A 288,358-nucleotide genomic window follows, 5' to 3' on the forward strand; every position below is an offset into this window, starting at 1 on the left:
TAATTAAATATTATGATGTATATATCAGCTCACCTGAGCAGAAGAGCAGTGTTATGTGGTGGTATGGTGACTATCAATAATTTACCAAAATAGTAGTTTTGACCACTGGAAGGATGGGTCCCCCTTGGTTCCTCCCAAGGTTCCCTTCTCCAGCCCTGTGGGAGTTTTCCTTGCCACTAATCAACAGGGGTTTTTATGTTTAGTTGATCTTGTCTTATTACTGGATTCCTGTAAAGCAGCTTTGACCCGATGGCAGTTGTAAGACGCCCAAATTATATAATCCAGAACAACCAGAAAAGACGACGACTATAATTGTAGTTTATAAGAACACCGTGTTTAATTTCGGTTTCCAAACTTTTGACACTGGAGGAAGTCGTCAGCATTCTCCGCTTCCCGCTCTCCCCCACAGACAATCTCATGGTTCTGATGCGCATCATTTACAAAAAGTGAAAATCATACAAAAATGCAAGAAAAACAATAACAGAAAATGTGGGGGAGAAATTCTGACGTCAGAGACAGGCCTTCATGCATCTTCAGAGCTTCAGTATTTTTGTATTTGTTGTGGGGAGAGAACATTTCTACATTAACTAAGTGCCAAGGAGACAAAAAACCCAGTGACCAAACCCCACAAAAAAACGGAACAAGTGAGTTGAGCATGAAATGCTTCCAAACACATGGAAATCTGAAGCCTGCCATCCACCAATCAGAAAAGAGAACAAAATCAATTTTTTTTTTTTTAATAAAAATTCAGGACAAATTGAGCATCTTTTAGGACTCTTATGAGAAGTCCTCTCACACAGCCTAGAGGTTGAAAGAGGTACAGCACACACACTTTTGATGGGTCTGTGCTCACTTGAACGTACAGGTAAACACAACCCAGAGTGGTGTGTGTGTGCGCACGCATGTGGAATGGGGTCAGGTCGTAGTTGTACTTGTAGCCTGACTCTTAATCACTGTATAACTGTACTGTGTGTTTGTATGCTGTATGTTTTACAGAGCGTCGAGGAGGCTGTCGATGCGGGAAACAAGCTCCTGCTTCTTGCTGGTCAGAGTTTTCTCAGATGCGATGTACGTCTCCTTCTTCACCTTCCCAGCCACCAGCCGCTCCGATTCCTGACAGGACTGGCACACCAGATCCTTCACCTGGCCGTCCAGCTTTTGGATCTCCCCCACCTGAAAACGAGAGAGAAAAACGTCTTACAAAAACGACCTGACGGCTGCTCTTTAACTTTTAGCAAAGAGTTATGGTTTCAGAAACCACATGAGCAGGACTACTAGAGATAACCCAATTCAGGCCTGCTCAATTCCAGTAACTCAAACTAAATAAAATAAAATAAAAAACTAACTAAAATTAATAGAAAATTAATTTATAGAGCTTTTATAACAAATGTCATGAAGCAGCTTCACAGAGCTTTGTGCCATGCTTCTTTTAAACAAGCTAAAATTCCTTTAGATCAAGAGGAGGAAACCTTGACAGGAACCAAGACTTAAAAGGGGAACTCTTTGGCAGTCATCAGCCTATATGGTTCACAAATAAACAGCATGAACATATACATATTCAAGAACTGGGGATAATACCTCTACCTTTCATTTATTACCTTTATAACATTAGTGTTGTAAAATGTTACTCATTTTAAAATGTCAGGATTTGGACAAATTGACCATTTTTATTATAAATTCTTATCCTGTCTGTCTGTCTATAGCGCTCTGGCAAAAATTAAGAGGCCACTTTTTTTTTTATTATTTCTTGAATTTGCAGACTATGAATGGCATAAAGTCACCCAACAACATTAGCAACGTGAAACACTAGTGGAGAGCCTGCCAAGACAGGAAAGCTGTGATTGGCTGTCAAGGTTTTTTATTTTACCATAGTGATTTCTGAATGCTCTCAAAGTTCCAATATTAGCACTGTTTAATTTTGAATAATAACTTCACATTATAATTATTAGAATTACTTCTGTGCATTATTAGAGCAGTTGTTTATGAGCAGTTGTCATTTTGTCAAATAAATGCTCTATATAGCTAATATTTTTTATGTGGAATTTGGGGGAAATGGTGTCCATGGTTTATAAAATACAACACAAATGTTAATTTCTTAAACGGATTCCCTATAAATAGCAAAATCAGAGAAACTAATCATGTTCAGGAGCTGTACATTTACATTCTGATATCATGTAACCCCACTCTTAGGTTTTACTCTAGCGGTAGTGAAATAAAAGTACCAAGTATGGGCACAAGATCTGCAACTTCACAAATACTGTGTGAAATGGAAGAAGCAAACTCCAAACATGTGTTGGGGGACTGCCTAAAATTTAGGTTAAGTAGAACACCTCAGTTGCTTAATGTGAAAGTTTCGTAAGACCTAACCCACATTCAAACTGCACAGCTAATGAAAGAAGTTTTGAGAATGCAGCCATCATTCTACATTAGTAACTGGAGCTGGACGCACCTTTTCAGCCAGGTCGGAGCCCTCGGTTTTCAGCCGGGCCTGCAGAGCCGCAATCTCGTTGGTGAGGGTGCGGTGTTCCGCCTCCAGAGTCTTGCGCCCGCTGTTAAGGGCTCCGGTGTCGCGGGACTGCTTGTAGCGGTTCACCACTTCGTCCATCTGCCTGTACAGTCCAAGTCTCTTGTTGACCAGGGTCAGGACCTGCTCAGTGATGGAGGCCACCTTCATACGCACCTCTGCAGCTGGATCCTTGGAGCAGGAAATGGGAAAGAAGAATGAGAGACACAGAAAGAAGGCATCATTGTCTACAGTTTTCAGGAGCATTGTATAAAGAGTCAAAAACAACAACAGGTTTGGAAAAGCGAGCGATAGCTGCAATAGGTCGGACAGCAAACAATATCTTCAGATCTATCACTGGGAGATATCAGCAGATGCTTTTTTTAATCAGAGAAGATAAAGTCTCTATAGTACAGTATCAGACAGATATCTGGAGTAAGTTTATACTGGAGGGAGATATTTAGTATAAGAGCAAACAGTGCCTGTAGTAGATTTTTGTCAAGGAGGAAATATTTATGTAATTAAAATTATTAATATTATTAATATCATCAGTAGTTCATATTGGTTTATAGACTGCTTGCAGTTTCTCTTACTACAGTGACAACAGTGTGAACAAGCTGACTTATTATTACACAGACATAAAAGGTATAAATATTTAGACCCACTGGTGGGTCCTGGAATTGTTAAAGGGGTTTACAAGTAATCTGTGAGCCACACATGTACTGTATAACATCACTGTAGGTATACACTATGCAGGAGATACACTATGTGGACAACAGCATTGGGGCACCTGCTCATTCAACTGTCTTTACAGTCCAGGAAAGGCTTCCTACTAGAGTATTGGAGCATTGCATTCAAGGACAAGAGCGTTAGTGAGTTTAGGAGGTTGGATGATCACCACCCCACTTCGTCCTCAACTCCTCCCAAAAGTATTGGATGGAGCACCATCCATCATTCCAGAGAACACAGGTCTTTCACAGCTCCACGACTGGGGGGAGCTTTACACCCCTCAGGCCCACACCTGTCTTTAGGCATGGTGCGAATAGGTTTGTGTTTATCTGGTCTGTCGTATTGTATTGGCAGCACTTATCTACAGGGACTAGATAAGCTGTGTGTCAGCAATAGGTCCACCTTAAAATGACTGAAGGTATTCATTAGAAAGGGTGTCCACAAACTTTTGCACATATAGTGCATCTGCAATAAATTCAGATTAAAATTTGGAGCCGTACCTTGGTAATGGAGAAGTCAAGACGGACGTAAATGATGACCGTGAAGAAGAGGATGTAGAATGCACCAACCACCAACAAAGGCTCCTGAAGCATTAGGATCTTGTTGAAGGTGTAGTGAACCTGGAGGCATACACACAAATTTGTAATATAGGCAATATAGAGAATATTTAATAAACAAAACAAAAGTGCATGAAATCTAAAACATAAATTATCACATGGTTTAGATTAGTAGAATTCAATTAACATGACTAACAAGACTTACAAGGAGAGGAGCACAAAACTGATTAGCTTATAGTTAGTTCAACCCCTGTACTGAACATCTTACCACCATGTCCTGAATGTGCTGCTCAACCAGGTTATTCTTGGTGGCCACCAGCACAGGCCTGCCAAATGTGTCGAGGTAAGTGTAGTGCAGCTGATCAGGGGCACGGTCGATGGAGTAGGGCGTGTCCAAGTGCACGTTCCTGATAAAGAGAGAGAAAGAGTGTATGTAATAAATGTCTAATAAACGGTCATCCACACTTGGGAGTTTGTGGAAACGAGCAAAAAAAATGAATAAGGAATATCTGGGGTCAGATACCTAGCTCCCTCTGGAAGAATCAGTTTGACGGTCATGTGGTCAATAACTTGGTCATCATAAACGTGATCAACCAGGCGCATTTTCAAAGCATACTGATCACCTGTGGAGCAATGAAACACATTGCTGCTCAAAAACTGCATGAAAAGGTTTAACAAAATTCTCAAGAGACATAAAATGTACAAATATTCATATTATATATTTTTTTAAATCAAGAATTTTACCATTTGCATTAGTGTTCCCACATTTACATCCAAAAGCAAAGCATATTGAGGGACCCACCCAAGGTATAGAGATACTCATAGCTGGGCAGATTGTAGCCAATGATGTAGTGAGTCTTCCAGCCTCCAAAGAGGGGAAAACGTGGCCGGACTTCAACCTCAACAGAATCTTCCAGAACCTGCAGGTGAGAGGTGGAGATGTTGCCGATCTCGTCACGGTAGTACACATCCTGGGCAGAGGCGGGGAGGATAGTCTGCAGGAAGAAGAAATAAGGCATTAGTGCAAGAACTGGAAAAGGTAAACCAGTCATCGCTGGCTTGTGATGACAGTTTCATCAGGCATAAACCAAGACATTTAAACAGTCAATCGCTGTTTCACTTCATCCAAGACCCAAAATCTGTTCGACAGAAGGCTTCTATAATCAGATCAAGTCAATATAGTGCAAGTAAACCTACTTAAAATGACTTAATCAACGAGGTTTGAGGCAAAACGTCATGATCTAGGCATAGCTTGAGGTTTATCTTTGTAACTTTAGTGCAAAACTAAAGCACAGCTTTTTTTTTTTTAATAAGGTGGAAATTGTTAGATTAGACTGGTAGTAAGGATAGGATTTTTTGCTGTCACTTTAATGAGCATAATTTAAAACTATGAGTTGTGGTCCTTTCCGAATTTCAGGTTGCATATAAAAACCAGAGCTCACCTTGAAGGACTTGACAGAGGAGATGCCACTATCAGACTGCCTCTGGTAATCGTAGCGGGAGAAGGGTCCCTTCAGGTAAGCTCCAGTGTGTCTCAGGTCAATAGTCTCTTCCACAGCGATGTTGCCCCAGTGAGAAACCTCAATGGTGCGTGTGATGCTGCTGATGGTCAGGAAGGGAGAGTTATTCTCATAGTGGATCTTCATGGTGTCCTGCAGGAAAGACAATTTCACAGTTAGGTCTCAGCTACAGAAGAATAATCCATCAGCCATATAACTTTCTTTTAAAAAAAGTGTCCCCTAGGCAGAGACTAGGCATGATCCATCAGTGCAAATTCTATCGTCAAAATTGAGCCGAACCGCAGCTAATAAGGCAGTCAACGCAAACCTTCATGCAACGTCCTACATACTGATTTTTTAGCTTAATACAGTTTAAAAGAACCATACCAGCCAACCCTAACTGCAACAACCAGAACAATCAGGATTACCTGGCTAAAGGGAGCGACATCCTTGAACGGGCCATACTCGATCACTTCATCGTTCTTGCTGGGGTTGCCAAGTTTGGTGTAAGTCTCGACGGTTTTGGAGGCCAGACGCACACGGGTGGACTGGCTGCGGGTGGGGTATGGCGAGTACAGGTAATGGTTTCCCTGGAAAACCACCAGCTGCCTCTCTGCCTGGGTGATGTGGGTGGGGAACGGGCGCAGCACATGGGTCAGCACTGTCTCCACCTTCACTCGCAGCTTTCCACCCGCTGCAAGAGCGGAGGGCAGCTGCACCTGGAAGAACGTACCACTGCAGGAGGAAGAGAGGGGTGATGCACTGTAGGGCTGCTATGACCAGTCACTGATAACACTTATCTCCCAACTTCTGTCATCACTATTCACTCTCCTAAATTCACTAGCTCTAGCCAACTATGCTCAAATCTCACCTCCTCCCTTGGACAGCAGTTTCCTTCAGCTCCAGAGATTCATCCTCTTCTTCTTCACCTTTCACCTGTGTGCAACATGGGGGCAGATGTTGACTGTAGGGATACACCGATCCACCCTTTTCTGTTCCGATACAAATACTGATCCGATACCCCTCTCTAACAGACGCTCAGCATTAAGAATGGCAACCTCTTAGCAATACTTTTCTAGGAATATTACACAAAATATCCATAGTTTATACGCAGGGCTTGGCGATATGGTGCAAATACTATATTGTGATATTTTAAAACATTTTTATAATACGCAATATTCATCACGATAAACCCAGACTAAAAAATCATCAGCAGATTCAGATATTTTGCCGTACTGAGTACAGTGATTGTTCTACAACACCTGCTGCTCTAAATCTAATTAAACCAGTCTAATTGGGCAGTGGTCTAATTGGGCAGTGGTGGCTCAGCGGTTAGAGCGCCGGGTATCGATAACAGGGTTGTGGGTTCGATTCCCGGGCTTGGCAAGCTGCCACTGTTGGGCCCTTGAGCAAGGCCCTTTACCCTCTCTGCTCCCCGGGCGCTGGAGTTGGCTGCCCACCGCTTTGGGTGTGTGTGTACTCAATTAATCACTGCCCCTAGTTCACTAGTGTGTGTGTGTTCACTACCACAGATGGGTCAAATGCAGAGGACACAAATATGTGCACCTTTACCTTTAATTACACTGTTTGCAATGAAATGAAACAGTGTTGATTAAGCACCGACGTCCTAGATATGCTTAGAAAAGATTACTGCACATCACAATAACAAAATTTTGCACTATACAATAAAACATCATCATATTGCCCAGCTCTACATGAGCAAGAGCAATGGGTGAACCTTAAAAGTAGCTGAATCCACCTAATCAGAGAGGGTGTTATGCAAGCTATGGACACGTAGGGGAATTAAACACCACTAAACTCCCCCAGATACTGATTTAACACCACGAACTAAACCATATAAAGAGGCTTGCATTTAAACTGCAGTTATAATGGGTCAGTCTCTGCAGTCTGCAGAATGTATGAGAGCGGCGGGGACAACACACGGAAGTGTCTCCTTCAGCCAGCGCTGACGTGTCCCGCAGAAAGGCGCTAGCTAATGCTAACAGACCAACACAGCTGTACTAGCTAGCTAATTAACGACAACGACACGAAAATGTCACGTTTTACATTCAATTAGGACCTTAATTAATCACTTTAAACTTTACTGGCTTATTATACTCCAAATGCTTCCGCTAATTAACCATGTAGCTGCACCAAATCTAGCCGGCTAGCTAGTTAGCCGATAGCTTTAGCATTAGCATTAGCTTAAGCAACACTGCATATTAGCGTATACGGGAATGCTAACGCTAGCTAGCTAGCTATTTGATGCCACATTTACAAGCTAGCTATCTATATAGTCTGTTAAAGTATGATTGAAGACTGCAGATTAAGGTCAATTTGGCAAACGTGCACAAATATAGCGCCTGGGTTTGGAAGAAGATGCAACCCCGGTCCGACAGAACAGCATGTCCGCCCCCTTCCTCCAGCCAGGCTAGGCTAGGCTAGGCTAGGCTAACCCATAGCCACTTACAGAAGCCCCGATGAAAGCCAGGTGCGGCTCCAGCTCCGGCTCCAAAGCCAGGGTGAAGCTCTGCACCGGAGAGCCGCCCTGGTTGGCCAGCAGGATCTCCGCAGACACCTTGGCGAGGTGGGTGCTGAGGTCCACCGTGCGCTTCACCTCCTCATTCACCAAACCGTCCGCCGCAGAAGCCCCGCTCAGCAGCCAGCCGAGGGTCAGCAAAAGACACGGGCATAAACGCACAGCGGATCCTCGTCTCTGCATGTTTTATCGACGTTGCATTCAACCTTACACTAAAATCCTGAACCGTTTGAGTGAATGAATGTGAGGATGATGATGAGGAGGAGGAGGAGGATGGAGCAGCGCCGCCGCCGCCGCTGCTGGAAGGATGACGTTTCACTCAGTCCTGCAGGCAGTGACGCAGCGGCGTGGCGGGCCCGTCCAAAAGAAGAGCCCTTAAAACATAAAAGCTCATATTTTCCTTTTGTGATAATAGAAATAGACTGTTTTTAAATTAAGTTTATAACAAATTAAAATGTAAATATAATTGTAATATTTATGCGCGATACACTAAGTTATAATACTAATTTATTTGTAAAGGGTAAAATAAAAACATCAAGGGACAATTAGTCAGGGACATTATTGGTTATATAATGGCTAATATTTAAATTAGATATTTTATACAACTATTAGAAAGTTAAATATGTATATGTAACACATTTATAATATAATATATAATGCCAGTCCTGGTCTAATAAATATTTAATATTAAATCTAACATGTAATATTAAATTAAATTAAAATGTTCATCCTTTTCTACATACTTACTGTTTACTTGCTTATATATATATATATGACCTGATGTCATTACATTGTGTCAAATAATGGGGCTTTTCTATTGGCTAGCCAGACTAACCCTAACCCTAACCAATAGAAATGCTCCAGGTATTTTTCCTTTTCCTGACAAGTTGGCGTATTGGAGTTACAAAGTTTCTAGGGGGAAGCAACTATATAAAAGATTAGATATAAATCAAAATAATGAATTTTATATTTAATATTTTAATTAAATTATTTCTTATCAGTATTTCTTAGCTTTCTTAGCTTAGCTTTGCACTGATGAAATTTTAACTCTGAAAATGAAAACTCAGGAAGTAGAGCTACTGTCAATGGTGGTTTATTGGAACACTAACTCAGCAGTAAATGTTTTTCACTCTTAAATGCTTAACAGCTAATCAAAATGAGAAATTATGAAAATCACCATTTTCTATGAAAAAAGAAAGAACAGAAAAAAAAAAAATCACCTACCCTAGGTAGGGAACAATTTTAGTAAACCAAAGCTGGGTTCAAAATGCCCCTGGGCTACATGGAAGCCTTTTTTTTTACGCTGCGTTCACGTACTTAACTAACTTCAAACAATCTTAAGACTAATGGAGAACAGGTAATGAAGGCATCAACAGGTGAAGTTTTACAACATTTCATGAAAATGTTTGTCTATTTTAGAGCAACAGTTAATAACAAACTACAATGTAAATACATTTAAAGTGCTATGAACTTACGAGAACACTAACAAAGTCAACGCGACTACGCTTAACACTTTACAAAACCACACGTTAAAACCCTACAGGTGTTTGTACTCTTGTACTAGAGAATGAAGAGGAATGGTTTGAATCCGAGGTGTCAGCACCAGTCCTCGGTGGCACAGCTTAGTGTTTTGTAGATTTTAAGGTACTTAGAAAGCTTCAGGAGTCACATCGGGGGACGTTAAAACGCTAAGCTGTGCCGTGCTGCACACGTCATGTTTGAAAGAATCCTTATTTAGATGTTCTGGATATTGTACGTGTGTCGAATGTTCAGAGTGTCTTTCAGCATTAGGTCTCTCAGTCGCCACAGGGCGTCGGCCATAGTGGTGTGAGCCCCCTTGCTCTTCAACCAATGAGAAGGAAGTCGACTTTCCTGCTCTTTTGTGAGGCGTACATCTTTCCTACGGGCTGGGATAAAACACAGACACAACTTTACTGATACAGCACGCAAAACAACTGACTCAAAAGGCTGTTAAAGCAGCAGTATGCGAGAATTGTTGAAATTTATTTGTTTTTGCTCATGGGCTCCCCCTACAGTTGAGAAGTGCGTTTCAATTTCACTCCACTGCAGTAAATACAGATCACGCTTTGAGCGCCCCCTTGTGGACAGCTGTACATGTGCATTTGTTAACAAGCTGGGAGATACAGAAGCAGCATTTGAAGGCGTAGAAGCATGTGGACTGAGGCGTTAGAGTAATACCACAGGATTTTACACTAATATGACTTGGGTTACGAAGCGTTACGCCGTCCTGGCAAGAGGTCTTGTAGTGAAGCTCCACCAAAGTTCCATAGCGCAGTAGCAGCGTTCCGGCCCGGCACCAATAGCCTGTTACAGTCAGTGGAGCATGATTTTGATGTTGTTATTTTACTATGCAATTGCTACATAATGTTGCTTTAATGGGGGTCAATGTACATATTTATACAGATGCTTCTGTCCACAGTGAATGCAGGTATAACCATGGTGATTTTGATAGGGTAACCTCAGTCTCCCATGCACCTTTCAGTTGTGTTTTTTTGTGCCAGTGGTTCTCAAACAGGTTCTCCCAGATGGTCCAGATGTACCTGGATGTAGTTTGACACAATGAATAAAGCGTGGAAAACACCGTAAGTGCTCACCTGACAGTGTCTGGTCCCATTTGCTGACAGTTGAAGACTCTGCATTGAGGCCTTCGATGTACCTCAGGTAGGCCTCTGAGTGGAGGAGTCTTTGTGGTTTTGGTGGAGGAGCCACAAATATAGGTGTAGAAGGCTGCTGGAGGGCAGGCTGCCCCACCTGCCCCTGCCCTGGGTAGGGTGGTGGAGCCTGCTGATTGGTACCCATAACACCCACCTACAGACATACGTACATACCTGGGGTTCAATGCAAAGCTCTGAAAGAAGCACTAGGAGAGCTGGTGTGAGAGAAAATTCACACTTTCAGATGTCCACTGCTACTGTCCATATGAGATGACCTCTCTTAACACGATTTGTTTATTAAGTGTGTAATAATTTAGCTGTGTAGTTTTCACTGTACCAATAAGTAGCTTTCTTGGTTATACACTCACTGTGCATTAGATCATCTCCACTGACCGTACGAACGTTGTTAGCCTCCTTTCCCTTCAATAGTCAGGACCCCACAGGACCACCACAGAGCAGGCATGATTTGGGTGGTGGGTCATTTTTAGCACTGCAGTGACAATGATATGCTGGTGGTGTGTTAGCAGTGTGTGTTGTACCGTTATGAGTAGCAGATCAGACACAGCAGTGCTGCTGCTGGAGTGTTTAAACACCCCAGTGTCACTGCTGGACTGAGAATAGTCCACCAACCTAAAAGACATCCAGCCAACATCAGCGTCCTGTGAGCCCTGATGAAGGACTAGAGGATGACCAACTAGGTAGGAGTGTCTAACAGAGTGGACAGTGAGTGTTCATACAGCACTGCTGTGTCTGATCCACTCGTAACACCAGCGCAACACACACTACTAACACACTCGCCGCCACCATGTTAGTCAGTGTCACTGCAGTGCTGAGAATGACCCACCACCTAAATACTACCTGCTCTGTGGTGGTATTGTGGGGTCCTGACCATTAAAGACCAGAGTGAAAGGAGGATAACAGAGTGTGCAGAGAAACGGATGGACTACAGTCTGGAATTATAGAACTACACAGTGCTCCTATATAGTAAGTGGAGCTGATGTGATGGACAATGAGTGGAGAAACAAGGTCTTAATGTTATTAAGGCTAATCAGTGTATATCATTCGTAGGTGCAGTGCAGTTGAGGAGCCTACGACTGTTTAGGTACATCAAATGACCTAAGAACTAATAAGTTGACGTTTACAGGGCATTCACAACTACTTTTTCTGTTCTACATTACCTGAGCTCCATACGGGTTTCCTGCAGTCCCAGGAGCCATTCCATTTATACCTGTGAAGGCAGTCGTAGCACACACATATGAGAGCACTGAGTTGTGGGCAAATGGACATCACAAACAGTAATCATGTACTGACCAATGGCCTCATGTACAAGCCTGTACACTTCCATCTAGTAAGCAATCACCAGTGGTGAAGGCACTTAATCCTGATGGCAGCTACACCTTGATTATTAGATGCTTATTTCATGACTGTTAGGAAAAATAAGGATACCTATTGTCTCTATGTCTGTGACTGGATTGTAATTCTGGACTATTCAGGATGATAACAGACCAATTGAGTCCTCAAGAAGACCTCATCTCTCTTCTCCAATCCAGTTTACACAAACATGCCCCTGAGCCTATGGTACAGGTAGCCCCTCCAGTGTGAGTTAAGAGAGGCAGACAGGAAGCAACTGCAGAAGTGGTGGTGGCAAGGGGGGCATGTCACTGTGGAGTTGTCCTTACCCGGGGGGTACGGCATGCCTGGCAACCCGGGCATGCCCTGCAGGAGGTGGTGGGGTAAGACAGGCACCCCTATGTGATGTGGCGGAATGCCAGCCATACTAGCAATGCCATCAACGGGACCTGGCAGCGGAGGCATGGGTGGCCGGTAGCTACCCATCATGCCTTTTGAGGAGCGAGGGGAGGGAAAATGGCAACACAAGAGAATCCATGCATCAGTAAAAACATGCAGCTAGCTATGGACGTGGAACTCATGCACAGAAGAGATAGACAGGTTATTGCCACAGGACATGACAGAGAAACGTGTAGTTTTTAAAACGGGTTACCCGAGCTATTGCTACTATGTACATTCATGCACATGCAACTGATTTACTTAAAGGAATATGATATCCAGCATTTTTCTCAATCTGCATCTGCTGCATCTGTATTATATAGCCGATTACCACAGACCACAATTTGGATACATTAGTGTGCGCAGATCGAAAAGTACAAACTTTCAGCCGATTGCAATAAACCAATCAAACAAGACCAATTTAAATATCTTAACACAAATAATATCACAGGTGCTTTCATCAAATTCAACAACAATGCCACCTTTAATGACGACTGCAGTCCCAGAATTACTCAACCCCTTCATGACAAGGGTCTGTAGTACTTCGTAGAGCAACCTTTTGCTTGGAGGAAGATGCTTCCATGGGATGAAGATGAAGATGAAGCTTGGGTGTCAGTGGACCTTTCGACATGACAATGATCCCAAGAATAGTCCCAGAAGAGTCCCAGAGTCAACCAAGGCTTGGTTTCAGAAGAAGTCCTGGAAGATTCTGGAGTGGCCATCACAGTCACGTGACTCAAACCCCCATAGTGACCTGGAGGCCACTGCCCATAAGGAATGAGCTCAGATTCCTCAGGAATGCTGCCAGAAGTAGGTATCTGGCTATGCATCACATTTGTAGCTGGACAGAACTGCAAAAGGGTGACCTACTAAGTACTGATGACACTTGTCACGAAGGGGTTGAGTAATTCTGAGACTGCAGTAGAAAGGCCACTCAAGAATCTCCCAGGATGTCTTCTGAAACCAAGCCTCGGTGGACTCTGAGGTATGTTTGGGATCATTGTCCTGCTGGAAGGCCCAAAGATGCCCAATGTTCAGCTTCCTCATAGAAGGAAAATGCAAAATGATGCTCTACTAAGTACTAAAGATGCTTGTCATAAATGGGTTTGAGTAGTTCTGAGACTGCAGTCATCCAAATCCGGAGAAAGAACCTGTAATATCAGTTGTGTTAAGATATTTAAATTGGTCTTGTTTGACTGGTTTATTGCAATCGGCTGAAAGTTTGTACTTTTTGCTGATAAACTTTGCAGTGGAGGTTCAATTACTTTAATTGCCACTGCACATAAAAATATAGAAAACCTATTGACTCAAAATCCACTTACAATAGAAGACAGATTATTAAGCAATGGACAGTTGCTTTATTATCTGCCTACTGGCTTCTATTACATATGATTTTGAGCCAAATTACTTGCTGTTCTTATATCAAATACAGGAAAATGTGATCAGATTGTCTGCAGTAGTATGCTTTATGCTACAGATGTGTCAGACATAGCTCCGGAAAAAATAAGAGACCACCCCACATTATCAGTTTCTCTCGTTATAAGTATTTATAGGCAGTGTGTTTAGGGAAATTAAACACATGGAAAACATATAAAAATATTTGCTATTTAGAGAATTTATTTGCAGAAATGACAACTGCTCAAACACAACTGCTCAAATAATGCAAATAAATGATTATTCAAACTTAAACAACACAGTACTGATATTACAACATTTAAAAACCACAATGGTGAAATAACCTTGACTGCCAATTATAGCTTTCACATCTTGGCAGGCTCTCCACTAGTCTTTCACATTGCTGCTGGGTGACTTTATGCCATTCATAGGATGCAAATTAAGGTCACTCAGCTTTGTTTGATGAAATGCCTGGATTTAAATGGCTACCATACATGTAGAGATGAAAATTTAAGAAATAAAAATTAGGTGGTCTCTTAAGTTTTTCCAGAGTTGTATGTAGAAAAACATAAAAAATGCTTAAGAATTCCTTTACAGAACAATCTACTATGATGACAAGAGTATGATGCATTCAGAATCATCATATCTTCTCAGAGTGTAAACTTGAGATGTTAAAAACACTCACACAGTGACGTACGTAACTAAGGATGAATTAGGAAGATATGAGGAATGGCTGGAGAATTAAAGCGTGCTAGCAGTTAAGCTTCTTATTGCGGCTCTGTGTGGCACCGGTGAGGTGTATCCACCGCGTCTGAGAGGGGTTACCTGACATAGGTGTCATGCTGTGGTTAAGCATCCCCATAGGGGTCGGAGGGGGCACCACCCCCATGAGCGCCCCTACTGGGGTACCTGCTCTCGGGGAGTTCTGCTGCTGAGCCGCCCTCTCGCGCTCCTGCTGCTCGGCTACTTTAGCTGCCCGCTCTGAAACACACACACACACACACACACACACACACACACACACACAGAGACACACATGCAAGATTTAGCCTGAGTGACCCAAACTTATCATTCATCGATCAATTACGTTCTAAGTGTTTCTTAACTGCCCTGACCTTCATACTCAGCTTTCTTAGCTGACTCCAGGTTTCTCCACTCTGTGCCTACAAGGCGGCTGAGCTCCCCGAAAGAGAAATCTGGGTGCTGGGCCTTGATCACTGCCCGCATCTCACTGCTGAACAGGATGTAGCCGCTCATATTGATCTTCCTCTTCGCGCCTTCCTTCTTCGACAGGCCCTTAATGGATTTGGGTGTGGACTGCGAAGAAGAAAGTGAGAGATGCGGTATGGAAAAGGCTTTTTTGCCCTCTGGGTATCTGCATGTGCATCTGCTGAGATGATGCGAATAGCTAAACAACGGCATGTAGGCAAGTAAAGTCCCTGAAGAAAAAAAATCACTGCGTTTCCAGAGTCCTGCATGAGCGATATACAGATATACACATACCAAATATGATCACATGTATATAGTAGCACTATAACAGTGATGATAAGGCTCCGCCAACCTGTGCAGGTGTATACTGCATCATGTCCATGTCACTGGATAGTGGCGTTTGCAGCTGAGGCATGCCTTGGGCATCTGAGCCCTCGCCATCGTCATCACCCAGCTCCTCCAGCTCTTCATCCGTCATGTCGGCAAACTTGGCCTCCAGCTCCTCGATCTTCTTGTCCAGCAGAGGAGATGGCTCCTTCTGAGGCACTATCAGCTTTCTGTCACAGAAACAGACACAGCTCGGTGGCAATGTTCACCAACGATGGATGATGAAGAGTCTAACTGCTGTGTATGAAATGGCCCCCTAATCATTACTGCCACTATTGCCTACAGTGAACTGAGTTGCAAGCACATGAATTCGTGGCCTAACATTTTCACTTATCACTCATAACAATTGGTATTTTCCAAAAAATATGTTCTGCAATAATTTCCAAAGCTTAAGACGGCCTCATACTTAGAGTCTTAGAGTGTAAGAGGTACATGGGTAAGCTATTAAAATGCCCAGTTTAATTGGGTGAATTACTAAAATTAATGTCTAATTTAACTGGATTAAAAGTAGGGTTGGTTATTAAAGTGCTGTTATTTTCTACATAAGTAATCCGAAAAACTTGTTTATTAATAATGTTTAAAAGGTTAGTTTAGATCTGCCTTTCCGACAAGTTGTCTCCAGTGAATAGGTTTAGTTGAATATTGAAAATCTAAATGTTATTTTACAAAGTTTATGATAAGCTGTGAAATACAGTTATTTACTGTTACAAAAAAAGGCCTAAATAAGAAAAACAGCAACTAGTGTCTTAAGAAAATAATGAAGAGAATATTTGAATATATATATATATATATATATATATATATATATATATATATATATATATATATATATATATATATATATATATATTGGGTGAACTGCATTTAAGAATATCCTAATTTTTTCTTAGGAAATCTTCTATGAATTTGGCCCCTGATGTCTGCTTTAAAATGCTAATCTTTAAATCATTTAAAGGTGCAGTCATTTTTTTAAATACAAAAGTACTGACTGGTATCCGGCAGTATCCGCCGATAGTATAAGGTTTAAGCATTCAGAAAAAGTGGAATTGTTCCATCTCTACTCTGTGCAATGCTCAGCCACACTGATCCTCTCCATATTTTAATGGGTTTAATATACAGTGAGTCCAAGAAGTATTTGATCCCTTGCTGATTTTCTTTGTTTGCCCACTAATAAAGACACTATCCTTCTGCACTTTTAATGGTAGATATATTCTAACATGGAGAGACAGAATATCAAGACAAAAATCCAGAATATAATTTTAAAGAATATATTTTAATTAATTTGTATTTCAATGAGGAAAATAAGTATTTGATCCCTCTTGCCAAACACACTCAATACTTAGTGGCAAAGCCTTTGTTTGCAAGCACAGCGGTGAGACGTTTGTTGTAGTTAACCACAAGTTTAGCACACACACCAGGGGGAATTTTGGCCCACTCTTCTTTGCAGATCCTCTCTAAATCATGAAGGTTGGTGGGCTGTCGCTTGGCAACTCTGACCTTCAGCTCCCTCCATAGATTTTCGATCGGATTGAGGTCTGGCGACTGGCTGGGCCACTCCATGACCTTAATGTGATTTTTCTTGAGCCAATCCTTTGTTGCCTTTGCTGTATGTTTAGGGTCGTTATCATGTTGGAAGACCCAACCACGGCCCATTTTCAGATCCCTGGCAGAGGGGAGGAGGTTGTCCCTCAGGATTGTGCGGTACATGGCTCCATCCATCTTCCCAGTGATGCGGTGAAGTAGCCCTGTACCCTTGGCAGAGAAACACCCCCAAAACATTATGCTTCCACCTCCATGCTTGACGGTGGGCACAGTGTTCTTGGGGTCATAGGCAGCATTTTTCTTCCTCCACACATGGCGGGTGGAGTTGAGGCCAAAAAGTTCAATTTTGGTCTCGTCTGACCACAAAACCTTCTCCCAATAACTTGGTTCATCTTTCAAATGATCATTGGCATACTTGAGGCGCGCCTCCACATGTGCTCTCTTCAGCAGGGGTACCTTTCGGGCACTGCAGGATGTGAATCCATTGTTGCGCAAAGTGTTGCCAATTGTTTCCTTGCAAACTGTGGTCCCAGCTGCCTTCAGGTCATTTGCTAACTCCTGCCGAGTGGTTGCAGGACGATTTCTGACTGTTCTCAGCATCATTGCCACCCCACGAGGCGAAATCTTCTTTGGAGCACCGGGCCGAGGTCTGTTGATTGTCATGTTATACTCTTTAAGCTTTCTGATAATTGCACCAATAGTTGTTACTTTCACATCCAACACCTTACTAATCTTTTTGTAGCCCATTCCAGCTTTGTGAAGGTCAACAATTCTGACTCTGAGGTCCTGTGACAGCTCTTTGGTTTTACCCATGTTGGAGACTTGAAATCTGTGTGATCTGTCTGATTCTGTGGACAGGTGTTTTTCACACAAGTGATTAGTGAGAACAGGTGGCTTCAGGTCAGGTAACAAGTTGATTGGGAGTGTCTAACTGGTCTGTAAAAGCCAGAACTGCTAATGAATACTAAGGGATCAAATACTTATTTCACTCCATGAAATACAAATCAATTAATATATATTCCTTAGATTTATTTTCTGGATTTTCTTTTTAATATTCTGTCTCTCCATGTAAGAATACATCTACCATTAAAAGTATAGAATGATCATGTCTTTATTAGTGGGCCAACGAAGAAAATCAGCAAGGGATCAAATACTTCTTGGACTCACTGTAGTTCTAAAAAAGGTAAAAATGCACAAACTTGCCTAAAATAATAGATTTCGTCCTCCACTACTTTGGCAGAAAAGGAAAAGCGTTTGAGGCCTTTAAACTTCTTCATCTGTTTCTCGCTTTCAATGTAGCGACTCTCACACAGCAACACGTCTTCTTCTGGCACTTCGGTCGGGCGGCACGACAGGTAGTCTTTAAAAGAGGACACTGCACACTTCCCTAAGGAGCAGACAGGTCAGGTGTGAGAGGAGGTTCTGTAATTACTCTTCAAAACTGTGATCAAAGAAGGTAACTCCCTCAGTTGGGTCTATCTAGAAAAGCAACCACTATTTGATCATCTGCTAAAGATCTACTACTAAATGGGTTAAAACTCAGGATCTACAGGACCAGTCACTTCATTGGTTTCCACTTAAAGCCAGGTATACACTGTGTGATTTTAGCACATTTACAAGCTAGATTTGGTCGTAGCTGACTTAATTTTAGGATCTGTCCAAACTTAGCTTGACAAAGGGCTAATAAAGGGAAGCAATGCCGGATTAACTGCCCAGTCGAGCTCAGAGAGAGCAGTCGGACAACTGGATGGATTTCTGGCGATTTCTACAAATTTGGCCACTCTTCTCACAGTCTGAGCAGTCTCACAGGCCGAATTCCGAGGTGCACATAGTACACTGCACTGTTTATAGTATACCGATATTGAAAATTTAATTTGCCAGCTGCCGAAAATGACAAAATACACAGAGCCAGTTGAAATGACACCCCTACACACATGCACAGTCAAGTCGTAGCTTACCTCCAGTTCTCTAAGCAAAATGGAAAAAACGCAGTGTCCACGTTTTTTTTTCCAGCCACCTGCAGGTCTATCTACTTTTTTTCTTGAAATTTCAGAGCACAGCTCATTTTTTATATACAGGGTGCCACGTTCTGCTGAACTGAGGTAGACAGAACTCAGGTGCAGGGTGAGCACCCACCTCGCAGCAGGTCACTCGGAGTAACTCCTTTCATATAGAGTGAGCGTATAAATCGCAGGCTTTGTCTGCCCAACACGAACCGTTTAAACGTGCAGTGCAAGTTATCATAAAAGTCCAAGGTTTCCAAAAGCGCACAGCGTATGCCTGGCTTAACACTTGTCAAAGATGGATAAAGGACTGGAGGATACCTGTAATGCAGGTCATCGGGCAGGACTCCTCCAGGTTGCTAAGGAACACTTCCTTTTTGTAGAACATCTTGGTAGGCTCGTGTTCAGTCTCTTCGGGGTAGATGAAGATCGGGCCGAAAAAGTAGGCAGCCCCATCTCGCACCCACATCTTCTCTATCCTGTTAAAATAAAGACCCACAAGTAGATCCTCTTACAGTGCTGTAGCACTGAAGCATTGCCACATAATACAGAACTACTAGAACGGTCAAACCCAGCCTCTTTCAGAGCACATGCTGAAGGTGAAGGTCACAGGAGCAGCTCAGAATAACACTAATGTATTAAAATGTATTTTTATCTAGGTATAATGGCGCTGCCCTTGAATCTAAGCATAGATCTAATCTATGAAGTTGATGTACAGTATAAGGACAAAAGTTTTGGGACACCTGCTCGTTCCCTGTCTCTAATGCGCAGGAAAGAAGGCTCCCTACTAGATTTGGGAGGAGCATTGCTGTGAGGATTTGATTACATTCAGCGATGATTACCACCTCACCTCATCCTCAACTGCCTAACATGTCACCAAAAGCATTGGATGGAGCACCACCAGTTTTCCACTGCTTCATGCCCCAATACCTCTCTAATCCCACACCTGGCATTAACCATGGTGCCATTAGGTTCATGTTTATCTGCTCCAGAGAGTCCTACTCTAGTGGCAATACTTCTCTACAGGGTATGTGTGTGCATTTGCACATCGCTGTCAGCAATGGGAGCAACTTAAAGTAGCTGTCATTAGAAGGAGTGTCCACAAACATTTTGACATATAGTGTATATTCAAAAAATTAGCATGATAAATTATATGTCCAGAAGTTTGTGGACACTCAGTCACTGCAACAGATGGGGGACAGACTGCTTTCGAATCCGCTTGACTTTGGAAGAAACACTGAATGAGCAGATGTCCACAAACCTTTTTTGTCATTTAGTGATTTAGTGTTGTAGAGGATGTTATTGCAGTACCTGCCCACTCGGTGGCGCACCAGGCCGTGAGAACGAATGTATACACAGTCGCCCACTTTAAGCCACATGTCATTGTAGCTGAGCTGCTCGTAGTACTGACAGCCTGGCTCTCCGTTGCTGACCTCCACAGGAACGTCCTCCTTCTCCTGCAGACAGGTGAGGTCATCACATGCCAGACACAACACACAACAAATCAACATTCTGGTTCCTGGCGTTGTGTAATCACATCAGGGTTCTCTGTCATGTTTCTATGAGGAAACAATAGCACTGATAAAATACCGTCTCTGGACAAAAGTATTGGGACACTTACACATTACACCTAAAGGAGCTTTTATGACATCCTGTTCTAAACACATTAATATGGAGCTGGTCCCCCTTTGCAGTGCTAACAGCAGGTGTGGAGCTCTGCAGTTATTGAGTCTGCAACTTTACGTGGTCTGATACTCTGTGACTGAGTTGCTGGGGTTCCTAAACGCTTCCACGCTCCTTCAGTAATACCACTCACAGCTAATGGTGGAAATCCCCAGCTGACCTGTTGTTGCAGCAGTGGCTCCTATTACAGAACAATGCTGGAATTCAGTGAACTCTCTAGAACCACCTATTCTTTCACTAATGTATGTAAATGCAGACTGCATGGCTGAATTCTGAAACACCTGAATTCACTGATTAAGAGGTGTCCCAATACTTTTGTCCATATAAAGCTTATACAGTGTTTCGCTGACCGATCACCTTATCGATAATGGAGGCTACAGTTTTGTTATCCTCTGCTGGTTCTGAAGGCTTCTCGGTATCCGGCTTAGGAGCGAACATAGAGGCCACTCGGACCACAGGCAATGGCACATCGCGAGGCACGAACTTCACTGAACTGAGAGGCATGGTCCACATCTTGATCTTCTTAAACGATTTGGTTTTGGCAGAGTAGCGTGACTCGCAGACGAAAACGTCTTCTGGTCTGAAGCCCTCCGGGCTGAGCTTGAAATACTCCTGAAATGATAACATCCAGCAAACCTGTACCTGTAACAACTGACATTTAGCATTCACCCTATAGCAGGTTAGTCTACCCATGACGCAGCCTGGGCTGCTTTTAAAATTGTGTACAATACAGTAGGGGTGTAAGAAAATACTGATATATTGTGTAAGTATTGTGATATTATGCTTAATACTGTTTCAATTCTCACTTAATTAAAACACAATATTCATTTTTAATTAATAGTTTACATGCAAAGATTGGTGGCAGGCAGTGGTTCATTGTTTGTTGTGTTTAAACCCACACTAGATGGCAGTGTTGTACTTCAAATCCCACTGCTCTGATTGGATAAAAAGGAACATCTACTTTTACTCAGATTCTATGTACATAATGATGTGAGGTGAGGAAAGTGGTCATGTAAAATTGTATTAAGCCACACAAACCTTTGAAATACATGAAAAAACGTAAGATATGAGCCCTTAAACAAAAGCATGTATAGAAAGACTTTACCTTCACGAACATCACCACACATTTGCCCAGAATTTTGCTGACTGGGACTTTGTTGTAGTAGTCACTTTTGAAGACTTCCTTCTCTAAGAATTTGCGGGTGGCGAGATGGAAGGTTTCACTGGGTCTGTAGAACCAGCAGCCATAAAGCCATTTCTCCCCTACAGATACAAACACACATTCAGGAAAAAGGCTACTTAGCATTCCCTCTGCTCTACCTCATCTGACCCTTTACACCGGTGTACCTGTGTCGTCCTGCCAGAGGCGCTCTATGCAGACGATATGAGGCTGTAGGTTTGGCTCGGCTGGCTCTACATAGACGTAGTCTCCTACATGGTACATTCTGTCCTGGAAGCTGCAGTCCTGACTGTACGTACGCTGAAGGCCTCCCTGCCACGCGCCTCCAGAAGACTCCTCACTCTTCTCTGCTTCTGGAGTCAGAAATGGAGGTTCAATCATTTATTTATTGGTTGTTTTATTAATATAGTCTTCAATGTATGTAATTAAACCAATTACCTTTCTTCTCTTCCTCCCTCTTCAGCTTGTCCTCCTCAAACTCTTTAGGCAGCTTCTCCTTCTTCTCCTTCTCCACGTCGCTGTGCAGGTGTTTGGCGGTGTAGCTGAGCGCCGGGGTGAGTAGGATTTCTCCGTTCTTGCACAGCTCGTCTCTGATCCGGATGAAGAACTGCTGCAGCTCCACCGCGTCCTCGAAGATCTCAGAGTCCGTCCTGCCGCAGAAACCACAAACAATGGTCATAAATGTACTTAATCATTTCAGGGAATGAGCAAAGTGTCTGTCCTACCATTCAGTCATTAAAGGCAAAACTGACCGATCATCAATTGCATATATCATATTAATAAATGTATAATGTAAATGTAATACATGTAAATGTTATTTATATCATATAAGAACTTATACATTATTAATCAAAATACTATAAACAACAAATTTGAAGAATTCAGAATGATTCTGGAAAATTCCATTACAGGTCCAAGCTTAATACTGATCAATTCTAGCATATTAGATTTATTTGATACATTTATCTGCAAACAAACTCATTTTATATGATTAAAAACACTGTTCTTGTAAAAACAATTCTTATAATAATATATCTGAATATGAAAAATATTAATATAATAATATTATTATTCATATCAATAATAACAATAATAATACAAAAACTCATATGCAAAAAATACAAAATATCTGTTTGCAGATGCATATTTTCTTACAAAATTCAGAAATTAGATGTGTCCAGAATAATGAGGGGGGCTGTAGAAGGTTGTAATTGACTAAGAAAATTGAGGAACATTTTTTTAAATTAAAAAATACAAGTAATTCAGAATTCATCATATTTTAAAAGTAGTGATACCAAGGTAGAAAATTTGCCAAAACATTTATATAAATATTAATATGAACATATACATATATATATTTGTATTTAATGTTATTATCATTTAATTTAAAATTAGAAAAAGAAAAGCTACCTTTATCTTTAGCCTAGTTTAAAATATATAATTTATTTTTTGTTAAAGGCCTTTTATCTTACTTGCATATGTGGTTTAATGTACAAAAAATATTTTTACAAGACCATTTTCCAATCTTTTCTTATTCCTTAAATATGTTTCTGTATTAAATTATCATTTCATTATCATTTAATTGAATAACTTAAATTTTCTTATAATTTTGAAAGACAGTTTAACATTACCATTACTTAACCACAATGTAAAAAAGTAAAATAAAAAATATTAATATTATAAGTGATTCCAAACTTTTGAACTGTACTTTTCTACATTGTATATTTGATCGCCCTCAAACTCTTCCAGCTCCCAGCAGCCTAAAAAAATAGGGGTTCTCGTATCAATATAGGCCCTAACCTATGCATTCGTCTGGCCTTCTCCAGCACTTCGAACATGTGGTCCTGGAAGACGTCCAGACGCTTGTAGCGTCCTTTATCCACGTTGGTGCGTATGATTTCGAAGTTGAGTGGGGGCCTGTCCGGATGTGCCGGGTCCTCCGCTGAAATCTCAGCCAACGAGTCACTATAGCAACGGCCCTCGTCATCCTGGTGGCCCAGCACGGACACGAAGAGACTGCGAATCAGGTCCTGGATAAGGCGAGGGACATCTGGGACATGGGCGTCGTCACCTCCTTCCAAGTCCCTCCTGGTCTCCAGGAGGACTTTGTGGAGCACCAGCGCGTCTTTGTAGATGAGCGACTCGGGCTCGTTGTAGGTGCAGGCGTTGTTGAACATCAGCACCAGATCTTCCACCAGGGCGTCAACGTCTTGGTACTTGTTGGCCAGCATGTGGCTTTTTACCCGCTCCATGTCGATGGGCCTCTTGATGGCCACGTAGTAGTCGGGGAGTTCGGCTCGAGACGGGAGGCGGAGGAAGATGGTGCTGAGGCGGCGCCCGCGCTTGTCTGTGTAGTTCTTCACCGCCTCGTAGAGCTCGTTCAGCTTCTGCTGCAGGGGGGTCAGGTATTTGGACTTCTTCGGGGAGATGCCACTCTTTCCTGTCATTACATGGGATATTAAAAAAAGGTCATAAAGAATTGTGCCTTAAGTGCTTGAGCCTACTAAGTACCATTGATTAATAACATTACTAAAGACTGTGTTGCAACCTACGCCTTCGTCTGTGGTTTAATGCCTAAAGCTTTCATATAAGATAAGATAAGATAGTCCTTTATTAGTCCCGCAGTGGGGAAATTCCCAGTGTAACAGCAGAAAGGGATAGCAAGACACTCAGTTACAAAAATTTAGATAAATAATTTACACTATATACACAATATAAATAAGAATTAAAAAAGCAATAAACAATATTATTTACAGCAAAAGACTCTTAATTGCACATGGGGGGGGGGGGGGGATATTGCACATGGTATTCCCTGAACATGAAGATGTGTGTGTAGTTAAGTGTGTGTGTATGTGGTCCGCTGGGAGCAGTGCTGGTTGTGCAGTCTGACGGCAGCAGGAAGGAAGGACCTGCGATACCGCTCCTTCACACACTTGGGGTGAAGCAGCCTGTTGCTAAAGGAGCTGCCCAGTGCTGCCAGAGTCTCATGCATGGGGTGGGAGCTGTTCTCCAGCATGTATTCTGATACGTATTCACGTATTCTGATACGGAGGTAAGGTGAAGCTGATGGTGGAAAGTACATTCTTCAGCAGCAAGAACCTTCAGTTCTTCAGTTTGCTTGAGAAAGTGACATACTTATTTTGAGTTTTGGTGAGATTATGTCATCCTCTTCCGGCGCAGGCCCGAGCTCTCTCTTTTTCTCCTTCAGAATCTTCTCCAGAGTGTTAGCATCGTTGTACACCTGCAAGCAAACAGTCATGTGATCCTGCTGTTAAGAGTAAAAGCTTACACTGGACATTATAACCGCTGCATTGCTACTGTGTAGGGATTTCTACTCACTAGCTAGTAAATATGCTAATCCCAAGTCCTATCACTCTGTCCATCTTATTAGACAACCTACCTCACAGAAGTGGACACTAGAGATGGCACAATGGCACTTTTTTCTCATATGATACAATAAAAAAGCATATTTGATTACATTTTCTAATTTTAAGGAGCTCTAGAATGTTGAACTATGTTTTCTTTGGCATAGTTAAAAAATAAAGGGTTTGGTACATTAAAATAACTGTAAACCTCAAACACGGCTGTTATAAAATAGCCAAAACAGAGCTGGAAAATGGGGCAATTCCAAAACCCCAAAACTATCAAGTAACAGTATTGATGTTTACATAAACTCCACCCACTAGCGAAAACCCCAGTCAAAGCCAAATGGCGACTTCAGGAGAATATGGTGTTGTTGATACTAGAGAGCAGCTCATCACCTCCAAACTCCGCTAGGTATGGAAATACGGGTTGCCACGGGAACTAAACTTTATGACCTTGGCTTTTCCTGTGCCAGAGTCTGCAGAGGTGAACTTAAGCTCAGCACATGATGAAGCGAAAGTGTGGAGGAGCAGATGGGGATCTGTACTACATTAAAAGCTAACGCCAGTGATAGCTTTTACCATCTCTTCTCTCCATCGGCCGCTCCTAGAAACTAGACCACCTCAGCTGAACCAAGCTGGAGCTGAACCGATAAGACTAGAGAAAGCTAAATCCCTTGGAAGCGAGTGGGGGCAAGGCTAAAAGCTAAGCGTTTACAGAGGACACAATGAGAGGACAGCAGCACTATCCCGTAAAATTTGGGAATAATTACAGTGTTAGAACTATGCTGTAATACGCAGCTTCTGTGGGGCGTTGACGGTACCGTAAACCGGCCAATAAAATCAGTACTCAGCATTTTTTCCCCTAAGACCTCAGTGCGTTTCATTGTGAGGTAAAATAACAGGGTGGTAAATATGATTGTAAAACTTGAGTTTGAGTTTTTTTACACCCAATCAAAGTCACATATTTACTAATCATACATCAAAAAAACTAAATACTCAATAAATTAATTATTTTAGGAATTACTGAGCTTTAAAATAAGCACTTCACTTAAGATAAGCATCTAAAACCGGGCTCAAATGACTAAAAACCTGATATCCATGCTTTTATTATTAAAAAAAAGTAGGTATGTCAACTTGACACCTTTTTGTAATAAGCCATCATTGCCATCAACTCAAAAACAGTACCCTGCATTACCGTCTAGTCACAAATTTAGATACCACGGCCTTGTACCTGTTCATTAGTAACCCTACCTGTGAGCCCTCTTCATTGTAGTGTCTTGCATTCCGGAACATCAGCTTCATGTCCTCCACCATGGCGTCCTCGTTGTGGTATCTGTCTGCACGGATGTTGTGGTCTACAGTGCGCAGGTCCATGGGCTCCAGGATGATCTTATAGTAATCGGGATAGTCTTTCTTGGAGGGTTTAACCATGAATAGGTCACAGAGTCTCCGACCGGAGCCTAACTCTCGGGCCTCTGTCACAGCCAGGTACAGAGCCTTCATACGATTCTTCTTGGTATTCTTCTTATGACTGTTGGTCAGAAAGAGTTCTTTACAGAACGCTCCTAAAAAGTGGGTTCTTCAAGGATCATGGAAGGCGAACGACTGTATATAGAACCTTGACAATTCAGAGAACTACATGAATGCTTTAACAGTTTTTGCCTGTTTAAAAAGTTCTTCAAATAGAAACATTTACAGACAGAACTTTTCACAAGGTTCTTTTTGGTCCTGTATTAGATCACGTTTTAAAAGCTTCTTTAAAGAACCACCTAAAAGAGGTTTTTCACCCCAGAGAAAGACCCTTACGCCCTTTTCCCAGGCAAAGAACCATTCAAGCATCCAAATGATTATTCAGTTGAAACGGTTTAATATACAGAACCACTGTCTTTACTAAAGAACCCTAAAGGAACCGTGTTTGAGCTGGTAACTGCTCTGAAAGATTCTACCTCTTGCGCTTGGTGCTGCCACCGTCCGACAGTGTGGAGGATAGCATACTGTCCCCGTCCTCATCTACTCTCCTCAACAACTCCTTCCTCTTCAGCTGAAAACACACACACACACAGTCATATTTCAGTGTGATAACACCACAAGCCTAAAACTGATGAACACTTTTATTTAAAAGCTGAAATGAAAATGAAAACTTAAATAAATGAGGTTTGGGATGCTAAAGTAGAGCTGGGCAATATGACAATATTTTATTTTATCGTGATAAATTTTGTTTTTATGCTTTTATAAGTGTATTGTGAATATCATCAGTGCTTAAAGAGCACAGATTAAATGCATGTTTTATTACAAAGAGTGTAATCAGTCTTATTTAATTAAATAGAGTGAAGCATATTTTAAGCAAAAATCACGGTACTCAGTATGGGAGAGTATTTGGATAGTAGTTTTTAAAAATTTTACGCTGTTGGTGTATTTTGTCTAGATGACAAAATACTGCAATAAATATTGTATATCGTAAAAATGTCTTTAAATATTGTGATATAAAATTGTAACTTTTTTCATATCGCCCAGCTCTACACTAATGTGAAACAGCCTGAAGGAGAATATGGACCTGTAGAATGTGCTGCAGTTTCAGAGCCCGTTTGTAGATGTGGGAGTTGGGGACATTGTAGCGCTTGGCGTTCTCGAACATCAGGTTCAAATCAGAGTCCATCTGCTCCACACTCTCATATTCATTATTCTTCATTTTATCTCTGGAGAAAAACAAAATACAGCACTTCAACAAAGTTCTATGAAAAATCAACTGAAACTGCCAGCAAACCTGCAGTAATAGGGGTGAGAAACGTTCATGAATAACAAATAGTGAAGATTTTACTTGGCTCGAGTTTTAAAAAATTGAGATCGTACCAGGTTGTGCACATCTGTCTAGGTTGCTATTACAAAATTTTTCAAAAAAAATTATCAAACAAATTAGGAATAAAGAGCAACATTTGAGACAGAGTCCACAATAAAAGAACTTCAAATTAAGAAATCACACAACAGAAATAGCCTAATAATTTTATTCATACTCAATTTCAGTTTCAATAACAACATCTGCGCTTCTACTATAATAAATTTACGACTGTGTCATGTTGAATATATCGTCACTGAAAAACCTTTAAATAAAACTCCAAAATTTCTAAAATGTCAACGTCACAGGAGAAGTTAACTTTCAATGGGTGTAAATTTTTATTCCAAGTCACTTTGGAGCATTTCTATTGGTCCATTAATCAAGAACGTTGGACACAACGATTAGGACAGCAACACTATCTGGTATAAGACCAGACTGTGCTATAAAATGCAGGTGCTCAGAGCTTTGCTGGGGCCGTGAACCAGCCAATGAAAGCAGAGCTTAGCCTTTTCAATCAGCTCATTCCTTTTGGAGGGAAAATAACAGGGTTGTAAAAAGGCTTGTTAACAATTGCCATGTCAAAATATGAAAAATGGCCTAAATTGAGATTTTGAAGAAAAAGGTCAAATTTGCTATGCATGTCAAATGTAATGTCTAAGAACTGTATTGATAATCTGCCAAAATAGCAATGTTTGTGATGCTAAACATGGACAAGGTGTGGCCGAAGAATCATATTTTTAATCTGTCTGAATAAAAAAATAATGAATATGATTCTTTTCTGTATATAAGAATCTAAGATTTTGTCAATTTGGGCACATTTGCCCAGTTTGCTCTTCCAAAACATGACCATCAGGACATCACGACCATAAGCCAAGTGTATTCTAGATGTACTGCTTGCCATACCGGATCTGCTGGAGGGAAACGGGTTGGTTGATCTGCTGGTAGTAGTCAGGGTAGTCCTTCCTGGAGGGCAGCTGAAGGAAAGGCTCGGCTATGAGCTGGCCTTGGCTGTTCCTGCCCCCTCGCACAGCCTCGTACATCTGAAAGATGGGATTGGACATGTCCATGTTGGAGTGGATGCTCTCGGCCTCTGATTCACCTTCGTCATAATGCACTGAACCTAAGACAAGCAGAGAAGGTTGGGTGTGTAGGTTCTATAAAGCAAAGCCTATTTGGAGACTTTCTTGTCATTCACATCACATGTGTTACATGGGGTCGAACGAAATGGTGGTCTCAAGGTCCCAGTTGAAACCAAAGAGCAATTATTGAATGCATAAAACAATAACAATAAAATAATATAAAATAAAAAGGACAGAAATAAATAGGAAATGTGGGAAAAGTTGAAAAATTGGAAGAAAAAAAAAGTTGAATGTTGAAGATGGCTCTCAGAGATGATCCAGGCCTATTTTTAATGGATCTTTATTGGCCACTTTAAACTAGATCCAGTTCTGATCATTTGCCAAGACTAGTTTTACCTCAGTGCATGTTGGGAATGCAACATAAATAGACACGTTCACAATCTGCAGCGGTGAGATTAGCTTTTTTAGACGTTTAAATGTTTGCAATTAATAATGTTCGCATCTTATAATCTTATAATCATGTTCTATAGTAAGAAACAGGACTAGGCTTCACTGTGAATGTTAAAGCATCAGGTCAGAGAGTGTAACTCTGTGCATGTACTAAAAAAGGAAGTAGAATTATAAAGTAATTGGCAGCCTAGTATTTCTTACCTGAGTTGGATTGGTCTTACTATATTTACTCTATCTGATGTGTGGACTGCCCAGCTGTATTACAATATACATACTGAATCTATAGGAAGTACCTGTGAGAATACCGTCTTCATCGCTCTCTGAGCCGTACTGTAAAGCCATGGTGATAGAGGAGAGTCTGTCCCCATGCACCGACCTTCTGTTCCTACTCGCACACATACAAACAAAGGACAACACCACAAAACTTCCAGTTTACATTCACCTCATTTATTGCAATGTGTGAGGTGGACAGTAATTTGCTTCGTTTACACATGTTAGATTCTGGCGGATTGGTAATTTGTAACTCAAGTACAGTTGTGCAGTATGATTTTTCATTTTACCCAAATTTCTTCCCAATTTAGCTGAGCCAATTAACCCACACACTCACTAGGACTGCCCCTATCACTTGCTATGCACCCGACACTAGGAGGGTGAGGACAAGCGAAGAACGCTTCCTCTGATACCTGTGAAGTCGACCACTTCCTTTTTTTCGAACTGCCGCCAGTGCAGCATCACTAGGCTGCCAACACGCTCAGAGGAAAGCGCTGGATGCCCAGCTCTGATACATCAGCCAACAGGCGCCTGTGCCGGCCAGCACCACAGTGGGAGAGATGAGCGAAGAAAGCACCATCTTCCCACCCAGGAAGAGCATCGCCAATTGTGCTCTCTCCGGATCCGGCTGCTGATGGCGAACATTTGTGTGTGTTGTTGGTAGAGCACCTACTACTGCTGCTCACCTTAAAGCCAAAAGACCAACATGATTCAAAGAAGTAGAACAGTTGAACAGGCCTTAGTCTCTAGCTGATAGTCAGTTCCTAATGCTGGATCTTTGATGGATTTCCAGCTCCAGTTCAATATGTTATTCTTAAACATATTTATGCATACTTCAATAGCTAAGATGTATATATAGTTAGTTATCAGCATGGCTTAATGAGGAATAGTGCACTGTAGAAAGAGAACCAGATATCTGTGTTAATATGTGTTAAATGCCTCTAAAAATAAAACGGCCTTACAAGTTACTTACTAAGTTATTACATGAAATAGTTACAAATATGTTGCCTGACGCCTGAGACATGGGTTTTGATACTTTTAAGAAGGCTTTGTCTTCAAATGTATTATTAAAATCAGTGGAATTCCCCTTCTAGTAGTTTCTTCAGCTGCTACTTTTGTACTTCTGCTCCAAATGTGACTTCACTGCTGTGTAGCTTCTCAATATAAGCTTTAGGATCCATTTAATTACAATTAAGACAAGCCTTCACTCTGTTGGCCTTTATAATAAAGTGTAATTTCCTTCTTTTGTCTTCTCAACAGGCCTCACCTCTAAATCTATGGTTTCTCCTCCTTATTTCCCCTTGAGAAACTAACTTTTGACCAATATCAGACATCTAAAAAACCTTTGGCAAATATGGTCCCGCCCCCTCTGGACTTACATTACAATCTATATGTTATAAAACTTTATTGTCCATTTGTTTGTCTGTTTTTGGATTACTGTTGCTATATCACAATCTATTCTAGTCTTTTCTAAAATATATATTTTATTTATTTAACATGATAATATTTTTGTGCTCCTTTTTCAATATGAGTGACCCCTAAACTGTATTTTTAAACTGGACTGGAACTGCTATTCAACACGTGCAACATTAATAAAAAATAAACTGTTCTCCATTTAATTCTTTAAATCAGGTCATGTTACTTGCTCTACAGAAACAACCAGGGCTTACCTGACTGGCTGAGGGAACTAACCTGATTCGGATGCTGGATTTAATGGGCTCAGTATGCTCGAGCTCTATCTTCCTCTGGGCAAAGACCTTCTTGATGGTGTTTGCATCCTGTAGGTTTAACAGAACAGATTGTGTGTCTTAGTACAGAAGATAAAAGAGTGACATAGATACTGATCGACTGCTCGCTTTATTATAAATTACCTTGAACACCTGTGAACCGGGCTCATTGTACGTTTTTGCGTTTTTGACTAACAGGTCGATGTCCTTGGCCATATGATTCACGCTTTTATAGTAGCTAATCTGTGGGGGGGGGGGAAACAATGATATAGTGAATATAAATGTAATATGTAATATTGAATGTATTACGCACATGTGGACAAAAGTATTGGGACACTTACTTATTTATTATTACTTCCAAAATGAATTCCGGTATTAAAAACAATTTACCCTGCTACTGTGCAGGAAAGGCTTTCTATTAGTTTTTGGAGGAGCACTGCTGTGAGAATTTGATTGCCTTCAGCAACAAGACTGTTAGTGAGGTCAGAATGTTGAATGATTGCCACTCCACCTCACCCCTTACTCATCCCAAAAGTATTGAATGGTGCACCAAGCATCATTCCAGTGCTCCAGAGCTCAGTGCTGGGGGGCTTTATGGCATAGTACCAATAGGCTCCAGAGAGTCCTATTCTATTCTATTCTATTTGCAGTAATTCTCTACAGGGACTAGATAAGCTGTGTGTGTGCATCAGTGTCAGCAATAGGCGCAACTAACAGTAGCTGAATACATTCGTTAGAAGGGTGTCCACAAACATTTAGACATATAGTGTATGTGAAGTATATTACAGATACCTGTATCCTTTGAGCAATGGCCTTCAGGTCTATTGGCTCCTTGATAATAGCATAATAATCGGGATATTGCTGTAGAAAAGAAAGTCATTAAGTAAAATGATGGAAATCTGGTGCACAATTACTGAAGTCCTACAGGGCCATGCTTGGTATACAGTGTATTTGGTGTATTTGCAACCCCAATTGTTTAAAGTATCTCCTACTATTTTAGAAGGAAGTCTCTGGAAGAGTTCGCTGACGAGGCGTCCGTGTTCAGTGTAGGTCAAGACTGTGTCCAGCAGCTGCTCCAACACCTCCCTAAGACTGGATGCAGGCTGACGGAGAGGATAGCGCACATGCAAGCAAGTTTAACTACAGCCACATGATGTGTATTCAGAGGAGACAACACTGTTGTGCTTAGAAAACAAGGCGGTCTATTCACCTCGTCCTCCATTGAGCCTCCAGCATTGTCCTGTGCGTCGTCACCATCGTCATCGTCATCTTCATAGTCTCCCCGCTGCACAAACTCGTTCTTGGTGCGAATGTAGAGGTCCCATAACTTAGACGCAGCTCGATATTCTGGCGTCTCAGGCTGGACAGGACGGGCAGAGTGGTTTTATTGTAGCTCACACCAACAAAGCATTTTTACCATTGTTGAAAACAGACATATTGAAAAGGAGGATCCATTAAAGATACACTTCAATCATTTCAAATGATAGAATATAATATAATAACTAACAGATGTTAAGTCTGTCATTTTCACAAAAGGAGCTCATATCTTTTCAGCTAATGTGAAGAATAAGGGTTTCAGCACCCTCATTCCTTGAACAGCAACCCACCTAATTTAACCTATTCAGGTACTGATGAACCAAACTAGGTGTTAGAAGATAACTACGAGTAATACTGGGCCATTTAAGATGGTCAGTGAAATCGCCTAACCTTCTGTCACTTATACAGCTATTCAACATCTGAATCAATACAAACTCATCAGACGATTTGTATTAACAAAGACGAAGCATTAACCTATTTGGTGCAAATTCAATCCCATCCATTTTCAAACTACCCCATTTTGCTGCTTTAATAGCCTAATAATCTGGCAACCCTGCAGCTTAAAATCCCCCCTATTTTCACACATTTAGATTTTTTCAGTTTACCACTGCAGTTTTCAGACTGTTATAGCAATTTTACTACCACTAGGACTGCTGGTGCATTTTTCCACACTCCTTTAGTTCTGGGACGGGCAAATAACCCATGCACCTCTTTACTCATGTAGCACCTACGTACACCTATGATGTTTCTGGATGTGTTTTAAAGGTATCTACATCTACATTATGTTGGTGTTACAGCAGTGCTGAGCTCAGTGGTGGGCACTGTGGGGTCTAGATCATTGATTAATGGGTGCCATACTTTGTAGTAGGTCTTAGCGTTGTTGAAGAGGAGTTGGAAATCAACGGTGAGCTGCTCTACATCGTCATACTCCTCCATCTTCAGCTTCTGCTGGATTTTCATCATATCAATCGGCTGAGATACCACATCATAGTAATCAGGCTGGTTCCTTCAGAGGAGAAAAAGGAATGCAAGCGTCTGGAAAAAGGGCAGTGTTTCAGTGTTGTCAAAAGTACTTGGACTACACAACAGCTAAAATGTCATGTGGAAAGCGTACACTGGTGACATAGGATGCTTTTCCTTATTAGTCCCTGAATTGTAAAAATGAAGAGAAAAAAAAACAGTACAGTCATCAGATCACCTTCTCTTTGGTGCTCTAATAAAGAGCTCGCACAGCATCCTGCCCTGGTCGTCCTTATAGTCTCTTATGGTGTTGTAGAGTTCATGGCACACTGCAATCTGTGGGATCAGAGAGAGATGCTATAAAAGCTTTTTCTTTTAATTTTTTTATTGATTTATTCTACAGATCTAAATAAATCAAATAGTATAAATGTGAATGGGTGACAACTGAATGATAAGAAATTCAGTACTACAAAATAATAATTATTATTGATAATAATAATACATATATATGTATAGTAATTATTATTATTATTATTATTATTATTATTATTATGTTGTACTGAAGTTCTTATTGCCATTCAGTTATTGTTATTGTTAGTTGTAATATATTGTGGCTGTCAGACAAAAAACCTTCAATGGAAGTCAACTGACAAAGATCCAAGTCATTTGGATAATATTTTGACACAATATAAAGAACAACAGATTCACAGATTTGCGGTTGAGGGAGGGTCATTTACTGAACTGCCACTCACTGGATCTACAGTGGGGATGTTTGTGATTCTTCTTCTCTTGCGACTGGTTGAAGGCATCGAGGCTGGCTGGCTGTCCTCAAAGTCTCCACCACTGACACTGCTGGACGGGGAGGTGGCCCTCCTCCGCTTAGATCCCATTGCAGAGGAACCTTATAATAAAAACAACAAATAAATAAATAAAAAGACAATCTTACAGAAGAACTCCATTTGATTTCCTACATTTTTGCATCAATAAATGGTTACGATGTAAACAAAGTCATCAAACGCTCCCGTCTAGACAAACGTACCCAGTCAGAATTGTTCACAGTGGTGGCGATGGGAGCCAGACACTCAAATAACATGATACCACTAAAAGCTACATGGCAGACAGTTATTACATGAAACGGTTAGGGGTATGTTGCCAGATGCCTGAGGCATTGTTTATGATAGTACACAATGTTGAGATTTTGAGACGCTTTAGAATCAAGTGTACTTTAAAAAATCCATCCAGGATAAAGAAATGAGGCAGAATAGTCCCAAAAGACATGTTTTTTTTATTTACCACTATTTTATCACTATCAAATTTGCATTTTTATTGTGTCTTGCTATCCCTGCTGTGACACTGTAAATTTTCCCACTGTGGGACTAATAAAGGGTTATCTTATCTTATCCTATCCTAACATTAAATTTTAATATATTAGCTATATTTTTAAGTGTAGACATCGGCAAGGCAAGGAGACAAAGAAAAAATCACGTAATGACTTTGTTTACATCTAAATGTTTACATCCTAATAAAAAAAAAATATTTTGAAGGTGTATAAATACATTAGTACATTATTAGTATGATTGAAGCCAGTGGCTGGACGGAGGTCATGCTCCCTGTAAAATAATTACAACACTTCATATTCAATATAAAATCAGAACTAAATCTGTTGGGGGTCTGTGAATTGTTCCCATATGATAATGAGAGTTGGGGGGGGGGGTCCCTGGCAGTAATTATTGGCATGTCTTTCTTCAGCAGAATTCATATTATTTTAATTAGGATATCATTGCTATGCCAAACAAGCAAGTATCACCTTCATCACCTTCATCCCTTAAAGTCAGGGTCACTGACCCCAGCAGACTTCAAGCCACTGACCAGTGTGACCACTGTGATCTCACAGCTCGGACTGAGAGGCAGTACAGTGGGACCAGTAGACTATCAATTACACAAAAGAGCAGAACAGGTGAGAAATGAGAAAAGATCATGTGGCTATATTTAAGTGTTTATATTATAGGCGTCTATTTATTAATTATTATTTAATACCCCCAACCCCCCCATCTATTGTCACCGCGCGCGTTTCTTTGTGAATTAGGGCAGAAAAATCAAAGCTCGTGCATCATTTTTATTAACGAAGGTCCTGTAGTTTCATTTCTGACTACAGCTCTGACTAAACTGCTCCATGCAAGAAGAAGGAAAGCCCACAGCCGAGGCACTGTGGAGGGTTACAGGAGTGCGGAGCTGAAGTGTTGCCTCGGATGATGACAGCAGCAGCAGCAGCAGCAGCAGCAGCACCAGCACCAGCAGCAGCAGCAGCACCAGCAGCAGCAGCACCAGCAGCAGCAGCAGCAGCAGCAGCAGCAGCAGCAGCACCGCTCCACAAACACAAAGGCGCGCCGGAGCCTTTAGCAGTAGCCGAGATGCTCGCCTCCTCTCCCGGCGCCTTTCTGCTCCTCGCCCGCTGAGCTAGCTAATTATCAACACTTCGGGGGGGAAAACGTTGCGTAGTGCGTGAGCCTTACCTCGGGTTTGTTTTCAGGCCTCTGTGTCGAGTGCGAGGCGGGTGAAAGACATTGGGAATAATAACCAGAGTGAATTTATTAGATGGAGAGAAAAAATTAACCATTTCGGTTCAGCCAGCGGAAACGGAAACGGCGAGCTCCTCTCCTGTCCTCTCCTCTCCATTCGGCACAATCCACGTGTGCGAGCAGCAGCAGCGGCAGCGGCGGCGGCAGCAGCGAGAGCCATGAAGCGACCGAGTGAGTTAGCTTTATTGCTTGCTTTTGCGTATTTATTAACAATAACAATTAAAATTCTTGTTATATTTAATATTATACTGGCTTAAGCCGCTGAATCTTAAATTTGGGCTTATTTAGCGTTGCTAAGCTAAGCTAAGCTAAGCTGGCTAACTAGCTAGCATCGGCTAGCCGAGCGTGGATCAACGTGTTGTTGAACATAAGCTAAAGTTTTCTTCCTTTATAGAGTTAAGGAAGGCAAGCAAGCGGGTGTCCTGCGCGAAACGCTTCAAAATCCAGAAAAAGGTAAGAGCTGTGAGGTGGCGTGTTGTTAATTAGTGAGGTTTGCTGGTTTGGCCACATGCACGGTGTTGGGGGTGCTGGTTGAGCTGTTAGCTAGTTAGCATGTAAGCAAGGTGTAATAACAGTGTAGTAGCTCTGTGAAAAAGCTCTGGGTGGGAATAACTGTAGACTGGCCCTTATTGTCAGCTTGAGTTTGGGCACGATGTAGGTCAGACACATGGTCAGTGAGTCAGACGTGTGTAGTGGCCAGTTAATGCTAGCTGTGTGTTTCTCAGTTGTGCACTCACGTTTCTATGTGTTTCTGCTCGTTTAGATTGGGTAGGTTTGGTCATCTGGATATCCCCCCCCCCTGTGGGATCATCAGTTTACTATATGGTGAAGAGCAGCAGAGGAGGAGGAGCTGCTGCTGCTGCTGATGATGATGATGATGATGATGTTCCCACTGTTGAGCCAATTTCAGTGCCTGTTGATCACCTCTAAACTCTCCTGTGTTGAACTGTGGTTAGATCCTATTGTTTTTGTAGTAATTGCAGACAGAGAAGGTGGATTATGGCTTTAGCTGTACAGTACGATGACCACAACTGGGTCAAACCATGGCATTTACATGAGTCTTGTAAGATTACAGTACAGTAGTGTTGTACTCCGTCTTGGGATATTGATGACAGAGTTGTGGGTTCGATGCCCGTGGCCCTTAAGCAAGGCGCTTCACCCTCTCTGCTCCCTGGGTGCTGCAGCAATGGCTGCCCACCGTTCTGGACACACACTAGTGTGTGTGTGTCTTCTCTGCATGGATTAAATTAAATTCCATCGGTGTCAAACATCTAATGGTAAATATGGTTGTCTCTTGTATTCAGTTCTGTATATGTTGCGGCATACCGTATCGGTTCCGGTATTGCAATGTATTGAATTGTAAGTCCTGTGTGGTGATGCATATTGTCGGGGTCTTGACGATACACAGCCCCAGTCGGGTTGTAAACTTGAGTCGGTTGCTTTGCGCAATTGCAGAGTTTCCTATTTTGATAGGAACTAACTTGTGGTAATAAGAAAATAAGAACATATTTATAACTTATATTGTTAGACATGTTGATATGACCTTTTAAGAAATGCACCTGCAAAATCAAGCATTTATTTCTTAGTAATTGGCCTTTAAAAGGCCACCGAATCCTGGTGGATCTTGTTTAGGCAGCTTTATAGTCATTTACAGTTCACTGTAAAATAAGTAGCATGTGTAAGAGCTACTTCCTTTACTAGTATGAATAATATCGCTGACCACGGGGAGTCTCTCTCCATCACTAACACTGTCTGTGTTTTACACCTTCCAGGTTCGGGAACACCACAAGAAAGTGCGAAAGGAGGCGAAGAAAAGTGGAATCAAAAGAAAGTCCAAGAAAGAAATTGAAGTACCAAACAGTGCTCCCTTTAAGGAGGAGGTCCTAAGAGAAGCCGAACAGAAGAAACAAGAGGTGCTGCAGAATGACGGGCCGTCATCCCACTGCTTTGCTTTATGCCTTGCCTGTTCATCAAGCTAACCAAATCTCTCTCTCTTTCTGTGGACCAGCTTCTAGAGTTAAAGGAGAAGAACAGACTAGCCAAGCAGAAGGAGCGAGCCGAGAAGAGGAAGAAGGGCAAAGATGCCGTCAGTGCGGCTGAGGAGCCCAAGTCAAAGAGAGCTAAAAAGGTGAATAATGATTAAGACTGGAGAGGTTTAGGATTATAAACAAGTTCCCTTTTCTGTATTTGCCTCTAATGCTGTTATTGCTTTCTCAGGAGGAGAAGGTAAAGGCTCAGAGGCAAGCGAGGGCTGCTGTCGCCAAGGAGAAAAGCACCAAGGTGTTCAGATGCAGAGAGCTGAATAAGGTAAAACTCTCAGCCAGTCTGCTGGGCAGAAGTACAGCCTAAATACAGACCTAAAGCTAATTGCTGCAACTCTGTGCTCTACATCTCCAGAGTGTCCGACATCTCTATGCACCCATTGCTGACACAGCTGGTCAATTGTACGCACACACAGCTTACTTAATCTCCATAGAAAAGTGTTGTCCATAGAATGCAAGGCTCAGGATTAGTTGCACATGAGACTTGGGTCACCATGTCCAGTGCCAGGCATCTGCTAGAAGGATACAATACCCTCCCCCCTCCCATACCTCCTGCAGTGGGGCAGTGGAACTGCATTTTCTAGAGTGATGAAGTATCATCTAATATCAAATCATGTTGGGATGAGTTGAAGTGATCTTTGTGATCCAGAGCTAGCTTAATCATCCACCATTAGCACGTGACCTTGTGACCGAATGCAGTCAAATCTGCACAGCAGTGTCATGTGTGGTCTGAAGGCTTCCCAGAAGAGGGGAAGCTCTTCCTGCAGAAAATAGTGGAATACTCCCTGTTAGTAGCCATGATTTCAAAGGAAACGTTGGATGAGCAGGTGTCTACAAACCTTTGGACATACAGCAAGTGCAAATCTCAAACAGCAACCTCTGGAGACTGAAATGTCTCGGTTGACAAAGTTTAAGGAAAGGGAAAGTTGTGTAACTTTTTAAAATGCTTCATGTCCTCCTCAGGTTATCGAAGCTTCGGATGTTATATTAGAAGTTCTGGATGCGAGGGATCCTCTGGGCTGCCGCTGTCCTCAACTTGAGGAGGCCGTGTTGAAACATGAAGGGAAGAAAAGACTGTTGTTTGTAATGACAAAGATAGGTATGTGACCTCTATACCATTCAGAATTGTCTGTTGTACTCTCAGGTTTGCTCAGATGTGAAGTATGAGGTCCTGTTGACCGCTTATTCACTGACTGCTCTTTTCTTCCTTTAGATCTTGTGCCTAAAGACAATTTGGAGAAGTGGCTTGGGTATCTTAAAGAAGATTGTCCAACGTTTGTCTTCAAATCATCCATGCACCTACAGGACAGGACTATGGTATGAATACACCTTCCTTAATCCTTAATCTTAGGTTTCACTTACTCTTCAGTGGTGCTGCAAAGTTTAGTGTTGTCCTATGTCCAACACAGCTGACTGAAATAATAATTGGCTGAACTGATCCCAGCGTTTTGGGGCAGGACAAAATGTGCAGCATCCTCATTGTTGTAAATGGGGAAGGACAATTGTACAGTGTTTACTGTTCATACAGGAGCATTCAGCTACTTTAGAAGTCGGATAGGACTCTCTGGAGTCGAAAAACATGAACCTATTGGCATCATGCCCTAATGCATTGAGCTGTGGGTTAAATACTTTTGGGATGAGGTGGGCTGGTGGTCATCCTGACCTCACTAGCACTCTTGTCATCAGTGACCGTTGAAATGGTTACTCCGACAGAAGTAGGATGTACTCTTTTAATTTATATGAATGGAAGTATATGATTTGGATAAAGACAGTGCTGCTGTAAGATCAGTATACACAATCAAATACATGGAGGCTGTACAATTCACTGCATACACCCTGTGTCCCCCTCAAAACTCTATATAAAAGCCGTAGATGTGTGTGTATAAATTTATGTTTTTGTGTACATCTATCATATAGCTAGATTCATTTTTGTAATTCTACACTATATTTAAATCTGCATATTTGCAAAGCCACACCCATCCTCAATTGTAATTGTATGACTGTCCAGTGAATGGCTATCAGGACATTTATTTGCTTTGTAACTGGTCCTGAAGAGTCATTCACATCTTATCCACAGAGACTCACAAAAGAGCTTCACTTTTTACTCAGAAAATACCCTTAGCTAGTTTGTATGGACTAGGATCCTCAAGACGCCTTAGGCTAGATGCTGTCAGTGTGGATGGCTAGGTGCACTTTTGCCTCACTCATAACTTGACTGTCGTTCCAGCTAGAGAAGAAGCAGAGAGCAGCTAACGGAAAAGTCGACCTCAGCAGAGCAGCATCTTCCTTTGGCTGCGATTCTCTGATGCAGATCCTTTCAGACTTGGCGAACCAGCGCGACAGTGAGACGATGCTGAAAGTTGGCGTTGTTGGTAAGACTGCTTGATTAAACATGTGATTCTGCACATTAATTTCCTGTGTTTTGTGATTCACATAAGTCATTGGCCCTGCTGTGCTTTTCATTTAGTGTAAAATCTTGGTAGTCAATTGTCTGCAATTCTTTTCGTTCACATAATGTGTTTGTCACCTGCCTGTTCAGGTTTTCCTGGTGTGGGAAAGAGCAGTGTCATTAACTCCCTGAAGGGCATCAGAGCCTGCCATGCTGGTGTACAGCGAGGACTGACCAAGTGAGTGTATATTAGTTGTAATTCTACAGGTTCAGTGGTCTAGAAATCAAGATATACTGTGAAATAATTTATTATTGTGACTACTGGGCACTCTTTAGACTTGAGACGACTTGGGTTGGTGTCTCAGACAAGGATTAAGCCTAGTTCCATGCTGTTTAGTCCAGGTCTAGGTTTCATTCCTGTCTGCAGAAACTCTAGTGGCCTCTAGTCTAACTTACTTACTTGATTCAAATGTGCAGCATCACGGGAGTGATCACCACTTTTTGACCTTTTTTGGGGGGTTTTTGAACAGTGATGATCGTGATTGATCTGACCAAGACCGTGGAGTCCACTTTCAATCCAACACTGACGTTCAAAGAACCCAGTGGTTTATTTCTGTGGAAACTGTTTGGAAGTAGATGTCTGGTTCAAGCATCCATTATTGCTTCCCAATCCAGATGTATGCAGGAAGTGCATATCTCCAAAAAGGTGAAGATGATTGACAGTCCAGCAATGGTGGCAGCTCCATCCAACTCTGGAGAAAAGCTGGTTTTGAGGAGTCTACAGGTGGAGGAGAGTGAGGAGAGTCCCCTGGAAGCAGTCAAGACGTTGCTGAAGCAGTGCAACCAGCAGGATGTGAGTAGAACCAGGGATTTTACTACATCTAACCTGTGACTCCCGTTCCTGAAGTCATTCTGTACCCATTCTGCTATTATTGGCTTGTTTATGGCGCTACGATGGCTCACCATAGCCTCATAGCATAGCGTAGTGTAACTTAGCTTAGCACAGTAACAAGAAAACACGTCTTGCTTGATGGCACTTCTACACCACTAAGCAGAGTGTTGGCTTTTAGCCCCTTTTTAAGCGACTGCCCAGCTGCATATACGGGATACCAGCAGCGACGCTTGCTCCACTTGCCTCTCCCTTCGCCTGCCAGCCTAGAGTTAGCTTTTAGTCTTTTTAGCCTTACTTACATATTTTTCTGAAGTAACCGTTGCATTAAGCCTCAGAAAGCTTTCTCTAGTGGTCCGGTGGGGTGTAAATAAATGTATATAAATAAGTATAAAGGGAAGATTGAAGGAGGAACAACAACAGAGTTTAAGGCTCATGGGTTGCCATTTCTATGTACTGAACTCTCACTACTGAACTATTTCAGGCAACATGCAGTTTTCCATTCTAGGACCCCTTCAACAACAGAAGAGGTCGCCGATGTCACCAATCATAGCTTTTGTGTGTGTGTGTGTGTGTGTGTGTGTGTATATTCCTTTCAGATCATGTTGGAGTACAATGTCCCAGACTACAGAAACTCTCTGGAGTTTTTGACCATCTTTGCCAAGAAGCGTGGTTTCCTGCAGAAAGGTGCACTGCCCAACGTAGAACAGGCTGCAACCATGTTTCTCAATGACTGGACGGGGTGAGTTAAACATCAGGAGCGTATGTTAGCAGCTCACGGTTTGTAACCTGTGCATAAACGTTGTTTATGATATGTGGTTTATTTTTGTTATAGATATTATGGGCATATTCAGAACTGCTCATAAATGACCCGTTTTATGTAAATTACAGTTTGTTTGGGTTTGTTTTTTGTTATTATTATTATTATTATTATTATTATTATTATTATTTAGCTGCACTGAGTCATGATGAGTCTATTGTGTCACATATATTTTTGATGACATAATAATCCAACTCTGATCTCAGCAGTAATTCTGATCATGTAGAGCTTAAAGGTTTACATTTAGTATTAACATTATTCTTTTTTATATATATATATTTTAGTGTGTAAATGTTGTATCAAACTGTACTTTTTCTGTCTGTATACACTATATGGAAGCCAAATTGCAAAGGCAGGGGCAGGGGGAGGGGGATACATTTACGATACAGGGCAGCCAGTCAGAACTAAGAAAATTTACATGCATGTTTCAGTCTTAAAGGCACAGTACAGCTACTTGTTTTGTTATAAGGAATGAAATAATAAAAAAAAGTTTATTAAAAACTATATTCTGGCTGATTTTGGATAATAATCTCAATCTAATGTTATAATTGTAGAGCCCTGTATAGAAATCCCTAGTGGCAGGGAAATGGTGTTGTGGTTGGAGGAATGATTACCAGCTAGACTGCTCATAAAGATGCAGAAGTGTGGGGCAGATGATGTCAGATTTAAGGTTCGTAGTTAATGTTTGTATGCATATCTGTGTCTGTCAGTGCTAAACTGAGCTACCATACCAAAGTACCAGAGCGACAGGGCCTGCCCCCCCACCTCACTGAAACCATGGTTGCGGAGATGCAGGCAGGTGTGAACTTGGATAAGATGAAGATGGCCAACGAGCAGATAATCAAACGTACGTACCTTTTTAATTTTTTTCCCCTCTCCTCCCCTTCTCCTCTCAATGACTGCATGTTTTCAGAAGAGATTCTGAGACGGCTGTTTGATCAAAAAGCCGTCATCAGTCATTGTAACTATAGTTTTCTGTTTATTATTTATTTTCTAGGCATACGATCTCCTAATATGGCAAGCAGCATACCTTTTAACTCAAAGAACATGACCGACGGTATTCTGCGTGTCGATGAGATACCAGTGAATAAGTCTGCAGCAGCTGATGAGGTGGAGGAGGAGGCGGAGGAGGAGACAGAAGACATCACTGAGCAAACAGAGGATGTAGAGGAGATTGAGGACACTGAGGAGGTACAGTACAGATTTGCCATGTGCACTATTGTAAACATGTCATGAGTCTTTGTGGTGACGTCCTTGGCCGAAGTTATAATATGATGCATATCGTGGCTGTGATGCAAAAACCTTGTATCTTTACAATTTTAGTTTTTGACATAATATAAATCGGTGGTGGTTATGGCTTAATGTGGCTGCTATTTATACTGTCAAAATCTAATGAATGGACCAATAGAAATGCTCCAAAATAATTTGGAATGAAATCGTCCATAGAAAGTTATGAAGGTTTTTTCCTTCTCCTGTAAAGCTGCAATTTAGAGATATGAGTTTGTTGCATGGCAGCGTAAATAAGCTAGCCTGCTTGCAACACACAGCAGTATTAGTGATTCCACTCCGAAATGACCTTGTACTTTAGAGAATCCAGTGGGATTCCGGAGATTTACATTTAAGGCATTTAGCAGATGCTCTTATCCAGAGCGACTCACAAAGGTGCTTCACTGTTTACTCAAGAAAAACCTCAGCTAGTTTAAATAGACTAAAATTTAAAGATCCTCTAAGCTTAGACAATACTAAACACAAGTCAATATGGAGACCATAATACTCTACACTTTGACCAAGTACTCTCAGAAGAGGAGGGTCTTCAATCTGCGTTTGAAGACAGCGAAGACACTCAGGGGAAGTTCGTTGCACCACTTAGGTGCAGGACAGAAAAAAGTCTGGATGCTCGTCTTCCGTGGATCTTAAAGGAAGGCGGGTCGAGCCGATCCGCACTGGAAGCTGGATGAAGGCGGGTCGAGCCATGAAGGCTTTTGACCATTGCCATTAAGTACGGAGGGGCTGGTCCAGTCTTGGCTTTGTAGGCCAGAGTCAGGGGTTTGAATCTGATGTGGGAAGCAGCTATAGAAAGCCAGTGAAGCGAGAGCGCAGCAGAGGAGATGAATATGACTGAACTTAGAAACGTTGAAGACGACCCCTGCCGCTGCATTCCGGATAAGTGGTTGGTGTGCAGAGGGAGACCAGCCAGAACAGGCCTTACATGGCAAAACCTCATCAGGTTTAGAATGCGTTAGGCATTGTGCCAAATACAGAATGACAACATTACTTCAGCAGTGTGTTGCAAGTTCAGAAAACTGGAAAAATAGTCCTTTCAGTTGATGTTGGGGCCATTAATGTTGATTTAATGCTCACTGCAAGTCCTTTATAAAAGACCTCTAGGTGTGAGGCCTGCTACTAACTGCAGTGTGCATAATGAGTCATGATGAGGCTATTGTGTCACATATATTTTTGATGACATAATAATCCAACTCTGATCTCAGCAGTAATTCTGATCATTTAGAGCTTAAAATTAAGGTCAGTAATAATGATCTTGCCTATAAGGGAATACTCACATATTTATTTATTTTTTCCCCCGTTTGTTTTTATGGTGGTTCATCCTTCAAGATTGAGACTCCTGAGTCGGAACCGGTAAAGACTAAGCAGTCATCTCGGCAGAAAAGTGCACGTAAGTGTATTCTTGTTCTTCTCTCGGCTCCAGTCATCAAACCTGAATGTGCAGCTTATGAGCAACATAATTATGTTAAATATTTCTTTATCTGAAATTATTTATTATTATTTATTTATTTTTTGTTTTTTTGTCTTCAGTCTTAGGTAAACGAAAAAAAGGAAAGTCAACGCCTGTATCTGTCAACTTTGACGTATCGGCTGCCCTGCAGAATGATAACGATGCCTACGATTTCAACGCAGACTTTGTATGAGATGTCGTGTCTACATAGGAAAGCAGATTTCCTATGCGTGCGAGTCAGCGGTTGTTCTTGTGGAGACATTGTGTATGTGTGTTTCCAGCCCAGTTCGTCCTGTGACTGAAATCTATCTGGGTAAAAACACATTCGTCAGTCTGACAGAACCTGTCTTGTATATATGATACAGATAATTAAACTTTCAGTCTTCTGAGATTTTTACAAGGTGTCTGCTTGGTGTCTGTTCCTCTGGGTCTGTGAAGAACTGAGATGTGTTTAAGAAGCATCAGTTTGCATTTACTGCAAATCAGCTTAAAATTTTGTTGTTTTTTTTCCTTGATATATCTGAAGTACTCAGTTATCAGGACAGGGCATAGAACCAAAAGCAGGGAAAATGGTCAAGCATAAGAATCTGAGCCACTTTGACAAGAACCAAACTGTGATGGCTCTCTAAGGGGAAAAATAAATGTAAAAATGCAGTAGTCAGTGCCTACGAACAAGGAAAGACAACTGCTGAACTGGTGATCAGGGTCATGGGCACATATGGCTTATTGATGTAATCCATAGAGCCTCCCCCTCTCAATTTACAGGACTTGTGCCAGATACCACAGGATGCCTTCAGAGGTCTTGTGGGGTCCATACTTTGGTCAGGTTTGTTGCGGTGGCGCTGATGTTATGGCTGGTTGGTGTATGTTAAGCCCTTAACCTGCTCTAAACAAAAGTATGAATATGTCCTCGGGTGTTGCACCTGCAATCTATAATTACTAACAACTGAAATTTCTGGTTTAGGCAACCTTTAAATGCAGGTGGCAGAACAGGGATTTGTCAAAATTGTAACACTGATCCAAAGGATTACCAATTTTATTCAATGCATAATAACAGTTTGCTTCCCCTAAATACATGTTAGAGCAAGAGGAAAGTAGCGCATGGTAGCAGATTTTGCTCTGGAGTTTTTTGTACAAATGAACAAAAAAAGCAAGAACACAAAATACATGCATGCTTTTACTTTATACTGTAGTGAAACAAATTAGGAAAAATATGAAATGTTAAATCAGACACAAAACATGGCAGCAGTGGTTCTGTTCCGTGATTGGAAAGCCACACACAAATCAAAAGTTAGTGTCACGGGTCACAGGGTCAGTGTCAGAACTGTAAGACAATAAACAGGAGCAAAGTAGTGGGTTAAGAAAAACCTAATGCAAAAATTCAATTCTGTACCTTTCCTATTGTTACACATCCTGTACACCGATGTGGGCTGAGGTAGCATTTTAGTGGAGTTTGCATCCCAGGTTTGATTCTTTAAGTGACTTTTATCCCCAATCCCCAAGCTAGAGTGAAAAGGAAAAGGCTGATGTAGTTACAAAACTAATTTTCTAAAGAAAAGGTCCATTCTGGTTGGCATCACTCAAGAGGCAGCGGTCTTACCCTATTCCTGTCGTTGCCTTATGGGGCTTAAAATACTCTGTAGAATTGCAAAATACTGTACAGTAGACTAGATCTTCTGATGCAAGAAAGTAGGTCGTCCTAGTGAGCGATGACTGTTGTGCAAACTGTCCTTGTAATCAAATCCAAGCTTATTCATCCCCTGAGTGTCTTCTAATTGGATGGAATTTCCCAGTGGGATCTGGAATGTACCACTTGTCCCAAATGTCAGAGAACGAGGAGGTTCTGCCCCAGGGTTTATAATGTCCGTTCCAGTGGAGTAGTTTGGCAGCTTTGACAAACTGGGCCGAGTAGCGATTTCCAGCTCCGGTGGTTCCTTTTATATAAAAATAAAACAAATGAAAAAAATCCATGTTAAAATGAAGTAAATGAAGCCGTTTATGATCAACATACATTAAAAGGCTTTGTGATCGTCACCCAATCTAACTGTATTCGTGTAGATGTAAAAAGACCAGAAGCACATGCGAACATCCTTCAAGCATTGGGGATGGGTTAGTCCTAAACAGTGGGTGAGAACTGGGAGAATGTCTGGCGCAGTGTAAGGTAAAGGGTCTGACTGGTCGAATTTGCCCGACTGGCCCTAGTGACCAAATACAAATCCTGCCTTGCTGCCAAATATCATGTTTTAGTTTTCTACAGTCTAGTTTTACACAGCATGGGACTTCTGACCACAGAGCAGAAAAATCACTGGCCATCAACATAGTTCATCATTTCTCTGCATTTCTAACATGAAAAAATGACTTGGTTCAAAGTTTGTTTCCTTAGTTTGAGCTACAGCTACGATGCTAAGCTAGCTAACAAGGTATGAAGGCTTACCGCCAACAATTAGCATCACGCAAATCGCCTGCCTTAGGGTGTGTTTATACTTTTGGGTTCCCTCGGTCCGCACCCAGGACTGTTATATATATATATATATATATATATATATATATATATATATATATATATATATATATTAGTGGACACACCTTGGTTTAACATGTCCCTTTGGTCACATTATTTTCATGGGTACCATCATTTCTGTCCAGGCCTGTTTAATGGGTTTACTTTTTGAAATAATTCTGTTGAAGCCTGGTTCAAAATCAATGTCGGATTTTCATTCGTTCATTTTCATCTAATTTTTTGTATTATTACTTTTGTCAGATTCAAGTTATTTCTGTGACCATTGTGGATTTTTCTTTCATAAACCGAGGGGTGCCAGCAATTTTGTCCACGTCACATTTCTGCAAAATAGCAGGACATCAGTTCTTTTACTGTGTACCGTGCAGGAACACCTACAAAGAAGACACCGTTCCAGTAGGAGAACGGTTTTAGTGCCATGGAAGCGATAAGTCGAAGCAGTTACATGACAAAAGTAACCAATCACGCAACCCCACATGTCGTGGCGCTGAGGGCGGATAGTTTCCACGCCTGCAGTGGACGGCACTAGAGTTCACTAGACGTGAACCTCAGGCCACCGACTTGAGGAGGACCAGAGATGGGTGCACTGGACCGCTCCCAGGCTCAAAAATCAAGCTTTTGCACTAGAACCCAACGATGCACTCAACTGAGAGGAGACTACAACTTATTACCAAGGTGTCGGACGTGCCACATGGGGTCAATGCTGGAGTGGTGCTTGTAGAAGACAATAAGCAGGGGAGACGTGGTGATGCTGTCCGCTAGAGTTTTGCTGTAGAGGTCTTCCCTGAAAGGACAGATTAAAAGCGAATAGGCAAGACAAATCAGACCTCGTCAACGATGCAGTGAAAACCCACAAAAATGCTGCATACGCTATATGGACAAAAGTATTGGGACACCTGCTTATTCACTGCTTCTTCTGCAATCAAGGGTGTTACAAAATAAAAAAAAAATAAATAATAATAAATGATCCTGCTTTTGCTGCAGTATCTGTCTCTACTGTCCAGGGAAGAATGCTTTCTACTAGATGTGCTGTGAAGCATTGCTGTGAGGATATGATTGCATTCTGCAACAAGAGCATTAGTGAGGTCAGGATGTTGGATGATCACCACCCACCTTATCATCATCAACTCCCAAAATATTGTATAAAGCACCAACCTTCAATCCAGAGAGCACAGCTCAATACTGGCAGGGCTTTATGCCCCTCTAGCCCACACCTGGCATTAGGCATGAGGCCAATAGTGCTGTGCTGTGCTCACTAGAAGAATTTTTGTAGTTCTTTCACTCACTTGACATTGCGCTCCATCCACTGTTCCAGCTGCCTGGTGATGTTCTGGTGTTTCCATTCAGTTAGGTTGGCCACGATGACCCCAGGATTGAAAGAGCATGTGTTTGCCCTCATTCCAAGCTTCTTAATACCCTCTTTTTTGAAGTCCAGAAAGCCGATATAATTGTTCTGTAAAATACACAAGCATATTAGTTGTGTGTGTATGTGTGTGTGTGTGTGTAGTCAGCATACGTTCATATCTATGCACACTCTTGTATACTGAAAGACCTCTGGTTATTTTCCACCAGTTAGGTTTGTGTTTAGCATCCTTGGAAACTGAGCTGCTTCTTCATTCGTTTTCTACATATTTACCTGGTTACCTGCTCCTCTAACGATGCCTTTAGAAGAGGCAGAGTCACAATCTTCTGAAAAAGCAGCAGCATGTCCAGGCTTCAGACTGGTCTCAAAAAGTTCCTGGATATCTCCTGCAACAGCAGATATGTAATTCGTTTGCTCAAGAAGACTATCAGCAAGTCTGTGGGGTGGTCATACACCTGCAAACCGGACACCCACCTTGTACAATGACATCATCGTCCAGGTAAACGGCTTTCTCCGCTTCGGGTAAGAACACTGGCATGTAGAATCTGGCAAAAGTCAGCTGAAAGACAACAAGGTTAAGTTGGAAAATGCATATTCCCACGATATAACATGGTCAGCATGTCAGAACTGACGCGTGTGGTTACCGGTTTCAGCAAATCCGCCTTCTGTGGATCATCTGGAATCTTGCCTTCAAGGATCTTGGGCTCGAATGTGATGATTTTGTGTTTGATGTCTGTCTTGCTCAACCAAGTCCTGAAAAGAGACAGGGTTCATGAAAGATCACAGTTTTATCGCCTACACTAGATGTCCAAAAGTTTGTGGACACTCCTTCTAATGAATGCATTCAGCTACTTGACTTTAAGTTGCACTCATTGCTGACACAGATGTGCAAATGCACACAGTCCCTGTAGAAAAGCACTCTCTGGAGCAGATACACATGAACCTATTGGCACCATGCTGCCTAATGCCAGACGTGGGCTAGAGGGGTATGAAGCCCCCCAAGCATTGAGCTGTGAAGCAGTGGAACTGCTGTGTTCTCTGGAATGAAATCATTCTTTATTCTTTTTTTTATTACTGTTTTATTCTTTTTTAATAGCTTTTTTTTTTACTTATCTTTATTTATTCCTTATTATTGTATTGTATTACTGTGCTGTATTGTGTACTTGCTACTGGCTGCTAAATTTCCTTCAGGATCAATAGAGTATCTATCAATCTTTTTTGCTGGAAAGTAGGGCAGTCTTAAACTCACAACCTTAAATAGCACCAACTGCTAATCTGCAGAATTAGTTCTTAAAAAGTCTTGTTCCCTGACCGGGAATCGAACCCGGGCCGCGGCGGTGAGAGCGCCGAATCCTAACCACTAGACCACCAGGGAGCTGGGTCAGTGGAGGGGCAGCAGCTGTCTGTAACCTGAGAATGTATGTAGAAGATGACCCACTGACACTGAACTGTGAGGCTCCCTGATTGGTCTAAAGCAGCGATTCTAAAATTCCTGGAAAGTCACTGTCATGCTTACTTTTGTCTACTTTCTGAATTTGTGGCACGTTCACTCAGAAACTCCAGCAGTGCACCCAACAATAAAGGTTGCATGAAGCTCGTTTTGATCTTCTGCTTATTGCATTTTGTTTTTCCGAGGTAAACCGAGAAAGTTGTGTAAAACCCTGTAATATTACTCTACCGCCCCAGTCCACATGCTTCTTTACGTTTTACTGAGGATTCGTTTTTTCGTAGTGGTGTCTCAAAGCGCAAATTCCACTTCCTGGCTGTAGGGGGAGCCCAAAAGCAAGAAATACTAATCCTCGTGTAATACCACTTTAAATCCCACTGACCTAGAGAATAGTCCACTGCAGGGTTTCACACCCACCCACTCAGTCACTCAACAAAATCACACCTGATTGGTCTAAAGCAGCGATTCTTAAATTCCTGGAGAGTCACTGCCCTGTACTCACACACTTCAGTCTCCGTGGGTCAATCTCTACATACATTTTCAGCTCACAGACAGCCAATTCCCCTCCACTGACCCAGCTCCCTGGTGGTCTAGTGGTTAGGATTCGGCGCTCTCACCGCCGCGGCCCGGGTTCGATTCCCGGTCAGGGAACAAGACTTTTTAAGAACTGCTGCTGCTACTGGATTGAGCTCTGCAGCAGATGAGCAGTGGGTGCTGCTTAATGTGGGAGTTTAAGACCCCGCTACCCTCATGCTAGTTTAGTCCTTGTCAAGAAGTATTGCCAATAGAATAGGACTCTCTGGAGCAGATAAACACAGACCTATTGGCCCTATGCCTAATGCCAGGCGTGAGCTAGAGGAGAACTTCAGATGAATCAGGTGGGTGGATTATAAATAATTTGGAGGTGAATTGGCGAGGCTAAATTGCCCCTAGGTGTGATTGTGTTGAGTGAGGGGGTGGGACAACACTACAGTTCAACACTATTCTAACTAGCTGAGGTTTTTCCTGGGTAAATAGCAAAGCACTTTGTAAGTCGCTCTGGATAAGAGCGTCTGCTAAATGCCATAAATGTAAATGTACAGTGGGTCAGTCTCTACGTGCCATTCCAATCTCACAGGCAGCTGATTCCTCTCCGCTTACTCAGATCCCTGGTGGTCTAGTGGTTAGGATTCGGCGCTCTCACCGCCGCGGCCCGGGTTCGATTCCCGGTCAGGGAATAAACCTTTTTAAGAGCTACTGGATTTAGATTGAGCAGTGGGTGCTACTTCAGGTGGGAGCTTAAGACCCCTCTGCTGCAGAGCTAAAACCAGTAGCAGCAACAGTTCTTAAAAAGTCTTGTTCCCTGACCGGGAATCGAACCCGGGCCGCGGCGGTGAGAGCGCCGAATCCTAACCACTAGACCACCAGGGAGCTGGGTATGTAGATTGGCAGCAGCTGTCTGTGGGCTGAGAATGTATGTAGAGAATGACCCACTGAGACTGAAATGTGAGAGTACAGGGCAGTGACTCTCCAGGAGTTTAAGAATCGCTGCTTTAGACCAATCAGGGAGCCTCATGGTTCAGTGTCAATGGGTCAAACTCAAACTCCTGTTTTCTCCCACCTCCCAAAAAACCCACATGTGGGAGGTGAATTGGCGAGGCTGAATTGACCCTAGGTGCGATTGTGTTGAGTGAGGGGGTGGGACAACACTACAGTTCAGTCTCAGTGGGTCTTACTCTACATGCCGTTCTCAGCTCACAAACAGCTGTTTCCTCCCCACCCACGCAAATCCCTGGTGGTCTAGTGGTTAGGATTCGGCGCTCTCACCGCCGCGGCCCGGGTTCGATTCCCGGTCAGGGAACACGACTTTTTAAGAACTGCTACTGGATTTAGCGCTGCAATCAAGGTACCATGAAGCTTGTATTTGAACTTCTGTGTCCAAATGTTTGTGGACACACCTTCTAGTGAACACATTCTTTAAGTTACACCCATTGCTGACACACACACATACATACACACATATATATATATATATATGCATGCACTCAGCTTGTTTAGTGTCAATAAGTATTATCAATAGAATAGGACTCTCTGGAGCAGATAAACACAGACCTATTGGCCCTATGCCTAATGCCAGGCGTGGGCTAGAGGGGTATGAAGCCCCCCCAGCATTGAGCTGTGAAGCAGTGGAACTGCTGTGTTCTCTGGAATGATGGTTGGTGCTCAATCCAATACTTCTTGGATAAGCTGAGGATTTGGGGTGGTGATGGTCAACCAACATCCCGAACTCACCAACACGCTTGTCGCTGAACATCATCAAATCCTCACAGCAATGCTCCAACATCTAGTAGTAAGCCTTTCCTGGACAGTAGAGATATGGAGCCAGTCACTGCCCTGTACTCAAACACTTCAGTCTCAGTGGGTCATCCTCTACATGCCATTCTCAGCCCACAGACAGCTGCTACCCCTCTGTACACCCAGATCCCTGGTGGTCTAGTGGTTAGGATTCGGCGCTCTCACCGCCGCGGCCCGGGTTCGATTCCCGGTCAGGGAACAAACCTTTTTACTGGTACTGGTTTTAGCTCTGCAGTAGATGAGCAGTGGGTGCTACTTAAGGTGGGAGTTTAAGACCCATCTACCGTCCTGCAAATCTAACACCCCTTTTATTTTGGACATGGAGAGATTAAAACTAACTTCTTGTCACTGAACACCATCAAATCCTCACAGCAATGCTCCAAAATATAGTAGAAAGCCTTTCCTGGACAGTAGAGATATGGATCCAGCTTCAGTCTCACTTGATCCATCAACAGAAGTCTCTGATTGGCTGAATCAGGTGTTATATTTGCAGGAACGTAGAGGAGTTTTAACCTGCTCATCTGCTGCAGAGCTAAAACCAGTAGCAGCAGTAGTTCCCAAAAAGTCTTGTTCCCTGACCGGGAATCGAACCCGGGCCGCGGCGGTGAGAGCGCCGAATCCTAACCACTAGACCACCAGGGAGCTGGGTCGACTGAGGGGCCGCAGCTGTCTGTGAGCTGACAAAGGCATGTAAAGGATGACCCACTGAGACTGAACTGTGAGGCTCCCTGATCGGTCTAAGGTAGTGATCCTAAAACTCCTGGAGACTCACTGACCTGCACACTTTCATCTATTTTCTCTTTTCATCACAAACACACGATGTTTCTGAACATGTGGCACGTTCGCTCTGAAACTCTGGCAGTGCACCAACCAATAAAAGGTAGCATGAAGCATGCATGACGTTTAATGAGTCTCAAAGCACTAATACCATTACCTGGCTGTAAGAGGAGTGCAGGAGCAAGAAATTCTTGCATAACACCGATTTAAAGCCCACTGATATAAAGAATAGTCCATTTTTTGGGAGGGGGAGGAAACTGGAGGACTAGGAGGAAACCCACATGAACATGGGGAGATCACAACTAACTCCTTCCAATTTCTGGAGAAATGATCCAACTGACAGCTCCAGACCCTTAAAGCTGCACCACCATGCCACCACCTCTCAAACTACATCCATTACAGTCTAACAATACAGTTCTCCAGATACAAAGGATCCTACCGGAGTAGGTTCAAAATGGCACCAAGCATTGCTGCAAGTTCTCTTTAGACTCCTTACAGGGCCTGGATAGCTCAGTCGGTAGAGCATCAGACTTTTTAATCGTGTAAAAACTCAGTTTTTCCATTTGAGAACATCTGTGATCTTTTTTTTTTACTACCATGAGAAACTATGTACTCATGTTTTTCACTCAACTTTACACCTGTGGAATGTGACGAGACTATAAACGTGATTTGATTTGGAATATGCTGCAATTATTTCTAATCCATCCTTCATGTTCATGGTTCATGTCTCTCATCCCAAAAAATGGACTATTCTTTATATCAGTGGGCTTTAAACCAGTATTATGCAAGAAGTGGCACCTACTGCTCATCTGCTGCAGAGCTAAAACCAGTAGCAGCAGTAGTTCCTAAAAAGGTCTGTTCCCTGACCGGGAATCGAACCCGGGCCGCGGCGGTGAGAGCGCCGAATCCTACCCACTAGACCACCAGGGATCTGGGTGGGTGAAGAGGAATCAGCTGCCTGTGAGCGGAGAATGTATGCAGAAGATGACCCACTGAGACTGAACTGTGAGGCTCCCTGATTGGTCTAAAGCAGCAACGAAGAGCCACTGCCCTGTACCCATACACTCATACTCTACATCCATCTGCTTCTCAGCTTACAGACCGCTGATCCCTCTCCACTCACCCAGATCCCTGGTGGTCTAGTGGTTAGGATTCGGCGCTCTCACCGCCGCGGCCCGGGTTCGATTCCCGGTCAGGGAACAGACCTTTTTAGGAACTACTGCTGCTACTGGTTTTAGCTCTGCAGCAGATGAGCAGTGAGTGCTATTTAAGGTGGGAGTTTAAGACCCTGCTACCCTACTGCAAATCTAACACCTCTTTAATTTTGGACATGGAGAGATTAAAACGAACTTCTCACAGACAGTTTCTGGAGAGAGGATCTAACTCTCAGCTCCCAACTCCAGATTATTTCACATTATTACATGAAGAACTTCCTGAATTTGTGGCACATTCACTCAAACTCCGGCAGTGCACCCAACAATAAAGGTAGCATGAAGCTCGTTTCTGATCTTCTGTGCATTACATACACTATATGTCCAAACATTTGAGGACACTCCTTCTAGTGAATCCATTCAGCTACTTTAAGTTACACCCATTGCTGACACACACACACACACAGCTTGTCCTGCCCCTGTCGAGAAGTATTGCCAATAGAATAGGACTCTCTGGAGCAGATAAACACAGACTTATTGGCCACCCAGCACTGGGCTGTGAAGCAGTCCAATACTTCTAAGATCAGCTGAGGAGACAGGGTGGTGATGGTCAACCAACATTCCGACATCACCAACACCCTTGTTGCTGAACCCCATCACATCCTCACAGCAATGCTCCAAAATCTAGTAGTAAGCCTGTATCCTGGACAGTAGAGATATGGATCCAGCTTCAGCCTCAGTTGAAGGATCAATCTCTCTGATTGGCTGAATCAGGTGTTAGATTTGCAGGAACGTAGAGGAGTTTTAACCTGCTCATCTGAGCTAAAACCAGTAGCAGCAGAAGTTCCCAAAAAGTCTTGTTCCCTGACCGGGAATCGAACCCGGGCCGCGGCGGTGAGAGCGCCGAATCCTAACCACTAGACCACCAGGGATCTGGGTGGGTAGAGAGGAATCAGCTGTCTGTAAGCTGAGAACGTATGTAGAGTAAGACCCACTGAGACTGAACACCGAAGCAGAGTATATGAAAGGTTTTCTGGTATCCATGGTAATCAGTCAGCAGCCTGTGAAAACTTTGTTCAGTGGTAAGAGTGCTGGCCTACTGATCACAAGGTTGTGGGTTTGGTACCCATATCCATTAAGGTGCCATTGTTAAGGTCCTTAACCCTCTCTGCTCCAAAGGGGGGCATAGCATGGCTGATCATGACCCCAGCTCTGACCCCAGCTATCTAAGCTGGGGTATGTGAACAGAACAATTTCTTGGGCAGGCGTGGGACCAGAAGGTCATTGGTTTGATCCCCAGAACCAGCAGGAAAGTGGAGCAGGGGGATTGAATGACTAGTGCTTTCTCCTCCCTCACCATTCACAGCTGAGGTGCCCTTGAGGAAGGCACTTAACCTGCAGTTAATCCCCAGGCTCTGGGTGTGCTTTCTCACGGTCCTAATCACTTGTGTGTGAGTGTGTATTCACTGCCATGGACAGATTACACGCAGAATGCGTGATTATTCTCCTTACCGGAGATGCTCCACAGACTCGTTCAGGGTGACTATGTTGAAGACCACGTTGGCTTTGCTGTTTTGGTTCACGCTGTTCATGGCAGCCACAGCGGCCCCCAGCCTCTCCTCTGCGGCTGTGATGACCACAGGGATCTCTTCCCCAGTCCTGACTTTGCGATCCGAGAAGAATCCAGTCTCGAAGGGCAGTATCATACCTGGTACAGCATCTATAAGGAGCAGATCCAACAAAGTCATGCGTCTGAAAAGAAATATAGACAAAGAAACGCCTCGAGGTGAAAAGAGCTCCTACCTGTATTGTCTTGCTTAAGGAAATCACTGAGATTCAGTAGATTTCGATGGACAATGATCAAAAAGGCTATGGACAGCAGCACGAGGATGACCACGTTCACTGAAAGACAAGAAGAGCCGAATGAACTCGACGCCACCTGAGAAACTGGGGGGGAGGGAAAAAAAAAAGACCTTCTCGAATCGTCTACCTCTACGTAGCGTCATGGTCCTAACCGTTGCCTTTCACTTCTCAGACGGGACACCGCATCACCTCTGCACCTCTCTGTACAGTTCTGTAAAACAAGACCACCACCCATCAGAACACCTCGACTTCAACTTCTGAAGACATATGCACATGCATCATGTGTCTAAAAGTTTGTGGACACCTGCACTGTCTTCCCGCTCCCTCTTACCCCAGAAATCAAGGTTCGGACACCCTCTTGCTGCAGCAACAGCCTCTACTGCAGCAGTGTGTACACACTGTACTGCAGCACAGCACAGCACAGCACTGCACTGCAAACCTACTGTAAACTCTTCTGGGAAGGTCTACACTAGATTTCGGAACACTGCTGCGAGGATTTGACTGCATTCAGCCCAAAGAGCATTAGTGAGGTCAGGTACTGATGTTAGACATCACCAATGCCACTCCAAACTCATCCCAGAGGTATTGGATTGGGCTTCATCACCCCAGAGAACCCAGGTGCACGCCTCTGCAGTCCAATATTATTATCCTAATATAGAGGGGGCTTTAAGCCCCTCTAGCTGATGCTGGGCCCTGGGCATGCTAACCTTAGGCCTGTGTCAGCAAGATTTAGCCAAAACTGCCAATCAGAAGAGGTGTCTGCATACTTTTCGGCATGCATACCGTCCAAAACTGATACTAGCTGGGAGATCCATCAGCAGCCATCAGTTCAGAACAAGTGCGTGTATTCTCATAACGCACTGAAACTGGAAATACAGGGGCAATATGTCCACCTTTCGAGCTACTTAACCAACCTACCTATCTATCTATCGATCTGCCTGCCCGTCTTCTCAGGGCTGCTTCAGCTCCTCATCCAAAATGCCAACTCAACATCAACAAGTCAAAGAAGCGGACAAGCACGCTGCCCTTTTTCCTGAAGAAATCAAACGCCGCAACGGCAAATCACAGACTTCTATACAATCTCCGACGACGTATCATCCAATATACAAGCTAATCGTCCCATCCTTATTGTTTACAGATCAGTAACATCCGCCTACGTCCGCTAGTGCAGACCGCCCCCATTCGCCTTAAATGAAACGTATTAGTCGTCCATCTCGCTGCCAGAGAGAAATGATGAGTTTGTCCTGGATTGTATCAATTAAATATGAAATTCCTTCTTTAATCCGTTAGTCACAGACTGATCTTAATGTGTATTAATCTGCAGACTAAGCCGTTGTTGTGTTTTGCGCAAACGCAAATTGCTCTCGGGGTCCTGCGGAGATCTACGTGCACCTTTTCGAAACAGGAAATCTCACATTTATATTAGTTTCTCTTCAAATCGTTTATTTGTCGTTATTTCACGATGTTGCCCGTGTTTAAAACGATCCCGACGCATATGGTAAGTCGTCCTTTTTAATGCATAGCTTTACTGTTGCTCTGTAGCTTTAGCCGGATAGCGCTAATGCGCTTCCGCGTAATGGAGAGACCGTTAGCAAGGGGGTATCTAGCTAGCTAGCTAATGCTAACTGTTAGCATAAGCGAATTACTCAATTACCGCGTTAAATGCGGGTTAAAATAATCGATCATTCAGCAATATCCTAAGTTATCAACAGTATCATTAGTACTGGACTGCACTTTGCATCACAACCGGCCCATATCCTCTTAGTTGTGCTGGCATATGGACGGAAAGGCTGGTCTCCGGGGATGCCCTATAAAGTGCTATGCGAATTAAAGGGGAACCTTAACTGCTGCCTAAAAGTTCTGTACAATTCATCATTGTCATGTAAACAAATGTGTCTAGGTTTGTTTTGGTGTTAAGTGGTTAATAGAGGAGAAACTTAACAGCCTGGGTTGCTCTATAGCGGCGGCGATAGGAACCAGGGGTCTCAGTGTTTACAGTGCAGAGATTTTTTATTTCTATTTATTTATTATTATTATTTTGCAGTGCAGGTTGACTGGTAAACCTACCTACATATAATCTAAGCCTTACCTGCAATGTGGATGATTGTGTTATTAACATGTAGCCTGCATGTACTGTTGTTCTATAAATTAATTTTCCAAAAATTAACGCAAAAACTTCCATAAAACAATGTCTCAAGCTTCAGACAGTGCATTTTAGTCATTTTTAGGGCATAACTTTATGTAATGTAGCTTTTGGAGGCATTTAAACTCTTCAGACATCTGGTTTCCATCAGTTCAGATCATTAGTTAGGTTTTTTTTATTAGAATGATGCGGTTCACGTCCTTCTGAATGACTTAACTTACAGCCTTATTCTTGGATTATGCAAAAAGTTTGGTGGAAAACAAATATTATGAATTTGTTTTATTTAGGACTACAAAGGACAGAAACTTGCAGAGCAGATTTTCCAGGGTATCATCCTCGTCTCTGCGGTAAGGAAGTTATTGGCTCTTACTGCATCTTATTTAGACATCTTTTGCAGCCCTTAACTTTTCCTTTTTTCCCATTTTTTTTTTTTTGCAGGCCATTGGATTCATTTACGGTCTTATCATTGAGCAGTTTGGCTGGACTGTTTATATAATGCTAGCTGGATTCATGGTCTCTTGTTTGGTAAGTAGATCAAGTGTGGCTGAATTTCAGTTGTCTATATTTACTATATGTTTAAAGGTTAAGCCAAAATAATGCAGTATTCACTAGGGCTGGGCGATATGGTAAAAATACTATATCACAATATTTACTACTTTTGCGATGCACAATATATATCACAATTTATGTATTCATCTGTAGTGACAGATACTTAAAAACTACTATTCAGACTCTCCTTTACTGAATACAGTTTTTATATACATCTAATTACACTGTTAGTAATGAAACCTGCAGCTGATCAGTGTTTCAGTAAGCACTAACAGTGTCCTCAGTATGCTTAGAAAAGCTTATTGTTATCATTATACATTTTGTATTGTATCAAGATAACACAATATCGTCAAGTTGCCCAGCTCGAGTCTGCACTTATCTGGTTAAATCTAAGAATGCTACATGGAAATATACAGCACTTTCATTTTAGTGTTTAGTCAAATTTAAGATTTGAATTGACATTTTGTTTTTTGTTTGCATTAGGAATTTAATTTTAGTGTGTTGTGTTGCGTAATTACAGTTTTTGCTAAAAAAAAAAAAAATTCACTGCTAAAAAATTAGTTATATATATATATATATATATATATATATATATATATATATATATATATATAATTTGTTTTTTAATTTAATCTTCTGAACTTCATCTTGAAGTCTCATTACATGCTAAAATTGAATTTAGGGAAATACATTTTTACATGTTTTGAATTAATTAATTTATTTATTTTTATTAACTGAGTTCAAAAAGCTAGATCAAACCTTAATTAAAAGCAAAAGCCCCCCCGTGCTCATATGTTGCTGTTTCTCCCTTTGTATTGCAGCTCACACTGCCGCCATGGCCCATGTACAGACAAAACCCCCTGAAATGGCAGCCCGCTTTACCCGAGCCACCTGCAGAGAGCCGTGAAAAGCCTCAGGAGAACTTGAAGAAGAAGAAACACAAGTAGAATACCGTCTGGCTTTCACTTTAACACCTTTGCCTATTGCCCTATCCTCCTCCATGTTTCTCTGACATTGTGGACTTGCCAAAACACAATAATGTACGGATTGCTCAGAATTCCTGTTAAATTACAAATCTGTTTAATAAAGACGTTCATCATTCTTACATTCATCAGTGCAGAACTTGAATGCTACATCCAAAACTAGATTTTCTTGATAAACCTCCTACAAAACCTTCTACATTTATGCTTTCAAAACATCATAATATAAACTGTGAACTGTGGAAAAAATAACCTCTCTAAAATAGCTTCAGGTGTGCAGTCTACTAAAACTGAGGTTTACAATAATGCTTACATTTTTAATAGTAAAATAAATGAATAATTAGACTGACAAGGCCCGCATGGACTGTAGACCAAACGAACAGTAATTCAGATGAATTGCATATGAAGGGACACCATGCATTTCATCAATGCACGTGCATCAAGGCATCCAAACGTAACAGCAGTTTCTCCACAGCCTTCAGCACAACTTTTCAGAAGTTGTCCAGTGGAGGCATAGTCAGTGTTTGTGTGCTGGAGGGTCAGTGAGCATCAGGGTCAGTGTTTGAAAGCGACGTCCTCGAAGAATTTCAGTTGCCGCACCATGACTGCATAGGTCTTGTACTTCTCCTCCCCCATCTGTTGGCGGAGCAGGACCTGAGAGAGATGGTAGAAGCAGCCTTTTAAAAATGGGCACTATCTTGTCTTTAGATAGGCCTTTACTTCATGTTCACATCTGTCATTTGAAGGAGATTTTAGCTAAGCTACCGCCTGAACACCAAAAAACTACGTCCTGCTTATTTACATTTATGGCATTTAGCTGACGCTCTTATCCAGAGCGACTTACAAGGTAACTCGTATTACAGAGGAGGGCCAATGTAGTGTTAGGAGTCTTGCCCAAGGACTCTTATTGGTGTAGCACAGCACAGCCACCCAGAACGGGAATTGAACCCCAGTCTCCCACATGGTGAGGTAGCTCACTGGCAGGTAGTGGTGTTATCTGTTGCGCCACACCAACCACCGCTTATGATCAAGTTCCTTTCAGTGCTGTTTATTTATTGCCAACTCGCCTCTCTCTTGTCCTCGTCCTCCTCCTGCATGATATCCAGGACTTTGTCCAGCAGTTTCACTCCAAGTCCTTTAACCACGTCTGTGCGCAGGTGTTCAACGGCTCTCCTGATCTTTGCTGGTCCTGAAGAGTCGTCTGAACACAGGAGAGAAAAAAAAAAGGAGAGAAATGCTTTTAAATAATGGGCTTAGAGAGGCCGAGCTCGAGCTCGACTGTCTAATAAAAGCTGGCTGCAGCCAACCTGAGGGGAAGTCCCTGAAGTGGAAGTCCATCTCTCCGTCGCAGGCCTTCCCATGCAGCATCAGCGTGTCTCTGTATTTCCTGTTCAGTTTGAACTCTGGGAGCAGAGTGGAGTTGCACTGCGAGACGTCTCTGACATCCATTCGCAGCGTTTGCGTCATCATCTGCACCAGGTCTTGCATCTCGCTGCTCTCGCTCTTTCTACAGCACAGTGGAGAATGGATTAGTTACATGGACGTGAACGTGAGGGCAGTTTCCTGCATAACCACGGCGACAGTGACCTTCTGATTTACTGCTGTCTTGGTTTTGTGCTGGAGCTGCAAGACTAATGTACTAATTGTACATTAGTTGACGTGAGGTGCCAACACATTTGATTTTGAACTGAAAATCCCTCGTTCCAGTTCAAATTTCCTACTCTCATCCCAGTTCAAATGGAAGGCAGAGTCATGGAGCAAGTAATAGAAGCATATATCTGAGCAATTAGTTAGCATAGTGCTAACTGTATGGCTAATGCTTAGAGTCGAATACACATGTTGCTGTTCAACCAAAGCTGCAAATTGGTCTTTGGTCTTTTTGTATAATCTCAGATACATGATTTCTCTGACGTTTGGCAAGCCAACTCTTGAAGATCTACCTTCCTGTAGACTTTATCTCCAACCCTGATCTACCCACAAAGCGGCAATTCGCATTTTATTCAGATGTTCCATTCCCCCCCTAAATGCCACAGGTTCACATGTTTCTGTTCAACCAAAAAATTCACATGTTGCTGTTCAGTCAAAGCTGCAAATTGGTCTTTGGTCTTTTTGTATAATCTCAGATACATGATTTCTCTGACGTTTGGCAAGCCAACTCTTGAAGATCTACCTTCCTGTAGACTTTATCTCCAACCCTGATCTGCCCACAAAGCGGCAATTCGCATTTTATTCAGATGTTCCATTCCCCTCCTAAATGCCACAGTTGCCAGAATGTAAGAGCTGCACCATTTAAGGTGGAAGTGAAGTGAAGGAGCCAGCTTCTGCCTCATAATCCAATTCAAGTGGTGACTGGCTGAATAAGGTGTGTTAGATATGGGCTGGAGAAAGAAAGTAGCCTTAAAGTAGGTTTGAAGTGTGTGCATTTCATTTTTGGCCGAGTAACAATATAAAAAGTCTCGTTCCCTGACCGGGAATCGAACCCGGGCCGCGGCGGTGAGAGCGCCGAATCCTAACCACTAGACCACCAGGGAGCTGGGTGAGTGGGGGAAGCAGCTGTCTGTAAGCTGAGACAGGCGTGTAAAGTGTGAGCCACACTGACTCAACTGCGAGTCAGTCTCCTTGACTCTCTCTGATCTCCTAGAAACCCACTGTCCTGCAAACTCGCAACCTTTTGAACACGTTTCTAAAGGTGTGGGACGTTCGTTCAGGAATTGGCAGTGCACCCAACAATAAAGGCAGCATGAAGCACCTGGAGGTGAAGTTTGTGTGCGTATGTGTTGGCTCTTACCCCTCTCTGTACTCTCCCTCTGAGCGCTCTGTGGAGCTAGCAGAAGAGCTGCACTCCTCCTCGTCCGACCGCCAAGATGACTTCCTCTCCTGTTTCACACACACACACAAATACACACAGCAGCACAGAGGCCTTTCTGTTAGCCCATTCGGAGTATGAATGCACTAATGCATTAGTGTACTGTGGTTGCCCAGGTTGAGCCAGTTCAGAGTGACAGCAGTAGCAAATATGCTCTGTTAAATACTTTTTAAAGCCCATCCAGACATAGAAGCCATAACCTAATTCCAGTAATGGAGCCAGAACAGCTTTACATCCAAACTCTCGCAACTTGATCCAGAATCCAGCTGCCACATTCTCTCTTCACTGGCTTCCTGTAGCTGCTGTCTGCATCATATTCAAAACCCGGACGCTGGCCTACAAAGCCAAGACTGGACCAACCGGCCCCTCCGTACTTGATGGCAATGGTCAAAAGCCGATCCGCACCAAGAGCCCTTCCAGCTTCAAGTACGGCTCGGCTCGACCCGCCATTCTTTAAGATCCATGGAAGACGAGCGTCCAGACTTTTTTCTGTCCTGCATCGAAGTAGTGGAACGAGCTTCCCCTGGGTGTCTGAACAGCAGAGTCCAGCACTCGCTGTCTTCAAATTTAGGTGAAGTGTAGTGTTGAGTATTGTGGTCTACATACTGACTTCTATATTTAGTAGCACTTAAGCTTAGAGGTATCTTCTGGATCCTAGCCTCTACAAACTAGCTAAACAGTGAAAAAACTTCGCTCTGGAGAAGAGCATCAGCTAAATGTCTTAAATGTAAATGGAACCTGCAGCCTATGCAGCGAGCACAAGGCTCTCTAGGACAGTATGTGCTCATGCAGTCAGCACTGCCTTGACCATCCAATATGCAGCCCACCAATAAGGGCCAGTCATCCTACCTTGTACGTTACCATGGCTATGCTGGCAGGTCTCGGGCAGTCAGGCTGGTCGGCGTGCTCGGAGCCTAACGAGGAGACATCACACGATGCCCTTCTGACAGCAGGGGCCGCTTCAAAGAAGAGCAGAAGCTTTAACGAGAGACCATACAGCGCAAAAAAAAAAAAATCCACAACACAATGGCCCCTTTTATTCGCATTCATATATGCAGCACCTGCTCGCTTTGATCATCCTAGAACACCAAGCCATGCTGTAAGCGTTCTCGAAATTCATGAATTCATCTCGTCATCGTCTGGAGAAAAGCTTTCATCTCCAAAACAGCAACTTTTCAGGTAAAAAGGTGAAAAGACACTTTTTGGAGCTCATTCAGGCCTGGTCAGCAATGACACTGCCCAGGGGGATCAAGGTCCAGATCTTTAAAGTAATAGTTTGACCCAAATTCTAACTAATGCATTTTTTGCTCTGTAACCCAACTGGAGTTAATCACCTTATACGTTTAGACCTGCTTCTTCAGTTTTGTACGGAGGCTACAAGGCTAATGAGGCCAGCTAGTAGACTAAGCTTAGCTTAGCTTTAGGTAGTCCCAGGAAAATACCACCATTGTTTTTGGTTATACAACATTGTACTACACACTAGTGACTAAGGGCAGTAAGCCCTCAGGGAGGAATTGGAGGTTAGAGGCCTTTCTCAAGGGCATGTTGAAGCCGCCACTTTCTGCTGATCTAGGGAATTGAACCAACAACCTCCTGGTCCCAAACCTGCTTTCTTTAAACATTAGGCCACGGTTGCCCGGTAATTTTTTTTTTTTTTTTACTAATAATAAACATCTGGATCCATTTTCCCCAGTGATTTACCATCAACACTGACATTTAGTCCAAGACTAGGCCTAATCTGTGCTCAGGAACCAACCTTTGGTGTTTTGCCATAGAACTGTCATGCCATGGTATCGAGCATTGTGAAACCACTTGTGGTATCAAAATCCAAATTCTGGTATCAGGACAACAATGCTTACTACTGAAATACAGTTTGAGGCATGTGGGCAGAGTTCTGATTGGTGGGGTACATGCTTAGAAAGCATGTGTCCAAAGAGAGGCAAATCTCAGACACCACACATCCGGTCTCAATTACTGTACATTTCCTCAGGGTTCTTCAATTCCGATCCTGACAGGCCAGTGTTCTTCTGGTAGTTACATCATGTACTGTACCTACAGGAATGTCATTAATGTTTAATAGTAGAAGCTGCAGCATGCTGGTATACCTTGCTCACTCTGGTTTTCCTGCGACTGCCTCAGCCTTCTCCTCTCTCTGGCGGACAGAAGTCGATTCTGCAAGTGAAGCAGCACAGATCAGACAAACTATCCCAGACAGGACTGCAGTCTCTCCCTGCACTTCTTCAGATAGACGGATTTTCAATGCTCATTTAGCAATGAATGACGAGCACCACGTCCACTGGCTGCTGCGGTGTTCTACTGAAAACACTCCCGCCGCCTAGTTTGGTTCCTTTTTACAGGCTTTACAGGTTTTATCAGTGTCTCCCCATCCTGGTTTTTAGCACAGAGCTGCTTATCTTTGATGCAGAAGGGCTGGAGTCTAGCATATTTTGCTCCCTGCCTTCTGTAACACACCACCTAAACCTGATAAAGATCCCATATCTTACATCTGACGTGTTTTATATCCTCCTGAAGTCAACTTATGAAATTTAAGTGGTTTTATGTTGGAAAAAATACATATAATTAATTTAACATGACCATTTCCCAACTCTGTTTATGTGTTGGAATGAAACAGACTCATATATGGTATGTAAAGTACCTCTGTTCTGATTGGCTGGACTGAATTGCACCTTATTGCACCAGTGGTGGATACCCTTGTTCTAGGGCTCATTCCTTTTTTATATAGCCCTTCATTAGAACGTGTCAGAGCATGAGAAACACTAAATATTGCAGAACACATGGACAGTGTGGCCTAAGTGTGTCCTACCTGTGGGGCAGGCCGGCTGGAGGACGCTGGGTGTGCAGAGGGTTTAGCCTTTGTGTTTACTGATGGTGCATCTTCAGGTAGAGGAGGCAGGGGCCTGGAGTTAGCTGCTTTCTCCTATATTTAGGTTAAATACAGGGGGTAAGGAAAGGAAATCAGGTCCCAGCAGAGCTTCTTCCACAAGGGCTGCAATCAATATAACCAATAAACCAAGTAACTCCCTATATAGGCCACTCACACTGCTCGGACTATCTTCAGCCTTCTCTCTCTTTCTCTGCCTGCGCTGACGGGACATGGACGGCTCAGAGGAAGAGGAGGGAGGATGCAGAGGTGGAGCCCTGCGCTCTAAGGGGGCAGAAGCTGGCTCTGAGTTGTGAGGCTCCTGGATTAAATGATAAAACCGGCTTCATTCAACAGAACAAACTGATTTACGTGGGATATTGTGTACTGGATAAATCATCCCCACCCATGTCTAGTCTGTAGCCCCGCCCACTTATCATTACATTCAGGAGTTTCTTGTCTATGTCTAGTACTTCTAAACCCCTGTGTTTGCTCTTACATCAAAACCTAAGCAAATTCAGATACCAAACAAGTCTTATCTGCACAAATACATTTGGGATGAGTGGGAAATTGTGTAATTTGATCTTTTTAAATATGTGTTAAGGATAACAAGCCTGAAATCCTTTCTTACCATCAGGACTACTGGAACAAATGGCTCAAGCAGTTTATCTGTGGACTCCAGGCTCGTCTGTTAAATATACATTAAGGAAGACAGTATCTGTAATCACTGTAATCTTCATTATGAAAAAAATGCACTGACCTCCATTTCAATACAGAGAATAACTTACTCGTCTTTCTGCCGTATGAATTTTTTCAGAGATGTCCCTCAGGGCAGCCCCTGTCTTCTGGTCCCCTGTGGCCTCTGGACGGGCCTGCTTCTCCAGCTTTATCTCAGTAGCTATATTTTCCATCTCTGCCTCCCGCAGCAGTTTCATAGTGTCCTCCTCCACAGCCACATTAGAATTAGGAGCCCTATTTTCTTTAACAGGCTTCAGTCTGTCTGCAGGTTTGGGTGTCGCGTCTCCACTGGAGGTTTGGGGTATGCCCGGGCGTGATAACAGTTCATCCTCTCTGCTGTGGTCACCTAATACCTGCTTCCTGGGGTGTGGCTGAGGAGTTGTCGGATCCTCTTTCTCCTTCTCCGCTCTCTCTCTCCGCCTGGACGCTGAAGGTGGTACGCCCAAGAGTGCATGGGCGGGCGCTGGCCGGGGTGGTTTAGCTTTCCTCGGGTTGTGTTTGGGCTCTGGGGGTTGGATGTCGATGTCGATGTCTACGTTGCTGATGGTTGCTAGGCACTGCCCGGTCAAGTTAAGGACGTCCTGGTTGGAGGATTTAGGGGGCAGTGGTGTGTTGGGTGAAATGTGGTCTTTTGCATTATTGTGCTGATGGTGGTAGTTTTCTTCTGACTGGGAAAAACAATACACTATAAATATCATTCTAAAACTCATCACCAACTAATTTATATATAATAAATCATAAAGATATAATAGAATTTTCCTTATGATAGTATACAATTATATGTTCTGTATATAATAGCATTATTATAACATCTATATTTTTGCCTTTTTTGACAAATTAAGGGCTTGAAAAAATTTGGCAATACGTGTAAATTTAAATGTAACAATTATATAATTATGTGAATTACATGTGTCTAGTAAGACAATAATGACAATAATAAGGTCAGAAACATACTTAATAGAAGCGTATGACCCGCTCAGACATGCCTTTTAAACACACTCTGTGTGCTTTCTTACAGTACTGCAGTGGTTAAAACACCCAGAGGACAAATCAGAGAGTCTTCTATTGTCCACATGTTTACAGACAGACAGAGTTTGTTGCCTTAGTGTTTATTTTGGAATGAAGAGGCAATGATGGACCATGTAATGTCAGCTAACAGGACAAAAGCAGAGAACCTGACAGCATTTTCTGCTTTGTTCAGATTCTAGAGGGCGCTCCAGAGCAAGGAACTTTTGTGCAGAATCTTTTTTGCTAACGATTCATTTCTTTACACAGAGAAGTTACATTTAACATTTGCGTGAAGTACGTTTCTGACCTTAAGAGTCAAAATTAGGAAGGAAAATGACAATAAAAGCAATGTACTGCTAAAAACAACAAAAATTACTGTTATGAATACTGCTAAAAAGTAGCCACACAGAAAACCCAGTTTTATTGTGGCTATGTGAATAAAGATGACTTGCTTAAGTCTTGTTCGGTGTGTGTGTGTGTGTGTGTTACCTTCTTTCCTCTGCTTTTTGGCTCAGAGTTGAGGCACTGAGGCGAATTCTCCAGTTTGTGATGAACTGCAGTATGTGGAGAGCTGTTAGTAGCATTGTTAACTTTGCTGTTCATCGCCTTCTTTCGGGATTTGGCAGTTTTTCTGTTGAACAGCAGCACTTATTAGAGAATCTAGCCATGATTTAGGTAAGCATCCAATTTAAACAGCATGACTTACTGTCCTGACTACATCATATATATCAAAAAGTATCCAGACACCCGTTCTAATAGGTGGACTCTGCTAAGCCACATGAGTCTAAGGACAAATGTCAGCAAGAGAGCTATAAAGCCCCCCCAGCATTGAGCTGCAGGGCAGTGGAACTGCATTTTCTGGAGTGAAGGAGCTACTTCCAGTACTTTTAGGATGAGCTAGTGTGGCATTTGTGACCAAGAACCTGGCCTTACTAAAAGTCTTGTGGCTGAATGCAATCAAATCCACTCTGCAATGTTTCAAGCTCTAGTGTAAAGCCTTTCCAGAAATAGTAAGGCTGTTACTGCAGCAAAAGGGGGACAAACAACCTAACAATTCCCTAAATTTCAGAAGAAACATCAGACGAGTAGGTGTCTACAAACTTCAGGCACATACTCTTTGGTGGCCTCCAGAAAGATGGCGATTTGCTGTTTGATGTACGGCTGCCGCAGAATGTGTTTGACGTCCGGTCTGTCCTCTGGCCTCTTACACAGCATGCGCTTTATCAGCTCCCCCAGCTGAGGGTCATACTTACTCGGCATCTGGGGCAACTGGGAAAAACGAAGCGATATAATAATGAGCCCCAAGTGACATCCCGAAATAACTACAGCCCCTAAATCATCCAGTCATCCAGTAAACCAGTAAACAGCAACGCTGCACAAGCTACAGGAGTGGGTCTGGTTTGGAGAAATATGCGACTTACCTTCCCCTCGATGATCCGGAAGGCGAGCGAGTTCATGTCTTTCGCGTTGAAGGCGTGTTTCAGAGTGGCCATCTCATAGACACAGCAGCCCAGAGCCCACACATCCGACTGCACAGAGAAAACAACGTAAACAAATCACTTGGCGGGCCCGGGTGGTCCAGCGGACTAAGGCACGGTCACTGTATTTAGAGGATCGCTGGTTCCTATCCCAATCACGGCGCTAGCCATCGGCAGCCGAAGCCCAGAGAGAGCACAATTGGCCTTGCTTTTTCTAGGGTGGGTAGATGGCGCTCTCTCCCCACTCATATCACTCAAGACCAGTGATGGCCAGCGCTGGCGTCTGCTAGCCGGTGCGTCAGAGCCGGGTATACGGCGCTTCCCTCCAGACGCATTGATTGTCTGGTGACGTTGCACTGCCAGCAGTTCGAAAAAGAGGTGTAGCTGGCTCTGCACATGTCGGAGGGGGCCTGTGTTGGTCTCACCCTCACTAGTGTGGGGGGTGTTGCATGTGATTGGGGGGAGGGGTGGGGGATACGTACTGGGTGGGTAATTGGCAATCTATATTGGGGAGAAAACGGGTAAAAAAAAAAATCAGAAATCAGAAAGAAAAAAATATTTTTTAATTTATTTCTTTAGCTTAGAATGAGTTTAGCTAGGCTAACATTGCTAACAAAGACTGGACTTTGACTGTCACCAACCTCATCTCGCCCAAAAACGCTTTTTAAACATAGCATGAATTACGTTAGTCTATAATTCATTCACCCCCATTCAATTAGCACTTCACTCCAGCACGCCCTCTAGTGTTGGTCAATCATATCTTGGTAAACATTTTGGAGGTATACGGAGAGGCTAGGCTCCTCATAAACTGGCTCTAAAGAAAACCCTTTAGTAGCTCAAGGCAGCTTGGCTGTCCCCTTGTGGCAACGCTCAGAATGCAGCGCTGTATTGCGAGCTAAAATTATGAATTATGAAGTCTCTAAAAAAATGGCAATTAAAGCAACATACTGCTAAAAACAACTGTACTGACTAAAAGCTGCTAGACTGCTAAAAGTAGCCGACTTAATCTTTTCCTTACATACTTGCATTACGTAACTTTTCCATATATTTCTAAAGCAAATTAGGCTAAGTTATGATTTTGGCCTAAATTTAGCGAGAGGACATTGGTGATAGTGTTTGCTAGCAATGTTAGCCTAGCATTTTCCACTGTCAACTAAAAAAGCACACCCAGATCTCAGAAACGTCAAATCATGTGATATATTGTGGCCTATTTTAGCAATCTTTTGGCGAGCCGTCAACCGCGCCCCTGTGCAGCTTGATTTAGGGTGCGTCAGTGTGTCTTTGCGATCGTAACGGCGGGAAAAGTACACCTTACACGGCTCGAAACGTGCAAAAGTCGTGCACTAAGTCTCTTAATTAATCATGGGTGTGTTGTTTTGGGCGTAACGTGCAGTAATAAACCAATCAGCGTGTCTCTTGCCGTTCCCTTTAAGAGCCAGGTGCGGTCTGACTCTGGCGGGATGTGGTGTAAAGCTAAGGGGGGGGGGGGGGGGTGTACGAGCGTCGGGCTGCACACACCTGTGTTGACAATTCACTGCCAAGATAGCAACAAATGTCTGACTGTTGACGCCTGCCTAGGCTGTTTTCAGTCAGTGGAGCTCCTGTGTTTTCAGTTTCGAGTTTCGTCATTTCGAGACCACCACGCCCATCAGCGTAGATATATTCACAAGCAGCGTTGCTATGCAAACAACACAGGCGTAAGGTGTAAAAATAGATGGGGTTGGTGGGGTGTAAGATAGCAATGAGCATTGGGCCCATCGTGTCCATTTTTATAGATAACGGCCGCATTCAGAGTCAAAAAACTACATAAGCAAGTTTACATTAGAGTGCTTATCAACACTATGGCTGCGTCCCAAATGCGTCCTTCACACTAACAGTATAAGGTACATACTGTGTACTAATCAACAGGAAGTGCTGAAGTCCTCCCTTATGCATGTGTCTTTGATATTTGAGACTTTTATCTATGCTACACTCTTCATACTCAAACACTAGCTAGTGTTAGTCATTAGTATGCAATTGGGACACATCCAATGCCTCCATTAACTTCGCAACTCCAGCCAATTTAAGCTACAGCTTCAAGCTTTAACATCTAATCATGTCATAACGGTAATTTGCTACCTTGTAGTTGTATGGCTTGTTGGAGAAGAGCTCAGGACTCATGTAGTAAGGTGTTCCGATCAGGGTGCTGGCCATATCGTTCTGGTTCTCCAGCACGCGTGCAATGCCCAGGTCACCCACTTTGATTATGTTGGTCTTGGTCAAGAAGATGTTCTGGGTTTTCAGATCTCGATGCAGGATGTGTTTCTCGTGCAAATACTGCGGACAATGATAAAAAAAAGAGAAGCACCCTTTTAATGATATATATGTTCTACAAATCCTCATCCTCATCACCCACCCCTACATGAACCCCCCGAAAACCCTGTCTTTTCATTCCGGCACCATACCTGAAGAGCCATTGCTATTTGGACGAACCACTCCACCACCTGCCTCTCGGGCAGCAGCTCTCCCTTCTGCTGCTTGAGGCGGTGATAAAGGTCACCACCCTCACAGAAACCCATCGCTATGTACAGCTGACAGTCCTCTCCTTCCCATGATTCCCTGTAGGTGACAATGTTGGGGTGTTTGAGCTGAGAGAGGAGCTGAGCCTCCTGCTCCGCCGCCCGCCGCTCGCGCTTCGACGACGTCCTCAGGTTCAGCTTCTTAATGACGTACTGACATTGTTGAGGGAGGAAAACAAGCCCGTTAGTTTAACAGGACAGTGGATGGATTTCCCCAAAGCAGGCGACTGAACACTGATACTGGTCAGATTGAGGCTATCGAAGGTGTCCGACAGGTACAGTATGTACTAGATATTAAGGATTAGAAGAGTAGTGATACCATTTTTATTCATTTTGCAGAAAATCACAGAAAAAAGTATGTTTTTATAAAATCATTTGGTATGTCACAATCAATAGATTATAGTTAATAATATATATATATATATATATATATATATATATATATATATTCTATTAGTTATTAAATAAAATATAAATATAAATTAATTATATAGTAATTATAAAAAATATTTTATGTTAAAATATTTTTATAATTACTATATAATTTTATTTAATAATTAATAGAATTATTAGCTATTTAGTTATGTAGGCAAGCGTCTACAGCTCTACAGTAGAGTTGTCATGTGTAGAATTAGGTAAGTGTTAGCTTCCTAGCTAACAAGCCAATAAATATTACTCAGTCCAGCCCTTTAAAACTGTTAAAAATAGCTAATTAAATTTATAAAATACCTTATTGTAAAGGGTTTATGGTCTTTAAAGAAGAAAATATCTGATTTTTCCATTTCAGTACTGAAAAAGAAAAGTGCTACCATGCCAGCGGTAATTTCAATGCAATTAATATCACTGGAGTTGAGGGAGAATGCCGGACCTTCGTTAAACTGGTCCACTTTGCCACCCGAACTCACCCTATGTTTAGTGAGCTGTAGTTAAGGCTGAGCAATATTACAATATTTTATCAAATTATTATTTTTTTTTAATCAAAATTATTTTATTTTATTGCAAAATCAGAGCAAAAGATCACCAAGACATAAAAACCCAAGACCCCCAGTGGGCAGCCAAAGGCCACAGTGGCAGCTTCTTTTGGAGCTGGAGGAAAAAACCTTGGGGCGACCCAAAGGACCCAAGGTTTCTCACAAGGGGGACCCATCCTCCTCTGATCAGTATTGAAGTATTGATAAATTACTGACACATAAAACACACTATGCTTTGTAAAACTGCTGAGCATTTTGCAGTACTTAAGAATCGCTCATCAACTACAGGTGGAAATAGTAGTGCTTGTATTTGTTACAATATTAAACAATTATTTGAAGATTTATACTTTACTCAAGTATTACTGAAAACTAATCCTTTTTTTCTTTACTCAATTACATATATTTTACTCCTTAAAGCTCAGTCGAGTTCTCACACATTTTATCTTACTATTTTCATACAAATTTCCAGCCAGATTCATTATATAAAACTGCCTGTAAATATACAGCACTAAATGATGATCGGTACCATCCATTAGTAAAGAAAATGTAAAGTTTAAAAAAATTTGCAAACATTAAGCCGGCACTTATTTAGCTACTATCACCCAAGTATGTAAGTTTTTGCTCCATACCTCCAACACACTTTTAATTTAGAAAGATATTAATTGCCTTGGTATTATATTCAAAACATTTCTTTGAATTTAGCTAGCTATGTAAAACAGAAATGTTGACATGCTGAGTTTTACTATGGATATACTGATCATCATTTAGTGCTGTATATTTACAGGCAGTTTTTTTATGAATCTGGTTGGAAAATTGTATGAAAATAGTAAAATAAAATGTGTGAGAACTCGACTGAGCTTTAAGGAGTAAAATATATGTAACTGAGTAAAGAAAAAAGGATTTGTTTTCAGTAATACTTGAGTAAAGTATAAATCTTCAAATAATTAATTGTTTAATGTTGTAACAAATGGAACTACTGTAAAAACAGCATATCATTATTATTACTATTATTATTATTAATTGTGAATAAATATCGTAGCTATAAGTATCGTGATGTTTTTTGCTAGCCCATATCGCCCATCCTCAGCAGCACTGACTACAGCAGCAAACGAATAATTCAGGAAATACTTAGCTCAGCTATATTATTTAAAAAATCGATATTAGGAACAACAGAAACAACAGAAATATGAAATATGAGGATAGAAACAACTGTTAAACTGAATGAAATAGTTTGTAAAGCAGTGCTCGTGCAGACTGCCAGCTTTTACAGTAGCTACGGTAAATCAGTGCAGTCAGCAGGTCCGTGCACAGAGCCTCGGATCAGCTGGATAAAAACAGGAACACGGGAAGATCTTTCACAGGCATCTCCGTCCAAACCCGGCTCGTCTCACCTGTTTTCGGTCTGATCTGTGCTGCACCAGGTTCACCTCTCCATAACTGCCCTTCCCAACAACTCTGATGAACGCATAGTTCTCCATGGCTCCCCGCGACGCGCCTAGGCGTGCTGTCCCATAGCGAGCGCCTTCTCCCCAGGCCCGGGCTGGACGGACACAACTTCGGTCACAGTATTTCTGAAGATCTCCTGATTTTAAACTAGTTTGGGGAAAAGCGATGCTGCAGGAAACCGTCCTTCGTGGCTTCTTCGTCACCAAGCAACTGACCACAGTAAAACCATAGACCCTCCTGGCCTGTGTCTGGGGCTGATTTTACGCAGCGCCGCCCAGAGGGCAGCGAGAGAAGGAGCTCCAGCGACCACCACAGCATACAACAAGTGTGGAGAGAGAGTCAGGCAGAAGGTCCTGGAGGTCCTGGAGGAGTGGTTTACCACTACAATAACTAAGCTTAGACTCACTTACAAATAAAGGTGCTTCAGCTTTTACTTTGAGCGATGACGTCACTCAATATCACAATCAGAAATACTTGATTGATCCCAGGAGGGAAATTGCAGGTGTTACAGTTTTGTTCGTTTGTGTAAGAAAAAACACTCTAATACAATAAATAGGAATCTAATAGAGAAAAAAAAAAAAAATATATATATATATATATATATATATATACACCAATATATTCCTAATAATATAATATAATAATAATATATATGCTGTATATGTACTGTGTATATCTAACTATATATATATATTAACTATATATATATATAAAATAGAGAAAAAAAATCTAATAGAGAATTTATTTTGTATTTTTGTAATAATTGTAATAATATATATATATATATATATATATATATATATATATACATATACAGCATATATATTATTATTATATTATATTATTAGGAATATAGTGGTATATATATATATATATATATATATATATATATTATTACAATTATTACAAAAATAAATTTTTTTTTCTCTATTAGATTTATTTTCTCTATTATATATATATATATATATATATATATATAGTTATTATATATATATATATATATATATATATAGTTAGATATACACAGTACATATACAGCATATATATTATTATTATATTATATTTTTAGGAAATAGTGGTATATATATATATATATATATATATATATATATATATATATATATATATATTATTACAATTATTACAAAAATACAAAAAAAAAATCTCTATTAGATTTTTTTCTCTATTATATATATAGTTAGTGGTATATATAAGTGGCATAGTGGTAGTAAATACGGAAAATTATTATTATTATTATTATTGATTATATTTATAACAATAATATTTATAATTAATAGAGACATGTATTAAACCAGTGGTTCTTTATGAAAACTAAAAACGAGGTTCCATAATAATTCTATAACGTCCGTGATAGAGACATGTGAATGTGAAGAACTTTTGAATTTGGTAAAGAATATCGACATCTGAGTTTATGGAGCAGATACCAAACCTGGCCGATTGTTTACATTGCATAAGAGGCGACTGTCTATCGCTGCGAACCAGTGAAAAACATGGGTCTCCACTTTTCTCATTGAGCCCTGTGGCTGCTCTGTACACTGTGTGGAGACGTCTGGGTGAATGGACCCATAGAAATGCTCTAAATTACTCAAAAATATTTTTTACTTTAATAATTTTTACTTTCTATTGTAAGTTAAGAAGGTTTTTGTACAGTTCCTCTTCTTGTGAAGTTACTATTTTGGAGATACGTGTTTTTCATCGGACAGTGATGATGTACTGGACTTTTCTGAATATTTCAAATATGTCAAATATTTAATTTAGTAGGCCTGGCCAAACTATTGAAGCCTATCCCGCCGTTAAGCACAGAATAAAAGTGAATAAAATATTTTTTCAGTGTTTTTCTAGTTTAAAACATGTCAAAAGACTCATTATATCCCATGTTTGATGCTTTATCACAACTTTAATATTTTTTCTGTCTTTCTATTTTTGACATAATAACTGGTTTGCTGATTTTCTCAAAATAACGTCTTCTTAGAAATACCATCATCTTAATGTATTCATATAAAATTAAATATATAGCATTTATAATGTATCCATTCAGATGTATATTGGTATATATGTATGTATATGCCTGTGTATGATGTGTACAGTTATGGTAGGCATAATTATCATCTAATAACCTGAACAGAGCTAAATGAATAGAATAGCTTAGCTAATATTATCCCACGTTTTTAATAAAATAATCTGGAAACCACTTTATGAATGAAGTGTGTATTGTGCGCAGTTACACAGTTGATCCTATTGTTAGAGTTGTGGTGAAGCTTTGCCTGCCTTCACCTTCCTTTATCTGCAGTGTGTGGTTAGATGTGCTGAAAGATAAGAGCTAGAAGCAGAAAGGTCGTTTTCACCACCAGGTGCCGTAATCCCTGAACACATCAGACCTGAGAAAGAGACCAGACCAGGCCCAAACCGACTAGTAACGCGTGTTTAAGACTGTTCATAGTGAAGAGTTGAGCTGCTGCTTGATCGCTGCATAACATCGTCCTGATTTTTGATCATTTTTGAGCTCTGTGTTCTTAACCTAACATATCTAACATAGACTTATAACATAGCTTTGATATAAAGGCCTATATGAGGTGAAATCAGCTGGACTGTAGTTTTTACGGTCATTTTTGAATTGTGTAAAACATGTTTATCTGTGATATTACGAGATTGTTGAACTTGTTAGCTAGCAGTTTGTAGACTATAATATTCAGTTTGTGTTCTTCTGCAGCTCGTTTACTATAAGTTAGCTTACAGGATTCTTCATTTTAACCCTTTAATGTCTGAACTATCAGGTTATTACAGTATATATATATATATATATATATATATATATATATATATATATATACACACACACTGTATATAAATTCTATTAATTTAGCTCTGTTCAGGTTATTAGATGATAATTATGCCCTTTAATATATATGTTACTTTTATTTTTTATAAATCATGTCATATGTAATGTCATTTTTTAGAATATGCTAAAACATACAGAACACAAAATTGTTTACTTACATTTTACCTAAACTTTAAATCTCTTAAAATTCTTTTATAGTTACAATTTTACTGTAGTAATTTAAAACTGCAGTATTTTTTTAAAAACAAATAATAAAAAAATGTAAAAGATGTTTTAATAATTATTAAAGATTAAACCTAAATATTAAAATTAAATATTTCATTACAAACATAGTATTCACTTTTTGCCAGCTGCTATTTTAGTGACATTAAGAGTAAAAAATGACACAAAACCTGTTTCGATTGTTTAATATTATCCACTTAAATCTCCACGTGTGATTTCCCCTCTTTTAGTAGCTCCATACAGTTTACAGGGATGTTTTGATTAATTAAATAAAATAATGAATTTATTTATTTTCACATTTAGGTGAATCGATCTGAGAAGTGTCTTCAGAGCAAAGGCAAGCCAGTTAAACACTGAGCTCTGGAGACTGAAGGGTTAATCTAATGACGGACGTCTTGCCGATAAAAAGAGCCGAGAATATCAGCCAATAGAAGTCTCTCCCCGGCTACCTGGGAGCATCTAGCGCGTCGGATTGGCCAAGAGTTGAGCAGGTCCCGCCCCTCATTCTTTCCCCGCCCGCGCGGTGACGTCAGGCGTGTGCCGGGTTGGGGTTGGTGAAAGGCAGCGGCGAGCAGAGAGCCATCCGCATTAGAGCCAGCGGGCGGTGGACGCATCTGCTCTCCTACCAGCTTCAGGTGAGAATATCGTCTCTGACACACACACACACACACACACACACACACACACACACACACGCTGAAATGGGAGCGGGGGGAGGCACGGAGAAGTTGGCTCTGCTGCTGGTGAGTTGGTGGGCAGCTCGCTGCAGCACACACACACACACACTGGTTTCGTTTGTTTGTGGTCGAGAGACTTTGCCTGGTGATGCCTCCCTCCTGCCTCCCTCCTGCCTCCCTCCTCTCTCACGAACGCTGCTGCTGAGGCTCCGTTCTCCAACGAGCAGAACTTCCAGATGATGGTCCAGGGCGCAGCTGTCCTCTCCTCGCGTCGCTGTGCAGGGTGTGCAGGCTGTGCTGTGCCTCTGTGCCTCTGTGCCTCTGTGGATGTGTGGATGTGTGTGAGGTGAGGTGATGTGAATGAAGCTTACAGTCAGCAGCTGTCATGCAGGGACGCACAGGCTTATCTGCAGCACCATCGAGAGGGAAAGCCTGCTCTGAGGGAGGGGGGGAGTGGAAGTGGTTTACTGTAGCCAGCTCTGACAAGAAGTCTGAAGAAAGAGCCCCAAAAAAGAGGAAACTGCACAGGGTTATGACACCATTCAGGTTTGACAGCGGTAAAGATGATGGATGAAATCTTGAGAAAGAAGAAAAACTGGTAAACATCCAGGGTAAGAAAACTAGGCTTTCTTAAAACTCCATAAAAGGTCAAATAAATGCCTGTACTTGCCTGCTGAGTGAAGAATGATAAATATTTACTACCCTGGTTCATCAGACCTTCTAGATAGTGTTTATATATATATATATATATATATATATATATATATATGTATATATGTATGTGTGTGTGTGTGTGTGTGTGTATATTTATTTATATATATATATATATAAAACACTCCAGGGCCACTATATATATGTATGTGTGTGTATGTATGTATGTATGTGTATGTGTGTGTGTGTGTATGTGTATATATATATATATATATATATAGATATATATATATATATAGATATATATATATATATATATTTATATTGTGTGTGTGTGTGTGTGTGTGTGTATGTTCACAGTGGCATGGCCTACTGCAGGGCCCTGGAGTTAAATCTCCAGGTCCTGCAGAGCTGGTGACCTCCCTGCTGAGACCCACCTACTAAATTGGGCAAGTAAAGGGGAGCTCCACTGGTTTTTCTCTTACCCCAATGTTCTGCTAAATTCATTCATTTAGATGTTAAAAACACAGTATTTCAGAGTGGGGTTGTTGTGAAGTGGTGTGGTTCATTGAGGAGAAACCTACCCACTCCGATACAACACTGGTGAAGGGAACCAGGGCAGTGTCTCCACAACACAAATATAGGCCTAGTTGACCAGTCTACTCTAATCTACTCTAGTTGACCAGTGAACCCACATATATCTTCTGAATTTATAATGATGGAAAGGCGGGGGGCTGTCTTGCCTTTCAGTATATACCTCTACGCCTTTTTAAATAAAAAACCACAGTCTCAGGCTTCAGGCAGTGTATTTCTAACCCTGAACCGTAATAACTGAGCTTTCAGAAGCCTGAACTTTTACATTTATGGCGTTTAGCTGACGCTCTTATCCAGAGCAACTTACAAGGTTACTCGTATTACAGAGGTGGGCCAATGTAGTGTTAGGAGTCTGGCCCAAGGACTCTTATTGGTGTAGCGCAGCATAGTCACAGACTGGGAATCGAACCCTAGTCTCCCAAATAGGTTGTAGCTGAGTGGCAGGTAGTGATGTAATCTGTTGCGCTACACCAACTACACTTTTGGTGACCGGTTCCTCTTACCACCCCTGTGAACCATTCCAGCTCTGCAAGTTTCTGATCAGAGCACTATGAATAACTTTCTTACTATCCTTAAAATCAGCATTTTCAATTCCCTCTCAATAAATGAGCTAAAACCACGCCTTTCCCAGTGGAGAACTTGCACTGCTGTGCTAGAAAAAAGCAGCCCACTGGGACCAGCCCAGAAGAAAAGCTGGTCTACAGCTCAAACTGCTGTTGGGCTGGACAGGAAAACGCATTGGTTAAAGACCTCCCTCTCACCCTGGCTCTCTTTCTCAGTCATTCTAACAACGCTCTGCTCAACAGTGTAAGTGGGGAGGTGCGTTAAATGGCTTCTTGCCCAGTATTTAAGTGAAACCACCACATCACAGAAGCGGGGCTTTCTCTTCTGCCCTGGTGCCGTTTACAGGGGCAGGGGAGGACTGACAGATGCACAGCGGCGTCAGGCTTGGTTTACGCTGTAATGCAAAATGTATTGCAAATGTGAACCAGGAACAGATCGCTATCAGATGCAGATAACCATGTGTCATAAAAAAGCAAGAGTAGCAAGTGGCATGTGAAGCGGTGTCTTGCAGGGCCGTCTCCACGTCGTTAGCAGCTCAGAATTGCCTTATTTTGCTGCCCTTCGGACCCAGCCATCGGGTGGATGGATCTGCTTTGTGTTTCCATGCAAAGAGATGGTCATTTGAGACAGTGATGCATCGCTAGGGCTGCACAATGTGAGCAAATCATGCAATCATGGTGTGACCATACATATTTCCGAAGCTCTTGATTGGATGGAGGGCTCATTTGCATAGCATGGCCATCTGCGTTATGGCAAAGGTTAAATATCAAGATTAACGAATGCTGTATAGCGCGGCCCTGCTTGGAGCATTGTCCCATCGTTATTCTCTATACGTCCACATATTTATGGACACCCCATCTTATTTAATGAGTTTAGCAGATTGCATTAACACCGGTGTTTAAAAGCACCCACAGCTGGCATCGTCTATTGAAACGCACTGCCGATACAATGGGACGCTCTGGAGGAGCCACACATAGGCCTAAGGTCACCATCCAGGCATCATCCAATGCCAGGCATTACCTTGGCGGGTGGGGTGTATAGGCCCCTAAAGGTGCCTGTCTGACAACTTGCAGGTGTGAAATGCCCTAGGTGTGGTTTTATTAAAGAGTAGCAGCCCTTAGGAAAGAATGGGGGTGTCCGTGTTGCTTATGCTCACCTGATACTGGGATACTGAGAGGCTTTTGGTGATGTCACCTGATTTTATGTACATACACAAGGGTTCTTAAGGGGTTCCTTAATAAAGATGGTGGTTCTAAAGAGTAGCATGACAGCTGGTTAAATAGAACTGGCATTAATATTAGCACTGGCATTGGTCCTGGTGTGTCCCTTCTGTTAGTAAGTAACTGTTCAAAATGTTAAAACTGATGTGGAACTAAGTGTGGAAGCCTGTTCCACACCTAAAAGCGGAATTAGCCTGGCGGATCTTCAGGCTGGTGTAGCACCAAGAGGAGAATGGCTGGAGGATTAACAGTTAATGACAGTTGTTTTGCATAAACCTCAACCAGAGGCAGCTGTGTTCAGGGTGGTTAATACACACGGGGCTGGGTACATGGGCTTTCTGCTTCCTGGCTGTGAGTGACTGTGGTGAACCTAAAAAGAGAAGCCCATTCTTTAGCTTTGGGTGTTTCTACCTTCTTCTAAAAGTTCTCGCAAGCTTGTGAGATCCTGTTCACAGCAGTGAGCTTAAGGTTGAGGTGTTTTTATTTAATTTAATTTAATTTAATTTTTTATTTAATTTTATTTTACATATTATTTGTGTGTGTATATGTGTGTGTTTCTTCTGCGTTCCGAGCAGCCATGGGAAACCAGTGAGTATCTGCACCTTCCATATGTGATGATTTCCAGATTGTAAGAATGCTGCATGCCGGAGTAGATGTTCGCATCGTGTCCGTAGGGTAGCTGGTTGTTTTTCTTGAACTTGATGCCTGATGTTCTGATCTCTCCTCCGTTCCTTGGCTTAGCCTACTCTCGTTCCCTCTGTTTTTCCTCACTCTGCACCAACGGGTGATGACCGAGCCCCTACTGACCGTTCACCCTGCATGCACACTCCATGCAAGCACCGCTCAGCGTTTCAGGCCCTTATCTGGAAGCCTCCTTGCCCTTTGCCTGAGTCCCCAAAGGAATGTCCATAGTTTTGTCTGGTGTAGTTGCCTGCTGGAGGAGCTTCTCAGTAGTTCGCCTCCATGTTTTTAATGAAGGATTTTTATAGTTTAGATGGTTTGTGGTTTGAGAAGAGCTTGTTTGGTAGCTGAATGGGACTTGCTCTCTCCTGTTCGGCTCTTACCTTGTTGTTTTAGTCTCCAGCCCGTTCCAGACGATCTTTCTTAAAGCTGCGCCTAATCGAATTTCCTTATTTTTCCTCCAATTATTCCCATAAAAGTCTTCAGTGATCGAAGGAGCGGTCCAGATAGTTCCCGTGACAGCGTGATTAGGCTTATACAGTGCGTTTATGGGCCGCGTCAGATCTCCGTTGTTGCAGGCAGTCAATGCTCATCGAGTCAGCTGTATGACTGATGGACTCAAACCCATCGATTCGAGTGGAGATGAAATGTTAATACATTAAGATTAAGCATAATACGTTAATGTCCGCTGCAGAACGGCGAGCTTAGCGAGATGAGCCACGTGCTTTCGCTCCTATTTCCATGAGTGCTTTGTGTTTGACAGACCCTGTCAGATTATGAGCATGCTTTAACTACGCTTGCTGTTGGCCTCCCTCGTAAAAGCTTTACCCAAAATGAGATGCTGTCATTTCGCACCATTGTCGCTCTGCTGGGGAAGTGAAACTTCACATCCTGCGGTCAGCCGCGACACTCGCTGTTTTAATTTCGGTCTCTTGCGAAGCTGCACGCCTGCTGCTTGCTATGGCGGCCTAGTCGACCCCTCTTTTTGTTTCAGCCAGCCTACCTTTGCTAGCGTTTAGCGCCGAACAGAGAAAGAGAAAGACTCCTCTACTTGGTATCTATGGAGACCTCCTCAGAACCGCGAGGTGGGAAATGAACACAGTGTACTGACTGTGGTGTGTGGGTTCGGCTCACAGCTGGCCTTCCAACAGAGAAGGGGGAAGGAACTGCAAGTAAATTAATATAGCCCTGCATAGGGAAGCTCAGACCTCTGCAAAGGACTAGAGGTGAGGTAGGGTTTAAAGGAAGGCTCAAGGCTTCTCCACAGCAAGTAAAGCATGTACATGTGTATGCACCAATCAGCCATATCATTAAAACCACCGAGGGGGTCAATTGAACAATTGTGCCAACCAAGGGGAGGGATCTATGTATTAGGCAGCTAGTGAACAGTCAGTTAGCCATAAGTTGTAACGGCTAGACGACTAAAGGATCCGAGCATCTCCCACAACATCAGGCAGATCTTTTGGGGTGTTCCCGGTATGCAGTGGTCTAAGGAAGGGCAACCTGTGAGCCAGCGAAGGTGTCATGGGTGCTCGAGTTGCATTGAGGTGTGCTTCCACCTCACAACTGGAAGCACAAGGCCGCTAAGGTCTTGGTTCCAGAGACCACGGGACATGCTCAGACGGGTCAGAGCTGTTATAGTGGTGCAACGGAAACCTACACAAAACGAAGCAGGTGGTTGTAATGTTATGGCTGATGGTTAGATGCTTTAACAAAGGACTCCAACAAAGAAAACCCAATAAGCTCTAGATCTCCATTAACTGTGGTCTAGGTCAGTCTGCCAGTGTAGGCATGAGGCAGCGGTGTTTGGCAGAGCACCCACAACCTCCATCTCTAGGGCCCCGGAATATGGGCCGTCATTAAGCGGGCTATTTTGGTCCGAGAAGTCCTCCGATTAGCGTCTTTGAAAGGCCCTGCATGTGTGTGATGCCCTGTGTTCCCACTATTTGTCTGGACTGGTGCCTCCGTGGGCCCTAAAAATAGTCACAAAGCACATTCCTGTCATGGTGGAGGGTGAAGCACTGCTCCACCCTGTTTATTAGATTAGTGGTGAACAGCACAGTTGGTATAGGGTGGTTTTGGAAGTGGGGGTGTTGTAATAATTGGTTCCACTTAAATACGCTTCACGTAACCTCGGTCCCTTGACGTTGTCTTCAGTGTATTAAGTAGTTTAGGAACAAGAACCCGCTGTAATAAAGTATTATGACTGACTATTGATACAATATACGGTTCCTCTGTAGCACCGGAACCTTTTTAATGTACGTTCACTGGTAACACCCAGCCAACCACATGGAGTACCACAACAATCACCTCATGATATTCTAGAAACCACCTGGGCAGCTCCATTGCAAGCCACCTATAGCAACACCATAGTAAGAACCCACCAACCTCATAGTAACCCCCTAGTACCCCAAAGTAACCACCTGGTATACCATATCAACCACATTGCAATACCGAAGTAAGCCCCAGTGAACCTCCTGGCAAACACCATAGTTACCACCTAGCAACAACCTAGCAACCCCTATGTGATGACCTGGTATATCAGAGCAGCTATATAGTGACACCATAGTAAGCACTATGCAACCTAAATGCAGCCACCTCGTATACCACAGCAACTCCTTAGCAATCACTAAGCAACACTATTGCAAACCACCTATAGCAACACAATTCATAAGCATCTAGCAACTCTTATAGCAGACACCTGGTATGCCATAGTACCCCCTGAGCAAACCCATAGTGATGACCTATTAGGAAACACTTGGCAACCACCAAGTGTACCATAGTAACCACCAAGCAAGCACCTAGCAACCCCCCTAACAACCACTAGGTACACCATAGTAACCCCCTAGCAACACCATAGTAGGCACCTATAAACCTCATAGCAACCATTAGGTATACCATAGTAATCCCTAGTTACACTATAGTACCCCCCCTTGCAACCCCAGAGTAACCACCTGTTCTACTATAGCAATCACATGGCAACACCATAGTAACCACCTAGCAACCCCATAGCAACCACCTGATAAACCATCTAGCAACATCATAGCAATCATCTTGCAACCACCTAGCAATTCTATAGTCTACCACGCAAAAGGTTTCAGCCTAGTGACCACATAGCAACAGCTTTGCAACTTCCTGTAAGTGGAAACCACTTAATCTGTGCAGCAGTTCAGAATTTCCTTCAGGAGACGCAGTTTACCGGTTTATTATTTATGTTTTTACATTACTGAAAACATCGATTCCAAACAGTGTACACCGGGCCCCCGTGGGCCTGAACAGAGAGCAAAATCCCACTCGGCAGCCGCGATGGTCATTCAGCTCGAGCGTTTAAAGTCCATCAATGGCCGCAGGCATATCCGATGCGAAGCTGCCTGACATAATGCCCGTTTTCGCTCTCCAGGAGTGTGTTTCAGAGCACTGTGTAAAGCGCTGGAGTCATTGTGTGAAACCGCGTTTCATCTGGAACATTATCTGAAGCTGATAAGAGTCTCTCTGCCTCTGGAGATAATGTATTTTGAAATGGATGATGAACTCTCGTGGCTTCACAGGAAGGCTCTTACAGCGAGGCGTGCGGAGGCGAATCACCACACGGATATGGAGAGGAGGCCCCACGCGCAGTGCGAGAATGCGGCAGCTCCGTTTATAGTTCGGCCATTCAGCCCATTGATCAGCAGCTCATTGATCAGAACTGTACAGTGGAACAGGCCGTTAGTCCGGAGCAGTTCGTATAGATGTACATTGTGTGCAGAGGCTTTAGGCTCCTAAGGCTCTGGGTGGTCCTGCATTCTAACGCACTGCCGCTATGGCCCCGGGGGGTCATGAGGTCGAAACGCAAGCTCGTGGGCCGTGCTCTCTTCCCGCTTATCATGCTAATAGTGATGTTGGCTGGCGAAGCTGGGGACCCGACTCCCTCGTACGAGCGCGTCGGGTGCTCGGCGGTGCTGCATTGGCAGCAGTTAGAAAAAAGGTGATGGCTGGCTTTGCGTAAATCTAAGGCGGCGTGGGTTAAGTCCTTACCCTCCTGGTTTTGGGAGCATTGCTGGTGCTAAGGGGAGCTACGAATGGGTGGGTTAATTGGCAGAAAACCAAATAAACCTAAATGAAAAAGCTGTGAGAACAGTCATGATGAGGTTTCAGGACATGTCGATGGGGCTTTCTGCCATTGAAGCTGTTTTTACGAGCTAAAGACTTCCTGAACAGTAGCTAATCAGATGGCTAAGCAGCATATTTCTAAAATATCTCAAACGGTTATGGCAGCTGTAACGCTTCAGAGGTGTTGTAATGGCCCCATAAAAGAAGCTTTAATGATACACTGATGAATTATCAGCACGACTCGTGACCAGGATGCACTTCAACCCCTGTACTACATTCCGGCTCGTTGTCGTCGTGCCAGAGCCTTGTAAGCTCTCATTTAGTCGGTTGTGACTGTGACCGTACAAATTCTACGCAACATCTGGATTTTCCACACAAATCTACAACCTTTAATTTAGTGAGCCCAAATCACGTCGTCAGAGACTGGTGGTGCAGTTTATCAGCTCTGCCCCATCAACCTCCATCTAAAAAGGTAAAGGTGCACGTAAATGTGTCCTCCGCATTTAACCCGTCTGTGGTAGTGAACACACACACACACACACACACACACCCAGAACGGTGGGCAGCCAACTCCAGCGCCCGGGGAGCAGAGAAGGTAAAGGGCCTTGCTTAAGGGTCCAACAGTGGCAGCTTGCCAAGCCCGGGAATCGAACCCACAACCCTGTTGATAACCCGGCGCTCTAACAGCTGAGCCCCCATTGCCCCTTACATTAAATCTGACCCTTACATTAAAAAAGAAGCTCAACATCAAGCCCCCCACCCCCCCAGAACTGAGAATGCAAACCAAGAACCATTTAGGAACCTGGGGATAGAGTTAAAGATACAAGAACCCAAGCAAAAAGTAAAGGTTCTCTACCTTATGCTTAGGTTCTATACTAATTACAGTTGACCTTGTCTAGAACTGTAGATGCAGGACAAGAACCATTTAGGAACCTGGGGATAGGGTTAAAGATACAAGAACCTAGGTATAAGTTAAAATGTCTATACTAATTAAAGTTGATCTTGTCTAGGACTATTTAGAAGTTTTTATTTTTATGTCTGTAAGCTGTTTATGTCTGATACGGTTAGGGTTGATGGACCACAATAAATATGAAAAGGTTCAATACTGATTAAGATTGCTCTTACAACTGTATATGCAAGTTGAGAACCTTTCTTTAAGACTGAAATGTTCTTACTACTGTAAGTTTTTGAAGAGTTCATGTCTTGGACATGCAGTTCTAGGAAAACTGCAGCTCTAATGGGGGTCGAACCTTTAGCTTTTATGCTGAGTTTCTTCCATCATTAAATATTAAAAACCCTTCACATAATGTAAAGGAGTAGTTTAGGAACCTGAGCTGTTGGGGTTGATGGGGTTAAAGCGAGCGATTAAAGAGTATTAAGAGTATTATCTCCTCGGCTTCCCGACATCTATCTAGTCATTTTTCCAGTGAACAGGTGCTGCAGCATTCTTCTGTCACCTGAAGTTAGTTGTGGTTGACATTTTAATGGTTTCCTGGCAGACTGATTGCTCCACCTTCTCTTAGGAATTTGTGTGTTGTTGTTTTTTTGGCAAGTTGAGGCCTCGCAATTAGGCCTGACACTTGTTCTCTCTCATGTATGACAGTTCGCGAAGCTTTAGTCAGGTCAGGCTGTTCTTGACACAAAACCAGCAGATTAGCTCAAAAATTCCTGAAGCTTTAATTCAGCCCCAATTCCAATAGTTTCAATATTACATTAACCTATTTAAAACGAGGCCACCAACCTTTGTGTGAGAGTGTGGGTGGGTGGGGGTGTTGGTGTGGTTTGGGGGGGGGGGGGGTGGTTGTACTTTGTAGCCCATATGACTAAACTGTGTCTTTTTTTTTTTTTTTTTTCTCACCCAGCTTTACTATATTCGATCGTCACAAAATGCCCTTGGGAGAGGATGGACACTCTTGGAAGAAGAAGACGGCCGACATCAAGGAGATCTACGACTTCAAGGATGTTTTGGGAACGTAAGTGGCATCAGCATTATAATGGCTACTGGTGCCGTGGTGGGTTATGGGCGGTGGAAATGAACTGTCCTCACTGGACCACGGTGAGGGCAGTGTTGCTGTTGTTGCATGCTGAAACTGGCAGCTAGAACTGGATGAACTACCTTGAATTGGCCCAAATGCACAAGTGGCCTTACTGTCCGTGTGGTCCAGAATTCACGTTGAGTCAACACAGGTGGACAGATTTTGAAGATATACAGGTTCCACTCTGTTATCTGTAAAGCCCATGTAGTTACATATTAATTATTATATGATGTAACCGTGGTGAATCATTCCTTGTTGTACACTTGTGTGCTTATTACACATGTATAACCACACTCTTTGCATTTGACATCGCTGAGCCCTTCATTTCCGTTGGTCTATTAGTTGTCTGGGCATTTTTAAAGGTTTCACTTTTACTTGGTAACGCTTTACTTGGATGGTCTGTTGAAGATCCCTCGTAGATGCTCACCTGACATTCATCTAACATTCAGCTGGATGCCTACTGAATGCAGTTGAACTCTAAGGTGAATGGAAATGACGGTCTATTGGATGTGACTTTAAACCGAACCTTAGCCTTAACCTTTTAGGGTTAGATTGGCTAAGGGTGAGTATTTAGGGTTAGGTTTAAGGGTAAAGTTATGGTTAGGGTTAGATTTAAGGTTTAGTTTATTATTTGGGGTTGATTTCCAGGTTAAGGTTAGGGTTAGGTTTAATGTTTAGGTTTGGGTTAGTATTTAGGGTTGATTCAAGGCTAAAGTTAAGGTTAGGGTTAGGTTTAGGGTTTAGGTTAGGGTTATTATCTGGGGTTGATTTCCAGGTTAAGGTTAGGTTTAAGGTTTAGGTTTGGGTTAGTATTTAGGGTTGATTCAAGGGTAAGGTTGAGATTAGGGTTAGGCTTAGGGTTAGGTTTAAGGTTTAGGTTAGGGTTAGCATTTAGGGTTGATTCAAGGGTAGGGTAAAGGTTTAGGGTTAGGATTTAGGGTTGAATCAAGGCTAAAGTTAAGGTTAAGGTTAGGTTTAAGGTGTAAGTTAGGGTTAGCATTTAGGGTTGATTCAAGGGTAAGGTTGAGTTTAGGGTTAGGTTAGCATTTAGGGTTGATTCAACTGTACAGTTGAGGTTAGGGTTTGGTGCAAGGTAACGGTCAATAGACAACCATGTACATTCAACTTAGAGTTTTAGTTGCATGGAAGTTGAATGTTAGGTGAACATCTACAAAGCATCTAATGGACCATCCAAGTAAAGGAAACCCCCACCGCATGCTCACCTAACATTCAACCAACGTTCAGCTGAATATGTATTAAATGGAACTGAACTCTAAGTTGAATGTAAACGACTGTCTGTTGAAGGTAATCCTACACTTAGCCCTACCTCAACCTTACCCTTGAAGCAACCTTAGATCCTAACCTTAACCTCAACTAAATTCAACTTTGAGTTTAGTTGCAATTAATAGGCATGCATTTGAATGTCAGGTGAGCATCTACGAAGTATCTATAATGGTGTAGTGGTGGCGTTTTGAATACTGTTATTATGTTAGAAGGGTAGAAACCTGAAACCGTTTTTAGGGCAACCCCAACACCCCAAAAAATATGACAATGGTTATTGAGAATTATGATAATGGTGCTGTTGTTTTGATCCTGCCTTCAGTTTTAGTGTTCCCTTCAATTGTTTTTGCGGGTTAGCTCATTACTTTTCGGCCTTACTGTGTTCGAATGTGGTGGCAAATGTTGTTGTGCTTGGCTTCCGCCTCTGTTTACTTCCTCCTGCATAAGCATGGGAGTAGAATTGTGTTTAATCTGTGGTTTAATGATGTTCCTCTGTATTTCTTTTTTTTCTGAGGAAGAAGAAAACAGGGAGACCAGATCTCCCTCCCTCTCTTTCTCTTTCTCTTTCTCTCAGCGGATTTCTTAACCACTTCCACTTTAATGGCGGCCATATGCGGCCAATCTTTGGTGCCGCTGTCCCAGTCGGCATGTGAATGGTTGAGATGACCTCGGGTCATCGGTAGGATGTGTGGAATTTTTTTCAGGCCTCTTTTCCCAAGCTAGGCTTCCACAGCAGTGCCTCTGAAGGCCTGTGTGAGTTATCAAGCAGTACTCAGAAGGTCCTGAGAGAGAGCAAGCAATTAAGCCTGGTTTCTGTACAGTGGCAGCTCATGTGTGGACACAATGTTAAAAATAAAGGTGCGAGGAAGGGTTCTTTCGTGTGATGCCATGGTAGAACCATTTTTGGTTCCCCCGACGCACCTTTCAGTGACTGTTTTTGTAAATGACATGTGTGAAGAACCTCCACACAAGGTTCAGTATTAGTTCAATATTAATTTGCCTAGGATTTACAGTTAGGGAACGTCTAAAAATGATCAGAATATAAAAATGTTCTGTTTGTTCTCTCTCTAAAATTACATCTGGTGCTGTTACTTGTAGGGATGCTGGTACTACTGTTGATACTATAGTACTGTAGTAGTAGTTGTAGCGTTAATAATAATAGTTACATAGTTTATTTTTCTGGTTATTTCCAGACGGTCCCTGGCCCTGAAATGGATACATTTAACATGAGTTAATGAGACAATTCATGCTCAGTTTAGTACAACCTGTCTTTAGTATAGCATCAACTTGTCAGCCATCGGCAGCCGGGGCCAGAGAGAGCACAATTAGCCTTGCTCTCTCCATATCACTTCAGTGCAATGCTGGCCTGCCTTGGCGTGTGCTGGCCAATGCATCAGAGTTGGGCACGCTGTGCTTTCCTCAGAGCGCGTTGGTTGCCTGTTGACGTTGCATCGGTGGCAGTTCAGAAAATGAGCCTCTGAACTGGCTGTAGACGTGTCTGAGGAGGCGTGTGCTGGTCTTCGCCCTCCCAGTGTCGAGTGTTGTGGAGCACCATATGACTTCTCTCCACCACCCTCCAAAGAAGTGGACCTGTCTACAGTTAAAGGTGCTGCATTTAAAACCTCCACCCAGACGGGTGAGTGGTGTATTTTCAGCGTTTCTCAGTAGAAGCTGTAGAAGGCTCGTCTTCGGCTAGTCCTCACCCAGAAACCTCACTCCTACAATACTCAGGTTCCCGGGTGGTTCTTGGCTTGAGTGTACGGTTCCTACATTTGGTCCAAGAGGTTCTCAATCAATGTTCCAGAAAACCGGTCCATGTTTCCCGAACTGGCCCTGGCTTGTGTGTGTTGTGGCAGCATGTAAGCTAAAATTAGACCAGCTTCTTCTAAATCATCGGTCAGGTCCTCTAGAGCCATGTTTTTCCCCCTGTCAGAAAGCTCTTTGGTCAGTTGGTTGTTTTTTTTTTTTTTTTTTTTTTGTGTTGGGCCTCTTGACCAGGCTCAGCTAGGGAAGGATCACGGGCTCTCTGCATCGCTTAGCTATGAGTTCACCGTGGGTTGGTTGTCTTGGCAACAGGAGCAGACACTTTCCATATGGACTATAACAGTTGCTATGGAAACAAAGTTTTTTATTTTCTATTAATAATCTGGCTAGCGAATGTGCGAGCGTTTGAGAGGGCTCAGTTTAATCCCGCTGAAAATGATGATGATTTTTTATTTTTTTTTAAGCAAGATTTGTTGAGCTTGGCAGATCCCAGGGAACCCCCCCCCCCTCCCTTTTGGCATTTGCAGGTGGACCCATTCAGTTCGAGTTCCTCATTTACTTCCTTTTTATAACTGAACAGTTTATAGCCTAGATATTTGCATGTGATCTTTAGTGGATGGAGGACTACTAAGTAATAAGCCATAGAGAAAGGCTTTGGAGATTCTCTTTCTTTTTAATGATCGTTTATGACGTGTATTATATTTTTATATTATGATATAACATGGTACTTTTTTTATATATATTTTTTTAAATGCTCCTTTGCGTTACTTTATTCATGAAGTTAGTCTGTGATGAGGGAATTTAATTAATTTCTTTTAATTATTTTAATAAAGTGGCTGAACTCTGAAATATGTACCAGAGTCAATTAACCCTGACCAGTCTTCTGGCAAGCCAGGATGGCTTGCTAACTTTTGCGCTGTAGTAAGTTCAGCATGGTGGAAAGTAGCTAGCTGTTTTCACAGCTACACTTATTGCACAATAGCCCCCCCACACACATATACACACACACACACACACACACACATACCCTGCTGCAAAATCTAGCTGGGTTCAGATGGCCCAAGGTGGTCGACAAGCTGGTCATCCAGACAAAAATGTATCATGTATTGGTTTACCAGCTTAGCTCTTGTCGGACGATCTCTAATCAGGTTCGAGTTTGTTGGACAAGCTGGTCATACTGGTTGCCTAGCTTGATTAAAAGCTGGTGTGGCACAACAGATAAAACCACTGGCAGCTAATGAGCTATTACACCATGTGGGAGACCAGGGTTCGATTCCCAGTCTGGGTGACTATCCTGTGCTACACCAATAAGAGTCCCTGGGCAAGACTCCTAACACTACACTGGCCCACCTCTGTAATACGAGTCACCTTGTAAGTCGCTCTGGATAAGAGCTTCAGTTAAATGCCATAAATGTAAATGTAAATGTAAATGGTTGAGCAGTTTGGAAAAACTGATCATGTGGTTGACCAGCGTGGTCATAGTGTGGTCATGCTGGCCGACTAGCTTACCCATAAAACGCAATCTTTCATACCCTACTTTACTGGTCAGGTGCTTCTCAGAAGGACTTGCTTATGTAGTTTCTGACACTATCTGGTCTACTATAAACTATAAACATAGACATAAACATAAAAGTCTATCTAGCAGCTATAGTTTACCCTGAAATTCGACTACATTTGTGGCCTCATTAGCTGCCCTTGTAACTTCAGTGCAAAACTATAGATGGACATTAAATATACTAAACATGATCCACCACATTTACCACACATTTATGATTTTATTAAAATATCTTTTTCAATTCAAAGCTTTAAAACCAGTTTCTTCTCCTCCCCTCCCCACTTCTCCAGTCTCCTCTCCTCTCCACCGCCATCCAGAACAATAGACAACTCAATGGTCCTCAACAGTGCGGTGACGTTCCAGCTTTCCTCTGTTTTCTGATTCATATTAATGAGAAGCACAATCCCTCTTCACATTCATCACATTCATTCAATTTCAAATGGAGCCTCTTATTCATCCTACAAACTGCTTTCATTACAGAGAGTGGGATTAGCTTTTTTTTGGCTGACATGTTGTTATGACTGTCTGTCTGTCTGTCTGAACACGCTTCACTTCTCTAAAAGAGCTTCTTCCGCTGCAGAGGGGGGTGACCTTTGTAGGGGATTCCACTTCAGAAGTGCAGTTTGAGCTGAGTGATTGAAACCTGTATGTTGCTTCTAAACAGCTTCTTATGCAGGGCCCTGCCTTAAGGATATACTAAAGGACCTATAGAGGGATTCAAACCAGTTACCTTCCGGTCGGTGCCTTGCATTCGGGTACCTGATCTGTGATTGTCAGTCCTGGGGATTGAACCTGTGCCTTTCTGGTTGATTCCTTGCTCAAGGGCACCTCAGCTGTAGATGATGATTCTGGGAATTGAACTAGCAAGCTCCCAGTCACAGGCTTCTCAGCTGTGGATGTCAGCCCTGGGGATTGAACCTGTGCCTTTCTGGTTGATGCCTTGCTCAAGGGCACCTCAGCTGTAGATGATGATTCTGGGAATTGAACTAACAAGCTCCCAGTCATGGCATCTCAGCTTTGGATGTCAGCCCTGGGGATTGAACCAGTTACCTTCCTGTCGGTGCCTTGCATTCTGGTACCTGAGCTGTGATTGTCAGACCTGGGCATTGAACCTGTGCCTTTCTGGTTGATGCCTTGCTCAAGGGCACCTCAGCTGTAGATGATGGTTCTGGGAATTGAACTAGGAAGCTCCCAGTCACCAGGCATCTCAGTTGTGGATGTCTGCCCTAGGAATTGAACCAGTTACCTTCTGGACGTTGTAAGGACCCATACTGTGGAAACACATTAACAGTCACCTAGTGGGGCTCACAATCCTGGTCCTGGAGATCCCCCTGTCCTATACATTTTAGAGGTTTCCTGCTTGAACACACTACCTTCAACTCAGGAAGGGCTGGATGATGAACTGATTAGCTGGATCAGGTTTGTTGGGAGCAGGGTAAACACTAATATGTGCAGGGAAGGGGATTCCAACCAGTTAATTAGACCTGAAAACCCCCTGTGTCGATTTGATCATGGTTGTGATGTCACTACCATGGATACATTTTCAGTAGGGCTGTCTAGTTACTCTGCAGCAGTTCAGGTAATTTACACTGGAATTAATTTTTGAACTTGTCAAGGAGTCAACCAATCTGAATTGAGGTCATTTACATATATCAGTCTTCAAGGTACAATACTAGCCTGTTTAATTGTGATAAAGGATGGGAAAATGTCCTATAAAAATGCAACGTTTTAAGTACATGCATCCTACACGCCGGGGTCAGACCTTGGCGAGGAGGAATGTAAACCATAGGGCCCTTTAATGTCCTCGGCCAGCTCATCCTGCTGTCTCACTGTTTTCCCATTACAGTCTACAGTGTATACAACATATCCTTCCTTCCAGCTCATATCCCGTGGCAAATGTACACAGAACTGATGTTTAGTTTTTGGGTGGCTCTCATGCACTCTGTCCTGTTAGAACCCTCTTACATGAACTCTGACTCCCCCCTCAAATGTAAATAAGCTCAAATTTGGGAAGTGTGTTCCTCTGCAGAATGATCCCGCCATTATTCAACAAACTCGGTTTAATAGCGGTGTTATGACACCCCTGAGTAAATGTTTGGGTAAGTAAACTACTGTGGCCACTCTTGCAGAACTTCCTCCATGAAGGATGACTCTCCTTTTTTGTTCTTTTCTTGAGAAAGCTTTAGGATTCAGCATCATGTTTTTTATGATTAAGGTTAAGCACACTTCTTTTCTTCCCAGTTTAGCCCACCCTTGACCGTGAACATCCAGACGCTCACACTAGTGATCAAGGGCAGTGAGAACACACACCTGTCACTGGAGGCAGCCTCCTCACCGCCTGTGAAGCAATTGGTTGTTGGGTGCCTTTCTCAAGGGCACCTCAGCTGTAGATAAAGGATGCTGGGAATTGAACTGGGTACCTCAGCAAATTCAAACCAGTTACCTTCCGGTCAGAGCCTTGCACTTGGGTGCCTAAGCTGTGGGTATTGGTCCTGGGGATTGAACCTGCACCCTTCCGATTGATGCCTTGCTTAAGGGCACCTCAGCTGTACATGACGGTTTTTGGAATGGAACCAGCAAGCTCCCAGTCACGGGCACCTCAGCTGTGGATGTCGGCCCTGGGACTCAAGCCAGTGACCATCCGGTCCGTTCCTTGCACTCAGGTACCTTAGCTGTGGGTGTTGGTCCTGGGGATTGAATCTGTGCCATTCCGGTTGGTGCCTTGCTCAAGGTAGATGATGGTTCTGGTAATGGAACCAGCAAGCTCCCATTCACGGGCACCTTAGCTATGGGCGTCTGTCTTGGGAATCGAACCAATGACCATCTGGTCGGTGCCTTGCACTCGGCTACATAAGCTGTGAGTGTTGGTCCTAGGGATTAACCCTGCACCCTTCCGGGTGATGCCTTCCTCCAGGGCACTTCAGCTGAAGATGATGGTTCTGGGAATGAAACCAGCAATCTCCCAGTCACAGGCACCTCAGCTGTGGATGTCTGTTCTGGGAATCAAACCAGGGAACTTCTGTGGGCACCTCAGCCATTGATGCTGGTTTTAAAGTCCCAAGCCAGCTTCTCTACTCTGTAGGCCTGCGCTGCCATACAACCCCCTCCCCCCTCTCCCGCCCCCATTATAGGCGATTTCCCCACGATCAAAATTTCTGACAGCTTAGATGATTTTTATCGGACGGCCAACATGGACATGGCACACACTTAGTTCACAGAACTGTTAGTCGATATGATTGGACCGGACTGACCCTTTAAAAGCCTACATTGTTTTTGTTCTGGTTTCTACTTGGCTGCTACTTGGCTTTGCACTTCTTGGTTGATTCTGTTTCAGGAGCCACGTGCCTTGCCTGGTTACTAATAGCAGTAGTGAAACAAGAAGTGACTCAAAGCAGCTCTTAATGATGTTGTGCCCTCCCACCCCCCACCCCTCCGGCTTAAGCCCCCCTGTTACTCCCAGAAAGGCTGGAAATTAGTCTTTGAGCAGATGCAGTAATAAACAGTAACCTATAGAACCCATTGCCTCCACTTTCTAATGAGACAGTAGGTGTTAAATGTACTTTTAAAGGAATTAATTGCCGATGAGTCAGTCTTTTGGGCTCTTGGCTGGAAGCCAGGGATGACTTGCCGTACTGTAGTATCTAAAGTGGAGCTGAGAAACGCTAATTTGACGTGAGTACCAGTTGATTATAATATTCATTTTGAATGTTATTGTTTTACTACGACAGTAAGACTCCCTCCCTCTCTCTCTCTCTCCGGGCTTTATTAAAGCTTGCGCTCGTGCTCCGTTTGGGGAACTGGTTTGATGGATCCGATGCACTCCATGATGTGTGGTATTGATTTCACTGGAACGTCCAGCAAATTGCTGCTGTTCAGCTGGCCACGCTGGTCTGAACCAGCTCAGTGTGTAATACAGTGACCGTGTGTGTGAGTGATCACAGCAAGCTTCATGGGGTGAAAGGTTGAGGAGAGTCAGATGATGGACATGGCGGTTGTATGTGTGTGAGTGAGTGTGTGTGTGTGAGAGAGGGAGAGCGAGAGAGCGAGAGAGCCCTGAAATCACTTTAAAATCCATATAAAGTATAGATCTGCTCCAGCTATGCTGCATGTCTAGCTACTGAATGCTGTCCTGATGCTGCTGCCTTTTTTTTTACTTTGTAGTTTGGCTGCATGTGTCCAATCACGCTTTTTAGAAAATATGCAGTCGTTTAAGATGTTTAATCTGTTAAAGCCTAGGTTTATTATTCTGTTATTAATGCAGAAACTACTATGAATTATTTAGTTAGGAGCGTATTTTGTGGAGTCCCACAGGGTTCTATTTTAGGTTAGAGTAATGCAGGTATGAGGGGGAAGAAGTGTGCCCTCACTGGTTGGGTTAGCGTACTTGCTGGCACTTTGACAAGAGCCAAACTGCAATGCTAAAGGACTGGATCAGAACATCAGGCAGGTCTAGTGGGGTTTTCTCCAGTATGCAGTGGTCAGTGCCTACTAAACGTGGGCCAAGAAAATACAACCAGTGAACCAGCAGCAGGGTCATGGGCACCTAAGGCTCATTGGGGCGCCCCATAAAGGCCCCACCTCACAACTGACAGGACTTACAGCACCTGCTGCTAACACAGGACGCCTTCCTGTGCCCCGTACACTGGAAAACCTGGACAAATTCCCTTCCACAGAACCTCCACATCTGCTGAATACAGAGGGAGCGAGATAGCTTCAGGTCCCTTTGCTCCAAAATCTGATTCTAAAAGCCGTCCTAAAAGCTAAGAAGTGTAGGCCTATGTACGGAGTTTAAGGTTATATAACAGTATATTTAGGTATACCACGGTATGGAAATGAACATTGGCTTAATATCAGTATGTATGTATGTATTTATTTATTTATTTATTTATTTATTACTATATTAGGAGTGGCGCAACTGCCTAACTGTCAGATGAGTTTGATCCCTGATAATCTTCTGGCCAGGGGTCCCAGAGAGCCATTTGAACCCCCCCCGAGCTGCTGCAGTCCGTGCTGATGTCCATGTTTTTCTACAGTCGTCGTTCCCTCCATAATTCCAGTTTAACCACTAACCATAACTGTGAGACGTTTGCTAAGTCCTGCCACCTCCTGATCCACCAGCACACCTGCAAACACCAAGCTACAGTTCTCAGTGCTGAATATAGGCGCCAGGTCTCCCCATGTTTTTTTGCAAGGCGAAATATGAGCTTACTGAGCTCTCTGAGTGTTGGCAGCAGTGCTCGCAGTAATTTGGAGATTAATGTGAAGAGGACCATGAGGTGAGTTGGAGGAGTATGAATGTGGCGCTATGATTAACCAGCTCAGTAAGTCATAAATGCTAGACGTTGTTAACAGATTAACCTTGTGTTGGTCAGGATTGCTCCTGTGGGTGTTTTGGTTGACCAGCCAGGGGCAGCATTTCCTGAAGCCTTCGTCAGTGCTTGAGCGTTGGTGTTTCAACTAACTTCGGACACGAGACCTTTTCTTGTGGTTGAACATAAAACATTGGGCAAGCTGTTCTTGCACCTTTGAGCCTGAAAGACATGAGGATCTCCTGCAAGGCTGCAGATACCAGTTTTTTTCTCTGTCTGTTGCCAGCAAGTTGTTCTTAATTTGGTTTGGTAGAGGAAGTGGTCTTGTGCAGCTATCTCGTGGAGGTGTGAGGCAAACAGACTAACGGTCAGCACCTCATACTTCCACTGAAGGATGTGAGATATTTTCATTTTCATTTTCATTCTGAAGTGGTGATCTTAACTGGCTACTTAATTTGATTGTAGCCTCATGCAGCGTGTCATTTCTCAGTATGGCTTCAAGGGAAGGCAGCTGGTCTGTATGCAACCTTGACCAAGCAGAGAATTTGGAGTTCTCTCAAAAAGGTTCTATATTGTGCCATGTCACTCCAATGCTGCGTTCACTCTTCACTGGCTTCCTGTAGCTGCTTTCCGCATCAGATTCAAAACCCTGACGCTGGCCTACAAAGCCAAGACTGGACCAGCCAGCCCCTCCGTACTTGATGGCAATGGTCAAAAGCCGATCTGCACCAAGAGCCCTTCCAGATTCAAGTACGGCTCGCCTCGACCAGCCATCCTTTAAGATCTATGGAGGACAAGCGTCCAGGCTTTTTTCTGTCCTGCACCGAAGTGGTGGAACAAGCTTCCCCTGGGTGTCCGAACAGCAGAGTCCAACGCTCACTGTCTTCAAATGCAGACTGAAGACCCTCCTCTTCTGAGAGAACTTGGGTGAATAGCAGAGTACTATGGTCACCTTATTGACTGGTGTTTAGTAGAGTCTAAACTTAGAGGTATCTTTGAATTATTAATCTATTCTAACTAGCTGAGGTTTTTCTTGGGTAAATAGCAAAGCACTTTTGTAAGTTGCTCTGGATAAGAGCGTCTGCTAAATGCCATAAATGTAAATTTGCCGAATTAGCGTTTGTTGCACATCCTAGAAAGAAGAAGACCAGAGGTAGAGTCCACTACAGGGCTTTGTTGCCGGCTGTATTGTGGTAAAGGGGATCAGTCTGCTGTATTGAGTTACTGCAGGGGCCAGAAGGTCCTGTTTCACTGCTCCGAGCTGTATGGACTGGGCCGCATGAAGGAAGTGGACTTTAATTCTGGTTGTTAACAGGTACAGTCATGGCTCATGAAGTATTGATTTGATTGAACCCGAAGTTAAAAATGAATGGAGATCCGTCGCTTCAGCACTTCTTATCGAGCAGCTCTGTAATGTGGCTTTAACTCAGTATGCTGGTGTTTCTCAACCAGATCTTGATGTACTCTAAATTTGAATGCGTATTGTAAATGACCACAGGCCGGAATTCTGACATTTCAGCACCTGCAGAAATGCACTCAAAGTGTAGAGATCAGGGCCGTTTAAGGCATATTTAATGGATTTACTGCTGTGCCACTTCTGTGTTCTATCACAGTCCCTCTGATATAATCTGGGGGTCATGATCTGACATTATTCACAACTATTGGCACAATGCCTAATGCCAAGTGTAGGCTAGTTGGATATAAAGCCCACGAGCAGCATTGAGCTGTGGAGCAGTGGAAGAACGGCGTTCTCTGAAACGATGGTTGGTTCTCCATCCAGGACTTTTGGGAGGAATTGGGGAGTTGATGATGAGGTGGGGTGGTGATCACCCAACATCCTGAACTCACGGACATCACTGAATGCAATCACATCCTCACTTTTTTTTTTTTTTGCTCTTGATTTTGACAGAAACCAGGAAAGAGCAAGTGTCCCAATACTTTTGTCCAAAGCGTTTTCAGGAAGTGACTGGATGGGGGCAAATGTTTAGCTTGTTGGCTTGTGTTAGGATGTTCTGCTTTTTGTGTGTGTGTGTGTGTGTGTGTGTGTGTGTGTGTGTGTGTGTGTGTGGGGGGGGGGGGGGGGGGTTAAATAATACATAGAGGCACCTCCCTGTGTTTACCAGGCTGCTAGACACCTGCTCCACCCCCACACCCACCTCCTCTTCCGCTCACACCTCCCCTTGCACACAACAAATTAAAACCCCTGTGGGGCTTCTTCACTCACTACTTTAGTCGCCCGGGCGTACAAACCGAGTCTACTGCAAATACACTCCAGCTTAATCCATTCCCCTCTTCTTTCTAGATTACACCTGCCCTTTTAGACCACTCTGCTGCGTTCCTCCGAGCACCCCTCTGACCCCTCGACGCGCCTCTTCTTGTTGGCCTGTTCTGTACACCACTGTCGTTTTTAATACTGGCCTAGGTAGAAGTGGACGATGAGGCAAAGTGGTATTTGAAGACATGGTCTGTAAACAAACTGGAACCTATATAAGGTACGCTATATGGACAAAAGTATTGGGACGCCTGCTCATTCATTGTTCCCTTTGGAATCAATGGTATTAAAATACTGCTTGATTTTGGAGGAGCTGTGAAGATTTCAGTGTCCATGAGATCAGGATGCTGAATGATCACCACTCCACCTCATTCAGCTGGACTGTAAGTCTGTAGACTCTGGAGAGCTTTGATGGTCAGTATGTACATCACCAGCGTGATTGAATGCACTGCACTGCTGCCACATGATTGGCTGATTTACATAAATGCATTAGAAGATGCATAGGCCGTCCTAATAAAGTGCTCAGTCAGTGTATGTAGGTCTTAAAGGCACAGTTGCATAATTTGTCACGATACGGTCAACACCTCATCATATAGGCCTCACCCAGTGCCAGTATTGGCTTACGCCGCCCCAAGCCTCATTACAGCCATTAAAGCAGAATCGACAGTGCTGCTCTCAGAGGAGTAACCGTAGTGACACCACCTCCCTGGTGCTGCAGAGCTTTCGTGTAGCTCTCTAAGGTCTTCCTGCCCCCCTCCTCCTGTCAGATCGATGTGTGATGAATTGGTGATGATGACGATGATGATGATGATGAGGTGACTGCTGGCACTAATGCACTAGTCTGTGCTTTGACCCTGTTCAGTCTCTGAGCACTAGAACTGAGCAGGTTTGATGAAAAGTTACGGTCTAGCTTGGCCTTATTTGACACCCAGGGGATTCAACAAATCGACCCAAAATCAGGGCGGTTTAGCAGATTATGGATCTGGATTTGGGTTCTCTGCAGTATAACAGGACCTGCTAGCTTGAAATGGCTGTGTATTGCTATATGTTGCAGTAATACAGTGCTGTATTGTAGGGGTGTATGGAAATATCAAAATATGGAAGTATCACAGTGTTTGCAATACTGTATCGATTCTCTTTTGACTGCTCTTTTGACTGCTTCAGATCCCACTGTTCTGATTGGTAGATTTGTGTGCTCCGATTGGTCCAGTAAACTAAGGGGCTCCCACTGTATCCAAGGTTTGCTGCTTGAACCCTTTGCCATCAGCAGCCAGAGTCGGAGAGAGCACAGTGGTCCTTGCTGTCTCCTCCCAACATCACTCCCAGTGTTATGATGTATTGTAGCTGGGGAGCCATGCTTTCCTCAGAGTGCGCTGGTTGCCTAGCGTTGCTGCGTTAGTTCAAAAAGAGGCAGCGGCTGGCTTCAGTTGTGTCTGAGGAGACTAGTGTTCGGGGCATTGCTAGTAATGGGGGAGTTCACATGAACCGGGCCTTCCAATCTGGTAGAAAAAAGAGAAGTCCTGCAGTAAGGTAGTTCTCCAGGAGGAGGGCGGGGAGGCCCTCTAATCTTAACAGACTTCTTAAAGGCAGATGAAGCTTAGTTCTCTACATTTCCACAACAAGTCCTGGTTCTTCATGTTGTGCATCAGCCTCCCAGGCCTTTGACTGTGGCATGAAGCCTGAAAAAAAGCAGTTTGCATGGGTTTCTGAAGAACCGCCTACAATGCATTTGGGGATTGGGCTTTTGTGGGTGGAAACATGGATGGCACAGCATGGAGTTTGGAGAAGTTGTTTGTCCAGTGAAAATCCTGGATGAAGTGAAGTGAAGTGAAGTGAAGCTAAGTTGCGCGATCGGACCGCTCTCTTCATTCTGAGATGGCAGCTAAAGAAGACTCCCTGCTGGGAATATAAAGCACCATGTTCTTATTAGAGAAGCTGGTATAGCGGTTAGTGTATTTTAAAGGCCTTTGTAGTTGAACAGTGTGACCAATTAGGGAGCCGTTCTGGACAGATGTACTGATATCTAGTGCAATTAAACCGTGACTATGGCCGCCCCTGCTGAGACGTAATGACCACTATACACAGTCACACTCAAGTGGCTCATCTAAGTGTATGTGTGTTTACCAGGTCAATATGACCTGAACTTTGTGTATTGTTAGTTCATCCTGTGCTGGATGATTCTTACCGGGGATTTGTGTGTGTGTGTGTTTACCAGTCAGAAGTGTTTGCAGATGCAACAGTTAATTATTTGATATATAATCTCTGGAGTTTTAGACCTTAAAGCCCTAAATCTTTGTATACTTATACTTATATATATATATATATCCACGTGTGTGTGTGTGTGTGTGTGTGTGTGTGTGTGTATATATATATATATATATATATATATATATATATATATATATATATATATATATATATATATATATATAATCTACATGTGGATACAGAATGAGGATAAAACTTATATATTAATAACAAAATGTATAAAAGCCACACATGAATTGCAAAGAGCCATGGATGAATGAATGAATGAATAAATAAATAAATAAATAAAGGGCAGAAATGTACATTCATAAATTGCGATATAAAAAAAATATAAAAAAAAAAAAATAATAATATTTATAACAGTTTTTTGTGGGTTTCTTTTTATACACAGTACGACTGCTGGTCATCTATTAAGTATATGATAGATATCAGTACGCACAAAATTCAGCTAGGGACTGCTAGAAATGATGACTGAGCAGGTGTCCCAGTACTTTTGTCCATGCAGTGTAATCTTGTCTAACGTGTCTAATATTGTAACGTCTGGAGATTATGATGATGATGATGATGATTATTATTATTATTATTTGATTACTTTATTTTGAGTCGCTGCAGTGTGTGGAGTACTGTATATCTTGGCAGAACCGGAGATGGGATTAGTAGATCAGGATTATTACGAGGATTATGAAGGTCGTACGGTCATTTGGCACTTGGGTCGGAAGGACTGGCTCGTGTGTAAGTGGATTAACTGCTTGATTGTTTTCCTGTTGGCTTGGGAACGCTGTAACAGTTCTTTCAGCGCTGTTTGTTTTAGCGCGTTCTTTTGATAAGATTAAGCATCGGTGTAGTTAAACAAAGTCATGTCTGCTGTACTCGCTGAAGTCGGGGACTGCTAGATCAGGCAGGTCATGCTGACAGTGGCTGAGATCACGAAGCTTTAACAGGGCGATGCTGTTAAAAGGACAGTCAGATAAGCTGATACTGTAAATAATAATAATAAAGAGCAGATTGATTTCTAGCACCTAGGTGCTTTAATACATAGTGGCCTGGTGTCTTGTTTACGATAGTAGGCCAGCATTTAATCTGCATTTAATCTAACAATTATTATTATTATTATTTTATTTATTTATTATTATTATTATTATTATTAATGTTATTTATGTATTATTATTAATGTTTATTATTATTATTAATAGTTTTATTATTAAATGTGATTTATTATTATTATTTATTATTAATATTATTTTGTTTTTATTATTGTATTTTTATGATTCTTTTATTTTTATTTATTTTTTTATTATTATTATAAAGTAATGTTAGAGTTCTATTCTATTCAATTCTATTTGGTTGGGAGGTGCTAATCTTGAGGAATCAAACAGAATTGTGGGCTGAGTGTATCAGTACAACCCCACTTATAATTTCAGTGTAAAAAGGCGGAGCTAAACTTCTGTAGGCAAAGTATATGTAAATGTGGTGTGACCTCTATGGCTGATTTTCCATATATAGACTTTAAAAAAATGCAAGATGCATCAGGTTTTCCATGATATTGGTCCTTTTGATACCACGATTGGGATTAGATGATCCTACATTGCTTGGTTGTAATAGCTTTTCTCAATCCTTTTGGTCTCTTTCCCATAAAAAAAAAATGGTAGGAAAGTGCTGTTGCCTGGTCCTTTGGGAGCATGAGTAAGAGTACGAGAGCGAGAGCGGCTGAGGGAAAATTCAGTTGTGTAAATATCCAAGAGAGGGAGGAGGTGGGAAGCTGTGAATGAGAGAATGGAATAACACACAAACGAGCGCTCTGTTATCCGCAGTGCTATCTCTGAATCCCTCCTGTGTTCCTGGGCGCGATATTTTTAGGCCCCTAAACAGTCTCGGAAAAACGGCCTGAATTGCGCTTTTTCTCCAGGCGTCTCCATTTCCACTTTGAAGTCTGCGAGCACTGCTCTTGGGAACAATCTGAAATGTGCGATGTCTGCTGGAATGCCGCTAACTATTCCCTGTGGTGGGGTTCTTTGGCTGGCAGTTATGTCATTAAAGAAAAGCAGTTGTTGTTGTTGTTGTTATTACTGTGCATCTCCAGATGTTCTAGTCGTTCTAACTACTGGACCAAAATAGATCAGATCACATCTAAGAACAGGAAGTCCGTAGCGAGGTCCTGAAGCCAATGCCTCGTCGGCCTTGTCTTCTCAGGCTGCTGAATCTGCAACAATGTAGGGCAGCTGAAAGTGCTAGGCCAGCACCACTGCAGGTTTGTGGGAGAAGGGAGCTACATCACTCTTTCCACCCAGTATTCCCTTGAACCCAGAGCTGCGAATGGCATTTACATCAGCTAGGAATGCATCAGGTTTCCAGAAGAGACGAGCAAGGCAATCCCAGACTTGCCCCCTGACGCAGGAAAAGGCCCTGCCCCCAGGCTATTCCGCTTGAGAGGAGTCTTTCAGAAGCCCCTCGACTAAAGGGAGTCCTCACAAGCTCTAGACCTCAGGCAATATCCCAAGATCTACTTGACTTAGGGTGCAGGCTTTCTGTCATATGTCAAAAAGTATTCGGACACCCCTTTGAATGAGCAGTTTCTCTTTGACTTTGAGGCAGGCCCATTGCTAAAAATTAGTGTTCAGTCGAGACGACTTGTATATAATCCCCGGAGAAGAGCATGGCCAACAGAATGGGTTATTCTGCAACATCTGAGCCTAAGACCACCATGTCCAGTTCCAAACATTGGCGAGAAACGTACAAAGCCGTGGAACTGCGTTCTCTGAACCGGCAGAGCTCCATCTAATACTTTTGGGATGACCTGGACGGCTTTTGTGATCCAGGACTTATAATCCATGATGTTCTTCTGAAGGAAATGTAATCAAATCCATCCCAGCAGTTTACCAACATCAAGCATGGAGCCTTCTCAGAAGAGTAGAGGCTGTTTACTGCAGCAAAGGTTGGACAAGCTTTCTGTACGAAACGTGAGAGGATGGAGAGGCCGTCAACGACAAAAGGCAACTGAATTGCCGGCTGAAAACCTTTCAGAGTGTTCGCATTCTCTAGCATTTTGCAACCAAGAGGCTGAGGAGCGAGCTAGACAACAACCAGGGGACTGCACTTCTCTGTCGCCATGGAGAGGGCTTCTCTGAGTTAGCAACACTGAGCAAATTTAGCCCACTTGCACAGCAGTTCTGTCATCCTGGCAGTGTGAAAGAGGGCATGGCCTTTCAGCTGGCAGTCTCCTCTCTTGCACAGCGTTTCTGTTTCTGGATGTCCTCGCATGAATATTCACTCAGAGTCAGTAAACTTACAGGAGACTGCAATATGGGAATATGTTCCCACTCTTACGGAACTCCTAGGGAACCTTCTAGGGAACCTTCTGGGTTAGTGGAGAACACTACTGTCCCCTCTGTGGTAGAGACTGAGGGTCAAATTCCCATTTAAGACTGCTACTAGTTGGACCCCGGGGGGCAATGGACAGATTTGAAGACTTGGGTTACTTGGAAAAGGCCTGAATCGTTACGTCCAGACCACCGGATCTCAGGAATGGGAGGGCTTTTTCTGGCCAGCAGTGTGGGAGGAAGAAGAAGCTCTGCTTTGGGTCTGGTGTCTGGCTTTTTGGACCCGGACCTTCTTGTGGATGTCAGTTTGACATGCACCAACTTCCTAACCATCGTTGTGGATCAGGTACGTCCCGTTAATGGCAAAGGTATTCCTTGATGCCAGTGCACCCATTTAATGGGAATAGTTTGAGAAACTGGAGGAAAAGTTCAAGGTGCTGTCCTCCTTAAATATGGGTTCCTCAAGGGTTCTTTAGTAAAGACAATGGTTCTGTATGGATGATAATGGATGGTTAAACGGGTCTTTGCCTGGTTAAACGATTTTCCTGCTTTGGTGGAAATCTCGATCCGATCAAACATCTTTGGGATGAGCTGAAACGAGCCATGTTTTGGTGGCACCGACAGCATTAGTTGGGCATTCTTGGCTTTTCTGTCAGTCCGTTTTTAGGTGAAGTTCCTGAGTGGAAGGTTGTTTCTGAATGAGCAAAAAGCGCTTCTGGGAACTGGAGTCTCCTCAGGCAGCCTCGCAGGACTGACCTACTGTATGTCCAGCTGCCCTGGTTCTGCCAGATGGCCTGTTGCGTGTGTGACCTGAGTGGAATTTGCCGTTTGGCTCACTCCGATCCCAGGAGCTATGTCTGTCAGGCTCGACTGGGACCTTGCAGATTTGTATTATTATTTTTTTTCCACGCCTGTGATGTATTCATTGTTTATTGGCTCCTGCTCTGCAAGTAGTACTATGGCTAATGTTTGGCCATTGAATATGTCATAATATGATAAACGGAGATGCTAAGCAGCTGAACGCCTTGACTAATAACAGGAATGCGGAGTGTGGTGCTGGGAGTGATGTGACCGGTCACTGGAGTTCCTATTGAGTGGTCTGGTAGAGGTCCGATGACTCTCAGGTGTAGCCTGATGAGTTACAGCAGGCAGTCCCTCTCCAGTGCGTCACATGTACAGTATCAAAACGTATGTATACGCGTGTGTGTGTGTGTGTGTATGAGATACGCCTGCCGATGTAGAACAGCTCGTTTAAGAGGTAATGAGAGTGCATCTTGTTCGCTGGAGGTTGCCATTAGCAACAGGGTCTGGACACCAACTCTCTGCAAAAATAGACATTAACCTTTGAAAATGGAAGTGTTTTTCTTTGGTTCTGCTCCACACAGAACCGCACATCGCCCTGTTCTCCAGCTGCTGGGCTCCGAATGCTCTTGTTTGGTTCCGCACAGTGTCACCGTGTCTGGATGCGCTTGGTTGAAACGGAGATCACTGGGGATTCCAGCGCAGCCCTTCTTAATGAGGGTCTCTCTGCCAGCTCACTTAGCCAGTATCTTCTCTCATTCATTCATTCATATATATATATATATATATATATATATATATATATATATATATATATATATAATATTATTTATTTTTTTTTTTTTAAACCCTATTAGCCTTATATCACATTAATTATGTAATGTCACATTTTTTCATGTGATCACGTATGTAGGGTTTTTTATTTTTTGATTTAGTTATTTAGTTTTTGCATTTTTGCAAATATGATTTCTCACACAATCACCGTGATTACCCCCTATTCTCACACCGTTTCACACATGAATTCCACTTTTCCCACACATTTTTCCTCATGATTACACATTTTCTGTGAAAAACTGCAATGTAATCCGTGGAAACATGTTTGTTTGGTTTTTTTTTCTTTTTTTTTTTTTTTTTTTTTTTTTTAGCTTTTACATATCACACATTACTGTACTTCCATTGGATAGATTTCTCTATCTCTCTCTCTCTCTCTCGTGATTTCTCTAGTTATCGTTTTTTCAGCTTTTCACACGTGGTGACCATTTTTCACACAATCATGGTTTCTACATGTTTTCATTTTCCATGTGATCACGTTTTTCAACATGCTGCTTCACATGAGTTACGATCCCAATATTCTACTCGATTCAACGCTTCTTCCACTTAATCCCACTTCGCTTGAGACCCATAAACCATTGTGTACATCTCTGGCAATAATATCAATTTAGACAGACGATCAGTGTCTGCAGTTATTGCACTAAACTATATTCTCATGATCCAGGTTCAGTTGTGAAGTACTACATGTGAATGCTAGAGAGCTTTACTAGCTTAGCACAGTCCTGGTTCGACCATTTATTTTATTATTGTTATATTATCCCACATGTTTCTGAGTGGTGTTCAGTATATGCTTGTATGTAGTCCTTTAGTTACTGAGGTTCTGTGTGTATAGTTTATTATTACGTGCTGCCTTTGCTATTGTATGCGTTGCTGAACTAACCCTGCATTAGAATGGTTGTATAAGGGGAATGGTTCAATAAAGGCGAGGCAATAAATAACAAGGACGTATTACATGGAAGAGGAGGAAAGGACGATCATTTGCATAACATCTGCACGCACTTAAATGATCACCTGCCATCCTATAGATCACCTCACACACTTTTATCTGCTGTGTGTGCGCAGCTGGCTCTGCTGTTTGGCTCTCAGTGGCCTGCTGTCATAAACATGCTGGGATCTGTATTGTGTGCATGTAGGCCAGTCCCAGTTTGAGTGTCAGCACTGGTGTGTTATTGATTTGTGTGTGTGTGTGTGAGAGACAGGTCATCTGTGCTGTTCTGAAAAGGGCAGTGTGATTTTAAGGGAAATGTGCTCTGAAAGTCCAGCTTCGCTCAGTCTTGCAGATCTCCACCATTATCTGATTGGTTTGTCTACACACACGCACACACAGCACTGGGGACACACCAGACTCCAACTGATGAGAGTAAACACTGATACAGTTATCAGTCGTGTGTGTGTGTGTGTGTGTGTGTGTGTGTGTGTGTGTGTGTGTGTGTGTGTGTGTGTGTGTGTGTGTGTGTGTGTGTGTGTCCAGCCGGATCTGGGCATGAGAATCATAATCATGTCCTGTTAACCCATCAGGGCTTTCTGTCTCTCTCTCTCAGTCTCTCTCAGTCTCTCTCTCTCTCTCGCTGTGTGTAAACAGAGCTCAGGCTGGCTGGTTTGCTGATGGTATCAGACAGCAGTTTAACTGCGTGATTGTAAGTGGATGGACCGGCCCACTATTCAAATGTGTGGTCAGCTGTATCTTCTCTTGTGTTTAACTGTAAGAATGGATCGGTCCTGGACCTCATATTTATAAAGGGTTTGTTTGGCCAGTGGATGTAGTTCTAGTCCTATTGAAATAAAAAAAAAAAAAATGTTTCCCATTTATTACCAGTTTGAAAGTTCCAGTCACAAGCTGATACTGATACTGTACACAAGCATGCACAGGTGTGTGCGTGAGAGACGCTGTACAGGTGACAGGTGACCCTGATATGTGCCTGTGAGCATGTAATGAGCTTACACCATGTCCAGCTCTTGGTACGCTGATACACTACTGTCCTGTACTGCACGGCACAGCGCTTACATAGGTGTTGGGATTAGAATAACTAAAACAAGTGTGTGTGTGTGTGTGTGTGTATGTGTGTATATATATATATATATATATACTGTGGGGGGAAAAAGTATTTAGTCAGTCAGTGTGTGTGTGTATATATATGTATGTATGTATATGTATATATATATATATATATATATATATATATATATACATACATACATAGATACATAGATACATAGATAGAGAGAGAGAGATCTATTATATTATTATATATATCTATTATCTGAGTCTATTATATCGCCTCAAATATACTTGCTTATAAGGGTTCTTGTTGTGACTTGGTTCATGGCCTTCTTCATGGTTTAGTTCTGGCTGCAGTAACCAGTTAACAGCTTGATGTGCTTTTATGGCTTTTATATTGATATTGAAGTAGCATGGGGAAAAAACAAACTCTGAGTCTGCAGTGATCATTTTGTGGCAGCAGACTGTCAGAGGGATTGAAACTGAGAGTTGTACCCAGAGTGTAATCATATCTGTGATCAGAATGTGCTTGGTTGAGTGCTAATCCTGAGGTAGTCAATCATGCGATTGTGTGTGAAGGCAGAACTGAAAGTGTAAGTGAATGTCTATTATCAAATTATCAAATGCTGCTCTCTCCGCTCTTGAATCCCTTTGCTGTACCTGTTGTCACGTAATCAGTCCACAGGACTGTTTTTTGAAAAAGCCTCTGGTTCATTGAGATGTTCTGCAGATTTCAGATGTAGGTGGGGTTTCCATAGAACAACTCTCTTGCATGCCAAATCATTTTAGGCCCATTTTCATGGTTTTCGAGATCTTAACTGTAGTTTCTTAGGGCGTTACACTTGCGTTTGTCCCGAATATACAAGTCTGCACCCAGGACCAATTCTGGAGGCTTTCTGATCAGTTCTGATCTATTCAATTCTACAGAACCTCTGGATGGCACTTTCCTTTTGGCCTCCCCTTACCATGAACATGTTCCCTACTGTGTAATGGTAGAACTTCCATCTGGGACTTCAGTGTATGATCTCTCTTCCTCCCCTTCCTCCCCCGCAATTCTTAAGTAGTGTGTGATGTTGATCCAGCCCTCCCAAACTCTTTGGAGAAGCAGAAAGATTTTTGGAGCCCTCCTGCCATGTGTAAACAAAAGCAGAGCATGTCCCTGAAAGTGGTCTGAGCCTGAGCTTGCAGGTCACCCACCCTGCTGGAAGAGCTCCATGAGGCTTCAAGTAATTGAAACCCCATTGACCACCCCACCCTGTCATATATACCTCATATATTCCTGCTTATATGGCTTCCACTCTACAAGACCTCAAAGAAACTGCCCTGTAGTATCAGACCAAGGACCTTTTTAAGTCCAGAGATGGACCCCCCCCACCTCCCAAAGGATTCTACAAGCAAATGGCCATTCAACCTTCTTGCTTGTTCGTTCTAGATGCTGGACAGGGCTTAGCACGGGCATTCTGTCTGCTCTGCAGCTGCGCAGAAGGGTGTGCCGTGCACAGTTATCCCCCTGTCGGTTTGGTCCAGGTGAGCTGTCCTGCCTCGAGCATAGACCAGTCATGGGAGCTGGTCGACAACCTGTCGATGGTTTGTGCGTTGTCCATCTTTGAACCATGGTCAGTTCGTAGTCACCACTGCTGACCGGGAGCATTCCACAAGCTGCCCGTGACTCTTCGACCCTCCTCAAAGTCTCTCAGATATTCACGCCAGGCCGGAACGCCATTCTCTCATGTCCGAAATGTTGAGTCCAAGTACGGTCAGTCGCGAGGTTTCAATAGTAGGAACCCGGCTACCAAGGTTTTGTTTTCTTTAATCTTAGCTCTGTTATTGATTTATTTATACTAACATTTTCTGTGTGTGTGTGTTACAGCGGGGCATTCTCTGAGGTGGTCCTAGCGGAAGAGAAGAGAACAAGGAGGCTGGTGGCAATAAAGTGTATTCCCAAAAAAGCGCTGGAAGGCAAAGAGAACAGTATTGAAAACGAGATCGCCGTGCTTCACAAGTGAGTCATCATGTTTTTGCTGTTTCTCACACACACACCTTCTTACGCTCGATTTCTCGCACAGATTCACACTCGCATACTCTAGGTTCACACTCACACTCTTTCTCTTTCGCACAAACAGACCACATGCACACGAACTCACTCATGCAGTCTTGCAGCCTCTTGCAGTCTGCAAGGCCCTGACCTGACTTATTTATATAGGTGCATGTAAACCTGGGAGAATAGTGTTTAACAACCTTTAAAAGGCTTGATTTGCAGTTTAAAAAATAAATAAATCAGTATTAGCAATTATTATTATCAAATAATATCAGTATTAACAAATATAGACTGGGCTCAGAGTGGCTCAGTGGTCTACCACCATCACAATGGCTCGGGAGTCATGAGCTCGAATCCTGAGCCATGCCGCTTTGACATCAGCAGCCAGTGTCAGAGAGGGCACAGCTGGCCGTGCTCTCTTCAGGTGGGTAGATGGCGCCATCTCCCCTCAACACACTTGAGCGATGTTGGCAGGCCGCTCATTCGGGTGTTTAAGTCCTTGCCTTTCTAGTTTTGGGAGCTTTGCTAGGGGGCGCTACGAAGGGGCGGATTAGTGTGCAGTACCAACTGGCCAGCAGAGTGAGGTGTGGACTCACTGTTCAACTCTAGCCTATGAGGACAGTCCAGTGGCTCATGAGCTGCTGAAGGCTTTCCTTTATTGGCTCACTTTTAAAATATATCCATATGAGGTAGGGGGAGCTTTATGTAAATGAGGAGTTGATTTGAATATGAAGACTATTGGCAAATGAAATGTTAATGAGGTACTCAAGCACAGGCCTTTGATTCCATCGGTTGCACCCAAACCCTGATGCTCTTATTATTTATTTATTTATTTATTTATTTATTTACCCCCCCCCATTTTTGATGTAGACGTATGAGGTGTTTGAAAATAGTAATATGTCAAGTTATCACAATATAATATATTTTACAATATTGTATTGATTCTCAAAGCAGCATTAAAAATGTAAAAATTAAAAAGATTAAATTAAAAAAGATTTTTAATGAATAGTTTATGATTTTGCAATATTAGAAAACATAAGTAGCATCCTAATTTATGTTGTGATGAATGGACCAATAGAAATGCTCACAAATAATTTGAAATACAGTCTTATTACATTAGCTTTCATTAAGGATTGGCCCCACCAATAGAAATTCCCATTCAGCTTCATTAGGCCTCAAACTTGCTCTTCTGCTCTCCACACGACACCAACAGGCCTTTTCCCAAGCCCAGCCCCGCACACCTGCGAACTCCTGTAAACCAAACGTGCGTTACTCCGAGGGCCCGAACGGCGCATTGAGGGAACTCTTAATCCTTCAGGCCGGCAGCTTGTGTAAACACCAGAGGCAGTAATGATGATGATGCTGCTGTTAAAGAATCTCCCCACTGAACCCCTGGAATCACCAAGCGCTCCGGAAACGACCGGCTCTGAAGGAGTCAGCGCTATTTTTAGCCCACGCGCACCCGGCGTCGCCTGGGTTACCGCCGCCACACAAGCCTGGAGATCACACAGAGGGAGCTTCAGGTCTGTATGGAGGCCTGGAGATCACACGGAGTGAAGGGAAAAGAGTGTCACGCTCTGCCCTGACACGACTAGCATTCGGGGTGTTAAAGAATGCCTTAGAAAGCAGTCCACAACATGACAGTAGGGATGTCCCCATCAAGGTTTTACACCCCCGATCTGATCTGATCCGATCCGAGTCTCTTAATCATGGCTGCTGGCCGATACAGATCCAATCTTTGTTTTTCTGTAAATAATACACCCCTACGACTTGGGTAAGATGTGCTAATCCACAATAGTAAACCCCAGTAAAATCACTGTGCTTAGTACCAGTTTTCATAATCGGACTAAATTCTAATCTGATTTACTTTTTAAACGACTGTTTTAAACTCCATAGTGTTTAATATCTGACAGTCCAGTCTGACTGACCTACCTGACCTTTCAGCTCCCAGTTCCTTTAGAGCTCTGCGGTCAGATCACTTAGTGTTTGTGCATTAGCATTAGCCTCCTTCTCGGTTCTGACTGCACCGTTCAGAGCTGGTTCAGAACCAAAGAAAGCAGCTTGTAGAACAGAGTAGAACGGGCTGCTCTGTCAGCTGTTTGCTGTTGCTGTGTCAGGTCCCTGAACTTTCCATTCCACCTTATAGAATGCAGCAGTTACGCTCTGCTGTTATATTGTACACCCTATAGCTGTGGCCCTTTTTAAGGTGGAACGTGGAGTTAGAATATAGCTGTTTTGGCTGCTTACTGGTCGCGTCCCCACATTTATGAGTTCAAGTAAAGCTCCGAAAAATTTGTTTTGGTCTGGGAAATAATGTCACGGATGAACTCTGTCTGGGGTAGTTGAGATGTTTGTCTAGAGCAGCTGAGAATCATGTCTATAAATGGCACCTAGAGGAGGCCAGCTGGCGTTGCGGTAAACCTATGGAACCTACAAAAGTGGACAAGCGAATACCAGACATCCATTAAAATGCCTGCATGGGTCAATGGATCAGATCGGGACATCCCTACATGAAAGATATGGACATTTTAACACCAAGTAAAAAACCCTAATTTATATTATCTTTTTGAGTCGGCTATGGGAACCATATTCTCAATAAAACGTAACGGGGTGGTAAATTTAATCAGTTGTGGTAAAATTCCCAACCAGCTCACACAGCAATCAAATTCATTTGCATTAATAGCATTAATAGCAGCTTTCCCTACCTGTTTTTCGTGATTGGGTGGTTGGGTTGAGCTTGATGGATCCTATCTAACATAAAGCCACAAGTTAAAAAAAAAAATGTAAAAGAAGGTTGTTGGTTTCGAAAGGGACCCGTTTCTTACAGTGACTCTCCACTAAATTGCAGCTAGGCCTCATACTGGCCAATTGGCTGTTACCTCTTTTTCCTTTGTCTTTCTTTCTCACTCTCTCGCCCATGTTTACACTATTAATCCTCCAGATTGCAGCACCACTTGAGGTGACCTCTGAGTGATCCTCAGGCAGAAGCTTCCATCTCCAACTTCACACACACACACACTTGTGCTTCAGATATATCACACATGCACGGAGTACAATGTTCCTGGACTTGTGGCAGACTAAACAAATCTAGGAAATTCAGCTGTGAGGTATTCTGTTGGATTCTGGCTTGGATATTGGATTACAGCCTGGAAACGCACAATGTAATTTGCCAAATTTTAGGACTTAATCCAATCCGAGCCCCTAGACGTAAATTTAGCAGCTCTTCTACAACAGGCTTTGGAGTTGTAGGCAAGAGAGACCACGTCTAGCATCACTTGAGGTGGACATTGCTGGGTGAGACATTCAGTCTTAGAGGTTAAGTCTGACCCAGACAGTGTGGTGTGGTGATTCATAAAATTCCAAATTTGATTGAATCCGATACAGTTGTGTCTCGATTCAGTACGTGTTGATGATGAAGCAAAAATCAGTGATTTATAGTCTGGCTGAGTTTTGAAAATGCTGTTTTCAGTGACCAAAAACGTGCTTTCGTGTGGACAGGAGACCGAAAACCAGGACAAAAGCTTTACCTAGTTAGGGATTCAGATTTAGAATGAGCACCATGGCACATTGTCCATAATTTTTATTGTTAGCCATGTTGCTAGTAGCTTGCTAGCTTGCTAATTGACACAGTAAAGCAAAAAGGAACAAAATTGCTGGTCATGCTGGTTTACCAACTTGGTCATGGTGGTTATGCGAGTCATTAAGCTTAGTCATAGTGGTTGACTACCATGGTCAGGTTAGTCATGCTGGTAGATCTGCTGAGCCATCAAACTCCAATGAAGACATACCCTGTGCTAGTCAAGCACCTGAGCTGGCCAGGATGTTTATTTAGGGTGACTATATTTTGGTTATCAACAAATAGAACACAGGGGAGGGGGTGGGTGGGCACTGGTGTCCGCTGTGGTTAGGATGTTTTGGCCGGGAGGCTATGTCTAAATTAGTATGCCTAAATAATAGGACCGTGGCAGCTATTAATAAAACCATGCAGCTGTCCATTAAGTTTAATATATAAACATGTACTCATTTACCAAGACTAACAAATAGCCTTAATAGCCCACATGACCAAAACATCTCTCTCGCAAGTTAAGAAGTCAAATACAATAAAAATTAAATAAATAAAAAAGCAATAATGAGTTTTAACTTCCTCAATTCAGATTTATTTATTTAGCATTTTTCACAATGTGGCAAGAAAAAACTCCCTCATGAGTGGAAGAAGCCTTGAGTGGAACCAAGACTTAAAAGGGGAACCCACCCTTCTATGGTTGCCAGAACCATATAATAGAAATGTGTATGAGTATTGAGATGCTCAGTCTTAATGTGAAAGTTCATGCAGGTTAAACAGTTGTATGACAAGATCCAAAGCAGGGCAGTATCGCAGCGAGCTGCAGGGTAGTGGAGAGCTGGGTCGGGCAGCACCAGGACAGAACAGTAGGAACAGGGCATCCCAATACATGGAAAAGAGAGCGAGAGAGCAAGCAAGAGCGAGAGAAAACAGAAAGAAATTAAAACGAAGGTGTTAGGAGGAGTGTGGCAAATATTGGCGGTGTTAACACACATAGAGAGTCTGGACCAAAGGGTAGGCAGGCAGCAGCACCCAACCATGAACAGGTTTACTCCAGCATCGAGCAGCTTTTACCACGTTTGACACTTTTTTTTTTCTATTTTCATGTAAAATATAAAAATGATTAAAAAAAAATAATAATAAAAATAGTAAAAAATAAAAATAATAGTAATCATGAAAAATCCAAAAATAGTAAAATAGGTACTATAAAAAAACTACAATTTGACGGAACACTGTTTAGTTGTGCTGTATGGTAGTGGACTATTTTGTTCATGCATTTGTCATTATTATTTTTATAAATTTTTGATATATGTTTGATATAATTTGGCATTGCAGTTGAAATTGCACATCCTGCAAAGTGAACATTGTGCATGCACACATAGCGATGGCGATGCTGAAACACTGCTGTTTAGTCCTCCTGGTGTGTCCAACTGTGTTTGTGTGACTGGTTTGATTATTTATTTGAAACTCTGTGCTTTTGGATCTTTTAGAATAGTTGGAACAACTATGTTTGTTTTTTTTATCAAGACCTGATGTGTTTAATTACATTTGTGTAGTCAAGCTTCATGTGCTGCTACTGTTAATGGGCTGCTTCAGAACTAGCTTTTCAACATTCTTTCCTCTTTGCATCATGTCCCTACATGTGAAGAAAGCTATCTGATAGTGAAATGCACACATCATGTTCTCATGGTGTGCAGGAGATGATACTTCATCTTTATTCCAGTGCAGCTTCTAACAGGAAATGCAGCAGCGTTTATTAGGAGTTCAGTGGAACCCGTGTTAAAACTGGTTACTGGGAGGAGAATTGGTTCCAGTGTAGCGTCTGAAACCTCACTCAAACCTGTTTATTCAGTAAACCCTCATTTAAGGCGTCTCTTCCCTCTTTCTCTCAGTCCTGCAGGGCTGCTTCTGCTGTCCTCTCTTATTTCTTCTTCTTTCTGTTTTGTTTTTTTGGTTTTTTTAGTTTAGTTTTCATGCAGCCGTTTACAAACTAATTTAGTTTAGAAACAGCAGGATAGAATATAAGGTAGAGTATAAAAAATAAAACAAGCATCCAGCTCAGTCAAATAAAATAGTATAGTAAATAGTATTTAAAATAATCAACAAAAGTTTTAAACAATGTAAAAATTAAAAATATGTAATTGAGTAAAATCAAGACGTAAAGTAAAATCTCAAAAATAAAATTAAGATCAATTGAATATGATCAAAGCACAAATTAAGATTTAATTTGTAAAAAAGCAAAAATAACATAAATAAAATAGAGAGAGAGAGAGAGAGAGAGAGAGAGAGAGAGAGAGAGAGAGAGAGGCGCGCTCTGAGGGCCAATGACTCACCTCCCCGGCTCTGTCGTGTTGCTCGTGTTTCTGTGCCTCGCGGGTATGTGTGGGAATCCCCCACAGCCCAATTAGAGCCCACGCATGTCTCTCTCCCTCACACACACACACACTCGCAGGTGAATAGAAGGCACAGAAAGAGTCAGGCTATTGACTGGAGTGGAACAGGCAGTGATGAGTGAAGAGGAGGAGGAGGAGGATGATGATGATGTCATACAGAAATCTAGATCACCCTGCCGTTCTGCTGGAGTCCCAGTTCCACTTGGGCTGAATGAAAACTAAACTTGCTGCCAGTAAAGCAGCTTCAGGCACTGGTGCGTCGAGCATGACGTCTTCTCGAAGGTCGCTGCTTTTGGGGTCTGTAGAGAAGGTTTTCCTGATCTTCCCAATCAGATCACATTTATTGTCACATCACATTACACCGGTGCAAAGGTTGGGTGGGGGGTTGGAGGGGGGGGGGGTGAGAAACTGGGGTGCCTAGTCCCTTATTGTAGTAAAAACACCAATATATGTGTGGTTGGTGTGGCGCCAGTGAGCTACCACACCATGTGTGAGACCAGGGTTCGATTCCCGGGCTGAGTGACTATGCTGCGCTACACCAAGACTCCTAACACTACACTGGCCCAACACTGTAGTACCTTTGAGTAACTTTGTAAGTCACTGTGGATAAGAGCGTCAGCTAAATGCAGTAAATGTAAATATAAAATTAAAATACAGAATATATACACATTACCTTACACTCTGTACACACTCTGTACACACTCCACTGCACTGTTTAAACACTCCATTCAAGTCATAAAAGGCTTAAAAAGGCTTGAATTTACACACATTTCCACATGTTTGTAATCTGACAAAACACATTTGGTGCGTATAGTTGATATTGTTGAATATCCAGCATATCTGTTTGGTCCTGCAAAAACCTTGTATCTCCAAAACATAAATTGTACAGTAAAAGGCACAAATAACTCAACTCAACTTTAATTTTCAATGGATTTCAATGTAAAAAAGATTTTTTTATTCCATGTAGTTTTAAAGCATTTCCAGTTCAAGTTCAAAGTTGTATTTGTCGCATACATAGTTCTACACAGTACAACTAGTAGTTAGTTGTGATGAGATAAACAAAGATACAGCATTGTCAAATAAAATAACTTAAAAGAAGGAAAGATATATATTTATATCTTTATATCTTTGACAATGCTGTATCTTTGTTTCTCATCACAACTAACTACTAGTTTTTGTTGTTATTTTTTAATTAAGAGAAAATGAACGTGATAAAAACCACAAATTAATATTGAATTTGTAAAAAAAAAGACAAAAATAAGTATAGGATGATATAGATATTAATAAGCCAATGTGACAACTGAAGCCAGAATTAGCAAATAAAAAATAGAAGAATATAAAAGATAAAAATTAAAAAGTAAATCAAGTTTTAAAGAATTAAATGGCTTCAAAAATATGCCATATGCACGGTAAAACCAGCAGTTACTATTACTACAAGCTATTAAGACAAAAATAAATAATTAAAACTAAGCAATAAAAGGCCATACATAATTAAACTACAGTTAAAAGTAAACAAATCTATTGACTTATAAAGAGGTAGACATAAGTAGGTAGCTTAATCCTGTTTACATTTCTACAGAATAAACTTGCCGATATGCTTATAAAAAAAAATTAGGGTGTTTTGATAAGTGATACTGAGTAGCTCTCATTCTTAATTACTGATGTTGGCACTTTTAGGTCTTCTGCTGGCTTTTCCTCACTGCAGGTCATCAGAAGTCCAGCCAACAGTAGTGTTAGCCACACAGCTGCGCTAGCTTGTCAGGTTCAATAAGACTCTGTGCTGCTCTAGACAGCCCCACTCAGACGCTCGTTTCAGCCACAGAAGTTCAGAAGTAGGGCAGAACTTCAGAACATTGGATTTGAAAAGAAGAAAAGGCACATCGTGACTTTTTTAATTCCAGGGAAGTTCTTGTCCAACTGTGATGTTAGTGATGGTCCATTTCCACCTGGACTTTATTGCTGTTGTCTTTTACCCTGAGGACCTAAGAACCATCTGTGTCGGTAGACCACTGGTGGACCACTGAAGCCCATAGTCGTGCGTCCTGAAGGAAAAACGTTGAAGATGTTGTTGGCCATCGTAAGGTTTACTGTGTAATGCGAATCACTGTTTAGCTTCAAAAACCTGAAAGAAACCAGTTAGCTAAGCAGTTCATAAAGTTCATGAACCGAATCTTGTGGACAGAGGAGACGAACGTGTGACGAAGGTGGAAAATATGGAGGGAAAAATTGCTCCTCTGCCATTTACTGAAACATATTGTAATAGGCATGTTTGGTGCACCTGGCTTTACTGATGACGTGACATTTGATGGCAGTGGCTGCGCACAGAATTAAATTAACTGCTCAACTACAACCAGATGTTATAAAGCTCATCTTGCTGCTAAGCTGTGACCTAAAACATGCCACTAAAGCAGCTGTGGAGCTTTTTTGACAGGTCAAACCACCTGAAACCCACTGAGCAGCATTTCAGTAGGCAAATGTGCGGTCTTTTAAGCAGAATTCACACCTGTATCCTTTACTAAGCAATTTACTGTACCCCAAAAACCCAACCCACCACATAATATTAATAACTGATCAGCACAGTGATTTATCAGTCTACTTAGGCTTTAGTAGAGCTTAGTAACGCTGAGATAAATAACTGATCAGCACAGTGGTTTATCAGTCTACTCAGACTTTAGTAGAGCTTAGTAACACTGAGATAAATAACTGATCAGCACAGTGGTTTATCAGTCTACTCAGACTTTAGTAGAGCTCAGTAACACTGAGATAAATAACTGATCAGCACAGTGATTTATCAGTGTACTCAGGCTTTAGTAGAGCTTAGTAACACTGAGATAAATAACTGATCAGCACAGTGATTTATCAGTCTACTCAGGCTTTAGTAGAGCTCAGTAACACTGAGATAAATCACTGAGCTGATCAGTTATTTATCAGTCTACTCAGGCTTTAGTAGAGCTCAATAACGCTGAGATTAATAACTGATCAGCAGTAATCCAACCAGTGATCAACCACCCTTTTAGCTCCCATGCACCTGACTGCAATTCTTTGAGACCAATAAAAGCCTCTCTTAACCAGTTCAAACTTATGTTCATGATTGGAACTACACTCTCCAGGACCCTCTGGACCCTCCTTGGAACCTATCCTAGATCAGCATTCTCTAAAGTGAGACCTTCATGTAGACCTTGTTCTCCATTTGCGTCAATAACATGCGGTTCTGAACTGTTTCTAGGTCAGTTTTGCTCTCTGCCTCAGTTGTAGCTGTGCTTTTGTTTCTGAAAGAAGACGTTCTGCTCCGAGAGATTCTTTTTTTTTTTTTTTTGCGTACAAATCACAGTCTCAACCGTGTTCCTCCTTTTGCCGGGTTCAGGCTTTGGCTCAGCGTGTCCCACTTAAGCTAGCATAGATGTTAGCGGAATACTTCTGCCAGGCTGTCATGGATGTTAAATCATGTTTACTGAGAGATGCTCCACTTTGGCTGTGTTTCTCCTGCATCACATTTTGGCTTCTTTTGTGAAGCCCAGGCAGCCTTCTGTAGTCTAAATTGTGATGAATGTGCTTTAATGTAATGTCTCTCTCTCTCCTTTCTCTTTCTCTCTTTCTTTTAGGATTAAACATGCCAACATCGTCTCCCTGGAGGACATCTACGAGAGTAAATCGCACCTCTACCTTGTCATGCAGCTGTAAGTGATGTCTCTCTTTGGGCTGAGTGTAGAGGGAGCGGTTGCCTGACTTCTAAAGAAGCCACTCGTGATCTAGTTCAGTTGCTTCTTTTAGCTCCCGCTTTAAAACACACTCATGTTCTGAATCTTGACAGCATCTCGCACAAAAGTGTGTGTGTGTGTGTGTGTGTGTGTGTGTGTGTGTGTGTGTGTGTGTGTGTGTGTGTGTGTGTTGAAACTGTTTCAGCATCTCAGGTTTTATTTTTAGCAAACACCATGTATATACACACACACCATGTGTCCAAATGTTTGTGGACACCTCTTCTAATGAATGCATTTAGCTACTGTAAGTTGTTACACACTGCTTGTTTAGTTGCCAATGGAATAGCACCCTCTGGAGCAGATAACCATGAACCTACTGGCACCATGCACTAATGCCAGGCATGGGATAGAGAGGTATAAAGCCCCTCAACCTTGAACTGTGAAGCAGTAGAACTGTATTGTCTGGAATGATGTCTGGTGCTCCTTCTAATACTGCTGGGAAGAGTTGAGCATGAGGTGGGGTTGTGATGAACCAAAATCTTGACCTCACTAACCCTCTTATCGCTAAATACAGTCAAATCCTCACAACAGTGCTCCTCTGAACCCTTGGTTTTGGAAGAAACAATGAATGAGCAGGTGTCCAAATACTTTTTCCATGTGTTGTAGGTATGGTGCGTTTGACACAGGCTTTATTAGGCACACCCACCTTGTAGGAACATCTGGTAGGCGTACCCTTGACCCTATGGACTGAATCAGGAACCCATGCCCTCATTAGACCATCATTACAGACTGCACTTCCTGCCACTCCAGTCCTCATCCTCATGCCATACACCACAGCGCAGTCTGGCCAGGAAATGGTTGCCAGATAGCTGGATTCTGTCTCTGTGGAAGCAGGTGTCCCCCAGTTCATCACCCTGCATTAGAGAGCATGGCTTTAGCCAATACTTTCATCTCTAAAGAAAACAAATGTTTGAGCTGGCGGTGTGACCGATCTCCACTTCCCCAACTCTGCACTGTCTGAGAGACAGAGAGCAGACTGGCTTTGCAAATGCTGGTTTTCCATCCTTTTTGCTGAAGTTCATCAACACCCCCCCCCCCCCCCCCCCCGCCACCCCCCTCATTTCTACAGCTGTTCTTCTCTCCAAATTGTGTGCAGACATTACCGCATGTAGAAGCCAAGCAAATCTACCCAGAGAGACAGACTCCAAACCTGTGCCAGAGATGATCTGATAGAAACGGGAGCGAGTGATTGACTTTATATGGGCAGAGCTGCTCATGAGGAGATACTGAAATATGGTTGAAATGGTTGAAAAATGCTTTCAGTTGAGATGTTTAAACTTGAGCCACCTCTACCCTCTGGTCACTGAATGTTTAAAGGGCCTGTATGTGGTGAGTTTGTTTTGTTTGGGACAGACTGAAATGGCTGGGTGGGTTTATTTACAAAACCGTTCCAAATTTATCATACGAGTCCATTCATATCCCTTAGAAAAGGAGTATTTAAATAAAATTCTTTAGAGAAAATGTCCTCAAGCCAAAGTCTGGAACATCATAATGTCAAACTGGAGCAGTGATACTGCTTCATCCAATACCTCGGAGATGAGTTGGGGGTGGAGTGGTGATCATTGAACATTTTGAGGTGTCTCAATACTTTTGTCCATTTATTGTTGGTGTGGTGCGTTTGACTCAAGCGTTGAATGTATATACTTATAACCCTGTGCCAGTCAACTACTGAATATCAAATTAAATTACAGTTTCAGTTTAGTATATTTACTGATTATTCTCACTCTACTACTGCTACTACAACTTTACTAAATAAAATAAAATAATACTAAAATAAATCTAATACAATAAAAAATACTAAATAAAAATCTAATCTAAAACAATAAAAAAAATACTAAAATAAATAAAATAAAAAGTCGAACTGAATGCTTTTAAAAAATGTGCCTCCTAAAGTGCTTAGTAACTCATCTCTTAGTCCTGCTTGAAATTGTTGTTTTTAATTAGTCATTTTAACATTAAAAAAAAGGAAATAATCAATTTAACATAATATATTTAAAAAATAGGAAATAATAAAAATTATAAGAATATCTATCTATCTATCTATCTATCTATATATATATATATATATATATATATATATATATATATATATATGTATATGTATATATATTAGTTTTTTTTTATTTATTTATATATATATATATATATATATATATATATATATATATATATATTTATTATTATTATTATTATTATTATTATTATATATATATTTTTTCTTATTATTTTAAAAATAGGGGTAAAATGCTTATTTCCATACCTTTCATACTGTAATATAGTGGTACAGGTAATAACAGTTAATCTTCGTGTCTTTTACTATGTTGTAATTTAATGATGGGTGTAGGTGCTTAGGTGTGTATGTCTGTCTGTGTCTGTGTGGGTCTGTCACTGCCCGCCATTATCCTCTCTCTCTGTCCTACGTGTGATGTCAAGTCCTTTTAATTACACATGTGCCTCAGAGACTCTCTCTTGTCCGTCCACTGAGAAATCAAGAAAGGTAAAGGCAGACAAACACACCCTCACACAGAGCCCCCACTGAGAAGAACTAGGAGAGTAGATCCACACCTGAGTCTTCCTACCCGGCTGAAGTGTTTCTACCACGAGAGTCTCTTCCTCCACTTAGTGTGTATTAGATCAGCCTGCCTGTCAGCACTGGTCTGGCCTGGTTTAGTGTTCCCTCTTCTAAAGGTTCAGATTAGGACGGAGGCCAGAATCCAAAAGTCCTAGATTCGAAATGAAGCTCAGCTGAAGGGAGAAATAAGAAGAGTGTGGGAGAAGCTGTGATTGAGGTTTCATACTGTAGCCTGAACGTCTGGGGCACAGCCATCTACAGAAGCCTACAAACGATTGAAGTCCAGCACAGTTCCTTTAGGTCTGATCTTTACGCTGCTCCTTTAGAGCTCATCTTAAAAGCCACCTTTTTTCTCAGGAGTTTTATTCACTTCCTTACTCCTGCTGATATTGCTTTGTTTGGGTTTTTTAGGGGGTGGGGTTCGTCATCTTCATCATATGCTTCATCTGCTTCTGCTTCTTTGCCTGTTTCTTCACTATCTGCTTCTTCGTTTAATCTTCAGCTTTTTCATCTCCTTCATCTGTTTTTCCTTCATCAGCTTCTTCTGTTTCATGTTATGCTTTTTTTGGGGGGGGGGTGTCTTCTTCTGCTGATTCATTATTTCTGCTTTTGCTTTTTTGCTTCATTTTTCTTTTTTCTTCATCATCTTCCGCTTCATCTGCTTCTTCTTCCTTGTCTTCTGATGCTGCTGCTTCATCTGCCTCTTCTGCTTCTGCTTCATCAGCTTTTCCTTGATCAGCTTCTTCTGTTTCATGTTATGCTTTTTTTTATCCGCTTCCTTGTCTTCTGATGCTGCCGTTTCATCTGATTTGCTTCTTCTGCTTCATCTTTTTTCATCTGCTGTTTCATCGGATTCTTCTGCTTCCTTTTCTGATTCTACATCTGTTTTGTCTTTTGTCTTCTGCTGCTGATTAGTTATCTTCTGCTTCTGCTTTTTCTTTTGCTTCATTAATTTCTTTTCTTTCTTTCTTCATCTTCTGCTTCCTTGTCTTCCGATGCTGCTGCTTCATCTGTGTTGCTTATTCTGCTTCCTCTTCTTTTTCATCTGCTGCTTCATCTGTTTTGTCTTCTTTCTTCTGCTGATTCATCATTTCTGTTTCTGCTTTGCTTTTATCGCTTAATTTATTTCTTGTTTCTTCATCATCTTCTGCTTCATCTGCTTCATCTTAATGGTCTTCTGATGCTGCTTTTTTCTGTTACTTTATCTGCTTCTTCTGCTTTTTCTTCATCAGCTTTTCCTTGATCAGCTCCTTCTGTTTCATGTTATGCGTTTTTTATATGCTTCCTCTGCTTCTTCTTCCTTGTCTTCTGATGCTGCTGTTTTATTGGATTCTTCTGCTTCTTTTTCTGCTGCTTCATCTGTTTTGTCTTCTTTCTTCTGCTGATTCATTATTTCTGTTTCTGCTTTTTTTTTTTGCTTCATTAATTTATTTTATTTCTTTATCATCTTCAGCTTCCTCTGCTTCTTCTTCCTTGTCTTCTAATGCTGCTGCTTCATCTGTTTTTTTGTTGCTTCATCTGCTTCTGCTGCTTCTGCTTCATCAGCTTTTCCTTGATCAGTTTCTTCTGTTTCGTGTTATGCTTTTTTTTATTTGCTTTTTCTGCTTCTTCTTCTTTGTCTTCTGATGCTGCTGCTTCATCTGTTTTGCTTCTTCTGTTTCCTTTTCTGCTTCATCTGTTTTGTCTTGTCTTCTGCTGCTGAATAATCTGCTTTTTTTTTTTGTTGCTTCATTTACTTCTTCAGCTTTATCTGCTTCTTCCTCCTCATGTTCTGATGCTACATTGTCTGCGGCTGCTTCTTCTTTTTCATCCTGTTTCTCATCTGCTTATTCTAAACATGAGCTATAGGAACTTGTATCCAGTAAAGAACATCTGAAACTTCTTCCATCAATACCGATTGACTGTCCAATTCTAGCCGAAGGGGGGTGGGGGTGGAGAGTGCTACTCCTTAGGGGGGAATGGCACCACTCTGCCTTGCAAGCTGGAAGGCATTGAGCCTGCCAGGCCTTTCATCTCAGGCAAAGATCAAGTGTGTGTGTGTGTGTGTGTGTGTGTGTGTGTGTGTGTGTGTGTGTGTGTGTGTATTTTCGTACATTTTCCTAGAACTAAATGTCCTTTCTTTGCCAGGAAACAAGACAAAAACAGTGGTAGCATATATCAAGATGAAGAACATGGTTAGTGTTCGCTGATGCTCTCGCAGCACTGATGAAGTGCATGGTATGGCCAGAAAAGCAACGTTCTTACATGTAGATCATTTTTATACTGATTGAACAAAGCAGGCAAAGTCTGCATTAACAGTTTAAGCGTTAAACAAACAATTTGACAAAACTAATTGGACAACACCGCCTCCACCACGTTTGACAGATGAAGTCTCCTGCTTTAGATTGTAAACCCTTATTTTCCTGCTCCATACTCTAGTTGATCATGGTTTTATCTGTCCAGAGAGTCTTGTTTCAGACCCGGGCAGGCATTTGTCCATGGTTTCCATCTGTCTGATCTGACATTGGTGAATGAAGCCGATTGAGAATCCCCTCCTATTCAGCATCTGAGAAATCCATAGCTAGATCCTACTGCCATGAGTCCCGAAGGAATTCAGCATTTGAGGATTTGAGGAGCTGATAATGAGGCATCACAGCTCTTTGGACTTGAACTCAGCTGCGTATCAGTTGAAAGTTCAGGGAAAGGCAGGAATGCGAAGATCCGTTCAAAATCCATTCCTGTACCATGTGTGAAATTCAGAATCCGTATAGGACGGTGAGAACAAGCAGTTTGACATGACCCAAGACTGGAACCAAACTGTTTCTGGAATTGGGATGAAGTATGAGTGATTACAGGATTAGGAGAAAAAAGGAAAAGGCCTTTGCTGTGTTGTGGGGAGAGAAGAGCAAGAGATCCATTATTTAAATGACTAAAGATATAAGGATACCACCAAAACAGTGACCGTTGGGTACCTTCTTTTCTGAGAGTCCAGGAACTCCCAGTTATCTGTGTTGCTATTTAAACCGTATCTGACTAAAGCATGCATGCATGTGTGTGTTCAGTCACGATGTTCTGGCATCAGGTTTCTCACCATCACCATCTTTTTATACTGCGGTTACTTTAGAGGCTCTCATCACACCAGCGGACCGAAATGGAAAACAGCTTGAGCGGCTAATGACGTTGGACTTTCAGAGAACGCGAAAGCAACAAAATATGTGCAACAGTTCTGATGATTCACACTTCAGAGTTGACTTTATCCAAACATGCCTGTGTGTGTGTGTGTGTGTGTGTGCGTGTGTGTGTGGGTAGTGAGTGGTAAGTGTTTTGGCAGAAAGTGAGTGGAAAGAGCTCCCCCTGGGGGGTGAAGGAGGGGTAGAACATCACCAGCTAGCCGAGTGGCCATGCTGTGAGGCAGTCTGTCTAGAGAAAGTGTAAAAAGAGTGTGTGTGTGTGTGTGTGTGTGTGTGTGTGTGTGTGTGTGTGTGTGTGTGTGTGTGTGTGTGTGTGTGTGTGTTTAGTGTGTGAGGGCGAGAGAGAGAAAGAGAGAGAGCAGCTTTGACAGCATATTTTCCTATTTGCAGGGTTTCTGGTGGGGAGCTCTTTGACAGGATTGTGGAAAAAGGATTTTACACGGAAAAGGACGCCAGCAAGCTCATCCAGCAGATTCTGGACGCTGTGAAGTACCTGCATGACATGGGCATCGTGCACCGAGACCTGAAGGTGAGCTTCTGGAGGAGGGAGGAGGTGTGGGGGATGTGGCACCTGTTAAAAGAAAGATCAAATAAGCAAAGCATTAAACACAGTGCGACAGTACTACACGCTAACGGCCAGAAAAGCAGTGATTCTCCATCACTGTGTTCATCATTAGAACATCTCCAAAGTTCTCCTCAGATCAACACCTGGTTTGGTGGTAAATCGGGGCTTAATGATGGTAAATCAGGTGATCTGCTGCTGCTGCTGATGGAGTTGAACACATCCACGCTGTGCTGGCTGGACTTGGGGGCGTCCAGGAGAAACCTGGAGGAACCGAGGTCTGTTCTTCAGACTAGCTCACAAGATCTTGGAAGCACTGCTTTCTTCAGAATGAAAAAAATTCTTGTTCCTTTTTACTGGATTTATGTTTATGAATGAACTTGATGGAGAATGTCCTCCCACTCAGAATCTAAGAACTCCTTAGCTGCATCCTGCTGCCATGAGACCCTAAGGAATTCAACATTTAAGGAATTTAAGGAGCTAAAAATGTTGTGCTGTGGCTATTTAGAGTATTTAAACTCTGGGGGGGGGAACTAGCTGCATCGGTTCTAATGTGGTCCAAAGTTTCTACAGTAGAAACTCACTTACTGCTGAGATGAACCAGAAGGCAGGTAGAGTATTCATACCAGTGGTTCTCAAGCCAGGACTCGGGACTCCCCTCACAGACCATGTTTTCCCGGCTTCCAGTAATCATGGTTCAGGTGTGTTGAGCGTTTGGACGGAGCAACAAATGATCCCGGTAGTCCCAAATGGTGCCCCTCCAAATCTGCACTCATGATGGCATCCTCCAGAGCGCACCAGGTTTAAAAGTGTTAACTGTTAATGTCACTTTTATTTAGCCGTTATTTATTTAGCTGTTTACTTTATCCATAATCAGCCAGCTAGTTGGCTCTTTTTGTTGAAGGGCGGGACCTTATCCCCTAGTACACATCATAAAAAAAAAAAGAAACAGCCATACACTTAAAAACGAAGGTGCTACAAATGGTTATTTAAGCAGCACCGTAAAAGAACCACTTTTGGTTCCATCAAGAACCATGTTAATAACAGAGAGGTGTGAAGAACCTTTTAAAGATCTACTGAACCATCAATTGACGTAAAGGTTTTGTTGTGTTTTTACCAGTTTAAAAGATCTTCATATTACAAACCTGGTTCTTCATGGAATCAAAAGTGGTTCTTCTATGGCATCACCCCAAGCACCATTTTTTCTCTATGGAACATATCACAACTGCAGTGACGTGTTATGCCTCTGGGTTTGGTCTGAATTGCATCAGCACCCTTGTTGCTGCTTCCGTTGATGCAATAACAGGCCAGGGCTACTGTGGAGTCGGTGGGGGAGGTCAGCTGTCAGCCAGCTTTCCGTAAAGCTCTGGAAACTACAAATATTTTAATGACTCCTGCTCAGCATGGGTTGCTTGTCTATTTATTTATTTATTTATATTGGCATTTTATTTTTGCCCAAAACCTTCTATTACACAAGATGACTGAAGGCCAGAAAGGTGTCTGCTCCATTGTATCACTGGCTCTCATTCAACAGATGTTGTCGAATGTAGCTGAACAGCACCCCCTTTATTACCGCTGTCCGTGGATGAAAAAATGGTCAAAAAAGGCAGCAGAACCTTCCAGTAGCTGCTGTACCTGACAGCAACAGGAGATGTTTGGATTCTGAACATTCTTCAGTCCGGAGTTTGTCTGTTTCTCCATCAAGAAACCGTCCAGAATTCAGAAAGCCAGATGTTGTTTTCCACAGCCTGCTGATAGCAGGCCATACTGGGAGCCTAGCCCCTTCCTTTTCCTCACAGTTTACCAACAACGTGACTGCTAACACTAGAGGGCGCCTACAAGCAAGTTGCCAATAGAATAGAACTCTCTCTGGCGCAGATATCATCAACCTATTGGCACCATGGCTAATGCCAGGTGTGGGATAAAGGGGGTTAAAGACCCCAGGCACTGAGCTGTGGAGCAGTGGAAGAGCTGTGTTCTCTGAAATGATGGATGGTGCTTCATCCAATACTTTTGGCAGAAGTTGGAGAGTTGAGGATGATGTGAGGTGGTGATCACCCAACATCCAACGCTGAATGCAATCAAATGCTCACAGCAATGCTCCAAAATGGATAAAGAAAGGATGGAAAAGGGTCATTTAGAAATGATCTATGATTGTTCTACACTGAACAAGCACTTTATTAGGAACACCTGTACACCTGCTCGTTAATGCAAAATTAATCTAATCCTATAACCAATCGTGTGGCAGCAGTGCAGTGAAAATCATGCAGATAAGAGGGTCTGAAGCCAATGGTATGCCTTTGGTGATTTGTTGGAGTGGGAGATGGGCAGCTCGACATGGGCCAGAATCTTGAAGGAGCGTTTTCAACATGTTGTGGAATCAGTGCCATTGGAGCTGAGAGCTGTTTAGAGAGCAATGGGAGGCCCAACCCAGTAAAATAGAAATGTTCCTAATAAATTGTTCAATGAGAGGAGAAATGCAGTTATTTTTATGATTTATGAATTATTACTGGCTTTATTAAAAGCTTCAAATGACTAAGATGGACTTAAACTAAATGATAAAACAAACCACATGTTGCACACATGTTAAAATGTGTGAAATATTATATTAAGAAGTAAATCAACTAGGATAAGGTTTCTACCTGATTTGCGTCCCCTGGCCAATAACTCAACCTCTCTACTCCTCGCTGACTGGCAGAGTTAGCATGTTTAGCCAGCGTAGACATGGTAGTGCTAACAAGTGTGTGTGTGTGTGTGTGTGTGTGTGTGTGTGTGTGTGTGTGTGTGTGTGTGTGTGTGTGTGGCAGTTTGTTTATCTGCCTCAAAACAAGAGCCAGCATTGGGACATGCTGAGCATTTTCTTTTTTTTTGCATAACTTATAACAAATCAGACAGGGGGCGCTAATCAGGTATTGATGCCAGATACGGACAGAGCCTCCTGTTCCTTTCATCCGTATTTGTGCACATTCTGTAAAGGCTTACAGCTGTGGATGGAACGGAGCAGTGCAGCTGGAAGTCCTGAGGGCACTGTAGTACCCTCAACTAGTGGATGTTTTGCTTAACATCCATGGCAACATAAAGGATGCATAGAAGCATGTGGGCAGTGGCGGCTCCAGCATTTAAAACAGACGTGTTTATATACTATGTGGCCAGAAATGCATACAAATGGGTGTGAATCAGGAAATTCTATTGCAAACTGCCATGTAGGCATTGCTGGTTTACTGGGGTCAATTCTTATTGATTTTATTGATTCATTATTGGACTTTAATCGATTATTCGTAACAGCCCTAGTGCCCCCTAATGTTCGCTGAATAGACCCATTATCTATCGCTCCATAATGGATCCATTTATCCATTCTGATTTTACCCTTTGTTCATCAATCAAATCCCAATAGTGTGTGTGGGGGGGAGGGGGGGTAACTAATTAACATGCCACTTGTTTTCCTCCAAGGTTTCTAAGGTCATAGTTATTAGTCTTGTTAGTCTCTGGGCTTAACAAGCTCGGTGAAATGAAGGGTGTACAGATTACCATCCATGCACATGCTAATTAAGCCTCATGCAGAACATGGAGCAATAGAGTGAGCATACGAGAAAAGGGAGCAAGGGTAACTGGATATGTGTGTGTTTTTGCATACCTCACTGTTTGTGTGTGTGTGTGTGTGTGTGTGTGTGTGTGTGTGTGTGTGTGTGTGTGTGTTTTTCACAGCCAGAGAACCTGCTGTACTACAGCATGGACGAGGACTCCAAAATCATGATCAGCGACTTCGGCCTGTCAAAGATTGAAGGCTCGGGCAGTGTGATGAGCACGGCATGTGGCACACCTGGTTACGTAGGTAAGAAGCACTCGTACTTGAGGGTAAGGGACGGCTTCATGGGCAAGCATAAAGGTCTGAGTGATGTGATGGCTAGGCGACTGTATAAGGGCAGGTCTACAGTGGTCAGTATCTACCAAAGATGGTCCAAGAAAGGACAACTGGTGAGCCAATGACCGGGTGATGGGTACTTAAGACTCAATGATGCATCTGGGGAGTGAAGGCTGGCCCATCTGGTGCAGGTTTTAGAACATGGGACATCACAACTGCCGGGCCGTAGACTGTCGAAAGAAGGCTCATGTGCTTTACCTGGGGAAGAGATGGCACCAGGATGTTCTATGGGAAGAAGGCAAGCCGGCGGGGGCAGTAGGAGTCTCTTGGCAATGTTCTTGGTAGATGGTTATTTTGACATGTGTCCCCTGCCTAAACATTGTTGTAGACCCAGTACATCCCTCCATGGCTACTGAATTCCCCAACAGCAGCGGCTTCTTTCAGTAGAGGCAAAAATTATTAAAGTAGAGGCATCACTATTAAAGGAGTGGTGGCCCACACAGACGTCTGTTAGCTGGTGCGGTGCCACGGCCTCCCCCCCAGTGTATCTAGTGTCCTAGTGTTGGGAGCATTGCTAGTATTAGGGGGCACTACAAATGGGTGGGTCAGTGGGCAGTGTGAAACTCAAACAAATTTGAGTGGTCAGTAATGCGTGTGGTGGTCAGTAATGCGTCTGGTGAACATTGTTGTTTTTCAGCTCCAGAGGTGTTGGCGCAGAAACCATACAGTAAAGCAGTGGACTGCTGGTCCATCGGGGTCATTGCATACATACTGTGAGTACAGTTAACCCAGGAACTGGTTTTATAATGGGAATCTTTTTTATTATTATTATTATTATTAATAATAATAATAATAACAAATCATTATTATTATTATTATTATTATTATTAATAATAATAATAATTATTATTATTATTATAATAATAATAATAATATGATCTCCTTTGACAAACTCTCAACATCATTAAGTCATTTGTTTGGTTATGATACACTTTTTAAAAAAAAACTTAAAAAAAGTAAATATTGTTGCTGTCATCTCCAAAGCAGCAAATTAACAGGAGAGGGGGAAAACCCCTCAACTTTCAATGGAAGTCAATGAAAAAAAACATTTATAACTATAATATGCATTTAATAATGATCTTATTATTATATTATCATTATAATGCGTTATCTTGATGATCTCATAGTGAACTGAATCAGTCCGCTTTAAATGGGAATGTACACTAAAGGAACTGAAGTATAAAGTAAATTTACTTCTTAAATCAAAGTATTAAATCGACTGAAACTGAATTAAATAAGATCTTTTTCTAAAACCTGCTCTGTGGCTCTCTGTAGGGCATCAACTGAAACAATTTTTCTCTCTCTCTCACTCTCTCGCTCTCACTCTCCCTTCTCTGCTCACAGTTTGTGTGGCTACCCGCCATTTTACGACGAGAACGATGCCAAGCTGTTTGAGCAGATTCTGAAGGCGGAATATGAATTTGACTCCCCGTACTGGGACGATATCTCTGATTCAGGTAGACCATCTTGCATTCTTTCTTCACAGGCTCTCTGCTTTGCACCAGGCTCTCTGCTTTGCTGCCCGCTATGTTGTTGGAAAAAACAAAAGTATTGCGATTTATATTGGAGCTGGTCGAATTATTATTATTATTATTATTGTTATTATTATTATTATTAATATATAATAATAATAATCACAATACAAAGAAGAAGAAACCATTGATAAGAAGGGAAAAATGCATGTCTTGGATGTCAAATGCAAGAGAACTGTAGCTACATTTTCAAGAGATGATTTATTCCTAGGAGGTACGGCAGGTCTGGTGGGTCCTTTCCAATATATAGGTGATCATTTGTCTAATACTTCTTCAAATGCAAAAGTTTGGACCTCCCTGGTCAAGAGTGACATTTTGTGATTTGTAATTCTGGAAATGGATGCCTCTACAGGTAAAGGTAAAGGTGTGCACTGCACGGCGAAATGTGTGCTCCGCATTTAACCCATCTGTGGTAGTGGACACACACTAGTGAACTAGGGGCAGTGAGTACACACACACCCAGAGCGGTGGGCAGCCAAGGGCCTTGCTCAAGGGCCCAACAGTGGCAGCTTGCCAAGCCCGGGAAGCGAACCCACAACCCTGTTATCGATAACCCGGCGTTCTAACCGCTGAGCCACCACTGCCCCTGTAGCGATGGTACTTTTTAGAGCACAGTTTCTATGTATATTATTGGCTAAACATAAGAAAATTGTACTAACTGAAGTACTAACTTGGCTTTTACTAGTAAAACCCAAATTTATAATCTCTGTAATGCAGTTTTTACTAGTAGAAACTCTTATTTCAGAGATTTGTTCATTTGTATTTTTGTCTTCTGTGGTATCTTATTGCAGTACTTACTGCAACTTACTGCAGTACTTTTAAGCCCCATTCCTCATCTCATAGCCTAACATCGCTACGTGCCTTTGGCTGAGAACCTCCCACATCTCACAATCTGCCTACTAGTAATAATCATTAATAAAAAATAAATAATGATAATACACTCCTGAACTTCTTACAGAAGCATTGTACTCTGGGACAGTATCTAATGGAACCCAGCCAGCAGCTGAAACTAGGCCAACTGCTTATTTGATTTATTTATTTATTTATTTTTTGTCAGACCTGATCCTGTTCCCTGTGACCTTTCTATAAGGAGTTAGAACATGTCATGGCCTGACCTCTAACTTCTTTTGCTTTCATTCTCAGCTAAAGACTTTATTGTGCACCTAATGGAGAGAGACCCAGGTCTGCGCTACACATGTGAACAGGCACTGCAGCATCCCTGGTATGAGCAGCACTACATTGCACTACATTCAACACTATAGCATGTCTAGAACACCCCAAATTCCCAGTTGTGGCCCACATTATCTAGTACCTGGCCAATGTGGGAGATGTGTAATAGGTTTACAGGTACTGACTATAGCCCAGCTATTGCTGCACAGTTTATGAGCCCCCTCTACCACTTTCTCTCAATGGCAAGAGAGCAATACAGGACCACCACTGAGCAGATATTCTCAGCACAGCAGTGATGCGAAAGTGGCATGATGGCGCATGTTGCGCTGGTATGAGCGTATTAGGCACAGTGGTTGATGGATAGGGTAAAGTGTGGCTGGTAGATTATGCAAAGTAAGAGGAACCTGATGGGACTACAGTGAGTAATTGTAAACCTACCATGTGCACCTGTGCAAAATGGCCAGTGAATGTAGGTGCAGCATAGGTTAGAAATGGTATTAGATACAGGGTTAAAAGGGGTTTAAGAGTTCTTTCTAGGTCCTTCACTTCTATTAGAATTTACATGACTTTTGTAGGCCCTAAAATAGAAGCCTATGGCACTCCACCAAATCTGGTAAGCTGGTAAACAGCTGTATTAGTTTTCCTTCAGGTTTCGAGTTTAATAAAAGAAAATGACCATTTCAGACAATTATGCTCATAGAAATGAATGCCATTTCATTGCCCCAATTTTTTTTTTTTTGAAGAACTTTCTCTTGATGTAAAGCGACTTGATGAAAGCCAGATTTTCCCCCAACTCCCCAGTCAGTACCTCGACGTTAACCTGCAAAAACAGGCTACTTTAATTAATGTTTGTGACATCACAGGCGTATACATTTACATATACATATGTCCAAATATTTATGGACACCTCTTCTAATGAATGCATTCAGCTACTTTAAGCTGCGCCCATTGCTCACACAGATGTGCAAATGCACGCACATACAGAGCTTGTCGAGTCCCTGTAGAGAAGTACTGCCAATAGATTAGGACACTCTGGAGCAGATAAACATGAACCTATTGGCACCATGCTGCCTAATGCCAGGCGTGAGCTAGAGGGGTATAAAGCCAACAAAAGCAGATTTTTTTATATTACCTTATTTATTTATTTATTTATTTATTTATTTATTGGTTAAATCCGCTTGATTTGAAAAGAAACTAAGAAAGAACAGGTGTCCCAATACTTTTGTCCATATAGTGTATATCTGCCTATTCAGCATACATGAGTTTATAGTAAAGCTATACATTTGAGCCTTGGAGGACTGCTTATTAAATGAGCCTCCTACTTACACAAGACTTTCTCCAGTCTCGAAGTTGGAGTCATTTCTTTTTCTCAGAACAGCACGGATGGCTAATCTGCAGGACAGCCGGCCGGATCTGGTTCTACTTTCTCTATCCACTTTGGCTGCTCCGGAGGGACTTTAACCATTGCTTACATTGGCAGAAGTAACGGATGACTAAGTCTGATCTCCATGGAGAGGACGGAGTGAATTAGCTTTTTGTTTTTGTTTTTCCAGGATTGCTGGAGACACAGCTCTGGACAAGAACATACACGAGTCCGTCAGCGCGCAGATCAAGAAGAACTTTGCCAAGAGCAAGTGGAAGGTTGGTGTCTGGCTAGCTGCCGCAGCTGATCTGTGCTTTCATTCAGGCCATGTTTGTTTGTTTGTTTGTTTATTTATTTATTTCCATCTGTCTGATTCAGTCTATTAATTCTGTGAGAGTCAGAATTCAGATGCCTTCAATTTACTGAACGATCAGACGTATGTAGCTGATTTCATGATGCCTGATCTATTTGCTCTAATATAACATTTTTAGGTACTCTCTCTCTCTCACACTCTGTCTCTCTCTCACTCTCTCTCACTCTCTCTCTCTTAGAGGGACCTCTCTTGGTCCCTTTCTCTTCCACTCCCTCACAAGTCCAGTCGGAGGAGCTTTACTGGAATAGTAGATCACAGTGTTAAACCTGTTCATCATCCTTGATTACCGTCTGTTAATCAGCCAGCACTCATTGTGACATTCACACAAAAACCTTATATCTCCAAAGAGGCAAGTTCACAGGAGAAGGAGAAAACCCTCTGAACTTCCAATGGAAGTCGGTCATTTTGGTGCATTTCTATTGATCCCTTCATCATCCCTTCATTTTATATATATATATGATTGACAGCAATGATATATGCATACATATGAATAACCACAAGCTTTATTCTTGGATATATAGTACAGGATTATCTTACATTGTTGACTCTATATACAGTACAGTTCATATATTAGAAAACACTAAATGCTACTATATCATCAGAGTGTCTAGCTGTGGTGTTCTTGTATCTTGAATGTAGGAATGTCTGTTATGCTCTAATGCTGCATAACCCAAGTCATATTTGTGTAAAACCCTGTAGTACTCCTCTACCGCCTCAGTCCTCGTGCTGCTCTCTCTTTCGGTGATGGTTCTGTCTGTATCTCTCAGCTCATTCAGAAAACCGTGTGCTTTACTCATGGCTCAATGTACGAATTACACTTCTGGACTGTAGGGGGAGCCCAGGAGCAAGAAATGGCTCTACATTTTCTTACGTTTGAACTGAGAGGCTGAGCTCATACTTTTCTCATACTCATCATCAACATTGCTAGGATTGGAAAGCTCCACGCTCCATATATGGAAATTAATATAACTTTGATCTTTGTGATGTCACCAAAAAAGCAAAGGATTTGCATATATCTGCGTATTTCAAGTCTATAAGTTTAGCTTATAAGTTATGGGTTTGTACCTGGAGCGGTACAGCCAATCAGAACAAAGGTAATTTACATATATTAGCCTTATATTAGTCCTGAAGAGGCCACTGTGATTTTCACCAGCTTTACAAAGAGCCTCGAAAGACTTTCTTGAGTGGGCGGGATTTATGTAAATATTGGGTGCGTAAATATAAGGAGTCAAGACTGTTACATCATAGTTTTGGGGTTTTGGAATTGGCCCGTTTTCCAGCAAGTTTTTCAAATGAAAAGACAACATCATCCAGCTCTTCCATTATCCCATTATACCATCGCTGTATGAAAAAATGTTAAATTCAATAACTCAAATTATGAAACGGTCCCTTTAACAAAGTGTATCTCTCTCTCTCTCTCTCGCTTGCTCTCTCTCTCTCTCTCGCTCTCTCACAGCAAGCGTTCAATGCCACGGCAGTTGTGAGGCACATGCGGCGGCTGCAGCTGGGCACCAGTCAGGAAGGTCAGACCTCTGACCGCTCGCCACACAGCCCCTGCCACGAGCGTCTCCTGCTGCCCGAGGGAACGGAGGAGGAGGAGGAGGAAGAGCAGAGCCGTCAGTGCCTTCACACCACATTTCGCCGCATTTTTAAGCCCAAGACCAGAACACGCTGCGCTGAAAGGAAGTGATGCAGTGAATTTATTTGATTCGAATGTCCACACCTTTTATACACAGCACACACACACACACACACACACACACACACACACACACACACAGTAATCCTTCAGTTTAAATCAAGCAGATTCAAGGCATCACTTATTTCAGTGGAGGAATCTCTTGGGTGAAATTCTAAAGGGGTGAATGGCTTGTGCCAGTGGGGCGTGTGCAAGCCAGTACAATTGAGAAGCAGAGATGACCAGTAGATCACATTTCTGGCAACGTCTTCTGGTTCAGTTACTTGTAGGTTTCTTCTCATCACCCATAACATTAGTACCACTGACTGATGAGGTGGAAAACATCACATCCCACCTCTCAACTTGCAGGATCTGCTACTAATGTCTTCGTGTCAGATACCACAGAACACCTTCAGACGGCTTGTGGAGTCTAGAACTCCTTAAATAGTCAGATCCTAATATTCAATATTGGGCAGGTGGTACTAAAGTTATGGCTGTATATGTATGAATCTATAAATCTGAAGCATGTGCATGTACTGTGTGTTACTGCATGTGCATCAGGAAACAGTCAGGTGATAGCTTTTTGCATCCAAGGCAGTACCTGTTATCACCTTAAGGGTTCTATGAAGCTCTATGCTAAATGGCTAAGCTATTGGTTGGCATATTTCAGGGTCCTCACATCTCCTGGAAAACTAGGAAAACTGTTTTTTCAGTCATGTGTTCCCAAAATTGTTGGGAATTATTGGAATATAAAAAAATCATGTAAATAAAAAAATATATAAAAATTATAAAAAAAAAATAAAAAAAAATTATAATATTTGCAGAATGCATGCTGGGAGTTGTAGTGAGAGAAGTGTCCATTGATGGACAAGAACTCACGGAAAGCACAAAATCAGACTCGACCAGAATTCCCATTTAAGGGATCCTTAAAACTGGGCTAACGTTACAGAACACTGGGCGAACATTAGAGATCGTTATTCAGAAGGTTATTTATGCTTCATGCTAATTTGATGTAAATATCCATTTCTTCTATATAAATGCCTTTATAAAATAGTGTAAAATAGAAATGCTCCTATAATGCTGCACTGTAAACTTGCCGTTTTTGAGATACAAGATCTTTGCTTGACTTCCACGACATGCATGTATTTGGACGTTTCTCTTGTTTGCCGTTTAGTTAGTTTGCTTGCTTGCCATTTATTATGACTCTCTCTTTCCCAGCAGCCTCTCAGAGGGACAATAGCGGCTGTTCCGAAAGTGCAGGCGAGGGCACGGATCGAGACGGCATCCAGAACTGCACCTACCGCGTCCACCCACCCAGCCGGGTCTGAGCGAGCCTGTCAGTCAGCCCTGCTGCAACCAATGACTTGACTGTCCTGTGTTTTTTTTGCTTCCCACTGGAGCCCTGCCACACCCCCAGTCTGGCCAGGAATACTGAGTAACTCCAGCATTTTGCCACTAGGAGGCGCTGCAGTGTAACGAATCCAGATGGGAAGAGGGTCACTATGCCAACGGAGGGATTCTGCTTATGGAGAGAGCCGAGGTGAGTTCTGGGAAAAGGGGGAAGACGAAAGAAAAGGAGAAAAAAAAAAAAAGCATGCCACAGCTGCATCGTGGGTAATGTAGGCTGATAGTGGGAGTTGGACAGTGATTGGACAGTGTTTTAAACTTCTATTTGAAAAACTACATCATATTTCATCTCTATTCTTGAACGTGGAGTACAGTGGTTTTAAGTCTGTTTTAGTTTCAAAAGGAGTCCTATAGCCTTTTAGCTGTGTGCGCTATATATACACACACAGTTCATCAATGGTGGGTTCAAACAGAGACACACACACACACACACACACACACACACACACACACACACACACACATATAGATATATTTATACACTCATAGACATACTGGTTAGTTTTACGAATGCTTACCAAAGGTTATACTGAAATTCAGACGTCATAGAAATTCTATTGTTTGTACTGTTCTAATATATTGGCACAAACACACACACACACACACACACACATGCATCATATTAGCAGGACACTTTATATGGGCTCATTTAAGGCTACTAGGCCGCTCTCTACTTCAGTTCAGAGCTTTGTATTTGTACGTTTCTCTCCATTGTATGTCGGATTTGATTCTGTGACGTGTCTTGTAACATCATGCTGCACCAAACCCAGTCTGCATGTGTTCTCAAGGCGTTGATCATTAGTCGGTTTCGTTCGGTTTGGACATCAGACATCATCTGCAGTGCCTTCATGGTTGCAGTATCCTGTTTTGTTTCTTTTGTAACCGTCTATCCGTTGTGATGCTCACTGGTCAAGAATTGCTTCGGTTAATTCTAGTTTTCTAAAGCTTGAAATGTAGAAACGGTTCTTTATCCTGCGTTCACCTACAGGGCGTACCGCTACACACCAGCTATGCACTGTTGGTGGAGCTGTTTCTAGAACATCTAACATCTAACGTCTACTGCCATCTGCTGTTCTTGTAAATGCTCTGGTATTTCATTCCTGTTTTCTGAAGCCTTTTCTTTTCCAAAAACAAACAAAAAAATATGATGGTTTTACTCAGGGGAGGATGATGCATTAAAGAATTTGGGGATTTTTATGGTAGTTGTGTTGCTGAATACAATATATGAGACAGATCATTGAATAAGGAAAAAAATATATATAATTATATGGAGCTATATCACCAGAGGGAGGTTTTCCTTGTCATTAGATTCTGTTATAACATTCATACTGCTTTGCACCATTGAAACTGTACAAAAGTGACATGAATTAAAGAACTTTGCTGTACATCATGCGTCCCATTTGGTTTGTTTCACACATGCATTTTTTGTTGTTGTTGTTTCCAGCTCTTTTGTATTTGATTTGTTTTTTCTTCTGCAAAGCGCTCATTTGCATTAATGCCTAAACATAATATTTGGCACTTTATTGTGTTATTAAAAAATGACACCTGCTTTTTTAATTGTAAGCTCATCGTCTGTATGGCTTTGCAAGCTCCTTCGCTTCTGCATTTAGGGTTTTGAAATCTGAAATCGCTGGAAATTAAATGAAATATTGCTGAAATTCAAATAACTTTTCTGAAATAGTTTTTAAATTAAGCTGATTTTTTTAATTGATGTGAAATCTGAACAATTATGAAATTATTGTGAAATCTAGTTGATCTAAAATACAAATGGAAGTTTTTCTGTTCTGAAATTCCTTTGAAATTCCTCAAATTTCAGTCATTATTATTATTCTTAATACATATTTAAAAAATTTTTTTTTTTTTCTTTTTTTTTTTTTTTTTTACTTTTAAGTGGAATCTTTTTGAAATTTCACTCATCGCAAGCTCTGATTCTGAACTCACAATCCATTTGGCTTGGCAAGCTCTCTTCTGCTTCCCCATTGAGTTTCACCACTTAGTGTGTGTTGAAAGTGGGTGTCTTGATTTTAGCTGAACAATTCATCAAGTTTGGCTGAGATTTATTCCCATCCTTTCAGTGTCCACTTGTTACCTGCTGGTTCTTAACCGGTTCCTCTGTAGAACCAAACATCCCTCTTGGAAACCCTAGTATGGAGCCCGGACCTAGGCTTTGTATTCTGTGTCAGACTGGGTCTGCTAGGAGCTCACGTTTGGGTTCTTCTGCATGTATCAATATGCCAAATAAAATGTAAGGACAAAAAAAAACAAAAAAAAACGGATATATTGAATTGTGTGACCTGATGTTCTGATTTTGTTTATTGAAGAGTGACTTTTATTTGCTTACATTTTGCTTGCTCTGATGTACAACCTTTTGCTTGTGTTTTTTGCACTGATCTGTGAGTTTAAATGTGAGAAATTAAAGACTCTTTTTTTTTTTTTTTTTTTTTTTTTTTTCTCTTCACTTCAATCTGCCGCTAGTCACCGGTGTAGCCTGCCGTACTGCTTCTCGCAAATGATCCAGTGTATTGATCAAACTTCCATTGCGGCTTTACAGGTCAAAAGGAGAATGACGTCTTAATTGACTGACCGCTTTTGTGGTGACTGTGCTGTACACTGGTGTTTTCAAAAATAATGATTGTCAACTGTGTCGTGAGGCGTAGGTGGTGAGCTATTCAGTGTTTGTCTGAAAGTCGTACTGCACAAAAAACAAAATTATATATATTTCTGTAATTAGTAGTTTTTGTGGGTCAGCAGAGGGACACAACCGAAAGAGTAAAATTAAATATAACTGAAATTCAATAACAAGAATTCTAAAATTCCTCCCTAAATTTATGAAAATTTACATTTTTCTGAAATTTAAACAGAATTTCTGAAATCGCTGAAATTTAAATATTGCTTTTCTCTAAAATACAAATGCAGCTTTTCTGAAATAGTTTTTTTTCCTCATTCAAAATGAATTCTTATGAAATCTAAAATTATAAAATATTTCTAAAGTTTATTTCTAATCTGAATAATGTTCTTCAATGCCATTTTTTACACAAGTAAGATTTAACAAACTTACAGACAAAATGTAACAATAAGAGACTTTAAAATTCCTTAAATTTCAGTCAAGTTTATCATTCTTAATAAAGACAATTTAGTTGAAATTGCAGACATTTTAAAAACTGATCTGAAATCTCTGAATTTAAATGAAATTGGTCAAAAAATGTAAGATGCCATTTTTAACACAAGTGAGATTCAACAAACCTAAAGAAGATATTTAACAATAAGAGACTGTCTTAATTGATGCCAATATCTGGTTACTGGTGATGTGTTTTTCCATCAAACTCGACAAGACTGTGTTTGGGCATTTGCATTGCATTGATTGAATACAGTGTGTGGTTAAAACATGAACAGCTAAGTGTGTACTTTAAATAATGAACATATCAGCTTACCAACACACTGGATAACTTTAGAAACTTTGACAATCAATTGTTTAAAAATTTTGGTCATTCTTCTCCCCCCCCACATAATGTATGAAGGGATCGGGCTTGATGGCTACATCTCAGTTGCTTAATGAATAGAATGCACAATTGCCTGCCGGGATGTTATTCAAGATTTTTCCAGTTTGAAAAAAAAACTTTTTAAAAGAATGTTTCATAATCCACATAGAAACTCAGGACAGTGACTGAATCAATGCAGGTGTTGTATAAGGATTATGGGAAATAGGGCATGCCCTTCTTTAACCTAGAAACTAGCATTTGCACATTCAAAAATGTTTTTGGCATTTTGTTGAGCAGTTGACGTTTTATATGCAAGACGAATTTGAAGGGCTTAGTTTTATTAAAGCCACTGATGGCTTTAGTGCTGTAATTCAGAACCGATCATTTATTGATTTTGCCCATTTCTGCTCCGAAAATTGAATTCATATTTAGTTTGGCGGTTTGAATATTTCTATTGTATTCCCATTCTGTTTAAGATCCCTTCTTGCTTTTGGATGAATTGTACTGACACACTTACATCATACTGTATAAGACTTATTTACCTGAGCAAAGCTGTATGTTAACCTTATTATTATTATTATTATTATTATTTATTTATTTGTGTTTGTTTTTGTAAGACTTGTAAAAGCTGTTTTGAGCTATGGAGTTGTATGGATGCAATGCATCAAGGGTCATTCCTGGATATTATTGTACGTAATGGAGTAACGCTCAGTATTCACGCTAACGATTTGTACTTCTTTTAAAAGATTTGTAAATGTAAAGCGTATTAAAACTTTCTTGTCTATGCATTGTGTGTCCGTGCCGTGTGTTAGAAGCGGGAACACGAGAGCACGAAGAAGGCTGGAGAGGGACTGTGGTGAAGAGGATAATGGTAGGTTGGGGTAATAACTCGCTGCTGGTTTGGAAGAGGAAGGTTTGGCTGGGGTTTGGGAATAGTATTTGCTGTGCTACTGCTTTGTGGTTTACGCTGAAATCGGAGGGACCGGAACGGCCCTGTTGGCTTACATGAAAGTCTGTGGTTATATAGAAATGTCTCGGTGCTGGAGTGTTGATCTGGGATCTGTTCCCATCTTCCCATAATATTGTAGCTATTAGCACAGTGGTGTAACCGGGGTCTTATTGGGGGAAAGTAAAGTTTAATGAGTCTTTATATAAAAAGAGGGTATTTGTCACCCAGGTTGATGCTCTAAGGGCTCTAAGAGGCTAATGGGTAAGGTTCGATCTGTACGGTGGACAGTAAACGACAGTAAACTGGCAGGAAGTCCTGCTGTTTTGGTTGCATCAGTTCCAGTCAGTTTACTTGCATATGTAAGGTCTGCAGACACCGTCCCTAAACAGCTTTGCAGAAACGCAGATCTACATCACTGATGGGCCAGTTGAAGGTGAGAGTGTCAGGAAAAATGCCCTAAACTAAAGCACTATTTAGATGAGATTAGTTGTACATGTGGAGGTGGGGTGAAGGCATTTATTACTTTTCTTAGTTTCTTAGTGATTTTAGTCTTGTCGGAATGCGCCATGTTCGTCCTTTTATTACAGATTTAACCTTTTCCATTCTGTAAAACTGTAAAAGTAACCTCTGAATGTGATTCGACACGTGGATAAATATTCCATCATATCCTGTGGAAAAGGAGTTTGGAGGAGCTCAAGGAGGTATTTGGTCTCGTTTTGCATGGCACTAATACCTCAGGTCATCCAAGCCTTTGGCAAATCTTTAAACGAATCCAGAAGACGAGCCAAAGGGCTCCTCAGAGTTGGAAGCTTCTGGCAGCAAGGTGACTTCACTCACTTAAAAGCAAGACAAATTGGAAGAGCTTAGTTTTATTAAAGCAACATTTATTAAATTACCATTTATTGATTTTTGCCCGTTTCTGCACCGAAATTGTGTTTCCATTCTGTTTCCCTAAAAAGCAAGATCCCTTCTTGCTTTTGGATGAATTGTACTGGCACACTGACATCATACTGTATAAGACTTATTTACCTGAGCAAAGCTGTGTTATTATTATTATTATTATTATTATTATTATTATTGTTGTTGTTGTTTTAATTTTATTTATTTATTGTTATTATATATATTGATTTATTTTCTGCAAACCTATAACCGAATCCAGAAGACGAGCCAAAAGGCTCCACAGAGGCAGGAAGCTTCTGGCAGCAAGGTGATGACAATGCGGGGCCTAGACTTCCCGTACGAATTTACGTTACTCCAGCTCCCCATGTTAAGCTAATCCTGTTCAAAAGGGCTTAGGGAAGGATTACTGTGCGAACCCAGGACTTTAAAGTAGCAACTTTCTAAGAGTATGAGCTAGCACTTCTCAGAGGAACCAGGGCTCTGAAGGAGAAATTTTCTAATAGCATAATTCATAATTCAAAAATTCATAATTTGTTACTATAACTATTGCTTTAGGTAGACCTGATGAAACTGGTTGGTGCTGGATAAGTGAGGTTTTCAGGCACATGGATGTTTGATATGATGGAATGCTAAGGGAAGAGTTTAGTATGTGCACTGACCAGCCCTCTGTCAAGGGGTGGGATCTACATATTAGGCAGCAAGTGAACTGTCCGTTCTTGAAGGTGGTGATGGTGATGGTAAACTGGGAAGCAGAAGGATCTGAGACACTTTGGCAAGGGCCAAACTGTCATGTCTAGACCACTGGAGGGTCAGGTGGGGTCTCTTTTTTTTTTTTTTTTTTTCCTCCTTCTGGTATTCAGTGATCAGTACCTACCAAAGGTGTTCCAGTAAAGGACAACAGGTAAACCAGTGACCGGTTCACTGATGCGATCCATGGAGACCCCACCTCACAACTTGGTGCCAGGTACTACAGGATGCCATCCGAGGTTTTCTGGAGTCTATGCCTCGAAAGATCAGGTCTACTGTGGCTGCTCAGTATTAGGAAGGTAGTACTAATGTTATGGCTGATTTCTGCTTATAAAAAAATGAGGCTGTAATGCACTCTCCAGTGTTCATGATGACCGCTAATCAATCAGACTTTATTGTATTTCATGGTCAAACTATACCGCCTCCAGATGTTCTGATGGAACTGAAAACGTCTGGAACTAGAACTTGCTGACGTGAGTCATGAGTTGAGGAAATGCCATGGCAACGTTGCTACAAACTCCAGCATTAGTAAACTGGATACAGGTTTTGGAGGCCAGTTTCTGAAATCACCTGGACATGTCCCAGTTACTATTTTGGGGAATGGTGAATTTCTAATGCAGGCCAGAAAGCCAATGAATCATAAATGTATTGCACTGTGTTCTGCACTCTTTTAAGTAATGCTTCCTAAATGAATCTCGACTTAAAGAACATGTGCTTCTAGGAAAAACCTTACATTTGTCCAGAATCTTCCTTGTATGTGGATACGAACACTCCAACATCTCATTTATACCAACAGTGTTTGTTGATGAACCAATCTTTGAAAGGTTCTTGTGGGAACCAATAGTGTTTTATCAACAGTATCACTCCAAATAACCCTTTCAAACAGAACAGTCTTCATACACTAAAATGACAAAAGTATTGGGACACTTGCTCATTTATTGTTTCTTCCTAAATCAAGGGAATTTCTGGATGTAACTGTCTCTACTGTCCAGAGAAGAAGGTTTTCTACTAGATTTGGGAGGAGCATTGCTGTGAGGATTTGATTGCATTCAGCGACAAGAGAAGTAGTAAGGTCAGGATGATAAATGATCAACACCCCACCTCATCCCAAAAGTACTGGGAACCATCAGTCCAGAGAACACAGTTCTTCCAATGCTCCACAGCTCAAAACTAGGGGGCTTATACCCCATCTAGCCCACACCTGGCATTAGGCAGCATGGTGTCAATAGGTTATTATGTTTATCTGCTGCAGTCCTATTCTACTGAGAGCACTTCTCCACAGGGACTAGACATGCTGTGTGTGTGTGCATTTGCACATCTGTGTCAGCAATGCTAATGGTGCAACTTGGAGTTGCTGAATGCAGTCATTAGAAGGGGTGTCCACAAACTTTTGGACAGATGGAGGATAGCCCTTTGGAACTCAAGCCATCTGGAACCAAGACTTGCTGACTTGAGTCATGACGTTGGGGAACGCCATGGCAACTACCCTACACCCTGCGGTGAGCGAGTCCACTGTGCATGCAAATTACACTGTTCTCCAACTTGTAGCTTTTCCCCAGTCTGGCTGTTGCTGTTCCTCAGCCTCACCGGGTCTGTCAGTACCTGACACTGGAGGCTGATGAATATCTCTCTGCCTCATTTGCTGCTCGCTCCCTCTCTCCCCAGTCTCACTCTGCGCTCTAACAGGGGAGATTTCCTACTTTCCAGCGTTACTCTCCATTTCCTGCCTGAAGCCAGAGAGACTCTGGTGGTCTGATTGGAGACCACCCAGCCTGTTCAAGACCACTGGAGCCATCCTTTTATTTGCATGTCTCCCTACCACACCACTCCACTACGTGGTTGGTTCTACTGCTTGGTTTCAGTGCTGTGCTAGATTATAGGTGCTTTCTCCAATCATAACTACTACTCATCATCATCATCATCATCACATCCAAAAGTTATGCTACTGTATCTCCAACGTCTTCATCTTGGATCCAGCATCTCTCTCTCTCTTTCCTTAGGTTCCATATTTAACTGCTTCAGCCAAGCCCATTTTAAGAAAGCAGCTGCAAGAAGTCTTTAAGCTAAAGCTGGAGGAGCTGCCTGAGCTGAGATGTATGTTTTGAGTCATGGCATTTAGCAGACATTCTCCAAGTATAAAATCAAAGCAAGGCTTTAATACATACAATATTAGTGTGGATTTTTCCCTTGAACATTTTTGCTTTTACAGTTATCAAATTGCTGTTATAAATCATCTGCTAAACCCAAATTCCATTGCGTTACCCGATTACACTCATTGAATAGAGTGTGTAATACCGATTATATCCACTTGGTGTGGTTATAGGATATCATTGTCTGAAACCTGAGGGAAAAAACGGAAGTATTTTTGCGCCTCTTCAGGCGTTTATTTCAAGCTACACAGAAAGCTGACATCATAAAAAGAGATTGAATTTCATGTTCTACATCCGCTAACAATACTATTTTGTTGATTGTAAAGTAACAATAAAATGTGTCTCTGTATTACCTTGAAAAGCCTGTGTGACCACTTGGTTGACTTGCCCAGTTAGGGTAAACAGAATTGGACGTTAATATCAGCTTAGCATAAACACTCCACAATATCATATCGCCAACTCCCTGAAGAACACTGCATTGCAATGCTATAGCTACAGCTATCTGGATAGGTAGGTAGCTCTAAATATGAAATTTATTTAATAGTAATCTCGACTTAAAGAACATGTGCTTCTAGGAAAAACCTTACATTTGTCCAGAACCTTACTTGTATGTGGAGGTTCTTTAAAAACGATGCATACGAACACTCCAACATCTCATTTATACCGACAGTGTTTGTTGATGAACCAATCTTTGAAAGGTTCTTGTGGGGACCAATAGTGTTTTATCAACAGTATCACTCCAAATAACCCTTTCAAACAGAACAGTCTTCATACACTAAAATGACAAAAGTATTGGGACACTTGCTCATTTATTGTTTCTCACAAAATCAAGGGTGCTCAATCCTGAATTTGTTGATGTAACTGTCTCTACTGTCCAGAAAAGAAGATTTTCTACTAGATTTGGGAGGAGCATTGCTGTGAGGATTTGACTGCATTCAGAGACAAGAGAAGTAGTAAGGTCAGGATGATAAATGATCAACACCCCACCTCATCCCAAAAGTACTGGAAACCATCAATCCAGAGAACACAGTTCTTCCAATGCTCCACAGCTCAAAACTGGGGGGTTTATACCCCTCTAGCCCACGCCTGGCATTAGGCAGCATGGTGTCAATAGGTTAATGTTTTTCTCATGTTTATCTCTAAATATTAAAGAGATGGGCATATTTGTCCATGTTTTATTTAATAGCACAGTAAGCTTGATTCATTTCTAGTTCTACTGTATTACAGTGAATTCTGTAATACTTAGTTAGTTCATGCCTGGGATTACCCTAACTGGGCAAGTCAACCAGCTGGTTGACTTGTGTAACTGCTTCCTAAAAGGCCTAAATCTTTACCCATAAACATTTTGGCAAATATATTTCTCAGTGTTACTCTCAAAAGGTTAGGTACTCTTGAAAGAAGTAGGTCTTCAGTCAGGACTTGAAGACTGCAAGCAACTCTACCGTTTGTCTGTTCCACCACCTTGGTGCCAGGACACACAAAAAAAGTCTAGAGCTTTGTCGTCCATGCATCTTGGGGGATGGTGGGTCAAGCCAAGCCGTACGTGAAGCTCGTAAGGCTAAAGATGCTGATCCAGTGGAAAGCTAGGCCGACGCTAAGTAGAGGCTACTTTATTTTTGGCTGTGGCTTACAGATTGTATCCACTGTTGTTTTCTTCACACCGAAAGATAGAAATACAAGAGTGTGTGAAATCAGTATTGAGTGTAAGCTGCTCACACCTGTTTGACGTTACATCCTAGGAATTCTTAAGCACTTGGCTTGACCCTTGACATCAACCTTTGACATCAGGTGGATTTGAGAGGCTTTCACAAATAAGGTTAACCCCATAAAACCTTTGTGTGTGTCCATGCTCGAGTTAACTACTCTCATGAACTATGTCAACTAAATGTCTTTCACATTACTTTAATAGTGCTCAGCAGATTCATTGTAGTCCTGAACAGTAGTCCTAAACTGATCACTGCTGAAGGCAAGCAACCTGGCCAGCTCAAGCTCTTGACCAGTATAGGGTGTGTTTTCGTTTGAGCTTGATGCTTTAGCCGGTCTACAAGCATGATGAACCTGACCAGGCTAGACCATGCTGGTTGACCAACATAATAAAGCTGGTCGACCAGCAAGACCAAGCTTCTTCTTCTGGTCATTGATTGGCATTGCATTTATTGTGTCACGGCCTGCAGGGGTGGATTTTGTGACAACACTAAAGACACTGCATTCAAAATGGGCTGTTTTTGTCCATTATATGGACTGTATGCATTGTGGAATGTACAGAGTAATAATTGAAATATAATAATAATATTATAAATGAATGAATTAATAGCTGAATAATAAGTTTAGGTGCAGTTTAGGTGGATAAAGCAGACGTCTGTTCACAGAGTTTAACCTAAAGACTCAAAGCCACTAGGAAGCAATGTGCTGAGGTCGTAGGTTCTCAACTAGCTTACGAGATGTTCTTATAGTGTGTTCATGTGGGATTCATTACCATGCAGCTTTAAGACGTGCCGCTGCTGCTGCTGCTGCTGCTGAGATTATCCAGACTGTTGCTGTTCTTTTCTTCACCTGCCCATGTGTGAGGATGTGTGTGTGTGTGTGTATGTGTGGGTGAATGTGTGTATTTGGGTATTTGTGTGGAGGCACCAGGGTCAGGTTTAGGTTAGAACATGTCTGCACTACCTGAGTAAGAAATTGATCACTGTCTCTCTCTGTCTCTGTCTCTCTCTGTCTCTGTCTCTGTCTCTCTCTCTGTCTCTCTCTCTGTCTCTCTCTCTCTCTCTCTCTCTCTCTCTCTCTCTCCACACCCACACAGCTTTCAGCAGCAGTACATTAGTACATACAGGGCAGCCCGATGTTTTCCTGCATGTGTTCTAGTCAGTCATCATAGTAATAATGAAATAGTAATAATATAGATACAATTGTGCAGAAGTGGACTAAAACAATTAAAACACACACACACACACACACACACATTTTATATATATATATATATATATATATATATATATATATATATATATATATATATATATATCTCCAGATTAGGGTTAGAATATGATAAAATATATATATATACATTTTAACTTAAAAATGAATTATAAAAAATAAAAATATATAAAATAAATAAATAAATAAATAAATATCCTTAAGTGGCCACTTTTGCTGGTGGAATGTAAATTGACTGATTTTATTATTATTATTTTTTTAGTATTATAATTTTTTTGTTAACTGGTAAACTGAGTTATGGCAGTGTTTTATAGCAGTATAAAATATGTATGGGGCTTTCCTTCTTGTTGGATGCGCTGTGTTTTTTGTGAGTGAATGTGTAAGCTTATTAAGAGCACTGTCTGGAAAGGTAAGAGCTCATTTGTTTCTGTTTTTTTCAGAGCAATGATAAAAAGTCAGTGATGTGTGGCTTGTATTCATGTTTGAATGTTGTCTTGTTCAAAAAAGACAAAATAAACATCTAGCCGAACCAAACCGGCTCCAAAACAAACGTCTGCTTTGATTGATCACATTCATGACCTATCAAGTAAATGAGCCCTATTCAAACATAACCTCTATAGTGTGTGTGTGTGTGTGTGTGTGTACTGTCACTTTGGTTTAAGACGTACATTCTCATGCCTATAAAGCAGAAACTGCTGAGGAACAGGGCAGGTGGAATCCATTTAGGCTCTGTGGGGGTGTACACTCGCACACGGCCCGTTAGTCAGCCAGTTAACGTCCGCTCTTTATTGTCCCATCCATTATTCCCATGTGGACAACAGAAACAGAGTGTTATCTCACAGCTTCCTCTGGATGAGAGTGAGGTTTTAGAGCAATGTCAGAACAAAACTGCAATGTTGATCTCATTCAAGAGTGCAGACCACATGGTTGGCATGGTGTCAGTCGGCACATTTCAGCGCTGGATTAACTCATAAAGTAACACAGGTGTAAAAATGCATCGGTTTATTATTTATCTATCTGTCTATCTATCTATCTGTTTATCTATCTGTCTATCTATCTGTCTGTCTGTCTGTCTGTGTCTATCTGTCTATCTATCTATCTGCATATTATATATGTATGCATGTCTCTGTATGTCTGTCTGTCTGTCTTTTCTATATGATAAAGAAAAAAATACATTTTAATTTTAAAGTAAATTATAAAAACTAAATAAATTATATAATTACATGTATATAATAATATTTATATACATATATAAAATCTATTCATAGATAAATAAATACATATTTAAATAAATATCCTTAGTTGCCACTTTTGCTGGTGGAATGTAAATCAACTGTTTGACTGATTTATTTATTTATAGTAATATTTATTTTTAACAGGTAAAAAAAAGTTATGGTGTGTAACACAGTAGAACAGACACATGTAGGGTCGGTACTGTTTTATTGATGTGTAAAATATGTATGGGGCTTTCCTTCTTAGATGTCTGTATGTCTCTATATGTCTGTCTTATCTATCTATTCACCTAAATATCTATCTATCTATCTATCTATCTATCTTTATTTATCTGTATATATAAATATATGGATATCTATCTATTTGTCTGTCTCTCTCTGTCGGTCTGTTTGTCAGGTATTTTTTTCTATAGCAGTTATTTTAGTCAGAGAGTAAAGGAAATAAGGTGAAGGAAAGTCTTCTCAAGAGAGGAACAGTTTGCTCATTACTGCTCTTCTCTTTTGGATGAACTGCTTCCATCTGTCTGCTTCTGAATCCAAAACAAATTCATGGTGGTTACAAACTTCTGCACATTTGGTCCTCAGGGCAGGATTTGAGAAAAGAAAACTACTAACTCTGTCTGTTCCTCTGTCTCTCAGTGCTTCTGTATCTCAGTCCTTATCTTCCATCTATCCATCCATCCACCCACCCATCCATCCATCCATACATCCATACATCATTTACTTCCTGTTTACATTTGGTGGATGGTATGTTATCCTCCACTGGCCTCAGTTGAGATAACCTCCACCGGCCTCAGCAGCTGTTGTTGACAAACCAACACAACCCCAAAATGCAAAATGCAAACTTGCTGATAGGGGCGAACGAGTTTTGTTTTGGCTTCATCAGCCCACAGCACCTTCAGAACTCAGTTTCCAGAACACTTCCAAAAAGGTTATGGCTGTGCCATCAATGCCCCCTCCTTACTCCACTCTCACGTATAGGACACTTCTCAGCAAACCAGATTGAGGTTGGAACAAGATTTACATTTGCAGCATTTAGCAGACGCTCTTCTCCAGAACGACTTACAAGGTAACTCGTATTACAGAGGTGGGTCAATGTAGTGTTAGGAGTCTTGCCCAAGGACTCTTATTGGTGTAGCACAGCATAGTCACCCAGACCAGGAATCGAACCCCAGTATTCCACGTGGTGTGGCAGGTAGTGGTGTTATCTGTTGCGCCACACCAATTACCACTAATTGTGGTATAATTATAGGTTCTATCAAAACCAGGCTCAGAAATAAAAAAACATGTAGAACACTGACCCTTTACTACCTCAACCTGGTTTGACCCCTTTAGACCCTGTATTTGAGCCTACGTTTCTTCACTCTCATAACTACAGTACTGTCATAACATCATTTTCGAAAGCCCTAAAGTAGAGCCCTGTGGGACTCCACAACAAGATATGCTAAACCAAATGGTTACCAAGTAATTCACAATAGTTGCTATTGCGGCGTTAGCCTCTCTTCCAGGTTGGCCCCCGTCTTCGCCCTGCATCGCTATCGTGGCGTTAGCCTCTCTTCCAGGTCTCTACCCACCCTGGAGAGAGCAAGGCCAGTTGTGCTCTCTCGGGGCCTTGGCTGCAGATGGCTAGCAGTATGACTGGGATTCGATGTCAGTGATCCTCTGATCATACTGACTGCGCCTTGGTCCGCTGGACCACTCAGGACCCCCCGGTTTAAGTAATTCTAGGCGGTCCGTCAAAATTAGGCTTGCCTGGTTTTTCCTGTTTTTTATAGAATGAAACTCTTCCATGAACCATGAAATGTCTGTTTAAATGTCTAACTGTGTTTAGATTCAGCCCCAAGTCCTTCGTTTACATGCTTTTCTCTCTCTCTTCTGATTCTCCTGTCTTTTTTTCCCTCCAATCTGCCGCCTCCACCTCTCCCGCTGACTCACTGGACTCTCCAATCACCCACAAAGGGTCACAAACCAACAATGGGAGCACTTTGTTGGACAAAGGTTTGATTTCCCTTTAAACGCTTGTTTCCTCTTGTTTTTCGGCCTGTCAGCTTTCGGCAAGATCAGCGCTGCGAAGGGTAAACGACTGCCAGAGCTACATAAAGTCTGGGTGTGTGTGTGTGGGTGTGTGTGTTAAAGAGAGAGGCTGTTGTTGAGCGTTGTTGTCTCACTTTGTCCTGCACTGATTTCACTCTCTGTGTCCCTCACAGCTGAGTGAACCTCATGACCTTGAGGAGGAAAACCCCAAATGCTCTGCGGTCCAGCAGATCACATCAGTTCCCCAGTGTGTGAGTGCGTGTGAGAGATAGTGTGTGTGTGTGTGTGTGTGTGTGTGGGGTGGGGGGTTGCTCTTTGTGGGGACCAAATGTCCCCATGATGACTAGACTAGACGTTTGGACGATATGGGGGGACATTTCATTGGACATTGGACCTTAGACATTGGAACATGATGTGTGTGAGTGAGAGAGAGAGAGTGAGACAGAGAGAGAGTGAGACAGAGAGAGAGTGAGACAGAGAGAGAGAGTGAGAGAGAGTGAGAAAGAGTGAGAGAGAGAGAGAGAGAGTGAGAGAGAGAGAGAGAGAGAGAGAGAGAGTGAGAGAGAGGGTGAGAGAGAGGGTGAGAGAGAGGGTGAGAGAGAGGGAGAAAGTAAAGAACGTCTTTTGGCCTCCGTGGCATTCAATAGACAGTGACCTCACCTTACTCTAGAGAACCCAATGACTGAAATCCAACAACGCCCAGGAACTCCAGACATGGATGAGTCAGAGTCCAACAAGGATGCATATAAAACATAAAAAATAACACCTGAAAGGTTAGATTAAACAATAGCTCACATGTTTTGAAGATATACATAATTAGCCATATAAAGACTTCACATGGTTCTATGAGTGATTCCATAGAATTACTATCACAATCAGCATCAGTTTCAAAGGCCCTAGAATAGAACCCTGTGGGACTCCACAACAAAATCTGCTAAACCAGATGGCTACCAAATAATTCACAATAGTTTCTGCATTTGGATTCGCACCAAGAGTCCTTCCATCGGCTCGGTTCGACCCGCCATCCCTCAAAATCTACGGAAGACGTGCCTCCAGGCTTTTTTTTTCCTGCACCAAAGTGGTGGAACGAGCTTCCCCTGGGTGTCCGAACAGGCTCTCTTCCAGGTTGGCCCCCGTCTTCACCCAGCATTGCTATCGCGGCATTAGCCTCTCTTCCATGTTGGCCCCCGTCTTCGCCCAGCAACGCTATTGCGGCGTTAGCCTCTCTTTCATGTTGGCCCCGTCTTCGCCCAGCATCGCTATCGTGGCGTTAGCCTCTCTTCCAGGTTGGCCCCCGTCTTCATCCAACATTGCTATCACAGCGTTAGCCTCTCTCAGGCTTTTTTCTGTCCTGCACCGAAGTGGTGGAACGAGCTTCCCCTGGGTGTCCGAACGGCAGAGTCCAACGCTCGCTGTCTTCAAACCCAGACTGAAGACCCTGCTATTCTGAGAGTAGCAGAGTGGTCACCTTATTGACTTGTGTTTAGTCGTGTCTAAACTTAGAGGTATCTTTGAATTATTAGTCTATTTAAACTAGCTGAGGTTTTTCTTGAGTAAACAGCAAAGCACTGTTGTAAGTCGCTCTGGAGAAGAGCATCTGCTAAATGCCTTAAATGTTAAATGTAAATGATTATTAACTGAATAAGTTAATAAAATTTGAGAAATTGCTTTGGTTACTTGTTATCTACATTAGCCGCATAGCTTAGCGCCAAGCATTTCTTGTCTGATCGACTACTTCTGAATATGGTTAAAAGTTTGATGGATTACATGGATTCATTAAAAGTCTTTACCCTGCCCTGATGCAGGTGATGTTTAGTTAATTGGGAATGTGAGCTGCACGCCATTCTTACCTACAGTTCGGCTTCAGGTCAAGAGCTCATCAGCTTTCCCACAAATCCCAAAAATGATCTCTCACCATGGGGACTGTAAAGCTATAAATACAGCAAAGCTGACTGTCTGTATCAGATGGACTTGAGACCCTTCACATCAAGCTGAGGCTGAATCATGCAGAACAGAAATGAGATCTGAGTGGGGATTTCCACAAATAGTGCAGTGTAGCATAGCAAATATCACTCTCTCTAACGATTCACCATTAACCATTTATGGTGATACTTGATAGTCTGGCCAAAACCAAAAATGTAACCATTATCATATATTTAGGTTGTAAACTTGCCAACTCAACAAGTATTTACAGTGAGATTTTCTGGTATAAAGACTAGAAACCCTCCTTCTGATGACATTCCTTGGGTGGGAGAACTGTAGTGAAAACTACCACTGGTGTTGGGTAATAATCAGGGGTGGGCTATTTTAAAATATGTAGTTTTTTTTATAAAAAAAAAAAAGAAAATGGCCTAGCTAGCATTACTGCCAGAAAACGGACAGTTATTCCCATATACACCATGCCAGCTTTGGTAATGTATCATAAAATGGACAGAATGGAGTGCTTCAAAAATATGGATGAAAAATCTGGTTAAGCTGGTTGTCCAACTTAGCTCTTAAGTTTAGCTGGTCTACCTGACCAACCCTTACCAAGTTTAACCATCAAGACCACACTGGACATCTGGTGGCTGGAGGCCACGTAGGCTTGCTGCAGTGAGAATGCTAGCCTCTTAGCTCCAATGCAAAACTAAAGAAGCAAACTTTAGACACCAAATGTGTGGATTTGACTTTTTGGGTCACTGGTTTGTTCTGTTTGTTTTGTGCATAAATCATCTCAGTTCTTTGCAGCTGTCTGCAGGGCATATTAGTGAGGGATATGTTCGATGTGTTGTAATGGTTTGATGAGGGGTTTCTGAATGTCTTAGACTGGTTTCTTTGACTGGACATCCATGAGAACATTAAATAATCTGTTTTGTCCAAAATCCATCAGAAAAAGACTTTCATGTCCAAGCCACAAATCTGCTGAAGTGCTGCCAGCAGGACTGCTCAGGAGTCCTATAAACAGGCAGAGTGGAAAACATGGGAGAATAAATATCATTTGGTCTGAATCAGCGAATACATTTGAGTGGCAAATTATGCACCGCTAACAACAAACACATGAAGTCAGGGTGCGGGTGCTTGCATCACAACCTCAGCCAACAGCCCAGGACTAGAAACCAGAGAAAGAGAGAGTGTGATGGATGCATTAAGTGTGAGGAGAATAGGTTCAACCACAGCAACTTGTTTACACTAGTGTAATACAGAACTCCGGGCCCTGCCCTACACCCTGCGCAAGGCGTCACGATGCTCGTTGCTATCCTACGCCCCGCCAACAGTCTATTTTCACGCCTTCTGTCTGCATCGTTTTAATAGCAACAGTGCTTGCAAATATTTCTACTCCGATGGGCACGGTGGTCTTAAAATGAGATGTGTTTGGGTCAATTTCTGGCAATTGCTACCATGGCAATGCAAAACACAGGAGCTCACTGACTGAAAACGACGTAGGCAGACGCCAACAGTGAGGCATTTGTTGCTATCTTGGCCGTGGATTGTCAACACAGGCGTGTGCTCAGTGCTCATACACCTCCTGATGGTTGGTGTGGCGCAACAGATAAAACCACTAGCTGCCATGAGCTATTACACCATGTAGGAGACCAGGGTTTGATTCCCAGTCTGGGTGTGCTACACCACTATGAGTCCTTGGGCAAGACTCCTAACACTGCATTGGCCTGCATCACCTCTCTAACATAAGTAACCTTGTAAGTCGCTCTGGATCAGAGTGTCAGCTAAACGCCACAAATGTAAATGTCATGGATACGCAGCCGTGCACAAACCCGTAGAGCGTCCCAGTTGGCAGCTATAGGCTCTAATAGACTCTAACACAGAACAGTAGGTTAAGCTGGTCGTCCAGTTTAACTCTTGACCACTTAACGGCATGTTTTGTTTGAGTTCGATGGTTTAGCTGGTCTACCTGACCAACATGCCCAAGCCTGACCATGCTGATTGAGTATACTGGTCGTCCAGTGTGATGTGGTATTCTCTCATTTTGCTTCTGCTTCTTCAGGTCTGTTGCTTTCAAGGCTCACAGATATTACAAAAGTAAGCTAGTTTCTACTACTTTCACTGCACCGCTTACTGCAAAATACCCCCAACATGACGCATCAGTGACGTTTCATACAGTAAACAAAGATAACTGTCAGGACAGTGTTAGCTGAATGTCCTATTCGCATGGTGTTAATGATAGCCTATGCCATAATTACTGCACCTTTTAGTATTGACCTTGGCAAGAGTGCATTTGCTCATATAGTCCCACGCAATATTTGACACCTGTTTCTCCTGGTATAAACAAGGAAAAAGAACAATGGCAATGCCTTTGCCACAATTCCAGGTATCAACAGCGGCTCCATATTAAAATAACTGAATGTATACCCAGTTTTCCCACTGACATTAACAGGAAGTGCATTCCTTCCAGCAGTCCCGTACTTGCATATCATTTAGAAGGAAATTAGCTTCTATTATTAGAGCTACTGTATGTTTTCACCAATGTCTTCCTGTTTTAAATGCTAATCACTGGTTGAAAACTGCTTTTTCAGACAACCATAAATGCACTAAAGCTGTAAACAATGGAGAACTGAGAATTCTCAAAATGGTCTCAAAACGTCTTCGATTAACTATATTTTCAGCAATGTGACAACCTGGTACCAAGCACCATCTCTGCAGCCCCCATCTCCCTGGACTTCTTAGGGAAGATCTTAGCACTACATCAACCTGGACACAAAGCACCATCTGAGCACCACTGAGCCCTATAGTACGACTCATTCATTTGGTAGTCCTTCCACCACATTTACCTCCCCGTCCCCTTTTTGGACATCTGCACCACCTTAGCCCCCCTTTTCTTGAAGACTTCTTGAATAATTGTTGACAGTTGAAACTTCACAAATCTTTTTTTTGCCAAAATTAGACTAGAGAAAAGAAGCAGAACCAGCACCTGCCGTCATAAATTCTTGGTGATCGCATCAGCAAGTATTGAAATATAACATAACTCACATTGTCTATATAATCCATGTTGTTCGAGATGCATTCTCTGTATGCAATTGTAGGCTACTTTTCAACCATACAATAAACAGTTTTCACTGATCAGCTGCTTAACAAAAACTTTTTAGTGCTTATATAGCACAATCAGCAGTCTCTCCAACAATTCTGTATGTATGGGAGTGCAGTGTGTGTTATTTTAGTTAGGACAGCCCACAGAGGAGTTTAGTTCTACAATTTACTCAATGGCCACTGTGGTAAAGCTATTAACATTTGAGGCCGGAGGAATCCAGCCAGCTAATTTAAAGCTTTCACTGGAAAAAAAAAAGTATACTGAAAAGTCTTTGGCATTTGTAAAGGACCTCTCTGCACCCTGATGGTGTAAATCCCCCTTCCACAGTACTCTGACTGGCCACCATGTCTGTCATTTAATCTGCTTTTCACTATTATGTAATGAATTATTTTGAACAACAACAAAAAAAAAATATATGATAATAAATCACTAAAATAAATCAGATTCTCAAAGATGCATAAAACGTAAAAGAAGAGTTCAATAAACAGTTTATTTACAAAAACTGATAAATCACTGTGCTGATCAGTTATTTATCTCAGTGTTACTGAGCTCTACTAAAGCCTGAGTAGACTGATAAACCACTGTGCTGATCGGCCCTTTATCTTAATAAGTGTCTTACTGTGATCTTCTGAGGGATGACTGGACTGAACAGTCCTCTCAGTAGTGGATTTGTAGGTGTGTTTTTTTTTTAGGTTTAACTATCAGGACAGATATGCTGTTATTGTGATGGACTGAAGCAAGCAATAAGAAGTTTATTTCACTCCAGCCTAAAAGCTAAAGCTAAACATTTTGGCCTGCCCTATGCTACCCGAGAGGCTAACTGACATTCAAGTTTTGACAGGCTATTAACAAATGAATGACTTTCTGCTGAAACAATATGGTACTCATTGTCATCAGGCTTGTTTACCTTTAGTATAAATGTTTCTTTTTAGTCAACTAAGCACAGATGTGGCTCTCCAATGACTCCATCATCTCTGTAGCCCAAGCCTACACACTTCTATGGTGTGTCTAATGGTCTAATGCTGCTCTTTATCTAGGTACATCATGCTTAGAGAAGTTTGATCAGTGCATATCATATGTTTTCATCCTTACAATAACTGAGGGCAGCGCTACAGTCGATGCAGTGGATTCAGTTACATTTTATTTAATGAACTGTTGCTGTTTATGTAAACCTGCTGGAGAAGCTGGAGACCTAGCCTGCCTTCCCCGGCTTTCTTGCTCATGAGTGATGACCGTATGGAATTCGGAGGAGACCGACATCTCTTCTTATTAAATCACAAACTAAAGTAAAATCTGTTACTCGCATCATCTGAAAGAGACTGCGTGTTATTGCTGGGGCTCTTGAGATGTCTGAGGTGTTTTGGACTGAGAAACATTCAGGCGTGCCAGGATCTACACTCTCACACACACACACACACACACACACACACACACACAGACAGACATACACCATCACACTCACATGCACATACATTGTATTGGAAAGAATGCCGGTCATATGTGCAACAGATCCGCTGTAATTCTCACATACGCAGCCGCATCGCACAGCCTGGCACTGGTCCATGGCGTCATTGGATCCTTAATGAGCCTTATGCCATGTTGTTCTTGTTTGCCCCGCAGCTCCGCATTTAAGACCTAGCTTGTTTCACTGCTTTTCTTGGCAGTCGGGCCACTTCATTGTCTGTTGGATAGAGGAGCAGGGGCCTAGGGGTTACCAGACTCTATTTGTTCGAAACTCTGCCCCCTCCCCCCGACCTTCCCCCCCAAATAGTTTTTAATTACCCTGTGATGTATTCAGACGCTTTGCTCAACCACTGCCAAATGGACTCGACAGAGGAGTTACAGGACCGAACCACCACAAAGCCTTTATAACCTGCTTTCACACAGGCTTTTCATGGGAAAACTTCAGAGCTGCGAGTCACAGCAAATAACATCACTATGGGAGGGCCAGAGGAACCCGAGACGTGTTTGTTGGGATACTGTTGCTGTGGTTGATTAAAGACTCACATATTTATCTGGTTGGATGGCTTGAGGTTCGAGGCTTGAGGCTTTTATCAGGTTTATCAGTTAAAATCACACCTCCTCCCAAAAAAACCCAGACAGAACTGGTTTAGGCTGCATTGAAACATCAGTGGTGTTTCAACAGTGGAAAGTTTGGGACCAAAATATCTGCTCCTTATTGTGAAAAAGTGTGACCCTACCTGGTAAAGGAATCAAGCCTTGGCCCCTAGTTTTTAGAAGGCCCAGGACCTCATGTACATGGCTCGTTACTAACGCAGGATTAGCAATGTCTCCGTCGCGACAGCAATGCTTCGCGAGGCCGGTCACTGATGCGGTAGCCATGCTGAGCAATGCCGGTGGTCACTGCAGTAACAGTGCTGGGTGAGGCCGGAGATGGTCACGATAGCAGTGATAAGGCCAGAGGTCAACCAGCAATGTCACCACTATGATAGCGATGCTGGGTTGAACCTGAGTTTTATCGGTGGTTGCCTTGGTAGCAATGCTGGGCGAGGTCAGCGGTCACCATCCTCACCCAGAATTGCTACCAAGGCAACCACCTGTAACACTATGGAAGCGATGCTGAGCGGTAGTGGTGGCTCATTAGATCGCTGAGCCACTCGGAGCCCCTCTGCCAAGGGTTTTAATAGAAAACACTGATACCCAAACTTACTAAGTAAGACATTGAACATTACCCATCTGTTATTCTACACTCTTGCCTCCCTGCTTTATTTGCTTTGAATTCTAGATATAAAAGTCCTTCAGTTCAATATGGCCGCCCATTTTGGCTCCATCCTTCGCATTTGTTCCACAGTGCTGCTGGAGTTCACCTTTTATGGCATCTGTCAAAAGCTAAATCCTCAGGGATCGTCTGCAGCACTGCTCTGACAGATGTGAAGGAGATGTTACTAAAAATGGCAGTGTTACTCCACACAAGGTTCCTCTACCAGTGTGCTTCGCCCGATGTGTACCCATCGATATTTCTTAATTATTCATCGTAGACAAGTTGAGTGTTGCTTCATGGAGGTAGAACTTACTTTGGCAAACAGACTGAGCCTATTTTCCCCTCTTTCTGGGGTTCCTGGATTCATGATGTGAGAGAAAGATGGAATAGTCATCAAGGAACCTCTGGAACAACTGTATGATACTTCCAAAAAATGCTCTCACAATTCTGACGCCGAGGACACTGGAAGCAATAAGACTGACTGGATGCTTGAGATTTGGAGTAACCCTCACGAGAAGTGCTCCAAGACACCTGGTAAGGTGGTCATTTTTTACTTTTATGAAATGTTCAAATTATTCTTCAGCAACCGTGAGCCATCCATGCAGTGAATCACGTAATGTTTCATAGTCGCCACAAAACATTTAGTGATCCATAAAATGTTGCCATAAAAGTAAGAAGCATGGAGCCAGCAAGTGTGCTGGAATGCAGGAAAATTACTATGGCCACTCCAAGACAGAGACCAAAGCATATCTCAGCTTTTACAGGGCTGTTATTAATCAGAAAAAAACACAGAAGAGTTCGGGTTCCTCTTCAGAGGAGGAAGCCCTGGATACTGTTGGGAATTATGGGGTAATTATGGACAGAACCAGATGTGGGCAGGGTCTTTAGACTCTTCCACTGGGCATAACTTTAACTTTGTTGGGCTGGGTTAGATTTATGCCTGGGTTTCGACAGGCAATGTGGGTAGAGAGCGAGACAAGAAGCTAAGGAGGCTATCAGACCATCTTCTAAGAATTGAGTAAGTTCCACAGTGAGGCAGAAGAGTGGGAGACACTAAATTAACCCTCTGCAGGCAAAGTCCCGCCAGCTCCACTGGCCCGCTTGTGATGCTACAGCCATCAATGGCCAGGAGTCCTAGAGAGCACAATTGGTCTTCCTCTCACTGGGTGATTAGGACGACCCTCACCTCTCCCCCAGTGGTGGGGCATGCTGTGGCTAGACCCTGGATTGTATGATCCCACCAGTTTTTAAGATTTGTAGTTAAGATATGTGATGCAAGACCCAGGCTTCCATCCATCCATTTTTCCATAAGCTTTTGCATAGCCATGGTCATGGTTGGTCCAGAGCCTGCCTAGAACCATTGGGCACAAGGCAGGAATAACGTCTGGTTTATATGTTTAGTTCATATAAACCAATCAAAATTCAGCTCATTTCTGATACACAGCCAATACATACGGCCTGTTTACCCATGCATTTTTGTCAATCCGTGTAAAAAATGGTGTAAAAACGGTGTAAACTGGACCTGTTTTGATGAGAAACTGCTGTTTACTGGAAGTAAAAGGAAAATGATGTACAAGATACTATCCAGATACAAAATGCTAAAGATAATGCCAGGTGTAATCAGACCCCAAGAGACCCGAGGTCTTTTGGCATCTATGTCCACTCATTCTAGATGTCACCACAATGCAGACTTGAAGAAGGACAGCAGGGATTGAGTCCAGGCCTGTTCCTGACCAGTGATGGTTACCGCAAAGGTTGAAAATGATGTTGCTCTGACCAAGGAGCCAAGCAGAATGGCCAATTTCAGAGAATCTTCAGGGTACAATCTGACATGATGAACACATGACCATCACACAGTTTGCAGTCAAACCAGCTTGAAGTTAGTCTGCTTATCCAGGCTCTGTGTTTTGTGTATTCCTCCTGCAATTTACTTCATCTCCACAAATGAAAGGTTGCTTACTCAAAGCTGAAGCTGGAGCCATTTGTGCTTATTAAATGATCTCGGCTGAAATCTGTCAGAATTCATGACAAGTGCGCTACTTAACAACAACAACAGCCGCTCAAATTGAACATGTCTACTTAGACAGAAATTCTCTCAGGAGGACCACCACACGGTAGGCGCTGTTGTGGGACATCTGTTTTGCAGCTTGCATGTGTGTGTATACTGCATTTGCGCTAAGAAGGCCAAGATTGTATATCATCTTTGGAGAGAGTCCACAGAGCCGGGATGGGTTCCTGTGCGGTGCCGAGTATGATGTAGTGTTTTGAGAGGAGCGGAATGGAGCATGTCCTTCACCCTGCCACCCTTCTCCCCTTTGAAAGGTCAGATTCACTCCATCAGGGGTTACATGGACGTGTAGAGAGTATATAAACGTCTGTCAGTGTTCTCCATCTCGTAGAGAGTGATCTGTTGCTGCTCTTTGGCTCAGATCGAGAAGCAACAGACTGTAAAGACGTTGTAAAGGTAGTCATTTAAAATTTCATTTTTCCCCCTCTCATTTTTTCGTGTTGGACATATGGAAAAGATTGGGTTTGATATCTGCTCTGGAAACTGTGTGGAGAAAAAATGACTGGGGATGGTGGCCTGCCAAGTGAATTCCAGAATGGAGAGTGCTGTTTCTGAGGGAATGCGCCCAACTTTGTTCGACATTTACTGAAGAGAATGCGGTCTTAGGAAGCCCTTTCTTATTTTGCAGGGCAGTCGATTTCTCAGGCTGTCGGGGGACATTCCTTCTGTATCATTTGGGTTTTATATATTGGAGACTTTAAGATTCATAAAAAATGTATGTTCTCCACCTTGTATGTTCTCCAGTGTGCACTGCACTGCAATGTTATGTTTAGAGACCTCAACCCAAACCTCAAAGAGTTTGGGGTCCTAGAGAACCATTCAGGAACCTTTATTTTTAAGAGCGCACACCAACAAGTCTATTTCAGCCCTCTAGCTCTTTCAGTACAAGTACTTTACACTTACATTTAAGGCATTTAGCAGACGCACAAAAGTGCTTTGCTATTTACCCAAGAAAAACCTCGTTAGAATATACCTCTAAGTTTAGACTCTACTAAACACAAGTCAGTAGGGAGACCATAGTACTCTGCTATTCACCAAAGTCCTCTCAGAATAGCAGGGTCTTCAGTCTGGGTTTGAAGACAGCGAGCGTTGGACTCTGCTGTTCGGACACCCAGGGGAAGCTCGTTCTACCACTTCGGTGCAGGACAGAAAAAAGCCTGGACGCTCGTCTTCTGTGGATTTTGAGGGATGGCGGGTCGAGCCGAACCGTACTTGAAGCTGGAAGGGCTCTTGGTGCAGATCGGCTTTTGACCATTGCCATAAAGTACGGAGGGGCTGGCTGGTCCGTTCTTGGCTTTGTAGGCCAGAGTCAGGTTTTTGAATCTGATGACCTGGGCAGCAGCTACAGGAAGCCAGTGAAGAGAGAACGCAGCAGAGGAGATGAACATGGCTGAATTTAGGAACGTTAAAGACGACCTGTGCCGCTGCATTCTGGATAAGTTGTAGGGGTCTGATGGTGCCCAGAGGGAGACCAGCCAGAAGAGAGCTGCAGTAGTCAAGTCTTGAAGTGACGAGAGACTGAATCCAGAGCACCTGGATGACTCTCTAGAGAGGAAGGGTCGAATTCTCCGGATGTTGTACAGGAGAAATCTGCATGACGAATTTACGTTTGCAACATGGCTTGAGAACGATAACTGATCATCCATGACTACACCAAGGCTTCCAGCTTCTGTAGAAGGAGTGACCAGTAAGTTCTCAAAGGAGATGGCAAGATCAGAGTCTGCCTTTCCTATGCATGACCTCAGAGACCGGTCACCAAGTGAGGAATGGACGCCAGTGCTGTCTCTCAAATGTTCTTCGGCTGTCTCAGCTCCCAGAACAAATGGGATTTAAGTCTAGCGTGAAATGAAATTGTATCGGCTCCATATATCACTACAGGCCTCATAATGGCTTTAATGGAAACCACAGATTCTGAAATGAGCACATTCAAAGACAGTGTGAGATTTACTAATCCTGACAGAACAGATATATAAAAAAAAGAGGCACGCATTCCTTCACTGGACCTACAGTCTCTGTGGCTCTTTGGCCAGTTGAGACGCCGTATCTGTAAATCTGTGCTGTCGTGGCGTAGCTGCGGGAGTAGGTGTTAATCTGAGGATCTGAGGAGTTTCATTTGTTCACTCCTCACTGTATCTTAGATCCGCTGCCTCGGGTGGGCTGGCAGAACAAAGGCAGGGAAACAACTGATCAGTCCCTCTCATGACAGGTTCAGTTCTGACTGGAGGACAAATCAGGTTAAACATGTGGTGTGAATTGATATGGAAGCTCAGTGAAAGATCTGTTAGAAGACTCTAATGCTATGTCACCTTCACCTCGATCAAGCACCAGCTTCCACCTGTCCTTAAAATACCTCTACTCACACACCTATTTTGCTGCCAGGATGATGGATATGTTTTGGGTTGAGGCTAAGTTTATAGTTAGGGCCAGGATGAGGTTTAGGATTAGGTTTTGGGTTGAGGTTCAGGTTAGGATTAGGGCCAGGATGAGGGTTAGGATTAGGTTTTGGGTTGCGGTTAAGGTTAAAGTTAGGGCCAGGATGAGGTTTAGGATTAGGTTTTGGGTTGAGGTTCAGGTTAGGATTAGGGCCAGGATGAGGGTTAGGATTAGGTTTTGGGTTGCGGTTAAGGTTAAAGTTAGGGCCAGGATGAGGTTTAGGATTAGGTTTTGGGTTGAGGTTCAGGTTATGATTAGGGCCTGGAGGAGGGTTAGGATTAGATTTTGTTTTGAGGTTAAGGTTAGGGCTAGGATTAGGGCCTGGATGATGGTTAGGATTAGGTTTTGGGTTGCGGTTAAGGTTAGGATTAGGGCCTGGATGATGGTTAGGATTAGGTTTTGGGTTGAGGTTCAGGTTAGGATTAGGGCCAGGATGAGGATTAGGTTTTGGGTTGCGGTTAGGGCTAGGATTAGGGCCTGGATGATGGTTAGGATTAGGTTTTGGGCTGATGTTAAGGTTAGGATTAGGGCCTGGATGATGGTTAGGATTAGGTTTTGGGTTGAGGTTCAGGTTAGGATTAGGGCCAGGATGAGGATTAGGATTAGGTTTTGGGTTGAGGTTCAGGCAGGGGTAGGGTTAGGGCCTGGATGAGGGTTAGGATTAGATTTTGTTTTGAGGTTAAGGTTAGGGCTAGGATTAGGGCCTGGATGATGGTTAGGATTAGGTTTTAGGTTGAGGTTCAGGTTAAGATTAGGGCCTGGATGAGGGTTATGATTAGGTTTTGGTTTGAGGTTAAGGTTAGGATTAGGTTTTGGGTTAAGGTTAAGGTTAAGGTTAAAGTTAGGATTAGGGCCAGGATGAGGGTTAGGATTAGGTTTTGGGTTGAGGTTCAGGTTAGGATTAGGGCCTGGATGAGGATTAGGATTAGGTTTTGGGTTAAGGTTAAGGTTAAAGTTAGAATTAGGGCCAGGATGAGGGTTAGGATTAGGTTTTGGGCTGAGGTTCAGGTTAGGATTAGGGCCTGGATGAGAATTAGGATTAGGTTTTGGGTTGAGGTTAAGGTTAGGATTAGGGCCTGGATGAGGGTTACGATTAGGTTTTGGTTTGAGGTTCAGGTTAGGATTAGAGTCAGGATGAGGATTAGGATTAGATTTTGGTGTGAGGTTCAGGTAGGGGTAGGGTTAGGGCCCGGATGATAGTAAATATTAAGTTTTGGGTTGAGGTTAAGGTTAGGGCTAGGATTAGGGCCTGGATGATGGTTAGGATTAGGTTTTAGGTTGAGGTTCAGGTTAAGATTAGGGCCTGGATGAGGGTTACGATTAGGTTTTGGTTTGAGGTTAAGGTTAGGATTAGGGCCAGGATGATGGTTAGGATTAGGTTTTGGGTTAAGGTTAAGGTTAAAGTTAGGATTAAAGCCAGGATGAGGATTAGGATTAGGCTTTGGGTTGAGGTTAAGGTTAGGATTAGGGCCTGGATGATGGTTAGGATTAGGTTTTAGGTTGAGGTTCAGGTTAGGATTAGGGCCTGGATGAGGGTTACGATTAGGTTTTGGTTTGAGGTTAAGGGTAGAATTAGGGCCAGGATGATGGTTAGGATTAGGTTTTGGGTTAAGGTTAAAGTTAGGATTAAAGCCAGGATGAGGATTAGGATTAGGTTTTGGGTTGAGGTTCAGGTTAGGATTAGGGCCAGGATGAGGGTTAGGATTAGGTTTTGGGTTGAGGTTCAGGTTAGGATTAGGGCCTGGATGAGGATTAGGATTAGGTTTTGGGTTGAGGTTAAGGTTAGGATTAGGGCCTGGATGAGGGTTACGATTAGGTTTTGGTTTGAGGTTCAGGTTAGGATTAGAGTCAGGATGAGGATTAGGATTAGATTTTGGTGTGAGGTTCAGGTAGGGGTAGGGTTAGGGCCCGGATGATAGTAAATATTAAGTTTTGGGTTGAGGTTAAGGTTAGGGCTAGGATTAGGGCCTGGATGATGGTTAGGATTAGGTTTTAGGTTGAGGTTCAGGTTAAGATTAGGGCCTGGATGAGGGTTACGATTAGGTTTTGGTTTGAGGTTAAGGTTAGGATTAGGGCCAGGATGATGGTTAGGATTAGGTTTTGGGTTAAGGTTAAGGTTAAAGTTAGGATTAAAGCCAGGATGAGGATTAGGATTAGGCTTTGGGTTGAGGTTAAGGTTAGGATTAGGGCCTGGATGATGGTTAGGATTAGGTTTTAGGTTGAGGTTCAGGTTAGGATTAGGGCCTGGATGAGGGTTACGATTAGGTTTTGGTTTGAGGTTAAGGGTAGAATTAGGGCCAGGATGATGGTTAGGATTAGTTTTTGGGTTAAGGTTAAAGTTAGGATTAAAGCCAGGATGAGGATTAGGATTAGGTTTTGGGTTGAGGTTCAGGTTAGGATTAGGGCCAGGATGAGGGTTAGGATTAGGTTTTGGGTTGAGGTTCAGGTTAGGATTAGGGCCTGGATGAGGATTAGGATTAGGTTTTGGGTTGAGGTTAAGGTTAGGATTAGGGCCTGGATGACGGTTACGATTAGGTTTTGGTTTGAGGTTCAGGTTAGGATTAGAGTCAGGATGAGGATTAGGATTAGGTTTTGGTGTGAGGTTCAGGTAGGGGTAGGGTTAGGGCCCGGATGATAGTAAATATTAAGTTTTGGGTTGAGGTTAAGGTTAGGGTTAGAATTAAGGCCAGAATGAGGGTCAGGATTAGGTTTTGGTTTGAGGTTAAGGTTAAGATCAGGGCCAGAATGAGGGTTAGGTTTTGGTTTGAGGTTAAGGTTAAGGTTAAATTATGGTAAGGGCAGGCATGAGGATTGGGATTAGGTTTTGGATTGAGGTTAGAGTTAGGGCCTGGAGGATAGTTAGGATTAGGGTAAGGCTGGGATTGGTTTTGCTTAACAGAAGAAAGATATATGGTCTACTTGATCTTGGTCTACATGACATATCAACAGTAAATTTACTGAATGTCAGTAAGTCATCACAAGAAGATCTTCAGGATGTATCCCTCCGTGTATTCAGGTTCTTCACTAATATGCTGTTGTTGTTACTGCTACTCTGTTCATTAATCATCTACAGAGGACCACTCCAAATAAAGTGCAACCCAACTGTTAAATATACTTTATCACATACGTACGCTTGCATGTGGAGTCTTCTAATAGAAGTGCAGTATCCACACCTAATCCTTCTACCCAAAGAACAGAAATGATTAAGGTAACATATCAACTGTAGAAACGTTTTTAGTAAAACTGGAAGTTTATTTCATTCTTTACTGGCATACAAGTGAGTATGTTAAACGTACAAGAAACCACATGGTTTACATTTCATTGTTTTTAATAAAATTAACATATTCAATGTAACAAATCCTGATCAGAAACATCGCTCGCTAAATGCTGAACCTCTTTTTTAGCCATAAAAAAAGCCTCGCTGAGTAGTGGTTCCGTTTATGGAGCGCTCAGCGCCCTGTTTGCAAATATAAAAATCATTTTCACTCAGTATAAGTACAAAAACACTCACTCAGCTCGGAGTCTTAAAACAGGAGTTGAGAGGCCTTTGAAAAAAAAAGAAAAAGAAAAAAGGAATGTGAAACAAAATCCAGACATGTCAAGAATCCATGTCAGCTGGGTCTATAGTGCACCATGGCTTGAGAATCGATGAAAACATTTTTCATTTCAGCCATAAATGGTCAAACACTGTGGACTCTTGGCATTCTTTTGTGCAGTACTGGAACCTGCATCTTCAATAGTGCGGCCTACCTGATAGTGCCAGATACTCATGGCTGTATCTCATACATCGTACACTCCACTAAAATTTACAATGCAGGAATAACGTATAGGGCATCCAATGAAGGCTCACGCAATGTGGTGCACTATGGCCCTGTTCACACCTGCCATTAACAAATGTCTTGGGCAGTGATGCTGTGGCATCTGGACCTACACAACATGTCTAAATGTTTGTGGACACCGCTTCTAAAGAATGCCTTTAGCTACTTTACATGGCATCAATGTCTAGTACCTGTAAAGAAGCACTGCCAATAGAATTGAACTCTCTGGATCAGATAAGCACGAACCTATTGGTACCATGAACCTAATGCCAGGCATGGGCTAGAGGCATATAAAGCCCCCCGACATTGAGCTGTGGAGCAGTGAAACTGTGTTCTCTGGAATGATGGATGGTGCTCCATCCAATTCGTTTGGAAAGAGCTGAGGGGTTGGGCATGAGGTGAGGTGGTGATCATCCAACATCCTGACCTCACTAATGCTCTTGTTGCTGAATGCAATCAAATCCTCACAGCAACATTCCAGAAATGTTCTAGAAACAATGCGTGTAGAGTAGACACAGTTACTTCAACAAAAGCAGGATTACCTCGTTTTAGTACCCCTGATTTCAGAAGAAACAATGAATGAGCAGGTGTCCCATTATTTTTGTCCATATAGTGTACTTGTTGATGAGAGGGGTATGGGGAGGCTAGGGTAGCTCAGATAAGCACTCTGTACAATAATATTAATAATATAATAATAAGAACAGTAGAAGACCATGTCAGGTTTCAATTCTTTCAGCCAAGAACAGAAAGCTGAGGCTGCAGTAGAGGCACAGGCTCACCAAAACTGAACAGCTGGAGACTGGAAAACGCAGGCTGGCACACAGATGGTAAGGTCAGAATTTGGCATGACAGCATGAATACTTGCACCCAACTAGCCTTCCAGGCTGGTGGAGGGGGTGTAAGGGTGTGGAGAAGGTTTTCTGGGCACACTCTGGATCTCTTAATCCCAATAAATCATTGCTTGGATGCCACAGCTTTCATAAGCTTTCTCAGTCACCCTTGGGATGTAGTAGAACAGGGGATTTGGAGTATGGCTCTGCAGATAATGCGTGATACAATCATGTCAACATGAAGCAGAATCTCAAGAGAATGGTTCTATGATCTTGTGTAATCCATCCCACGAAGAACTGAACCTGTAAATATGCATGCAGACCACAACTGCAGAGGGTGACATGCATGGTACCTTTCTTCTAGACGTGAGACCAGTGTCCACTTATGGTTAGACAAATATCAGACGGATGCTAATAGCAGGTATGAACAGGGCTTATATATCTGAATTGGACCTCTGATTGGACAAGTCACTGAATAATGTTATAGCTGCCTCCTGATGGCCTCTATTTGTGTATAGCCATTAGCCTCTGACCATGACCTAACAACTGATCTACTGAAATGGTTACAATAACAGGAAATCTGTGTTCAAAAAGTAACAAAAGTAAGGAAAGTATATCATATGATAATGATAGTGCACAGTATTGAGGATATGTCTTTTATGTGAAGTCTATGTTGAAGTTTGTAATATTCATACTGAGATGTTACATGAATTTTTACGTGAATAAAACAAGCATACCAGCCTGATTACTAGGCCTATCCTCTGGATGCAGTAATGCTAGGATGACACCAACTCAGTCCATTACATATAAACATTAGAACCATTTAAAGTCTAGTCAAAAATTATACATAGACAGACCTGCACTCTTAAAAATAAAGGTCCCAAAAGGGGTTCTTTCTTTAGAGCAGTGCCATAGCATAACTTGTGGTTCCCTTGTGAGAAAAATGTGCAAATTGATGAAGAATACCCTCATACCGTGAAGAATCTCCACCAATCAAAGATTTGAAGCCAAGAACCATATAAGAACCTTTATTTTTAAGTGTCCAGCTTTTGTCAAGGACCTGCTAATGTTCCTTATGTGCAGTCATCATGACTCCCTGGCAGTTATTAGGGCACATTCCCTAGTTTTTGTGCTTTTTAGGCAGGACCTTCCTGTGAGCAGGCTTCTGTTCCTGGGTGGTGTCCTGGTGTGGGTGTGGAAGCTCTGGTTCAGACTCGTGAAGCTGCTTGAGGAGGACTGTCTGCTCCTTGGTCTCCCTTTTGGCCTGTCTCAACAGACGTTTCATGTTCTTCACTTTGTCCCGCAGGTGGTTGTTGGCTTTTTCGAGGACCTTGACCTTCTGGGAGAGATCCTTCACTTTCTCCTCTTCCTCAAACAGGGCTTTCTGCACCGTGGAGCACAGGAGCTATAAAACAGGGCACGGGATAGATGTAAATAGGAAGGAAGTAAAACACTGGCTAAAATGGATAATAAATAAGACGTGCTTTAAACCACTGTTTAACACATTATACACACACAAAACATGGAGAGTGATGATAACTTGGGTGGTTTTAGACATATTTAGACCAGATTGATATCGGGTAAAGTGAAGCATATAACCCGTCTGTGGTAGTGAACAAACACACACACGTGAACTAGGGGCAGTAAGCACACACCCCAAGAGTGGTGGGCAGCCAACTCCAGCACCCAGGGAGCAGGGAGGATGAATGGCCTTGCTCATGGGCCCAACAGTGGTAGCTTGCCAAGCCCGGGTATCGAACCCACAACCCTGTTATCAATAGCCAGGAGCTCTAACTGCTGAGCCACCACTGCCCTTGTCCTGGGGCAAGCATTAGCTCCGCGGTAAGTTCATTCCCATTCGGATCGCCCATGTTTGTGTTTTTCTCCGTCATCCTCTGGAAAAATGACAAGCTGAATCACCTGCTGTTTTTCATGGAAATCGTCTGAATATTTTAGACCTGTCTGGATTCACATCTCTTTTTAACCTTAAATTCACATCTATTTTTTCAGGATGGGATTTCTTCACACGGTTCACACTGGAGCAGAATTACCAGCTTTTTAAAAAATGCTAGCTTTACAGGTACTGCATCTCACTATCATATCCTTGATTTCAGAAGAAACAATGAATAAGCAAGTGTCCCAATACTTTTGTCCATATATATCATGAGAGGGGTCAGTGGAGAATGGGCAGACTGGTTGGATGCTACGGGAAGGCTACAGTAGCCCAGATAACCACTGACGCTAACCTTTTTAAAGAAAAGCTAGCATCACCTCTTATTACACGGCAATTACAACACCAATAGCAGGCTCTGCATCTCAGTGTCTTACACTTGATTTCAGACGAAACAATGAATGAACAAATGTCTCAATACTTTTGTCCATATAGTCCATGTATATAATGAGAGGGGTCAATGGAGAATGGCCAGACTTGTTGGATACCATGGAAAGGCTACAGTGTTTTTAAAGGCTAGCTTCACCTCATATAAGATGGCAAAACACCAGTAATAAGACTGCATCTCACCAGGGAAGCGTTTCAGGTGTCCTTTGAAGTTCTGGGCAATAAGGAAGTCCTCTCTATCCAAACGATGCCATTATCGATTTCCTAGCTTAGCAGAAATAAGCTAAACAGCAGATTCTGTCAGCTGGTCGTCATAATAACCAGGAAAGCATGAAGCGTGGTCTGTTCTAAGTCATGGCCAATGGCCCGAACACTATTAAACATGAACAGACACAAATTCAGCATGTCAAACACAACCCAACCCAAACACCTAGGGGATAGTGAATAGGGCAGTTTTGGACACAGGCGGGGTCCAAACTGCACTGCAAATGTTCACACTCTAAGGCCCAGAGAGAACAGGAGACTGGGAGGCAGTGGGACTCTGACACATCTGTGCTGCATGGTTTAAGGTAAACAAGAACATTTGTTGTTCATTTCCTCCCTTAGAAAAGAGTTCAAATCCGATTTAAGGCCCAGTGGTGGTCGGATTGATTCAAGATCAACCTCTTTTGAAATGAAACTCCAGCTTCTCAGAAAGTCTCCAACACAAGACCACTCATTGTTCCTCCATGCCCAGGAACTTAAAAGCTGAACTATAGCTTTCAGAGTTTTCAGATGCCAGACACTGGGCTTGTTTTGATGCATGGTGTATACATTACTTTTCTACGTTGATGCATAAATAACGTCCAGGTCAGCTGTAAATCTCAAATAATGACTCAACATCATTCCAATTGTTGGGAAAAAGCAAGCAAAGTTCAGATGCACCTGCATGCAGACTTGGCTTATGTCATATATGGATCAGTCATAGCATTAAAACCATGTACTTAACATTGTGTAGGTCCCTCTTGTGCAACCAACACGGCTTTAACAGACTCTACTAGCCCTAGCTAGCATAAATGTTTTCTTCTGTAATTTGTGCAACAGTAGCCTTTCTGTGGGATCGGACCAGATTGGCTAGCGTTCGCATGGGTGCCCATGACCCTGTCACTGGTTTGCCGGTTGTTCTTTATTGGAGCACCTTTGGTAGGTACTAAGCATTGTATACCAGTGCAGCCAAGATGTTCTGATCCAGTTGGCTAGCCATTACAATTTGGTTCTTGTGACAATGGCTCAGATTCTTTTGCTTGTCCTTTTTTCCTGCTTTTCCAACACATCACCTTTAAAAACTTACTGATCACTTGCTGCAATACGTCCACTCCTAAGCTACTTAACTAGTTCTATATACTGTGGGAGCACCTGAGGAAGTCCAGGCGTTTCTAATTTAAGCGTATCTGTCTCCTATTACCACAGGAGCAGAGTTTGTTTGAGCGAGTGCAAGCCACTGATGGTTTTGATATGAGACTTAACCACAAGTATGGTGGCTTAGTCTAATTTTCAGGGGCTACAGAATGTTCCGTACCTTGGGGTGAAGGCACAGCATCTACGTACATTTTTCCAGGCTCCTCGCATCATAACTCAAGCGTAGCACAACACTGTATTCTGTGCTATTTGGCATATGAGCTACGTACAAGAACTCAAGAAACAGCAGGGTTGGATGATCTGGCTAATTCCAACATAGCATAATCAAGAAGTGGCTTGGATCCCTAAGGCGTGGCCTTTGGATGGAAAGCTTCAAGACATGTGGTTCCTCTGACCTTTTCAAACAAGGCATGAACCTTGTCAGCATCCATCAACTGAGATGACTGAGTGTGACTGGCTGAGATCAGGGTTAAAAGGTCATTACTCATACAAAATGTTAGGCGCTGTTTACGCTGCTGGGCTACAAGTTACACGTGACCAAATCTGATTTGTATGGCCAGACTGTAGTTTATCCATGTTGGTTGCCATAGTAATAATACATGGGGGAGTACACTGACAATAATGCATCAAGAAAATATCCGAAACCTCTAACAGAGACCTGATCTGATTTTGGGTGATCTCTTTTTAACTTGTTAACATAATCCCCCCGTACAAAAAATGAATCGCCTTAGGTGTTTAAAATGGTAGTAACTTCAGGCTCCTGCAGATGGCTCTGCACGAGGATGATCGGGCTATAGATAAGTGCGGAGTGTGTGATGGGACTCAGACATTGAGAAGAGTTTTGTCTCGTTGGATGTGTGGAAGATGGTTCGCAAAGCAGTGTAAAGGAAGTACCTGAATCTGCAGGTGTATGGAAGCGTACAGTCATACCGGTCTACCAGCAGTGGCAGAAATCCCAGTCTACCAGAAATTCTATTTAGACCATTGGCATGTTTCAAAGCTTGTGTATGAAAATCGCTTCACTTCCAGCCCAGAATCGCTTCTATTCCAAGTCAGCGTAGGTCATTCAACCCCAATTTCTGAAAGATTCTCCACAGAAAACTGCATACCATCAACATATGGAGCAGAGTGGCACGAAAGAGACCTTTGCTCAGTTCTGCTTACAAATGACGAGAAGTGGGGATGTCCTGATCTGATCCAGTGGATCGGGATCAGGGCTGATCCAGGCATATTTTAATAGATCTGGTATATTTTAATCGCAATCCCGTTCCGAGTCTTTGTTTTAACCACGGTGTTCAGAGCGCCATCTTGTGTCCTCAAGTCACCATTAACGGACATTGCTCCCAGCCACAGGCAGCAGTGCAGACGTTCTCAGAAAGGTAAATAAAGGAGTTGAGGTTCTGCAGTTTGGAGCTATTTTACAGTAGAACATGACAACAGACCATAATATCTGACCCTTTATAAAACTCTCACTGAAACGCTCTGTTTAACCAGCGGGAGAACCGGAGAACCACTCCTTTCTCTGTTTTTAAACCAGAACCCATTCAGAACCAAGTGGAGGCTAATGCTAATGCTAACACACACACACACACACTATAGAAACCCAGTTATTTCTCACCAGTAGACCAACACCAACAGATATCAGTCCAGAGTGTGTACCACTACACACACACAGGAGGTGATCAGACTGCAGTGTTGTAAAGGAGCTGGGAGCTGATTGGTCAGGAAGAAGAATCAGACTGGATTAGAAGATATTAAACACTATAAAACAGTCATTTTAAGAGTTTTAATCAGTTCAATATGTCTCATTATAGAACAGCTTGGTATCGGCTGAAACTCAGCATTAGGAGACTCGGAACGGGGGTCAAAAAAGCTTGTTCTGGAAAATCCCCATTTAAAAATATTAACAATATTATTTGTTAAAAATATTAACAAATCTTACATTTTCTTTAATTAAAAGTTACAGTTCTGTAATCTAGCAGTTTTCTAGACACATGATTTTGCACCGTCCTGCTTGCAGGCCTGGCATGTGTCTGTTTTAAATGCCTTAACCTTGAAAATTTGACTCAGATGATGCAGCCTGGTCATTTCTATAAGCAGAGATTTCCTGCATGTGTATTGCTACCATCTGGGCTGAGCGTTGCTGTGCTGTGAATGTCGGATAATTAACGTATAACCTACTTTAAGTCTTGGAAAACTCTGCGAAATATTTAGACCTACTTCCCTGAAGTAGCCTATGGGAGTCTGCTTTAAACACTGTGGTTAATGTATGGTGCCACCAGACTAAACAACATCACCCTGAACAATAACAGGCCGAGGAGATCACACACCTATACCTACATGGAGCACTATCGGTCTCTCAGTGTTTGGACACTGTCCACTGCACTTGACAGAAGGCGTTTTTGTACAAACATACCTAGGTAATTGTTCGTGACAGAAGCTGCCGCCTGGCACTCGATCTGTTCAGTATGCTGCCGACACCTGCATGACTACCTGATTACAGGTATGCGAACGTCTCAGAGGGATGAGTTTTGGTTGGAAGATCCATCCTCAGCCCTCTGTGCTTTAGTTCCCCTTCTTTTACTTCATCACACTTGGTGTATTATTGCCTCGTCCACAAATGTACCCTTCCCCAGTGGGTCGTTACAGCTCTAAGTGTTTTTTAATAACCTTTATGTTGGGAGAAAATCGATTTGGCCTACTGAGAAATTAAAATAGGTAGGTAATTCCCATTGGACTTGCCATCAAGCTAATGTTGCCTTATAAAAATCACGTTCAAATCAAACAAATATCATCAACTAAGTTCAATCTAAATCTGAAACCAACTGCTGCTCAGGCTGTAGACCACCTTTAAAGACAAGCCCAGATAAGTCCAACATTATGACTAATCAAGATCAAGAATAAAATGAGCCTAAATGAGACAAGAATAAGGGTGTTGTCACACCTATAGTTGAGTTGCTTTGGTCTAAATCAGCTAATGAGTCTGTAATCTTGGAGCTTTTTTCACACAAGGAAAAATCCAAGCTCACCAAAATGCTTCACAACAAACCAAGCAAGAAAGAAAATGCAGAAAGAAGGTCCTGAGTTCTGAACTAGTGCAGATTTCTCTGCAGTTTAACATGGAGCACCTGCAAAGATGGCATTTGATGGCATCCGAGCTGTAGTAATTAATTACCTGGGTAGTATACCAGGTTAACATCTGACTACTGGAGCTGTTTAGCTCAAAATTGCAGAGTACGCCTGATGGTTGGGTCGAATCGGGGTCAGATCACATTTTCACCACAAACAAAGAGCTACAGAGTTTGTTTGGGACCAGACCAAGGCCGCCTCTTCTCAAGCTTGGTACTGTTGTTGAGTGCGACTACTGTATTCACATCTGCCCAACCGAATCAGACCAAGGATGAACTCTGATTTAGTCAGATTTAACTAGACTAAATAGTGCAGGTGTGAAAACACCCTAAATCAACTAGTCTTGGCTATTAACTTAACCTGCAGATTCTGAGCCAATAGAAATCATGCATAGAATTTCAAAGTTATTCAATTCTTTATTAATTAATTGTGTTTTTTGCTATACTTTTGAATCCCTTTCAGTTTAATTGACTTCTAATCTTCTCTGTTAATACCTATTGATACCTCACTGATGTTGTTGCTTTTATTTTAAAATGTAACTAATTACAAAATACATTAACTTGTTTTACAAAATCAAACACGTCACTCGTTTTTACTCACTGAAAAAAAAAATATATATAAATATAAATTTTTATCAGATCAAAACTCTCTGCTCTGAAAGAACTTGCATGATCACTTGGGGGGGAAAAACACAGCGCATCCAACAAGAAACAAGCCTCACATACCTTTATACAGCAAGAAAAACATGGAAGCTCACAGAAAGCTCTGATTCTACACACTGATCTGTTCTACTATGTGCAGTGTGAACATCCACTCGATACAACTGCTACAAGGTCCAAGACAATAGAGAAAACACTAAGTCTGAGACCTGACTCAAGTCCTACAGCAGTAGCTGCTATCAAAGAATGCATTTGTGGGCGGGACATGAATAATTGAAGTGTGTGCTCAGAAAGCTCTGAGAAATGTATCCATGGAAACACACACAATTTCAACCCTCTGTCATTCTAAAGTTTCAATAAAGGCAGCTTAGGGGCCAGTACAGTACGAGAGAGAGTGTGGGGTGTGGGGTGTGGGGTGGGGGGTGGGGGGTGGGGGGGGGGGGGTAAGTGTAATTGCACTGCTTTCCACATTCTGAGCCTGCCTTCGCGCTGACCTTAACAATAGTATGAATGCAATTCCGAAAGCGCCAATGACGTCTGCCTCTCCTCGGCCTTTCTTCTGATTGCTGATATGAACCGAAACCAGCTCATTAATGAAACCTAAGACACTCAAAAGCAGAACGCTTTCATAGCCATTCAGGACCTGATTGAAACCAGCTCCCATGACATAAATCTCAAGGTCATTGAAAGGAAAGCTGGGAGTGCGCCATGATTTATGATTTTTTTTGCAGGCGCAGGATTTTGCAGCATGCAGGCCGCTGTTGACATAGCAATGTGACTGCGCTGAGAGGTGGGCCTGAGACGAAGCGCAGCAAAGTGATGCCGAAACACGCAGACCTTGTCTGCCATAACAAGACTCGCATTAGAAAAACAGCGTAAGCGCATGTAATGTGGGGTTTAACATATACCCATGAATTATGAGGGGGGAAAAAAGCACTGAAGGAAACAAAGCCGGCCTGTCAGACAGCTCTAATCGTTACTCCCAAGTCTCCGAAGACCTCGACCCAGACATAAACTGTATGGAGGAAAGTCCACAACCCTGTGTTTTTGCTAGGCTGTATGGATTTGCAGACCGCCACTGGTTTGGAACTTGCAGAACACACTCATTGAACTCATAGAGCTGTTTAGAGACCAAAAGGAAGCAACATACAACCACCATATGCGCTCTGTCTCTTCGCTGACAACATTCCTTGTTCTCCTCAGAGCTAGTGAAAGCCACTGGAACGCAAAATTAGAAGAACCCAGACGGAAGAAGGCTGCAGCACGCTGTCCTCATTTTCTTGCTTGGTGAAGTTCTGTCAGCCATAGCCCACAACCTCTTAGACGGTGGTTCATACTATATGGGTTTCTTTTTTCCAGTATAAATGGGAGAGTCGCTCTGAGTTTGCTCATGATTTTTCATGCTGGGTTTGCCTCTCGTTTTATGTGCTAATTAGCTAAAAGCTCTGAACAAGTTCAACAAGTTCAATCAGAAGCAAACACCCAAAATTAATATAATAAAAAAATCTATAATAAATATATATATATTACTGCTGTTGAAACCCAATTTCATCTATTTTAAAATTACAAGATTGAATTTTTTGTTATATATTTTATCTCATTTTTCACCCATTTTCTCTCCAGTTTGGACTAGGACCAATTACCCAACCCGTACGCACCCCCCCTCTCCATCGCACTAGTGAGGGCGGATCAACGCATGCCCCTTCTGACGCGCGAGCAGACAAGTCTCTCAATTTTCGAACTGCCATCAAAGCAACATCACTGGGCAGCCAACACCCATGGAGGGACGCGCCGCATACCTGGCTTCAACGCACCAGCCCGCAGCCGCCAGTGATGGCCAGCAGCGAAGCGATGTGGGGAGAGCACCATCTACATCTACACCTACCCACCCTGGAGAGAGCAAGGCCAATTGTGCTCTCTCTGAGCATCGGCTGCAGACGGCTAGTAGAGATTTGAAATTTTAATGTAAGTTATTTGCAATATATTGATATATTACAGCCATGATCATGGAAAAATCTTGTATCTCCAAAGTGAAAGCTTTTCAGGAGCCAAGAACCTTCTTATCTTTCAATGCAAGTCAATGTGATAAGATTTATTATTCCCAAGACATTTGAAACATTTCTATTGGTCCATTCATCATGAAATTGATGCAATGTAAACTGCCAGACAAACTGCTGACAAAAATGGAGATAAAAAGTTTTTGTATAAACAGCAACAGATTAGCATTGCAACGATACGAAAAGTTTTATCATTGTTTGATGACCATCAATTTTCACACCATGGTATACCGCTGCAACCCTAGCGCTGATATAACAATATATATATATATATATATATATATATATATATATATATATATATTTTTTTTTTTTTCAATTTCATACAGGAAATCATACAGTTGTGGAATTATTTCCTACTATTTTACTTATTTTATAAAATACAGGCTCCCACCAGGTCCATGGGCCCAACCTGGAATTTTCATATGACCATGGCATTGATGGTGTTTCTGAGTTAGGGCTTACAATGCTGTAAGATCATCAAAAACCTTGCTCAGAGTAAATGACAGAGCTGTTTGAGAGGCTAAGTGTTGAGAGTCCATTTTATTACAGGCTTTGTGCTGCAAAGCTACAGTAATTGTATGTTTTAAAAAGATCAGGCAGGGAGCGCTCACCCGGCTGTCTTCTTGGGCCTCCCACTCAGGAGTGTACATGTGGACCTGGGTTCCAGCTGTGCAGTTGGAGAACTGGAAGAGGCTGGCGAACATGCGGTGGTTCTCGGGTGTGTCGGGGAAGATGGGGTCCTGGAAGTTCACTCCATGAGGAATAATGCTGTAGTTTTCATCCATCCTTCAAGGGAGAAAAAAAAAACATAGTAAAGCTTAGCTACAGGTGGTCCAGGGTGGACTAGGCCATCAGAGGGCAGAGTCTCAAGCAGAGTTCTGACTGCTGAAAAGGTAAAATGGCAATAAAGATATTACAGATTGTAGTTTGGTTTGTGCTTTTGTAATATGAGAGGAACCCAAAGGTACGAAGTTCTTGTGTTTTTCTGTTTTTTTTGCACATTAAACCAGAGGAGGCCTAAAAGAGACGTTGGCGTCTTGGCGTTGTCATTTTTGTAAATAAAAAAAATGTAAATCTCGATTTGTAGTTAACTTTTATTAAATAGAATAGTGCTTGTTTTGTTTTGAACACATGCGCGATGCCCCTGACAATAGTGAGGACGGACCAACACACGCCCCCTCCGACATGGGTGCAGTCAAGCCTCTCATTTTTCGAACTGCTGCTGATGCAACATCACAGGGCAACCAACACACCTGGAGGGAAGGGCCACACACCTGGCTTCAATGCACCAGCCCACAGACGACAGTGACGGCCAGCACCACAGCAAAGTGATGTGGAGAGAGCGCCATCTACATCTACATCTACATCTACATCTACATCTACATCTACATCTACATCTACATCTACTCACCCTATAGAGAGCAAGGCCAATCCCGGTTGCCGATGGCTAGCAGCATGACCGGGATTTGAACCAGCGATCCTCTGATCATAGTGACAGGGCCTTAGTCCGCTGGATCACCCGGGGCCCAGCCTTGTTTTTATCCTCTACAAGTTCACTCCTAAAAACAAAGGTCCTACCAAGGGTTCCTTGAGAGAAGCCAAATAAGAACTATTTTTGGTTCCATAAAGAACTGTTCTTGTAAAAAGATGTGAGTGTAAAGACCCTTTAAAGTGGAAAAGATCTTTACATTTACATTTACATTTAAGGCATTTAGCAGATGCTCTTCTCCAGAGCGACTTACAAAAGTGCTTTGCTGTTTACTCAAGAAAAATCTCAGCTAGTTTAAATGGACTAATAATTGAAAGATACCTCTAAGTTTAGACTCTACTAAACACAAGTCAGTAAGGAGACCATAGTACTCTGCTATTCGCCCAAGTTCTCTCAGAAGAGGAGGGTCTTCAGTCTGGGTTTGAAGACAGCGAGCGTTGGACTCTGCCGTTCGGACACCCAGGGGAAGTTCGTTCCACCACTTCGATGCAGGACAGTAAAAAGTCTGGATGCTCGTCTTCCGCGGATTTTGAGGGATGGCGGGTCGAGCCGAGCCGTACTTGAAGCTGGAAGTGTTCTTGGTGAAGATCAGCTTTTGACCATTGCCATCAAGTACGGAGGGGCTGGCTGGTCCGTTCTTGGCTTTGTAGGCCAGCATCAGGGTTCTGAATCTGATGCGAGCAGCAGCTACAGGAAGCCAGTGAAGAGAGAACGCAGCAGTGGAGAGACATGGCTGAATTTAGGAACAATGGTTCTTTTATGGCATCACTCAACAAACCATTTAATGCACCATTTCATTTTTTTGTGGAAAAATGGTCCTAACGTGCCAGATTAACCTCCAACATAGCTAGGAACTGACTAGAGTAATCAATCAACCCTTTTTTGCAGTGGAAACATCACTCTAAGACTTCTGGAAGTTCTACATATTCCAACAGTTACACAGCTGAGAGTGCACCTGCTTTCAAAACAGTCTATCTAGAGACCACGAGGGTCTAGATATTTAGCATAAATATCTAGATACCTTACAACAAAGGAAACCTCAGGCCAACAGAAATGATATCATTAATTATTAAGTTATGCCACTGCCGTCTCTCAAAGGCCATCAAACAGCAGGTCTATTTCCCTCAGACACACGTTCATAAGAGCACCTCCTCAGCTAGCTTTCTTGTGCCTGGGTGAACTAGCGGTTCATAAATCATGACTGGCAGTCCCTCGCTGTTCTTCTAAAAATCTAAACACACACACATGCACTCGTTCCCAGCAGGGGAGAAATGAGGAAAGTCCGTTATCAAAGTTCTGAGGGTGGCTGGAGAAATATTAATACTAAACCATGGTTACACTGGCGCAAAGGAGGCCTCTCCATTAAGGTTGGACTCCTTTTATTCCTTCTGTGAGTTTTGGCTGGCGGCCACAAGCAGCCGGAGGGAAATAAAGAAATAAAGTCAGTCTTGTATTTTTAACTCCAAGATCCTGGTTTGGGCTCATGACAGGGACTCGCAGGGTTTAACGGCACGCTTAAGTTCAGTCATTTGAAAAAGTGACGGAAAGGAAGGAAGCCTGTCATTTGTTAATGACTGAAAAGTGCACACGTAATGGTGAGAGCTATTGTGGGCTATTGTGAGCTGGCTGGAAGGCAGGAAATGAATGAATATGTGCTGTCAGGTTGGTTTGTGTGCTAATACCCAAAGTGTTATTACTACAATTCAATCAGTATAGCGTTTCGCCATGTCCTTGGCGACCCATGTCCTAGAGTAGCTTTAGCCGAGGGAAAAGAACGGTACGATGCAGCGGTGGGCAAGAAACTAATAGTTAATGCTAATGGTTAAACACTATTGGCCAGATTAAAAAGATTGTCTGTAAAAGTTTTATATATATTGTTGAAGAACAAAACATTGCAATTTTTTTCAAATATATGTCAGCCCCTCGGTATTGTGCCATCCTCCGGGGCGGTTCCGAGCCGCCGCCCACAGGCTCACAGATGGACTTTTGTTGTGTTTGCATTCTGGTTTTGATTCCTGGACTCGGTTCTTGTTCATTCATGTTCATGTGTTTTGATTCAGGTTCATCGTGTCTTGTTTAGTTAATGTGTTGCACCTGAGGCTGGGGGTACTTAAGGAGCTCGGATACTGAGCTCCTCGCCGAGAACTGGATTGTAAGTTCAGAGCCTCGAGAGGTTAGCCCGAGAGATTCTATACACGGATCACGGTTTGTTGAGGCCAGTTTGGTTCTGAGTTCAGGTCTTCTAGCAGACTTTGCTTCGATCTTCGGGTTTTCGCTTCCTGGACTCTCGCTCCAGCTAGGCGACCCTCTTCTACTTCACGTCATCAGGTTTGGTCAGCTTAGCCGTTTATGGTTCAGCGGCTGGTTCCCCAGCTCTCTCCCCCCAGTTCTGAGTAGTGTCTGTGTGGCTCACACGTGTCCTTAGTTTTCCCCTTAGTCTCCCTATCCTGCTCACCCAGCTCAGCTACCAGATACCCCTTTGCATTGGATCCATCTCTGGAGTGTTTATCCCTCGGAGTCTGGCCTAACCAGCCATGACAATATCATGCAGCCCTAAAACATATACACAGAACTTAAAGCCCTTACATTCACAATCACCTTGGCTTCCAACTGGGAAATGTACCACTGGATCCCTTCAAGTGGTATTTTTTTGCAGAGTGGTGTTCTGTTATGAATAGCTAACAGCATGCGCAAATGACGGAAACTAACAGTTGCTAACAGTAAATCATGGTAGTTTATGAATGAGCAAACATGTGACCGCAATGCTATTTGGTCTTAACATAATGCTAACGTGATGTTTGGCATGTTTTATGAATCTGACCTACACTCCACCTGGCCCTTGTCTGATCTCTCTGCTTCTCTCATTCTCTCTCTCACTCTTTCTCTTACATTCTCTGGGTGACTATAAGGTTGGGGGAGTGTTTAGGTGGAGGTGTTGATTTTGGAGCTTTAAAGCCCGCAGTTCATCCATCCGGATCCCCTTGGAGCTCTCTGGAGGAGCTTCAAAGCTCTAGTGTTAAGGCTTTGTGTTCCTCAAAGCCAATAATCCACGGCCTGGCTGACGAAAGCTCAAGCGGAACCCCGAATGGCTCCCAATTTACATATCCTGTGCTGCACAGGGCGTTAAAACCCTCTGCTTTATGTTCTGCATGGTACACTACAGATGGCTACCAACTGACCTTGAATTCTGGAGTTAGGGAATGCTCTAGAAGTTCTACACTATTAAAAAACAAAGGTGCATCAAAGGATTCCTTGCGTGGTGCCATAGAAGAGCCACTTGATGTGTGAGTGGGAAGAACCTTTTCAAAGTCTACAGAACCTTTACTTTATTTCATGGTTCTTTACCACTCCCACATCTCCACTCCAAGCATAGTTCTTTATGAAACCAATGGAGGTCCCCAGGTGGCATCGCTCAAGAGTCTTTTGAAGAGTGTAGTAGGCAAAGAGCTAACAAAGGCTTTCTCCAGTATTTGGTGCAGAAAGCTGAGGTTTATAAAGCATGGTTATGAACTGTGAAAGGTTTAGATGATGCCCAAGTGTGAAACAGTACTTCAACCCACAGTTACCACATGCACATTTACACACTTGGGCAAGAACATGTGCTACTGATTTACACTGAATAGAGTCATTAGGTGAGGAATGTACGAATCCACATTGCCTAGACAGTCTGATGGACCTTACAGCCATATCACAATACCAGCTCTGAAGCTCAAGCAGAAATCCGGGTAAGTGTTCACTGATAAGCCTTCGCTTTACAGGCCTCATTACCTGCTCAGATTTCTCTTGATGGTTCACATTCATGATTATAAGTCATATCAAATGTGATGATCTTTATGATCTTTTGAAAGGTATGTATTTATTTTCTAAACGCGCTTAACTGTTTTGTTGCTTTGACTGATGTACTGATATATGCAAATGACCTCCGTTCTGATTGGCTGCCTTTTATTGGGACTTATTCAAAAAGCTGTTTGGGTTTATCTCAGTATAAATCGTCGTAATCTCTGTGTAAATGGCCGAGGTGTATAGCCTTTCTCGTCCTTCTAGATCAGAAGTGAGTATAGGCCTCTTGCATGCTACTCTGCTCCATATGTTGATGGTATGCAGTTCCCTGCAGAGTCTTCTTTCAGAAATAGGTGGCGAGGGACCTGCACTGACTTCTAGAAGCAATTCTAGCCTGAAAATGAGTCGATTTACGTTGCCAAGCTGTGAAACCCTCATTTTCATCTTTCGACCACAATTCTGAGGAGAATATCTTGTAGACTGGGATTTCTGCCACTGCGGGTAGACCCGTATGCCCGTATGCTTCCATACACCTGCAAATTTAGCTACTTCTTTTGCCATGCCCATGAACTGCTAATCTCAGGGCCAGCCCAAGCCCTTATAGGGCCCTAAGCAGATTTTCATTTGGGCCCCCCATACCACCACCAGATCAGCACCAGATGCTTCATGATTCCATAGGGAGAGAGATATTGTGCAATGTGCTGAAGCACCTAGGCCTTAATCGACCACTCAAGCAACGTGTGACAGTGGCAGCAGCAGAAATTGATTAACCTAGTATTGGTGTGCCTACTATGAAAATAATGAATATGAAAATTTGATGTATTATTTAATGTTATTTTAAAAATATATATAATTTTATCATGATATCTAGGTGCTCTTGGGGGCCCCCTGGTGGCGATGGGGCCCTAAGCGGCTGCGTAATTCGAGGATGAGCCTTGGGCCGGCTCTGGCTAATCTGCTTTGCAACAAGACATGCACTGCACTATAATGCACTCTTCTCAATGTCTGAGTCCCGTCACACAACCCGCAGTATTTATGGCCCGATCATCCTTGTGGAATGCCACCTACAGGAGCCTGAAGTTTCTACCACCTTAAACGCGCTAGGTGATTCATTTTTTTGTTTGGGGACAGTAAATATATAAATATATATCCATCATTGCCATAGGAATGAAGCTCCAGCAAGCCACTGCCCATGTAGTAAAGTTTGACATAAGGAAAAACATACTTGGCCATTTATATTAAGAGCATATATGGCTTTTTTATAGCTTTTTTCTAAAAATGTAATGTTTTTTTTTAGACCCTGCAAAGTAAACATACAAGAAAATAAAATGAATGAGCGAGATAGACACAGGAAGTTAGTAAGTGGGAGAGGGTAAATGCTCTTTAGGGAATTCAGAGGGTTCATCAAGGTCAGTGTTTCTTTGCTGTGTACGGAAGGGCTCATTATGGGCGGATGGTAAATATTTATTCAACATACACACTGACTGCCTGTACTTACAAGTACACTCTTGAATGTAAGTGGTAGTGCAGTTGCAGAAAGGGTCTGGAACCGTTTAGCTTTTGGATAGAATGTGAAATATGGTTTAGGACAGGATTTTTTTGGGTGCAATGGGAGACAACAGACTCGGGTTACATGCCAAATAGTAGTTTATTCCCATTCTTATCGTTTTCATTCTATCTAATAAACTCAAACCTTCCAACTGGCTGACAAATCAGAGAAATCACTGTAGTTTCACCTTAAATCTAGACCTACTCTCCAGATCAACCTTCTTCAGAAAAGGTGCCAAAAAGGGTAATTCAGTTCTTCAAACCACCAAGTTCCCAAACCAGTTGTCAGAACCCCCCAGATGAACCACGTTTTGGCTTGGGCCTGGCTCTTAACACATCTAAAGCCATCAAGGATGCTCAATCCTGGTGCATGAAGATCCACCACCCTGCAAGGTTTAGCAGAGTTCAACCCATCTGATCCAAGAAGGCTGAATTTAACCCCCAAGTGTGTTGGATCTGAACTCCCCAAGGTGGTAGGTGGTCTCAGGGGACAAGAAATCAACCATGAGAACACCTGCATTAAAAACTTTGAATACCCGGATCGACATGAACTATATGGCTAAGAAAGGGTCTGAGAACTGGGTTGAGAACCACTGCTATTAAGTAGTCAATTGAAAAATCCTTCAGGGAACCAAAATCGGCTCTTTGTTCCTAAAGAACTCTTCCTGACACCTTTATTTTTTTATTTTTTTGAAGAATGTGGCCTCAAGCTACAACTCAGCAGGCATTATTTCACAGTATCATGGTCCATAAGTGTTCCTCCTTACTCCTTACACATACCCCCCTACATACTTTTCACTCACCAACTCCTAGTGCCCTTTCACCTTCCCCTAAAAAAACAACCTCAGAGCCTTTTCTAGGAAGGTCCTGAGTGGTCGAACTGTGCTCAGCTGAGAGCCCATTCTGTTTCAATTAACATGTCCATGCTGTGCTTCTCTGGTTTCTCAACTTTTTGATGGTTTGACTTGTGAGATTTGTCCTGCGAAACTGGAACCAGCTGTAAGATTGGTTCAGGGTTTGGGTTCACAGAGAGCTCTAATAGTACGCCTTATGCTCAGTTCATTTGGCAGGTCCTCAGTCCATGGAGCTCTGCATACTTACAACACAGTCCATAGGCTAAAAGTGACACACTTTTTGTTGTTTTGGCTTTGTACTCTAGCACAGCGAATAGGAAATGAAGCAGGGGTTCTGAAGTTAAAACGCAGGCTGTCAGCTTTCATTTGTCATTCGCCAGTTGGCAGCTTGCTTGCTTCTTGGCCAGCTTTGTGTCTTTGCATGATTGGTTAACACATGAGCAAGCTGACAAAGGGTCTGGAGTTAATTATAGACAGGGTATTTGCATCTGGAGTCGTTTGCTGTTGTCTCTCACCCTGAGAACCCAAAAAAAGGATCGGTTGTAGTTAATTAGTAAACCGAATGCCTCGAAGCTCATTTGATGGACCAAACAGGGGATTGTCTTTGAGTGGCGGCATCAATCACCCAGTCAGAAGAAGAAACACCAAAGAATGAAAGACTGATGACCTTACTTCCACCCAAAGCTGCATAACAATCATGGCTGAGCATCCTTTAGAGACACTCCCAGCACCAGCATCTTCCTCAAAAAAACATCTTCCTTTCTAAATGCTTCTTGACTTGACCAGGTGGATGGTTCTGAAAAATACCTCCCTCCTCATGGTCCTAAGGCTCCTCAGACCTGCACTTCCCATATCTCTTTATCCACTGAAAGGCTCTGGTGAAACCAAAAGACTTCCTCCTCAGCACTGCCACACCTGGTACCTTTAGTTTTGGAGATAATGGAAATGATGGGAAATAACTGGCTAAGAACATCATCAAATCTGGACCATCATGACCAAGCTAGAAGAAATCCTTCATAAAGTTTCAGGCCCTATGTTTCTATGTTTTACTATAGAAACCCTCAATCACTCAATAGCCATGTCCACAAGCAAGCACAATGTTTTCCCAAAAACTCCAGCCCATATGTAGCTGTTCTGAACATATGTCTTAGTTCTGGAGGTGCATTTCCCCCCTCCTCTCGTCTCCTGGGCCCGTTCTGGGGACGGAGAGCGGTGATTGATTGGTGGCAGGCTTTGCCGACTGTCGTTTGGAACGTCTCACAGGAAATGTGGAGCCCGTGGGGGTGGGGGAGGGAGCGAGAGAGTAAAATGGAAACTGGTTCAGAACTTGTTTGCTGATTCAGCACCTGAGAGGCAGCAGTGTGAAGGGTTGAGAACAATGGAGAACAATGCACTCTAGCATTCTACGGGCCCTGTGGAGACTTACCTGGGGGGGCATTTGACTGAAAGAGGCACTTGTAGATAAGCTCTTGAGGCTCAGTCCCCATAATCACTAATGACAGCAATGATGACGTCTCTGGACTGCTTTGTGTACTGCTATCTGACTGTTTACACCGGGTGATCCTTTCAGCCTTGTTTACAAACCGAAGCTTTCTAAAGGGGTAAGGATGTCCTTGTTGTGCCTCTAAGGTGCACTCATTAAAAGCGGTCACTTTATGACTTCGGAGAAGTGCTTGCTTCAAAAATGGAAGATCAAGAGGTCAACGGCTTGTTCCTAGGACCAGTTGGAATCAGTTGGAGCTGATATGGGATTTGTTTTGGTGGCCAGCTTCCCAATAAAGAATGGAGGAATCCCTTGAGTGAAGAACAAGCAGTGGAAGACCTCCATCTTTAACTGATTATTGCTCAAAATCCCCATTTTAGATAAATTCAAGGTAGATTTACCTGTGGGGGTCCTATAGTCTAGGTGATGACTGGAGCCAGGATCCATTGATCTCTAAGCCAGTATGAACCAGCAATACTCAGGTTATAATTCCAAAGTGACTGGTCCTAAACCTGGAGCTCGCTTAGTAATAGCAGTCCTGTATGAATTGACCTCACTGTATTGTAACAACCCAGGCAGCATGCTCTGAGTGGGGCTGTACAGATGTTACTGAGCCTCCTGAATGGGCCCCATGGTTACAACCCACTCTAACGCCCTGTATGCAGTGAACAGCCCATGTGTAGCCCATCACTGGTCCCATCACTGACCCTGGTGGGCATCCATTTGTGAGGACAAAACATTTTGGCTGCCAGTTGGGCTACCCATACAGGCCCTACATGTTGGGCATGTTATCTGGGGAAAAAAAGTAAGCAGCTTCTCTCAGTTAGCAAGATAACTTAAGCCCAAACCTGAGCCTGTCAGACACAGGAATGTTGAACAGCCTACTGGACAACCCTGACAATCCACCAAGCTAACATGTCTATGTGGGGCCTCTATGGGTAGTCCAACTGGAAAACGGGACGTTTTTTATTTGGGTTCCACATTGGCCCCAAATATGGATGGGTCAGTGATGGGAACAGGAGAGGTTAAACATGGGCCATGTCTGGGTTGTACACTACATACCCAACTGGGTCCCAGTAAAAAACGCATGTACAAACCTACTTAGAGCCCATGCCCACCTGGAACCCAACTAGCCCACGTTCCACCCATGTGAGCCCCACATGAGCATGTTGACTGGGCAGGCTATTTGGAGACATTTCAAAGGTCCTGCCAGTCAGATCCTTTACAAATACACTTCTGCTACAACTACTCCAGCTCCTTAGTTTGCAGTTTCGCAAGACTAGGCCAGATTTGGCTCACTGAAGCAACTCCATGCAACGTTACTCCCCAGAAACAACATGAAAAGCAGTTGTCATCTCAGTTCTCTTAAACACATCGAGCTCCTTTGTGTTAACCTTAGCAGCGTGGCTGTTTTGCTTGGCCTGGGACGTACATATGGGAATGCTGGAGGTACTGTGGCCTGGAATGTCTTTGAAGGAGGTTTAAAGCCAGTGCAGTGTTAGTTATCTGCAGGGTGATGAAAAGGAAGAGGACAACAGGGTGGGTGAGGCTCAGCCCAAACCTGTCTGCACAAGCTCATATCTCTAAACACAAGGTTTTGGTGTAATGCGGGGCTGCTGAAGGCTAAGTGCTGTAGCGCAAAATGCATGTTGGCTCTCTGCAGACAGGGACAGCGTCTCAGGGCAAGTTTAGCAGGCCTGTTTTGCTCATAAAGCCTGGGACCAGGTGCTGTGACAGAGAATGATCTGTCTGTTGGCAGGCAGAGTCCAGCATTTCTTTAGGGTTCTTTAGGGTTTTCCACATGTGGAAGTTTCCAAACCTTCCTGGTAGACATTTCCCAAAACTGACCCAACTCTGGCTGCACTGGTAACCCTTAGCCATCCTCTGATCTGTAACATCTATGCTCTACATGACTGCTGGTCTCCCATGAGGACAAACACTATATGGACAAAAGTATTCGGACACATGCTCATTTATTGTTTCATCTAAAAAAGGGTAGTATTTCGTGACAAGAACCTTAGTGAAGTCAGGATGATGGATGATCACCACCCCACCTCATTCCCTACTCCCCAACTCATCCCAGAAGTACTGGATGGAGCGCCAACCATTACTTCAGAGAACATAGTTCCACTGCTCCACAGCTCAATGCTGGGCGGCTTTATACCCCTCTAGCCCACAGCTGGCATTAGGCAGCATGTCAATAGGTAAAGGGGTGTCCACAAATATTTGTACATATAGTGTTTGAATATGGTCCAGTTGGGGTATGTCCTGCCTTTTTATGATGCTGTAGTTATTCAATGGGAGCTTGTTTTAGGAAACGTTCTTTCTTAAATTGCCATGCCTTATTTCCTTTCAGTGGTGCAACATGCCCAGATGATACTGTCAAATGGAAAACATGTGATATAATGTGGCTTTACTGAAGCTGGCTCTACAGGCTGAAAGCTTACGCAGCATTAAATTTAACTCGTGTAGCTTAATGTGAAACCGTTTGCAATTCACTTGAACATTGCCAATTATAACACTAACAGTGTACCATGTGATGATGTCCAACAATTCATATGTATCATCTTCATATCTTGGACAAGATAACAAACCACTGTTTGGTCTTCTGGGTAGCTGAGAAGGAAGACTTTTGACCTATGTTTAAGCTGTGAGAAGCTTATCAAGTAATGTTGATTATTTGCAGGCAACCAGTACAACAGCTAATCCGCTGGCTGGCTAGTTTGCTAACTAACAGTGGTTGTTCTTCTTAGGTCAGAGTACCATCCCAAATCTGATTTTCGGCATACCCGAGCGACCCCCATGTAGGGTTGCCATCTTTCAGAACGGGACGGCCACCCTAGCTCCTATGGGCCATGACAACCATGGGCCCGACTATATATATACACAATACCAAAATGTTTGTCGGGCCCATGGTTGTCATGGCCCATATATATATATATATATATATATATATATATATATATATATATATATAAAATCATTTTCCCCCTACTAATGTGTTTATTTAACTATTATTCCATTAGCAGGATTTGTTCTTTAAATGGCCATATATAATATTTATATTGCCTAATACTACTGAATATTAAATAAATGATCATTCATTCCACTTTAAAAACTCAACATCCTAAACAATCAATTAAACCACACCATTTTACAATATGCCTTATAATCATCTCCACTGACGCTGTCCAGCCAAGCATGGGCCTCTTCCCACACACATCTGTATTGGACATTTATGGAAATATGGAACAAAATTGGTGCAATACGGGACGCAACATTTAAGTGCCAAATAAAGGCTGATTCTGTATTTTACGGGACGGGTGGCAACCGTACCCCCATTTTTCCTGCTTCCACGTATGAAAGGAGCTTGTTAGTGGCTTCCTCATTACCACAGCAACCCGTGCAGAACGGTTTGTGATGTCCAGACATGCAAACCTGATCTGATCAATTGCAAATAACAGTGCGGGCAGTCATCTCACCAAAATTTGATTTGAGAAACGAATCCGATTTGCCTGCAGTCTGAACACAGCCTAAGAGCTTTGAGAAGCTTCACAAGTTATGTTGCTTATTTGCTGGCAACCAGTACACCAGCTAATTAGCTGGCTAGCTAGTTAGCCACCTAACAGTCATTGTTCTTCTTAGCCTGATGATGATTTTCGTAGAACTGGGGTTCTTAATTCCTCCGTGTTTTGCTAACTGTTAAATTACACAGCCCAGGGACTAACTGGTTCAAGCCAGCGTGCACTGAAACAAAGGAAAATATGACATTAGGAAAGATCATATTTTCCATCTTGAGGCAAGTGTGTGCTTCCAGAGCTGCATGTACTCTGTAATTAAATTAACTGGAATACCTCAGATGTTTGTACTCTTCCGGACAGTGAAAGGATCTGTATTAACGTGTTCCTGCATCTTTATAAAAGGTGGAACATTTCTCACATAGCCTGAACAAAAATATCAACATGGCCAGATCCAAAGAGCTCTCTGAGGCCTTCAGAAAGAAGGCTGTCGATGCATGGAATTGCTGTGCAAGTGAAAATCAGCCATTTAACTGGCTGCAACAACTGCCAACATGGCTTTGGGCCTGTTAAGTTCAGCCTAAGAGCAGAGCGTGAATGTCATCACAGGATCTACAGGCACCTCCTGCCACAGTTGATGTCAATGTAGGCATCAGGGCAGGACTCAAGATTCATCTGTCCAAAGCACACTGTTCCAGACATCCTGGTCTTGGTCTAGGTGTTATCTGGCAAGCTTTAGTCTTACCCTGGTGTTTCTTCTTCGTCTTTTTTTTTGACAACAAGAAGTTCTCGAGATCAAGGAGGGAGGCCAAACTTAAGTACATGCTTTCACAGCCTGGTGCACTTTGGTAACAGGTGTTCAGTGAAGATGAAATCCAACCCCAGTACTAAACCCAGTTTATCTACACTGGAAGTACACCACTGTTACATCTCTGTAATTTCAGATGACTGGGAAACTGATCAGACCTCTTCGCGTAGTCTCGAGCTTTGCTCTCATGACTGCGCTTCCTGCCACTGTGACCTGGTTTAAACTCTATGGATATGCTACAGTATGTTTCATGGTGACGCTTTTACCCTCTCTGCTCCCCGGGCGCTGGAGTTGGCTGCCCACCGCTCTGGGTGTGTGTGTGTGTACTCACTGCCCCTAACACGTGTGTGTGTGTGAGTGTGTTCACTACCAGATGGGTTAAATGCGGAGGACACATTTCGCTGTACAGTCCACACTGTACAGTGACGAATACGTGCACCTTTATCCTTTATCCTTTATCCTTTCGTGTTATTGAATTGCAGAGAAGAAAAGTGCATATGGTGCAGCGAGCCTGGAAAGCACTTCAGCGTTTCCTTAACGGCTGGATTGCTTGGCTTCTACAAAAGCTGAAGTCATGAAGCTCATGAATTTTTTGATGTGCGTATCCGTACTCAAAAAAGGTGCTGTATAGTAATGACAAAGAGTTCTTTGACTTATAACAAGGGTAGAAGCTCTTTTAGCCTTCATAGTGCTTCACTGTTTGTTTGTCTGGTTAAATGGTTCTTCTGTATTATTGAGAACCCCTTTTACATGGTTCTCTAAACAACCTTTTAAAATGGTTATATATATAGAGAGAGAGCACAAGAAAGGGTTCCACTATTGCCAGGAGTCGAAGAATCTTTTCTTACACTTGTAAAAATAAAGGTGCTTCAAATAGATCTTTGAGCATATATACATATATATATACACATATATATTGAGCAATACATCTCTGGTTCCATAATAAGCAACCATGTTTGTAATAAAGCTGATTTGTCTTAGGGATGCTTCGATACAATTCTAGGATCGGATATCGGTCCCAATACTAACAAAATTAGCTCGATCTAGTATCGGATAATTAGGCCGATCCATTCACGGGACCCGATTCGGTATTCTAGGCTTTGTAACTCAGGATCAGAGTAACTTGTAATCACAGATGTGATGTACATATCATAGCAAACAGCAAGTGTGGTGCCCTCCACCTGTCATCATCTCTCAGCGGGTAATCCAACTCGTCTTCTATATAAGAATAACCGAGAAGGGAGGAGCTGCTCGCTCCTTTTTGGTCTCACAGACTGAGCCCAGACAACACTGTGCCGAGGTCCTGCACAGGTATTCATTTTAGTGACAAATAAGGAGAAATTTATTAATTCAAAAATGGTACGGAATCGGTAGTGGATATCGGTCGATACGCAAAATTCAAGTATCTGTATCTGAATCGGAACAGAAAAAGATGGATCGGTGCATCCCTAGTTTGTCTATGACTTCTGAATCATTACTTCGTCCCTAGAATTGCTTCTAGAAGTCCACAACTTTCTGAAAGAACTCTCTGCAGGGAACGCATACCATCAACATATGGACACAACAAATGCAAGAGGCTGGGAATTTTTGCCACTGCTAGTAGACCTGTATGACCGTACGCTCCCATATACCTGCAGATTTAGCTACTTCCTTCACACTATGGTCTTTGGCAAGCCCAAATGCAATCACTCCTTTTAGCTAATCATTAACATCTACTTTGAGATTCATTTTCCAAACATCCAATGAGGCACTCACTGTATTGTACTGCACTCTTCTCAATACCTGAGTACAGTCATTTTTTATAGCCTGATCATCCTCATGCAACTCCCTCTGCAGGAGCTTGACATTACTACCATCTTAAACAAGCAAGGTCTTGTCTGGGGAGCTTATATATATATATATATATATATATATATATATATATATAACAAAGAAGGCTCTTTGAATTGTCAGAGTAAAACTATACAGTAAAACTTGCCCTTATTAAAGAACTTTTTGGAAAAAAAAACAAAAACACTGATAGATGCTGTTATGTGGTTGAAGGTCAGTTGTGACATCAAGTGAGCAAAGTTCTGTGTCAAGACAACGTCTAATGTCAATGTCAATTTGACATAGAATAGTAACGACAGCTGACAGCGATGTTTCGTTCGGTTCGAGGCGTGTGTGTTAGGAAGCCAAACATCCCATGTCAGTGTCATACTGATGTTAAATACCAACTTTTACTCCCAAACCCAAACTAGACCCAAACCCAACATCTGATAATGTCATAATATTAACGTCCACACAACGTCAAATTCCAACATTGTGCGTTGTTGATTTAATGTTCTTGATATTTTTATATTTTTCTTGTTGTTTTTTTTTATGAATATGTGACTTTGATTTCCAACCAAAATGTAACGTCTAAACAACGTTGTTTTTTGACTTCAACCTGAATTTTATAATTATACGTACGGCATCGTCTTCTTATACATCAAACTGACATCTGATGTCTGCTGTTTTTTTTTTGTTTGATGCCATAGGAGAACCACTTTTGGAGGTTTAATAGATGGTTAAAAACCCAATTAAAACATTTTAACTACCCAATTTATCTTAAAACTGTACATCCAATCCAAAGACCTTTTAGGGGTCTACAGTTTGTAGGAGTCTGCTGCGCTCTGCTCTGCCACAGTAAACAGTGAGAGGAGGTAAGCAGTGTTACACAGGGGAGGAGAACACTGCTCACTTTAACTGATTGGGTTGTGGGGATGAGACAGAGAACACTACTCAAACAGTCTGGTTGTCAAGAGACACGAGGTTTCCACTATCAAAACATGAAGCTCGTCCAGCAGGCCTATGTGAACCGTCCCGCTGAAGCTGGGAGAAGATCCCGAAATGAAGAAAGTGTGTATTTTTGTTTCTCGGTCGGACTCTTCATCTTTCTGCCTCTGATACAACAGTTCTACTGATGATCTCTCTCACTCTCTCTCTCTCTCTCTCTCTCTCTCTCTCTCTCTCTCTCTCTCTCTGTTGTTCTCCTGTTTCCTGGTCAGCACTCAGCAATGCACAAACTTGCTTCCCATTAAAAGAGGCTGAACACACACCTCTGTTTCCCACCTCTCTCACTCTCTTACTCTCTCTCTCTTTTTCACACCCTCCCTTATTTTTATGCCTCTCTCTCTCTTCTTTCCTCACTCATTATTTCTCTCTCTCTCCCGTATTCTTTCTATCTCTCTCTCTCCCTTACTCTTTCTGTCTCTCTCTCTCCCGTGCTCTTTCTATCTCTCTCTCTCCCTTACTCTGTCTGTCTCTCTCTCCCTTGCTCTTTCTCTCTCACTCTCTCTCCTTTACTCTTTCTGTCTCTCTTTCTCATTGCACTTTCTGTCTCTCTCCCTTACTCTTTCTGTCTCTCTGTCCCTTACTCTTTCTATCTCTCTCTCTCCCTTACTCTTTCTGTCTCTCTCTCTCTCTCCCTTACTCTTTCTGTCTCTCTCTCTCCCTTACTCTTTCTGTCTCTCTCTCCCTTACTCTTTCTGTCACTCTCTCTCTCCCTTACTCTCTCTGTCTCTCTCTCTCCCTTACTATTTCTGTCTCTCTCTCTCACTTAGTCTTTCTGTCTCTCTTTCGCTCCCTTACTCTATCTCTCTCTCTCTCCCGTGCTCTTTCTATCTCGCTCTCTCCCTTAATCTTTCTATCTCTCTCTCTCTCCCGTGCTCTTTCTATCTCGCTCTCTCCCTTACTCTTTCTATCTCTCTCTCTTCCGTGCTCTTTCTATCTCTCTCTCTCCCGTGCTGTTTCTATCTCTCTCTCTCCCTTACTCTTTCTGTCTCTCTCTCCCGTGCTCTTTCTATCTCTCTCTCTCCCTTACTCTTTCTATCTCTCTCTCTCCCTTACTCTTTCTATCTCTCTCTCTCTCCCGTGCTCTTTCTATCTCTCTCTCTCCCTTACTCTTTCTATCTCTCTCTCTCCCTTACTCTTTCTATCTCTCTTTCTCTCCCGTGCTCTTTCTATGTCTCTCTCTCCCTTACTTTTTCTATCTCTCTCTCTCTCTCTCCCGTGCTCTTTCTATCTCTCTCTCTCCCTTACTCTTTCTATCTCTCCCTCTCCCTTACTCTTTCTGTCTCTCTCTCTCTCCCTTACTCTTTCTATCTCTCCCTCTCCCTTACTCTTTCTGTCTCTCTCTCTCTCCCTTACTCTTTCTGTCTCTCTCTCTCCCTTACTCTTTCTGTCTCTCTCTCTCCCTTACTCTTCCTGTCTCTCTGTCTCCCTTACTCTGTCTCTCTTTCTCTCTGCCCTTCCCTCTTTCATTGTGTCTCTCTCCTCATCTCTTTCTCTTTTTCACTGTCTCCCTCTCGTCCTCTATCTCTCTCTCTCTCGCCCTCCCTACTCTCTTTCCCCTGTTTCTCTCTCTTTGTCTCACCTATTCTCTGTCACTCTTTCCCGTCTCTCTCTCTCTGTCTTGCCCTCTCTCTCTCACTCTTCCCCCCTCCCTCTCCATCACTCTTTCCCAAGTCCCCTGCCATCTCTCTCTCTCTTGATGATAACTCTGAACACTTTGTGCTTATGCAACGCTCTGAACACACACACACACACACACACACACACACACACACACACACACACACATTCACATAAATGCCTGCCCCCACCATCCCTCAAAATTACTCTCTGTCTCACTTGTGGTCTCTCTCTCTCTCTCTCTCCCTGCTCTCTCTCTGTCTTTCTTCCATTCATTACTGCAGGCAGTGTTCCTATGCTTCCCATGCAAAGACACACAACGAGCAGAACACACACAGACACACACACACACACACACACCTTTAGAATCAGGCAGAATGGTCATACTCTCACACAGCTGGTTCAGGTTAGCTGTGTGATCTGCTGTCAGTTCCTCTGCCAGTTGGATCTCAGTCTCTCTCCAAACATAGAAACAAAGACTCACACAGGCCAGATGCGGCTAATGAAGACTGACCTTACTGTTGTCCAACATTTAGGACTATTCGACTGTTTTCCGTTGCAGGGGAGGACCATAATAAGACCTGGCTTCACCAGCTGAGGTCTGAGCACATCTACAGCACACCACCACGGAAGATCTTGATGATCTTGATCAGCTTCATTTCAAGCAATGGCAGAAGCTGAACAGAAGATGCTGGGTGTTGGACAGTGATTGAGATGACACATATGTGTCCAAATATTTTTGGACACCCATTCTAATTAAAGCATTCAGCACTTTGCTGACACAGATGTGCGAACAGCCTGTCTAGTCCTTGTAGAGAAGTATTGCCAGTAAAATAGGACCCTTTGGAGCCAATAAGCCTAATGCCAGGCGTGGGCTAGAGGGGTATAAAGCCCCCCAGTATTGAGCTGTGGAGCAGTGGAAGAACTGTGCTCTCTGGAATGATGGATGGTTGGTGCTCCATCCAGTACTTTTGGAATGAGTTGGGGAGTTGGGATGATGAGGTGGGGTTGTGATCATCATCCAACATCCTGACCTCACTAACGCTCTTGCCACTGAATGCAATCAAATGTTCACAGCAATGCACCAAGATCTAGTAGACAGCCACCACTCTTCATTCCTGCACCACAGCACCACCCCTCTGGTCCTCACCTCAGGAAGAAGTAGTAGTTGTTGTTCTCCACCACGCTGTACGAGTAGCACGGGAAGTAGCCCAGGCCGGTGACGTTGAAGCGCGAGCCCGCGGGCACCTCCAGCATGCTGCCCCACGCCTGGTCGCACAGCAGCTCGATCTCGGCCGAGAAGAAAAGCCCCCCCGCGTCGTCCTGCCACGGCAGGTAGTTGTACACGCTGTACGGCTGCTCCTTGTGCACGGCGAGCACGCGCGCGAACACGATGATCTCGGCCAACTCTGCCCGGCACGACTCGCTCTGCGGGCGCCAGTCGTGCGCGAGCTGGCAGCTCGAGGAGGCGCGCGCGCACCATGACACGGTCAGCAGCAGCAGCAGCAAAGGCGGCAGCAGCGGCAGCGCCGGGAGCGCGCGAGTGGCCATCGCGCGGGAGACACTCACTGCACGGCCCGGTTAGAGGGACCATGTGCGGAGCGCGCCGTGCAGCATCCAACGACCCCCCGGCCCTCAACCCCCGTTACTCCACCTACCCCATCGTCTCGTCCCACCCCCATTCAGAGGCGGGGAGGGCTGCCTACTATCTGGGATGAACATACCATGGCGATATGTGGGCTATTCATACACATAGAGTGCGCATTACGCACGACAATTACGCACGAGTTTGTGATGCACGAATACTGCCCATCCCACCCTAAAACCATCTCCCAGCGAGCCCAACAGGATCAGGTCGAGAACCCTCTCGTGTCGTGTAATTTCTAACATCATCTAACATCACCACCATCATCATCCTCATCATATAAAATGCGTAAAGTGAGCAAAACAGTATGTACGACAATTACGCACGAGCTTATCGTACACAAATTCTGCCCATCGTGTCCTAAAACCAACTCCCAGTGATGACCAATGCCCTGTTACTCCAGTTGAATAATGAGTGAATAGCACCCAAATGGCAGCGCGAGTCTAACAGCACCAGATCAACAAGAACTATTCCAATCAACCCCAAGATATATTCCAATCAACCCCAAGATATATTCCAATCAACCCCAGTTGATTGGAATATATGATAATAGGGTACCGGGTGAAGGGTGGTAGCATCTCAGAAACCACTAACCATGTTGGATGTTCTAGAGCTGCCATAGTGAAGGTGTACCAAAAAACGTACAGACTTCTCGCTACCCTATAATCATGTCCTTGTTGACATTAGTCAAGTCGTCCCCTTTGCCCATGAAGAGCGCTTTGCACTCTACTACAACTGACAATCTGTGATGCCCCGGGCCGAGTTCATTCACTCCAAAGCAGGGGTGGCTATGACTGTGACAGTGGGCAAAGAGTGGTAACATCTCAGGAACCACTAAGTTCCATGTTTTAGAGCTGCCATGGTGAAGGTGCATAACAGTGGTGGCCAAGAGGTTCTTAGTGTCTTCGGAGCGCTGGATCTCCAAGAACAAGGGGTCACCAGTCTTATCCAATAAGGGCAAGTGTGGCTGCAGAATCAAGCACAGTTAGTTGGTTGATGTGAGGTGTTCTTGTGCTTGATCCTTTAGACGTATCCATAGACTTGCTTAGTTGTGTATCTGCTCTGACTGGCACAGCCAGTGTTTGTTGGAACCCATGTGGAATATTCTGGGTTCAGTGCAGATAAATGCTTAAAAAGGATCAGTTCAACTTCAAAGGGAACTTCAAAGGAACTGGTTAAATTGGTTACTTTGAATAAAAGTATCTTCTTCAAATAGTTTAAGTTGAAGATAAAACTATGCTACTGGCCTAATGCCAGTAATCGTTTAGGGTATCGTTCAGGATTTCTGCAGAACATCAGATCCTAGCTTAGCAAGGTAGCAGAGAGAAACACTGCACTGCTACTGACGTTTAATTCATTTGACAAGGTGTGGGAACAAACAGTGACCAAGTGCAAACGTTCCTCACCGAAGTAAAAACATTGCTGCTGTAGTTCCACTCAACAGCTCCACTGTTTTGGTAATGTCCCGCCCCCCAGCTGAAATTGCCACAGCATCACCATCCATGGCCGGGAGTCCCAGAAAGTACAATTGGCCTTGCTTTCTAGGGTTGGCTGAGCTTTATGGGTATGATGGCCCTCCCTCTCCCCTCATAATTCAGTGAGATCCTAGACATGTATGGGCATCCCTTAACTAATGCAACAGTATTGGTGGTTAGTGTTCCCCTGTAAGCCCTTTCAACTGTCCAGTTGGCTCATGTGATATTACGTCACTCAGAAGACATGTAATGGCCTTCAACTTCCATTTGATATTTTTTATTACACTGGTTCTTGTTATTTTGGTGTGTAATGAAGCTCAACATGATCAGAAATGGCTGTGTATGCATGAATTGGGTGTGTCAGATCAGGAAATGAATACTGCAGGCCAAAAAGACCTCCAGCTGGATGCCAGATGACCACTCCTGCAGCCCAATCTTCACATTGGAAATGTTTTCTGTGATAAATATGATGTAAAAAGCCTTTACAGGCCGTAGTAGGATATGGCATTAATGCTCATTTGGCGTTTTGATTGCTGCGTCTGACTTGTGATGGTTGGCTTTAGGCAAGGAAAGAGAATCTGGATGAGAGAAAGCTTTTGCGAGGTGTTTTACTGCCCCTTAGTGGTGCTAGTTAAGCTGTGATGCCTTATGCCTTATCCAGAGCTACTTACAGTTCTCCACTCAGAATATAGCCGAGTGCATCTGGATGGCCTCCCTAGATGGTTGAATTCTGCTGATGTTGTAGAGGAGATAACTGCATGACCCAGTCGTGGCGAGCCTGATGACAGGCAACAACAAAGCTTTGTGCTTCTGCAGCTGGAGTGACCACTTAGTTCTTGGAGGAAATTGATGCACAAGGGTGCACAGAAGTTCAGTCTCGCTGAGGTTCTGAGATTCAGGTGGTGGGCTCCATCTATGTGAGACCCTGAAACCTGGGTGTCAGAAGGTGTTGAAGAAAGGATGGGTTGAATGTTGTTAGCCTAGCACTGGTTGGAAACCCATGAAAGGACATAACTGAACCAAGAGAGGACCAAGCACCAAGCCTTGTGGGACACCATGGAGAGTCTGAATGGAGTAGATGTAGAACCACTCAACCACTCTGGGGTAAAAGAACCCCTCAACATTCTGCCATGCAGACTTTGTAATTCCAAGACTCAGTTTAAGGCCGGCTGTGCCTTCTCGTTTTCAGCTGAGGCCAGGAATTGTCATTAGACATCAATAAAATATACAAGCATAACATCGCAGTCATATTAGAATATTATGGCCACCTACCTAATTTTAGTGGCTCAGATGACACCAGCAAGAAGTCATGACATGGACTGTATAGGGTGACAGAAGGGGTTCATTATAGAGGTTAGCTCCACAGTGATGCATCGATTGTTCTGTACCACTCACCACAGTCAATGTTCCCCTCTGGCATCAATGGCCTGTGGGGCACCACTGCTATGCCATTGGGAGGCACTCATTGAGCGAAACGTCAGTTTTCGTTACTCCTTCACTATGGCAGCTCTAGAACATCCAACGTAGTTAGTGCTTTCTGAGATGCTACCACTAACTACGTAACTGAGATGATAGTAGAACATGGTGAAATATGATATATAATATATATATTTGGAATATATGATAATAGGGTACCGGGTGAAGGGTGGTAGCATCTCAGAAACCACTAACCATGTTGGATGTTCTAGAGCTGCCATAGTGAAGGTGTACCAAAAAACGTACAGACTTCTCGCTACCCTATAATCATGTCCTTGTTGACATTAGTCAAGTCGTCCCCTTTGCCCATGAAGAGCACTTTGCACTCTACTACAACTGACTGGTGTGTTCGCTTACATATACATGCAGCAAACCCTCTCACGTGGCATCTGTGACGCCCCGGGCCGAGTTCATTGTGCTGGTGTGGTGCTAGTTGACCGGCATACCAACGTTTTGCTGGTGGCAATGCTGGCCTAGGCTAGTGTTTTTCCAGCTGGGTGTTTTTCTCTCACTCTTCCGGTGTCCCATTTCCTCCACAACACCTCCCTGTACCCACCCTGTACCTCTCTCTCTCCCTCTCTCCCTCTCTCCCTCTCTGTTTCATCTCTCTCTCCTGGCCAACTCACTCCGGTGGCTCGCTGAAGCGTGTCTGCTCCCACGGTATGGCTGTCACCTTTCCAATACTCCCATGTCCCGCAGCTCCTAGCAGGCTGCCGCCAGGGAGCCGAGTGTATCAGGTGTAGCGGCGCTCCCTCAGGTGAGCCTGCAAGCAGGCCATCCGAGCCACCAGCATTCTTTCCTTTAACTCGAGTGAGGCCAGGAGGTGAAGGAAGCAGGTGTTTTTGTCTTGAGGTGGATGGAAAGCCCAAAACACTGCCATCTTAACCACAGGTTTTCACACTCTTTCACTGGCATGATTTTTGTACAGTTGTTGGAATTTGCCATGCAGGTGAAATAAATGCCCTGGAGGAGCTTTGCACAACACGCATTGCAGCCAGCAGATGGCAGCAGACACCAGGTAAAGTGTGTGCGCTCTTGTTTTGGTTGAAACCAATCAGGGAATCCAGGTCTTTTGGCATCAGAACAGCGTTGTAGTTAAAGCTGCTTTAGAACCTACAGTGAGATGGATTGGGAGATGCATTGGACTTTGGATGTGATTCACTGAATGCGTCTTATTAGCCAGACTGTTAAAATGGTCAAAGATATAGGATAAGATAGGAAAGGGATTCCTAAAGTCAGTGCAGTTAACCTCTGGAACCTTTAGGGAATTATTCAGGTACTATTGTTTAGTATTTGGTAATCATTTAATGCTTCCTGTGGAGTCCCACAGGGCTCTATTTTAGGGCCTATGAAACTGATGTTAATCATGGCAGTAGTGCAGTTATGAAGGTAAAGAACTGAAGTGTGAGCTTACATACAGGCTCTAATGGGTTAATAGCTGCAGAGTAGGTCAGTCAAACCCTACAGAGAACCTTGCTGGTCCACACAAGTAGTAGTATCTTCAAAATAATCTAATAAAATCACAGAAATTGATCCTGATCTTGGGAAATTAGACTATTTTATGGTTATGCAGATGTCCTGAAGGCATACAAGTCAGAGAAAATCTTTCATACATATATTTATTGTGCATGTAATCTTTAATTCAGTAGAAAGAAGGTATATGAAATAGGTTATATTGTTAGAGAATACAATAAATCAGTCAATCAATTGTATGGAGTACAAATTAGTTCATGGTGAATCACAGAAGATCGTTTATACTGTACACAGTAATAGACGTCAGTAGTTACTGATAAAACATGTTATAGTTATGACCACTGCTGATCCATTAAAATTAGCAATAGAAAGGTCAAGGCCCAGATGAAGTTGGGATATATATGCCATATATACTTTGCTGTTGTACATGAACAATTCAAGATGTTCTACTTGAATGTAGCTTCAGCACCATCACTCTACTGTAGAGATACAAGGGTAAAACTGGACAGGATGATCAGCAGCATTCTTAAAAAAAAACAAAAGCACCAAGGTTTGCAGCACCTCGTCTATGTTAATATACAGTAGATGTTACCAGGTACATGATATGAGAATCTTCTCCATGTCAGAACTAAAACCTTTCATATGCTTTTAAAAAGAAATGTATAGTCTGACTAGATTATAAAACCAACAGGCAGGAGTTATGTAATAATGATGTAATTAATTCAAATTAGATAATAAGATGTTAGAGTTAGGCTCCTAGGCCTTTACCTAATGAAGTGTGGTGTTGACCCTCTAGTCTTTCTCAATGCATCTGATGGTATTTCGCCAAGGCCGGATACACAAAATCTGTCCAGACTAAAGATTTCAAAACAAATCCTGAGGAATTTAAGATGTTTTCAGATCAGATATGCTCTTAATTTATTTATTTCTTACGTATGGTTTTGTGTTATTGGTCATCTCAAGATACATTTCAGAACAGAAAATAAAAATGGGTTGTTTTAATATAAAAAAAGAATGGATTGCCCACATTTTAAACAATTTCTAATAGTAAGTTACTGCAGCTAGAATTTGAGTCTTATATTTCTAGCTTATAATTTGAAGTTTAATCAACTCAAAAATGTAAGGTAGCCTGATTACAATTCTTTTTAAAGTGATGTAAAAAATGATTTTAAACTGACTTTAACTGTTAAACAAACTTTTAAAGAAGTCATAGGCAATACTAAGGGTTCCCACAAATCCTGGAAAATAATTTTTCCAGTCATGAAAATGTCTGGAAACATGTCTTTAAGATAATATAAGATATATCCTGGAAAAGTTGAGCTGTTGAGACACATTGACATTAGCAGATAATGCTAATCATGACCTGTTTATTGACGTTTGCAATGATAACTTGTTACTTGAATTCCTTTCAAGCCTATAAGGCCATTATTTAACTCTCTACCAGAAATGACAGTAGACTGTCTATCTACAAGGTCAGCTCTGAAACCAATTAGGCCTTACACTGGAAAAGTACCAAAAAATCTTTGGCAACTTTACAGGAGGTGGAAAAACCTTCTTAGCTATTAATGAGAGTCGACAGAAGAAGGTTTCAGTCCAAGTCAAGGACTTCTATTGGTCCATTAATCATGGATTCCTTATATTTCAAAAAGTCAAAAACTGAAGAAATGGAGATACATACGCTCAGGCTTGTAATGCGCTCATTGTATCATGTTTTCATTTATGGAAATCCTGAAAAAATGTTTTCCTAAAAAGGGAAAGTGGGAACCCTGAATCTTTAAGCAGTACGAGTGTTTCTGAGACACATTTTAACTTCACTAAATTCAAATTACTGCAAATATTATTCAGACTTCAGTCTAAATTGAAGCTGTTAAGGGAAACGATATTATTTCTAAAGGCATTTTCGTGAATCCGGCCCATGGTCCATGTATCCGGCGCTGCAGAGCCGTCACAGCCCAGATACCCCGAGGCGCTCTCTCTCTTTTTTTTGAATGCCTGCGATGCAGACACACAGACGCGATGGCCTGCAGCCTTCTGCCCCAGGGCTACATACCTGAACCCTCCTGCCTGGTCTCCCCGAGAGGGGCCTAAAAGAATAAAGAGAGAGTGACTTAATGATTCAGTCACTGCGTTTGTGAGAGACACAACGAGACAGTGATTTAATGATTTAGTGCGATAGAGGAGAGGGCGAGCGAGAGATAGAGGAAAGCAATAGAGAGACAAGAGAAAGAGCGACAGAACAAGGGAAGTCCCTGAGGATGGATTCTGTTACGGGCTACTTTTCATGATATCAAAGGAGGGAGGCGAGCATGCGGAAAGTGAACAAATGGCCACCTGCTCCACTCTGCTCCAGCACTAAGCCTTCTCAGCTGCTGAATGAAAGCATTAACACTCACAACACACGTACAGCGAGGTGCGGAAAACAGCAGTAGGAATGTGTTGATGCAGGTCAATGCAGTGCAGGACCACTGTGTTCAAATATGGATGAATTGACCACGCTTTCATCATCTGAGAAAAAACGCTTGACTCAAGGCTGAGGTTTCTTTTCTTTCTTTTTTTAAAGGCTTTTCTCCCGCAATCTTGCATCACTGTAGTCTGGCTTACCTTGAGCAAACCCGCTTGAGATCCACCAGGAAAGAAGGTCTTGGAGTTGTCTTGTTCCTGAAAGAAACAAGCAAGCAAGGAATCTTTAGTACACACAAGAAGAACGTCAGCTTAGGGGAACGTCCGGGAATCATACGAACCATGGGACACCTACACAAAATGGACAAAGTATTGAGACACCTGCTCATGCATTGTTTCTTTTGAGATCAAGGGTATTAAAATAAGTTTGTTGTAGTTTTGTTGGAGTCTTTACTGTCCAGGGAAGAAGAATTTCTACTAGATTTTGGAGGAGCATTGCTGTGAGGATTTGATTGCATTGAGTAAGGTCAGGATGTTGGATGTTCACCACCACACCTCATCATCCTCAACTCCCCAACTCATCCCAAAAGTATTGAATGGAGCTCCACCATCCATCATTGGCACCGTTCCACTGCTCCACAGCTCTAGCCCACGCCTGGCATTAGGTAGCATGGTGCTCCAATAGCCCCTGTAGAGAAGTACTGCCAATAGAATAGGACTCTCTGGAGCAGGCATTATTCTAGGAGCAGTCCTATTCTATTGGCAGTACTTCTCTACAGGGACTAGACAAGCTGTGTGTGTGCATTTGCACATCTGTATCAGCAATGGGTGCAGCTTAAAGCTGCTGAATGCATTCATTAGAAGGGGTGTCCACAAAGATTCGGACATTTGGTCCTGATTTAAACCTGTTAATTACGACCATTAATAAAGGCATATTCCAGGTGCCGTAACATCTGCTGAGATAAAGGAAGCAGCCGTGACCTTAAGGGTAAAAAAAGCAGGTGGGAGGCCAGAAGCTCACTGGTTCAACACCCCTGGACCAGCGGTAGGTCAAGGGAGGGGGAGTAAAGTCCTCCTTCATGGCTGTGGTGCCCCTGAGCAAGAAGCTGAAGTGGCTGCCCAATGCTCCAAGTGTGTGTTCTTAACCCTAATTTCACTAGTGTGTGTGTATTCGCTACCACAGATTGGTTCAGACTGGTGCTTTAACTCAACTGTACTGCTAAGCATGGCTGTAAAGGCCTTTATAAGGCCTAGTTCCTGTAAATTTTCCTTTTCAGTGTAGTAATAGCTTGAGTAAATGCACTCAGCAAGTATTCGCATGGAATATTACTAGGGAATCACATCCAACAGGTGTTCAGATTTGACCCATCTCTCCCATATTGCATCTCTCAACCCCTATCTTTAATATCCTACTTTCCCCCCACATTGTATACAGGCCCATGTCTCGGCATCAGCAGATAAGTACACAGAAATTGGCGGATATCTTCATCTGCCCACAGCTGTGTCCCTAAATATTCCTTAACACTGGAATACACTCCAGCCTAAAGCAAGCAAGCGGCTGACAGGGAGCAGGAGTTGGTTTGGTGCCCGGTGCTGTGCGACGCACTGACAGAGGGCTGCTTGTACAGCTTGTAAGTGTGTGCCCAGTGTTGGAAAACACACTCACGTAATCAGAGTTGGCCTCCAGCAGCTCCTCAGCCTCGCTGTCCTCCGAACTGCAGCCACCATTCCCGCAGCGACCGGCACGCTTCTCCCTCGCCGACCGCAGAAAGTCGGCAGCTGACGACCTCCTTAGCAGTGCTGCAACGGTATGACGGTATTATCAGTCTAAACCGGGGGTCTTGAACCACAGCTGGGTTTAAGCAAACCTGACCCAACTCAGCTAGTCAACTGAAGTGGGTTCCTGGAAGTAGGAATTATGAGCCCTGGTCTAAACCCAATGCAAAATGCGCAGTAGACCCTTTGGCTGGGTTGTCTGTATGTTAGATATTTATCATTGTCCTTTACTTTGTTTACAGATGTTATCGAATCCAAATACAAGCAAGATCTTTATTTTAATATCAAAATAATGATGCAAAGGCGTAGTCATTAGCCACTCCTCCAGGTACTTCAGGTAAGTATTTACTCTTATTAAATAAGTAATTACAACCCTTAATTAAGGAAACTGACAGCAGGTCTTTTAATTAAACAGAAAGCATTAACCCGCACTTCACGGCCACTCAGGGTGTCCAAGCACATCGCATTTAGAGCCAGGGCAATAAAGAGAGTTTGAGTTACCTGCTTCGCAGATGTAGGCCATCAGCGCCAAAACAAGCAGAGTCACAGCCAGCTCCCCTCGTCCGCCCATGTCTCCCCTTCGCTCAGAGCACTGAGACCCAAAGCATCCGAGCCCAAGCGCTTTGTAGCGCACCAGCCAGCCTTAGCCCCTCCTACTGGCTGCTGCAAAACAACACCTGTGGCTGTCCGGAGGGGTGTGGCCCCTGAGCATCCGCCCCAGGTGGATGCACCTGAACCGGCTCCCGCATCGCGTTTGCATAAACCTTAGACGCAGCCCTGGAGCCCAGTCTGAGGTTTAGCAAACTGCGCGGCTCTCTGCGCGGGATATTTGACACGATGAGTAGGTGTCATTTTACGCTGCTAGCACTGGCTGAGCGCTTGTAACTGAATAATTACCGGATGGACCATCAGGGTTTTGCGCCGTGGCCCTAAAAGCTTGATTGTGTTTTGTTTAGTTTGTGTAAACACTGCCACGATTACACACTTCTAGGTGGTGGTGGATGCAGAGATTTGCAGGTTCTGGTAGTTGTAGAGAATGTGGACGAAGGGCACAGAGATAGAATAAGCTAATGAAGGGGGTCCGGTCCAAACCCACCCATTTCAAGTCAAGAAGGGCAGCTTAATGAACTGATTCGTACTGCACTTGCACTTGATCAGTATTGCTTTGAGTTATTTGTTATCGACATGGCCATGGCCGTGCACCTCGCAATGCCCCCTAAGACCACCTCAGAGCTAGAGTGGCCACATCAGCTACATTGCTGTCATTGGTGCAACCATTGGTCTCGAGGAATTCATGCCTATGTGGCTAAAAGACAATTTCAGGTACTAAATGTAGTTCAACTCTCGTACACATGTGTGGATCGGGTAGCCAGTAGCAATCTGTGCTGCCCACAGGTGACCACAAAGCAAAAAAGTGCGAACACTAGTTAGCCCATTTGAATGTGACAGTCGTGTCCTGTTAGGCGGGAGGGTGGTTCAGTGTAGATTAGCTTATAATAGTATATTATAATAGTATAATATATATATATCATAGGTTAAGCCAGAGTTCAGGAGGTCTTAGTGCTGGCTGAAGCCGCTGGCTCTCATTTTCAGGCAAGGCCGGCTAAACATGCTAACTCAGTGCTACTGTTAGCCTGCTAGCTAGCAGGGATGTCGACTTAGCAGGTGAAGGGTAGCAACACCACCACTGCAGACTCGACACTGGCACTCCCCACATGATCCACATCCCTTGTCCAATTTGCACTAAATGCGTAGTGACTCCAAGACTGAGCTTCAAAGCTAATACAAAACTGCTAGTTTAGCTAACTTTGCTAAGTCACTTCTGGCTCACATAAACGGAAATATTAAATATTGAATATGAAAAAAATCAAATATGAAAATCAAGTTTAAAAACAAAACTATTTTGTGACTGCTGACACTTTTTTAACCTTTCAAATCAGTTTCCTTTCAGTCCAATAGGCTGTTTTCTTACTGTGCTGTTAACACTGTTAACACATTATGTAAATAAGCAATGTGCTGATTGGTTGGCCTGTTTCTTCAATAAAAATCTAGTCCAGGTGGAAATATTCCTCCTAACTTCAGCAGAAATGGGTGTGGCTAAACTGCTGTAGGCTGAACTGATGGATACCAGTAAAGTCCTGATTTTGTGACATCACAAAACAGCTTAGTTTCCATGTTTGGCAATGCTTCAAAATATGATGTTGGAGATCCTTTAAAGAACCATCTCCAACCAGGGGTCCAGCAGTCGTTCACATCCACAACCCACTTTTAAGACTGCAGGGGCACTGCTTCAGGAGCAGGGATGGGAACCTCTGAGCTAATGGACGCACTGGTGGGATAAACGTGCAGCAGTGACTGTTCTTCTTTAGACCAGTAGTGCTTGCCTCACACCTGTGCTGCATCTAGATACCGGCGTGGCTCAGTTACCTGTGCTAGTTCAGGTGTGCCATCGTTCAGTTCAGGTTCAGCAGCGTCCCACCTCAAACAATTTAGCCCTTGTTTACTAGAGCGCGACAAATCGGATCCTGAAGATTCTTAGGGATTATACAGATTGGAGGTGGATAGAGTGCTTTCGTGGACAAAGGGTCTTGTGAGTCAGGGGATACTGTTACCTCCTCGTCTAATTAAGAAGCCATCGAGAACCTGGACAGAAGGCAAAGATGGAGAAGTTCCATCGGTTGAAAACGCCTCGCTGAAGAGCCATTAGAAACTGACCATGATAACCCCCGAATGGGATCTGCCATGTACTGTGTGTTCCTTGCTGATTCGTGCCAGCCGCTGGTGTTCCCTTGCAAGCTTTTGGTGCAACAGGCTGCTTGAGATTCGTGCCACAACCCCATTATTCTCTACGGTTTCACTTTGGAGGTTCGCGAAATTCTGCACGCAGGAAGCTGCCATTCTTCACTCCTCCACCAACTGCTGGATGCCTGGCAGGTTTAAAGGGAGCAAACGGGGCTAACGCTGAACTCGATAGCTCATTGTAAACTAGGTTGTGTAAGTAGATGGAACAAGTTTAGTGTATGTGTGCGAGGGAGCCACTAAGAATACTTACCCACTAATTAATAATAATAACACTATTTGCTGATCAGTTATTTATCTCAGTGTTACTGAGCTCTACTAAAGCCTGAGTAGACTGATAAATCACTGTGCTGATCAGTTATTTATCTCAGTGTTACTCAGCTCTACTAAAGCCTGAGTAGACTGATAAATCACTGTGCTGATCAGTTATTTATCTCAGTGTTACTCAGCTCTACTAAAGCCTGAGTAGACTGATAAATCACTGTGCTGATCAGTTATTTATCTCAGTGTTACTGAGCTCTGCTAAAGCCTGAGTAGACTGATAAATCACTGTGCTGATCAGTTATTTATCTCAGTGTTACTAAGCTCTACTAAAGCCTGAGTAGACTGATAAATCACTGTGCTGATCAGTTATTTATCTCAGTGGTCCTGAGCTCTACTAAAGCCTGAGTAGACTGATAAATCACTGTGCTGATCAGTTATTTATCTCAGTGTTACTGAGCTCTACTAAAGCCTGAGTAGACTGATAAATCACTGTGCTGATCAGTTATTTATCTCAGTGGTCCTGAGCTCTACTAAAGCCTGAGTAGACTGATAAATCACTGTGCTGATCAGTTATTTATCTCAGTGTTACTGAGCTCTGCTAAAGCCTGAGTAGACTGATAAATCACTGTGCTGATCAGTTATTTATCTCAGTGGTCCTGAGCTCTACTAAAGTCTGAGTAGACTGATAAATCACTGTGCTGATCAGTTATTTATCTCAGTGGTCCTGAGCTCTACTAAAGCCTGAGTAGACTGATAAATCACTGTGCTGATCAGTTATTTATCTCAGTGTAGGACACATTTATTTTATAGAGGAATATAGAGGAACCACTTTTGATTCCGAAAACATTTGAGGGAAGAACCTCTAGCTTGGTTCTTTAAACCTTTAAACTTCTTTTCCTATTAAACATCCTCAAACATGATTCCTTACTAAACCAAGTGTGGTTCTGCTGTGGCATTGCTTTTTTTTTACAATCTCCCTGTGATAGGACCAACACTTAGACAGTTGCGCCACTCAGAAAACCTATATGATATTTTCACAGAGGAGTGAAAAAAAAAGAAAACAGCCAACCAGTGACAACAAGGAACACTGTAAAATACATAGAATAGTAGTAGATAAATAGTAGTAGTGCATAATAAATATACATTCTAGTCAATTATTGTATTAGTCAGTTTATTTTTATACAAAGTTATAACACTTCTTTTGTCGTTTTTTTACAGTAAAGTGTATACGTATATGCGCCTTCCCTTGATAACAAAGTGTCATGATTTAAAGCTACTAAAATGTTACAGACAAAAGAAAAGAAAAAAAAGCAATAAACAATAACAACAAAAATCAGATTACAATACAAACATATCAAATCTGTGAAACTGATTGTTATTTTCAATGGCTTTAAAGATCATTAAAGGCAAATTCCAATTACAGTTGTGCTTTAAAACCCATAGGATCTGAAGTCATTTTTTATAAGTGCTGCTAAAAATATTGATATAATGTATCAGAAACAGCAAATTAGGAAGTAAAGTCAGAGCTGTAAGTTTGTCGTGCAGATATACATGTGTAGTCAGTGTGATCAGTGTGAACTTTCCTCTACCAGTGATTGATTATCCTAGTTTCAGATTGTAATTAACAGCTGGAAAATGCATCTATCACACTCTTCTCTCAAACATACATCACACACACACAGACACACATACTCATGCACACACTGCATACATGCTACAGGATTTCACCTACATCTGGCATAGCTACCCAGCTGGCCACCAATGTTGACAGACGTTGTTGTCTGGCTGAATGTAGGTGTTGACGTGATTAAAATTCGAAAGTCAGGACAACGTCTATTGTCAACGTCAATTCGTCGTAGAATAGTGTCGACAGCTGGTGATAATGTTTTATTGACCCAGTACTTGTTTCTGGCAGATATATAACTTCCCACCGAAATTTCAACATTTTTCTAACGTTGGAGCTAGTGTGGGTTTTTGACAAATATGTGGCCTTGATTTTCAACCAAATGTCAACATCTGTACAACGTTGGAGGTTGAAGTTAACTGATGTTAGTTTGGCAGATTTTGACTAATTTCCAAGCCAAATTAAACATCTGTCTAATGTTTGAGCTTGATGTCAACCCATTACTGTTTTTTGTGGTTATTTATCTTTAATTTCCAACTAAAATTCAACATCTGTACAATGCTGTGGGGTTGATGTCAAGTCCATGTTGGTTTTTGACAGATATGTCACTCATTTCTAACCAGAATTCAACATCTGTCTAATGTTTGAGCTTAATGTAAACCCAGCACTGTTTTTTTGGTGGGTTTTTAACTTTAATTTCCAATGCAAATTTAACATCTGTATGATGTTGGAGGTTGGATGTCAACCTAGTGTTGTTTTTTGTTGGGTATGTGACTTTGACTTTCAAACCAAATTGAACGTCTATCTAATGTTGCAGCTTCATGTCAACCAAGTGTTGGTTTTTGACAAATTCTGTGACTTTGATTTCCAACCAAAGTTCAACATATATACAATGTTGGGTCTTGACGTCAACACAGTTTTAATTTACAACGAGAATTCAACATCTGTCAGATGTTACAGTCCAACGTCTTTCGGACATCAAACAGAGGTCTGATACCTGCTGGGTATAACTATATGAAACAAGTTTATAGTCTATAGTGATCTAATATTGATTGGAATGCAGTAACAGTCAGGTTTGTTCGCTCTCTCTCAGAAAGGCACTGATTAAAAGATTGGAGACAAACAGACCAGCTCCACCCTGTCTCCACAAAATACATTCTTTTTCCCTGTGGTCAAGCGATTAGCACTGTCCGATAGCAGGACTATCACCAGTTCAGTATGGTCTCACAGTAACGACTAGTTTTTCTCAGCTTGTGTCGATTCTTAGCAGACAAGTCTTGCACAGACATGCGGTTTCGTTCATTACCTACACCTGACGAAATGATGAATGGATCTCTCAGTTACAGGTTATGATACAGTACCGGTATCGATTAGGGTCAGCAGAGGTTGAACCAGAAATCAGACGTCTAGATGCATCAAAAAAGATCCCCCTAAAATATTTACACAAATTTGATGCCTTAGACTTTGCTTTATGATGATTTAGTAATACCTTAAGCCTAAAACACATGGTGGAGGGGCACATGCAGGGATCTATAAGGCCAAATAGTTCCCAAAGAAAACTATTAAATGTTTTTATATTTAGCACGATTTTTGAAATTTATTTATTTCATTTTACCACATTTTCTACCCAAATCGTGAGGCCCATTACCCAATCCAGATGCCTGTGCTGACCAACATCACTCTAGAAGTGATGTGGGGAGGAAGTGCCATCAATGCTAATGGCAAAGCAGCATGACCCCGGGCTGGTCCACTAGACCACTTGGAGCCCCCCATATTTAGCACTACTCCTCTTGTGGGTTTGGATAGTAAATAAAAATGGCTGTATTAGCTTTGCAGATATCAACTCCTGGTTCCTATTGCAACCACTGTAAATTCCACCCTACAACACTCTATTAACTATTGAATTAACCAGAAGATATTATTTTCATTTGAAGGCTTAGTAGTTTTTTAAAGATAGCTAAAAAAAATATTGAAATATCGGTATTGATATCAGAAAAGAAAAAGTGGTATCGTACCATCTCTAACATTAGTGGTTTGATTTAAGGGCAAAAGTGGTGTTGATGTCGATTGTTACATATCTTTTTTTTATGTGATATCATGTTACATAACAGCGATAAAACTGTTGCAAATGTTTTATGTAATCACAGTAAAAATATAAGAGTTTTCTCCTCACGTGTCAATTCTTAATTCTTAAGTCTTGCACTGTATTGTGGTATCATTCATTGGGCCCTATTTTAGTGGTCTTTGCTATCGCAACAATGGGAAAAGTATGCCTTGCACTGCTGTCAATGTGCAAAAAGCCATGTACTAAGTCTCTTAGTTAATCATGGGTGTGTTGTTTTGGGCGTAACGTGCAGCAATAAACTAATCAGCATGTCTATCGCCGTTCCCTTTAAGAGCCAGGTACGGTCTGACTTTGGCGGATTGCTATTTCAGTGGTGTAAAGCGTGGGGGGGTGTACAAGCGTTGGGCTGCACGCACCTGTGTTGACAATTCACTGCCAAGATAGCAACGAACGTCTGACTGTTGACGTCCGCCTAGGTTGTTTTCAGTTAGAGGAGCTCCTGTGTTTTCTGATGCCAAGATACACAGCAATACACCAGACATTGACCTGAACACCCGTCATTTCGAGACCACCACACCCATCAGCGTAGATATATTCACAAGCACTGTTGCTATTTTAACTATGCGTGAAAACAGACTTTTCGGGGTGTAAGATAGCAATGAGCATCGTGATGCACCTCGCTCATGGTGTAAGATAGGGCCCAGTATCTTAATGCAAAATGATGGAAATCCATATTAGTGCTTCTATTTCAGAGCAAAAAAGTGACGTGCCGATCAACATGCATGTTTTGTGTTAGATTAGATAGAGGGTCAGTACTTTTACATTGGTGTTATACTATAGCATTGATTCCTCAAATGTTTAAGGGACCTACAGTAGATTTGGCAGATGGGAGACCACAAAGAAAGGGTTAATACTGATAGAGTTTTCGGATTGTCTGTATTTAACAATGTTAAAGGTTAATCAAATCCACCTCTGCCTTTGCACCTCTGTCTCAAAGTGTGGCTCTCTGGAACCCTGGTCACTCCATTGTCTGACAGCCCCGAGACAGCTGCCCACCCCTCACACATTCATGACTTCCTCCCAAAGTTCGTCTCCGGACACCATCACGCCTGCTGTGAAAGAAATAACTTGGAGAAGAGGCAAGTCCCCCTCGCTTTCTCAATGAGACACGTTCCTGTCCTCACTACAGAGGCTGGCTTGAGGACTCTGTCTTCTGGGTTTTCGGGGGAAGAGAACGTTTTGTCCAGTGGAACCGAGTGTGTGTGAGGCGGAGAGAGTTAGAGAGAAGCACAGCAGTGCGGTCGATCTCTATGTTATTGGGTGAGAGGTACCAAACGCCTCCAAGAGCTTCTCCCGCCTCCTTACACCTCCTTCTCTCCGGAGCTCGTGAATGATGTTCTCCTCAGGTTCTCTTTTACCTTGATGAACTCTGGGGCGCTGCGAGAGCATTCCTCCTGACGTTCCTGCTCCTGCTCCAGCTGTAAAACACACACACACATACACAGGTATGCAGGGATGATCCACAATGGCGAGTACAGGCTTCTGCTGCTCAACCTCATGATTCACCTTGCTTACTCCAAAATTAGATGTGAGGGATTAGATGTTAAGGATGTCCCTGTGCTCTTATTACTGCTCCACTCCGACCTCTCTATTTGTGTAAGTGGTATGTTCACAGATCACCTCGTACCTCCTCTAGTTTCTTGTGCCTCTTGAGGAGCTCCTGCTCCAGTGGGGAAATCTTCCTCCTGGCCTCCTCCTCCAGCTTCCTCTGTTTAATCATCTGCTCCCTCTTCCTCTGCTCCAGCACACGCTGGAGCTCCGGCTTGTTCTCCACACCCCTGTTAGAGACAGAATGGGATGCATTTGAGTTGAGTTGAGAAATGTGGTGTACAGCAGAGCCAAGGCTGGGTACGCTAGTCCTGTTCATAATAGCATAATTGGGAACTGATTTGAACATTGAACTGAATGAACTTGAATGGAATAAAACAGAAAGGAATAGAATAGAATGGAGTTGACTGGAGCACAGGGCTGTGTACAATATTCTTTGGTATAATTAAGAATGAAACGGAATACAATGGAATCATATTTGTGTGAAATATCATATTGTGTAATTAGCAATAGAATTGAATGGAAGTGAACAGAATGGAATGGAACTAAATGGAATTGAATGGGATGGAATAAAGAGCTGTGTAGAATATTATATAGTATAATGAATCATGAGATGGAATGGAATGCAACAGAACAAATAATTGGGAATAGAATAGAATGAAATGGAACAGAATGGAATTAAGTGGAATTGATTGGAATGAAATGGAATGGAATTGGATACAGGGTTGTGCACAATATTCTATAATATAATTAAGAATGAAATGGAATAGAATGGAATACAATAGAATCACATTTGTGTGCAATAACCCATGGCATAATTAGACATGGAATGTAATGGAATTGAAGGGACTGTATTCTATGGTAAAATTAAGAATGGAATTGAATTGAATGGAATAGAATGGAATGGGATGGGTTGGGATGAAACAGAATGGGATGGGGCGGAATTGAATTGAATTGAATTGAACTGAATGGGATGGGATGGGATGGGATGGAATTGAATGGAATTTAATGGGATAGGATGAAATAGAATAGGATGGGGCGGAATGGAATTGAATTGAATTGAATTGAATTGAATTGAATTGAATTGAATTGAATGGGATGGGATGGAATGGAATGGAATGGAATGAAATTGAATTGAATTGAATTGAATTGAATTGAATTGAATGGGACGGGACGGGACGGGACGGGACGGGATGGAACGGAACAGAACGGAACTGAATTGAATTTAATAAAATGGAATGGAATTGAATGGAATGGCCCGTGGGGCTGTATAAAATATTCAACAGTATAATTACGAATGAGATGACATACAATGGAACAAGGTTTGTGTGCAATAAGCTGTGGCATAATTAGCAATGGATCAGGACAGAATGGAATTAAGTGGAGTTGAATGGGACACAGGGCTGTGCCCAATATTCTACAGTAGAATTAAGAATGAAATCTAATGGAAAACAATAGAACAAAATACTCAATGGCTTCATTATGAATGGAATGGAATTGAATGAAATCGCACTGAATGAGACCTAACTGCACTGAATATTCTGTGGCATAAGCTGGGATGTAAGAAATGAATAGAGCACAATAGAATGGAATAGATTGCAGCTGAATATGAAGGAATGGGACGACTTGTGTAGAATATTCTGTGGAATGGAACAGAATTGGAAAAATGGAATTCTAGACAGAGTGGGATTGAATACAGTGAATCCAGGACTATCAACAATATTCTCTGGCCCAATCAGTTGTATACACAGTTCTTTCATAGAACACAATGGGTCAGTAAAGCTTTTCATCCTTCATCCAGCAGATGGCACTGTGGCCATGCTTTAGCAGAGTTGAGCGCTCGAGAGAAGGGCACAGGACAGATCTGAGGAAGAACGACCACGGTGGCAGTTGGATGGTAGTGCTACAGTTACGTACAGAAACAGGAGCATGTGGAGATGGTCATTCTTCATGCCCTGACCAGAACATGTGTCTTTGGAGACCTGGGACTGAGATCTCTCACTCTGTGTACTGAGCGCACTGGCTGTAGGCTCCACCAAAACACTCTGGCTAGAGATTAGCGATGGCCTGCGTGAACTCGTTGAAGACTCTGATGTCAACTCTGATGTCACCCCTCTGATCAGGAGACCACTCTTTCCGGGGGATTAGAGTACTGCTGGAAACACACTCGCTCGCACGCACATAGGCCTACACACCCACACAGACACTCCCTCGCTGATTGCTAATTAAATTAGGTGTGAGTCTGTTTCCTCCACAGGGAGGTGCCATCACGGATGCTCAGAAGTGGGAAAACAGTGTGTGTGTGTGTGTGTTTGTGTGTGTGTGTGCCACATTGTAATTAGCATCCCTCCTAATTTATGTGGTGTCCGTCAAAACCGGGAAGACATGGCAGCAGTAACAAACAAACAAAGCAGCGATTAATGAGGTGAGTTAGAGACACAGCCGCCCCCATCCACTCACATTCACTCACTTAACTCCCATCCTCCAGACCAAATTATACACTGTTGCTGTCACGCAAGAGCCTTGTATCTCCAAAAAGGGAAAGAAAACTTCACAGGAGACTTTCAATAGAAGTCAAAGGTAAAAAAGACAGTCCATTCATCATGAACTTCTGACACTATGTGAAGAACAACTGCCAGATTCAGATCATGTCAAAAAGTACAAAATCGACACCCTTCCTCCCCAAATGGTCCCCCAGGTGGTCACAGTACTGGCTATTTGCAGAATTTGCACTACGCTCACAGCACTGCTATCGACCCTTTCCTACTGTAATCTATACACCGCATCTGTTCTTAGTCAAGGTTCAGGAGCAGGGTAATACTGTTAAACATTGATGAATGTGATGAATGATGGTAATGGTCAAAAGCCGATCTGCACCAAGAGCCCTTTGAGCTTCAAGTACGGCTCGGCTCGACCCGCCATCCCTTAAGATCCATAGAAGACAAGCATCCAGGCTTTTCTCTGTCCTAGCGCCGAAGTGGTGGAACGAACTTCCCCTGGGTGTCTGAACAGCAGAGTCCAACACTCGCTGTCTTCAAACGCCGACCCTCAGTCTTCGCCGACCCCCACCACTTCCAAGAGTCCTTGGGCTAAGTGTACTGCAGAGTACTGTGGTCTCCATACTGAGTTTAGAATTTAGTAGTATCTAAAATTTTTGGAACCTAGCTGATACAAACTAAGGCTATTTTTCTGAGTAAACCTTCCCAGTTCAGTTGAACAACCTTTATATTGGCATGAAATAGCACATTTCACTGCCTGCCTAAAGAAAAAGGTCCTCCACCCAAAAACTGGGTTTACACAGAGGGCCCAGCCCAACTACCTCTCCTAGAAGTGGGACTACGGGTTAGTACAGGAACTACGGCTTTTCCTGTGCCAGTGTCCGCAAACGCACCATGCAATGAAATAAAAGCCAATGGGAGCAAATGAGGATCTGTGCAAGGCTAAAAGCTAATGCTAAATGGTGCTAGCTTTTACCATTTCTTCACTCCATTGCCTGCTCCCTCGAAAACAGGGCTCAACTGGGCTCAAAAAACTCAGCTGCACCAAACTGGAGCTAAACTCACATCAGAAGGGACAGCGCTGGTTTATCTATTTACTGGTAAGACTGGAAGCACCTGCGAAAGGCTAAAAGCTAACCTGGCCTCAATCTCAATCGCAATCAGCTTGCTAACATTGTACAGAGAGAACACAACAAGAGGAGCGCAACACCATCCGGTGAGAAGCAACAGCTAAATCATGCTCGTTGGTTAAAGCTAGAACCTTTGACGCTCAGCCAGTGAACGCAAGCCATTGCCAAAGCGAGCAACGTGAGCGTGAAGGGAGAACCAAGTGACTGACAGAGTGGCTTCTTTCCTGCATTGATGTTGTCAGTTTTTTTGTCTTCTTCTGTTTCCTGTAAACTCTAAAGACCCAGTGTGTCCCTGGGACGTAGAAAAGCTTATCTAGCGAGGGTTAGAGAAGAGAGATAGACGCCATTCAGTCAGTGACCCACTTCTTCTGCCACTCGGGCCGCAGACTATAACCTGTTGCTTTTATCTCTCTCGGGCTCTCTCTCTACCTCCCTGTGGAGTGCCTTCCGTGGATGGACTGTCCTCTCTGAGGTCTTTCAGGGCCAAAACAACTACAGTGTCCAAACAGATACCTGCCTAATGACAACCATGGCACAGAGCCAGCTCACTTTTTAATGCAGCGCCTGGAATATCGCACCCGGTACCTCACCCATCCTACTCGCCATTGTAAAAGCCTTTGGCAAACACTCCTGAGCCACTCCTGAGCTGCCTCTCCCATTCACACTCCTTACTGCGGCCCATCTTAGAGGAGCAGGTTGGCAGTTTTTCCCCAGGTTTATCATGTGTTAGCTGAAGGCTATATTTGAATTGTAGCTTTTTAAAAAAACTAAAAAGGCTGTACTTTCTCCTGGCTTGCTCTCATTGTGAGGTGTTTACATGGTGCAAATGGTGCCAATCATCACCAAGAACCACTAGAGGGTCCCAAACTGAACCTTATAGATCTATGGACAGGCGTTTCTGAAGCTAAAGCAGAACAAAGTGTTGTTCAGACAGCAGCTATTTAGGGGCAGTGGTGGCTCAGCAGTTAGAGCGCCGGGTTGTGGGTTTGATTCCCGGGCAAGGCAAGCTGCCGCTGTTGGGCCCTTGAGCAAGACCCTTTACCCTCTCTGCTCCATGGATGCTGGAGTTAGCTGCCCACTGCTCTGGGTGTGTGTACTCACTGCCCCTAGTTCACTAGTGTGTGTGTTCACTACCACAGATGGGTTAAATGCGGAGGACACATTTTGCTGTATATAGTACAGTGACAAATACGTGCACCTTACCTTATTTTAAAAATCATCCTTCCACAAAATTCTCAAAAATCCCAAAATGCAGAGAATTTTTTTAGGGTATTTTTAAAAAAATAAATAAGAAATGTGGATGTTTTACATAATACATAAAAAAAAAACAAACACTAACTTCAGTGTAAAACTCTAGAAGAAAACTCCAGACACCACCAAGCCTCGGCTAATCAACCAAATCTGTTCTAAAAGAACTATGCGTGACCTGTGTGAATTCAGAACAATTAAAGAACAGTGTCAGCTACCTTAAGCTACATCAGTGTTTCTATGCCCCTCATTAATGAGAGCAAGCGCAGGAGCTTAAGCAAAGGTGAGAGCCTTATTGAGCTGACTCAAACCTAGCCTGCAAATTGCTCCTTGCTGGCTAAGACCTATACCAAGGGATCCTTAAATAGCACTCAAGAGACTCTTTTAATCGAAGCAGCTTTGGTGGCTGACTCTCGTGTTATAGAAATGCTACACAAGCATTGCTGGGCAGCTTTCGACGAGGGCCTCCGTCCCGAAAGCATTAGCACAACACATGGTCAGTCCGGGGAGTGGACAGTGGGAAAGAGAGAGAGAGAGAGAGAGAGCTGAACAGAGCTACTGTCTTTAGAAGTGCTCTCGTCTGGCTGACTGGGGGCCTTTAAACCCCTCCTTAAAGGGTAGCTATGACCGAGCAGAATGGCTGGAGAGTGAGGGGATAAAGCTGCCTCTGTTGGCCAGTTGGAGGGGCTTTAGTTGTCCCGGTCCCCACACAGGGGGGGACAGTGTGTTCTGAATGTGGCGCTTTAGCCGCTAACTGCCATCGCAGGCTTTGGGAGGAGAGGCATTGTAGCTGGCAGTTACCAGGCAACTATGAGCCTTGTATTCAGAGCACTTATTCAGAGAACTATTCCTGAACTCTTGGAGAGACCCAGCAAAGAAGATAAACAGAGTGGAGGCCTGCTGGTCTTCTTCTGGAGGAGAGCGAGGCACAAACTAACATGGCGTAAAAGACCGATTTATTACATTTTGGTAATCTTCTCATAATCCCATAGCCACATCACATCACATGGTCATCACAAAAGGCCATGAACACACTGCCTATTACCTGAGATATTGTCTTACTATACATTTGTTTTACGCTGTTTTGCGATAAATGAGAGGCATTAGGTCTTTCATTACATTCATGGTGGAGGGATACATGCAGGGTGTGCTAAAACTACTAAAAATAGTCCCCAATAATTGTAATGTTACCTTTTCACCATTGTTTACATCTTAATTTATAGACGTTGTCTAGATTACTGGTCATTTTACATAGCAATTAAAACATATGTTTGCGCCATAATGCTTTGCCATCAGCAGCCGGAGTCTGGGAGAGCACAACTGGCCGCACCAGGGGGTAGATGGCGCTCTCTCCCCTCACCACTCTTGGCTGGCATAGGCCGCTTTTCTTCTGAGAGTGTAGGCTGCCTGGCAGTGCTGCATTGGCGGCGGTGGTGTGTGGGCTGGCTTTGCTTGTATTGGAGGAGACCTGTTAAGTCCTTACCCTCCTTGTGTCGGGAGCATTGTTAGCGCTAGGGGTGTGCTACGAACGGGTGGGTTAATTGGCAGAATCAAATTTGAGGAAAAAAGGAAAAACTTTGACATTGGACATTCAAGGAAGGACCTTGAAGACATTGAAGACACTAAAGACATTGCGACCGCTGGACCGGTTGTTCTATGCTATCACTGCATGCACTCCACCAAGCCATTTTTAAGAGCAAAGGTAGGCCCGGCATAACTGCAGTTGCACACATATGAGCATCCTGCATCAGCAAATGTGTCTAAAGATCATCTGTGACGCTGTGTGATTTACGTAGCTATGTAAATATCCTGTGTGTGAAGGTGTGTATATACTTGTGGGTGAGTGTTGCTTTTGTATACACAGCTGTACAGACCGGAGCATGGCTGTTCCTGCAGTGCTCCCCCACTGAGCTCAGCTAAGAGTTTACAGCAGCTGCTCAAACTGAGGTTCATATCTTCACTCTCACATCATTACTAAGGGCCTCTTTTGCCTAATTTCCATTACAGAGCCACGACAGAGCTTCTAAGTGAGGGCTTGTGTTGACCTCTTTAGTGATCTGTAGCAACACATGTAGCATTGGGTTCAACAGCTTTGGAGATAATGGAGCTATATGGATAATGGTATGAGGTGGTACAGAGGAACAGAGATGGGGGTCGACAGTGGAACTAAGCATGTCTGTGCATATCGTCTGTACCTGTAATGACAGTGTCTGACTGGGCACTTGGGTGTTGCCAGTATGCAGTGGTCAGTACCTACCATAAGTGCTCTAAAGAAGGACAGCCAGTGAACTGGCAAATGTGGAACTGTGGTGTCAAATGCAGTCAAGTTGCAAAGGAGGTGGGGGGTCAAAGATATCGGGCTAACTGACATGGCTTGCACTGGAACTGGAAGACTTTAAGCTTTGGAGATTGAACTTCTGGCCAAATAGGCTAATTCCTCCATGTGCATTTAAAAGAGCCACAGGTTGGGGGCGCTGTGGGTGATCACTGATTGGTAAGATCATGCTCTGTAAACAGGTGGTGAAAAAAAAACAAGGCCATCGTAGTTGCAAGTTTAGCAATGCTGAGTTCAACTGAAAGATGGAGCAAGCAAGCCTGGATGAACCGGTCTGCTAAATGCGCCTCAAACACCTCTAGTTGAAAACACTCCTGAGACCATTCACCCAACTCTGCGCTCTCAGATATGAGGCCTTATCCTCTAAACGTAGATGATCTGAGCCCAAGTTAACTAGAACACGCTCTGTGCTGTGGAGACCTGTTAAGTCCTTACCCTCCTTGTGTCGGGAGCATTGTTAGCGCTAGGGGTGTGCTACGAACGGGTGGGTTAATTGGCAGAATCAAATTTGAGGAAAAAAGGAAAGAATTTGACATTGGACATTCAAGGAAGGACCTTGAAGACATTGAAGACACTAAAGACATTGCGACCGCTGGACCGGTTGTTCTATGCTATCACTGCATGCACTCCACCAAGCCATTTTTAAGAGCAAAGGTAGGCCCGGCATAACTGCAGTTGCACACGTATTTACACACGTGTTTAGCCCGCTAGCTAACGTATCTAGGCCTCGATAGTGGCTACGCGTCCAAACACAGCAGAACCAGTCTCTCATTTCGCCGTTCTGTTCCTCCCAATGCCAGTCGCTCGACTTCGCTCTCAGACACCAGTTTTTATGATCACTTGTGTCGGTAGGTCAGCAGTTAGTCAGCAGAGCAGCTGCACTAGGCCGTCTGATGCTTGGTGGAGCTGTAGCTGAGCTAGTTAAGCTATCTTAGTGAGTGGGCTATAGATCCAAATCCAACGGGAAAATCTTTCAAACCACCTTTCGTTTTTTTCAACAGCAACGATCATCAGTCACCAGTCGCTCGAGTTATTCTCGTCTAAACGGGATGCTTTGCTCTCCTGATTCAGAGCAGTTTAACAGTTGTAATGGTCAGATTGACGGTTTAACATCACTTTGTCACCCTGCAAGGAAACTGATCATTGTATTTGGCCATTTTCTGATTTTAAAATAAGGCAGGATGGGATTGTATGGATTGTACCCACCCAGGGACAATATTAGCACGCCTGGCTAATATTTTGAGACGGTATGAAAAAGGTAGATATCACCCTGCGGTGGCACACACTTGCTCTCACCAGTCTAAATGCGTCCAATGTATACCTATCTCATAATCCCAGGAACCTAGGAAGGGGAGGCCTCATTGGAAAGTAATCTGAAGATGTCTGCCTCAGGCTAATCGATGAACTGATAAAATCATTCGTTTCAGCCCTAGCCTGGTGCATGTCCTCATACCGTTTGTGGTTCATGAGCAGCTCTCGGTGGAGCTCCTGGTGGCTTTTAGAGGCTTTCACTGGATTAATCAGCTTTTTGGGCTTGATGAGATCATCGTCCCCCTCCATATAATCCGGCTGAGGGGCGTAGCTGGCCACCGGGAGGATGTCTCTGTGTGGGTAACGCAGCGGGTCCCTGCGTGGCCCATCAGGCTGATGAGGCTGCTCCCACTGGATATCTGCATATGCTGAGGCTGGAGAGAGAAAGAGAGAGAGAGAGACAGAGAGAGAGAGGCTTCATTATGTTATGCAATAATACTCGTAACGTAAGGCATTCCTGCCAAAAACTGCAGCATTGATGAACTGTACAGAATTTAATCTCAGATAGGCAGAGAGCTGTCAGTGTGTGTTATGAGGTGAGCTTGAATGGAGTTCATAATACCTTTCTTATTTTTCAAGAGGAGAGGATTAGAAGATCAACAGATAGACAGCAAGTAGATTAGGCCATATTAAATGATCTGTAGCCACAATAAGGCCCAGTTACTGTATCATAACGCACCCAGCCAGAAGCAAACACACGGATGTTGGTAGGATTTGACCTGAGTAGCGTAATGCTGAGAATCAGCTGATGTTCATTTTTTAACATTAAACCCACTGACAGCTGAGGGAACTAGCACTGATTATTTGGTTACAATGGCACCAGTCAAGGGATGGGATCTACATAATAGGCAGCAAGTGACCAGTCAGTTCTTCAAATTGATGTTCTGGATGCAGGACAAAATGGGCAAGCATAAGAATCTGAGACACTTTAACCAGAACTAAATTGTGAAGGCTAGAACATCTGGCAGATCTTGTGGTGTGGTCCTAGTATGCAGTGATAGGGTTCTACCAAAAGTGGGACCAAAAGTCATGAGTCATGAGCACCTAAGGCTTACTGATGACATCCATGGAGGCCCCACCTCACAACTGCTAACGTCTTGGTGCCAGATACCACAGGATGGCTTCAAAGATTGCTTGTTGCTGTGCATTGGGTCAGAAAGTGATCCCTGCAGTGGAAGCATGTAGGAGTTGGTAGGTAACGAAAGGAAGGCCTGAATGTGAGTGATTCAACATTAGCTGGCATTACGTGAGTGAAAGTGAAAGGCAGAGAAAAAGAAAGAGAGATGGCGACAGACAAAGCTGGTGAACAATAATCGTCTTCCGACTGTTTGTGTTCCTTTCTGGAGGAAATTCCTGAGATCTATTTCCTGTCTTCTGAAGCCTGCAATTTGTACATCCAAACACCAGGCATCTAACAAGCTACTGTGTGTCCTTATAGAGCGGTAGGTTGCTGTATAGGGAAATCATTAACCCACTGAACACTGGTTTATTATTCAGTTATTGATCGTAATGCAGAAATTACTGTGCAGGTTTGGTTGAGTCCCACAAGGTTCTATTTTAGGGCCTATGAAACATCAGTTGTTGGCAGGGATGTCAGTCAGAGTCGTTTCTAAGATATCAACCTCACTGTAAAATGGTCATTTTAAAAAGCTAGGCCACCAAACACGATGAAGTAGTCCATAATGTTCCATTTTAACAGCTGGTGCACATGACTGTGCTGAACTCTAGTCTAATTGACTGACTACGGTGCTCCTGACAGCCAGCCTGGCCTTGCCCTTTTGCCTGATGGAACCCAACAGGCCCAAGAACACTGCAGGCTCCTTCACCCCTTTATAAACGGAAAGCTCAAAGGTGAAGCGATCCTTAGCGGAGTGACAGTGGAAAAAGATCAGGTGTCATATTCTCCTAGGCCAGATTGGAACAATGGCAGGGTTTTGAGGAGGAACCAGAGACCATCTCCACTATTTAATATTAAAACCAGCACCACAATAGACTTCAGACCAGCAGGGCCTGCAAATCAGATTGTGGTATGGGAGGAGAAAGATGATAGTGGATGAGAAAATCTGAAGAGACGTCTTGGAAAAGATGAGTAATGATGTAACGGTAAGTTATAGGAAGCCCAGTTCAGCTATTTAGAATTGTTACGGTAGGTTTGTGAACTTTGTGTGGTGCTTGTTCAGTGACTGGAGAATTTGGCTAATACTCAAGAGGTCATGGGATTGGTCACAGCTAGCCACTACCATTGTATCCTTGAGGAAAAAGACTTAACCCTTTGATCCCGGGTGATGATACCTGCAGATGGGACAAAAGCTTTAAGTAGGACAAAGCTAAATGGTTACATGTAATCAGAGAAGATGGCTTTTTTCTCCTAAACCATAGATACCCAAATTAGCACCTAAACCCTTGTCTCTTGATCCCAGTCGTTTTTTGCGTTTTCCCTTCTCCAACACACCTCATTCAATTTGCCAGATAACTATCAAGACCTTTAAGGCTTGACTTTAGACTGTTAGGACAAAGAAAAGAACAGAACCATGCAGTGCATGCCATTCCTAGGCTTGAGACCAAGAGCTGTTGAATTCTCCAGAATCTGTAAGATGTAACAGATTTAATCCATCTGCATAAGTGGAGCCAAAACGAACAGTGCTGTACCTATACCCAGCTGACATCCCTGATAGGATGCTGGCTCACACTTCCTAATTTTCTAGCTTCAAAGATTAGAGCTTTACACTCGGTTCATTGAGGGTCAGATGAAGCTAATAAGGTCAGAGCAAATGGGATGGACCTGACTATTATATCATTGGCTGGTATTATGGTTACACAGATTTATTGACATACACTGTAAAACATAAGTGGGTTCCACAAATGGTTATAGAATGGTATCACTTATCTATATTTCTATATTTCTAGTTTGGAATATAGGTAAATTTATGGGTTCTTTGAAAAATCTTTACATGAAAGTCATTTCCAAAAGGTTGTTTATACCCACACATACACATTTGCAAACACTAACAACAAAAGATTCTCTAAAATATTACCTATTGGAAAGTATTTAGGGACCCAAAAGTGGTAGACTTGTAGTAAGGGAGCTAAGTGAGCAACCAGTGGGTTGTCAGTTCAAATTCCATGACTGACTGGGTACTCCTGATTGTGCCCTTGGGCAAGGTGCTTAACCTCCCACTGCCCAAGGCTATGATGTTGTAGAGCCAGGCCCCAAAATTGGTTTCCAAGTGTTAAAAGAGGTCAGTGAAGCAATCAGAAGGATGTCAGTTCAAATCCCAGGACTGAACTGGTATTCTTAATTGTACCTTTGGAAAACATGCTTGACTTCCCCTTGCCCCAGGTTGTGCTGTTTAAAAATGATAGCCAAGTGGTAAAAAAAAAAAAAGTGAGCAGCCAAGAGGATGTCAGTTCAAATCCCAGAACTAAAAGGATACTTCTAATTGTTCCCTTGGATAAGGTGCTTAAGCTCTTATTGGCCCAGACTGTGCAGTTTAAAAGTGATAGCCAGGTAGGCGAGCAACTGGAAGGTTGCGAGTTTAAATCCCAGAAATAAACAGGTACTCCTGATTGTGCCATTGAGCAAGATGCTTAACACCTCTGTGGCCCAGGCACTGCTGTTTAATGTGGTAACCTGGTGAAACAAGTGGGTGAGCAACCAGAAGGTGGTCAGGTCAAATCCCAGGACTGAATTGGCACTTAATTGTGCCTTTGGGCAAGGTGCCTAACCTCCTATTGCTCAAGGCCATGCATTTTAAAAGTGATAGCCAAGTGGTAAGAAGAGAAAGGTGAGTGAGAAACCAAAAGGATGTCAGGTCAAATCCCAAGACTGAATTTACACTCATAATTATGCCTTTAGGCAAGGTGCTTAACCTCCTATTGCTAAGGGCCATGCTTTTCAGAAGTGAAAGCCAAGTGGTAAGAAAGGTGGTTGAGCAACCAGAAGGTTGACAGTTCTCATCCCAGGACTTACTGGGTACTCTTAATGCTGCCCATAGTCGGACAATAGAAGGACAATTTGCGAGTGGATGAATAAGATTCTTTGATTATTTGATTATTTGATATTATCAGTAATTAGTCCCAAAAAATCTGCATCAGTGAGACAATGTTCAAGTCCCCTAAATGTAATGTGATAAAACCTAAGCACTCAGATATGTGAAAACACAGCATAGCCAGGTAGACTACATAAGCCTTTGTGGTTGTAAAGCAGAGTGGTGGGGTGGGGGTGGGGGTGGGCATTAATGGAATGTGGTCTCTCTTAAGCAGCGCTGACAAGCCCATGTATTGCAATCAACGCTTGTGAGGAGGGAGTTGCTGAGTGTGTGTATGTGTGTATGAGCGAGAAAGTAAGACAGATCATGAGATGGGGTAGAAGACGGAGCAAGAGAGCCAAAAAAAAAAAGAGGAAGAGAAACAAGTAACTAGATCTTCCAGTGTATCGACTGTTCCTCTGCAGCAGGATCCATGTTCTCATTGATTCAATATCTATGACATGCAGGGCAGAGGTAGAGAGCTTTCTGCATCTGATCTGAAAGTTAATATCCTGCCGTTTTATGGCTGTAATACATTTAGCCGTCTCCCTGACGACCTTGTGAGTCATTTAACGTGTTCAGGAGAGAAAGACCTGGCCAGACCAGGTCCGTTTCCAGGAACGGCTGAACGTTAATTCGATTTCACTTCTTTGTGATTCTGAACTTCAGGTGGAGCTCCTCACAGATACTGTAGGAACCAGTATTGCGGTTCTACAAAAGGTTCCTTCAGCTATGCCATAGAACAACCTTTTTCCAGAGAACAATGTGTATTTTTTTATTTTAAGGTTCTTCTCACACGCATCAAAAGCGGTTCTTTATGGAACCAAAAATGGTTCTTCTATGGCATCGCTCAAAGGCCCTTTTGTAGCACTTCACAAAAGTGAAAAGGATTCTGTATAGTATTGGCATAGTGGAAAATAGTGGAACCCCTTTTTTGTGCAATATAGTATATCAGCTCATGCAAAAGTTTGGGTACCCTGGACTTTTACATGCATTTTTGATGTTAAGTGTAAATTTGCTAGTGTGGACCATGCCTGGGGGAGCTGGACCAGGGAGGCTGGAGTTCAGGGTGGGTTCGAGGTAGGTGCGTGAAGCCGAGCCCCCCTTGTAGCTGTAGTATACGCATGGTTTATCACGAAGGTGAGGTAAAAGTATAGGGGATATATATATATATATAGGAGGAGGAGTTTGGGGTGTGGCCCCTCTCCCAGAATTGAGTTATGACATGTTGTAAATCCATGTGTAAGTTCACGTCCTATACAGGGAACACACTTCTGCACAGTCTAAAGCATATCTAGTAGTGTCATTTTAAATATTGCAAAAATAAAAAAATAAATGAATAAACAAATTAATAAACAAAATTGGCACAAGAAGTACTATTTATTGCTTTATTTATTTGTATATTAGGGCAAATTCAGAAAGCAAACTGGACTTGTGCTCTGAAATGTACAGTAAATGTTTATATGCAACTTTGGTTGATTGTAGTATATAGTGGGTACCAACACCACTTTCCCCGTGGCAGGCAATGGTTCAATTCCCCATCTAGGCAAGTCAAGCACACTACACCAGTTAGAGTTCTTGGGAAAGACTCCTAACACTAACCTGGCCAGACCAGGTATGTGTGTGTGTGTGTGTGTGTGAAACCTTCCCTTGAAAAACCTAAAGGGTCTTTACCAATTTAAAGGTACTTCTCACACACATCATTGTGAGTGATCTCTCACTTGGCCAATAAAACCAGTCCACATTCTGCGTGACCGTGTTCAGCCCTGCTTCTGTAACTCACCGCCGGTTCTGCTGAGGCTGTGAGAGGTGATTATTTAGTACAGTGTTATATCACTCCAGCTTCAGCCGCTGACACGCGGGCCTTTAAAGCTCCCTTTTTGAGGCAGTTTATTTCCTCCTCCGATTGTATACAAACAGAGCCCTGGCTGTTGTCATGGCAACGTCAGCAATCTCTGGGGATGTCCAGAATTGCAGTTCTCCCATGTGAGGGAGGAAATGGGGTGGGGAAAAGCAGGCATGTGTGTGTGTGTGTGTGTGTGTGTGTGTGTGTGTGTGTGTGTGAGGGGGACAGGGGGCCATTTTCCCATAATCCACTCTGAATGCTGACCCTTGGCAAACCACAGAATTGAGGCTGGAGCTCGGACGAGGTATTAGCATTAGAAAAGCTGTGTAAGAACCAAGCCAACACCATCTACAGATGCAGGGCCGACTTCACAAAAATATAGAGGGCTTATATTTAGCTGATATCAATATATATATATATGAATCACAAAGGGTTACAGCCCCATTCAGAAGCAAGCTTAAGCCTGGCTGACAGTGTGCAGTGTGAGCGCTGAAAATTCCCCCAAAATCCCACCCAACCACACCAGGACATCCCTTAGACCACAGACTACACAATGTGGCATTTCGTAAAGCTGAATATGACCCCAAAAGGCACTCAAAGCATCATGGAAGTGCTCCCATGCCCAGGATCATACATATACATGTCGTCGTTGTCATGCAAAAAACAAACAAACCTGAAAATGGCAATGGTATAAACCTTCTCCACTTATAATGGAAGTCAATGTAAAAATATGTTATCCCAATTCATTTTGGGGCATTTCTTTGGTCCATTCAGTATGAAATTATGCTGAAACTATCAGATTGTGTTAAAAAAGTGCAGAAAAAAAACCAGGTTTTCCCCCCGACAGCAACAATATATTACTCATATACTTATATACTTTCTTACATTTATACACACACACAAATAAATATATATATACCTATTAATCAAAAATATATGAATAATTCATATATTATTTCAGTTGCAGTTGTCATTATACTAATACAGGGTTGTACAGTAGGCTAAATCACCGGTGCAGTAATGCATGTGTCCAATATGTACAGTATTACCTACATATATCTATGCAATAACAGACAGAAGTATTGGGACACATTACAGCTACACATTACACCTACAGGAGCTTTTATGACATCCAGTTCTAAATCTATAGGTTGGTCCCCCTCTCTGCAGTTATTGAGTCAGCAGAGGGTCGGAGACTTTTCTGCCTATGTGCTTCAGCAGCACTCTGCCCTGACCCGGCTCTGTAACTTTCTCATGGTCTACCACTTCACGACTCAGTTGCTGTGGTTCCTAAACGCTTCCACTTTTCAGTAATACCACTCACAATAGTATTACAATGGTAATGCTGGAATTCAGTGAGCTATACACCTGTATAAATTAGGAGGTGTGTCCCAATACTTTTGTCCATATAGTGTATATCAGATTTCTTCATGGAGAAAACTAAGAAAACTCCAGTGCCATGTGTTGCTGGAAGGTGAGCTAGAACTGACCGCACTTCCTCAGATGGCTGTGCAAATATGCACAGTGCCCTTTATTAGAGGCCACCCGTGGCCGGCCAGAACAGCCTACATGAACCTTGTGCTTCTTTTCTGCAAAAGTAAACACCAGACTGGTGGAAAATTAAAGCCACAATTGTGAAAGAAGATAGCCTGGCGGTGCGGAGGGTGGAGGAACGCTCTATGTGCACTGGAGGGAATTCTGCAGGTCTTCTCTGATGGACTTTAATGTTTACTCCAGTGAGTTCTAGTCCTAGCTTTCGTTTACAGACTGTTCTGGGTTCTCTACCCTGAAGTTCTCTACTCTGAAGCTTGTGTTTGTGGAGGGTGGTGTGTACGTAGGAACGCCTGAACTCTGTCAACCATTCAGGGAAGATTTTTGTTTTGAAGCTGAAATTTTAATGATTAACTCTTAGGTGTTCCCTGAAGTGCCTGCTGACACAGAGGCCCAAAACGACAGGAGCAACAGAGTGGGAGGAAGCTGAGACCCAGCGTCCCACCATACACACTTTCGGTTTTCACCAGTTCTCCTTTATACTGACTCTTTCTTTGTCTAGAACTGTTCTTTGTTGGGTATCAGCCAGTATATTATTCTTCAAAATATTCAAATAAAGGCACTGGGGCAATGCCATCAATACCATCTACTGTTAGAAGAAGAAGCAGTTCTTTAAGGGTTCCTCAGCAAAATAGCAGATATACAGTATATACAGTATAGGGTTCTTTGGAGTAATGACATAAATGCCATACCTTCTTAGAAAGGTGGTTCTTCATAGGTTCTGTAGCAAAAGTCAGGGTTCTCTGGGGTATGGCTATGAATACCATATACTGTTAGAGAAGGCGGATCCTTAGAGGTTCTTTAGTAAAGATACTGGTTATACAGATCAATATGGGCTCCATTGGAATGATGCCCTAAATGCCATAAACTCTTTAAAAAGGAGGTTCTTCAATGGTTCTTTAGCCAAATGCATGGCTGTATACAGTATAGGGTTCTTTAGACTATGGCAATAAATATCATAAACTCATAAAGAAGGTGGATCCTCAGTGGTTCTTCATTTGATACTGGTTTTTCATAAGCTAATGGTTCTAAACAGTATGATGCCATAAATGCCATAAACTCTTTGAAAAGGAGGTTCTTTAATGGTTCTTTAGCTACATTCATGGTTATATACATGACTGGGTTCTTTAGAAAATGGCAATAAATACCATATACTCTTAAAAATAATGGTTCTTCAGAATACCCTAAATGTAATAGACGACGGTTCCCCATGGGTTCTTTAGCAATGTCAATGGTTGTGCTGACCACCATGGCAACTCAAAGAACCACATGAATACATAAATGGTTCTTTACATAGGCATGTTGTTCTTCTCTACACTTACATAAAAAGGTTCTTTGAAGGTTGTTTAGTGAAGCTAATGGTTAGATACACAACCTTAACAACTCAAATGATCACTTTAATGATGAAATCACCTTCATCACCTCATCACCTTGATCTAGTACTTCAAAGAACCTTTTGAAAAATGATTCCGCGTACACTTAAGATAAGAATTCTTCGACTTGCAACCATAGTGGAACATTTTTCAGTGCTATATAGAACCATTTCTATCAAGAACATCTACAAAACGTCTTCTTCCATAGAGATGAACCATTTAACCAGTCGAAGAGGTTTTTCGAACCATCTGAGTGGTTCTTTGAGTTGTCGTGAACCATATAGAAGCATCATCTTTACAACAGAACCTTTGAAGTTACTTTTTTGACGGTTCTATTACCAAACAGGGTTCCGCTATTATTGTTAAATAAGTCAAATAACTTTTTTTAGTACAGAACCATGTGGCTAACAGTGTCCAATGAGGAACCTGTTGTATTTGGGTCTGTTTAATAAATGGTTCTATACAGGCGCCAGAAAGGGTTCTGCTGTTGGTACAAGCCTTGGAACACCTCCGACTGTATGGCAGGTTTGCGATTGATGGTTTCTGGTTCTACAGTGAAGCCTTTTTGCTAAAAGAGTGTCGAAGAACCACTTGTGGTTCCCTAAAGAACCGGTCAGTTGTCTGAAGAAGTGCGTGTGGGAGTGTGTAAAGCTTAAATAACCACCATGATACCATAAAAGTTCTGCTCCAGATAAAAGTTCCTCCCAGAACTAGGAACCCTGAGGAGCCATCAGAAGTGTATAGACCCCTCCTGCTCTTGCTGCTGATGTTCCTTCCTGGTTTACCATAGAAAGACACTTTTCCGCCTAACTCCAGCTTTTCCAATCCCACCATAATCCGTGCTGGAACTGAAGCGCAATCTGCATCAGTGGGCTTGACTTTGGCACATGAAGTCCAGCAACAGCCTGTTCAAACTGGACAGATGGACACACTCGGCACACGATCCGGTCACTCCCGCGGCTCTGACCCTAACCTCGCTGCCCACTTAGCCCCTCTGAGTACAGCAGCAGTAGATCCGAGGCTGGTGCTGTGTGCTGTGGTGCAGTGGGCTTTCTTACCTGATTTGACCAGCACATCTCGGGGTCTGCTGGGGGGGCTGTCAGGGTACAGACTGTGTCCTATTCTCTGCTCCATCCTTCTGCTGCCTCTGTGTGCTGTGTGTTTGTGTGTGTGTGTGTGTGTGCGTGTGTGCGTAGTGTGGTGCTCGGAAAGCCTACATGTCGGAGAATGAGTGTGAGCGTGTGTGTGTATGTGTGTGTGTGTATGTGTGCGTTCTCTGCTGCGCTGCTCACACACTCATGCCTCTCCTCTGTTCCCCTCAGATGTAAACAGTCACATGACCTGCTGGGCATTCCACAGCCACGCCCCTCCCTCACCCTCACTTCTCTCACACAGTCAGGCTAACTCTCTCGCTCTCTCGCTCTCTTTCTCTGGCTTGCTTTCTCTCTTTTTTTAGGCGCTTTCTCAATTTCTGTCTTTCTTGGACACACACTCTTTATTTCTGTCTCTGTTCTTTCTCCCTTAAACTTTCTCTCTCTCTCTCTCTCTCTCTCTCTCTCTCTCTCTCTCTCTCTCTCATACACACTTATACATTCTCTCTCTCTATTTCTTTCCCTCTCTCTTTCTCTCTCACTCTCTCTCTCTCTCTCTCTCTATCCCCCCCTCTCTCTCTCTCTCTCTCTCTCTCTCTCTCTATTCCCCCCTCTCTCTCTCATACACACTTATACATTCTCTCTCTCTCTCTCTCTCTCTCTCTCTCTCTATTTCTTCCCCCCTCTCTCTTTATATATATATATATATATATTTCTTTCTCTCTCTCTCTTTTTCTCCCCTCTCTCTCTCTCTCTCTCTCTCTCTCTCATACACACTTATACATTCTCTCTCTCTCTCTCTCTCTCTCTCTCTCTCTCTATTCCCCCCTCTCTCTCTATCCCCCTCTCTCTCTCTATCCCCCCCTCTCTATTTCTTCCCCCCTCTCTCTCTCTCTATTCCCCCCTCTCTTTCTCTATTTCTTTCCCTCTCTCTCTCTCTCTCTCTCTCTCTCTCTCTCTCTCTCTCTCATACACACTTATACATTCTTTCTCTCTCTCTCTCTATCCCCCCGTCTCTCTCTCTCTCTCTCTCTCTCTCTCTCTCTCTCTGTCTCTGTCTCTCTCTCTCTCTACATTCTTTCTCTGTCTATCTCTTCCTCTCTCTCTTTGGTCTTCCCCTCTTCTCTACTTTCTTTATATTCTTTATTTTCCTCTCTTTTTTAACCACTCTCTCTCTCTCTCTCTCTCTCTCTCTCTCTCTCTCTCTCTCTCTCTCTCTATCTCTCTGATTCTGTAAGGATTACTGAGGGAATTAATCTCCTTCTCTTTCTCTCTCCCTCCCTCTCTCACTCTATATCTCTCTCTCATTCTCTCTCTCTCTCTCTCTCTCTCTCTCTCTCTCTCTCGCTCTCTCTCTCAAATCTCAAGTTAACTATCACAATACAGAGAGCCTTTCATCTGCACATACATACACACACACACACACACACACACACACACACAGGCATATGCACACACATGCAATCGCCTTATGTTTGCTAAGATGACACATGATTGCAGCTCTGGGGACAGAGAGTCCAGGTTAAGCTGAATGCTGATCTGCAGCACTACATTATATAACACACGGTTAGTCTGCTTCAGTGGACTGGCAGGGAACGGCCATCAGTTTCTATTCTATTCTATTCAATTCTAACATTAGAATTAATCAATTAATCAAAATTTATATAATTATAAATAATGATGAAATAGAAAAAAAACACTTAACAGGGCAGTAAGTGTACATACTCTAAGTGTACAAGACTGATATATATATATATATATATATATATATATATATATATATATATATATATATATATATATATATTTTTTTTTTATTATTTATTTATTTATTTATTTATTTATTTTTACTGGATTTATGTTCACCTGCATCTGTTCTGATGAGATCTGGAGCTTCTACAGTAAAAAAAACAGTTATTGTTCACAGAAATGCTTTATAATAATGTGATTAGGTGCCTAAACCTTCTGCACAGTACTGTATATAAATTGTTACATTTAATAAAACATTTCAGTTATTTTTGTTTGTTTGATGTGTTAACATATTTTACCTTCATTGATACCAACACGGAAGAAATTTGGATACTTTGAACCAACGTATAACTCTAAAATACTCAGATTTGTCAAACTTAAATATATTCATTTTATTTATTTATTATTTTTTTAAAAATTCAATTCAATTCAAATAAAGTAAAAAGATGATTTAATATAAAGTCCATAAAGTGTTTTCTACTTTGTTTCAAATTGTTATTTTTAAAAATTCTAATATTTACTATTCCACCAAAATATATGTTTTACCTTTTAATAAATTAATGAACTCTAATTGAGTTACAATTAATTTTATGACTTTTCCCAAGTTAATTTTCAGACCATAATTAATATATTTTGTTTAGCCCACAAGCCTAAAACTTACTGAATTAGGTTTGAGAAATTAGTAAATCCAACATGTATCCAACCGTGCAGTTTCTAATTTTGTGTATTTTTGCATCCATGTTTAAGATTTCCTGGACCGATCACTGTCCATCTGACAACGGCAACCAACTAAACTCTAAACTATTATTATCAACTCAAGGATTCCATCTGAATTTGGAAAATGATCACAAATCTTGATCACAGATCACCAAACTCAAAATAATATTACTCTTATTAATAATTAGAGTAATATGTGAGATATATCAGTCTAATGTACAAAATACAGCCTTCACTTTCGTAGTGAGGTAATAGCGGACAGCAAAACTCGACAAGGAGTGATCTGATGCAATGTCATGAGGTCATGTGACATTAAAACCTTTGGCTTGAAGTAAAAATATTATTTCAGTAAAAGTACTGCTTTTAAAGGGAGTGTTATTTGTTTTTGGACAAACTGAACAAATCATGTTTTTCAATTAGATAAAAATACAAATACACTTTAAATAGGTGTTTGTTTTCCTTGTTTTGTGAATATTCATATATGATATATTAATATATAATATATTCATTTTTGAAGGGAGGACTCCTTAATAAACAGTGAACAAAGCTTTATAAACTGTACACACACTCTGTACAATACATTCATGCTAAATGTAATTAATTATTCCATTTTCCTTTTTGTTATTGAATTTAAACCATAAAATTGCCCACAGTTAATTTCTGCACTGAACTTTTTGGTGTGGTCGTGCTTTTGTGGTGTGGTGTATGATGCACTGATTGGTTGTGGTCAGCATCAACAAACAACAGCATGGTGAGAGGCTCTTATATCAGTGAAGAAAACATGACAGCGTCATCTGCAGTCTTACGGAGCGAGTCAATGACGTGTCAAGAGGCAAGGTCAATTGTGGCGAGGCCGTGATAGCAATGCATTGTGGTTGAGAGGGATCGGTGTGTAGCGGAGCGTTCAGAACATTGTTCTGGAAGGCTGAAACACGAGAACAGGCTTACCCACGCCATTCATCCGCCTTCCACCTTTCGCACTCTGATGCTCGAGGTTATACGCCTTCTGTAAGAGAGAGAGAGAGAGAGAGAGAGAGAGAGTTTTTAAGTCAAGCCAGTCAATTCAGATTTATTTGTATAGCGCTTTTTACAACTGTTGTCGTCACAAAGCAGCTTTACATGATTAGTACTTAATAAAGGACAGAGACAGAGAAGAAGGAAGAAATAACATGAAGGATCAAAGACCCCCCGTAAGCAAGCCAACGGCGACAGTGGCAAGGAAAAACTCCCTCAGACCTGTGTTCAAGAAACAACGGAAAGCTAAATGTAATCAGAACTGTGTAGTTTTTATGTAATGTAGTTCCACAGCTCTAGACCGGCCCTACAGTCTAACTGCTGCTCAGCAAGTATAAGGAGGCCATGAGTTCGAATCCCAGCATGGGCTCAGCGCTTCACTGTCAAAAAAAAGCCTCCCAGTTTGGGGACTCATTGGGATAGGGGTAATCCAAACCTGCAGACGGGAATAAACAGTAAACAGACGGAGGGGGCGGAGCCACAGACTAAACATCTTACAGTTTAACAAAGTGAAAACAGTTTTTTGAGTTAACTCCTCTTAGTTTACTTAAACTCACATTTTCTACTCCTGCGTCTGAGTTTGATCACCCCTCCATACTGAGCTGAGCCTAAAAAACATTAGTAAATGAGCTGCAGCTGAAACTGATAAAAAATCTGTAAGATGTTTAGTCTGTGGCTCCGCCCCCTCCGTCTGTTTACTGCTTATTCCCGTCTGCAGGTTTAGATTACCCCTATCCCAATGAGTCCACAAACTGGGAGGCTTTTGACAGTGAAGCGCTGAGCCCATGCTGGGATTCGAACTCATGGCCTCCTTATACTTGCTGAGCAGCAGTTAGACTGTAGGGCCGGTCTAGAGCTGTGGAACTACATTACATAAAAACTACACAGTTCTGATTACATTTAGCTTTCCGTTGTTTCTTGAACACAGACATGGACATGGTCTCACAGCTCTGGAATGGAGCAGCTGCCTAACTGCCTAGTTAGTTGTCCAGTGTTACCATTAAAGGAAAGTTAGCTCGCCAGTCAGCTAATTACCAAATTACTAATTACCCAAATTACCCTACTGCCTCCAGTTGGGGTCGGGGTGAGGTTTTAGGACAAGTTTTTGAATTGAGATTATTGTCAGGGCCAGGGTTAGGGTTAGATTTTGGGTTGAAGTTAAGGTTAGGATTAGGGCTAGGGTGAGGATTAGGATTAGGTTTTGGGCTTCAGCTGCTACATGTCAATTCAGTTCAATTAAGTATATATTTTTATATACTATCTCTATAATTGGATATTGCTGCCTTTCTGCTGCACTCTATGATTATGCAAGAGCCTAATCCTCAATTTGTAATGAAAAGATGACATGATATTAAGGTTCTCCCTTTTGAGTTCGAGGTTGGGGAATCCTCGGGGGGCCTTGAAAATTCTCATCAGCCAATAAGTGATAGAACACCCCTTTCCCATGACAGAGAAGTCAGAGAACCCCAAACTGGAACACTGCTTCTAATTAACAGCACAGAAACAATTTATATGGTTGTCATCTTCCCACTCATGCCTCATTAGCATCTTAGTGGCTTCACTGTGCAGACACTGATTCTGGATCAGTTTGGAGTGATCACTTATGCAAAACTATGAGAGCCATTTTTCTGAAGGGTTGTGTTGATGGAACGAGGCCAGTCCTCTAATTTGTTCTGTGACAGACTAGAAACTAACCCTTGGAAGCCTACAGCTGCATTCAGTCTAGACATCTGCATTTCGCACCGCCTTGTTAAACAGGCACAGCCACAATATGGCGGAACCAAAACATCCTGTATAGCAAGATAGCGTAGATTGAACTGTTAGCTATGAGTGTGGGTAACTGCCATGGCTGCAGGCAGTAGGGTGATTTGGGTTCAGCTGTGCTAACTTAGCTAACTTGTTAATTAGCAGACTGGCGAGCTAACTTACCTTAAATGGTAAAATCACAAAAGTAAAGATAATGAAAATGGCCAGACTGGCCTATGCATTCTGGGATGCTTGGTCTGGGAGAAAGGGGGCAGGTCTACCAAATGAGAAGGCGAGTTTGGCTCCACCTCTGGTCTCTACTGCACAGACTGTGGTTGTAAATTTGACAACATGGCGGACAAGTTTGGCCAGTCTGCTAATTACCAGATTAGCTACGTTAGCACAGCTGAACCCAAATCACCATACTGCCTGCAGTCAGGGTAAGGTTTAAGATCAGGTTTGGATTGAGATTATAGTCAGGGCTCTGTAAGGTTAGGGTTTGGGTTGAGGATAAGGTTAAGGGTTAGGACCAGGGTGAGGATTAGGGTTTAGGGATTGACATTAGGGTTAGCTTTAGGGCCAGAGTTTAAATTAGGTTTTTGGTTGAGGTCAAGGTTAAGACTAGGGCCAGGGTTAAGGTTATTTTTTGGGTTGAGGTTAGGGTTAGGATTAGCGGCAGGATGGGGGTTAGAATTAGGTTTTGGGTTGAGGTTAGGATTGGGGCCAGGGTTATGGAAAAGTTTTAGGTAGAGATTAAGTTTAGGATTATGGCCAGGATGAGGATTTGGGTTGAGGTTAGGATTAGGGTTAGGGTTGAGGTCAAGGTTAAGACTATGGCCAGGGTTAGGGTTTAGGTTAGGCTTAGGTTTTGGGTTCAAGAAAAGGATACTGTTAGGATTAGGACCAGGGTGAGGATTAGGTGTTAGTTTGACGTTAGGGTCAGAATTAGGGCCAGAGTTTAAATTAGGGTTTGGGTTGAGATCAAGGTTAAGACTAAGGCCAGGGTTCAGATACAGCTGCTGTTGCACTGATATGCTGTTGATGTGTTACTGATACTCTGTCTATTAATCATCTACAAAGGACCACTTTAAACAAAGCATTCCCAGGCTCACATTGCATCTGTTTAAGTGCTAAAATGGGCTGAACATCTCAGAACCAGAGCCACAGATTCTAGTAAAAGGAGCTGAGGTGCTGTTTTTTTTTTTTTTTGTAGAACAACAAATTTACAAATGCATTTCATTTAATATCAGTGTGGTATCAACACAGGTAACAATGAACTGGATCCTCAGTCAGAAGTGGTGGCAAAAAAGAAAAAGTGAAAGAAAAGGCATCCAGAGATACAAACTGCATGGAAGTGCTGAGTGGATGAGTAGAAATCATGACAGAGCAGCAGAATTCTCTCTCCTCATCCTGCATCTCTGTGGTATATTGGATTGGCTGAACCACTTCCAAAGCTGTTTCATTAATATTCAATACTGAATTCTGTATTTATGAACTCTGAAATTCTGCGTTAAAGAGTGAAATTCCTCTCAATGGTAGCTGTGATGCGGTGGCATAAACAAACAAACAAACAAATAAACAAACAAACAAACCAACCAACCGACATGTTCATTGCTCAGCAAGTACTGGCTTTTACAGAGCTTCCCCTGGCTTAGCATACTATAAACCACTACTACAGCATGGGTCCAGGCCCGGAATTACAGCTCCAGGAAAGGAAAAGCTGCACTGCCTCGCATTTACTGACCGCAAACCATTTGGTTTTAAGATCCAGGAAACAAAACACGCATGTGGATCTTGCCTCTGTAACACTCCCCTTTCCTCTCTGATTGGTGTCAGAAGCTCAAAGCCTCAGGGCCTTTACAGGGATACGGGTCAGCTCAGGGAACCGTTGGACTGGAGCATGACAAAGCTGAATGGATATAATGCATATTGTCGGAGTTGCTTGCTGGTTGCTAGGAGAGGCCTAGGCAGGCTTGGTGCCATTACAAGGCCCTCACTGTCTTGGACTTCCCTCCACTCCACCTCCAAATACGATTAGATGTAAGGGTTCTTTGACGTATAACAGTGGAACCCTTTTTCCTTCTTTGTAGCCTCTTTTTTTAAAATGGTAAAATGCATCTGCAAAGTTTTCCATCAATTCAAAAAGCCATTTACGCATCCAAATGATTTTAGGGCTGTCATGGTTCTATAAATGCCCCTGTGGAGGTATCTGAATGTAACTGCTGCACCATTTAAGGTACAATACAACAAGGAGAAATTCAGCGTAAATATTAAGATCTTACTGATGGTAACAAGCTGTAAAACCCTAAAGAAGCTTGTTTTTGCAAGAGGGAGTATAAAAAAGAGAACTTATCCATCAAGTGAAGTTTCTTTAAACCATTGAAAGGTTCTTCGGAGAAGACCAGAGAACTTGTGGGGGAAAACAGCTTGTGGAACAGGTATCAGGGATCAGGGTGGAATGGTATAAATTGTGCAAGCAAACAGATGGGCATCCAAATCCAACATTGCTGTGTCAACATTGGTGTGACTGGAGTCACTGGACTTTGCCTTGAATGGCTACAGCAGCTTAAAGCTGTGTTAACGATGTTATCAGAGAAGAACGAGAAGGTACATCTCCACTGGGATCAAGAGCATAAAATCTGAGCGACTGAAGGGTAGAATAAAAGATGACTGGTGGGGTCACCCCAGGCTCTTTTTGCACCAGGCTGATGGCAGGATCCGAAGAAGTCGTTTTGGTGTCATCAGTGAAGACAGGCGATGGCAGCATGGAGACTACCCTACCTACTTCATCCTACCATTGATTTCAGAAAAAACAATGAATGAGCAGGTCTCCTCATACTTTTGTCCAAAGCACATACTGTATGCCAAAAAAGCTCATATAGTCAAAGGTTCCGGAGCATGACAGCTCATTTCCAGTGCTTTAATGACCTGCACAATCCCAGGATCTTAAATCTATTGTGTGTTTCTTGGATGAGGTGGAAAAAGCAGTTTGCAGCAAGGTTAATTTGCTGTCTAAAGTATTTGGACGCAAACTAAAACAATATACAGAAATATGCTTTTAATTACATACTGACTGACTGAAAAATAAAGCTACACTAGGCCAAGGCCCCAAGTGGTCCAGCGGAATAAGGCACTGTCACTATGATCAGATGATGCCTAGTTCGAATCTCGGCCATGCTGCTAGCCATCGGCAGTCTGACAGAGCACAATCGGCCTTGCTCTCTTTAGGGTGGCTAGATGGCTCTTTCTTTCTTGCCACATCACTCCAGGGCAAAGCTGGCCCTGGGGTCTGCTGGCCAATGCACCAGAGTGGTGTACATGGCGCTTTCCTCCGAGCATGTTGTTTCGGAGCATTGCAAGTGATGGGGAATATGAATATGCATGGGGCAGGTTATTGGAGATCCAAATTGGGGGACAAAATGGGTAAAAATCAGACGTACAACTTCTCAAAAACGACATTGGGCCCACATTACTTGAACTTAACCAGCTCTAGCAGATCATACTTGGAAATCTTCACCACCTGCGAAATGCAGGAGTCAAACCCACATCCTCAGAACCAGCCCAGTGTCTCGCCAGCACAAACACACTTCATTGAAATGTAATTAATTTGTTTGTGTTTAAAAAGGATTTTCTCGTGGGCATTAGCCAGGCTTTCAGCTGTATTATGAGCTAGCTAAGAGGTTGTAAGACGCAAAGTCTGTTCTAATAACCAGGCAGCCGAATCGCAATGAGCTTACAGGCAATGAAAGTCAAGCCATTTTTGGAGCAGCTCAGTATGGCACAATGCAAAACAGAGGCTGCCACGCTGCAAATGAAGATATTTCACTGTGCAGTCGCTCTGATGCAAAATGACAGCCGATTGATTTTCTCTGGTATGATTAGGACTGAGCGAGATGTCTTTATATAGAATTTGCTATGAGTTTCTGTTCCGGAAATTACATTTCCTTTATTATCCAAATGTATAGTCTAGCGCAATATAGCTTACTGTGGTTCTGTAGCTAAACCTAGTAACCTACGCGTAATAGATTGTAACTTTAACATGCTTTAATGTGCTTTTTTTTGCACAAATTAATTATCTTACCAAGTTTGGCCCCAACTTCCTCCCATAGCTCTTTACAGCTCTTCATAGAGCTGAGTGGTAGGGTAGATTACACTTTCTTTATTCTGAAATATGAATTCAAATATGGATTATGACCCTTCCTCAGCATTTACTAGTATACCGATCAACAAAAACATTAACGTTAACTGAACAACATTGATTATCTGGTTACAGTAGCACCTGCTAAAGGGTGGGATCTACATATTAAGCAGCAAGTAAACAAACAGTCAATTCTTGTAGGTGATGTGTTGGAAGCAGGACAAAAGGGCAAGTGTTAGAATCTGAGCTGAGAACTTTGACAAGGACGACTGGGGCAGAGGATCTCCAAAACATCCGATAGGTCTCGTGGGGCGTTCCTGGTATGCAGGGGTCAGTACCTACCAAAAGTGGTCCAAGAAAGCTACCGGCAGCAAGGTCATGGGCACCCTTTGGGCTCATTCATGGGGTCATTCTTTCGATCCATGGAGGCTCAACATTCTGATGCCAGATACCACAGGACACCTTCAGAGGTCCCGTGGAGTTAATGCTTTGAATGCAATGCTGCTTGAGTGGATTTTACAGTGTGAGTTCACCTCAAGTGCTTGTTCACTCCTAGCGTTCATCGTTCACCAAACGAAAGCGGCCGACTGCGTTTGACTGGTGAAAAAGAATCGTGTTAAATGTGACCACGTTTTGACTGGACAGAGGTGCAAAGGTCGAAAGGACAAGTACAGTTTATTCAACATGTTACTGTCCACCACTGGGTTTGAGTGTTGCAGAACGCTGACATTGCGACATGGCCATTCATATTAAAGCACTTTAATATGTGTCTCCAAACTTGTGACCTCAGTGGTGGTATGAAATCAGAGATGTCCTCTCTCCTCATGAAGTGCTGAATGTAGGCCACAGCCAAGGCAATCTGGTCTCTCCAAAAGCCGGAGGAGAGCCGAGCGTGACCGCTGTTAGAATACGCCATTGTTCCCCGCGGCGTCTGAGACGCCACTGCCCAGCCCACAGTGTCCAGTGACCAGTTCTAGTGCCCATCTGACCTTTCCACTCCTGATCTCTGTTATGTTTTATTTACTCTGTCCAGAATAGGGCCTCCTTGCCGTCACGTTGCGGGCGATATTGCACCCTGCTAATAAGTAGTGAACAAAAAGGCTTTTTATAGATTTCGGCGACGCTCCGGCGCTCTGGTTGCAAGCCGAAGGTTCTCGGGTTTCCCAGACAACACAAACAATTAGCAGAGGCCACAGAAAAGGAGAGGGCAAGCAGCCTGCTAATTATGCACGGAAACTCAACAGAGAACATGGGCACGGATCAGCGATTCGGCCTTCCTTAGCTCCATAGTCGTACTGACAGGCAGATATAGGTTTCAGTGCAGTGACACAACATGCATGTTACAGTCGCTGAACTTACTGGGTTTACATGAACGGGCTAGATGTTTGTATGCTAATGAAACTCTAGCTAAAGCCTCACTGATGCACGGAGCTATCAAGGCTGACTGAAGGCGGGCCCCAGACCTTAGCAGATGCAGCCGGTCCCCGACCCCCTGGAGGCTGTTAGGAGATTTAAAGCGCTTCTGTGCGGGAATGTGTGGGCCAGGAGAGGAAGGACAGAGGCAGTAATGATCTCTCCTGATGAGATGAAAGAGCTTTAAAGTATTGGTAACTCTGCAACAGCTCCGGGGGCTGTGCCATCAAAGGAAGAGTGTGTGTGTATGCAGTAGGGCTGCACAATATACCATTTGTTAATCATTATCATGATACAGGCCTTTGTAATGTTGATTTGGAGGAGGCTGAAATATGCAATGAGCCGTCTGATCAGTGTGTTATGTGTGTTATGACCCATCAGATAAGTTCCTGCATTGTTTATATGGATGTTTATAAATATTTACTGCACAAACTGACCACAAGGATGTCCAGTGTGACAACATATGATCTTTACAACTGAGCAAAGTGGTCTCTGGTCATTTTATCAGTGTAATCTCCCAGCTATACAACGGCAGTAATAACCGGGCTTTTGAGCACAAGGTTGTGGGTTCAAGACCCAGGTCTGCTAAGCTACCAGGGATACCACACTTAATCTCTGTGCTTCAGAGACTGTAGTGTGACAGACCCTGTGCTATATATGTGGTGGGTCCAGAGCTTACCTGGAATAATTGGGTGCAAGGCCAAAACACCCCCTGGACAGGGGGCACCAGTCCATTGCAGGGTACAATGTATGTTTTTGAGAGGTGGTCTACCTGGAGGAAACCCACGTGGACACTGGGAGAACACATATTGGTGCATGTTGGGGTTTCAGGAGGTTTCCAGGAAAGAATCCTTTAACCAAGCAAAGAACCCATCTAGAACAACTGTATTAATTTTTGTGTGTGTGTGTATTTGTGTTTGTGTATCTGTGGCACAGCATCACTAGTGTGCACATTACCATGTGCCAACACAGTGACCCATTTGGCTACACCTGCACTCACACTACCACTGTCCCCCCTCATCACTAGCCATCATCATCATTGGCTACGTTCCTTAACCTTCTGCATTAGCATTTAGCATTTCAGCGAAATCCCCTATTGCGATTACCACCAGCGCGCCTCCAATACAGGTCAGCAGAGCTTTAAATCTTGGCACAGCTCTAATCTGCCTTCAGGCAACCAGTTGGGCACGCAGGCAGTGTACATGGAGGATTTAGGGCGCGCTCTACAGATATTTACAGCTTTCACATCCGGGCCGTGGAATCCTTGTAAACTACAAAGTGCTCCTTTGCAGGCGTCTGCCTTCCAACAAGCCACGGCGACACTTAGGAAATGAGACTGGCTGTTTTCCCTGCAGCCACGCATGAGTCCAGTGGATTGGAGAGGGTGGGGGGTGTACAGCGTACAGTCCAAACAGAGGCTGAGCTGATAGTGTGTGTACAGATACTTATCAGTATTCACTGTAATAGCAAGCTGATCCAATTAAGTGGATTCAAAAGCACTGATTGACTTCATTCACTGGTGTCAAAGACCACCTTTTAAGCCCCCAAGCGACTTCTGTTCATCATTGGAACTATACAATGTGGAGAATGTTTGTACCCAGGCCTAGTTTTGGAAATATGGACACTGGAGAATATCTGGATGCAACCCTTTCTCTGCCTAGAGATGCCAACCAGGTGCTTGTTCAGTCCCTCATCATCTCCTGCCTGGTCTTCCCATGCATACCATCAGGCCCCTGCAAAGACTCAACGTGTCTTCAGTCTTCCGAAGTTCATTCATGTGGATCTCTATACTGGCTTCTTGTACGTGCCGATCAGATTCACGACCAAGATGGTGGTCTACGAAGCCAAAACCAGGACCAGCCCCTGCCCACCCGATGGCAATGGTCAAAACCTGATTGATAACAAGAACATTTTGAGCTTCAAGTATGGCATGACTTGACCTGCCATCCCTCAAGATGTACTACAGACAACCAAGGTGGTGCAATCCATGTAATCCATGTATGTACACATGTCTTTTAGTTGCTCTTTGCAGGTGTACAATTACAGACTGTAGCCCATCTGTTGTCATGTAGGCCTACAATTTGTCAGCCATCCTACTTTATTCATCACTGGCCATTGTTGTCTAGATATAGCACAGCACTGGTGGTGTGCACGCAGTGTAGGTCGAAGTGTATCAGGCACGGCGTGGCGGAGTTGCTAGGGTTTCAGTATTGGTGTCACAGCTGGTCCACCACCTAAAAATATCCAGCTAAGAGCGACACTGAGACCAGAAATTGACCACTGATGAAGAGCTAGAGGGTGAAAAACTCTAAGGGTGCAGGCTACAGTCTCTACACAACAGCAGAGTAGTGCCACGTAGTGGCCGCTTTCATTGTTGGGCCACATTTCTCAGCAAGACTTTGATGTTTTTGGGCCAGGCAACTGGTATACCTGTCACTGGGCACTGAACACACTTCACAATGGTGTTTTGATGTTGGCTGGATATGGTAGAGCTAGCAGTTTGGCAGCGCATTGCCTTATCAGCCTCAGCCAGTGGTGATGTGTTGTAGCAGGAGTAGGCTGAGATGTAGCCTTCACCAAAAGGCAGACTCTGCCCTCTTGTGGACAACGCTCAATCTACTTTTCCACGCCGGCCTTTGTAAGGACTTCGTTTTAAGGACTTAGACAAGTTAGGAAATGGACAGCTTTAAAAAACTTACACTATATGGACAAAAGTTTTGGGACACCTGCTGATTCACTGTTTCTTCTAAAACCAAAGGTATAAAAAATAGTTTATCCTGCTTTTGTTGGAGTAACTGTTTCTACTGTCCAGGGAAGAAGGCTTTCTACTAGATTTTGAAGGAGCATTGCTGTGAGGATTTAATTGCATTTAGTGACAAGAGTGTAAGTGAGGTCAGATTGTTGGATGATCACCACCCAACCTCATCCTCAACTCCCCAACTCCTCCCAAAAGTACTGGATGAATTACCATCCATCATTTCAGAGAACACAGTAGTTCCATTGCTCAATGCTGCTGGGGGCTTAATACCCTTCTAGCCTATGCCTGGCATTAGGCATGGTGCCAATCTTCGTGCTTATCAGCTCCAGAGACTTCTATTCTATTGGCAATATGTCTCCACATGGACTGAAAAAGCTGTGTCAGCTTTCTTAATGTAGCTGAATGCATTCGTCAAGGGGTGTCCACAAATATGTGGACATATAGTGTGCTTTAAATAGATAAAGCTGCTCCTGAGCTGCATTTAGCCTGCAGGCAGCAATTTGATGACCCCATATATGCAGTATTACATAAATGAACCCATGCCTGCCTATAGAGCTCTGTTTGTTGCCTCTATACTATACTGTACTGTACCACCATTTACACAGGTATGCTTGAACTTCGTCGGCCTCAGGCCTATCAAGACTGGGGTTGGACGGGCTTGCTTTGCAGCTACCCTTTAAATGAGACCTTCTTCCACCGTGTCACTGTGTTTGCACAGTACCCAAAGCATGGGCTGGATATGCACTCATAGATTCCTAACAGATGTGATTTTAATATGCACTGCTTGTTATCCAAAAGCCTCTGTTGTTGCACTACTAAAAAGCGCAAGCCGCAGCCACTCCAGATTAGCGCTTTAATGACAACGCTGCTGCATGTGTGTTTGCGATTGTGTGTATGTGTGTGTGATAACGAACACCATCTGCTTTAGCTGGGTACAGCTGGCTGGTGTCAGCGGGTGTGAGGGTGACGGAGGCACACATGAGCCTACCGAATGCAGCTGCGTGGTTAGAACCGCTATTCTTTCCGTGGGTCAGCGCTCCGGTAGACCTGCCTCGCTTCAAACTACCTGCAGAAGTCTATTAAGAGTGTGGATTGTTTGGGGAGAGGGTTAAAGAGGCGTGTGAAGGCATCTGCTCCTTCACTACTCTAGCTTTGAGCAGGGGGCTGTGTAGCAAAGTGCACTTTTCTGTCACTTGTTCGTCCCGGCGTCCCGAGACGCCTCATACTTCGTAAACAACGTCAGGGAACAGGCCCCAGCTTTAATGATCGAAAACGATGATGGTAATGGCACTGTAGTCACGGTAACCGGTCATTTTTAGACAGAACGGCAGCTGTCGTTACAGTTTGTGTCCTTCATTAGGGACTCTTTGTTTTAACAGCATCAAGTGCTGAATATGTCTCTGATGACAGGATTGTGTTGGAATTCATCAAAGAGCCATTAGCTTGAAGTTGGCTCAGTTTAAAGACAAAGCTCATTTGCCTCGTTTAAGACTGTGATGCTTTGTCTGCTGTGAATTAAATGTATTGGCACACGCAATGCTTCCCTGGCATGGCTTTCTTTTTGCTGGTCTTTGTCAGAGCGGCCACTGGGATGATGCACTGGCCTCTAAGCAGAAGCCTATGCGTAGCCTACTCTGTACCCTAGGCCATAGCCTGACGTGCACCTGACGTTGTGGAAAAGCAGACCACAACAGCTGTGATTGGTCCTCTTGGTAGCATCATATTTCCACCCTCACCACCACATTTAAATTCAGTTGGACAAACATGAGCGCTGATGGTTGCAGATGATGACCCAACAGTATTAGATACATGAACCCATGCCTGCCTATACTGTTCTGTATCCCATTCAGGTCAATTCTTTCAAGCATCATCACCATTTATACAGGTATTTTGAACTTTGTAGGCCTTCCATGACTGGGGTTGGGCTTAAACTTAAAATTGGACCTTCTTCTACTATGCATCTCAATGTGTTTGTACAGTATAAAAATTTTGGGCTGGATATGTCCTCATGGCTTCCTAACAGATGTGATTTTAATATGCTTTGCTTGTAACCCAAAAGCCCAAAAGTTGTTGCACTTACCCTTAGTGGATGTAAGATAAATGGTTGCAAGTGACAAAACTGAATGATCAAATCTACCTGCATTTCATCGTCCGTGTCTCTCAGTGGCCGGACAAGCATAGAAAACTCACCCTACAGCACAGACTCTCCTCCCCTCTGCCGTCTTCTCTCTCCTTTTACATTTTAGTAAAAGTAAACAACAGCCATATCGCTCCAACTCCAACATAATCCGTCATTCGGAAAATGCCGGAAAAAAGAGAGCCAACACAGTGGCATTAAGAACCCCCCTCGCCTGACTAGTGTTTTGGCTGCAGAGCGACTTAGACGCAACTATGTACAAGTATAAGCACTCACAACGGCGTAGGACACTTGCGTTGGCTATGCCGTAGACTCAGGAGCATTAATTGGTCTTTATACTGACATGACAGGGGGGTTTCTTAAAAAAAAAACAAAAAACAAACAAACAAAAAAAAAAACACTGCATTTTAATAACTGTTATGGTAATTCCAGCTTAATTTTTTTAATCTTTATGGTAATCCTCTGATTTACTGGTTTGCTTTGTAAAATGCAAGAGGCCATAGATCCCCCTATGCCACAAGGTGCCAAAGAACGCATTTATTTGAAATTAATCTGTGGTACATAACTTAAAAGTATGCGACTTTTTAGTTGGGGCCAAAAACACTCAGATGTCATTAAACAGGCCTATTTACCACCCTGTTATTTTACCACCCTGTGATTTTCCTTTTATGGGGGGCTTGTGAAAAGAAAGAAATTATTAGCTCTGCTTTAATTGGCTAGTTTACATCACCGAGGCAGCCTACAGTAGCATAGCTTAGCCTAGCCTAGCCTGATTTAGCTTAGCACTGTAGCAAAAAACAAATGACGTTTCATTTTTTTTGGTCATTTTTTTGTCACGGACTTAACGGATAGTGTTGTTGGCCTGTCTAGGTCGTCTTGTGTGAAGCTGGCAGTGTACTGGCAGTTAGCTAGATGAAGAACATCTAGTGAGCTGGGTGCAGGTACATTTCAGAGCTAAGCCTGTTGGGTAACAGTTTTAAGGTTTTGGACTTTTTAACCATGTCACATTAATCATTCCTGATTCCTCAGTGGTTCTGATGTAGCGTTTTACAAGCCATATGGTAATTGCAATAAGGTATAGGTCCGTATGGTGCAGCCCTAACACCAATCACCAACCACGAAACAGAAGGTTGCAACCTTAGTTATTAGATAACCGTCAGAAACCAGCAGTTACTTAATCCACTTCAGGCCGTTCGAGTAAAAGTTCCAGATTTGCGAACACAATGGCACCAAATCAACCTCTGAAGCTCCCTGACCTCCACATTCCAAAGGCTCAAATGATCGTCTGCCTTGTGATGCGACCCACAAAACCCGACTTAAATTCTGCTTTCCGTTTCAGAGAGGCTTTCTAGTCCAGTGGACAGAGGGAAGAGAGAGAGAGAAGAGAGGGAGAGAGAGAGAGAGAGTTTCTTCGCTGAGGCAGTGATCAGAGTGTGGTTTGTTTGTCAGCCTGTAGCTCATTACGGTCAGATCTGGTTACCTGTCTCTTGGGCTCTTGTGTGTTCGGGTCTGTGGGGCCCTTCTCGCTGTAAATCTGAGCTACTCTTGCCATCTCTTAACCCAGAAATCTCAAACAGCTGTAGGAATCATCTAGTTTTACTCACTTTTCCAGGCATAACTCTGCATTACATTAGCTTTGCCATAAAAATTCTGGCATTTCAGCAAATGCTGCTTGTATTGCAACGAGTAGGAGTATCTTTTTCAATCAATAAGTCTATCATTTGCCGGTATAGGCCTACATAATTGATGGAAATACACCCGTAAGCCTTGGAAGAGGATAGCGCTTTGACAGGGGGTTGAACTGGAAGGTTCGACAGTTTGCAGTGTTGTCTTTAGAATCAGCAACACCACCAAATAATGACACACTAGAAGAATTCCTAGCCAAGACTTCGATCGACTGATAGGGGAAAAGTTCAGGATGTAAACACATGCTCCTTCCGAGATAAATTCCTTCCAGGCAAGGTGATTATTTTTAGCTTGTCCGTTGGATAATTCAGAAAGGATTTGCTCTGATTGGCCTAATCTGCCTCAGTGCAGTAGGTCTTTGGCACAGCGGGCTTTGACTCGGCTTGACGTCAATTATAGCAGCAGGCCGGTCACATGCTTGTACTCTGTGTTTTTTTTTTAACCAACCTTCCTTTATACAGGTTTAAGACTACTTAAGATTCTCCAATACACCAGGGTCAGGTTTAGATTAGAGTGCAGCATTGTGGGCCTAAATCTGTGACAACGAGGTAGCACTAATAGACAAAAATGGCACAACAGCAACCCCAGGACTGACTCTGGATTTTTGAGCGAAGAGCTTAAGGGCGTTTTAACAGTACATGTTTGCAAACCAGTTGGAATGGAGAAAATGCACCAGCAAAACAGTAGAGCCAGCATCCCATTAACCAATTATTAATAGACATCCAATTACATCCACAGCTGGCAGGCCTGCAGTTTGTTTCCTACTTTTCTAGTCAAAGGCTGCTTTGTGTTATTATTTTTTTTATAATTTTACACCAATCACACAATCACAAATGCTTGTAATGCTGCAAATAATTTTTGCAGTGATAGTAAAGGTTATTCAAAAGCATACTGAGACAGTGCTGTTAGCTACAGCTGTTCTTGACTACGGTTCTGAAGCAGCCTGACTCCTGTTAGATGGGTTTCGACCATTTTCTAGATGCACCAAACCTGTTTTTATGTCAGTCCATGCAGTTTGAAGTTTTTTTCTTCACCACGAACCTTAATCGAATGTTTAACATCAGTTAAATTGTACAGAATTTGTAGAAACATATGATAAAAACACTAAAAATAACAAATTAATGATAGAATCCCCCTAATTTCCTTGCAAACATCGACATGTTTGTGGCATGTTTCGGTTCATTCTCTCCTTCGTAGTTCATACAGTAGTTTGTGGTGCTGTGGGGTGGTGCTGGTGGGATGGGGGTGAGGGGGAGACAAAGCCAGAGTTATCCTGTGTTTTGATTGGTTTAAGAAAGAAAAGCAGTAGTAATGTTTTATTTATTTATTTATTTATTTGTTTATTTTTACATAGTTCCCCTGTGAGTCCTATAGGAAAGAGTGATATCTAAATTTGTTTTTAACACATTAAATATAAAATCTTTAATAAATTGATATAAAAACTGTCTGAGGTGTCTGAAAAGTGTGAGAATCATTCAGTGGTGGTGAATGTTGAGAATATTGTAAATATGATGCTGGACTTTGTTTACTGATAGTTTTGAGGTACGGTTTTCGGGCCAAAACACAATTTTAAAAAATCATTCATTGTGGAAGGATGCATGCAAATTAGACGTAACGAAAATGTTTTTTTTCAGATTTAGCATGATTTTACCATTATCAGCATTACATCTAAAACAGAAGCAAAAGGCTGCCTTATCATTTAGAGGGGCTAAAATGTTACATATGGGGATGGGAAACATCCCCTTTAAAGATGAGGGATACTTCAGAGACAGGCCTCAGCCCCCCCACTGTGGCAGTCCCAGTTGCCATATTGGTTGCACACAGGATTTGCAGGATCTGATATAATGGAAGCCAACATGCTTCTGTGGGGCTCACATGGAAGGAACGTGAGCTAGGTGGGTTCCAGGTGGACATGAGCTTTGAGTTGGGTTTGTACATGTGTTGTTACTGGGACCCAGTTGGGCTTTCCAAATGTGCCCCATCATTACAGCCCACTCTATCTATATCACTGACCCTGGCGGGCATCCATATGTGAGGCCAGTGTGGAACCCAATCACAAAACTTTGTGGTTCCCAGTTGGGCTACCCATACAGGCCCCACATGGACATGTTAGCTGGGTTGTAGCTCCTAGTGTTACATATTTACTACCTAAACCCAAACAGTGTGGATGGTTTGGCCCGAGTGGAGCAGATTGGGCAGGGGGAAATTTTAGACCCAATAGTTTCTGGTGCCATTCTTTAGAGGTCTGTGATTGAAACATGGGTGGGGGGACCGTGCCAATTCCGCCAGGGGTATTGGAGTTATTCAGCTCATGCCAAGCTGCCCGGAAGCTGGCGCCGGGAGGATGAAATTACAGTACTGACACACTCTGACATTTCAGCTTCAGAGCACTGCTTGCTTACTCTCTCTATCTCTCTCTCTCTCTCTCTCTCTCTCTCACACACACACACATACTCTCTCTATCTCTCTAGCAGTCCTACACATGTGCTTACTCTGCACACAAACTATTTTTGCCTCTTACACACCCACTCACTCTCTCTCTCTCTCACTCTCCCACTCTCTCTATTTCGGCCTCTTTACAGTAGGCCATATGCTCTTACCTATGACTGATATTACTGGGCACCTTACTTACTCCTTACACTCCCTCCAGTCAGGAACTGACCTAAACAGCTCTCCTAAAAACTATTGGCGATGCCAAGATGCTCTGACAGCAGCCAGGGTTCAGTGCAGCAGTGCAGTAGTACTATTAAACAAGCAGTGTAGGCATCCAACATTCCCCTAATGTTGGGTGACCAAAATTCAATGTCAGAACAACGTTGGATGCCAATGTCAATTTGAGGTAGAATACTGACAACAGCTGACACTAATGTTTTGTTGGTTTTATGATTTAACTAAATTTTCCAAACTTCTCATGGTCCTAATAACGTAACCAAAATCGGACGTCTTCTAAATGTTAACGGCCACACAAAGTGACATTCTAACATCGTTAGGAGCTGATATGTCAAAGTGTGGTATCCAAAATCCAACGTCTACCAAACGTCACATGCCAATGTAAAATTGACACAAAAAAGCCACATTTAGTTGTGAGGTATGGAGACCAAAATCCAACATCTGCTAAACGTCATAATGGTAACGTCCACACTAATGTTGTGAGACGTTGATATGTAGCTGTAGGTTTATGTCAACCCAATGTTGGGTTTTGATGTCAGCTCGATTTTCATTTTCAACTATGATTCAACTTTTGCCAGACGTTTCAATCCAATGTCTTTCAAATTGACAAAAAAAGTCATTTCAGAAGCAGTAAAAACTTAGTTGGTCTGGTAGTTATTTAGCACGGCCCATCTTCTTCATTGGACTTTATTTGACCGAGCGAGGAGGCTTTTTGAAGTGTTTTTTTTTTTTTGGAAGATGTCTGGTGGTAATGGTCTGGAATAACCACTAGTCCTTTCTGCTGAGGTTTGGTGATTATACCAATTTGTTGAAGGCAATGCAACATCTGAGGTTGGGCCACACTGAACAACAGAATTATTGTACCCCACTCCTGTAACTACAACTGGCAGCACTATGTGAGAATTGGCATTTTACTTGCTCCTGGGCTCCTCGTACAGTCGGGAAGTGGAATTTCGTGCTACTAAAGGCCTACTAGAGGACATGTTTTACACGTGCATTTTACAAGCAGAAAGATACAGGTCCATCACTAAAAGTGAAAGAAGCATGTGGACTGAGGCAGTGAGGTAATACTGCAGGATTGTACAGAAATATGAGTCTGGTTACACAATGTTGCACACTTATCATGAGCGCTGCCCCCCCCTGCTTCGCTGAAGTAGTTATTTTAAGGTAAACATGCTTCTAAAATGCACTAAATGTTGATCAAATGTATAAAGGAATTTCATCAAACTTTTACAATTTTATAAATACATCAATAACCTGTCAGAAAAAACATTTACAGTGGTTTGGGGTGAAATGCGCCATCCTATAGAAACTAGAGAATTTATTTTTGTTAGTATAGGGCTTTTTACCATCTATAGTGTTGAACATATTGCATGAAACGGCTATGAATATTGTGAATATGATGCCTGATACATGGTTTTACGATACTTTTGAGATCAAATTTTGGCCCAATGGGCATAAAAAAAACTTATTCATGGTGGAAGGATACATGCAAAGCAAAATAGTCTGAAAATTATTTTTTCAGATTAACCATGATTTTATTTTTTATCAGCATTACATATAAATATCAATAACACAAAAAGGTTCACTGGTAGTTTTGAGCAGTAAATAAAATGGCTATATCTGTTTGTTGTAGACATAGCAACCTTTCAATTATGTAGAAATGTTGAAAAAAAAGCTGTTCCCCTTTAAAGCTGCCTGCCCAGTCAACTGTGATCTAATTCCTCCAGGTAACAAGAAGCCTCTTGCTTGTCCCATAATCCCACAGTGACCCTGTCCAGAGCAGCTGTCAGCTGTCAGCAGCAGCAGCAGCCCTCCGCTCTGAATCAAACTCCCAGCCCACCACACCCCCTTCCACACCCTCCACACACACGCTCAGCCTGCCTCATTGCTGAAATATTTGTGAAAGTGACCACTTGCGTACTCCCCTGGACATGGCGGTTGACAATAGGCTCTAGGGTTAATCAAAAACCTCAGAGCACGCATGGAATCGGGGAGGCAGGGAGCTTTGGCAGGGGCTGTCGAAATTCCGATCGGGACAATCGTGGCTGAGGTATGATACAAAGTAAAGAAAAACAAGGGCCTTGACCTTCTATGGGATGGGAGTTGTTGGTTACAAATGTAAAAAGAAGAAAAGGCTGCTGAGAAGATCCACAAGCCTACTGATGCCATAGACATACAAAAGCTTGACATTTACACTTTAATACTTATATGTATATATGTATGTGGTGAACATGGCAGTTGATCTTTATATATGGTAAAAGTATTTATACTGATAGATATTTTATGACACACTAAAGCTTGACATTCACACCTTTAATACTTATTGATAACACATTGTAGGATTTTTAAAGATTTTATTTTTGTAAATTATGGTGGAAAATAAGTATTTGGTCGATAACAAAAGTTCAACTCAATACTTTGTAACATAACCTGTGAGGTCAAATGTTTCCTGTAAGTCCTGTAAAAATGTATTTTGGCCCATTCCTCCATGCAGATCTCGTCTAGAGCAGTGATGTTTTGGGGCTGTCGGCAACACAGACTTTCAACTCCCTTCACAAATTTCTATGGGGTTGAGATCTGGAGACTGGCTAGGCCACTCCAGGACCTTGAAATGCTTTTTACAGAGCCACTACTTCGTTGCCCGAGTGGTGTGTTTGGGATCATTGTCATGCTAGAAGACCCAGCCACGCTCCATCTTCAATGCTCCAATGAAGGAAGGTTTGGATTAAAATCTGAGGATTCTCCCAATCCTAATCTGGATCATCCATATTCTCTCTGGCAAACTTCAGACAGGCCTGGACATGTACTGGCAGGGGGGCACGCCTGGCACTGCAGGATTTGAGACCCTCTCTGTGTAGTGTTTTACTGATAGTAGCCTTTGTTACTTTGGTCCCAGCTTTCTGCAGGTCATTCATCAGGTCCCTCTGTGTAGTTCTGAGATTTTCATTCACCATTCTCATGATCATTTTGACCCCACGGGATGAGATCTTGCGTGGGGCCCCAGATCGAGGGAGATTATCAGTGGTCTTGTATGTCTTTCGTTTCCTTACAGTTGCTCCCACAGTTGATTTATTCACACCAACCTGCTTGCCTATTGTAGATTCACTCTTCCCAGCCTGGGACAGGTCTACAATTTTCGTCCTGGTGTCCTTCGACAGCTCTTTGGTCTTGGCCATGGTTAAGTTCGGAGTCTGACTATTTGAGGCTGTGGACAGATGTCTTTTATACAGATAACGAGGTCAAACAGGTGCCATTAATGCAGGTAACGAGTGGAGGACAGAAGAGCTTCTTAAAGAAGACGTTACAGGTCTGTGAGAGCCAGGAATCTTGCTTGTTTGTGGGTGACCAAATACTTATTTTCCACCATAATTTACTAATAAATTCTTTAAAAATCCTATAATGTGATTTCTTGGATTATCTTGTTCTCATTTTGTCTCTAATAGTTGAAAAGTACCTATGATGATCATTACAGACCTCTCTCATCTTTCTAAGTAGGAGAACTTGCACAATCAGTCACTGACTAAGTACTTTTTTGCCCTGCTGTATATATATATATATATATATATATATATATATATATATATATGGTATGCCAGTTTCCACTTTTTGACCTACTGTGAAACAGGCAGTTATTCTTTACATTGTGTCCAAATGTTTATGATGAATGGGCCAATAAAAATACCCCAAAATGACATATAAAATATATAAATATTTTTCTTTTTTGAAAGTTAAGAAGGTTTTTCCAATTTCTGTAAAGTTGATTTTGTAAAGAAGTTTTTACATGACAGTGAGGACAATATATTTAAGTGTAATCAGGCTAAACAACAAGAACAGTCACCTTTAGTGTTTTCTTGCGAGTACAAACAGGCCATGATTCCTGCCAAGCACCCAACTAACTCCTGACCCTGTTAGCAAAGAGGCTATTAGACAAACAGAGCTCTTTGAACGAGACGCTCACTTACTTTCTTGCCATAAGAAGCCCCCATGCTGAGGACGGCTGAATTGCGTGGTTGTTTGCTTGGGTCAGGTGCTTCCTAGAGTTTCCCCCGTGTCTCCCCCACGTTGCTCCAGGACGAGGCACTCCCAGCTCGGCTCTGTGTTCAGCCTGGCTCCGACCGAGAACGGGGTGGGGGTGGGGGGTAGGGGTAACCAAAGGGAGAAAAGATCCTTCTCTCTGCCCCTGGCACCTTGTCAGCAGCAGCAGGGTATTCCAGCGAGACGCTAGGGCTAGATATTTAAAGCCACACAGTAGCCGTCTGAGCTTTCTAGGAGGGGTCAATCTTGCTTGCAGTGGGAGTGGGGTACATTTAGCCAGCAGGTCATCCTGAGTTAGCCATCTCAGAGTTGCACTGTTTAGACAAGTTCCTGGACGAAGATGAAGGGACGGAAAAGGACAGAGAAAGAGCAAGTCAAGAGTATGCAGAGCAGCTATGGCTACAGCAGAGCACAGCAGAGCAGACTCCTGTGTGGCCATCTGTTGCTAGCCCGGTCTCCCTTAAGGACTTAGCCACCATGGCCAGATTATGCTAATTGCAAGTGACAGTGAAGGAAGCCTTAGGGACAGCGTGTGGCAGGGCGGCCTTAGGGTGACAGCCGGGGATCTACAGTCACACTGGGGTTGGGTGTCAGCGTTCATCTTTTTAGCATTAGCATTGCGCCAGGGATACATGGAGAAGCTCCCTAAGATTCTTCTCTTGGGGTAACAGTGGTCAGGTGCAGGGCTGGAGCTTGGTCATGCTGGGAATAGTGCCCTTCTTGGAGGGAAATGGGCTGCAGAAGGTACCAGCTGCCACCAGTTGGGCAAGTGTTCCAGGACGCAGACGACAATACAGGGTGCTTAGCTCCTCGGATGTTCTGAAGGCTCTGCAAGCCCGGAGGATGTGATCCAAGTCATGCGAGTGAGCAGTGCTGTTGTCCCTGACCTCAGGCTTGGGAAGCCACTTTAGAACAATGAGGAGAAAATGTTCTCTGGGGCATTTCTTTCATTATTCACTTCCCTAAAGAGCAGAGGCATTGTATATATTATAGTGTGCCATAAAGTCCTTATTACCATACTATGCTATGCTAACAGTACCTTTATCATTATTGAATATGATCCTATAGAGTTCAGTGATAGATGGTAACTAAAGCATGTGACTCCATGGCTCTTTACAGCATCAGCAGACAAGATCTACTTCCTAACATCTGGTCCAAAGCAATAATCTGCTTCACAATAAATGTACTAAAATTAGCCCAGGCACAGTGTTCTTCCCACAACTGTACATTATGCACCACTACACAACTTCATGGCTGACCACAGAGATGCTCTGAAAAACTGTATTTCTGTAGCCCTTAAATTAGTATTAATGTACATGATATGGACAAAAGTATTGGGACACTTGCTTATTCACTGTTTCTTCCAAAATCAAGGGCATTAAAATGAGTTTTCTCTACTGTCCAGTGAAGAAGGCTTCCTACTAGATATTAGAGAAGCATTGCTGTGAAAATTGGATGGCCTTCAGTGACAAGAGTGATAGTAAGGTCAGGATGTTGGAGGATAAACCTCCTCACCTCATTCCCAACTCCCCAACTCATCCCAAAAGTATTGGATGGAGCATCAACCATCCATCATTCCAGGGAACACAGCAGTTCCACTGATCCACAGCTCAATGCTGGGGGGCTTTATATCCCTCTAGCCCACGTCTGGCTTTAGTCATGGTGCCAATAGGTTCATGTTTATCTGCTTCAGAGAGGCAATACTAGACAAGGCACTAGACTGTGTGTGCAACTGCAACTCTGCCTTGATAATGGGTGCAACTTGAAGCAGCTGAATACATTCATTAGAAGGGGTGTCCACAAACATTTGGACAATAGTGTTGTAAATGCAACCATACTGTACTGTAGTCATCAGCCAAACATGCTGACAGTTCACATCTTCTAACACGTCTCATTAATAACTCAAAACCTGAATTTTCGTTTCCTAAATGGTGATTTGACCTGGTTCTGGTGCCGTCCGGGTCCACTTCAACAATGCACAATGCTCTGGAACAGCATGTAACTGCACAAGCCAGGAAAAAAAGCCTAGTGGTCCCAAACAAGCAAGACTGTGTTAGCTACTGCTGCCACCTCCAGGAAATGGCCCTGAACAGCACTGACCACACTGTAAAATCCCAGGCCACAGTATACGGTGATAAGTCCAGCCGTTATACAGAGGGTAATGGTCTAGCGTGATCTTGGTTATTGGTTTTTTAGATGGGGAGATCAAAATACAGATACACACAGCCTTATGCTGTGCTGCTGTGTGTTATGCGGGAGCCCTTATGTTTTGGCTCCCGAAGGTTCTGAAATTACACAGAATACACAGAACACACAAATTGTGAAGTAATGTCACACTGAATATGTTTGAATATTACATTTTTCCCAGTATGTTACATAGATATGAATTGTTTAAATGTGCAGAAATTGTATATATTTATATTATTTATATTTAAACTTATATAATTATTGTTTAAGTTTGTTTCCTGTAGGAAATTTGTTCACTTAGAAAACCACTACAGTGTCATTTTGACTTTTGCAAAAAGAAAAAAAAAAAGCTACTATTTATCATGATTTCGTAATTTAATCCACATTTTGCTTTTAAATGTATATAATAATATTTCGAATTGTACATGAATTTGGTGGTGTGTCCCAACTTTGCCTTAATGATAGTGTGAACAGGAGTAGCATAGACTCCACAGGTTTGTTCCTAGTACCTAAACATGGTAGGAACATGGTCAATATGACATTTGCCTAAATCAGATCATCAATTTACCCCACATTTTTAAACTGCCACTAATGCAACATCATTGAACCGCTCATCACACTTGAAGGAGAACATTAACTGCCTAACTTCTGTTGCATCAGTTTACGGATGGCTGTGGCATCACCAGGGATTTTGGGTGTGGCCTAAACCTATGGGCAGTGGTGGCTCAGCGGTTAGAGCGCTGGGATATCGATAACAGGGTTGTGGGTTCGATTCCTGGGCTCAGCAAGCTGCCACTGTTGGGCCCTTGAGCAAGGCCCTTTACCCTCTCTGCTCCTCGGGCGCTGGAGTTGGCTGCCCACTGCTCTGTGTGTGTGTGTACTCGCTGCTCCTAACACATGTGTGTGTGTGTTCACTACCAGATGGGTTAAATGTGAAGGACACATTTTGCTGTACAGTGACAAATACGTGCACCTTTACCTATGGCCAGAGTTTGTTTCACGTTCATGGGGCTTTGTGTTTGTTTGTGTTTAGGCCAGGCAACTGGAGGAAATACTGATGTCCAGATACTTTACTGAAACATCCTTTCCTAGGTTTCACCGGATTTAGTAGCCATGTGGATCCGTAACCCAGCCAGCATGCTCATGTGGAAGGTGGCTTAGGGAGGTCAAGGTGGGCATGAGTTCTGAGTGGGTTTGTACATGTGTTGTTAATGGGACCTAGTTGGGCTTCTCAAATAGGCCCCATCAGTACAGCCCAGTCCATCTAGGCCACATGTGCAGTGTACAACCCAGATGAGGCCCATGTTCAACCACTCCTGGGCCCATCACTGACCCTGGTGGGACCCTAGTGGGCATCCATACATGGGGCCAGCATGGAACCCATGGACCCAACTTTCAGAATCCTAGTTGGGCTACCTATACAGGCCCCACATGGACATGCTTTATGGTCTGTATAGTTGCTGAGGTCACGAGATACAGATCTGGCGTCGTCAAGGAAAGGAGAAGTTTCGATTAACTTCTTAGATGCAGCCACAGAAAGCCCAGTTAATGCCAAATGGCCTTGTCTGGTGTGAAGTGCTTCTCATTCATATCTGTGTTTAAATTCTGCTCCTTCTAAATACGGCCTTCATACTTGGCCACACTGGTAAAGCATACAGTACATACTCTTACAGTGCTTACAGTAAGAACAGATGTATTAACAGAATCGGCTCATCTTGAAATAGTTGTTGTTGATTGTTGTCCTGACAGCTCCAAACACATCCTGTCAGTCATAGAATAAAGTGCTAACTAAAATATCACAAAGGGGGGGAGGGTGAAGAGTCACAGAAAAAAGCAGTACCACTGCTATGCCAAATTAACACAGCTTGAATTCACTTTGCCTTTTTTAATTAGTTGAGAATAAATTATTCAGTCATCAGTTATTTCTGTGTTCTCTCTTCAGCATGCCCTATATCTCATGTCACCTGCAGATACAGCGGGAAATTAAAACAGCAGAATTAAAACAAGTGGGTGGCATGTACTCATTTATTTTGTTATGACACTTAGTCCTAGCTTATAATTAGGCAATTTGTACACAAATGGGGAAAAAAGAAAAAGGAAGGAAAGCAAAGGGACTTCGCTAAAGCTGAATAATATATTACTCAGCCATATATAATACAGTTTGAGAGGTTGAGAGTTATATATCTATTGCTGCTGTCCAATGAAAAACATGTCTCCATGGTTTGAACCCTGTAGCTGCTCGGTATACTGTGTGAATAATTCTGGAGGAACGGACCAATTGAAATGCTCTAAATAACCTCTTATTTTATTACACTGATCTTTCATTCAAAGCTCAGAACATTTTTGCCTGATACATGTTTTTCATTGGACAGCAGCGATATATAAATATATATATAAGAAATGGGTGCATTCATTTAATTTCCATTCAAACTAGTCAGTTATTTGGGTTTTCTTCTGTGCATGGAGATACATAGAGGACATAAGATATGAACGGTTCTGCAATAGCTTTATCCCACAACCAGTCACAACAGAGACTGAACTACACCCCACCCCCACTACACATTGTATTTTAATCTGTCTGCATCCTATTTATCCTATTTTAGATATTCTATACTTGTATACTATGTTTCATGTTTCATGTGCGTTATAAACTTTCTGCATATAATGTCACGGCATGTAACCATTTCTATGCACCTTATTCTCACTACCTACCAGTTAAATATCTATGCACTGTATAATCACTACCTATTTATATCTATGTAATTATTGTATTTATTATATTGTCTTTTTAGTTTAATGTTACTTACATCTGTACATCACACTTTCTGTCCTGCCCTGTACTTTCTTTCCACTGTGTACTTGTACAGAGCTGAAATGGCAATAAAACCCACATGACTTGACTTGAAGAATGTAGTGGAATGTATATATATATACTATTTTTAAACAAATTCCTATTATTTTGACACCAAAAGCTTTGTCATTGTAAAAAGTAAACAAAGGTTCACATAATAACGTAGTAAAGTAGCAGTGAAGTAGTGAAACGGTAGGTTTGAACGGGGAAGTATGGTAGTCAGCGTTGCAGTGGGGTATTTCTACTCCTCATCAAAGAGTATGTGATCTAGTGTATGTATGATATTCGCTACATGAACAAATGTGCCTAAACTGGAGGGAATAAAAGAATTTGAAATCCTGTCAAGCCCAAAGTGCATGAACACACGTCAGATTCTAGCCTTAACATTTTCTCTGAGTCGCGCCTCGGGTAGCAGGCAGAGGAATGTATCGCTTTAATAACAAGTGATTTGGTGGCTCAGAGAACAACAGATTTTAAAAAGCTTTCTTACTAAAGAATAATAAGCAGAAACAGACGGCTTTTGTCGGTTCGGAGTTCAGAGTAGTGCCTATACGTGGCCAGCGCTGCTGTGGTGAGCCATCGAAACCTTTTTGTTTTGGGCTAATTTCAAGTTGCCCATATTTTAATACATCAATATATGAATTTTTAAGTTAATGTGGTTGTTTAAATAAGTAGCAAATATATCACACACACATACCCACACAAATTATATTTATAAAGGAATGCATACATATATATATATATAGATAGATAGATAGATAGATAGATAGACTTTAACCTATTGACACCATGCTTTATGTCAGGAGAGAGTTAGAGGATATAACAAGAAGCTATGGAGGTGTGGGACTTTTATGGCTGGCTTTTGGGATGAGGTGGAAATGAGGTGGGGTTCTGATCATGCAACATCATGACCCCCCTAACACGCTTGTCCCTGAATACAGTCAAATCCTCACAACAATGCTCCTGGCTTTGATGCATTGGCCAGCAACTGCCATTGCTTTCTCTGGGCCCTGGCTGCCAATGGCTAGCAGCATGACCGGGATTTAGCCTGTGGATTTAGCTAACAGTCATAATAATAATAGTAGATAGTAATATTATTTCTAATTTTCTTAACATATTATATTTATTATTCGAAACTAGTAATATTATTAGAGAAAAGCAGAAGGGTACACCCCCCCCCCTTTAACTTCTGTGTGTGCCCCAGTACAACAAGTAGTCTAAAAGCACCCCTGCAAAAATGCACATTTGAAGTGTTGGGTTTTGGGACTGAGGAGGATGTGAGAGCACGGTGGGTGAGGAGCAGTCTGTGATCGGAACCAGAGTTTGGAAGTTTATCCCGCCCTTACAGATGAAGTCAGAGGTTTGTGTGGGATGTGATGGTAGACGGCCTTATTTTGGGGTGCAGCTGATTGTAGCTTTAAAAGATACAGAGGGAGCATGCTTTATTAGCTCTCTGGTTCACTAACATATTTTATTTTTAATAGCACCATAAAATATTTTAAATAAATAAGCACCCCCCCTCCCTCCTTCCCTCCCTCCCATCAATCTGGTTCTCTCTGGCTGATCCGTGACCCCTTTCATTTATCCTTAACCGAGCGCCAGTGTTATAACCAGTACGCTCCGTCTGGCCAATTTTTAATGGGCCGAGAAATAAGAACATATTAAATAAATAAACACAAGAACACAAGAACACAACACAAGAACACACAGACAACACACACAGGGGTGTATTTCGGGGGTGAGAGAGTATAAGAGTGTATAAGAGAGAGAGAGAGAGAGTGCTCAGTTTTTTTTTTTGCTTATTTCCCAGCTTACTCCCCCTTGAGTAGCTACAACCTTGGCAGCTGCAGCCTAAGCTAAGAACCGCCATTGAGTTAAGCCGGCTTCACACGTGCACACTCTTTCTCTCTCTTTTCGCACTCTCACTCTCATTAGATGTATTTACAAAGCTGCTGTGTCTCATAATTAGCTCTGTTGAGTCCTTGCTGCTCAAGCTCTGCAAAGGCATCACTTACGTTAGCATAGACTTTATTTATGCTAGCTAGGAACTGGGCACTGGATTTCCCACCCTTATCTGGATCGCCAGTTACCCAACCCGTACATACCCCATTTTGGAGGAGCATTGCTGTGAGGATTTGATTGCTTTCAGCAACATTAGCATTAGGTCAGGTGAGGTCAGGATGTTGGATGATCACCTCTACTTCCTCCGGAAGCTGAGAAAGGCCCGTCTCCCTCCACCCATCCTCACCCTCTTCCATAGGGGAACCATAGAGAGCATCCTAAGCAGCTGCATCACTGCCTGGTTTGGGACCTGCACAGCCTCTGACCGCAAGTCCCTCCAACGCATTGTGAGGACAGCTGAGAAGATCATCGGAGTCTCTCTCCCCTCCGTCATGGACATTTACACCACCCGCTGCATCCGCAAAGCAACCAGCATTGTGGATGACTCCACCCACCCTTCACACAGTCTGTTCTCCCTCCTGCCATCAGGAAGAAGGTACCGCAGCATCCGGTCCAACACGACCAGACTCTGCAATAGCTTCTTCCCCCAAGCCATCAGACTCCTCAACACAACTCAACTTCTGAACTGATATCTTACACTCTCCCTCTCTCTCTCTTTCCAACCATTTATCCCAGATAACATGGGAAGCATTTTTTGCACAAGCATTTGCACTGATAACTTTACTACCTCACTGGACTCTATTTATCGCACATTGCACAACTTGCACACTACAGTCATTATTTATTATCCTCTGTCTGTACTGTTCTGTCCGCACTTGTTTGTTTGTGTTGCACTTGTGTCTTGTATGCACTGTCTATGTTGCACCATGGTCCGGGAGGAACGTTGTTTCGTTTCACTGTGTACTCTGTATGTAGTTGAAATGACAATAAACCCACTTGACTTGACTTGACTTGACCTTCCCACCTAATCCCAAAAGTATCGGAAGAAGCACCAACCATCACTCCAGAGAATGATTCCACTGCTCCACAGCCCAATGTTAAACCTAATATCAACACACACCTCAATCTACACCTACATCTAATCTTAACACACACCTTAATCTACACCTAGATCTAATCTTAACCTACACCTTAATCTACACCTACATCTAATCTTAACACACACCTTAATCTACACCTAGATCTAATCTTAACCTACACCTTAATCTACACCTACATCTAATCTTAACACACACCTTAATCTACACCTACATCTAATCTTAACACACACCTTAATCTACACCTAGATCTAATCTTAACCTACACCTTAATCTACACCTACATCTAATCTTAACACACACCTTAATCTACACCTACATCTAATCTTAACACACACCTCAGTCTACACCTACATCTAATCTTAACACACACCTTAATCTACACCTACATCTAATCTTAACACACACCTCAGTCTACACCTACATCTAATCTTAACACACACCTTAATCTACACCTACATCTAATCTTAACACACACCTCAGTCTACACCTACATCTAATCTTAACACACACCTCAATCTACACCTACATCTAATCTTAACACACACCTTAATCTACACCTAGATCTAATCTTAACCTACACCCTAATCTACACCTACATCTAATCTTAACACACACCCTAATCTACACCTACATCTAATCTTAACACACACCTCAATCTACACCTACATCTAATCTTAACACACACCTTAATCTACACCTACATCTAATCTTAACACACACCTCAGTCTACACCTACATCTAATCTTAACACACACCTCAATCTACACCTACATCTAATCTTAACACACACCTTAATCTACACCTAGATCTAATCTTAACCTACACCCTAATCTACACCTACATCTAATCTTAACACACACCTTAATCTACACCTACATCTAATCTTAACACACACCTTAATCTACACCTACATCTAATCTTAACACACACCTCAGTCTACACCTACATCTAATCTTAACACACACCTCAATCTACACCTACATCTAATCTTAACACACACCTTAATCTACACCTAGATCTAATCTTAACCTACACCCTAATCTACACCTACATCTAATCTTAACACACACCTTAATCTACACCTACATCTAATCTTAACGCACACCTTAATCTACACCTACATCTAATCTTAACACACACCTTAATCTACACCTACATCTAATCTTAACACACACCTCAATCTACACCTACATCTAATCTTAACACACACCTCAGTCTACACCTACATCTAATCTTAACCTACACCTTAATCTATTCGTAAACTTAATCGTAACCTAACCTGAACCTACACCTAAACCCATGCTAACCTAACCTAATCTTAATCTACACCTAATCCCATTTTAACCTTAACCTACACCTTAACCTACACATAAACCTAACCTAATCTTAATCTACACCTAATCTACACTTAAACCAATTCTTAAACAAAACTTAACCTACACATTAATCTACACCTAAACCTAATCTTAATTTACACCTTAATCTACACCTAAACTTAATCTTAACCTTAGTCTGCACCTTAACCTACACCTAAACCTAACCTAACCTTAATCTACACCTAAACCTGATCTAATCTTAACCTACACCTAATCTATACTTAAACCTATTCTTAAACAAACCTTAACCTACACCTTAATCTGCACCTAAACTTAATCTTAACCTACACCTTAATCTACACCTAATCATAATCTTTACCTAACCTTAACCTACACCTAAACCCAACATAACCTTAACCTACACCTTAATCTACACCTAAACCTAATCTGAACCCCTCTGCTTAAGCTAACATTACCCAGAGTGAAGAACCTTTGGAAGCTCCAAAGTTCATAAACAGCAGAAATCCCCCCAATATGATCTCCACAGCGCTCCCAGTGGACGGGTGTAAAAACGACCAAGCAGGTGGTATTTTTGGACGGGAACAATCAACCTATATGAACCATATGAACCTATGTGAGAGCATGAAGAGATAAAATCACGGAAACCATCTTGAGAGCTTTGAAATCCTACCTTTCCTAAATGTTTTCACATTTATCGGCACTCACAAAATGCGTCTTCCTGTACTTACACGACCCGCTAGTGTCTGCTGAGGTTCACCTGTCAGGTCCAGTAATTGAAGCATTCTCCAAGGCAGCGTTGGCCAAGTGCCTGTTTCATGTTCCTCGTGTGAATTTGATTCCTTCTCACTAACCATATTTGGTGGCAACCAACCCTTGAAAGCTTTGAAAGCCTTTCTTCTGCCTTCACTTGGTGCCCTCATAGTTATTGGTGCTTCTTTCGATAGTTGACCCACTAGAGTCTGTTGATGGTGTTGATGCAGGTCACTTCACGGCTCCCAAGTCCTTTTTTCTTACCCATCAGTTGAGAGAAGAAAGCAGAGTCTGTGTTTTTCAGTCTCCTCATAGATGATTCATTTGTTCTCGAGCTTTCAGAACATGACTGCACATCCCTGCTTGGAAATTTGAATCAGTCCGCTGAAATCCTAGAGAAAAGGTCTTGTATTTTTTTAATTAATGATGAAGGAGCTTCTCATAACGATCACGTCTGTGTGTTTTGAGCTGTCACTGAGTGTTTTTTTAATCAGTCTTTACTCTTTCATGCCCTTTTTCTCGAAATAATGACAAAAAAAAAGGCTTTGAAGAGTCAAAGTCCCTCTCTTTCTCTCTCCACTTTGTTGTTTAGTCCAGTGGGAGACGTGGGGTTGAAGAGCTGGAGAGCTATTTTTATGCAGGAATCAACCGAGTCCTTTATTTTAATTGCTCCAAGAAGTGAAAAGGAAGAAAGTGAGAACGCAAGGCAAAAGCGAGAATTTCACACTGTGCACTTTCCCAAAACTGGCTGTACTAAAAGCGCCACGGAACGGCCACAAGCTGACGGCATTATTTCACTTAAGTTCTGTATGGATGAGATTATATCAGGACCTCATTTGCGCGCAAGGCCGGGAAGCTTTCCTGCACAATATGGATCAAATGGCCTCGTTGAAATGCCGTCGTTTCTCTACATGGTGCAATGGTTCCACCAGAATTAGGATCATTTGTCATTCAATAAAGTTTGCGGGGTGACATCTCGCACCCTGTGAGGGAGAATTATTATCACATCATGAAGTTGTTAGCTGGAAACGAGTCTGGTGCGCTGTCCCTCGAGATGGTGCCGCATCTAAGCAGCGGTTCAAGTCCGGGTCAGGCGACTGAGCTGCAGCCACTGTGCGCCTCGGCCTTCTGCGAAGTTCTTGCAATTTTTACTCAGACAAAAAAGTTACGTTTTTAAGGACAACTACATATTTAAGAAGATCTGGTGACACCTGCTTCTCTTTTCAGATGCAAACGGCCATTAATCATTAAAAAATTGTATAAATGAAAGAGCCTGATTGCTTCAAATATTGCTTAAAAAAAATGACTCGGCCCCCTGGTCCAGGGAGTACTTCTGCCTTTGTAGGCTCCAGACTCACCATGATTCTGACTAGGAAGAAGCACATAAGAAGATGGATGGATGGATGGATAATTCATCATGGATGCTATAAGACCTCACCGTCACCACAGCAGCACTAGAACATCCCTCTAAGCAGTTAGTGGCTTCCAAGAATGCGACTAGCACCCTTCACCCAAGAGCCGTGTAGGGAGCACTGAAATCAACTGGAAACAAGTGTGTCAGTCCACAAACAAACAGAGTGTAGGCAATGTGAACCTCCCCTCAACAGTCACTCAGCATTTCTGGCTGTCCCGGCAATCTGTCTCTACTGCCTTTGTCCTGATCAGACTACCGAAGACAGCAATTCTGGTCTCTGCTCTCAACCAAATCAAACCAAACCAAATTGGAGTTCATGTTTACAAGAAGAAGCCGAAAAAAGGGGTCCGGCTTTCTCCTCTGTAGACTATGTGTGCCTCGGAAATTGTCTGACAGGGTCAACTCCAGCAAATCCGTGTTTGCTGACAGTCATTACTAATGTGCGTTTGGCATGTATATTGGCATGTTGAATGTGTAAACTCAATGCTTGCTGAAGCCAATTGTACAAACAGCCTTGCTGCCATCTCCCCATATTACTCGTGCTCTCTAGGCGTCTGCTTTGATATTTGCTTCACAAACAAGCAGGCCGGGTTGACACGAGAAGGATGTGTGGGGGCATTAAATGGCTTAGAGAGCCTCGCTGGATATCCCCCCACCCTGGACACAGCTGTGCTGTGAAGCTGGTGCCTCTGATCACTCGTTGAAATAATCAGGCCTGGAGGGAGCAAGGCTGTTACGATGACCTGGAGACTCCTCAAACCCTCCCCGAGGGCATTTAAACCTCTCTGCTGCTTCGGTTCCATTGTTAGTGTGCTTGAGCAATCCTTCCCACAAGGCCAAGGGTAAGGAAGCACGTCTGGAACAAACCACATGTACAGATTTCAGTCTGACAAGGTAATGTTTGTATAAATCAACAGTCCTGCATACATTTATACAGGTGATTCTCCAGCACACAGAACTGCAAAACGTCTTAGGCCAAGCTATATAGAATTTGTTTGCTTAGGAAAACACTGACCTTAAAATAATTGCAAATAAACATAAAAATGATGAAAAAGTGATGTTTTAGAAGCAGGAACACGGAGAAAGTGTAAGGATCTGAGCTACTTTGACAAGACCCAAATTGTGATGTCCAGATAACTGGGTCAGAACAGCTCCAAGAAAGGACAGCCGGTGAACCAGCGTCAGGCTCATGGACATCTAAAACTCATTGATGCAATCCATTGAAGCCCCACCTCGCAACTTACAGGACTTAAATGGTCCGCTGCTAACATCCATAGATACCCCAGGACACCATCAGAGGTCTCCAGAGCTGTTGGGCTGGTGGCATAATGTTGAATGTAACAGAACCCCGAACACGTCTTCTTCAATTTACTTAAGAATGTCATAATCACTTTTCTTGTTGGATGCGCTATGTTTTCTCAGCCTGGTGTCAAGAGGATATCATACATTCCAAAACAACCAGTGTAACTTTATGATCTGAACTTAGACCTCAACCTAAACCTAAACTTAAACCTACAGCACTAAATGTAATTCTAACCTACATGTAAACTAAGCTCAAGCTAACCCTTACCCTAAGTATAACCATAGTACAATGTGAAGTTCATACAGTTTCTGCAGAAGTTTCTGTCCATTCATTCCAGTTTTAGAATCTTCATAACAGAGAAAAGCAGAACACTGTGACGTCGCTGTTTTTTCAATTCTTCTTCGAGACTGGGTTGGGAATATTTGGCAAAACCACATCACCAGTGGACGGGAGCTCCTTATGAATCCTAAAATATGTACAAAATATCAGATGGGGGCTCATGCTAATGTTAGGACTTTCTTGAGATCACTTTAGTGGTATATGTATGAATTTATTCAGATTCAGAGATTTTAGGTATTAGCAATAAAATGCGACTTTTATTCCAATTTATGTGTTTTTCTCTTCAAAATGAGAGCAATGGCAAAGTAACAACGTTATATGATTAAGAAAAGACATCACTGAATATTATTTTGTGTCATTATTCATGTTCTGTTGTTTATTTCTAGGTTTAAATAAAAAACAAAACAGTATCACTGCACTGCACCGTCCATGCTGCCGCTATCATAAGAAAACTTTATATTTAATATTTGTGAGATAAAAACCTTGGCAAAAGTAAAAAAAAGCCTTCTTAACTTTAATGAATGTGAAGACACTTTTGTTCAACAGCTTTTGATGAAATGGTGAAATTTTGAATTTTAAAACCTTGGATGAACATCAAACAGTTGCTGCTGTTTTCATAACTGCATTTACAATCATATTTGCAGATTTTATTATTTTGTCCAAAATCAGCAGCAGCTAAATCAGAATAGAAAGAATTATGTGCTATAAACCCATATTTCACTGATTTTAAATGTAAAAAAATAAGGGTTTCTACTCTAAATACAATTATATGGCCTGCTCATTTTGAAATGGCTTTAAAAGCACACTGAAATACTGCCCTGCAGGATGGAACATACTAATCTCACTGAAAGTACATGCAGGAACACGCTGAATATGTTCTTTATTCCAGGAATCCAAATTTAACATTTTAATAACGGTTCCTGACCACATCTTGACATAGAACATCTTGACATACAGTAGAAGCTATGATGAATTGTGCGTTTGCAGCCCCCTTGAGAGAATGCCATTTTTGCAAGTGCTTTAGCATGGCTGACCTCCTACTAAAATACACTTGACGAATCCGACCTTGGTAGGGTGTGTGCTCGTTATCTAATATTACATTGTTCTCCACGAACCAGCCATGAATCCAGTTACTCTCTAACTTTTAATCACAATTTTGACCGCAAGTCTCCATCAGGTCCTGAAGGCCAGAGCCTAGCGCAAACACACCTGAGTCAACTTATCAGTATACTGTACTTAAATAGCCATGCTGATTCTGGTTCCCCCTCATCCTGGAGTATGAAGCGTCCCGAAACTGGGATCCGTATCAGTAGAGTTAGAAACAGTGTAGACTGCTAACTGTTTAAAGCAACACTACGTAACATTTGTACCTTAAAACAGCAGCTTTAATCATGCAGATGCTCCAGTGACTTGTAACAGGCCCAGCGCTGTGATATTACTCACCACCTCAGTCCATGTGCTTCTTTCACTCACAGTGACTGTAAGTTCTGTTTCTCTCAGCTTGTCCAGAAAAACATTCTTTAGTAGTGGTTGCTCATAGTGCGAGTTACACTGCCCGACTGTAGGGGGAGCCAAGAAGTAAGAAATGCCAACAATTCATAATGTTGCTTTAAACACAGTCATCATCATAATCACACTGTTGAAGAGTTTAGCTAAAGCTGAATTTTGTGGTGAGGACTAAGGAAAGGCTTTTTCTACTGTCTTTTCCATAAAGGTTGCATTTGTGCTGGTGTCGCTGCACAGTAGAACAGTGCGCCGCCACTCCAGAGCCTCCTAAAATGTCCTAAAAAGGGTCTTTTTCTAGTTAAATGGGGGGGGGGGGTTGATTTGCCTTTCTAGCAATCAGCATGTGCGGGGGGAAGCGGGTTAGATGTGGTTGAATCTGGTGGAATCAAGGTAGGTGATGTAAATATGTTGCTAAAGCCAGGGGGGTACACTACCCGATTTTTGCCCCAATTGTCAGTCTGGCTGGGTTTGTGCTGGTTGGCTGCAATCAGATTTTTCTAGAAGTGTGACTCTGGCTTCCCAATCGTGTTTCAGGCCAGGCCGAGCATATGTATGTAGCATATGTAGTGTATACTGGTCTGCGACTCAATCTGAACGGGTCCCATTAAAACCAAGCACAAAATGTCAGGAAACGGCTATCTGAAAACACTTAGCTATTTTCTTTTAGCCTTCTTATTAGCCTGATTTGTGGACATTACATTTTTTACATTTTTAGAGTACTGAAGCTGCTTAGAGGAGCCCATGCTGGCTAATTGTTGGGACAAGGTTTGATGAGTCTTTACAAATTGCATCACCTTGTTTTTCCTAACAATGACTGTGAACCAGCCATAACCCGAGGGCTCAGACTGCTTGGGTTGCAGCCCTTATTAGCCAAATGCTGCTAGCTGTGGGATGATTTTACAATATTATCACTAGGGATGCAACAATCCATCTTTGTCTGTTCCGATACAGATACCGATACATGGACTTTGCACATCGACCAACCATTGTTGAATTAATAAACCTTATACCTGACCATCTGGTAGACACATAAGGCATCAGGATTGATGTAATCATTGCTTTACTAACTTTGTAAAACAAACTATAACACAGATTTAAATGAACCCAATTTCTTTTTATTTGTCACAAAACTGCATAACTGTACCGGACCTCGGCACAGTGTCTTCTGGGCTCAAAACTTATTTTCTGAAATTTGAAGTCTATGAGATTAAAGAGGAGCTAGCAGCCCCTCCCTTCTCTGCTCTTCTTATATGTAAGACATGCTGGATTACTCGCTCATGATTGGTGACAGGTTGAGGGCTTGCTGGTCAGATAGGGGGAGTCTTGCTGTTTGCTATGAAGTGTGTATGATGTCTGTAGGTTACTCTAATCCTGGGTTATGGAGCCTAGAACACCGGCAGTGCAAGAATCGTGTTCAGTGAATTGATCGGTTCATTGGATCAGACTAATTATCCAAGACCCAATCCAGCTAATTTTGTTAGTATCGGGACCAATATCCAATCCTAGTATCAGATCGGTGCATCCCTAATTACCACTCTGTTTAGTGCCAAGTCTGCATTTCTGACTAGCATAATTGATGTGTGTTTGGTGGTCATGGAGTTGATTGTCCTACATAGAAGCCAGAAGACAGAAAACAGGTACTTAAACATGGTAGACTACGGATAGTTCTGGATGCTAATTAGTACCCATAGCGCACCGTACCACACTACCCCAGACACAAAACTGGGCTAAACACTGTTCTTATGGAAATCTTATATTACCTCAAAGACCATGTAATGATCCTTTATGTACATGAATTAAGTAATGAAAAACTACCCAATATAACTACACATCTAACTACACGCCACTCTGCCAGCTTAGCATTCTACGTTCTCCGCCAAGACACAAACATGCTACATACACCCTGTTTCTCCTTAGTTCACCTCGCCATGCCTCCTACGCTATATTCAGTGTGCTTGCACAGAACCACCGAATGCAATAATCCCGTTAGAGCAGAATGGGAACCAGCTCATGTGAAAAATTGGAATTACATGAAGGAGCTCCATATAGAGATTGTTTTGGAGTAAAAGGGCAGCGATTCAGGGACTGTGCAAAACAACTGGAATGCGTAGCCGGATACTTGGATAGATGATTTGGATAAACACAGCTGGCAGATGAATTCTTCAAACGCTCTGATAGACTGAATGCAAAAATGCATAGAGGAATAGATGAACCAGTGAGAGATACGCCTCAGGCCTAAGTGAAATTAATGATGTTAGGTAAAACAAGCAGCGAAGTCGGGGATTGCAGTCATGAGAGCCATGATTGGCTCCAGTAAGCGTTGGAGCGGTGAATGTCCCGTCATGTGTTGTAAGTAACTGAAATAGAGCTGTCCTGAAGATTTTCAATTTAAAAAGGCCTTTAACTAAAAGGTGAGTAAAAATGCAATATATATATTTATTGTAAAATATTAAAATATTTATACATTTCCAAGCTTGGAAACTTGTCAAAGATAACCTTTTTGAACCATTTAATTAATTGTTTATTATTCTGTTATTAATCAGAATGCAGAAATTACTACGAATCATTTAAGTTAAGCATATTTTGTGGCGTCCCACAGGGCTCTATTTTGGGGTCTATGAAACTGATGTTAATTTGAAGAGAAGTTCTGAGGGTGAAGACCTGAAGTGTGGGACATGTAACATGGATCTGCTCGCATGTTGTGTGTTGATGGTATCCTCGTTCGTAGCCCTACAGCTTTTAAACAGCTTTTAAAACAATACACTCTTGATCACTCTTTTAAAAGTCATTTAAAAGGTCATTTTCTGTTTACATTAACTTTCTGTCACGTTGTTCTGCCTCATGATTTGCTTAAACCTTTTGAAATCTGATATTAAAATGAATATCTGAATATATTAAGAATAATATTCTGGATGTGAATTGCTTTACAACCCGTTCAACCAAGGAAACTGATTCGTTGACACGTCCTGAATGTGGCGTAGCTATACGGACTAATGCTGAGCAGATAGCCTCCATCTAAAGGCCACTGCTGGTACCAGCGGATGAAAATGTCTTTATTAGACTGCATTCAGTAAACTGTATTCAGGACAGTGCGCCTTAATGAAACAGCGAATGTTTGACTGAAAATAGCCCTCCTCTTTTTCTCTCTTCACACTGCAAGCTGGACACAGGCCTGAAATAATCCTCTGTAATCATAGTAATTATGTGGAGAATCTCTCTGGACTGGAGAGTCATGAGAGAGGCGAGTAAGAGTGTGTGGATGTGTGCGTGTGGCGGGGCTGATGTAATGGATGGACATCATAGAGACAGTGTGGATAAATTAGGCTGCACTCGTTCATCTCTCTCTCTCTTTCTCTCTCTCACTCACTCACTCTCTCCATCTTCGTCTCTCGGTGGTCCTATCCATCCCTTTTTCCTCCCTTCCTCTCTCTCGTTCTCTTCTGCATTTCCATCAAACCATCACACCTCATACAGCCTTGGGATTCACAGACCGGCACAAATTGGTTCTTGTACCTTATTTTATTTAGATGTGGAGTCACACATACAGCCTCATGCAAAGGTCTTACGCAACACAACCCCAAAGCATGATAAATCCGCCCCCATGCTTCACAGTTGGCAAGGTTTTTCATGGCATCTCTTGAGTCTGTTTACACCTGGCATTAACCCCTTAACGCAGAAAAGCTTATTACACACTGAGGTGTATTACTCAGTAACTACAGAGACGTCTCTACAAACTGGTGGGGCTGTTCTCTTCTAGTAGAAGTGTGTATTAACACTCTCACCCTGGTGTAGGTTAAGGTTAAGTTTGGGTGTAGGTGTAAATGTAGGCGTAGGTAAAGGTTAGGTTAAAGTTAGGATTAGGTGTAGATTAAGGTGTAGGTTAATGTTAGGATTAGGTGTAGATTAAGGTGAAAATTAAGGTTAGATTAAGATTAGGTTTAGGTATAGATTAAGTTGTGGTTTAAGGTTAGGTTTAGGTATAGATTAAGGTTATGATTAGGTTTAGGTATAGATTAAGATTAGATTAAGATTTGGTTTAGGCGTAGATTAATGTTAGATTAGATTTAAGGATAGATTAAGGTTGGGTTAATATTAGGTTTAGGTGTACTTTAAAGTTTAGATTAAGGTTAGGTTGGGTTTAGGTGTTGATTAGGATTAGGTGTAGATTTAGGTTAATATTAGGTTTAGATGTAGGTTAAGGTGTAGATTAAGGTTAAGACTACGTTTAGGTGTAGATTAAGGTTAGGTTGGATTTAGGTGTAGATTAATATTAAGATTAGGTTGGGTGTAGATTAAGGTTAAAATTAGGTTTAGGTGTAGCTTAAGGTCAAGTTAGGTTTAGGAATAGATTAAGGTTAAGATTAGGTTTAGGTGTAGATTAAGGGTAATATTAGGTTAGGTGTAGATTAAGGTTAAGATTAGGTTTAGGCATAGTTTATGGTTAATATAGGTTTAGGTGTAGATTAAGGTTAAGATTAGGTTTAGGTGAAGATTAAGGTTAGGTTAGGTTTAGGTGTAGATTAATTTTAAGATTAGGTTTAGGTGTAGATTAAGATTAGGCTTAGGTGTAGATTAAGATTAGGTTTAGGTGTAGATTAAGGTTAAGATTAGGTTTAGGTGTAGATTAAGGGTAATATTAGGTTAGGTGTAGATTAAGGTCAGGTTAGGTTTAGGAATAGATTAAGGTTAAGATTAGGTTTAGGTGTAGATTAAGAGTAATATTAGGTTAGGTGTAGCTTAAGGTCAGGTTAGGTTTAGGAATAGATTAAGGTTAAGATTAGGTTTAGGTGTAGATTAAGGGTAATATTAGGTTAGGTGTAGATTAAGGTTAAGATTAGGTTTAGGCATAGTTTATGGTTAATATAGGTTTAGGTGTAGATTAAGGTTAAGATTAGGTTTAGGCATAGATTATGGTTAATATAGGTTTAGGTATAGATTAAGGTCAGGTTAGGTTTAGGTGTAGATTAAGGTAATCAAATTACATTAAATTTTTGTAGTTTGCTTGCTTACAGTAACTTTTGATGAGTCACCACTCAGTTGAGTCGATTCTCAGTTGTGGACTCGTCTGTAGTCGTTTCTTTGCCACTAGAGGTCACGTTTACTCTGGACGCAGCAATGGGTTGTTTTACAGGACAATAAAAACAACCAATGTGGGCATGTCTGCTAGTAGATCAGGCTGGAAGAGTATATGAGAAATTATAAAGCCTAGAAATTTGATTCAGCTGACAGTTCCTAATTATAAACAGTGATATGCCTCGGGTCTGATTCGCTTATCAAGGTTTGAGACCTTGTCAAAAACAATCCAAGCTTTGCGAAAACAACAACCTAAAGTGTTTTGTTGATGGTTGTTGAGAGCGCTGACTTACACCACTACAAAATCTCCCACAGGTGTTAAACCGGGATGAAATCTGGTGACTGGAAAAGCCACAGCATATGATTTACATCATTGTCATCCTCATCAAAACATTCAGTGACATAGTTACTCTGATTGACCTTTATCCTGATAGGCATGACCTCTTCCAGGATAAAGGTCAATCAGAATAACTATGTATTCATTTGCATTGACCACTCCCTCTATAAACCACCTCAGCATAGGTGTCAAACACTCAGGCCTGTACTGTTCCCCTGGTGTTACCACACTGGTGGAGAATATGACGGATGACTCATCTGAGATGATCACTGTTTTCCACAGCTCTGTAGAGCAGTGCCTGTGGTTTTTACACCACTGAACTCTTAACTGTGCATTTGTCTTCGTAATGATGGGTTTTTGCACTGCAGCTCTACTGTAATATCCCCCTCTGTGTTTCTGCTGATGCAGTCTGATCACGTCCTGCACTGACATCCTCAGTCACCTGAGGAACAGCTGTTCTTCTGATTTTCTGTACATATCACACATATGTAGGAGCAGCACTCTCACTGAACGTTTCCCATAGATCCCAAGGAAATGCAGATGTTCCTTCAATTCCCGCCAGTTCTGGGGTCTTTGTGACTGAAGTTAAGTTGTAGTACACTGAGTCTCACTGCTTACACGCGATCACTCAGGTTTGTGGACGATGGAGCAGATGGACGCTAGCGTTTCAGGGTGCTCCCGTGTCTGTGTTACCTTCTGGCTCTCTCCTCTTTCCAGAACTAACCCAGCCGACCTGTTGAAAGATTGCCCGCTGATGTCCCCTCTACCTGCGTCAGACCAGCTGCCACCTACCAGTCCGACCATCAGGCCCCCCACCCACCACCACCCATACCAGACCAGCGGCACACCCTCCTACCACTGCTGCCTGTTTAATGACCGTGTTAAAACCTAAATGGACTCGTAACTATCTGCCTCTAATAATATCGCCATTATTAACTATCTGTTGTATCTGGTTTGGTCATTTTTATCAATAATGTTTAAATAGTTCTGACCAGAGGAGGACGGGTCGGGTCCCCCTTGTGAGTATTGGTTTCTTCCTCCAGCTCTGAGGGAGTTTTTCTTTGCCACTGTCGCTGTTGGTTGCATACTAATTATGTAACAAACAACAGTTGTAAAAAGCTATACAAATAAATTTGACTTGACTTGACTGAAGCTCCTGCCACTCGTGCCCTGCTCAGGGCCCCTCTACAGAGGACAGTACGATGTTCATTTTTTAATAGTATCCTGCATTATACTTGTATGAAAGCATCCTAAATCTCTACTCCACTCATTTCTTCAGCTTTTTTAACTTTTCAAATCGTCACCTGTCTGAACAAAGTCACTGTCGTGAGAAATGCTTCAAAACGCTTCCAAATGGTTAGAGCTTTAAAGAAAAAGAAAAGAAGAATTTTAGCTTTAATGAACGTCAATGTCACCAGGTTTTATTCCAAGCAGAGTCCCTAAGAAAGGTTCACTCACAAATGATTCTTTCAGCAATGTCACAGAAGAGCCACTTTTGGTGTCCTAATTCAGTATAATTCGGAGATCTTCATGTTTGGTGGTTTGTCTAAATGATTCTAACGTAGTACACTGTTGAAAGTATAAGACCCTTGAGAAACATTTGCTGGTACTTAAGGTACTTTGAAACTTTTTTTCTGCCAAAATCGTTTTCTTGAAGGTTCTTCAAAGCATTTTAAGAGGATCCTCCACAGTTTTAAATTGAAGAACCTCCAAAAGTTCCTCAAGGATTATTCTTGTTTGGCTGTCCTTGATTCTTCAGATTTGAAAGCTTTGAGTATGTGAAGAACCTCTAAACCATGTGGAGTACGTACTTCATGTTTGGTGGTTTGTCTAAATGGTTCTATGTTGGACACTGTTGAAAGTATAAGACCCTTGAGGAACGTTTGCTGGTACCTAAGATACTTTGAAACCTTTTTCTGCCAAAATCCTTTTCTTAAAGGTTCTTCACAGCACCTTAAGAGGTTCCTCCACAGTTTTAAATTAAAACCTCCAAAAGTTCCTCAAGGATTATTTACGTTTAACTGTGTAATTGATTTTTTTTATCTAGAGCTTTGAGATTTATAAGCCTTGAGTGTTTGAAGAACCTCTACATCATGTGGATTAAATACGTAGTGTGGTGGTTTGTCCAAATGGTTCTACATAGTACACTGTTGAAAGTATAAGCATAAGATCCTTGAGGAATGTTTGGTGGTTCTTCAGTTTGAAACTGTGGAGGAACTTTGAAACCTTTTTCTTCTAAAAACATTTTCTTGAAAGTTCTTTAAAAACACAGTGTTTAATTACAGAACTACCTAATGTTCCTCAATGATCTTTTATGCTTAACAATAAACTTGATTTTTTTTATCTAGATCTTGAAAAACCTTGAAATTTGAAAGCCTTGAGTGTGTGAAGATGTCCATGGGGAGTACGTACTTCATGTTTGGTGGTTGTCCAAATGGTTCTACATAATACACTGTTAATAGTGAGATTCTTGAGAAACTATTGGTAGTTCTTCAGTTTGAAACTGTGGAGGAACCTCTTAAGGTACTTTGAGGAACCGTCATGAAACTTTTTTTTCCAAAAACCTTTTCTTGAAGGTTCCTCCCCAGTTTTAAATTAAAGAACCATCAAAAGTTCTTCAATGGTCTTACTTTTAACAGTGTACTAATTTTTTTATCTAGAGCCTTGAGATTTAAAAGCTTTTAAAAGCACCATGTGGAGTTCTACACACCAAAAGTCTACAAAAATAGCTCTCTAAAGAACCAACCATTCAAAGGTTCTTTAGGAAACCAAAAGTGTTTTATATAAATGTTCTATATAGCATCTTAATATTTAAAAGAGTCAAGATTTGAAAGTGTCTAAAGAACTAACCATTAACTCTGAATAAAAAAGGTTCTACATAGTACTGAAAATCTTAATATCTCAAAGTGTGAAGAACTTCACCTTTATTGTGAGTTTACAGACCATAAACCCCACCGTAACCACAGTAACCAACAAGAACTGCTTTTGCCTTCTTAGATTTTATCAAAAGACCTAAATCAGGGTCATTTTGCTGGTGGGTTACCCTTGACTTTCTAAGGACATTTCGGTCCTCATCCTCATACTCCCCATGGCTAGGCATCAAGAGGGTCTGTGTACCCTAGTAGAACTCCTGTACTTGCACTTGGTAACACATTTTGGTGGCAGTATTACACACCCAGACATCCCATAACCTCTCCCTGGAGGTCAGACATTGCATTTTTCCCAGAGCTGTAATAAAAGCTTTGCACATTACAGTTCCCCTAAAACGCTGCTGACGTTTCTGTGACAAGTTATTGGTCCCCGCTGTACAACAGTGTGAAAAGCCTCAGCGAATCGATTCTCAAAGCCAAAGCGCGGCAGCGCTCTAGAACTTTCCCTGACGCTAAGCCTCAAAGACGTGATAGCAAGGGGAAGGCCGCAGGCTCTCAAGGTCGTTGTCCTCCTACTCCAGGATCCCAGAGGGCTAGCATGCTAGCGTGTGCTTTGTGGTCAGGTTCTAAAGCACATTTCTCTGGCTGTAGTCCACAAAAGCAAAGATTCCATCTGTCCTCCATACAAGCTGCATGATTTCATCATAAGCTTGGAGAAACAGGGGTTGTGCTGGCTGTTCTGTGTCTCTGCTCACTGTTGATTTTCAGCAGTGCAGGGTCAGTGATGAATGGCTGTTGAAAGAGAAGGAGTTCACCCCAACAGGGTCAATTTGCTCTTTTTAAAAATCTAATTTGTGTTAGTTTTTATGCACCAAAAATAGTTTTTGCATGGCCGTTTTCCAACCTCTCCTCATCCCTTAGAATTAAACAGGCTGTTTTGCTACTGAAACCAAAAAAGTACACTGCAATATTAAACGTCCTTAAAAAAAAGTATGTCAAGAGGTTCCATGCATCTGTGTTAACCCTATCGTCTGAGCTTCTGTGGAATAAAACAGAAATTTCGCCACTATACTTACATAATTCTGTGAGTTTTTGTTCTGGAAACATTATTAAAACACCCCCCAGAAACCATTGCTTTGTGATGGCCCACCCATTAACAAATACAGCTATTCATATGATAACAGCATGGCAGTCCGGCCGCTCTTACAAGGGGATTACAAGGCAAGAAGACATGTGAAAATGCCCATTTTACTCCTGTAAACAACTCAGAGCTTCGAGAGGCATTTAGATGCATCAGATATAGAGATTCACTCACTTGACTAACAGCTACAAAGCCCGGCAACACACACAGCAGAGCCTCCTTTTGGACAGTAAAGAGGAGCAACTCCTTCTCGAATGAAATCGGCGAGGATCTCATTTTAGCCCCACAAGGCCTTTGTTTGTGATGAGTAAGTACAATCCGCTTGACTCCCCCACTGAATAATCCAGCCCAAGACCAGCTTTTGCTGCGGGTCTTTGAAGGTCAAGGTGGTTGAAAAGCTGGTCATCCATCCAAAAACTACCCTATACTGGTAAGCCAGCTGATTAACCAGTTCTTAACAAGTAGAGTCCATTTTGCATTTGGTTTTGGTCATGCTGGTCATCTAGCTTGTTGATGCTGGTCATGCTGGTCCACCAGCTTGGTCTTGTTGGTCATGCTGGTCATACTATTGGGCGCTGGCAGGGATTTTGGGCCCCATGAAAAGATATTATGCTGAGCCCCACAACTATTCAATTAAAACATTTTTAGTGAACCAGGCCCTTAGAATCCCCCCTCATATGGTGCCCCTGGTCATACTGGTTTTCTAGGATGGTTAGGTTGGTCATGGTTGTAGGCGAGCTAAACCATCAAACTCCATTGAAAACCTTCCCAATATGATGGCCAAGAGCTGAGCTGGTCAGCCAGCTTAACCAGCTTGACCAGTTTGAGTTGGCCAGGCAGTTCTTTCCCAGATAACATGCTCAAGTGGGGCATGTATAGGTAGCCCAACTGGCAACCAGAAAGTTTTGTCCATAGGTTCCATGTTGGCCCCACATATGGATGCCCAACAGATTCCCACCAAACCTGGGCCCAATCTGGGTTGTACATTGCACATGGGGCCTGAGATGGGAACCATGTGAGATTAGGATGGGCTGTAACAATGGGGCCCATTTGGGAAGCCCAACTGGGTCCCAGTGAGAACACATGTCCTGGAACCCACCTAGTCCACGTTCCACCCATGTGGCCGCCAACTTCCATGGGAATGCAGCTGAACTGAGTAACATGTTTCTGAGAATCCATCTCATGAAAAAAAAAGTCTTTGGTACATCTTCTTCTCATCACATGGTGGTGCTCTACAAATAAGAGATATCCTTCCACTCTCTAGAAATCATCTTCTGGGAAACTTCTGATTAAATATTCCCATTCTAAATCTTTCATAAAGCCTGGTGCTGAGGTTCACAGGGTTCTGAACAGATGCAACCATTGGTAGCTAACTTCTAACATCAAGTCCTACAGCAGAAAGGTAGCAGATAGAAATGCTGCAGCTGATGTTTAATAGATTTCACAATGTGTGGAACATTGAGGTTACAGTGTTCAGTGAGCAATGTCCCGCCTCCAGCTAAAACAGGCCTATGGATTGGTTCTTACTTTGGGTTTTATCTCCAGCACAAGCTGATTTGAAGCTGGTCTTTCAAGGTCAAGGTGGTTGAAAAGCTGGTCATCCATCCAAAAACATACCCTATACTGGTAAGCCAGCTGGTTAATCAGCTCTTGACAAGTACAGTGCATTTTGCATTTGGTTTGGGTCATGCTGGTCGTCTAGCTTGTTGATGCTGGTCATGCTGGTCCACCAGCTTGGTCTTGTTGGCCATGCTGGTCATACTCAGGGGTACTGGCAGGGATTTTGGACCCCATGAAAAGACATTATGCTGAGCCCCACAACTTTATCAATTCTAACATATTCAGTTAAAACATTTTTAGTGAACCAGGCCCTGCAGGCCCTCCAGGCCTATGGATTGGTTCTTACTTTGGGTTTAATCACCAGCACAAGCTGATTTAAAGATGAAGATGAAGATTCTCATTCAGTCTGAATAACCAGGGCTGATTTTAGATCATTGGATACTTCATTGGATCAGTGGATGATTTCAGACCTTCTGTAAAAGGCCCCTATTTAAGCTCATATAAGAGGGTTAACAGTTCTGTATCTTCTATAATGGTTCTCAAAGCTTCACATATCATACGTCCTCTCACTCACTGGTGAAATCATCCGGGAATGTTCAGATGAAACACTCTGTCCTGCATTGTTCCAGCTGTTCAGCCTGAGAGGCGTGCGGACGTACATTGGCAGAAAGGTCTCAGCTCTCACCGTTTGCTGAAGTTTACCTCGGACTAAGAAACACTATTCATCACATGCTTTTCATGCTGTCCGGCCTTTTGGCTCACAGAGATATCCTTTCAGCTTTGATGTGAAGGTCACTTTCTCATTTTATCTGCCAGTTCCCCTCTTCTTTTTTTACCTTTCTTTTTTTTTGTGTTTTTTTTTTCTTTGGACTTTTGCAGCCCAGCCCTGTGTCGTACCTCTGCGTCCAGAGCGGCTTAGTGCTCTGAAAGAACGGCCCTGTAAAAAAAAAGCTCAGAAATTGTTCCAGACCCAGATGCAGTCTACCTTGTATCCTGTTAACGATGGGTTAAAACCCTCACAGACAGGTCAGCTATGCCGAAAACACACAGAAACTGTTCTTGACCAGTGTTTGACCAGGAATATCTCTCTGGAAGCATCTGGTAGCTATTCAAGCAAGCCCAGGTTTGATCTCCTGCAATCCAGATTATATGTTGATTAAATATAGATCTAGTCCTGACCTTGAAGACAGGGCGAGGGCACTCCAGCCTCACTGTCCTTTCCTTCCTTCCTTCTTTCCTTCCTTCCTTCCCCCTCCTATCCTTCTCCCTCTCTCTCTCTCTCTCTCTCTCTCTCTCTCTCACCTCAGCTGTCCATTTGGGGGAGCCGGCGAGCCACGGTTCAGTCTGCAGAGCTCGCAGAAAGGGACGGGCCAAAAAAGGCTGCTTTTGTTTCAGCTCCCTGCCCGAGCCGGTTATTGAAAACAGCGGAATTAAGATGCAGGGTGTGCTCTCAAAACTCAACAGTCAGTCTGCAACTGCCGGCCACAACCGCTGTTCTTGGAACACGAGAGAGAGAGAGAGAGAGAGAGAGAGAGAAAATAAGACAAAAAGAAGCAAAAACAACAGTAGATTAAGACGACAGTGAACAGACACAGTGCTCCCACTTTATGAGGTACACCTAGCTTCTACTTCCACTCCCTGGCCTTTTTATCAGGTACCAAATACTTGCACTCTGTAGACTTACGGTTGATGACTGTAGTCCGTCTGTTGCTACACAGCTGCTACATCAGCCTCCATCTACCCTAGCACCATAATGGGCCAATGTAATATCAGCCACAAGGTGATTAGTGATCCCAGTGTTAGTGAGCTTGTTTTTCTTCATCCACAGATCTCAACCCATAGGTACAGTACGCCTGAAAGCACTGTACACACTTTGCAGCTCCAACCATGGCCATGTGAATGGTCATTCACATTTCAGTCGACTTTTTCATCAGCTTCATCAACAGCCGTTGTGTTACTGCCAGCTTTACAGCTTCACAGTATATCTAACTGCAGTAAAGTGACACTCAGTTCATGGTGGGGTTGATAGCACGGTGGTTCTGTAGGTAACTGTAGGCTGAAACACTTCCTACTAGCTGTCAGTGGATTCCTGCTTATTACACACAAGGGTGTATTACTCAGTAACTACAGGGACTTCTGTACAAACTGGTGGGGCTGTTCTTTGGGATAGATGATCCGTTATCGTTCTCAAGCCATGTTGCAAACGTAACTCGGTCATGCAGATTTCTCCTATAGAAAATCCGGAGAATTCAACCCTTCCTCTCTAGAGAGTCATCCAGGTGCTCTGGGTTCAGTCTCTCGTCACTTCAAGACTTGACTACTGCAGCTCTCTTCTGGCTGGTCTCCCTCTGCGCACCATCAGGCCCCAGCAACTTATCCAGAATGCAGCAGCACGGGTCGTCTTCAACGTTCCTAAATTCAGCCATGTTCATCTCCTCTGCTGCGTTCTCTCTTCACTGGCTTCCTGTAGCTGCCCAGGTCATCAGATTCAAAACCCTGGCATACAAAGCCAAGACTGGACCAGCCCCTCCATACTTGATGGCAGTGGTCAAAAGCTGATCCGCACCAAGAGCCCTTCCAGCTTCAAGTACGGCTCGGCTCGACCCGCCATCCCTCAAAATCCACAGAAGACGAGCGTCCAGGCTTTTTTCTGTCCTGCACCGAAGTGGTGGAACGAGCTTCCCCTGGGTGTCCGAACAGCAGAGTCCAACGCTCACTGTCTTCAAACCCAGACTAAAGACCCTCCTCTTCTGAGAGGACTTGGGCGAATAGTAGAGTACTATGGTCTCCTTACTGACTTGTGTTTAGTAGAGTCTAAACTTAGAGATGTCTTTGAATTTTTAGCCTTTTCAAACTAGCTGAGGTTATTCTTGGGTAAATAGCAAAGCACTTTTGTAAGTCGCCTTAAATGTAAATGTAAATGTAAATGCAACATCATAGGCTGTTCTAGGGGTTAAGAGATAAAGGTAAAGATAAAGAGGTAAAATAATTAATAATAAAAAAATCTTTTTAGAATCATTTGTAAAATGTAATTAATAGAAATGCAAATTTCTTGTAAGAAAAAAACTGTATTTAGAAACAGTAAAAAAAAAGTACTGTAATTCGATAATACAGTATGAGTACCACGAGTCAATAGACAATTACTGGAGAAATTGCTACCAGTAAATTTCTGTAATTAAAAAAAAAAAATCTTTGTGCTTTTCTATTATTATTTTTTAATATTTTTATTTTAACATGTTTTCCTAACCCTGAAGATCCTCCCAATGTATTTTACATTGTATTGTTATTCCAGTCATGATGGTGTTTTGTGTTTCAGTTGGATGGTTCATCTCATAGTGTGGCGTTAAAACACACTGTTTCCAGTCTTAAAGGTCAGTATAAGAGCTGGTAACTGTTAGTGCTTTGTCTTAAAGTCATGCATGTTCATTAAATGCTGTTCCAGTTAACAGCATGGTCAAACTGCTGGCTTTCAAAAGCTGCTTAAAGCTGAAATCCATCAGTATTTCATATTTCTCTGTAGCTTTTGTGAGCAGTAAGCTTGGTGTAAATAAGGCCACTGGTAACTACTGCCAGTGTTTTGCTGTAATTAAGGGAAATACAGTAACGACTGTGATTCAGACCCACAGTCTGTAAATAGGTATTACAGTAGTGCCCCTGTAAAGCAACAATAAATATCTGCTACCTCTGCTGCCAGTTGTTCACTGCAAAATGTCCAGGACTTAGCTCACTGTGTCCCCTTAAGCCAGGTTACAATCAAGCATGCTGGTGCTGTTAGCTTAGCTAACCTTAGCTAACCTTCCAAATATAAACAGGAAAAACTACTTAAGTGTTTTTGGGAAGAAACCGGAGTACCTGGAGAACACACCAAACCCTTTACGGACAGTGACCGGGGCAGTTGAGATCGGGGCAGTGGCGGATTTATGTGCCGGCTACTTGGTGGTGGCTCAGCGGTTAGAGCTCCAGGCTATTGATCACAGGGTTGTGGGTTCGATACCCAGTTGCTACTGTTGGGCCCTTCACTCTCTCTGCTCTTTGGCCACTGCAGCAATGGCAGCCCACCGCTCCAGGCATATGTGTGCTT

At 42.5% G+C, this 288,358-nt stretch overlaps 9 protein-coding genes and 11 non-coding genes across 22 annotated transcripts; 8 read left to right on the forward strand and 12 right to left on the reverse strand.

Annotated features, from left to right (window-relative positions):
• Nucleotides 1–312: 312 nt before the first annotated feature.
• Nucleotides 313–8,146, reverse strand: rpn1 (ribophorin I). The gene is made up of 10 exons (XM_072666281.1): nt 7,759–8,146; nt 6,160–6,224; nt 5,717–6,023; nt 5,232–5,441; nt 4,592–4,784; nt 4,313–4,412; nt 4,058–4,196; nt 3,733–3,852; nt 2,450–2,695; nt 313–1,173 (listed from the first exon to the last, which is right to left on the reverse strand). Exons 1-10 carry the CDS (start codon nt 8,008–8,010, stop codon nt 991–993), a joined length of 1,815 nt encoding a protein of 604 aa, XP_072522382.1. The 5' UTR covers nt 8,011–8,146; the 3' UTR covers nt 313–990.
• Nucleotides 8,147–8,924: 778 nt separating this feature from the next.
• On the reverse strand, nt 8,925–36,343 carry pbrm1 (polybromo 1). Of its 2 annotated transcripts, XM_072666166.1 has the most exons (30): nt 36,204–36,343; nt 34,443–34,591; nt 33,929–34,026; nt 33,589–33,736; nt 32,624–32,773; nt 32,406–32,516; nt 32,206–32,274; nt 31,558–31,656; nt 31,379–31,464; nt 29,710–29,801; nt 28,791–29,007; nt 27,609–27,750; nt 27,001–27,095; nt 26,306–26,585; nt 24,825–24,930; nt 23,490–24,129; nt 22,128–22,339; nt 21,857–22,042; nt 21,615–21,772; nt 20,867–21,121; nt 20,138–20,283; nt 19,148–19,305; nt 18,027–18,210; nt 15,247–15,451; nt 14,801–15,002; nt 14,511–14,666; nt 12,182–12,343; nt 11,681–11,730; nt 10,443–10,656; nt 8,925–9,734 (listed from the first exon to the last, which is right to left on the reverse strand). In XM_072666166.1, the coding sequence occupies exons 2-30, from the start codon at nt 34,578–34,580 to the stop codon at nt 9,562–9,564; spliced, it is 4,932 nt and encodes a 1,643-aa protein (XP_072522267.1). In that variant the 5' UTR covers nt 34,581–34,591; nt 36,204–36,343; the 3' UTR covers nt 8,925–9,561. The 2 variants fall into 2 exon arrangements, with proteins under 2 accessions (XP_072522267.1, XP_072522268.1); XM_072666167.1 differs by lacking the exon at nt 12,182–12,343 and having other exon boundaries at nt 14,595–14,666; nt 36,204–36,341.
• On the forward strand, nt 36,020–45,543 carry gnl3 (G protein nucleolar 3). Its single transcript, XM_072666168.1, has 15 exons — nt 36,020–36,440; nt 36,664–36,722; nt 38,042–38,182; nt 38,278–38,397; nt 38,487–38,576; nt 39,275–39,410; nt 39,525–39,628; nt 40,539–40,683; nt 40,851–40,938; nt 41,376–41,553; nt 42,189–42,331; nt 43,120–43,256; nt 43,407–43,600; nt 45,023–45,083; nt 45,224–45,543. The coding sequence occupies exons 1-15, from the start codon at nt 36,428–36,430 to the stop codon at nt 45,334–45,336; spliced, it is 1,722 nt and encodes a 573-aa protein (XP_072522269.1). The 5' UTR covers nt 36,020–36,427; the 3' UTR covers nt 45,337–45,543.
• A 618-nt stretch (nt 45,544–46,161) lies between these two features.
• glt8d1 (glycosyltransferase 8 domain containing 1) lies at nt 46,162–57,902 on the reverse strand. The gene is made up of 10 exons (XM_072665851.1): nt 57,515–57,902; nt 56,724–56,807; nt 56,537–56,635; nt 56,246–56,453; nt 49,669–49,777; nt 49,499–49,583; nt 49,298–49,410; nt 48,948–49,114; nt 48,333–48,445; nt 46,162–47,077 (listed from the first exon to the last, which is right to left on the reverse strand). Exons 2-10 carry the CDS (start codon nt 56,737–56,739, stop codon nt 46,893–46,895), a joined length of 1,095 nt encoding a protein of 364 aa, XP_072521952.1. The 5' UTR covers nt 56,740–56,807; nt 57,515–57,902; the 3' UTR covers nt 46,162–46,892.
• Nucleotides 50,328–50,399, reverse strand: trnae-cuc (transfer RNA glutamic acid (anticodon CUC)). The gene has a single exon. It is a non-coding gene; the product is annotated as a tRNA-Glu (tRNA).
• trnae-cuc (transfer RNA glutamic acid (anticodon CUC)) lies at nt 51,051–51,122 on the forward strand. Its single transcript has one exon. It is a non-coding gene; the product is annotated as a tRNA-Glu (tRNA).
• On the forward strand, nt 51,617–51,688 carry trnae-cuc (transfer RNA glutamic acid (anticodon CUC)). Its single transcript has one exon. It is a non-coding gene; the product is annotated as a tRNA-Glu (tRNA).
• Nucleotides 51,810–51,881, reverse strand: trnae-cuc (transfer RNA glutamic acid (anticodon CUC)). Its single transcript has one exon. It is a non-coding gene; the product is annotated as a tRNA-Glu (tRNA).
• Nucleotides 52,240–52,311, forward strand: trnae-cuc (transfer RNA glutamic acid (anticodon CUC)). Its single transcript has one exon. It is a non-coding gene; the product is annotated as a tRNA-Glu (tRNA).
• trnae-cuc (transfer RNA glutamic acid (anticodon CUC)) lies at nt 52,933–53,004 on the forward strand. The gene has a single exon. It is a non-coding gene; the product is annotated as a tRNA-Glu (tRNA).
• On the reverse strand, nt 53,376–53,447 carry trnae-cuc (transfer RNA glutamic acid (anticodon CUC)). The gene has a single exon. It is a non-coding gene; the product is annotated as a tRNA-Glu (tRNA).
• On the reverse strand, nt 54,441–54,512 carry trnae-cuc (transfer RNA glutamic acid (anticodon CUC)). Its single transcript has one exon. It is a non-coding gene; the product is annotated as a tRNA-Glu (tRNA).
• On the forward strand, nt 54,711–54,782 carry trnae-cuc (transfer RNA glutamic acid (anticodon CUC)). Its single transcript has one exon. It is a non-coding gene; the product is annotated as a tRNA-Glu (tRNA).
• On the reverse strand, nt 55,594–55,665 carry trnae-cuc (transfer RNA glutamic acid (anticodon CUC)). Its single transcript has one exon. It is a non-coding gene; the product is annotated as a tRNA-Glu (tRNA).
• On the forward strand, nt 57,800–60,393 carry spcs1 (signal peptidase complex subunit 1). Its single transcript, XM_072665852.1, has 4 exons — nt 57,800–58,094; nt 59,027–59,086; nt 59,178–59,264; nt 60,110–60,393. Exons 1-4 carry the CDS (start codon nt 58,059–58,061, stop codon nt 60,233–60,235), a joined length of 309 nt encoding a protein of 102 aa, XP_072521953.1. The 5' UTR covers nt 57,800–58,058; the 3' UTR covers nt 60,236–60,393.
• On the reverse strand, nt 60,356–74,404 carry nek4 (NIMA-related kinase 4). The gene is made up of 16 exons (XM_072665850.1): nt 74,160–74,404; nt 71,684–71,950; nt 71,358–71,555; nt 69,183–69,290; nt 68,876–69,030; nt 68,251–68,392; nt 66,804–67,421; nt 66,647–66,703; nt 66,194–66,337; nt 65,959–66,072; nt 65,240–65,306; nt 63,984–64,093; nt 63,057–63,145; nt 61,576–61,775; nt 61,336–61,469; nt 60,356–60,922 (listed from the first exon to the last, which is right to left on the reverse strand). Exons 1-16 carry the CDS (start codon nt 74,244–74,246, stop codon nt 60,824–60,826), a joined length of 2,589 nt encoding a protein of 862 aa, XP_072521951.1. The 5' UTR covers nt 74,247–74,404; the 3' UTR covers nt 60,356–60,823.
• On the reverse strand, nt 62,728–62,799 carry trnae-cuc (transfer RNA glutamic acid (anticodon CUC)). Its single transcript has one exon. It is a non-coding gene; the product is annotated as a tRNA-Glu (tRNA).
• A 3,424-nt stretch (nt 74,405–77,828) lies between the features above and the next one.
• Nucleotides 77,829–140,093, forward strand: camk1b (calcium/calmodulin-dependent protein kinase Ib). 2 transcript variants are annotated; one of them, XM_072666045.1, is made up of 12 exons: nt 77,829–77,931; nt 87,638–87,748; nt 111,079–111,210; nt 120,804–120,878; nt 127,092–127,230; nt 130,969–131,095; nt 131,823–131,898; nt 132,530–132,642; nt 133,861–133,939; nt 135,441–135,528; nt 137,080–137,239; nt 138,520–140,093. In XM_072666045.1, exons 2-12 carry the CDS (start codon nt 87,663–87,665, stop codon nt 138,627–138,629), a joined length of 1,185 nt encoding a protein of 394 aa, XP_072522146.1. In that variant the 5' UTR covers nt 77,829–77,931; nt 87,638–87,662; the 3' UTR covers nt 138,630–140,093. The 2 variants fall into 2 exon arrangements, with proteins under 2 accessions (XP_072522146.1, XP_072522147.1); XM_072666046.1 differs by having other exon boundaries at nt 138,523–140,093.
• Nucleotides 140,094–168,707: 28,614 nt separating this feature from the next.
• On the reverse strand, nt 168,708–199,076 carry ccdc3b (coiled-coil domain containing 3b). Its single transcript, XM_072666090.1, has 3 exons — nt 198,676–199,076; nt 180,223–180,397; nt 168,708–171,432 (listed from the first exon to the last, which is right to left on the reverse strand). The coding sequence occupies exons 1-3, from the start codon at nt 199,074–199,076 to the stop codon at nt 171,148–171,150; spliced, it is 861 nt and encodes a 286-aa protein (XP_072522191.1). The 3' UTR covers nt 168,708–171,147.
• A 12,911-nt stretch (nt 199,077–211,987) lies between these two features.
• Nucleotides 211,988–234,791, reverse strand: LOC140542950 (protein FAM107B). Its single transcript, XM_072665914.1, has 4 exons — nt 234,509–234,791; nt 224,795–225,026; nt 216,210–216,360; nt 211,988–216,000 (listed from the first exon to the last, which is right to left on the reverse strand). Exons 1-4 carry the CDS (start codon nt 234,582–234,584, stop codon nt 215,884–215,886), a joined length of 576 nt encoding a protein of 191 aa, XP_072522015.1. The 5' UTR covers nt 234,585–234,791; the 3' UTR covers nt 211,988–215,883.
• Nucleotides 234,792–288,358: the final 53,567 nt, after the last annotated feature.

This window comes from Salminus brasiliensis, chromosome 21, assembly GCF_030463535.1.
Source record: "Salminus brasiliensis chromosome 21, fSalBra1.hap2, whole genome shotgun sequence".
NCBI classification, from domain to species: Eukaryota; Metazoa; Chordata; class Actinopteri; order Characiformes; family Bryconidae; genus Salminus; species Salminus brasiliensis.

Coding starts and splice junctions, on each gene's coding strand:
- nek4 (XM_072665850.1), bottom strand. CDS start 74,246: ATGGAGAACTATGCGTTCATCAGAGTTGTTGGGAAGGGCAGTTATGGA. Junction 66,704..66,803: donor TTCATACGGCAGAAAGACGA/GTAAGTTATTCT, acceptor TATATTTAACAG/ACGAGCCTGGAGTCCACAGA. Junction 61,470..61,575: donor CTTCAGGGACTTCCCCTCAG/GTTGGCTGCAGC, acceptor TCCTGTGTTCAG/ACGACTCTTCAGGACCAGCA.
- pbrm1 (XM_072666166.1), bottom strand. CDS start 34,580: ATGGGATCTAAGCGGAGGAGGGCCACCTCCCCGTCCAGCAGTGTCAGT. Junction 32,774..33,588: donor ACGCTAAGACCTACTACAAA/GTATGGCACCCA, acceptor CGTCCTGTCCAG/CCTGAGACGCCAGAATATCG. Junction 29,008..29,709: donor TGAAGACGGTATTCTCACAG/GTACTTCCTATA, acceptor TGCTTGTCTTAG/GTTCAGTGCATTATGACGAA.
- rpn1 (XM_072666281.1), bottom strand. CDS start 8,010: ATGCAGAGACGAGGATCCGCTGTGCGTTTATGCCCGTGTCTTTTGCTG. Junction 6,024..6,159: donor ACTGCTGTCCAAGGGAGGAG/GTGAGATTTGAG, acceptor TTCCTCCTGCAG/TGGTACGTTCTTCCAGGTGC. Junction 5,442..5,716: donor ATGTCGCTCCCTTTAGCCAG/GTAATCCTGATT, acceptor TCTTTCCTGCAG/GACACCATGAAGATCCACTA.
- gnl3 (XM_072666168.1), top strand. Junction 40,684..40,850: donor GCTGAAAGTTGGCGTTGTTG/GTAAGACTGCTT, acceptor CTGCCTGTTCAG/GTTTTCCTGGTGTGGGAAAG. Junction 41,554..42,188: donor AGCAGTGCAACCAGCAGGAT/GTGAGTAGAACC, acceptor TATTCCTTTCAG/ATCATGTTGGAGTACAATGT.
- ccdc3b (XM_072666090.1), bottom strand. CDS start 199,076: ATGGCCACTCGCGCGCTCCCGGCGCTGCCGCTGCTGCCGCCTTTGCTG. Junction 180,398..198,675: donor AACTACTACTTCTTCCTGAG/GTGAGGACCAGA, acceptor TCTCCCTTGAAG/GATGGATGAAAACTACAGCA. Junction 171,433..180,222: donor AGGCCCAAGAAGACAGCCGG/GTGAGCGCTCCC, acceptor CCTGTTTTATAG/CTCCTGTGCTCCACGGTGCA.
- glt8d1 (XM_072665851.1), bottom strand. Junction 56,454..56,536: donor CCTTAAGCAAGACAATACAG/GTAGGAGCTCTT, acceptor TGCTCCTTATAG/ATGCTGTACCAGGTATGATA. Junction 49,778..56,245: donor GAGTCTGTGGAGCATCTCCG/GTAAGGAGAATA, acceptor GTCTCTTTTCAG/GACTTGGTTGAGCAAGACAG.
- spcs1 (XM_072665852.1), top strand. CDS start 58,059: ATGTTGCCCGTGTTTAAAACGATCCCGACGCATATG. Junction 58,095..59,026: donor AAACGATCCCGACGCATATG/GTAAGTCGTCCT, acceptor TGTTTTATTTAG/GACTACAAAGGACAGAAACT. Junction 59,087..59,177: donor GTATCATCCTCGTCTCTGCG/GTAAGGAAGTTA, acceptor TTTTTTTTGCAG/GCCATTGGATTCATTTACGG.
- LOC140542950 (XM_072665914.1), bottom strand. CDS start 234,584: ATGGAGCAGAGAATAGGACACAGTCTGTACCCTGACAGCCCCCCCAGC. Junction 225,027..234,508: donor AGATGTGCTGGTCAAATCAG/GTAAGAAAGCCC, acceptor TTCTCTCTCCAG/CCTCAGCATATGCAGATATC. Junction 216,361..224,794: donor CTGCTCATGAACCACAAACG/GTATGAGGACAT, acceptor TGTCTCTAACAG/GGGTGTGGAGAACAAGCCGG.
- camk1b (XM_072666045.1), top strand. CDS start 87,663: ATGCCCTTGGGAGAGGATGGACACTCTTGGAAGAAGAAGACGGCCGAC. Junction 111,211..120,803: donor GAGATCGCCGTGCTTCACAA/GTGAGTCATCAT, acceptor TCTTTCTTTTAG/GATTAAACATGCCAACATCG. Junction 133,940..135,440: donor CAGGCACTGCAGCATCCCTG/GTATGAGCAGCA, acceptor TTGTTTTTCCAG/GATTGCTGGAGACACAGCTC.